Source organism: Aphelocoma coerulescens, chromosome 6 (genome assembly GCF_041296385.1).
Source record: "Aphelocoma coerulescens isolate FSJ_1873_10779 chromosome 6, UR_Acoe_1.0, whole genome shotgun sequence".
In the NCBI taxonomy this organism is placed as follows: Eukaryota; Metazoa; Chordata; class Aves; order Passeriformes; family Corvidae; genus Aphelocoma; species Aphelocoma coerulescens.
The window spans coordinates 28,786,765-29,009,748 of record NC_091020.1 but is presented as its reverse complement, the minus strand read 5'-3'; the positions used below and the strand labels follow the sequence as shown (position 1 = coordinate 29,009,748).

Here is a 222,984-nt window from a genome sequence, read left to right as displayed (position 1 = left end):
TTTGTTAGTCATTCCAGTGCGATTCTCACCTGTGCACACTGCAGCCAGGCCACCGGGGGGCCTGAAGCGTCCCAAGCAGAATTCCATATTCTTCTGGAGGGAGATTTCCTGCTACAAACCATTTTCCTTAGCAAGTTTCTCCCTTAAGTACCTCCACAGTTCTTGCTTTGGATAGACAGAACAACCCCACAACAGCTCCTGGGGGTTCCTGACTAGCGCATGATTTTCCACTAAGACAGAAGTGATAGATTTTAAAGGAAAAAAAATTACCTGCTATCAGTGGAGAATTTGGCCTGAATGTTTATGTAAGATGTCTCAGGTATGAATCAAATTAATTTACTTTTACTGCAGAGTAAGATTGCAGGGGTTTTTGAAGCTGAAGAAGTCAGCTGGCTTTACAGGGAGCATCAGCAGACCTCTTGCAGGTTGGCCTTGGCTTTTGGTATGCAGGGAGAATGGCACAGTGGGGTCAAACCCCAGCTTCCCTCTGCAGCCTTTACAGTACAGGCACCATACAACATTACTTACCACAAACAGGCACGGTTTTGCTTGCTGAGGGAAAGTAAGACTAAAGGGAGTGAAAATCATGGCACTTACTTAAATCCCATTTTTCTAAAGGAGAAACTCTCCTTGAGCTCTCTTGAGATCAGCATGTGGCCCAACACCATCCAAGGCTCACCCAGCAATCCTCCAGAGCGAGAGTAATTCACAGCTCCATTACAACAGCCCAGACATCTAGTGACAACCTGGCAAGGGCAGCAGCCTCTGAGCTCCTCTGATGCCAGATGGGATTAGTGCTGCCTTTGCAGGGGACCCCTCAGTGCCCATGCCAGCCTCAAATACTGACCCAGCCTTAGGGAATGAGCTCAAATCAGGTGAAGTCTCATTAAATATTTCTGATTGAATCAAAGCAAGTCTTTGAGAGTGAATTTAATAAGGGATCATGTCAGAGACCCCAGCCACTTACCTACTCACTCTTTTTTAATTAAAATTTACAAGAGAAAGGGCCTAGAAATTAGCCAGGATCTTCAACACAAATTTTTAAAAAGAAAACAGCTCCAAAAACTGCTCAGTAGTGTCCTCCTTGCCTCTGGGATCAGCAGGTCTCTCCAAGACCATATATCCTAATTATCAGCCTGGCTTTTCCCATCCCCTCCCAATGCCCCACGATCTTATTACCTTGCAGAGTGCTTTGTCCCATACAAAAGGAGAGCTGGTGGGTGCTGCTGCTGCCAGAGAATGCCTGAGCATCTACCCAAGGCTTCAGGAACCACCTACTTTCAGGAGGAGTGTCAGGGGGAAGGTCACAGTCACAGCACATGCAGATCCCTGACATGTGGGGATCCCTGGGGCACTCTGGGCACTGAGCCCTCAGCTAGGCATACTCAGAGCCCAAAAACTGGGTTTAGAAACCAGCTTTCCTGAGCTGCTCCATGAGTTTCCAATCTCTCACATCATTTCTACTTGACAAACTGATGCACAGAGATAGATTCGTCCTGTCCAGTGTTAAAATGTTGTCTCCAGCATGAGATTTTGCAGTCTGTGTTTCCCGAACCCCAGAGAGATATCTGTGTACCTGTGGTGCTTAAAACCAGCAGGATGGTAAAAATGCAGGGTTTCCCCAGCTCAGGACCCAGGCAAGCCTGCTTCATCCCCCATACAACCCACACATGCTAAACACTTACTTAATACCTGTGCATTAAAACAAAGAGCTCACAAAGATTACACCACATGGCATTTGCTGCAAGGCAAAGTGCTCAGCAGCAGTACTGTACAAACTATCCTGCAAACAGCACAAGGAAAAGGCTTCAAGCACTTGTAGAAGGCCAGGAAAGCATGTCCCAGCTCCAGAGCTGCATGCCAGGCCATGTAAATACACTGCTGTTTGAGAGGACAGACTGATCCCTGTGAGCTAATGATGCTGTTAGGCAAATGATGGAACAGAAAACCCCAGGGAGCAGCAGACCCACCAGGGCAGTGGGGTGAGATTGGGCGGGGGGTCCCTCGGACCCTTCACACAAACGAGGATGCACAAGGAGGATGCACAAGGAGGTCAGGGAGACTTTTGAGAGCAGTCTGGCTGGAATCCAGCCAGCTCCACAGGCACTTCTGCACCATACCATGAACCACGTCTTTGGTGTGAGTCTGATCAAGCCCATTCTCCCCACATGAAGAGAAGACTGGCAGGTTAATAGCAGAGGCAATGCTGAGCTACAGCCATGCCGAAGTAACATTAATAGATTAGTTTCCCTTTGTATCCCAAATGTCAGCCCTTCAACTAAGCCTCTATTCTGCTGTGCCTTAGGACACAGACAATCTACCAAAGTGACAGGGACAAGAAAGGAGAATTTCCTCTTTCTCCCAGCCTGGTTTCTCCCACAAGGCACAACAGTGCTTCTCCTGTCTCAGTGCCAGCTTTCATCCCTGAGAGTGCTTTCAGACCATTCTTCTTTTGACAACAAACCTGCTGAGCAATTTGTGTCTCTCTTTGTCCATCCAATGTTACTATTCAAACACGGGGCCAGGACATCTGGGTAGAGGGATTTTTCTTCTTCTGGGAACAATAGACACTATTCTCACGAGCACTGGCAGTCACAGTTAATATCTCTGCCTTGGCTCTGTGCAGACCTGGTTGCACTCTCCTGAGGTGACAGACACCATGGGAAAGTCAGCAGAGAACAATCCAACACTGGGAGCCATGGGCGCTGGGGGAGCAGTTACGTAAATTTTACAGGTTTGTGGGCAAAGTGATCTAGTGATGCAGTGAGGCTGATGCTCCAAAGGATGTGGCCAAACTGTCTCTGGCAATATGTGAACCATCACAGCCCAATAAATTCAGAGAAGAAAGCAGCATGGACAACATATGAAACAGAACAGAGGCTTGTAATCAGTTCTCCTTCCTCCTCCTCTGTCTTCCTGCATGTAACAAGCCATTCACTCCAGCACCTGGCTGCAAGTGCATTCTCTGTGTTATACCCCTTCAGCAGGAGCTCCAGAATTACTCAGACTTCTACATATTTTTTGGCTAACTCAAAGATCTCTCAAAATCTGTTAAAAAACCCCCAAAACAATCACACGACCTTAAGACCCAGATGAGGAAATGCAAAATGCCAGAAAGAAATACTTAAACACAAGTATTTACTTCAATTATAAAAGAAAGAGAGCACTGGGAAGCCCAGTTTGTGCAATACAGGAACTGGGAATAGCCTCAACACAGTCCCTGTGCTGGACAATGCCTGTGAGTGTCAGAAAGTGTTCCTGGACAGAGAACTGGAGCACTCGGCACATCTGTGTCAGTACCTCTGATCCATTTGCCTTTTGCTGTGCTGGAGGGCTCTGGAGAAGTGCTGCAAACCCCTTGGACTCCACTTCACATGGGAATGCAGAGGAAGGGCTGGAGATCTCGGAGTGTCACCCCGGAGAACTCCTGTTGCAGAAGACAAGCACAGATGTGGGATAGGGGCTTTAGGACCAAGGGATAAGGTCACACTCAGTCCACAACAACCAAACAAGCATTCCCCTAGCCTTAGCTGACAGATATTAGAGGCCACTGGAAGTCAGAATTTCTGGGCTCAGGTAAAAAGCAAAATACTGGGCAAGGGGAAAACCCACTTAAATTGAGAACTTCATGCTATGGGCACAGGACCAGAGACTCCCCACCCCTCTAGAGAGCCAGAGACTCCCCACCTCCTGGCCATTGCTCCCCTGCTGAACAGAAGGAAGGCAATGGGGAGGCTTTTACACCATGAACAGCACTGAAAGTAATAGGGAGGGGGTCTGCTCCAACAGAAACAGCTCCCTCCCATTAAAAGGGAGTCAAGTCTTTTCACCTGGGGAGCCTAGGAAAGATTCTTTCTTGTAGCAGGGCAGAGGGAAAAGAGGAACAGAACAGAGTGGAAGGCTACCAAAATTATTAGATCTTCTTGAGGTCCCCTCACAGTCAACTCACTTAGTGGATGTATAAAAATGCATAGCTTCTTGAGAGAAGCCCTTGCTCCCCTCAGCACCCCAAACCTCTCCACTTTCCGTAAGATAGAGACCACCTCAGCACCAAGACCTGGCCACCCAACAGCTGTCCAAGAGTTACAGCCACTTCTGTGCTTCAGGGAGAGGTGGAGATGTGGGATCAGTTCGGAGGGGCTGCTGCCAGCTGATCCTTACTGGTCTCACAGTGGGGTCCTTCCCAGCCGTGGCACTCGCAGCGGTAGCTCCCCGGCCCAAGGATGCACACGCCCTGGTTCATGCACGGGTTGGGCCTGCACAGGTTCACGGGGCTTCTTGCTTCTGCAACAGACACAAGCAGAGGAACAGGCTCAGGCATCTCTAGAGTGTTACTACCTAGGACCCACATCCATCAGGAATGCTGCAAAAAATGGTATCAAGGGCTAATGGGACAGGAAAAACACATTAACATGGCAGAGGGTGCATGCCACAACCCTGTCTTGACACTTTAAGCTAGAGAGCAGAATGGCTTTGCTAGGTGTCCTAATCTGGAGGAGAATATTCCTAGTGAAGTCTAAAAGAGTGACATCATGATAGGCTGCATACCACAGAAAAGCAAAATGGAGCATCTTCAGAGCTGTGAGCACCCCCAAACTCCCCACATCCAGACATGGACAACACAGAGCAAGACACATGCCCTGCTCTAACAAGTTCACAATCCCAAATGCCACTGAAGTTCAAACCTCACTTTGCCCCAGAGAGGACAAAAGTTTCCACTAGAGAGGAATAAGGAGAAGTTGCCAGCTGGGAAGCGAGGATGGCATGAATGGAAAACAACACAGGGAAAATTTCTGGGCTTCTTTTCTAGGAGGTTTGAGAGCAGCCTACAAGCACAGCCCAAGCTATTAGCCCTGTTGTTATGAAGTATGTGACAGCTTTCCCAACCCTCTCAACACAACAGAGCCCAGCTGTCAGCAGGGCTGGCAGTGTTCCATGCTGCCTTGCTGCCAATACATTAGGTTAAGTAGCAGCATCCCAGAGGGATTTGCTTCCAGTCTGCTGGCAGCACCACCGCAGTGTTGGTGAGGGTGTGAAATTCCTCTGCTCAACAGCTACATGGTGCAGAGCTGCTTGCCTTAGTCTTTGCTCCAGGGCAGATAAAAACACAGAAAGAATAGGAAAAGGAGAAGAAGAAAGAATACAAATACCATCCCCTACCTGTCAGGCAGCTTTCTACAGCTTAACACACACTGTGCTCATTCTCACTGTACAGATATGTGCACATCAAGTCTCAACCTACACCTAACACTGGCAAAATTATAATTGAATTTTTTCTTGGACAGTCCTAGATTTGAGACATCTCAATCTTTAGCTCCGGTGGATTTTATAGGGAACCCAGCTGGGGTCAGAAACATTTTTGTCATCATGGGACTTCTGAGATGGGGTCCTGTCTGAGAGTGTATCCCCCAGGGTGGACACTTCCACTTTCATTGGGCTGGAAGAGCCACTGGCAATGAAAGGTGGATCTCTTGGACACACCGCTCATCTCCCAGGTGCTGCTGTTCCCCAGGGAGCTGTTCCATGGTGCTCTGCTCTACAGGTCATGTGTCCACCACATCCCTCCAGGGCTGCTCCACAGCATAACCTCACAGTCCCTGCTTTGGGGAATCATTTCTCTGAACTGAAGCCTGCTGTTAGCATACCTTAAACAAAGTTCTTGCACTTTGATGATCCCAATAACTTGTATTTCTATTAATCAGATTCATATCTATTTAACACTTGGGATCTTGTCTCCTAAACCCTGGGTCCTTTTTTTCTGTACTCTTTTCAGCTGGGCCTCAGAATTAATACCATATTCCAGGTACCCAGAGGCAGGGCCTGTTTCTCAAATACTTTAATCATGAGTCATATATTTTTTGAAGTCCTTTCACAGACAATGATTCTGTTATTAAGCCTCGGACTTGGGAGTAGAAGACTGAGTGAAGGGCTTATCTTTACATCGCCCTTGGTCCCAGCCTATCTAGTACAAACTGTGATTACCTGCACATGAAACAAAAGCAGCAATTCAGTCTCAGGAAATGGTATGTTATTACCCTGACTCCTTGAACCTTGCTGTCTCTTCCCCTTCACCCCTGGCGTTTTAGCTAATTTCAAGGTACAGTACATTGTTTTTGTAATAACACAGCTGAAAGTACCACTGCAACAGAAACACGCTGAAAAGCTCCAGGTAGAAACCATCTGCAGAGCCTGCCAGGAGAGGGGCTCCTCACCCCAAAGAGATGATGCTGTAGCTCTTTCTAAGCCCAAAGGAGACACGGGCATGCCCGGAGATGAAAAGGACTTCTGTGCTGAAGCTCAAACATGCTTCTTCTTTTGATTTTACAAACATGTTAAAACATAATAAAAGCAAATAGCTAGATGTTAAACTTAGGCTATTTTGAATGAGAAAACAAGGCATTGTATTTTAACTAGGAGCACTTTCACCACCACTGTCTGCAAACTAGGGCTGCTGTCCTTTTTGAAAAGCTGATTTCCATTAAATACAGGCACTCACATTCAGGACTCAAAGTTTCAAAGAAAGAGCACCTTTTTCTTTATTTTTAGCCTCTCACAAATGCAAGTTTTATAGGAATATTTGAAATTTTTCCTTCCACTTTGAAGATAAGGATTTGGTCCTACAAACAAGATTAATCACAATTTGTCTGAAGGCCTAGTTTAACAGTCTGAAGGCTTCAAAACTGACAGATTCTGATTTTAAGATTAAATACGGTGCAACACAAATAAAATCTCAAAAGCCTACATGATAATTGCAGTAGTGGGATATTAAGGAGGAACAGGAGTGATGAGGTTGTAGACTCACCACTTTACAAACACCTGGTCACAAACCTGTTGAACAAGAGAGCAGAGACCTCACTCAGGGACCAGCACAAAAAAGGGACCCATTAAGCCCCCCCACAGCAACACTGCAGGGGTACAGTAACACACAGCAAATTCTACAGATATGAAGTAACACCAGAAAAAGAGCAAACTTCTTTTTCTTTCAGAGAAAGCAGAACCTAGATCTAGCAGGACTGGAAAGAGCCAGTCACACTATGCCCACTCTCACCCACTGGACTGAATCTTAGGGAAGTTGGTTACTATTCCTCTAGGATTGCTTTGGACAGTCATCAGATCTCTGTGTCATAGTTTCCCCATCTGTAAAAGGTAAAAGATAATATCGAGTTCAGTCAGTACAACATCAGAAAACCTACAACAGCAGCTGGTGGTGGCACTGACAGCGAGAGTGGACTGGAGGCTCTCCTACCTTCACAGATCCTTTCGATGATAAGCCCTTGGTAATACTGAAGGTCTTCATAGGAGGAGATGTGGACCAGATAGCTGGGAGACCCAGCAACTCTCAGCAGCGTGTCCCTCTCTGCATCCCCAACAACAACCACGAACACCAAGATGCCGTTGTGCCTCAGCTGCTGAGCTGGGGCAGCTGCATCCTGCATGCCACCTCCATTGGTGAGCAGCACCACCACCTTGTTGACACCAGGTCTTGCTCCCTTCTGCACGGTCATTACATCACTGTAAACATGGAGCAAGGCACTGCCAGCAGAGGCTGAATCCCCAAGGAAAGGCACCTGGTCAATGGCCTGGACAACAGCAGAGTTGCTTGTGTGGGTGTCCAAAGCAAACACAGTGTGAGCTTTGCTGCCATAGATCACCAGAGCAATTTGGGTGACATCTCGGTCGATGACGAAGTGCAAACAGCTGCTCCTGACAAAGCGCCTCAGATGCAGAAAGTTCTCCAGGCCAACTCCAGACGAGGCATCCACAGCAAATGCCAAGTCAAGAGACTGGGCCTGGCAGCCTGTGGAAAGGAGCACAAATATGGTATCTCTCAGAACATGCATCTACTCCTTTCTGACTGAAAAACAGCAGTGGGAGGAAATAGTGGGCAAAATTCAACACTGGTGATCACCAACTGTGAAGGGTGATCTGTATCCCTTTCACAGTCATAGGCAGAGATCATCACAAAAATCACTCATGGAAGGTTAGTCCCTGGATCTGTGACTAAAACCAAAACAAGGACATTCTTCCTTCTGTCCTTCCCTCCTCCCTGATGAAATTCAGGACACCTATGCATGGTTTTACAGACTTGTTCCACAATGCCCCTACCACGCTTTTACCTTCAGGACTGCCCACACTGCAGATTTTTCTCTGCAGCTCTGGGATCCTGTTGAACAGGTCCTGGGGGTCTGAGTAGACAATGGTCTGCTGTGGATTGCCAGTCACTGTGGTCAGCTCTGCTCTCATGAAGCTGTTGCCTACGCCGATCAAGAACAGATTTTGGTCCTTTGCGTACTTAGCGGCTTCTGCCACCGAATCCTGGGACTTGGAGTCAGTGAGCAGGACAAGCACACGTGGGAGATCATCCTGCACATCTGCAAAGACTGGGGTACTCCTAAAACCGTGCTGTGCAATGTATTGCAGAGCTCTGCCTGTCAGGGTTCTTCCTCCACTGAAATTCAAGGCATCAATACTCTTCATGAGACTGAATGCATCCTTGTGTTGTCCCAGTTCGATGGGTATCTTGACATCATCATCGTACAGGGCCACCCCCACGCTCATTGGCGAGTCCTGGCCCACCACGGCTTGGAGGAATCTCTTGAGGAAGGCCTTGAAGCGCAGGAACCCTTCCAGTGTGACCCCTGCTGAGCTGTCCATGAGAAAAAGGAGATCCACACCACACTCAAGGCTCAGCTTTGCTGCTGGAAAGGGAGAAGGCGATTAGTCATTTGCAGGGCAATCCCTGCAGGGGCCTGCTGGAAGCGTTGTGGAGAGGGGACATTGTGTCCAGTAACCCAAACATTTTGCCACTCGCATCATGAGCTGGAGGACAAATGTGCCAGGAGAAGGCTTTGCTTCGGTTGCATGCCATATAAGCCTTTGGAGACAGGAAGTATCTATGGGAATTCATGAACTTTTGGAAGGCAAACTTCAAATCAGAAATGGCAACTCCACCCTCTTAGTGCTGTGGGCAAAACACTCTGAATGACACAATCACATATTGGAGAGAGAGTCCAAGCACCAGACCCTCACCTATAACACCCTGAGATGCTTCGAAGTGGGAGCCTTGGGGCTCCTGGGGAAAGTAAGTACAAGGTGTTTTCTTATGATCAGGAGTTTTTGGCTTTTTTTACACTGAACCCCCAAAACCAGGAGCTCCTGCTGGACCCATGTGTGCAGGGAGGGGACCAACAGACACATCCATGTCCCTCCCAGTGTCTCTGTTCTTCTGATCACATGGCAGCTGCATTTAGACACAAAGACAACCATGCCAGGGTGAGACTGTCAATATTGGTTCTCTCCGTACCCATATGGTGGCTGAACAGCAGGACCCAGTCACTGGGCCTGACACAGTTGGGATCAGCATGAGAATGAACTCGGCCTGCCTTCTGGAGAAAAGCCCAACCCAAGGTGTCCCCATGGTGGCACAAAGGGCACCACGAAGGCAGGACTCGGCCGAGAGGGAAGGAGACAGAGCACATGTTCACACCTACCACAGTGGACATCTGCTGCATACCCCAGCATGCACAGGCAGTGGTATCTGTCCAGTCCCTCTGGGACACACGTGCCACCATTCTGGCACGGCTGGGAGTCACAAGGGTCTAAACAGGACAGGGGAGAGAAAGACAGGGAGTCAGCAGGGAGCCTGCCCCTCCCCGTCCTCTGCCAGTGGGAGCATCACCATTAGTGGAGAAAGGGTCACAGCTCTGCTTCTCTTGCTACAAGTTTGAACTAACACAGCGCCATGTGTACTCTCAACTCCATGGCAATTTCCTTTTGGGATGGGTCTCCAGCAGGCTATAGCAAGAAAGCAAACCAGACTGTGACTTCATTTGATTTAGAACAATGCCAGTGACACCATATTCATATAAACAGAGAAATGCTAAAGGTCCTGTGCCCTGCCAGATTTACAGCAGCAATGAAGGGATCAGGGTCTGGTCTGCTGCTTAGACAGCGTTGTACTGATAAAGAAAATAAAGCTGCTGTCACCTGAACTTGCAAAAAGGACTGAAGGACCACAGCTATTTCAACAGCCAAAAAATAGGCTGGTGATCATCATGTGTCAGGCTCCCTGCTAACCTGATGCTGGTTATGGTACCAAGTGTATGACTGGAGGCATCACTGCGTGCTCCTCTGGCTGGAGAACACTGACTCCCTGCAGGCACTGGGAAACAGTGCAAGACTCTGCCCCCAGGACATGAACAGCTGAGGATTCACCGGCTCCTCAAGTGGAGGAGAAATTACTGGGAGACATTTTAATCCAAAAGAACTCTGGTCATAGATACCCATGAGAAATAAAAAAATTGATTAAATATCTACTGACCACTGTTTCTCACTCAGAACAAAATTTTTGAGAAGTGAAAGCAAACACCTGTCTTTTTGTTCTTTAGTTATTACCTCTCCTTCTTCATAAATTAAAATTTTGGAAAAGCAAACTCCCACCTGGACATACAGTTCGGAAGCATCTGGATGGGTGTTTTATCAAGACTCGCTTCCACCTGAAACAGGAAGAGTAAGACCTATCATGAATTTAAATATTAACAAGGTGCCTTTAAGGTTGATCTTACTGTGTTTTCAACGTAACAAATTTTCCTTTGAAAACACAGGTTTTCAGAACAAGTATTTAAAAAAAAAATCCATTCTAAATGAGGTGGCAAAAGGAAAAACATAATTGCATCAAATCTAACATTTTGATTTTGAATTCAACTGTAATCTTCACATTTAAAGATTATGGATGCATTTTTAAGACTCAAAAAAATTATTTTGTTTGCTTGCTTCTCAGATCAGCCAATGATCAGAGCAGAGACTCTTCCTAGGACTAGAGACCATGCTTGTATCAGTCTTCTGAGGGATCTTCATCCCAGTAACAGTCAAGGTCAGATAAAAGCCTCATTACTGTATTTCTTATCTCTCAGCCCCATGCATTTTTAGAGATGTGGGTGTCTAGCTTACCTGATGAAAGGGCACAGTGAAGCCTGCACTGCATTGGGCTGCTTTGAGCCTTTCCAACACACATAGTTGCCAGCCAGTTCTTTCACAGTTTCCAGGGTCCTTCGTTCACAAGGGTGGGACTCAACTTTGCAGCCTGTAGCAAAGTAAAAGGCAAACTTGCATCATTTGCCTGAAAATACAAAGGCTGTGAGAGCAGACAGCCATTTTCAACTACCTGACAACAACAGACTGGGCAGAGCTTCCAACAGCCTCCATGAGACCCCAGAGGAGAAATTTCCCAGTGAAAATCTCACCTACTCTACTTTCCAGGGAGCTAAATATTCAGCCTCCTCTGATTTGCTACAAACCTCGTACTGCTGAGTTCACGGTTCAATGACAGCTTTTCAGCCTCTTTGGTGCCTTTATCATTCATGTGTTTGATGTTCTCTGGAGCAGTCTAGTTCTATCCTTTATAACTCCTGCAAGCTCCAGGTGCCTGCCCTTAACACACAGCCAAGTCCATTAAAAAATTTAACACAATTGCGTTTAGCTCTCTATCCCCTGTCACATGAGCAAAAGCCAGTACTCCCACTTTCAGAGGTGAACTAGGATGCAGAAAGATTTAGGATTCTGCAGCTTGGAGGCATTTGGAGAGCATGCCATCCAGTTTGGGCACCAGAAGCAGGTTGCCTCGAAGTGCACCACCTGCTAATTCCCCTGTATGCTTCCTGACACTGCCCTATCTTCCTCACTCAGTGCCATGGTCCAAGCTAAAAGCATGGGCACGGAGGCGGGGCCAGCAGGCTCACCTGGAGCAGTGGCAGTGCAGACAGGGTCACTCAAGGTGCTGTACAGGCCGTTGGCAGCATCATCAGCATCTCCAGCAAAGAGCAGGTGCCGCTCAGGGGGCTCACTGGCCAGCACATGCAGCTCCTCCCACCTGCCAAGCAAGGGACAGGTCAGCTGCTCAGTCTCCCCCACAAAGAATTAAGAATCAAAACCAACCCTGTGCAACAAATAGAGAGTTGATGCAAAACCATGGCACTCTTCAGTTTCCAAGATCCTGGCATGTTTAGTCTCAGGCAGTAGCATAGCTCTACTCAGTGGAAGTTTCCTTCATCAACTCTAATGCTCCTCCTACATCAGCCACCAAGTCAGTGTTTCCTCCATGCCTGTATTGCCCTGCAAAGTCCCTTTTGTCATGGTTTAAGTTTGGTATTCCCAAATTTAGTGGTCTCACTGAAACCAGGTCTACACTTGCTTCCCCTCTCACCTCCAGCTGGAAACACGAAAGGCAAAGATCATGGATTGAGGTAAGAACAATTTTTGAGAACAGAAATGAGATGAGAAATCAAACAGTAACAGCAGCAAAAACAATATTAGTAACAAAAGGTGTAAGACAAAATCAATTTACTTGGAAAGTCTGTCTCAATACCGACTGTTTTGTCCATCACACTTTCTCCCCGCCTTGGAAGGAAGGAATATCCTTCCTCTCTCTGAAGGGAGAGAGTCCTTTTCCCCTGCCCCTGGCAATGATAAAATGGTATGGATTATCTCCTAGACACACCTACAACCACACCCGCTCCCCAGCTACAGAAAAAAAAAAAATTTACTCTGTACTCTGCTCTGGCAAAAACTAGGACACCTTTTCTCTTTCCAAAATTCATATCTAGCCCAAGATGAACCTTCACTCACCAGGACTTGCCATTTGGCTAGCTGGGTGTCTACTTCCCACTCTGGAGAGTTTCCTACCTTGGAAACTTGATTCCCACTGCAAAAACTATGATGTGTCTTTCCTTCACCTGCATTGCAGGCATTGCAGTGCTGCCCTGGGACTTTCCATCCGAAATGATGATCAGGACTTCAGGGACACTTGAGTTTCTGCCACCAGGGAAACCCTTATGAAGAACGTACTTCAGAGCCTGACCTGTCTCTGTGCTCCCACCTCTAGAAAGCAAGGAGATATAATTAGAAAAGAAAAAAATCAGAATTTCTCCCCTGCTACTGAATTTACCATTGAGTTTCAAATTTTTACCCTCTGATAATGGGAAATGAAGCCTATTTCTGCTTGTTGCCACACAACTTATCCATGGGGATGTCTAATCCTGTCATTCTTCTCATCTTCCTACCCACAGTTCCCATCTATTCACCCTGACCTCCCTCCTCTCAAACCCAGAGTGGTCTCCAAGAGACTTCTACCATACAGTGGAGTGTTTCTGCAATTGGTGCAGTATTACAGCTGGTGATGGGTCAGTAGCTCTGACCGAGGAAGAGGTGACTGGTCCGGAGAGATGGTCCCAAAAGGAATCACCTTCCCAAGGTCCAGTGTCTTCCCTCAGCTGCTAGCTACGAGGGCCCGTGCAGAAGCTGTCAGCTCTTTAGTGATTATCAGCTCGTGATTTCAGCACAGCTCTGCAGGGCAGCCTCCAGGCCAGACCAGACAGAGATGAGAGGCCCATGTAGCTGTTCCACACAAAGTAGCTTTACTGGTCCGGCAAAGGGGAGCCAGGGATGAGAGCTCTCAGTCTCGCAGGGGCAGAGGGCTAGATTTGATAGGGATACAGGGGGTGGGTGCCAGAGGGTAAAGGCCAATGGGTTACAAAGGATCTGCATAGGGTCACCCATAGAATTCTGGGTCTGTCTTTTCTCGCTGTGAGTAAAAGGTTAGCTCCCTTCCACGGAAGTCCTGCTGGGAGATTGCTCCATCTCCTTATCTCAGCAGACATCGCTCCAGGACAGTGGCTGGGCATACCCAAAAGTGCAGTAACCAGAACTCTTGGATATTTGAATTTTATTCCCAGCTTTGACAAATGTCTCTACAGCTTCTGTTTTCCATCTGGAAATTCAGGTCATTTCAGCTGTCAAAAGGGTGCCAGGTGTGGCCCTTTGTGACACAGGCGCCTTGTGTCAGGGCCCTGGATGATGCGGGACATTGTGGTGCCCGGAGGCCTTTGTGACACGGTGGAGCCCCGCCCTGCCCTGCCAGGGGGTATCTAAGGGACGCAGAGCCCTGGGGAGCCCAGTCCCGCCAGAGCCGCTCTCGCAGGAGGAAGCAGCTCCCGGGATCCCTGTGCGCCGCACAACGTCAGACGCGAAGGAGGACAAGGTGAAGCCCAACTCACAGCACCCCAGCCCCTTGCCCGGCTGGCTGCAAGACCAGGCCCTCAGCGGGCAGTGGCTGGGGGCAGGCGGCGGCTCAGGCCTGCCCCTGTCGGACGCTGAGGAGGAGGGGGCCTTTGTCAACATGGACAAAGAGTGGGAATACGACTCGGATCAAGAGCTTTCCCAGTGGGGAGGCATTAGCAGCCCAGAACCTTGCCTCTGGGAAGAAGCGACAATCCAAGAGTTTTACCAAGGGCAAGAAGAAGAGACGACCCAGGAAGTTTCCCCATGGGGAGTTGTGACACACCAAGATTTGCATCAGAGGGAGGTAGGCGAGAAAGTCCAGTGGGGGCGTGGCACACAGCAAGAGCTGTACAACTGGGAAGAAAGCGTGACAGTCCAGGAGCTGTGCCCATGGGAGGAAGAGGATGAGATATGCCAAGAATTGTCCCAGTGGGAAGAAGACCTGTCATGCCAAGAGCTGTCCCAGTGGGAAGGGGAGGGACACCAGGAACTGTCTCCTTTGGCAGAAGATATGCCAGGCCACCTGCACACGTACCAATGGGAAGGAGACAAGAGACACGCAGAGTTGCCCCAAGTGCCAGACAACAAGGACCAGGACTTATCACAAGGAAAAGACTACAGTGTCCAGCAGCTACCCCAGTGGGAAAAAGACAGGAGTGACCAAAAGCTGCCCCAGTGGGAAGGAAGTGTCAGCAGCCAGGGGCTGCCCCAATGGGCAGAAGGTGTCAGTTGCAAGACCTGGGACAAACCCTCGTACCCAGAGAAGGATGAGGATGCCCAGGAGGGGCCCGCCTCTCCCAGCAGCGTGAGCACCCAGGTGGCAGGAGAGGCAGCCCGTGAGCTGCCCGGCGCCTCTCCTGCCCCAGCGAGTCCCACAGACGATGAGCTGGCAGCCGCTGCTGCTCCAGCTGCAGCTGCTGAGGAGGAGCAGCCCCCCGAGCCTCTGCCTGCCGAGGTGGAAAAGGCACCAGGTTCTCCTGGCCTCAGGGAGGAGGTGCCATCGGCAGCGACAGAGAGCCCAGTCCCTGCTCCACGCAGCCCCCCAGGCTACAGCCAGGCTCTGCTGGACTTGGCATGGCACATCAGCCATGAGGTGGTGCGAGAGGCCGTGCTTGAGGTCCAGGCATCAATCCAGCAGCCAGAGGAACAGAGGGACCTGGAGCAAAGCACGGCTGCAGAACTAGAAGCGGCTGCTCCAGAACAAAAGCGACAGAGCCCCATCTCTGCCCTGCACAGCCCCTGCTGCACCGCCAGCCCCTCGCCCAGCCCACTGGGAGCCCAAGCCCTCAGTGAGCAGCAGGAGGAGGCAGACAGGGGCTCACTCCTGGCAGACAAAGAGACTGAGGACAGGGACTCGGCTGGGGAGCTTGAGCTTTCTCAGTGCGAGGATGAGGAACACACAGAGCTGTCTCAAGGAGAAACCAACAAATACCAGGAAGGCTCCAAAGAGGAAGCCTGCATTGAGCAGGAGCTGTCCCGAGAAGAAGCCACCAATGGCCAGGATGCGTTCCAAGGGGAAGCCTGCATTGAGCAGGAGCTACCCCCTGGACATGCCAGCAACGACCAAGATGTATTCCAAGGGGAAGCCTGCATTGAGCAGGAACTGACCCTGGAAGAAGCCAGAAATGACCAGAAAGGGCTCCAAAAGGAAGCCTGCATTGAGCAGGAGCTGTCCCCAGGATATGCCAGCAACAACCAGGATGTGTTCCAAGAGGAAGCCTGCATTGAGCAGGAGCTGTCCCTGGAAGAAGCCACCAATGACCAGAAAGGGCTCCAAGGGGAAGCCTGCATTGAGCAGGAACTGACCCTGGAAGAAGCCAGAAACGACCAGGAAGGGCTCCAAGAGGAAGCCTGCATTGAGCAGGAGCTGCCCCCTGGACATGCCAGCAACAACCAGGATGTGTTCCAAGGGGAAGCCTGCATTGAGCAGGAGCTGCCCCCTGGATATGCCGGCCACGACGAGGATGAGTTCCAAGGGGAAGCCTGCATTGAGCAGGAGCTGTCCCAAGAAGAAGACAGGAACAACCAGGATGTGTTCCAAGGGGAAGCCTGCATTGAGCAGGATGTGTCCCCTGGATATGCCAGCAACGACCAGGATGTGGTCCAAGGGGAAGCCTGTATTGAGCAGGAGCTCTCCCCAGAAGAAGCCGGTAGCTACCACGAGCTCTCCGACTGGGATGAATCCACTGGGGATGAGCTGTCCCTGGAAGAAGCCAGAAACGACCAGGATGTATTCCAAGGGGAAGCCTGCATTGAGCAGGAGCTCTCCCCAGAAGAAGCCGGTAGCTACCACGAGCTCTCCGACTGGGATGAATCCACGGGGGACGAGCTGTCCCTGGAAGAAACCACCAATGACCAGGAAGGGCTCCAAGAGGAAGCCTGCATTGAGGAGGAGCTCTCCCCAGAAGAAGCCGGTAGCTACCACGAGCTCTCCGACTGGGATGAATCCACGGGGGACGAGCTGTCCCTGGAAGAAGCCAGCAATGATCAAGAAGGGCTCCAAGGGGAAGCCTGCATTGAGCAGGAGATCTCCCCAGAAGAAGCCGGTAGCTACCACGAGCTCTCCGACTGGGATGAATCCACGGGGGACGAGCTGTCCCTGGAAGAAACCACCAATGACCAGGAAGGGCTCCAAGGGGAAGCCTGCATTGAGGAGGAGCTCTCCCCAGAAGAAGCCGGTAGCTACCACGAGCTCTCCGACTGGGATGAATCCACGGGGGACGAGCTGTCCCTGGAAGAAACCACCAATGACCAGGAAGGGCTCCAAGGGGAAGCCTGCATTGAGCAGGAGATCTCCCCAGAAGAAGCCGGTAGCTACCACGAGCTCTCCGACTGGGATGAATCCACGGGGGACGAGCTGTCCCTGGAAGAAACCACCAATGACCAGGAAGGGCTCCAAGGGGAAGCCTGCATTGAGCAGGAGATCTCCCCAGAAGAAGCCGGTAGCTACCACGAGCTCTCCGACTGGGATGAATCCACTGCGGACGAGCTGTCCCTAGGAGAAGCCAGCAGCTACATAGAAGTTTCTGACTGGGAAGAAGGCACAGAACAAGGCCTTTCTCAAGGACAAGTCGGTAGCTCCCAAAATTTCTCTCACTGGGAGGAATACAGTGAACATGAGCTGTCCCATGGAGATGTCGGTAGCTACCAAGAACTGTCTGATTGGGAAGAGTCCGTTGGCCAGGAGCTTTCTGAAGAGGAAGACTCCGTTGGCCAGGAGCTTTCCAAAGGGAACGGCAAGAGACCTTCAGCTCAGTCCAGCTGGGAAAATGACAGTGACCGCGACCTGATGCAGGACAGCTGGGAACAGAACGTGGGGGACAAGGCCTTGCCGCGGGAGGAGGACGAGTGGGATGGAGTGAGCCTCCTGGAGCTCCGTGAAGAAGACAGAGAGCTGGGAGGTTTGGCAGGAGGCAGGCTCCCAGTGCCTGCCCCTCGCGAGGCCTGGGTTGAGCACGGGCCATCTGAGCCGTGCCCCCAAGTGCCGCTCTGTGCCTCGCCTCCCCTCCTGGGAGCCCAGGCCCTCAGCCAGCAGCTGGGTCCCCGCAAGAAACGCCCCTCCCGCCTCAGGCGGGCGCTGCGGATGCTGCGCAGCCTGTTCCGCTGCCCCTGCCTGGCGCCACAGCCCGAGGATTAGGGCTGCGGCCGGCGCCAGCCCGGGCCCCCTGCACGGCAGCTGGCCGGCAGCCTGCCCTACGTCCTGGGGGAGCCACACGGGCTGCCTTTGCCTGGACATGTCCCTGCAGCCTCAGCAATCCCCGGCTGCTTGGGAGCATCCCAAGCCACGCTCCCCAAGGGCAAATATTACCCGTGTGGCCAGCCTCAAACCAGTATCCATGCGGGACACTCGGTGCCACGTGGCTCAGCGGTGAAGGCCAGAGGCTCATCAGCGTGGGAAGAGACCTTGAAAGTCATCCAGTCCCACCCTCAGCCTGGCACCACCATCATCACCCTGAAACCATGTCCCCAAGTGCCACATCCAGACAATACTTGAACACTTCCAGAGACAGTGACTCTACCACCTCCCTGAGCAACTTCTTGCAATCAATTCCTGACCACTTTGTCAGGGAAAAGTTGTTTGGAATATTTAATCTGAACCTCCCCTGCTGGAATCCAAGGCCATTTCCTCTCATCCTGAAAGGACTACATGCTGATCCTTTGGGATTTTATCCATGAGGAATGGCCACAGACAGGAGGTGTTGCTCCCAGGACTCCACTGCACGACTTCACCAAACAATTCTTCCAAAACAGAGGGAAGTTGGCTTTAAGAAATAATAGCAGTAGTGAAAAAAAAAAAAAAAAACCAACAAAAAACAACACAAAACACAAAAAACCCACAAAAAGAAAAAATAGGACTAGTAATAATATAAAGAAGATGAAGAAGTTGAAGAAATAGTAGTAGTAAACGAGAAAAAGAATTAAGCATAAGAACAAGAAAAAAAGAGTAAGAATAATAATAGGAATAGAAGAAGAAAAAAGAAGAAGAAGAATAGGAATAATTAAAGGTTTTAGAATAAGAAAATTGGAAAAAAAAGGAATAAGAATGAGAAAAAGAATATGAACAGGAAAAGGAATAAGAATAATAAGAAGAAAAATAAAAATAAATAAGGAGAAGAATAGGAAAAGGAATAACAATTTAAACAAGAATAGGAGAAAGAAGAATAAGAATGAGAATAAAAATAAGGATAAGAATAAAAATAAGGACTAAGGATAAGTTGATACAGAAGAAGAAATAGTAGAAGTAAACACTAAGAAGAAAAAGAAGAAGAATAGGGATAAGAAGAAGAAGATGAAGATGAAATAGTAGTAGAAAATTAGTAGTAGTAGTAGTAGTAGTAGTAGTAGTACAACAATATCAAGTTAAAATACACATCTACACATACTCTAGCATCACCGAATGGTTTCGTTTGGGAAGGACCTCAAAGGTCATCTAGTTCCAACAGATTCTCTTCTGCTCTCTCTGAGACTGAAAGAAATAGCTCCTATTTTTCTTCCTCCTTCACATTTCTTGTTAAATAAAATCCACATTAAATAAAATCCGTATGTTGTCATCATATGGTCTCATTTGCGCCTGAATTCAGGCAGAGGCATCTCTCTCTGGAACACATTCTCTGCCCAGACTGTCTTCAAAGCAGAGGTTCCCCAACCCTCTGAGGACCTCAGTCGCTCTCCTCTGAACTCATTCAAGCAGGTCCAAACCCTTCCTATCCTGGGGGCCCCCAGACAAAGATCTAGTGTGCTCCACGTGGGATCTCAAAAAATGGACTAGAGGGCCACAATTACCTCCCTTGACCTGCAGCTCTTTGCTCCTTTCCACGCAGCTCAGCCCATGGGTGCCTTTTTGGGCTGGCAGCACAGATTGCTGGCTCACGCTGAGCTTCTCCTCCATCAGCACCCCCAAGTCCTTCTCCTCAGCCCCTGCCCCACTCAGCTTCCTGTCCCCTGCAAACCCCGTGCTGAGGGGGAGCTCCGTCCACTCTCCGTGTCACTGGCGAAGCCATTCAAGAGCCCCAGGGCCAAGGCCAGAGCCCTGATGGACACCCCTCGTCCCCAGCCTCCACCTGGACATGGAGCCACTGGCCACAGCTCCCCAGCTGCGTCCATCTGGCCAGTTCCTCCTGCCCTGCATAGCCCAACCTCCAAAGCCAGGGCTGTGCGGTGTGGGGCTTGAGGTGTCACGTGGCACTGTGTCCAAAGCCTCACAGGGGCTCTGGGCACATCAGGATTGTCAGAAATGTTATGGGTCATGACTTAAACATTGTTATGAAGGAGTTTTGCACATTATGGCAAAACTGTATAAAGAGGCTGAGACTACCCAAGCCCACCTCTCCTTCACCTGACTGCAGCTTTGGGCTGCGACTTAAGCTGCCTAACAGAACTTGAGATACCACAAAGGTGATATTAGTTGTTCAGTTACCTCTGGTCTAGGGACAAGGAAACAAGGCTAAGGGAGGAGAATGTACCCACAAGAAAGCCAAACGCAGAAGCTGTCCTGAAAATCAGCTTGGCCTGGATTCAGCCTGGGGAGGCCATAGCCCACAGGCTCATCTGCTGAGGCCAGGTTTGCACACGCTCCCTCACAACCAAGAAGGGAGGAGGAGAGTTTTGGGGCTGTGGCGTAACCTCTGGTCAGAGGCACTGAACACCCATCCTCCCTCACACAAACTGGCTCAGCTCTAAAACCCCCCACCCTGGGAAGGCCACATCCATGGGAAATTCACACGAGGGGCAGCCGAGCAGGTGTCATAATCCATCAAAGACCCCCAAAGCGCTCCCCAGACTCATTGCTGAGGCCTTGCAGCAGAGCAGCGCACGCGATGCAAAGGGATGCAACAGATCCAGAGTCTGTTGCAAGAGACTGTGTCAAACTTGCCCCCCACCCGGGCAGCTACCTGGGCGTTCCCACCTGGCCCAAATGTATGTCAATCCCCTCAACTCCATGTTTTCAGGGAACCTTTATGGCCAAGAAGTCCTGATGGAGAGCATCAACACAATGCCATTGTCCTCGGAGTGCTGAGGTTTTCTCATCTGTCTCTGTCACTCTCTGTCTACCCCTCTCTTTTCTATTTTTTTCTCTTTCTAGCTCTCTATCTCTCTCTCTCTCTCTCATTTACTGTTAAATAAAACCCATACTACTGACTTTGGCATATGGCCTCATTTGCACCCTAATTCAGGCAGAAGCATTTCTGACAATTTTAATGATGGCATCATAAGAAAGGTCTAGAAGCCCGCAAGCCTGGGGGCTGCTCCATGCCCCTTCCAGTGGCTTCAGCTGTCAGAAGGGTGCCAGGTGTGGCCCTTTGTGACACAGGCGCCTTGTGTCAGGGCCCTGGATGATGCGGGACATTGTGGTGCCCGGAGGCCTTTGTGACACGGTGGAGCCCCGCCCTGCCCTGCCAGGGGGTATCTAAGGGACGCAGAGCCCTGGGGAGCCCAGTCCCGCCAGAGCCGCTCTCGCAGGAGGAAGCAGCTCCCGGGATCCCTGTGCGCCGCACAACGTCAGACGCGAAGGAGGACAAGGTGAAGCCCAACTCACAGCACCCCAGCCCCTTGCCCGGCTGGCTGCAAGACCAGGCCCTCAGTGGGCAGTGGCTGGGGGCAGGCGGCGGCTCAGGCCTGCCCCTGTCGGACGCTGAGGAGGAGGGGGCCTTTGTCAACATGGACAAAGAGTGGGAATACGACTCGGATCAAGAGCTTTCCCAGTGGGGAGGCATTAGCAGCCCAGAACCTTGCCTCTGGGAAGAAGCGACAATCCAAGAGTTTTACCAAGGGCAAGAAGAAGAGACGACCCAGGAAGTTTCCCCATGGGGAGTTGTGACACACCAAGATTTGCATCAGAGGGAGGTAGGCGAGAAAGTCCAGTGGGGGCGTGGCACACAGCAAGAGCTGTACAACTGGGAAGAAAGCGTGACAGTCCAGGAGCTGTGCCCATGGGAGGAAGAGGATGAGATATGCCAAGAATTGTCCCAGTGGGAAGAAGACCTGTCATGCCAAGAGCTGTCCCAGTGGGAAGGGGAGGGACACCAGGAACTGTCTCCTTTGGCAGAAGATATGCCAGGCCACCTGCACACGTACCAATGGGAAGGAGACAAGAGACACGCAGAGTTGCCCCAAGTGCCAGACAACAAGGACCAGGACTTATCACAAGGAAAAGACTACAGTGTCCAGGAGCTACCCCAGTGGGAAAAAGACAGGAGTGACCAAAAGCTGCCCCAGGGGGAAGGAAGTGTCAGCAGCCAGGGGCTGCCCCAATGGGCAGAAGGTGTCAGTTGCAAGACCTGGGACAAACCCTCGTACCCAGAGAAGGATGAGGATGCCCAGGAGGGGCCCGCCTCTCCCAGCAGCGTGAGCACCCAGGTGGCAGGAGAGGCAGCCCGTGAGCTGCCCGGCGCCTCTCCTGCCCCAGCGAGTCCCACAGACGATGAGCTGGCAGCCGCTGCTGCTCCAGCTGCAGCTGCTGAGGAGGAGCAGCCCCCCGAGCCTCTGCCTGCCGAGGTGGAAAAGGCACCAGGTTCTCCTGGCCTCAGGGAGGAGGTGCCATCGGCAGCGACAGAGAGCCCAGTCCCTGCTCCACGCAGCCCCCCAGGCTACAGCCAGGCTCTGCTGGACTTGGCATGGCACATCAGCCATGAAGTGGTGCGAGAGGCCGTGCTTGAGGTCCAGGCATCAATCCAGCAGCCAGAGGAACAGAGGGACCTGGAGCAAAGCACGGCTGCAGAACTAGAAGCGGCTGCTCCAGAACAAAAGCGACAGAGCCCCATCTCTGCCCTGCACAGCCCCTGCTGCACCGCCAGCCCCTCGCCCAGCCCACTGGGAGCCCAAGCCCTCAGTGAGCAGCAGGAGGAGGCAGACAGGGGCTCACTCCTGGCAGACAAAGAGACTGAGGACAGGGACTCGGCTGGGGAGCTTGAGCTTTCTCAGTGCGAGGATGAGGAACACACAGAGCTGTCTCAAGGAGAAACCAACAACGACCAGGAAGGCTCCAAAGAGGAAGCCTGCATTGAGCAGGAGCTGTCCCGAGAAGAAGCCACCAATGGCCAGGATGCGTTCCAAGGGGAAGCCTGCATTGAGCAGGAGCTACCCCCTGGACATGCCAGCAACGACCAAGATGTATTCCAAGGGGAAGCCTGCATTGAGCAGGAACTGACCCTGGAAGAAGCCAGAAATGACCAGAAAGGGCTCCAAAAGGAAGCCTGCATTAAGCAGGAGCTGTCCCCAGGATATGCCAGCAACAACCAGGATGTGTTCCAAGAGGAAGCCTGCATTGAGCAGGAACTGTCCCTGGAAGAAGCCACCAATGACCAGAAAGGGCTCCAAGGAGAAGCCTGCATTGAGCAGGAACTGACCCTGGAAGAAGCCAGAAACGACCAGGAAGGGCTCCAAGAGGAAGCCTGCATTGAGCAGGAGCTGCCCCCTGGACATGCCAGCAACAACCAGGATGTGTTCCAAGGGGAAGCCTGCATTGAGCAGGAGCTGCCCCCTGGATATGCCGGCCACGACGAGGATGAGTTCCAAGGGGAAGCCTGCATTGAGCAGGAGCTGTCCCAAGAAGAAGACAGGAACAACCAGGATGTGTTCCAAGGGGAAGCCTGCATTGAGCAGGATGTGTCCCCTGGATATGCCAGCAACGACCAGGATGTGGTCCAAGGGGAAGCCTGCATTGAGCAGGACGTGTTCCCTGGATATGCCAGCAACGACCAGGATGCAGTCCAAGGGGAAGCCTGTATTGAGCAGGAACTGTCCCTGGAAGAAGCCACCAATAACCAGGAAGGGCTCCAAGGGGAAGCCTGCATTGAGCAGGAACTGTCCCTGGAAGAAGCCAGAAACGACCAGGAAGGGCTCCAAGGAGAAGCCTGCATTGAGCAGGAGCTGTCCCAAGAAGAAGACAGGAACAACCAAGACGTGTTCCAAGGGGAAGCCTGCATTGAGCAGGATGTGTCCCCTGGATATGCCAGCAACGACCAGGATGTGGTCCAAGGGGAAGCCTGTATGGAGCAGGAGCTCTCCCCAGAAGAAGCCGGTAGCTACCACGAGCTCTCCGACTGGGATGAATCCACTGGGGATGAGCTGTCCCTGGAAGAAGCCAGAAACGACCAGAATGTATTCCAAGGGGAAGCCTGCATTGAGCAGGAGATCTCCCCAGAAGAAGCCGGTAGCTACCACGAGCTCTCCGACTGGGATGAATCCACGGGGGACGAGCTGTCCCTGGAAGAAACCACCAATGACCAGGAAGGGCTCCAAGAGGAAGCCTGCATTGAGGAGGAGCTCTCCCCAGAAGAAGCCGGTAGCTACCACGAGCTCTCCGACTGGGATGAATCCACGGGGGACGAGCTGTCCCTGGAAGAAACCACCAATGACCAGGAAGGGCTCCAAGGGGAAGCCTGCATTGAGCAGGAGCTCTCCCCAGAAGAAGCCGGTAGCTACCACGAGCTCTCCGACTGGGATGAATCCACGGGGGACGAGCTGTCCCTGGAAGAAACCACCAATGACCAGGAAGGGCTCCAAGGGGAAGCCTGCATTGAGCAGGAGATCTCCCCAGAAGAAGCCGGTAGCTACCACGAGCTCTCCGACTGGGATGAATCCACGGGGGACGAGCTGTCCCTGGAAGAAACCACCAATGACCAGGAAGGGCTCCAAGGGGAAGCCTGCATTGAGCAGGAGATCTCCCCAGAAGAAGCCGGTAGCTACCACGAGCTCTCCGACTGGGATGAATCCACTGCGGACGAGCTGTCCCTAGGAGAAGCCAGCAGCTACATAGAAGTTTCTGACTGGGAAGAAGGCACAGAACAAGGCCTTTCTCAAGGACAAGTCGGTAGCTCCCAAAATTTCTCTCACTGGGAGGAATACAGTGAACATGAGCTGTCCCATGGAGATGTCGGTAGCTACCAAGAACTGTCTGATTGGGAAGAGTCCATTGGCCAGGAGCTTTCTGAAGAGGAAGACTCCGTTGGCCAGGAGCTTTCCAAAGGGAACGGCAAGAGACCTTCAGCTCAGTCCAGCTGGGAAAATGACAGTGACCGCGACCTGATGCAGGACAGCTGGGAACAGAACGTGGGGGACAAGGCCTTGCCGCGGGAGGAGGACGAGTGGGATGGAGTGAGCCTCCTGGAGCTCCGTGAAGAAGACAGAGAGCTGGGAGGTTTGGCAGGAGGCAGGCTCCCAGTGCCTGCCCCTCGCGAGGCCTGGGTTGAGCACGGGCCATCTGAGCCGTGCCCCCAAGTGCCGCTCTGTGCCTCGCCTCCCCTCCTGGGAGCCCAGGCCCTCAGCCAGCAGCTGGGTCCCCGCAAGAAACGCCCCTCCCGCCTCGGGCGGGCGCTGCGGATGCTGCGCAGCCTGTTCCGCTGCCCCTGCCTGGCGCCACAGCCCGAGGATTAGGGCTGCGGCCGGCGCCAGCCCGGGCCCCCTGCACGGCAGCTGGCCGGCAGCCTGCCCTACGTCCTGGGGGAGCCACACGGGCTGCCTTTGCCTGGACATGTCCCTGCAACCTCAGCAATCCCCGGCTGCTTGGGAGCATCCCAAGCCACGCTCCCCAAGGGCAAATATTACCCGTGTGGCCAGCCTCAAACCAGTATCCATGCGGGACACTCGGTGCCACGTGGCTCAGCGGTGAAGGCCAGAGGCTCATCAGCGTGGGAAGAGACCTTGAAAGTCATCCAGTCCCACCCTCAGCCTGGCACCACCATCATCACCCTGAAACCATGTCCCCAAGTGCCACATCCAGACAATACTTGAACACTTCCAGAGACAGTGACTCTACCACCTCCCTGAGCAACTTCTTGCAATCAATTCCTGACCACTTTGTCAGGGAAAAGTTGTTTGGAATATTTAATCTGAACCTCCCCTGCTGGAATCCAAGGCCATTTCCTCTCATCCTGAAAGGACTACATGCTGATCCTTTGGGATTTTATCCATGAGGAATGGCCACAGACAGGAGGTGTTGCTCCCAGGACTCCACTGCACGACTTCACCAAACAATTCTTCCAAAACAGAGGGAAGTTGGCTTTAAGAAATAATAGCAGTAGTGAAAAAAAAAAAAACAAACCAACAAAAAACAACACAAAACACAAAAAACCCACAAAAAGAAAAAATAGGACTAGTAATAATATAAAGAAGATGAAGAAGTTGAAGAAATAGTAGTAGTAAACGAGAAAAAGAATTAAGCATAAGAACAAGAAAAAAAGAGTAAGAATAATAATAGGAATAGAAGAAGAAAAAAGAAGAAGAAGAATAGGAATAATTAAAGGTTTTAGAATAAGAAAATTGGAAAAAAAAGGAATAAGAATGAGAAAAAGAATATGAACAGGAAAAGGAATAAGAATAATAAGAAGAAAAATAAAAATAAATAAGGAGAAGAATAGGAAAAGGAATAACAATTTAAACAAGAATAGGAGAAAGAAGAATAAGAATGAGAATAAAAATAAGGATAAGAATAAAAATAAGGACTAAGGATAAGTTGATACAGAAGAAGAAATAGTAGAAGTAAACACTAAGAAGAAAAAGAAGAATAGGGATAAGAAGAAGAAGATGAAGATGAAATAGTAGTAGAAAATTAGTAGTAGTAGTAGTAGTAGTAGTAGTAGTACAACAATATCAAGTTAAAATACACATCTACACATACTCTAGCATCACCGAATGGTTTCGTTTGGGAAGGACCTCAAAGGTCATCTAGTTCCAACAGATTCTCTTCTGCTCTCTCTGAGACTGAAAGAAATAGCTCCTATTTTTCTTCCTCCTTCACATTTCTTGTTAAATAAAATCCACATTAAATAAAATCCGTATGTTGTCATCATATGGTCTCATTTGCGCCTGAATTCAGGCAGAGGCATCTCTCTCTGGAACACATTCTCTGTCCAGACTGTCTTCAAAGCAGAGGTTCCCCAACCCTCTGAGGACCTCAGTCGCTCTCCTCTGAACTCATTCAAGCAGGTCCAAACCCTTCCTATCCTGGGGGCCCCCAGACAAAGATCTAGTGTGCTCCACGTGGGATCTCAAAAAATGGACTAGAGGGCCACAATTACCTCCCTTGACCTGCAGCTCTTTGCTCCTTTCCACGCAGCTCAGCCCATGGGTGCCTTTTTGGGCTGGCAGCACAGATTGCTGGCTCACGCTGAGCTTCTCCTCCATCAGCACCCCCAAGTCCTTCTCCTCAGCCCCTGCCCCACTCAGCTTCCTGTCCCCTGCAAACCCCGTGCTGAGGGGGAGCTCCGTCCACTCTCCGTGTCACTGGCGAAGCCATTCAAGAGCCCCAGGGCCAAGGCCAGAGCCCTGATGGACACCCCTCGTCCCCAGCCTCCACCTGGACATGGAGCCACTGGCCACAGCTCCCCAGCTGCGTCCATCTGGCCAGTTCCTCCTGCCCTGCATAGCCCAACCTCCAAAGCCAGGGCTGTGCGGTGTGGGGCTTGAGGTGTCACGTGGCACTGTGTCCAAAGCCTCACAGGGGCTCTGGGCACATCAGGATTGTCAGAAATGTTATGGGTCATGACTTAAACATTGTTATGAAGGAGTTTTGCACATTATGGCAAAACTGTATAAAGAGGCTGAGACTACCCAAGCCCACCTCTCCTTCACCTGACTGCAGCTTTGGGCTGCGACTTAAGCTGCCTAACAGAACTTGAGATACCACAAAGGTGATATTAGTTGTTCAGTTACCTCTGGTCTAGGGACAAGGAAACAAGGCTAAGGGAGGAGAATGTACCCACAAGAAAGCCAAACGCAGAAGCTGTCCTGAAAATCAGCTTGGCCTGGATTCAGCCTGGGGAGGCCATAGCCCACAGGCTCATCTGCTGAGGCCAGGTTTGCACACGCTCCCTCACAACCAAGAAGGGAGGAGGAGAGTTTTGGGGCTGTGGCGTAACCTCTGGTCAGAGGCACTGAACACCCATCCTCCCTCACACAAACTGGCTCAGCTCTAAAACCCCCCACCCTGGGAAGGCCACATCCATGGGAAATTCACACGAGGGGCAGCCGAGCAGGTGTCATAATCCATCAAAGACCCCCAAAGCGCTCCCCAGACTCATTGCTGAGGCCTTGCAGCAGAGCAGCGCACGCGATGCAAAGGGATGCAACAGATCCAGAGTCTGTTGCAAGAGACTGTGTCAAACTTGCCCCCCACCCGGGCAGCTACCTGGGCGTTCCCACCTGGCCCAAATGTATGTCAATCCCCTCAACTCCATGTTTTCAGGGAACCTTTATGGCCAAGAAGTCCTGATGGAGAGCATCAACACAATGCCATTGTCCTCGGAGTGCTGAGGTTTTCTCATCTGTCTCTGTCACTCTCTGTCTACCCCTCTCTTTTCTATTTTTTTCTCTTTCTAGCTCTCTATCTCTCTCTCTCTCTCTCATTTACTGTTAAATAAAACCCATACTACTGACTTTGGCATATGGCCTCATTTGCACCCTAATTCAGGCAGAAGCATTTCTGACAATTTTAATGATGGCATCATAAGAAAGGTCTAGAAGCCCGCAAGCCTGGGGGCTGCTCCATGCCCCTTCCAGTGGCTTCAGCTGTCAGAAGGGTGCCAGGTGTGGCCCTTTGTGACACAGGCGCCTTGTGTCAGGGCCCTGGATGATGCGGGACATTGTGGTGCCCGGAGGCCTTTGTGACACGGTGGAGCCCCGCCCTGCCCTGCCAGGGGGTATCTAAGGGACGCAGAGCCCTGGGGAGCCCAGTCCCGCCAGAGCCGCTCTCGCAGGAGGAAGCAGCTCCCGGGATCCCTGTGCGCCGCACAACGTCAGACGCGAAGGAGGACAAGGTGAAGCCCAACTCACAGCACCCCAGCCCCTTGCCCGGCTGGCTGCAAGACCAGGCCCTCAGTGGGCAGTGGCTGGGGGCAGGCGGCGGCTCAGGCCTGCCCCTGTCGGACGCTGAGGAGGAGGGGGCCTTTGTCAACATGGACAAAGAGTGGGAATACGACTCGGATCAAGAGCTTTCCCAGTGGGGAGGCATTAGCAGCCCAGAACCTTGCCTCTGGGAAGAAGTGACAATCCAAGAGTTTTACCAAGGGCAAGAAGAAGAGACGACCCAGGAAGTTTCCCCATGGGGAGTTGTGACACACCAAGATTTGCATCAGAGGGAGGTAGGCGAGAAAGTCCAGTGGGGGCGTGGCACACAGCAAGAGCTGTACAACTGGGAAGAAAGCGTGACAGTCCAGGAGCTGTGCCCATGGGAGGAAGAGGATGAGATATGCCAAGAATTGTCCCAGTGGGAAGAAGACCTGTCATGCCAAGAGCTGTCCCAGTGGGAAGGGGAGGGACACCAGGAACTGTCTCCTTTGGCAGAAGATATGCCAGGCCACCTGCACACGTACCAATGGGAAGGAGACAAGAGACACGCAGAGTTGCCCCAAGTGCCAGACAACAAGGACCAGGACTTATCACAAGGAAAAGACTACAGTGTCCAGGAGCTACCCCAGTGGGAAAAAGACAGGAGTGACCAAAAGCTGCCCCAGGGGGAAGGAAGTGTCAGCAGCCAGGGGCTGCCCCAATGGGCAGAAGGTGTCAGTTGCAAGACCTGGGACAAACCCTCGTACCCAGAGAAGGATGAGGATGCCCAGGAGGGGCCCGCCTCTCCCAGCAGCGTGAGCACCCAGGTGGCAGGAGAGGCAGCCCGTGAGCTGCCCGGCGCCTCTCCTGCCCCAGCGAGTCCCACAGACGATGAGCTGGCAGCCGCTGCTGCTCCAGCTGCAGCTGCTGAGGAGGAGCAGCCCCCCGAGCCTCTGCCTGCCGAGGTGGAAAAGGCACCAGGTTCTCCTGGCCTCAGGGAGGAGGTGCCATCGGCAGCGACAGAGAGCCCAGTCCCTGCTCCACGCAGCCCCCCAGGCTACAGCCAGGCTCTGCTGGACTTGGCATGGCACATCAGCCATGAGGTGGTGCGAGAGGCCGTGCTTGAGGTCCAGGCATCAATCCAGCAGCCAGAGGAACAGAGGGACCTGGAGCAAAGCACGGCTGCAGAACTAGAAGCGGCTGCTCCAGAACAAAAGCGACAGAGCCCCATCTCTGCCCTGCACAGCCCCTGCTGCACCGCCAGCCCCTCGCCCAGCCCACTGGGAGCCCAAGCCCTCAGTGAGCAGCAGGAGGAGGCAGACAGGGGCTCACTCCTGGCAGACAAAGAGACTGAGGACAGGGACTCGGCTGGGGAGCTTGAGCTTTCTCAGTGCGAGGATGAGGAACACACAGAGCTGTCTCAAGGAGAAACCAACAACGACCAGGAAGGCTCCAAAGAGGAAGCCTGCATTGAGCAGGAGCTGTCCCGAGAAGAAGCCACCAATGGCCAGGATGCGTTCCAAGGGGAAGCCTGCATTGAGCAGGAGCTACCCCCTGGACATGCCAGCAACGACCAAGATGTATTCCAAGGGGAAGCCTGCATTGAGCAGGAACTGACCCTGGAAGAAGCCAGAAATGACCAGAAAGGGCTCCAAAAGGAAGCCTGCATTAAGCAGGAGCTGTCCCCAGGATATGCCAGCAACAACCAGGATGTGTTCCAAGAGGAAGCCTGCATTGAGCAGGAACTGTCCCTGGAAGAAGCCACCAATGACCAGAAAGGGCTCCAAGGAGAAGCCTGCATTGAGCAGGAACTGACCCTGGAAGAAGCCAGAAACGACCAGGAAGGGCTCCAAGAGGAAGCCTGCATTGAGCAGGAGCTGCCCCCTGGACATGCCAGCAACAACCAGGATGTGTTCCAAGGGGAAGCCTGCATTGAGCAGGAGCTGCCCCCTGGATATGCCGGCCACGACGAGGATGAGTTCCAAGGGGAAGCCTGCATTGAGCAGGAGCTGTCCCAAGAAGAAGACAGGAACAACCAGGATGTGTTCCAAGGGGAAGCCTGCATTGAGCAGGATGTGTCCCCTGGATATGCCAGCAACGACCAGGATGTGGTCCAAGGGGAAGCCTGCATTGAGCAGGACGTGTTCCCTGGATATGCCAGCAACGACCAGGATGCAGTCCAAGGGGAAGCCTGTATTGAGCAGGAACTGTCCCTGGAAGAAGCCACCAATAACCAGGAAGGGCTCCAAGGGGAAGCCTGCATTGAGCAGGAACTGTCCCTGGAAGAAGCCAGAAACGACCAGGAAGGGCTCCAAGGAGAAGCCTGCATTGAGCAGGAGCTGTCCCAAGAAGAAGACAGGAACAACCAAGACGTGTTCCAAGGGGAAGCCTGCATTGAGCAGGATGTGTCCCCTGGATATGCCAGCAACGACCAGGATGTGGTCCAAGGGGAAGCCTGTATGGAGCAGGAGCTCTCCCCAGAAGAAGCCGGTAGCTACCACGAGCTCTCCGACTGGGATGAATCCACTGGGGATGAGCTGTCCCTGGAAGAAGCCAGAAACGACCAGAATGTATTCCAAGGGGAAGCCTGCATTGAGCAGGAGATCTCCCCAGAAGAAGCCGGTAGCTACCACGAGCTCTCCGACTGGGATGAATCCACGGGGGACGAGCTGTCCCTGGAAGAAACCACCAATGACCAGGAAGGGCTCCAAGAGGAAGCCTGCATTGAGGAGGAGCTCTCCCCAGAAGAAGCCGGTAGCTACCACGAGCTCTCCGACTGGGATGAATCCACGGGGGACGAGCTGTCCCTGGAAGAAACCACCAATGACCAGGAAGGGCTCCAAGGGGAAGCCTGCATTGAGCAGGAGCTCTCCCCAGAAGAAGCCGGTAGCTACCACGAGCTCTCCGACTGGGATGAATCCACGGGGGACGAGCTGTCCCTGGAAGAAACCACCAATGACCAGGAAGGGCTCCAAGGGGAAGCCTGCATTGAGCAGGAGATCTCCCCAGAAGAAGCCGGTAGCTACCACGAGCTCTCCGACTGGGATGAATCCACGGGGGACGAGCTGTCCCTGGAAGAAACCACCAATGACCAGGAAGGGCTCCAAGGGGAAGCCTGCATTGAGCAGGAGATCTCCCCAGAAGAAGCCGGTAGCTACCACGAGCTCTCCGACTGGGATGAATCCACTGCGGACGAGCTGTCCCTAGGAGAAGCCAGCAGCTACATAGAAGTTTCTGACTGGGAAGAAGGCACAGAACAAGGCCTTTCTCAAGGACAAGTCGGTAGCTCCCAAAATTTCTCTCACTGGGAGGAATACAGTGAACATGAGCTGTCCCATGGAGATGTCGGTAGCTACCAAGAACTGTCTGATTGGGAAGAGTCCATTGGCCAGGAGCTTTCTGAAGAGGAAGACTCCGTTGGCCAGGAGCTTTCCAAAGGGAACGGCAAGAGACCTTCAGCTCAGTCCAGCTGGGAAAATGACAGTGACCGCGACCTGATGCAGGACAGCTGGGAACAGAACGTGGGGGACAAGGCCTTGCCGCGGGAGGAGGACGAGTGGGATGGAGTGAGCCTCCTGGAGCTCCGTGAAGAAGACAGAGAGCTGGGAGGTTTGGCAGGAGGCAGGCTCCCAGTGCCTGCCCCTCGCGAGGCCTGGGTTGAGCACGGGCCATCTGAGCCGTGCCCCCAAGTGCCGCTCTGTGCCTCGCCTCCCCTCCTGGGAGCCCAGGCCCTCAGCCAGCAGCTGGGTCCCCGCAAGAAACGCCCCTCCCGCCTCGGGCGGGCGCTGCGGATGCTGCGCAGCCTGTTCCGCTGCCCCTGCCTGGCGCCACAGCCCGAGGATTAGGGCTGCGGCCGGCGCCAGCCCGGGCCCCCTGCACGGCAGCTGGCCGGCAGCCTGCCCTACGTCCTGGGGGAGCCACACGGGCTGCCTTTGCCTGGACATGTCCCTGCAGCCTCAGCAATCCCCGGCTGCTTGGGAGCATCCCAAGCCACGCTCCCCAAGGGCAAATATTACCCGTGTGGCCAGCCTCAAACCAGTATCCATGCGGGACACTCGGTGCCACGTGGCTCAGCGGTGAAGGCCAGAGGCTCATCAGCGTGGGAAGAGACCTTGAAAGTCATCCAGTCCCACCCTCAGCCTGGCACCACCATCATCACCCTGAAACCATGTCCCCAAGTGCCACATCCAGACAATACTTGAACACTTCCAGAGACAGTGACTCTACCACCTCCCTGAGCAACTTCTTGCAATCAATTCCTGACCACTTTGTCAGGGAAAAGTTGTTTGGAATATTTAATCTGAACCTCCCCTGCTGGAATCCAAGGCCATTTCCTCTCATCCTGAAAGGACTACATGCTGATCCTTTGGGATTTTATCCATGAGGAATGGCCACAGACAGGAGGTGTTGCTCCCAGGACTCCACTGCACGACTTCACCAAACAATTCTTCCAAAACAGAGGGAAGTTGGCTTTAAGAAATAATAGCAGTAGTGAAAAAAAAAAAAACAAACCAACAAAAAACAACACAAAACACAAAAAACCCACAAAAAGAAAAAATAGGACTAGTAATAATATAAAGAAGATGAAGAAGTTGAAGAAATAGTAGTAGTAAACGAGAAAAAGAATTAAGCATAAGAACAAGAAAAAAAGAGTAAGAATAATAATAGGAATAGAAGAAGAAAAAAGAAGAAGAAGAATAGGAATAATTAAAGGTTTTAGAATAAGAAAATTGGAAAAAAAAGGAATAAGAATGAGAAAAAGAATATGAACAGGAAAAGGAATAAGAATAATAAGAAGAAAAATAAAAATAAATAAGGAGAAGAATAGGAAAAGGAATAACAATTTAAACAAGAATAGGAGAAAGAAGAATAAGAATGAGAATAAAAATAAGGATAAGAATAAAAATAAGGACTAAGGATAAGTTGATACAGAAGAAGAAATAGTAGAAGTAAACACTAAGAAGAAAAAGAAGAATAGGGATAAGAAGAAGAAGATGAAGATGAAATAGTAGTAGAAAATTAGTAGTAGTAGTAGTAGTAGTAGTAGTAGTACAACAATATCAAGTTAAAATACACATCTACACATACTCTAGCATCACCGAATGGTTTCGTTTGGGAAGGACCTCAAAGGTCATCTAGTTCCAACAGATTCTCTTCTGCTCTCTCTGAGACTGAAAGAAATAGCTCCTATTTTTCTTCCTCCTTCACATTTCTTGTTAAATAAAATCCACATTAAATAAAATCCGTATGTTGTCATCATATGGTCTCATTTGCGCCTGAATTCAGGCAGAGGCATCTCTCTCTGGAACACATTCTCTGTCCAGACTGTCTTCAAAGCAGAGGTTCCCCAACCCTCTGAGGACCTCAGTCGCTCTCCTCTGAACTCATTCAAGCAGGTCCAAACCCTTCCTATCCTGGGGGCCCCCAGACAAAGATCTAGTGTGCTCCACGTGGGATCTCAAAAAATGGACTAGAGGGCCACAATTACCTCCCTTGACCTGCAGCTCTTTGCTCCTTTCCACGCAGCTCAGCCCATGGGTGCCTTTTTGGGCTGGCAGCACAGATTGCTGGCTCACGCTGAGCTTCTCCTCCATCAGCACCCCCAAGTCCTTCTCCTCAGCCCCTGCCCCACTCAGCTTCCTGTCCCCTGCAAACCCCGTGCTGAGGGGGAGCTCCGTCCACTCTCCGTGTCACTGGCGAAGCCATTCAAGAGCCCCAGGGCCAAGGCCAGAGCCCTGATGGACACCCCTCGTCCCCAGCCTCCACCTGGACATGGAGCCACTGGCCACAGCTCCCCAGCTGCGTCCATCTGGCCAGTTCCTCCTGCCCTGCATAGCCCAACCTCCAAAGCCAGGGCTGTGCGGTGTGGGGCTTGAGGTGTCACGTGGCACTGTGTCCAAAGCCTCACAGGGGCTCTGGGCACATCAGGATTGTCAGAAATGTTATGGGTCATGACTTAAACATTGTTATGAAGGAGTTTTGCACATTATGGCAAAACTGTATAAAGAGGCTGAGACTACCCAAGCCCACCTCTCCTTCACCTGACTGCAGCTTTGGGCTGCGACTTAAGCTGCCTAACAGAACTTGAGATACCACAAAGGTGATATTAGTTGTTCAGTTACCTCTGGTCTAGGGACAAGGAAACAAGGCTAAGGGAGGAGAATGTACCCACAAGAAAGCCAAACGCAGAAGCTGTCCTGAAAATCAGCTTGGCCTGGATTCAGCCTGGGGAGGCCATAGCCCACAGGCTCATCTGCTGAGGCCAGGTTTGCACACGCTCCCTCACAACCAAGAAGGGAGGAGGAGAGTTTTGGGGCTGTGGCGTAACCTCTGGTCAGAGGCACTGAACACCCATCCTCCCTCACACAAACTGGCTCAGCTCTAAAACCCCCCACCCTGGGAAGGCCACATCCATGGGAAATTCACACGAGGGGCAGCCGAGCAGGTGTCATAATCCATCAAAGACCCCCAAAGCGCTCCCCAGACTCATTGCTGAGGCCTTGCAGCAGAGCAGCGCACGCGATGCAAAGGGATGCAACAGATCCAGAGTCTGTTGCAAGAGACTGTGTCAAACTTGCCCCCCACCCGGGCAGCTACCTGGGCGTTCCCACCTGGCCCAAATGTATGTCAATCCCCTCAACTCCATGTTTTCAGGGAACCTTTATGGCCAAGAAGTCCTGATGGAGAGCATCAACACAATGCCATTGTCCTCGGAGTGCTGAGGTTTTCTCATCTGTCTCTGTCACTCTCTGTCTACCCCTCTCTTTTCTATTTTTTTCTCTTTCTAGCTCTCTATCTCTCTCTCTCTCTCTCATTTACTGTTAAATAAAACCCATACTACTGACTTTGGCATATGGCCTCATTTGCACCCTAATTCAGGCAGAAGCATTTCTGACAATTTTAATGATGGCATCATAAGAAAGGTCTAGAAGCCCGCAAGCCTGGGGGCTGCTCCATGCCCCTTCCAGTGGCTTCAGCTGTCAGAAGGGTGCCAGGTGTGGCCCTTTGTGACACAGGCGCCTTGTGTCAGGGCCCTGGATGATGCGGGACATTGTGGTGCCCGGAGGCCTTTGTGACACGGTGGAGCCCCGCCCTGCCCTGCCAGGGGGTATCTAAGGGACGCAGAGCCCTGGGGAGCCCAGTCCCGCCAGAGCCGCTCTCGCAGGAGGAAGCAGCTCCCGGGATCCCTGTGCGCCGCACAACGTCAGACGCGAAGGAGGACAAGGTGAAGCCCAACTCACAGCACCCCAGCCCCTTGCCCGGCTGGCTGCAAGACCAGGCCCTCAGTGGGCAGTGGCTGGGGGCAGGCGGCGGCTCAGGCCTGCCCCTGTCGGACGCTGAGGAGGAGGGGGCCTTTGTCAACATGGACAAAGAGTGGGAATACGACTCGGATCAAGAGCTTTCCCAGTGGGGAGGCATTAGCAGCCCAGAACCTTGCCTCTGGGAAGAAGTGACAATCCAAGAGTTTTACCAAGGGCAAGAAGAAGAGACGACCCAGGAAGTTTCCCCATGGGGAGTTGTGACACACCAAGATTTGCATCAGAGGGAGGTAGGCGAGAAAGTCCAGTGGGGGCGTGGCACACAGCAAGAGCTGTACAACTGGGAAGAAAGCGTGACAGTCCAGGAGCTGTGCCCATGGGAGGAAGAGGATGAGATATGCCAAGAATTGTCCCAGTGGGAAGAAGACCTGTCATGCCAAGAGCTGTCCCAGTGGGAAGGGGAGGGACACCAGGAACTGTCTCCTTTGGCAGAAGATATGCCAGGCCACCTGCACACGTACCAATGGGAAGGAGACAAGAGACACGCAGAGTTGCCCCAAGTGCCAGACAACAAGGACCAGGACTTATCACAAGGAAAAGACTACAGTGTCCAGGAGCTACCCCAGTGGGAAAAAGACAGGAGTGACCAAAAGCTGCCCCAGGGGGAAGGAAGTGTCAGCAGCCAGGGGCTGCCCCAATGGGCAGAAGGTGTCAGTTGCAAGACCTGGGACAAACCCTCGTACCCAGAGAAGGATGAGGATGCCCAGGAGGGGCCCGCCTCTCCCAGCAGCGTGAGCACCCAGGTGGCAGGAGAGGCAGCCCGTGAGCTGCCCGGCGCCTCTCCTGCCCCAGCGAGTCCCACAGACGATGAGCTGGCAGCCGCTGCTGCTCCAGCTGCAGCTGCTGAGGAGGAGCAGCCCCCCGAGCCTCTGCCTGCCGAGGTGGAAAAGGCACCAGGTTCTCCTGGCCTCAGGGAGGAGGTGCCATCGGCAGCGACAGAGAGCCCAGTCCCTGCTCCACGCAGCCCCCCAGGCTACAGCCAGGCTCTGCTGGACTTGGCATGGCACATCAGCCATGAGGTGGTGCGAGAGGCCGTGCTTGAGGTCCAGGCATCAATCCAGCAGCCAGAGGAACAGAGGGACCTGGAGCAAAGCACGGCTGCAGAACTAGAAGCGGCTGCTCCAGAACAAAAGCGACAGAGCCCCATCTCTGCCCTGCACAGCCCCTGCTGCACCGCCAGCCCCTCGCCCAGCCCACTGGGAGCCCAAGCCCTCAGTGAGCAGCAGGAGGAGGCAGACAGGGGCTCACTCCTGGCAGACAAAGAGACTGAGGACAGGGACTCGGCTGGGGAGCTTGAGCTTTCTCAGTGCGAGGATGAGGAACACACAGAGCTGTCTCAAGGAGAAACCAACAACGACCAGGAAGGCTCCAAAGAGGAAGCCTGCATTGAGCAGGAGCTGTCCCGAGAAGAAGCCACCAATGGCCAGGATGCGTTCCAAGGGGAAGCCTGCATTGAGCAGGAGCTACCCCCTGGACATGCCAGCAACGACCAAGATGTATTCCAAGGGGAAGCCTGCATTGAGCAGGAACTGACCCTGGAAGAAGCCAGAAATGACCAGAAAGGGCTCCAAAAGGAAGCCTGCATTAAGCAGGAGCTGTCCCCAGGATATGCCAGCAACAACCAGGATGTGTTCCAAGAGGAAGCCTGCATTGAGCAGGAACTGTCCCTGGAAGAAGCCACCAATGACCAGAAAGGGCTCCAAGGAGAAGCCTGCATTGAGCAGGAACTGACCCTGGAAGAAGCCAGAAACGACCAGGAAGGGCTCCAAGAGGAAGCCTGCATTGAGCAGGAGCTGCCCCCTGGACATGCCAGCAACAACCAGGATGTGTTCCAAGGGGAAGCCTGCATTGAGCAGGAGCTGCCCCCTGGATATGCCGGCCACGACGAGGATGAGTTCCAAGGGGAAGCCTGCATTGAGCAGGAGCTGTCCCAAGAAGAAGACAGGAACAACCAGGATGTGTTCCAAGGGGAAGCCTGCATTGAGCAGGATGTGTCCCCTGGATATGCCAGCAACGACCAGGATGTGGTCCAAGGGGAAGCCTGCATTGAGCAGGACGTGTTCCCTGGATATGCCAGCAACGACCAGGATGCAGTCCAAGGGGAAGCCTGTATTGAGCAGGAACTGTCCCTGGAAGAAGCCACCAATAACCAGGAAGGGCTCCAAGGGGAAGCCTGCATTGAGCAGGAACTGTCCCTGGAAGAAGCCAGAAACGACCAGGAAGGGCTCCAAGGAGAAGCCTGCATTGAGCAGGAGCTGTCCCAAGAAGAAGACAGGAACAACCAAGACGTGTTCCAAGGGGAAGCCTGCATTGAGCAGGATGTGTCCCCTGGATATGCCAGCAACGACCAGGATGTGGTCCAAGGGGAAGCCTGTATGGAGCAGGAGCTCTCCCCAGAAGAAGCCGGTAGCTACCACGAGCTCTCCGACTGGGATGAATCCACTGGGGATGAGCTGTCCCTGGAAGAAGCCAGAAACGACCAGAATGTATTCCAAGGGGAAGCCTGCATTGAGCAGGAGATCTCCCCAGAAGAAGCCGGTAGCTACCACGAGCTCTCCGACTGGGATGAATCCACGGGGGACGAGCTGTCCCTGGAAGAAACCACCAATGACCAGGAAGGGCTCCAAGAGGAAGCCTGCATTGAGGAGGAGCTCTCCCCAGAAGAAGCCGGTAGCTACCACGAGCTCTCCGACTGGGATGAATCCACGGGGGACGAGCTGTCCCTGGAAGAAACCACCAATGACCAGGAAGGGCTCCAAGGGGAAGCCTGCATTGAGCAGGAGCTCTCCCCAGAAGAAGCCGGTAGCTACCACGAGCTCTCCGACTGGGATGAATCCACGGGGGACGAGCTGTCCCTGGAAGAAACCACCAATGACCAGGAAGGGCTCCAAGGGGAAGCCTGCATTGAGCAGGAGATCTCCCCAGAAGAAGCCGGTAGCTACCACGAGCTCTCCGACTGGGATGAATCCACGGGGGACGAGCTGTCCCTGGAAGAAACCACCAATGACCAGGAAGGGCTCCAAGGGGAAGCCTGCATTGAGCAGGAGATCTCCCCAGAAGAAGCCGGTAGCTACCACGAGCTCTCCGACTGGGATGAATCCACTGCGGACGAGCTGTCCCTAGGAGAAGCCAGCAGCTACATAGAAGTTTCTGACTGGGAAGAAGGCACAGAACAAGGCCTTTCTCAAGGACAAGTCGGTAGCTCCCAAAATTTCTCTCACTGGGAGGAATACAGTGAACATGAGCTGTCCCATGGAGATGTCGGTAGCTACCAAGAACTGTCTGATTGGGAAGAGTCCATTGGCCAGGAGCTTTCTGAAGAGGAAGACTCCGTTGGCCAGGAGCTTTCCAAAGGGAACGGCAAGAGACCTTCAGCTCAGTCCAGCTGGGAAAATGACAGTGACCGCGACCTGATGCAGGACAGCTGGGAACAGAACGTGGGGGACAAGGCCTTGCCGCGGGAGGAGGACGAGTGGGATGGAGTGAGCCTCCTGGAGCTCCGTGAAGAAGACAGAGAGCTGGGAGGTTTGGCAGGAGGCAGGCTCCCAGTGCCTGCCCCTCGCGAGGCCTGGGTTGAGCACGGGCCATCTGAGCCGTGCCCCCAAGTGCCGCTCTGTGCCTCGCCTCCCCTCCTGGGAGCCCAGGCCCTCAGCCAGCAGCTGGGTCCCCGCAAGAAACGCCCCTCCCGCCTCGGGCGGGCGCTGCGGATGCTGCGCAGCCTGTTCCGCTGCCCCTGCCTGGCGCCACAGCCCGAGGATTAGGGCTGCGGCCGGCGCCAGCCCGGGCCCCCTGCACGGCAGCTGGCCGGCAGCCTGCCCTACGTCCTGGGGGAGCCACACGGGCTGCCTTTGCCTGGACATGTCCCTGCAGCCTCAGCAATCCCCGGCTGCTTGGGAGCATCCCAAGCCACGCTCCCCAAGGGCAAATATTACCCGTGTGGCCAGCCTCAAACCAGTATCCATGCGGGACACTCGGTGCCACGTGGCTCAGCGGTGAAGGCCAGAGGCTCATCAGCGTGGGAAGAGACCTTGAAAGTCATCCAGTCCCACCCTCAGCCTGGCACCACCATCATCACCCTGAAACCATGTCCCCAAGTGCCACATCCAGACAATACTTGAACACTTCCAGAGACAGTGACTCTACCACCTCCCTGAGCAACTTCTTGCAATCAATTCCTGACCACTTTGTCAGGGAAAAGTTGTTTGGAATATTTAATCTGAACCTCCCCTGCTGGAATCCAAGGCCATTTCCTCTCATCCTGAAAGGACTACATGCTGATCCTTTGGGATTTTATCCATGAGGAATGGCCACAGACAGGAGGTGTTGCTCCCAGGACTCCACTGCACGACTTCACCAAACAATTCTTCCAAAACAGAGGGAAGTTGGCTTTAAGAAATAATAGCAGTAGTGAAAAAAAAAAAAACAAACCAACAAAAAACAACACAAAACACAAAAAACCCACAAAAAGAAAAAATAGGACTAGTAATAATATAAAGAAGATGAAGAAGTTGAAGAAATAGTAGTAGTAAACGAGAAAAAGAATTAAGCATAAGAACAAGAAAAAAAGAGTAAGAATAATAATAGGAATAGAAGAAGAAAAAAGAAGAAGAAGAATAGGAATAATTAAAGGTTTTAGAATAAGAAAATTGGAAAAAAAAGGAATAAGAATGAGAAAAAGAATATGAACAGGAAAAGGAATAAGAATAATAAGAAGAAAAATAAAAATAAATAAGGAGAAGAATAGGAAAAGGAATAACAATTTAAACAAGAATAGGAGAAAGAAGAATAAGAATGAGAATAAAAATAAGGATAAGAATAAAAATAAGGACTAAGGATAAGTTGATACAGAAGAAGAAATAGTAGAAGTAAACACTAAGAAGAAAAAGAAGAATAGGGATAAGAAGAAGAAGATGAAGATGAAATAGTAGTAGAAAATTAGTAGTAGTAGTAGTAGTAGTAGTAGTAGTACAACAATATCAAGTTAAAATACACATCTACACATACTCTAGCATCACCGAATGGTTTCGTTTGGGAAGGACCTCAAAGGTCATCTAGTTCCAACAGATTCTCTTCTGCTCTCTCTGAGACTGAAAGAAATAGCTCCTATTTTTCTTCCTCCTTCACATTTCTTGTTAAATAAAATCCACATTAAATAAAATCCGTATGTTGTCATCATATGGTCTCATTTGCGCCTGAATTCAGGCAGAGGCATCTCTCTCTGGAACACATTCTCTGTCCAGACTGTCTTCAAAGCAGAGGTTCCCCAACCCTCTGAGGACCTCAGTCGCTCTCCTCTGAACTCATTCAAGCAGGTCCAAACCCTTCCTATCCTGGGGGCCCCCAGACAAAGATCTAGTGTGCTCCACGTGGGATCTCAAAAAATGGACTAGAGGGCCACAATTACCTCCCTTGACCTGCAGCTCTTTGCTCCTTTCCACGCAGCTCAGCCCATGGGTGCCTTTTTGGGCTGGCAGCACAGATTGCTGGCTCACGCTGAGCTTCTCCTCCATCAGCACCCCCAAGTCCTTCTCCTCAGCCCCTGCCCCACTCAGCTTCCTGTCCCCTGCAAACCCCGTGCTGAGGGGGAGCTCCGTCCACTCTCCGTGTCACTGGCGAAGCCATTCAAGAGCCCCAGGGCCAAGGCCAGAGCCCTGATGGACACCCCTCGTCCCCAGCCTCCACCTGGACATGGAGCCACTGGCCACAGCTCCCCAGCTGCGTCCATCTGGCCAGTTCCTCCTGCCCTGCATAGCCCAACCTCCAAAGCCAGGGCTGTGCGGTGTGGGGCTTGAGGTGTCACGTGGCACTGTGTCCAAAGCCTCACAGGGGCTCTGGGCACATCAGGATTGTCAGAAATGTTATGGGTCATGACTTAAACATTGTTATGAAGGAGTTTTGCACATTATGGCAAAACTGTATAAAGAGGCTGAGACTACCCAAGCCCACCTCTCCTTCACCTGACTGCAGCTTTGGGCTGCGACTTAAGCTGCCTAACAGAACTTGAGATACCACAAAGGTGATATTAGTTGTTCAGTTACCTCTGGTCTAGGGACAAGGAAACAAGGCTAAGGGAGGAGAATGTACCCACAAGAAAGCCAAACGCAGAAGCTGTCCTGAAAATCAGCTTGGCCTGGATTCAGCCTGGGGAGGCCATAGCCCACAGGCTCATCTGCTGAGGCCAGGTTTGCACACGCTCCCTCACAACCAAGAAGGGAGGAGGAGAGTTTTGGGGCTGTGGCGTAACCTCTGGTCAGAGGCACTGAACACCCATCCTCCCTCACACAAACTGGCTCAGCTCTAAAACCCCCCACCCTGGGAAGGCCACATCCATGGGAAATTCACACGAGGGGCAGCCGAGCAGGTGTCATAATCCATCAAAGACCCCCAAAGCGCTCCCCAGACTCATTGCTGAGGCCTTGCAGCAGAGCAGCGCACGCGATGCAAAGGGATGCAACAGATCCAGAGTCTGTTGCAAGAGACTGTGTCAAACTTGCCCCCCACCCGGGCAGCTACCTGGGCGTTCCCACCTGGCCCAAATGTATGTCAATCCCCTCAACTCCATGTTTTCAGGGAACCTTTATGGCCAAGAAGTCCTGATGGAGAGCATCAACACAATGCCATTGTCCTCGGAGTGCTGAGGTTTTCTCATCTGTCTCTGTCACTCTCTGTCTACCCCTCTCTTTTCTATTTTTTTCTCTTTCTAGCTCTCTATCTCTCTCTCTCTCTCTCATTTACTGTTAAATAAAACCCATACTACTGACTTTGGCATATGGCCTCATTTGCACCCTAATTCAGGCAGAAGCATTTCTGACAATTTTAATGATGGCATCATAAGAAAGGTCTAGAAGCCCGCAAGCCTGGGGGCTGCTCCATGCCCCTTCCAGTGGCTTCAGCTGTCAGAAGGGTGCCAGGTGTGGCCCTTTGTGACACAGGCGCCTTGTGTCAGGGCCCTGGATGATGCGGGACATTGTGGTGCCCGGAGGCCTTTGTGACACGGTGGAGCCCCGCCCTGCCCTGCCAGGGGGTATCTAAGGGACGCAGAGCCCTGGGGAGCCCAGTCCCGCCAGAGCCGCTCTCGCAGGAGGAAGCAGCTCCCGGGATCCCTGTGCGCCGCACAACGTCAGACGCGAAGGAGGACAAGGTGAAGCCCAACTCACAGCACCCCAGCCCCTTGCCCGGCTGGCTGCAAGACCAGGCCCTCAGTGGGCAGTGGCTGGGGGCAGGCGGCGGCTCAGGCCTGCCCCTGTCGGACGCTGAGGAGGAGGGGGCCTTTGTCAACATGGACAAAGAGTGGGAATACGACTCGGATCAAGAGCTTTCCCAGTGGGGAGGCATTAGCAGCCCAGAACCTTGCCTCTGGGAAGAAGTGACAATCCAAGAGTTTTACCAAGGGCAAGAAGAAGAGACGACCCAGGAAGTTTCCCCATGGGGAGTTGTGACACACCAAGATTTGCATCAGAGGGAGGTAGGCGAGAAAGTCCAGTGGGGGCGTGGCACACAGCAAGAGCTGTACAACTGGGAAGAAAGCGTGACAGTCCAGGAGCTGTGCCCATGGGAGGAAGAGGATGAGATATGCCAAGAATTGTCCCAGTGGGAAGAAGACCTGTCATGCCAAGAGCTGTCCCAGTGGGAAGGGGAGGGACACCAGGAACTGTCTCCTTTGGCAGAAGATATGCCAGGCCACCTGCACACGTACCAATGGGAAGGAGACAAGAGACACGCAGAGTTGCCCCAAGTGCCAGACAACAAGGACCAGGACTTATCACAAGGAAAAGACTACAGTGTCCAGGAGCTACCCCAGTGGGAAAAAGACAGGAGTGACCAAAAGCTGCCCCAGTGGGAAGGAAGTGTCAGCAGCCAGGGGCTGCCCCAATGGGCAGAAGGTGTCAGTTGCAAGACCTGGGACAAACCCTCGTACCCAGAGAAGGATGAGGATGCCCAGGAGGGGCCCGCCTCTCCCAGCAGCGTGAGCACCCAGGTGGCAGGAGAGGCAGCCCGTGAGCTGCCCGGCGCCTCTCCTGCCCCAGCGAGTCCCACAGACGATGAGCTGGCAGCCGCTGCTGCTCCAGCTGCAGCTGCTGAGGAGGAGCAGCCCCCCGAGCCTCTGCCTGCCGAGGTGGAAAAGGCACCAGGTTCTCCTGGCCTCAGGGAGGAGGTGCCATCGGCAGCGACAGAGAGCCCAGTCCCTGCTCCACGCAGCCCCCCAGGCTACAGCCAGGCTCTGCTGGACTTGGCATGGCACATCAGCCATGAGGTGGTGCGAGAGGCCGTGCTTGAGGTCCAGGCATCAATCCAGCAGCCAGAGGAACAGAGGGACCTGGAGCAAAGCACGGCTGCAGAACTAGAAGCGGCTGCTCCAGAACAAAAGCGACAGAGCCCCATCTCTGCCCTGCACAGCCCCTGCTGCACCGCCAGCCCCTCGCCCAGCCCACTGGGAGCCCAAGCCCTCAGTGAGCAGCAGGAGGAGGCAGACAGGGGCTCACTCCTGGCAGACAAAGAGACTGAGGACAGGGACTCGGCTGGGGAGCTTGAGCTTTCTCAGTGCGAGGATGAGGAACACACAGAGCTGTCTCAAGGAGAAACCAACAACGACCAGGAAGGCTCCAAAGAGGAAGCCTGCATTGAGCAGGAGCTGTCCCGAGAAGAAGCCACCAATGGCCAGGATGCGTTCCAAGGGGAAGCCTGCATTGAGCAGGAGCTACCCCCTGGACATGCCAGCAACGACCAAGATGTATTCCAAGGGGAAGCCTGCATTGAGCAGGAACTGACCCTGGAAGAAGCCAGAAATGACCAGAAAGGGCTCCAAAAGGAAGCCTGCATTAAGCAGGAGCTGTCCCCAGGATATGCCAGCAACAACCAGGATGTGTTCCAAGAGGAAGCCTGCATTGAGCAGGAACTGTCCCTGGAAGAAGCCACCAATGACCAGAAAGGGCTCCAAGGAGAAGCCTGCATTGAGCAGGAACTGACCCTGGAAGAAGCCAGAAACGACCAGGAAGGGCTCCAAGAGGAAGCCTGCATTGAGCAGGAGCTGCCCCCTGGACATGCCAGCAACAACCAGGATGTGTTCCAAGGGGAAGCCTGCATTGAGCAGGAGCTGCCCCCTGGATATGCCGGCCACGACGAGGATGAGTTCCAAGGGGAAGCCTGCATTGAGCAGGAGCTGTCCCAAGAAGAAGACAGGAACAACCAGGATGTGTTCCAAGGGGAAGCCTGCATTGAGCAGGATGTGTCCCCTGGATATGCCAGCAACGACCAGGATGTGGTCCAAGGGGAAGCCTGCATTGAGCAGGACGTGTTCCCTGGATATGCCAGCAACGACCAGGATGCAGTCCAAGGGGAAGCCTGTATTGAGCAGGAACTGTCCCTGGAAGAAGCCACCAATAACCAGGAAGGGCTCCAAGGGGAAGCCTGCATTGAGCAGGAACTGTCCCTGGAAGAAGCCAGAAACGACCAGGAAGGGCTCCAAGGAGAAGCCTGCATTGAGCAGGAGCTGTCCCAAGAAGAAGACAGGAACAACCAAGACGTGTTCCAAGGGGAAGCCTGCATTGAGCAGGATGTGTCCCCTGGATATGCCAGCAACGACCAGGATGTGGTCCAAGGGGAAGCCTGTATGGAGCAGGAGCTCTCCCCAGAAGAAGCCGGTAGCTACCACGAGCTCTCCGACTGGGATGAATCCACTGGGGATGAGCTGTCCCTGGAAGAAGCCAGAAACGACCAGAATGTATTCCAAGGGGAAGCCTGCATTGAGCAGGAGCTCTCCCCAGAAGAAGCCGGTAGCTACCACGAGCTCTCCGACTGGGATGAATCCACGGGGGACGAGCTGTCCCTGGAAGAAACCACCAATGACCAGGAAGGGCTCCAAGGGGAAGCCTGCATTGAGCAGGAGCTCTCCCCAGAAGAAGCCGGTAGCTACCACGAGCTCTCCGACTGGGATGAATCCACGGGGGACGAGCTGTCCCTGGAAGAAACCACCAATGACCAGGAAGGGCTCCAAGGGGAAGCCTGCATTGAGCAGGAGATCTCCCCAGAAGAAGCCGGTAGCTACCACGAGCTCTCCGACTGGGATGAATCCACGGGGGACGAGCTGTCCCTGGAAGAAACCACCAATGACCAGGAAGGGCTCCAAGGGGAAGCCTGCATTGAGCAGGAGATCTCCCCAGAAGAAGCCGGTAGCTACCACGAGCTCTCCGACTGGGATGAATCCACTGCGGACGAGCTGTCCCTAGGAGAAGCCAGCAGCTACATAGAAGTTTCTGACTGGGAAGAAGGCACAGAACAAGGCCTTTCTCAAGGACAAGTCGGTAGCTCCCAAAATTTCTCTCACTGGGAGGAATACAGTGAACATGAGCTGTCCCATGGAGATGTCGGTAGCTACCAAGAACTGTCTGATTGGGAAGAGTCCATTGGCCAGGAGCTTTCTGAAGAGGAAGACTCCGTTGGCCAGGAGCTTTCCAAAGGGAACGGCAAGAGACCTTCAGCTCAGTCCAGCTGGGAAAATGACAGTGACCGCGACCTGATGCAGGACAGCTGGGAACAGAACGTGGGGGACAAGGCCTTGCCGCGGGAGGAGGACGAGTGGGATGGAGTGAGCCTCCTGGAGCTCCGTGAAGAAGACAGAGAGCTGGGAGGTTTGGCAGGAGGCAGGCTCCCAGTGCCTGCCCCTCGCGAGGCCTGGGTTGAGCACGGGCCATCTGAGCCGTGCCCCCAAGTGCCGCTCTGTGCCTCGCCTCCCCTCCTGGGAGCCCAGGCCCTCAGCCAGCAGCTGGGTCCCCGCAAGAAACGCCCCTCCCGCCTCGGGCGGGCGCTGCGGATGCTGCGCAGCCTGTTCCGCTGCCCCTGCCTGGCGCCACAGCCCGAGGATTAGGGCTGCGGCCGGCGCCAGCCCGGGCCCCCTGCACGGCAGCTGGCCGGCAGCCTGCCCTACGTCCTGGGGGAGCCACACGGGCTGCCTTTGCCTGGACATGTCCCTGCAGCCTCAGCAATCCCCGGCTGCTTGGGAGCATCCCAAGCCACGCTCCCCAAGGGCAAATATTACCCGTGTGGCCAGCCTCAAACCAGTATCCATGCGGGACACTCGGTGCCACGTGGCTCAGCGGTGAAGGCCAGAGGCTCATCAGCGTGGGAAGAGACCTTGAAAGTCATCCAGTCCCACCCTCAGCCTGGCACCACCATCATCACCCTGAAACCATGTCCCCAAGTGCCACATCCAGACAATACTTGAACACTTCCAGAGACAGTGACTCTACCACCTCCCTGAGCAACTTCTTGCAATCAATTCCTGACCACTTTGTCAGGGAAAAGTTGTTTGGAATATTTAATCTGAACCTCCCCTGCTGGAATCCAAGGCCATTTCCTCTCATCCTGAAAGGACTACATGCTGATCCTTTGGGATTTTATCCATGAGGAATGGCCACAGACAGGAGGTGTTGCTCCCAGGACTCCACTGCACGACTTCACCAAACAATTCTTCCAAAACAGAGGGAAGTTGGCTTTAAGAAATAATAGCAGTAGTGAAAAAAAAAAAAAAAAACCAACAAAAAACAACACAAAACACAAAAAACCCACAAAAAGAAAAAATAGGACTAGTAATAATATAAAGAAGATGAAGAAGTTGAAGAAATAGTAGTAGTAAACGAGAAAAAGAATTAAGCATAAGAACAAGAAAAAAAGAGTAAGAATAATAATAGGAATAGAAGAAGAAAAAAGAAGAAGAAGAATAGGAATAATTAAAGGTTTTAGAATAAGAAAATTGGAAAAAAAAGGAATAAGAATGAGAAAAAGAATATGAACAGGAAAAGGAATAAGAATAATAAGAAGAAAAATAAAAATAAATAAGGAGAAGAATAGGAAAAGGAATAACAATTTAAACAAGAATAGGAGAAAGAAGAATAAGAATGAGAATAAAAATAAGGATAAGAATAAAAATAAGGACTAAGGATAAGTTGATACAGAAGAAGAAATAGTAGAAGTAAACACTAAGAAGAAAAAGAAGAAGAATAGGGATAAGAAGAAGAAGATGAAGATGAAATAGTAGTAGAAAATTAGTAGTAGTAGTAGTAGTAGTAGTAGTAGTACAACAATATCAAGTTAAAATACACATCTACACATACTCTAGCATCACCGAATGGTTTCGTTTGGGAAGGACCTCAAAGGTCATCTAGTTCCAACAGATTCTCTTCTGCTCTCTCTGAGACTGAAAGAAATAGCTCCTATTTTTCTTCCTCCTTCACATTTCTTGTTAAATAAAATCCACATTAAATAAAATCCGTATGTTGTCATCATATGGTCTCATTTGCGCCTGAATTCAGGCAGAGGCATCTCTCTCTGGAACACATTCTCTGTCCAGACTGTCTTCAAAGCAGAGGTTCCCCAACCCTCTGAGGACCTCAGTCGCTCTCCTCTGAACTCATTCAAGCAGGTCCAAACCCTTCCTATCCTGGGGGCCCCCAGACAAAGATCTAGTGTGCTCCACGTGGGATCTCAAAAAATGGACTAGAGGGCCACAATTACCTCCCTTGACCTGCAGCTCTTTGCTCCTTTCCACGCAGCTCAGCCCATGGGTGCCTTTTTGGGCTGGCAGCACAGATTGCTGGCTCACGCTGAGCTTCTCCTCCATCAGCACCCCCAAGTCCTTCTCCTCAGCCCCTGCCCCACTCAGCTTCCTGTCCCCTGCAAACCCCGTGCTGAGGGGGAGCTCCGTCCACTCTCCGTGTCACTGGCGAAGCCATTCAAGAGCCCCAGGGCCAAGGCCAGAGCCCTGATGGACACCCCTCGTCCCCAGCCTCCACCTGGACATGGAGCCACTGGCCACAGCTCCCCAGCTGCGTCCATCTGGCCAGTTCCTCCTGCCCTGCATAGCCCAACCTCCAAAGCCAGGGCTGTGCGGTGTGGGGCTTGAGGTGTCACGTGGCACTGTGTCCAAAGCCTCACAGGGGCTCTGGGCACATCAGGATTGTCAGAAATGTTATGGGTCATGACTTAAACATTGTTATGAAGGAGTTTTGCACATTATGGCAAAACTGTATAAAGAGGCTGAGACTACCCAAGCCCACCTCTCCTTCACCTGACTGCAGCTTTGGGCTGCGACTTAAGCTGCCTAACAGAACTTGAGATACCACAAAGGTGATATTAGTTGTTCAGTTACCTCTGGTCTAGGGACAAGGAAACAAGGCTAAGGGAGGAGAATGTACCCACAAGAAAGCCAAACGCAGAAGCTGTCCTGAAAATCAGCTTGGCCTGGATTCAGCCTGGGGAGGCCATAGCCCACAGGCTCATCTGCTGAGGCCAGGTTTGCACACGCTCCCTCACAACCAAGAAGGGAGGAGGAGAGTTTTGGGGCTGTGGCGTAACCTCTGGTCAGAGGCACTGAACACCCATCCTCCCTCACACAAACTGGCTCAGCTCTAAAACCCCCCACCCTGGGAAGGCCACATCCATGGGAAATTCACACGAGGGGCAGCCGAGCAGGCGTCATAATCCATCAAAGACCCCCAAAGCGCTCCCCAGACTCATTGCTGAGGCCTTGCAGCAGAGCAGCGCACGCGATGCAAAGGGATGCAACAGATCCAGAGTCTGTTGCAAGAGACTGTGTCAAACTTGCCCCCCACCCGGGCAGCTACCTGGGCGTTCCCACCTGGCCCAAATGTATGTCAATCCCCTCAACTCCATGTTTTCAGGGAACCTTTATGGCCAAGAAGTCCTGATGGAGAGCATCAACACAATGCCATTGTCCTCGGAGTGCTGAGGTTTTCTCATCTGTCTCTGTCACTCTCTGTCTACCCCTCTCTTTTCTATTTTTTTCTCTTTCTAGCTCTCTATCTCTCTCTCTCTCTCTCATTTACTGTTAAATAAAACCCATACTACTGACTTTGGCATATGGCCTCATTTGCACCCTAATTCAGGCAGAAGCATTTCTGACAATTTTAATGATGGCATCATAAGAAAGGTCTAGAAGCCCGCAAGCCTGGGGGCTGCTCCATGCCCCTTCCAGTGGCTTCAGCTGTCAGAAGGGTGCCAGGTGTGGCCCTTTGTGACACAGGCGCCTTGTGTCAGGGCCCTGGATGATGCGGGACATTGTGGTGCCCGGAGGCCTTTGTGACACGGTGGAGCCCCGCCCTGCCCTGCCAGGGGGTATCTAAGGGACGCAGAGCCCTGGGGAGCCCAGTCCCGCCAGAGCCGCTCTCGCAGGAGGAAGCAGCTCCCGGGATCCCTGTGCGCCGCACAACGTCAGACGCGAAGGAGGACAAGGTGAAGCCCAACTCACAGCACCCCAGCCCCTTGCCCGGCTGGCTGCAAGACCAGGCCCTCAGTGGGCAGTGGCTGGGGGCAGGCGGCGGCTCAGGCCTGCCCCTGTCGGACGCTGAGGAGGAGGGGGCCTTTGTCAACATGGACAAAGAGTGGGAATACGACTCGGATCAAGAGCTTTCCCAGTGGGGAGGCATTAGCAGCCCAGAACCTTGCCTCTGGGAAGAAGTGACAATCCAAGAGTTTTACCAAGGGCAAGAAGAAGAGACGACCCAGGAAGTTTCCCCATGGGGAGTTGTGACACACCAAGATTTGCATCAGAGGGAGGTAGGCGAGAAAGTCCAGTGGGGGCGTGGCACACAGCAAGAGCTGTACAACTGGGAAGAAAGCGTGACAGTCCAGGAGCTGTGCCCATGGGAGGAAGAGGATGAGATATGCCAAGAATTGTCCCAGTGGGAAGAAGACCTGTCATGCCAAGAGCTGTCCCAGTGGGAAGGGGAGGGACACCAGGAACTGTCTCCTTTGGCAGAAGATATGCCAGGCCACCTGCACACGTACCAATGGGAAGGAGACAAGAGACACGCAGAGTTGCCCCAAGTGCCAGACAACAAGGACCAGGACTTATCACAAGGAAAAGACTACAGTGTCCAGGAGCTACCCCAGTGGGAAAAAGACAGGAGTGACCAAAAGCTGCCCCAGTGGGAAGGAAGTGTCAGCAGCCAGGGGCTGCCCCAATGGGCAGAAGGTGTCAGTTGCAAGACCTGGGACAAACCCTCGTACCCAGAGAAGGATGAGGATGCCCAGGAGGGGCCCGCCTCTCCCAGCAGCGTGAGCACCCAGGTGGCAGGAGAGGCAGCCCGTGAGCTGCCCGGCGCCTCTCCTGCCCCAGCGAGTCCCACAGACGATGAGCTGGCAGCCGCTGCTGCTCCAGCTGCAGCTGCTGAGGAGGAGCAGCCCCCCGAGCCTCTGCCTGCCGAGGTGGAAAAGGCACCAGGTTCTCCTGGCCTCAGGGAGGAGGTGCCATCGGCAGCGACAGAGAGCCCAGTCCCTGCTCCACGCAGCCCCCCAGGCTACAGCCAGGCTCTGCTGGACTTGGCATGGCACATCAGCCATGAGGTGGTGCGAGAGGCCGTGCTTGAGGTCCAGGCATCAATCCAGCAGCCAGAGGAACAGAGGGACCTGGAGCAAAGCACGGCTGCAGAACTAGAAGCGGCTGCTCCAGAACAAAAGCGACAGAGCCCCATCTCTGCCCTGCACAGCCCCTGCTGCACCGCCAGCCCCTCGCCCAGCCCACTGGGAGCCCAAGCCCTCAGTGAGCAGCAGGAGGAGGCAGACAGGGGCTCACTCCTGGCAGACAAAGAGACTGAGGACAGGGACTCGGCTGGGGAGCTTGAGCTTTCTCAGTGCGAGGATGAGGAACACACAGAGCTGTCTCAAGGAGAAACCAACAACGACCAGGAAGGCCCCAAAGAGGAAGCCTGCATTGAGCAGGAGCTGTCCCGAGAAGAAGCCACCAATGGCCAGGATGCGTTCCAAGGGGAAGCCTGCATTGAGCAGGAGCTACCCCCTGGACATGCCAGCAACGACCAAGATGTATTCCAAGGGGAAGCCTGCATTGAGCAGGAACTGACCCTGGAAGAAGCCAGAAATGACCAGAAAGGGCTCCAAAAGGAAGCCTGCATTAAGCAGGAGCTGTCCCCAGGATATGCCAGCAACAACCAGGATGTGTTCCAAGAGGAAGCCTGCATTGAGCAGGAACTGTCCCTGGAAGAAGCCACCAATGACCAGAAAGGGCTCCAAGGAGAAGCCTGCATTGAGCAGGAACTGACCCTGGAAGAAGCCAGAAACGACCAGGAAGGGCTCCAAGAGGAAGCCTGCATTGAGCAGGAGCTGCCCCCTGGACATGCCAGCAACAACCAGGATGTGTTCCAAGGGGAAGCCTGCATTGAGCAGGAGCTGCCCCCTGGATATGCCGGCCACGACGAGGATGAGTTCCAAGGGGAAGCCTGCATTGAGCAGGAGCTGTCCCAAGAAGAAGACAGGAACAACCAGGATGTGTTCCAAGGGGAAGCCTGCATTGAGCAGGATGTGTCCCCTGGATATGCCAGCAACGACCAGGATGTGGTCCAAGGGGAAGCCTGCATTGAGCAGGACGTGTTCCCTGGATATGCCAGCAACGACCAGGATGCAGTCCAAGGGGAAGCCTGTATTGAGCAGGAACTGTCCCTGGAAGAAGCCACCAATAACCAGGAAGGGCTCCAAGGGGAAGCCTGCATTGAGCAGGAACTGTCCCTGGAAGAAGCCAGAAACGACCAGGAAGGGCTCCAAGGAGAAGCCTGCATTGAGCAGGAGCTGTCCCAAGAAGAAGACAGGAACAACCAAGACGTGTTCCAAGGGGAAGCCTGCATTGAGCAGGATGTGTCCCCTGGATATGCCAGCAACGACCAGGATGTGGTCCAAGGGGAAGCCTGTATGGAGCAGGAGCTCTCCCCAGAAGAAGCCGGTAGCTACCACGAGCTCTCCGACTGGGATGAATCCACTGGGGATGAGCTGTCCCTGGAAGAAGCCAGAAACGACCAGAATGTATTCCAAGGGGAAGCCTGCATTGAGCAGGAGATCTCCCCAGAAGAAGCCGGTAGCTACCACGAGCTCTCCGACTGGGATGAATCCACGGGGGACGAGCTGTCCCTGGAAGAAACCACCAATGACCAGGAAGGGCTCCAAGAGGAAGCCTGCATTGAGGAGGAGCTCTCCCCAGAAGAAGCCGGTAGCTACCACGAGCTCTCCGACTGGGATGAATCCACGGGGGACGAGCTGTCCCTGGAAGAAACCACCAATGACCAGGAAGGGCTCCAAGGGGAAGCCTGCATTGAGGAGGAGCTCTCCCCAGAAGAAGCCGGTAGCTACCACGAGCTCTCCGACTGGGATGAATCCACGGGGGACGAGCTGTCCCTGGAAGAAACCACCAATGACCAGGAAGGGCTCCAAGGGGAAGCCTGCATTGAGCAGGAGATCTCCCCAGAAGAAGCCGGTAGCTACCACGAGCTCTCCGACTGGGATGAATCCACTGCGGACGAGCTGTCCCTAGGAGAAGCCAGCAGCTACATAGAACTTTCTGACTGGGAAGAAGGCACAGAACAAGGCCTTTCTCAAGGACAAGTCGGTAGCTCCCAAAATTTCTCTCACTGGGAGGAATACAGTGAACATGAGCTGTCCCATGGAGATGTCGGTAGCTACCAAGAACTGTCTGATTGGGAAGAGTCCATTGGCCAGGAGCTTTCTGAAGAGGAAGACTCCGTTGGCCAGGAGCTTTCCAAAGGGAACGGCAAGAGACCTTCAGCTCAGTCCAGCTGGGAAAATGACAGTGACCGCGACCTGATGCAGGACAGCTGGGAACAGAACGTGGGGGACAAGGCCTTGCCGCGGGAGGAGGACGAGTGGGATGGAGTGAGCCTCCTGGAGCTCCGTGAAGAAGACAGAGAGCTGGGAGGTTTGGCAGGAGGCAGGCTCCCAGTGCCTGCCCCTCGCGAGGCCTGGGTTGAGCACGGGCCATCTGAGCCGTGCCCCCAAGTGCCGCTCTGTGCCTCGCCTCCCCTCCTGGGAGCCCAGGCCCTCAGCCAGCAGCTGGGTCCCCGCAAGAAACGCCCCTCCCGCCTCGGGCGGGCGCTGCAGATGCTGCGCAGCCTGTTCCGCTGCCCCTGCCTGGCGCCACAGCCCGAGGATTAGGGCTGCGGCCGGCGCCAGCCCGGGCCCCCTGCACGGCAGCTGGCCGGCAGCCTGCCCTACGTCCTGGGGGAGCCACACGGGCTGCCTTTGCCTGGACATGTCCCTGCAGCCTCAGCAATCCCCGGCTGCTTGGGAGCATCCCAAGCCACGCTCCCCAAGGGCAAATATTACCCGTGTGGCCAGCCTCAAACCAGTATCCATGCGGGACACTCGGTGCCACGTGGCTCAGCGGTGAAGGCCAGAGGCTCATCAGCGTGGGAAGAGACCTTGAAAGTCATCCAGTCCCACCCTCAGCCTGGCACCACCATCATCACCCTGAAACCATGTCCCCAAGTGCCACATCCAGACAATACTTGAACACTTCCAGAGACAGTGACTCTACCACCTCCCTGAGCAACTTCTTGCAATCAATTCCTGACCACTCTGTCAGGGAAAAGTTGTTTGGAATATTTAATCTGAACCTCCCCTGCTGGAATCCAAGGCCATTTCCTCTCATCCTGAAAGGACTACATGCTGATCCTTTGGGATTTTATCCATGAGGAATGGCCACAGACAGGAGGTGTTGCTCCCAGGACTCCACTGCACGACTTCACCAAACAATTCTTCCAAAACAGAGGGAAGTTGGCTTTAAGAAATAATAGCAGTAGTGAAAAAAAAAAAAACAAACCAACAAAAAACAACACAAAACACAAAAAACCCACAAAAAGAAAAAATAGGACTAGTAATAATATAAAGAAGATGAAGAAGTTGAAGAAATAGTAGTAGTAAACGAGAAAAAGAATTAAGCATAAGAACAAGAAAAAAAGAGTAAGAATAATAATAGGAATAGAAGAAGAAAAAAGAAGAAGAAGAATAGGAATAATTAAAGGTTTTAGAATAAGAAAATTGGAAAAAAAAGGAATAAGAATGAGAAAAAGAATATGAACAGGAAAAGGAATAAGAATAATAAGAAGAAAAATAAAAATAAATAAGGAGAAGAATAGGAAAAGGAATAACAATTTAAACAAGAATAGGAGAAAGAAGAATAAGAATGAGAATAAAAATAAGGATAAGAATAAAAATAAGGACTAAGGATAAGTTGATACAGAAGAAGAAATAGTAGAAGTAAACACTAAGAAGAAAAAGAAGAATAGGGATAAGAAGAAGAAGATGAAGATGAAATAGTAGTAGAAAATTAGTAGTAGTAGTAGTAGTAGTAGTAGTAGTACAACAATATCAAGTTAAAATACACATCTACACATACTCTAGCATCACCGAATGGTTTCGTTTGGGAAGGACCTCAAAGGTCATCTAGTTCCAACAGATTCTCTTCTGCTCTCTCTGAGACTGAAAGAAATAGCTCCTATTTTTCTTCCTCCTTCACATTTCTTGTTAAATAAAATCCACATTAAATAAAATCCGTATGTTGTCATCATATGGTCTCATTTGCGCCTGAATTCAGGCAGAGGCATCTCTCTCTGGAACACATTCTCTGTCCAGACTGTCTTCAAAGCAGAGGTTCCCCAACCCTCTGAGGACCTCAGTCGCTCTCCTCTGAACTCATTCAAGCAGGTCCAAACCCTTCCTATCCTGGGGGCCCCCAGACAAAGATCTAGTGTGCTCCACGTGGGATCTCAAAAAATGGACTAGAGGGCCACAATTACCTCCCTTGACCTGCAGCTCTTTGCTCCTTTCCACGCAGCTCAGCCCATGGGTGCCTTTTTGGGCTGGCAGCACAGATTGCTGGCTCACGCTGAGCTTCTCCTCCATCAGCACCCCCAAGTCCTTCTCCTCAGCCCCTGCCCCACTCAGCTTCCTGTCCCCTGCAAACCCCGTGCTGAGGGGGAGCTCCGTCCACTCTCCGTGTCACTGGCGAAGCCATTCAAGAGCCCCAGGGCCAAGGCCAGAGCCCTGATGGACACCCCTCGTCCCCAGCCTCCACCTGGACATGGAGCCACTGGCCACAGCTCCCCAGCTGCGTCCATCTGGCCAGTTCCTCCTGCCCTGCATAGCCCAACCTCCAAAGCCAGGGCTGTGCGGTGTGGGGCTTGAGGTGTCACGTGGCACTGTGTCCAAAGCCTCACAGGGGCTCTGGGCACATCAGGATTGTCAGAAATGTTATGGGTCATGACTTAAACATTGTTATGAAGGAGTTTTGCACATTATGGCAAAACTGTATAAAGAGGCTGAGACTACCCAAGCCCACCTCTCCTTCACCTGACTGCAGCTTTGGGCTGCGACTTAAGCTGCCTAACAGAACTTGAGATACCACAAAGGTGATATTAGTTGTTCAGTTACCTCTGGTCTAGGGACAAGGAAACAAGGCTAAGGGAGGAGAATGTACCCACAAGAAAGCCAAACGCAGAAGCTGTCCTGAAAATCAGCTTGGCCTGGATTCAGCCTGGGGAGGCCATAGCCCACAGGCTCATCTGCTGAGGCCAGGTTTGCACACGCTCCCTCACAACCAAGAAGGGAGGAGGAGAGTTTTGGGGCTGTGGCGTAACCTCTGGTCAGAGGCACTGAACACCCATCCTCCCTCACACAAACTGGCTCAGCTCTAAAACCCCCCACCCTGGGAAGGCCACATCCATGGGAAATTCACACGAGGGGCAGCCGAGCAGGCGTCATAATCCATCAAAGACCCCCAAAGCGCTCCCCAGACTCATTGCTGAGGCCTTGCAGCAGAGCAGCGCACGCGATGCAAAGGGATGCAACAGATCCAGAGTCTGTTGCAAGAGACTGTGTCAAACTTGCCCCCCACCCGGGCAGCTACCTGGGCGTTCCCACCTGGCCCAAATGTATGTCAATCCCCTCAACTCCATGTTTTCAGGGAACCTTTATGGCCAAGAAGTCCTGATGGAGAGCATCAACACAATGCCATTGTCCTCGGAGTGCTGAGGTTTTCTCATCTGTCTCTGTCACTCTCTGTCTACCCCTCTCTTTTCTATTTTTTTCTCTTTCTAGCTCTCTATCTCTCTCTCTCTCTCTCATTTACTGTTAAATAAAACCCATACTACTGACTTTGGCATATGGCCTCATTTGCACCCTAATTCAGGCAGAAGCATTTCTGACAATTTTAATGATGGCATCATAAGAAAGGTCTAGAAGCCCGCAAGCCTGGGGGCTGCTCCATGCCCCTTCCAGTGGCTTCAGCTGTCAGAAGGGTGCCAGGTGTGGCCCTTTGTGACACAGGCGCCTTGTGTCAGGGCCCTGGATGATGCGGGACATTGTGGTGCCCGGAGGCCTTTGTGACACGGTGGAGCCCCGCCCTGCCCTGCCAGGGGGTATCTAAGGGACGCAGAGCCCTGGGGAGCCCAGTCCCGCCAGAGCCGCTCTCGCAGGAGGAAGCAGCTCCCGGGATCCCTGTGCGCCGCACAACGTCAGACGCGAAGGAGGACAAGGTGAAGCCCAACTCACAGCACCCCAGCCCCTTGCCCGGCTGGCTGCAAGACCAGGCCCTCAGTGGGCAGTGGCTGGGGGCAGGCGGCGGCTCAGGCCTGCCCCTGTCGGACGCTGAGGAGGAGGGGGCCTTTGTCAACATGGACAAAGAGTGGGAATACGACTCGGATCAAGAGCTTTCCCAGTGGGGAGGCATTAGCAGCCCAGAACCTTGCCTCTGGGAAGAAGTGACAATCCAAGAGTTTTACCAAGGGCAAGAAGAAGAGACGACCCAGGAAGTTTCCCCATGGGGAGTTGTGACACACCAAGATTTGCATCAGAGGGAGGTAGGCGAGAAAGTCCAGTGGGGGCGTGGCACACAGCAAGAGCTGTACAACTGGGAAGAAAGCGTGACAGTCCAGGAGCTGTGCCCATGGGAGGAAGAGGATGAGATATGCCAAGAATTGTCCCAGTGGGAAGAAGACCTGTCATGCCAAGAGCTGTCCCAGTGGGAAGGGGAGGGACACCAGGAACTGTCTCCTTTGGCAGAAGATATGCCAGGCCACCTGCACACGTACCAATGGGAAGGAGACAAGAGACACGCAGAGTTGCCCCAAGTGCCAGACAACAAGGACCAGGACTTATCACAAGGAAAAGACTACAGTGTCCAGGAGCTACCCCAGTGGGAAAAAGACAGGAGTGACCAAAAGCTGCCCCAGTGGGAAGGAAGTGTCAGCAGCCAGGGGCTGCCCCAATGGGCAGAAGGTGTCAGTTGCAAGACCTGGGACAAACCCTCGTACCCAGAGAAGGATGAGGATGCCCAGGAGGGGCCCGCCTCTCCCAGCAGCGTGAGCACCCAGGTGGCAGGAGAGGCAGCCCGTGAGCTGCCCGGCGCCTCTCCTGCCCCAGCGAGTCCCACAGACGATGAGCTGGCAGCCGCTGCTGCTCCAGCTGCAGCTGCTGAGGAGGAGCAGCCCCCCGAGCCTCTGCCTGCCGAGGTGGAAAAGGCACCAGGTTCTCCTGGCCTCAGGGAGGAGGTGCCATCGGCAGCGACAGAGAGCCCAGTCCCTGCTCCACGCAGCCCCCCAGGCTACAGCCAGGCTCTGCTGGACTTGGCATGGCACATCAGCCATGAGGTGGTGCGAGAGGCCGTGCTTGAGGTCCAGGCATCAATCCAGCAGCCAGAGGAACAGAGGGACCTGGAGCAAAGCACGGCTGCAGAACTAGAAGCGGCTGCTCCAGAACAAAAGCGACAGAGCCCCATCTCTGCCCTGCACAGCCCCTGCTGCACCGCCAGCCCCTCGCCCAGCCCACTGGGAGCCCAAGCCCTCAGTGAGCAGCAGGAGGAGGCAGACAGGGGCTCACTCCTGGCAGACAAAGAGACTGAGGACAGGGACTCGGCTGGGGAGCTTGAGCTTTCTCAGTGCGAGGATGAGGAACACACAGAGCTGTCTCAAGGAGAAACCAACAACGACCAGGAAGGCTCCAAAGAGGAAGCCTGCATTGAGCAGGAGCTGTCCCGAGAAGAAGCCACCAATGGCCAGGATGCGTTCCAAGGGGAAGCCTGCATTGAGCAGGAGCTACCCCCTGGACATGCCAGCAACGACCAAGATGTATTCCAAGGGGAAGCCTGCATTGAGCAGGAACTGACCCTGGAAGAAGCCAGAAATGACCAGAAAGGGCTCCAAAAGGAAGCCTGCATTAAGCAGGAGCTGTCCCCAGGATATGCCAGCAACAACCAGGATGTGTTCCAAGAGGAAGCCTGCATTGAGCAGGAACTGTCCCTGGAAGAAGCCACCAATGACCAGAAAGGGCTCCAAGGAGAAGCCTGCATTGAGCAGGAACTGACCCTGGAAGAAGCCAGAAACGACCAGGAAGGGCTCCAAGAGGAAGCCTGCATTGAGCAGGAGCTGCCCCCTGGACATGCCAGCAACAACCAGGATGTGTTCCAAGGGGAAGCCTGCATTGAGCAGGAGCTGCCCCCTGGATATGCCGGCCACGACGAGGATGAGTTCCAAGGGGAAGCCTGCATTGAGCAGGAGCTGTCCCAAGAAGAAGACAGGAACAACCAGGATGTGTTCCAAGGGGAAGCCTGCATTGAGCAGGATGTGTCCCCTGGATATGCCAGCAACGACCAGGATGTGGTCCAAGGGGAAGCCTGCATTGAGCAGGACGTGTTCCCTGGATATGCCAGCAACGACCAGGATGCAGTCCAAGGGGAAGCCTGTATTGAGCAGGAACTGTCCCTGGAAGAAGCCACCAATAACCAGGAAGGGCTCCAAGGGGAAGCCTGCATTGAGCAGGAACTGTCCCTGGAAGAAGCCAGAAACGACCAGGAAGGGCTCCAAGGAGAAGCCTGCATTGAGCAGGAGCTGTCCCAAGAAGAAGACAGGAACAACCAAGACGTGTTCCAAGGGGAAGCCTGCATTGAGCAGGATGTGTCCCCTGGATATGCCAGCAACGACCAGGATGTGGTCCAAGGGGAAGCCTGTATGGAGCAGGAGCTCTCCCCAGAAGAAGCCGGTAGCTACCACGAGCTCTCCGACTGGGATGAATCCACGGGGGACGAGCTGTCCCTGGAAGAAGCCAGAAACGACCAGAATGTATTCCAAGGGGAAGCCTGCATTGAGCAGGAGATCTCCCCAGAAGAAGCCGGTAGCTACCACGAGCTCTCCGACTGGGATGAATCCACGGGGGACGAGCTGTCCCTGGAAGAAACCACCAATGACCAGGAAGGGCTCCAAGGGGAAGCCTGCATTGAGGAGGAGCTCTCCCCAGAAGAAGCCGGTAGCTACCACGAGCTCTCCGACTGGGATGAATCCACGGGGGACGAGCTGTCCCTGGAAGAAACCACCAATGACCAGGAAGGGCTCCAAGGGGAAGCCTGCATTGAGGAGGAGCTCTCCCCAGAAGAAGCCGGTAGCTACCACGAGCTCTCCGACTGGGATGAATCCACGGGGGACGAGCTGTCCCTGGAAGAAACCACCAATGACCAGGAAGGGCTCCAAGGGGAAGCCTGCATTGAGCAGGAGATCTCCCCAGAAGAAGCCGGTAGCTACCACGAGCTCTCCGACTGGGATGAATCCACTGCGGACGAGCTGTCCCTAGGAGAAGCCAGCAGCTACATAGAACTTTCTGACTGGGAAGAAGGCACAGAACAAGGCCTTTCTCAAGGACAAGTCGGTAGCTCCCAAAATTTCTCTCACTGGGAGGAATACAGTGAACATGAGCTGTCCCATGGAGATGTCGGTAGCTACCAAGAACTGTCTGATTGGGAAGAGTCCATTGGCCAGGAGCTTTCTGAAGAGGAAGACTCCGTTGGCCAGGAGCTTTCCAAAGGGAACGGCAAGAGACCTTCAGCTCAGTCCAGCTGGGAAAATGACAGTGACCGCGACCTGATGCAGGACAGCTGGGAACAGAACGTGGGGGACAAGGCCTTGCCGCGGGAGGAGGACGAGTGGGATGGAGTGAGCCTCCTGGAGCTCCGTGAAGAAGACAGAGAGCTGGGAGGTTTGGCAGGAGGCAGGCTCCCAGTGCCTGCCCCTCGCGAGGCCTGGGTTGAGCACGGGCCATCTGAGCCGTGCCCCCAAGTGCCGCTCTGTGCCTCGCCTCCCCTCCTGGGAGCCCAGGCCCTCAGCCAGCAGCTGGGTCCCCGCAAGAAACGCCCCTCCCGCCTCGGGCGGGCGCTGCAGATGCTGCGCAGCCTGTTCCGCTGCCCCTGCCTGGCGCCACAGCCCGAGGATTAGGGCTGCGGCCGGCGCCAGCCCGGGCCCCCTGCACGGCAGCTGGCCGGCAGCCTGCCCTACGTCCTGGGGGAGCCACACGGGCTGCCTTTGCCTGGACATGTCCCTGCAGCCTCAGCAATCCCCGGCTGCTTGGGAGCATCCCAAGCCACGCTCCCCAAGGGCAAATATTACCCGTGTGGCCAGCCTCAAACCAGTATCCATGCGGGACACTCGGTGCCACGTGGCTCAGCGGTGAAGGCCAGAGGCTCATCAGCGTGGGAAGAGACCTTGAAAGTCATCCAGTCCCACCCTCAGCCTGGCACCACCATCATCACCCTGAAACCATGTCCCCAAGTGCCACATCCAGACAATACTTGAACACTTCCAGAGACAGTGACTCTACCACCTCCCTGAGCAACTTCTTGCAATCAATTCCTGACCACTCTGTCAGGGAAAAGTTGTTTGGAATATTTAATCTGAACCTCCCCTGCTGGAATCCAAGGCCATTTCCTCTCATCCTGAAAGGACTACATGCTGATCCTTTGGGATTTTATCCATGAGGAATGGCCACAGACAGGAGGTGTTGCTCCCAGGACTCCACTGCACGACTTCACCAAACAATTCTTCCAAAACAGAGGGAAGTTGGCTTTAAGAAATAATAGCAGTAGTGAAAAAAAAAAAAACAAACCAACAAAAAACAACACAAAACACAAAAAACCCACAAAAAGAAAAAATAGGACTAGTAATAATATAAAGAAGATGAAGAAGTTGAAGAAATAGTAGTAGTAAACGAGAAAAAGAATTAAGCATAAGAACAAGAAAAAAAGAGTAAGAATAATAATAGGAATAGAAGAAGAAAAAAGAAGAAGAATAGGAATAATTAAAGGTTTTAGAATAAGAAAATTGGAAAAAAAAGGAATAAGAATGAGAAAAAGAATATGAACAGGAAAAGGAATAAGAATAATAAGAAGAAAAATAAAAATAAATAAGGAGAAGAATAGGAAAAGGAATAACAATTTAAACAAGAATAGGAGAAAGAAGAATAAGAATGAGAATAAAAATAAGGATAAGAATAAAAATAAGGACTAAGGATAAGTTGATACAGAAGAAGAAATAGTAGAAGTAAACACTAAGAAGAAAAAGAAGAAGAATAGGGATAAGAAGAAGAAGATGAAGATGAAATAGTAGTAGAAAATTAGTAGTAGTAGTAGTAGTAGTAGTAGTAGTACAACAATATCAAGTTAAAATACACATCTACACATACTCTAGCATCACCGAATGGTTTCGTTTGGGAAGGACCTCAAAGGTCATCTAGTTCCAACAGATTCTCTTCTGCTCTCTCTGAGACTGAAAGAAATAGCTCCTATTTTTCTTCCTCCTTCACATTTCTTGTTAAATAAAATCCACATTAAATAAAATCCGTATGTTGTCATCATATGGTCTCATTTGCGCCTGAATTCAGGCAGAGGCATCTCTCTCTGGAACACATTCTCTGTCCAGACTGTCTTCAAAGCAGAGGTTCCCCAACCCTCTGAGGACCTCAGTCGCTCTCCTCTGAACTCATTCAAGCAGGTCCAAACCCTTCCTATCCTGGGGGCCCCCAGACAAAGATCTAGTGTGCTCCACGTGGGATCTCAAAAAATGGACTAGAGGGCCACAATTACCTCCCTTGACCTGCAGCTCTTTGCTCCTTTCCACGCAGCTCAGCCCATGGGTGCCTTTTTGGGCTGGCAGCACAGATTGCTGGCTCACGCTGAGCTTCTCCTCCATCAGCACCCCCAAGTCCTTCTCCTCAGCCCCTGCCCCACTCAGCTTCCTGTCCCCTGCAAACCCCGTGCTGAGGGGGAGCTCCGTCCACTCTCCGTGTCACTGGCGAAGCCATTCAAGAGCCCCAGGGCCAAGGCCAGAGCCCTGATGGACACCCCTCGTCCCCAGCCTCCACCTGGACATGGAGCCACTGGCCACAGCTCCCCAGCTGCGTCCATCTGGCCAGTTCCTCCTGCCCTGCATAGCCCAACCTCCAAAGCCAGGGCTGTGCGGTGTGGGGCTTGAGGTGTCACGTGGCACTGTGTCCAAAGCCTCACAGGGGCTCTGGGCACATCAGGATTGTCAGAAATGTTATGGGTCATGACTTAAACATTGTTATGAAGGAGTTTTGCACATTATGGCAAAACTGTATAAAGAGGCTGAGACTACCCAAGCCCACCTCTCCTTCACCTGACTGCAGCTTTGGGCTGCGACTTAAGCTGCCTAACAGAACTTGAGATACCACAAAGGTGATATTAGTTGTTCAGTTACCTCTGGTCTAGGGACAAGGAAACAAGGCTAAGGGAGGAGAATGTACCCACAAGAAAGCCAAACGCAGAAGCTGTCCTGAAAATCAGCTTGGCCTGGATTCAGCCTGGGGAGGCCATAGCCCACAGGCTCATCTGCTGAGGCCAGGTTTGCACACACTCCCTCACAACCAAGAAGGGAGGAGGAGAGTTTTGGGGCTGTGGCGTAACCTCTGGTCAGAGGCACTGAACACCCATCCTCCCTCACACAAACTGGCTCAGCTCTAAAACCCCCCACCCTGGGAAGGCCACATCCATGGGAAATTCACACGAGGGGCAGCCGAGCAGGTGTCATAATCCATCAAAGACCCCCAAAGCGCTCCCCAGACTCATTGCTGAGGCCTTGCAGCAGAGCAGCGCACGCGATGCAAAGGGATGCAACAGATCCAGAGTCTGTTGCAAGAGACTGTGTCAAACTTGCCCCCCACCCGGGCAGCTACCTGGGCGTTCCCACCTGGCCCAAATGTATGTCAATCCCCTCAACTCCATGTTTTCAGGGAACCTTTATGGCCAAGAAGTCCTGATGGAGAGCATCAACACAATGCCATTGTCCTCGGAGTGCTGAGGTTTTCTCATCTGTCTCTGTCACTCTCTGTCTACCCCTCTCTTTTCTATTTTTTTCTCTTTCTAGCTCTCTATCTCTCTCTCTCTCTCTCATTTACTGTTAAATAAAACCCATACTACTGACTTTGGCATATGGCCTCATTTGCACCCTAATTCAGGCAGAAGCATTTCTGACAATTTTAATGATGGCATCATAAGAAAGGTCTAGAAGCCCGCAAGCCTGGGGGCTGCTCCATGCCCCTTCCAGTGGCTTCAGCTGTCAGAAGGGTGCCAGGTGTGGCCCTTTGTGACACAGGCGCCTTGTGTCAGGGCCCTGGATGATGCGGGACATTGTGGTGCCCGGAGGCCTTTGTGACACGGTGGAGCCCCGCCCTGCCCTGCCAGGGGGTATCTAAGGGACGCAGAGCCCTGGGGAGCCCAGTCCCGCCAGAGCCGCTCTCGCAGGAGGAAGCAGCTCCCGGGATCCCTGTGCGCCGCACAACGTCAGACGCGAAGGAGGACAAGGTGAAGCCCAACTCACAGCACCCCAGCCCCTTGCCCGGCTGGCTGCAAGACCAGGCCCTCAGTGGGCAGTGGCTGGGGGCAGGCGGCGGCTCAGGCCTGCCCCTGTCGGACGCTGAGGAGGAGGGGGCCTTTGTCAACATGGACAAAGAGTGGGAATACGACTCGGATCAAGAGCTTTCCCAGTGGGGAGGCATTAGCAGCCCAGAACCTTGCCTCTGGGAAGAAGTGACAATCCAAGAGTTTTACCAAGGGCAAGAAGAAGAGACGACCCAGGAAGTTTCCCCATGGGGAGTTGTGACACACCAAGATTTGCATCAGAGGGAGGTAGGCGAGAAAGTCCAGTGGGGGCGTGGCACACAGCAAGAGCTGTACAACTGGGAAGAAAGCGTGACAGTCCAGGAGCTGTGCCCATGGGAGGAAGAGGATGAGATATGCCAAGAATTGTCCCAGTGGGAAGAAGACCTGTCATGCCAAGAGCTGTCCCAGTGGGAAGGGGAGGGACACCAGGAACTGTCTCCTTTGGCAGAAGATATGCCAGGCCACCTGCACACGTACCAATGGGAAGGAGACAAGAGACACGCAGAGTTGCCCCAAGTGCCAGACAACAAGGACCAGGACTTATCACAAGGAAAAGACTACAGTGTCCAGGAGCTACCCCAGTGGGAAAAAGACAGGAGTGACCAAAAGCTGCCCCAGTGGGAAGGAAGTGTCAGCAGCCAGGGGCTGCCCCAATGGGCAGAAGGTGTCAGTTGCAAGACCTGGGACAAACCCTCGTACCCAGAGAAGGATGAGGATGCCCAGGAGGGGCCCGCCTCTCCCAGCAGCGTGAGCACCCAGGTGGCAGGAGAGGCAGCCCGTGAGCTGCCCGGCGCCTCTCCTGCCCCAGCGAGTCCCACAGACGATGAGCTGGCAGCCGCTGCTGCTCCAGCTGCAGCTGCTGAGGAGGAGCAGCCCCCCGAGCCTCTGCCTGCCGAGGTGGAAAAGGCACCAGGTTCTCCTGGCCTCAGGGAGGAGGTGCCATCGGCAGCGACAGAGAGCCCAGTCCCTGCTCCACGCAGCCCCCCAGGCTACAGCCAGGCTCTGCTGGACTTGGCATGGCACATCAGCCATGAGGTGGTGCGAGAGGCCGTGCTTGAGGTCCAGGCATCAATCCAGCAGCCAGAGGAACAGAGGGACCTGGAGCAAAGCACGGCTGCAGAACTAGAAGCGGCTGCTCCAGAACAAAAGCGACAGAGCCCCATCTCTGCCCTGCACAGCCCCTGCTGCACCGCCAGCCCCTCGCCCAGCCCACTGGGAGCCCAAGCCCTCAGTGAGCAGCAGGAGGAGGCAGACAGGGGCTCACTCCTGGCAGACAAAGAGACTGAGGACAGGGACTCGGCTGGGGAGCTTGAGCTTTCTCAGTGCGAGGATGAGGAACACACAGAGCTGTCTCAAGGAGAAACCAACAACGACCAGGAAGGCCCCAAAGAGGAAGCCTGCATTGAGCAGGAGCTGTCCCGAGAAGAAGCCACCAATGGCCAGGATGCGTTCCAAGGGGAAGCCTGCATTGAGCAGGAGCTACCCCCTGGACATGCCAGCAACGACCAAGATGTATTCCAAGGGGAAGCCTGCATTGAGCAGGAACTGACCCTGGAAGAAGCCAGAAATGACCAGAAAGGGCTCCAAAAGGAAGCCTGCATTAAGCAGGAGCTGTCCCCAGGATATGCCAGCAACAACCAGGATGTGTTCCAAGAGGAAGCCTGCATTGAGCAGGAACTGTCCCTGGAAGAAGCCACCAATGACCAGAAAGGGCTCCAAGGAGAAGCCTGCATTGAGCAGGAACTGACCCTGGAAGAAGCCAGAAACGACCAGGAAGGGCTCCAAGAGGAAGCCTGCATTGAGCAGGAGCTGCCCCCTGGACATGCCAGCAACAACCAGGATGTGTTCCAAGGGGAAGCCTGCATTGAGCAGGAGCTGCCCCCTGGATATGCCGGCCACGACGAGGATGAGTTCCAAGGGGAAGCCTGCATTGAGCAGGAGCTGTCCCAAGAAGAAGACAGGAACAACCAGGATGTGTTCCAAGGGGAAGCCTGCATTGAGCAGGATGTGTCCCCTGGATATGCCAGCAACGACCAGGATGTGGTCCAAGGGGAAGCCTGCATTGAGCAGGACGTGTTCCCTGGATATGCCAGCAACGACCAGGATGCAGTCCAAGGGGAAGCCTGTATTGAGCAGGAACTGTCCCTGGAAGAAGCCACCAATAACCAGGAAGGGCTCCAAGGGGAAGCCTGCATTGAGCAGGAACTGTCCCTGGAAGAAGCCAGAAACGACCAGGAAGGGCTCCAAGGAGAAGCCTGCATTGAGCAGGAGCTGTCCCAAGAAGAAGACAGGAACAACCAAGACGTGTTCCAAGGGGAAGCCTGCATTGAGCAGGATGTGTCCCCTGGATATGCCAGCAACGACCAGGATGTGGTCCAAGGGGAAGCCTGTATGGAGCAGGAGCTCTCCCCAGAAGAAGCCGGTAGCTACCACGAGCTCTCCGACTGGGATGAATCCACGGGGGACGAGCTGTCCCTGGAAGAAGCCAGAAACGACCAGAATGTATTCCAAGGGGAAGCCTGCATTGAGCAGGAGATCTCCCCAGAAGAAGCCAGTAGCTACCACGAGCTCTCCGACTGGGATGAATCCACGGGGGACGAGCTGTCCCTGGAAGAAACCACCAATGACCAGGAAGGGCTCCAAGGGGAAGCCTGCATTGAGGAGGAGCTCTCCCCAGAAGAAGCCGGTAGCTACCACGAGCTCTCCGACTGGGATGAATCCACGGGGGACGAGCTGTCCCTGGAAGAAACCACCAATGACCAGGAAGGGCTCCAAGGGGAAGCCTGCATTGAGCAGGAGCTCTCCCCAGAAGAAGCCGGTAGCTACCACGAGCTCTCCGACTGGGATGAATCCACGGGGGACGAGCTGTCCCTGGAAGAAACCACCAATGACCAGGAAGGGCTCCAAGGGGAAGCCTGCATTGAGCAGGAGATCTCCCCAGAAGAAGCCGGTAGCTACCACGAGCTCTCCGACTGGGATGAATCCACTGCGGACGAGCTGTCCCTAGGAGAAGCCAGCAGCTACATAGAAGTTTCTGACTGGGAAGAAGGCACAGAACAAGGCCTTTCTCAAGGACAAGTCGGTAGCTCCCAAAATTTCTCTCACTGGGAGGAATACAGTGAACATGAGCTGTCCCATGGAGATGTCGGTAGCTACCAAGAACTGTCTGATTGGGAAGAGTCCATTGGCCAGGAGCTTTCTGAAGAGGAAGACTCCGTTGGCCAGGAGCTTTCCAAAGGGAACGGCAAGAGACCTTCAGCTCAGTCCAGCTGGGAAAATGACAGTGACCGCGACCTGATGCAGGACAGCTGGGAACAGAACGTGGGGGACAAGGCCTTGCCGCGGGAGGAGGACGAGTGGGATGGAGTGAGCCTCCTGGAGCTCCGTGAAGAAGACAGAGAGCTGGGAGGTTTGGCAGGAGGCAGGCTCCCAGTGCCTGCCCCTCGCGAGGCCTGGGTTGAGCACGGGCCATCTGAGCCGTGCCCCCAAGTGCCGCTCTGTGCCTCGCCTCCCCTCCTGGGAGCCCAGGCCCTCAGCCAGCAGCTGGGTCCCCGCAAGAAACGCCCCTCCCGCCTCGGGCGGGCGCTGCAGATGCTGCGCAGCCTGTTCCGCTGCCCCTGCCTGGCGCCACAGCCCGAGGATTAGGGCTGCGGCCGGCGCCAGCCCGGGCCCCCTGCACGGCAGCTGGCCGGCAGCCTGCCCTACGTCCTGGGGGAGCCACACGGGCTGCCTTTGCCTGGACATGTCCCTGCAGCCTCAGCAATCCCCGGCTGCTTGGGAGCATCCCAAGCCACGCTCCCCAAGGGCAAATATTACCCGTGTGGCCAGCCTCAAACCAGTATCCATGCGGGACACTCGGTGCCACGTGGCTCAGCGGTGAAGGCCAGAGGCTCATCAGCGTGGGAAGAGACCTTGAAAGTCATCCAGTCCCACCCTCAGCCTGGCACCACCATCATCACCCTGAAACCATGTCCCCAAGTGCCACATCCAGACAATACTTGAACACTTCCAGAGACAGTGACTCTACCACCTCCCTGAGCAACTTCTTGCAATCAATTCCTGACCACTCTGTCAGGGAAAAGTTGTTTGGAATATTTAATCTGAACCTCCCCTGCTGGAATCCAAGGCCATTTCCTCTCATCCTGAAAGGACTACATGCTGATCCTTTGGGATTTTATCCATGAGGAATGGCCACAGACAGGAGGTGTTGCTCCCAGGACTCCACTGCACGACTTCACCAAACAATTCTTCCAAAACAGAGGGAAGTTGGCTTTAAGAAATAATAGCAGTAGTGAAAAAAAAAAAAACAAACCAACAAAAAACAACACAAAACACAAAAAAACCCACAAAAAGAAAAAATAGGACTAGTAATAATATAAAGAAGATGAAGAAGTTGAAGAAATAGTAGTAGTAAACGAGAAAAAGAATTAAGCATAAGAACAAGAAAAAAAGAGTAAGAATAATAATAGGAATAGAAGAAGAAAAAAGAAGAAGAAGAATAGGAATAATTAAAGGTTTTAGAATAAGAAAATTGGAAAAAAAAGGAATAAGAATGAGAAAAAGAATATGAACAGGAAAAGGAATAAGAATAATAAGAAGAAAAATAAAAATAAATAAGGAGAAGAATAGGAAAAGGAATAACAATTTAAACAAGAATAGGAGAAAGAAGAATAAGAATGAGAATAAAAATAAGGATAAGAATAAAAATAAGGACTAAGGATAAGTTGATACAGAAGAAGAAATAGTAGAAGTAAACACTAAGAAGAAAAAGAAGAAGAATAGGGATAAGAAGAAGAAGATGAAGATGAAATAGTAGTAGAAAATTAGTAGTAGTAGTAGTAGTAGTAGTAGTAGTACAACAATATCAAGTTAAAATACACATCTACACATACTCTAGCATCACCGAATGGTTTCGTTTGGGAAGGACCTCAAAGGTCATCTAGTTCCAACAGATTCTCTTCTGCTCTCTCTGAGACTGAAAGAAATAGCTCCTATTTTTCTTCCTCCTTCACATTTCTTGTTAAATAAAATCCACATTAAATAAAATCCGTATGTTGTCATCATATGGTCTCATTTGCGCCTGAATTCAGGCAGAGGCATCTCTCTCTGGAACACATTCTCTGTCCAGACTGTCTTCAAAGCAGAGGTTCCCCAACCCTCTGAGGACCTCAGTCGCTCTCCTCTGAACTCATTCAAGCAGGTCCAAACCCTTCCTATCCTGGGGGCCCCCAGACAAAGATCTAGTGTGCTCCACGTGGGATCTCAAAAAATGGACTAGAGGGCCACAATTACCTCCCTTGACCTGCAGCTCTTTGCTCCTTTCCACGCAGCTCAGCCCATGGGTGCCTTTTTGGGCTGGCAGCACAGATTGCTGGCTCACGCTGAGCTTCTCCTCCATCAGCACCCCCAAGTCCTTCTCCTCAGCCCCTGCCCCACTCAGCTTCCTGTCCCCTGCAAACCCCGTGCTGAGGGGGAGCTCCGTCCACTCTCCGTGTCACTGGCGAAGCCATTCAAGAGCCCCAGGGCCAAGGCCAGAGCCCTGATGGACACCCCTCGTCCCCAGCCTCCACCTGGACATGGAGCCACTGGCCACAGCTCCCCAGCTGCGTCCATCTGGCCAGTTCCTCCTGCCCTGCATAGCCCAACCTCCAAAGCCAGGGCTGTGCGGTGTGGGGCTTGAGGTGTCACGTGGCACTGTGTCCAAAGCCTCACAGGGGCTCTGGGCACATCAGGATTGTCAGAAATGTTATGGGTCATGACTTAAACATTGTTATGAAGGAGTTTTGCACATTATGGCAAAACTGTATAAAGAGGCTGAGACTACCCAAGCCCACCTCTCCTTCACCTGACTGCAGCTTTGGGCTGTGACTTAAGCTGCCTAACAGAACTTGAGATACCACAAAGGTGATATTAGTTGTTCAGTTACCTCTGGTCTAGGGACAAGGAAACAAGGCTAAGGGAGGAGAATGTACCCACAAGAAAGCCAAACGCAGAAGCTGTCCTGAAAATCAGCTTGGCCTGGATTCAGCCTGGGGAGGCCATAGCCCACAGGCTCATCTGCTGAGGCCAGGTTTGCACACGCTCCCTCACAACCAAGAAGGGAGGAGGAGAGTTTTGGGGCTGTGGCGTAACCTCTGGTCAGAGGCACTGAACACCCATCCTCCCTCACACAAACTGGCTCAGCTCTAAAACCCCCCACCCTGGGAAGGCCACATCCATGGGAAATTCACACGAGGGGCAGCAGAGCAGGTGTCATAATCCATCAAAGACCCCCAAAGCGCTCCCCAGACTCATTGCTGAGGCCTTGCAGCAGAGCAGCGCACGCGATGCAAAGGGATGCAACAGATCCAGAGTCTGTTGCAAGAGACTGTGTCAAACTTGCCCCCCACCCGGGCAGCTACCTGGGCGTTCCCACCTGGCCCAAATGTATGTCAATCCCCTCAACTCCATGTTTTCAGGGAACCTTTATGGCCAAGAAGTCCTGATGGAGAGCATCAACACAATGCCATTGTCCTCGGAGTGCTGAGGTTTTCTCATCTGTCTCTGTCACTCTCTGTCTACCCCTCTCTTTTCTATTTTTTTCTCTTTCTAGCTCTCTATCTCTCTCTCTCTCTCTCATTTACTGTTAAATAAAACCCATACTACTGACTTTGGCATATGGCCTCATTTGCACCCTAATTCAGGCAGAAGCATTTCTGACAATTTTAATGATGGCATCATAAGAAAGGTCTAGAAGCCCGCAAGCCTGGGGGCTGCTCCATGCCCCTTCCAGTGGCTTCAGCTGTCAGAAGGGTGCCAGGTGTGGCCCTTTGTGACACAGGCGCCTTGTGTCAGGGCCCTGGATGATGCGGGACATTGTGGTGCCCGGAGGCCTTTGTGACACGGTGGAGCCCCGCCCTGCCCTGCCAGGGGGTATCTAAGGGACGCAGAGCCCTGGGGAGCCCAGTCCCGCCAGAGCCGCTCTCGCAGGAGGAAGCAGCTCCCGGGATCCCTGTGCGCCGCACAACGTCAGACGCGAAGGAGGACAAGGTGAAGCCCAACTCACAGCACCCCAGCCCCTTGCCCGGCTGGCTGCAAGACCAGGCCCTCAGTGGGCAGTGGCTGGGGGCAGGCGGCGGCTCAGGCCTGCCCCTGTCGGACGCTGAGGAGGAGGGGGCCTTTGTCAACATGGACAAAGAGTGGGAATACGACTCGGATCAAGAGCTTTCCCAGTGGGGAGGCATTAGCAGCCCAGAACCTTGCCTCTGGGAAGAAGTGACAATCCAAGAGTTTTACCAAGGGCAAGAAGAAGAGACGACCCAGGAAGTTTCCCCATGGGGAGTTGTGACACACCAAGATTTGCATCAGAGGGAGGTAGGCGAGAAAGTCCAGTGGGGGCGTGGCACACAGCAAGAGCTGTACAACTGGGAAGAAAGCGTGACAGTCCAGGAGCTGTGCCCATGGGAGGAAGAGGATGAGATATGCCAAGAATTGTCCCAGTGGGAAGAAGACCTGTCATGCCAAGAGCTGTCCCAGTGGGAAGGGGAGGGACACCAGGAACTGTCTCCTTTGGCAGAAGATATGCCAGGCCACCTGCACACGTACCAATGGGAAGGAGACAAGAGACACGCAGAGTTGCCCCAAGTGCCAGACAACAAGGACCAGGACTTATCACAAGGAAAAGACTACAGTGTCCAGCAGCTACCCCAGTGGGAAAAAGACAGGAGTGACCAAAAGCTGCCCCAGTGGGAAGGAAGTGTCAGCAGCCAGGGGCTGCCCCAATGGGCAGAAGGTGTCAGTTGCAAGACCTGGGACAAACCCTCGTACCCAGAGAAGGATGAGGATGCCCAGGAGGGGCCCGCCTCTCCCAGCAGCGTGAGCACCCAGGTGGCAGGAGAGGCAGCCCGTGAGCTGCCCGGCGCCTCTCCTGCCCCAGCGAGTCCCACAGACGATGAGCTGGCAGCCGCTGCTGCTCCAGCTGCAGCTGCTGAGGAGGAGCAGCCCCCCGAGCCTCTGCCTGCCGAGGTGGAAAAGGCACCAGGTTCTCCTGGCCTCAGGGAGGAGGTGCCATCGGCAGCGACAGAGAGCCCAGTCCCTGCTCCACGCAGCCCCCCAGGCTACAGCCAGGCTCTGCTGGACTTGGCATGGCACATCAGCCATGAGGTGGTGCGAGAGGCCGTGCTTGAGGTCCAGGCATCAATCCAGCAGCCAGAGGAACAGAGGGACCTGGAGCAAAGCACGGCTGCAGAACTAGAAGCGGCTGCTCCAGAACAAAAGCGACAGAGCCCCATCTCTGCCCTGCACAGCCCCTGCTGCACCGCCAGCCCCTCGCCCAGCCCACTGGGAGCCCAAGCCCTCAGTGAGCAGCAGGAGGAGGCAGACAGGGGCTCACTCCTGGCAGACAAAGAGACTGAGGACAGGGACTCGGCTGGGGAGCTTGAGCTTTCTCAGTGCGAGGATGAGGAACACACAGAGCTGTCTCAAGGAGAAACCAACAACGACCAGGAAGGCTCCAAAGAGGAAGCCTGCATTGAGCAGGAGCTGTCCCGAGAAGAAGCCACCAATGGCCAGGATGCGTTCCAAGGGGAAGCCTGCATTGAGCAGGAGCTACCCCCTGGACATGCCAGCAACGACCAAGATGTATTCCAAGGGGAAGCCTGCATTGAGCAGGAACTGACCCTGGAAGAAGCCAGAAATGACCAGAAAGGGCTCCAAAAGGAAGCCTGCATTAAGCAGGAGCTGTCCCCAGGATATGCCAGCAACAACCAGGATGTGTTCCAAGAGGAAGCCTGCATTGAGCAGGAACTGTCCCTGGAAGAAGCCACCAATGACCAGAAAGGGCTCCAAGGAGAAGCCTGCATTGAGCAGGAACTGACCCTGGAAGAAGCCAGAAACGACCAGGAAGGGCTCCAAGAGGAAGCCTGCATTGAGCAGGAGCTGCCCCCTGGACATGCCAGCAACAACCAGGATGTGTTCCAAGGGGAAGCCTGCATTGAGCAGGAGCTGCCCCCTGGATATGCCGGCCACGACGAGGATGAGTTCCAAGGGGAAGCCTGCATTGAGCAGGAGCTGTCCCAAGAAGAAGACAGGAACAACCAGGATGTGTTCCAAGGGGAAGCCTGCATTGAGCAGGATGTGTCCCCTGGATATGCCAGCAACGACCAGGATGTGGTCCAAGGGGAAGCCTGCATTGAGCAGGACGTGTTCCCTGGATATGCCAGCAACGACCAGGATGCAGTCCAAGGGGAAGCCTGTATTGAGCAGGAACTGTCCCTGGAAGAAGCCACCAATAACCAGGAAGGGCTCCAAGGGGAAGCCTGCATTGAGCAGGAACTGTCCCTGGAAGAAGCCAGAAACGACCAGGAAGGGCTCCAAGGAGAAGCCTGCATTGAGCAGGAGCTGTCCCAAGAAGAAGACAGGAACAACCAAGACGTGTTCCAAGGGGAAGCCTGCATTGAGCAGGATGTGTCCCCTGGATATGCCAGCAACGACCAGGATGTGGTCCAAGGGGAAGCCTGTATGGAGCAGGAGCTCTCCCCAGAAGAAGCCGGTAGCTACCACGAGCTCTCCGACTGGGATGAATCCACGGGGGACGAGCTGTCCCTGGAAGAAGCCAGAAACGACCAGAATGTATTCCAAGGGGAAGCCTGCATTGAGCAGGAGATCTCCCCAGAAGAAGCCGGTAGCTACCACGAGCTCTCCGACTGGGATGAATCCACGGGGGACGAGCTGTCCCTGGAAGAAACCACCAATGACCAGGAAGGGCTCCAAGGGGAAGCCTGCATTGAGGAGGAGCTCTCCCCAGAAGAAGCCGGTAGCTACCACGAGCTCTCCGACTGGGATGAATCCACGGGGGACGAGCTGTCCCTGGAAGAAACCACCAATGACCAGGAAGGGCTCCAAGGGGAAGCCTGCATTGAGGAGGAGCTCTCCCCAGAAGAAGCCGGTAGCTACCACGAGCTCTCCGACTGGGATGAATCCACGGGGGACGAGCTGTCCCTGGAAGAAACCACCAATGACCAGGAAGGGCTCCAAGGGGAAGCCTGCATTGAGCAGGAGATCTCCCCAGAAGAAGCCGGTAGCTACCACGAGCTCTCCGACTGGGATGAATCCACTGCGGACGAGCTGTCCCTAGGAGAAGCCAGCAGCTACATAGAACTTTCTGACTGGGAAGAAGGCACAGAACAAGGCCTTTCTCAAGGACAAGTCGGTAGCTCCCAAAATTTCTCTCACTGGGAGGAATACAGTGAACATGAGCTGTCCCATGGAGATGTCGGTAGCTACCAAGAACTGTCTGATTGGGAAGAGTCCATTGGCCAGGAGCTTTCTGAAGAGGAAGACTCCGTTGGCCAGGAGCTTTCCAAAGGGAACGGCAAGAGACCTTCAGCTCAGTCCAGCTGGGAAAATGACAGTGACCGCGACCTGATGCAGGACAGCTGGGAACAGAACGTGGGGGACAAGGCCTTGCCGCGGGAGGAGGACGAGTGGGATGGAGTGAGCCTCCTGGAGCTCCGTGAAGAAGACAGAGAGCTGGGAGGTTTGGCAGGAGGCAGGCTCCCAGTGCCTGCCCCTCGCGAGGCCTGGGTTGAGCACGGGCCATCTGAGCCGTGCCCCCAAGTGCCGCTCTGTGCCTCGCCTCCCCTCCTGGGAGCCCAGGCCCTCAGCCAGCAGCTGGGTCCCCGCAAGAAACGCCCCTCCCGCCTCGGGCGGGCGCTGCAGATGCTGCGCAGCCTGTTCCGCTGCCCCTGCCTGGCGCCACAGCCCGAGGATTAGGGCTGCGGCCGGCGCCAGCCCGGGCCCCCTGCACGGCAGCTGGCCGGCAGCCTGCCCTACGTCCTGGGGGAGCCACACGGGCTGCCTTTGCCTGGACATGTCCCTGCAGCCTCAGCAATCCCCGGCTGCTTGGGAGCATCCCAAGCCACGCTCCCCAAGGGCAAATATTACCCGTGTGGCCAGCCTCAAACCAGTATCCATGCGGGACACTCGGTGCCACGTGGCTCAGCGGTGAAGGCCAGAGGCTCATCAGCGTGGGAAGAGACCTTGAAAGTCATCCAGTCCCACCCTCAGCCTGGCACCACCATCATCACCCTGAAACCATGTCCCCAAGTGCCACATCCAGACAATACTTGAACACTTCCAGAGACAGTGACTCTACCACCTCCCTGAGCAACTTCTTGCAATCAATTCCTGACCACTCTGTCAGGGAAAAGTTGTTTGGAATATTTAATCTGAACCTCCCCTGCTGGAATCCAAGGCCATTTCCTCTCATCCTGAAAGGACTACATGCTGATCCTTTGGGATTTTATCCATGAGGAATGGCCACAGACAGGAGGTGTTGCTCCCAGGACTCCACTGCACGACTTCACCAAACAATTCTTCCAAAACAGAGGGAAGTTGGCTTTAAGAAATAATAGCAGTAGTGAAAAAAAAAAAAACAAACCAACAAAAAACAACACAAAACACAAAAAACCCACAAAAAGAAAAAATAGGACTAGTAATAATATAAAGAAGATGAAGAAGTTGAAGAAATAGTAGTAGTAAACGAGAAAAAGAATTAAGCATAAGAACAAGAAAAAAAGAGTAAGAATAATAATAGGAATAGAAGAAGAAAAAAGAAGAAGAATAGGAATAATTAAAGGTTTTAGAATAAGAAAATTGGAAAAAAAAGGAATAAGAATGAGAAAAAGAATATGAACAGGAAAAGGAATAAGAATAATAAGAAGAAAAATAAAAATAAATAAGGAGAAGAATAGGAAAAGGAATAACAATTTAAACAAGAATAGGAGAAAGAAGAATAAGAATGAGAATAAAAATAAGGATAAGAATAAAAATAAGGACTAAGGATAAGTTGATACAGAAGAAGAAATAGTAGAAGTAAACACTAAGAAGAAAAAGAAGAAGAATAGGGATAAGAAGAAGAAGATGAAGATGAAATAGTAGTAGAAAATTAGTAGTAGTAGTAGTAGTAGTAGTAGTAGTACAACAATATCAAGTTAAAATACACATCTACACATACTCTAGCATCACCGAATGGTTTCGTTTGGGAAGGACCTCAAAGGTCATCTAGTTCCAACAGATTCTCTTCTGCTCTCTCTGAGACTGAAAGAAATAGCTCCTATTTTTCTTCCTCCTTCACATTTCTTGTTAAATAAAATCCACATTAAATAAAATCCGTATGTTGTCATCATATGGTCTCATTTGCGCCTGAATTCAGGCAGAGGCATCTCTCTCTGGAACACATTCTCTGTCCAGACTGTCTTCAAAGCAGAGGTTCCCCAACCCTCTGAGGACCTCAGTCGCTCTCCTCTGAACTCATTCAAGCAGGTCCAAACCCTTCCTATCCTGGGGGCCCCCAGACAAAGATCTAGTGTGCTCCACGTGGGATCTCAAAAAATGGACTAGAGGGCCACAATTACCTCCCTTGACCTGCAGCTCTTTGCTCCTTTCCACGCAGCTCAGCCCATGGGTGCCTTTTTGGGCTGGCAGCACAGATTGCTGGCTCACGCTGAGCTTCTCCTCCATCAGCACCCCCAAGTCCTTCTCCTCAGCCCCTGCCCCACTCAGCTTCCTGTCCCCTGCAAACCCCGTGCTGAGGGGGAGCTCCGTCCACTCTCCGTGTCACTGGCGAAGCCATTCAAGAGCCCCAGGGCCAAGGCCAGAGCCCTGATGGACACCCCTCGTCCCCAGCCTCCACCTGGACATGGAGCCACTGGCCACAGCTCCCCAGCTGCGTCCATCTGGCCAGTTCCTCCTGCCCTGCATAGCCCAACCTCCAAAGCCAGGGCTGTGCGGTGTGGGGCTTGAGGTGTCACGTGGCACTGTGTCCAAAGCCTCACAGGGGCTCTGGGCACATCAGGATTGTCAGAAATGTTATGGGTCATGACTTAAACATTGTTATGAAGGAGTTTTGCACATTATGGCAAAACTGTATAAAGAGGCTGAGACTACCCAAGCCCACCTCTCCTTCACCTGACTGCAGCTTTGGGCTGCGACTTAAGCTGCCTAACAGAACTTGAGATACCACAAAGGTGATATTAGTTGTTCAGTTACCTCTGGTCTAGGGACAAGGAAACAAGGCTAAGGGAGGAGAATGTACCCACAAGAAAGCCAAACGCAGAAGCTGTCCTGAAAATCAGCTTGGCCTGGATTCAGCCTGGGGAGGCCATAGCCCACAGGCTCATCTGCTGAGGCCAGGTTTGCACACACTCCCTCACAACCAAGAAGGGAGGAGGAGAGTTTTGGGGCTGTGGCGTAACCTCTGGTCAGAGGCACTGAACACCCATCCTCCCTCACACAAACTGGCTCAGCTCTAAAACCCCCCACCCTGGGAAGGCCACATCCATGGGAAATTCACACGAGGGGCAGCCGAGCAGGTGTCATAATCCATCAAAGACCCCCAAAGCGCTCCCCAGACTCATTGCTGAGGCCTTGCAGCAGAGCAGCGCACGCGATGCAAAGGGATGCAACAGATCCAGAGTCTGTTGCAAGAGACTGTGTCAAACTTGCCCCCCACCCGGGCAGCTACCTGGGCGTTCCCACCTGGCCCAAATGTATGTCAATCCCCTCAACTCCATGTTTTCAGGGAACCTTTATGGCCAAGAAGTCCTGATGGAGAGCATCAACACAATGCCATTGTCCTCGGAGTGCTGAGGTTTTCTCATCTGTCTCTGTCACTCTCTGTCTACCCCTCTCTTTTCTATTTTTTTCTCTTTCTAGCTCTCTATCTCTCTCTCTCTCTCTCATTTACTGTTAAATAAAACCCATACTACTGACTTTGGCATATGGCCTCATTTGCACCCTAATTCAGGCAGAAGCATTTCTGACAATTTTAATGATGGCATCATAAGAAAGGTCTAGAAGCCCGCAAGCCTGGGGGCTGCTCCATGCCCCTTCCAGTGGCTTCAGCTGTCAGAAGGGTGCCAGGTGTGGCCCTTTGTGACACAGGCGCCTTGTGTCAGGGCCCTGGATGATGCGGGACATTGTGGTGCCCGGAGGCCTTTGTGACACGGTGGAGCCCCGCCCTGCCCTGCCAGGGGGTATCTAAGGGACGCAGAGCCCTGGGGAGCCCAGTCCCGCCAGAGCCGCTCTCGCAGGAGGAAGCAGCTCCCGGGATCCCTGTGCGCCGCACAACGTCAGACGCGAAGGAGGACAAGGTGAAGCCCAACTCACAGCACCCCAGCCCCTTGCCCGGCTGGCTGCAAGACCAGGCCCTCAGTGGGCAGTGGCTGGGGGCAGGCGGCGGCTCAGGCCTGCCCCTGTCGGACGCTGAGGAGGAGGGGGCCTTTGTCAACATGGACAAAGAGTGGGAATACGACTCGGATCAAGAGCTTTCCCAGTGGGGAGGCATTAGCAGCCCAGAACCTTGCCTCTGGGAAGAAGTGACAATCCAAGAGTTTTACCAAGGGCAAGAAGAAGAGACGACCCAGGAAGTTTCCCCATGGGGAGTTGTGACACACCAAGATTTGCATCAGAGGGAGGTAGGCGAGAAAGTCCAGTGGGGGCGTGGCACACAGCAAGAGCTGTACAACTGGGAAGAAAGCGTGACAGTCCAGGAGCTGTGCCCATGGGAGGAAGAGGATGAGATATGCCAAGAATTGTCCCAGTGGGAAGAAGACCTGTCATGCCAAGAGCTGTCCCAGTGGGAAGGGGAGGGACACCAGGAACTGTCTCCTTTGGCAGAAGATATGCCAGGCCACCTGCACACGTACCAATGGGAAGGAGACAAGAGACACGCAGAGTTGCCCCAAGTGCCAGACAACAAGGACCAGGACTTATCACAAGGAAAAGACTACAGTGTCCAGGAGCTACCCCAGTGGGAAAAAGACAGGAGTGACCAAAAGCTGCCCCAGTGGGAAGGAAGTGTCAGCAGCCAGGGGCTGCCCCAATGGGCAGAAGGTGTCAGTTGCAAGACCTGGGACAAACCCTCGTACCCAGAGAAGGATGAGGATGCCCAGGAGGGGCCCGCCTCTCCCAGCAGCGTGAGCACCCAGGTGGCAGGAGAGGCAGCCCGTGAGCTGCCCGGCGCCTCTCCTGCCCCAGCGAGTCCCACAGACGATGAGCTGGCAGCCGCTGCTGCTCCAGCTGCAGCTGCTGAGGAGGAGCAGCCCCCCGAGCCTCTGCCTGCCGAGGTGGAAAAGGCACCAGGTTCTCCTGGCCTCAGGGAGGAGGTGCCATCGGCAGCGACAGAGAGCCCAGTCCCTGCTCCACGCAGCCCCCCAGGCTACAGCCAGGCTCTGCTGGACTTGGCATGGCACATCAGCCATGAGGTGGTGCGAGAGGCCGTGCTTGAGGTCCAGGCATCAATCCAGCAGCCAGAGGAACAGAGGGACCTGGAGCAAAGCACGGCTGCAGAACTAGAAGCGGCTGCTCCAGAACAAAAGCGACAGAGCCCCATCTCTGCCCTGCACAGCCCCTGCTGCACCGCCAGCCCCTCGCCCAGCCCACTGGGAGCCCAAGCCCTCAGTGAGCAGCAGGAGGAGGCAGACAGGGGCTCACTCCTGGCAGACAAAGAGACTGAGGACAGGGACTCGGCTGGGGAGCTTGAGCTTTCTCAGTGCGAGGATGAGGAACACACAGAGCTGTCTCAAGGAGAAACCAACAACGACCAGGAAGGCCCCAAAGAGGAAGCCTGCATTGAGCAGGAGCTGTCCCGAGAAGAAGCCACCAATGGCCAGGATGCGTTCCAAGGGGAAGCCTGCATTGAGCAGGAGCTACCCCCTGGACATGCCAGCAACGACCAAGATGTATTCCAAGGGGAAGCCTGCATTGAGCAGGAACTGACCCTGGAAGAAGCCAGAAATGACCAGAAAGGGCTCCAAAAGGAAGCCTGCATTAAGCAGGAGCTGTCCCCAGGATATGCCAGCAACAACCAGGATGTGTTCCAAGAGGAAGCCTGCATTGAGCAGGAACTGTCCCTGGAAGAAGCCACCAATGACCAGAAAGGGCTCCAAGGAGAAGCCTGCATTGAGCAGGAACTGACCCTGGAAGAAGCCAGAAACGACCAGGAAGGGCTCCAAGAGGAAGCCTGCATTGAGCAGGAGCTGCCCCCTGGACATGCCAGCAACAACCAGGATGTGTTCCAAGGGGAAGCCTGCATTGAGCAGGAGCTGCCCCCTGGATATGCCGGCCACGACGAGGATGAGTTCCAAGGGGAAGCCTGCATTGAGCAGGAGCTGTCCCAAGAAGAAGACAGGAACAACCAGGATGTGTTCCAAGGGGAAGCCTGCATTGAGCAGGATGTGTCCCCTGGATATGCCAGCAACGACCAGGATGTGGTCCAAGGGGAAGCCTGCATTGAGCAGGACGTGTTCCCTGGATATGCCAGCAACGACCAGGATGCAGTCCAAGGGGAAGCCTGTATTGAGCAGGAACTGTCCCTGGAAGAAGCCACCAATAACCAGGAAGGGCTCCAAGGGGAAGCCTGCATTGAGCAGGAACTGTCCCTGGAAGAAGCCAGAAACGACCAGGAAGGGCTCCAAGGAGAAGCCTGCATTGAGCAGGAGCTGTCCCAAGAAGAAGACAGGAACAACCAAGACGTGTTCCAAGGGGAAGCCTGCATTGAGCAGGATGTGTCCCCTGGATATGCCAGCAACGACCAGGATGTGGTCCAAGGGGAAGCCTGTATGGAGCAGGAGCTCTCCCCAGAAGAAGCCGGTAGCTACCACGAGCTCTCCGACTGGGATGAATCCACGGGGGACGAGCTGTCCCTGGAAGAAGCCAGAAACGACCAGAATGTATTCCAAGGGGAAGCCTGCATTGAGCAGGAGATCTCCCCAGAAGAAGCCAGTAGCTACCACGAGCTCTCCGACTGGGATGAATCCACGGGGGACGAGCTGTCCCTGGAAGAAACCACCAATGACCAGGAAGGGCTCCAAGGGGAAGCCTGCATTGAGGAGGAGCTCTCCCCAGAAGAAGCCGGTAGCTACCACGAGCTCTCCGACTGGGATGAATCCACGGGGGACGAGCTGTCCCTGGAAGAAACCACCAATGACCAGGAAGGGCTCCAAGGGGAAGCCTGCATTGAGCAGGAGCTCTCCCCAGAAGAAGCCGGTAGCTACCACGAGCTCTCCGACTGGGATGAATCCACGGGGGACGAGCTGTCCCTGGAAGAAACCACCAATGACCAGGAAGGGCTCCAAGGGGAAGCCTGCATTGAGCAGGAGATCTCCCCAGAAGAAGCCGGTAGCTACCACGAGCTCTCCGACTGGGATGAATCCACTGCGGACGAGCTGTCCCTAGGAGAAGCCAGCAGCTACATAGAAGTTTCTGACTGGGAAGAAGGCACAGAACAAGGCCTTTCTCAAGGACAAGTCGGTAGCTCCCAAAATTTCTCTCACTGGGAGGAATACAGTGAACATGAGCTGTCCCATGGAGATGTCGGTAGCTACCAAGAACTGTCTGATTGGGAAGAGTCCATTGGCCAGGAGCTTTCTGAAGAGGAAGACTCCGTTGGCCAGGAGCTTTCCAAAGGGAACGGCAAGAGACCTTCAGCTCAGTCCAGCTGGGAAAATGACAGTGACCGCGACCTGATGCAGGACAGCTGGGAACAGAACGTGGGGGACAAGGCCTTGCCGCGGGAGGAGGACGAGTGGGATGGAGTGAGCCTCCTGGAGCTCCGTGAAGAAGACAGAGAGCTGGGAGGTTTGGCAGGAGGCAGGCTCCCAGTGCCTGCCCCTCGCGAGGCCTGGGTTGAGCACGGGCCATCTGAGCCGTGCCCCCAAGTGCCGCTCTGTGCCTCGCCTCCCCTCCTGGGAGCCCAGGCCCTCAGCCAGCAGCTGGGTCCCCGCAAGAAACGCCCCTCCCGCCTCGGGCGGGCGCTGCAGATGCTGCGCAGCCTGTTCCGCTGCCCCTGCCTGGCGCCACAGCCCGAGGATTAGGGCTGCGGCCGGCGCCAGCCCGGGCCCCCTGCACGGCAGCTGGCCGGCAGCCTGCCCTACGTCCTGGGGGAGCCACACGGGCTGCCTTTGCCTGGACATGTCCCTGCAGCCTCAGCAATCCCCGGCTGCTTGGGAGCATCCCAAGCCACGCTCCCCAAGGGCAAATATTACCCGTGTGGCCAGCCTCAAACCAGTATCCATGCGGGACACTCGGTGCCACGTGGCTCAGCGGTGAAGGCCAGAGGCTCATCAGCGTGGGAAGAGACCTTGAAAGTCATCCAGTCCCACCCTCAGCCTGGCACCACCATCATCACCCTGAAACCATGTCCCCAAGTGCCACATCCAGACAATACTTGAACACTTCCAGAGACAGTGACTCTACCACCTCCCTGAGCAACTTCTTGCAATCAATTCCTGACCACTCTGTCAGGGAAAAGTTGTTTGGAATATTTAATCTGAACCTCCCCTGCTGGAATCCAAGGCCATTTCCTCTCATCCTGAAAGGACTACATGCTGATCCTTTGGGATTTTATCCATGAGGAATGGCCACAGACAGGAGGTGTTGCTCCCAGGACTCCACTGCACGACTTCACCAAACAATTCTTCCAAAACAGAGGGAAGTTGGCTTTAAGAAATAATAGCAGTAGTGAAAAAAAAAAAAACAAACCAACAAAAAACAACACAAAACACAAAAAAACCCACAAAAAGAAAAAATAGGACTAGTAATAATATAAAGAAGATGAAGAAGTTGAAGAAATAGTAGTAGTAAACGAGAAAAAGAATTAAGCATAAGAACAAGAAAAAAAGAGTAAGAATAATAATAGGAATAGAAGAAGAAAAAAGAAGAAGAAGAATAGGAATAATTAAAGGTTTTAGAATAAGAAAATTGGAAAAAAAAGGAATAAGAATGAGAAAAAGAATATGAACAGGAAAAGGAATAAGAATAATAAGAAGAAAAATAAAAATAAATAAGGAGAAGAATAGGAAAAGGAATAACAATTTAAACAAGAATAGGAGAAAGAAGAATAAGAATGAGAATAAAAATAAGGATAAGAATAAAAATAAGGACTAAGGATAAGTTGATACAGAAGAAGAAATAGTAGAAGTAAACACTAAGAAGAAAAAGAAGAAGAATAGGGATAAGAAGAAGAAGATGAAGATGAAATAGTAGTAGAAAATTAGTAGTAGTAGTAGTAGTAGTAGTAGTAGTACAACAATATCAAGTTAAAATACACATCTACACATACTCTAGCATCACCGAATGGTTTCGTTTGGGAAGGACCTCAAAGGTCATCTAGTTCCAACAGATTCTCTTCTGCTCTCTCTGAGACTGAAAGAAATAGCTCCTATTTTTCTTCCTCCTTCACATTTCTTGTTAAATAAAATCCACATTAAATAAAATCCGTATGTTGTCATCATATGGTCTCATTTGCGCCTGAATTCAGGCAGAGGCATCTCTCTCTGGAACACATTCTCTGTCCAGACTGTCTTCAAAGCAGAGGTTCCCCAACCCTCTGAGGACCTCAGTCGCTCTCCTCTGAACTCATTCAAGCAGGTCCAAACCCTTCCTATCCTGGGGGCCCCCAGACAAAGATCTAGTGTGCTCCACGTGGGATCTCAAAAAATGGACTAGAGGGCCACAATTACCTCCCTTGACCTGCAGCTCTTTGCTCCTTTCCACGCAGCTCAGCCCATGGGTGCCTTTTTGGGCTGGCAGCACAGATTGCTGGCTCACGCTGAGCTTCTCCTCCATCAGCACCCCCAAGTCCTTCTCCTCAGCCCCTGCCCCACTCAGCTTCCTGTCCCCTGCAAACCCCGTGCTGAGGGGGAGCTCCGTCCACTCTCCGTGTCACTGGCGAAGCCATTCAAGAGCCCCAGGGCCAAGGCCAGAGCCCTGATGGACACCCCTCGTCCCCAGCCTCCACCTGGACATGGAGCCACTGGCCACAGCTCCCCAGCTGCGTCCATCTGGCCAGTTCCTCCTGCCCTGCATAGCCCAACCTCCAAAGCCAGGGCTGTGCGGTGTGGGGCTTGAGGTGTCACGTGGCACTGTGTCCAAAGCCTCACAGGGGCTCTGGGCACATCAGGATTGTCAGAAATGTTATGGGTCATGACTTAAACATTGTTATGAAGGAGTTTTGCACATTATGGCAAAACTGTATAAAGAGGCTGAGACTACCCAAGCCCACCTCTCCTTCACCTGACTGCAGCTTTGGGCTGTGACTTAAGCTGCCTAACAGAACTTGAGATACCACAAAGGTGATATTAGTTGTTCAGTTACCTCTGGTCTAGGGACAAGGAAACAAGGCTAAGGGAGGAGAATGTACCCACAAGAAAGCCAAACGCAGAAGCTGTCCTGAAAATCAGCTTGGCCTGGATTCAGCCTGGGGAGGCCATAGCCCACAGGCTCATCTGCTGAGGCCAGGTTTGCACACGCTCCCTCACAACCAAGAAGGGAGGAGGAGAGTTTTGGGGCTGTGGCGTAACCTCTGGTCAGAGGCACTGAACACCCATCCTCCCTCACACAAACTGGCTCAGCTCTAAAACCCCCCACCCTGGGAAGGCCACATCCATGGGAAATTCACACGAGGGGCAGCAGAGCAGGTGTCATAATCCATCAAAGACCCCCAAAGCGCTCCCCAGACTCATTGCTGAGGCCTTGCAGCAGAGCAGCGCACGCGATGCAAAGGGATGCAACAGATCCAGAGTCTGTTGCAAGAGACTGTGTCAAACTTGCCCCCCACCCGGGCAGCTACCTGGGCGTTCCCACCTGGCCCAAATGTATGTCAATCCCCTCAACTCCATGTTTTCAGGGAACCTTTATGGCCAAGAAGTCCTGATGGAGAGCATCAACACAATGCCATTGTCCTCGGAGTGCTGAGGTTTTCTCATCTGTCTCTGTCACTCTCTGTCTACCCCTCTCTTTTCTATTTTTTTCTCTTTCTAGCTCTCTATCTCTCTCTCTCTCTCTCATTTACTGTTAAATAAAACCCATACTACTGACTTTGGCATATGGCCTCATTTGCACCCTAATTCAGGCAGAAGCATTTCTGACAATTTTAATGATGGCATCATAAGAAAGGTCTAGAAGCCCGCAAGCCTGGGGGCTGCTCCATGCCCCTTCCAGTGGCTTCAGCTGTCAGAAGGGTGCCAGGTGTGGCCCTTTGTGACACAGGCGCCTTGTGTCAGGGCCCTGGATGATGCGGGACATTGTGGTGCCCGGAGGCCTTTGTGACACGGTGGAGCCCCGCCCTGCCCTGCCAGGGGGTATCTAAGGGACGCAGAGCCCTGGGGAGCCCAGTCCCGCCAGAGCCGCTCTCGCAGGAGGAAGCAGCTCCCGGGATCCCTGTGCGCCGCACAACGTCAGACGCGAAGGAGGACAAGGTGAAGCCCAACTCACAGCACCCCAGCCCCTTGCCCGGCTGGCTGCAAGACCAGGCCCTCAGTGGGCAGTGGCTGGGGGCAGGCGGCGGCTCAGGCCTGCCCCTGTCGGACGCTGAGGAGGAGGGGGCCTTTGTCAACATGGACAAAGAGTGGGAATACGACTCGGATCAAGAGCTTTCCCAGTGGGGAGGCATTAGCAGCCCAGAACCTTGCCTCTGGGAAGAAGTGACAATCCAAGAGTTTTACCAAGGGCAAGAAGAAGAGACGACCCAGGAAGTTTCCCCATGGGGAGTTGTGACACACCAAGATTTGCATCAGAGGGAGGTAGGCGAGAAAGTCCAGTGGGGGCGTGGCACACAGCAAGAGCTGTACAACTGGGAAGAAAGCGTGACAGTCCAGGAGCTGTGCCCATGGGAGGAAGAGGATGAGATATGCCAAGAATTGTCCCAGTGGGAAGAAGACCTGTCATGCCAAGAGCTGTCCCAGTGGGAAGGGGAGGGACACCAGGAACTGTCTCCTTTGGCAGAAGATATGCCAGGCCACCTGCACACGTACCAATGGGAAGGAGACAAGAGACACGCAGAGTTGCCCCAAGTGCCAGACAACAAGGACCAGGACTTATCACAAGGAAAAGACTACAGTGTCCAGCAGCTACCCCAGTGGGAAAAAGACAGGAGTGACCAAAAGCTGCCCCAGTGGGAAGGAAGTGTCAGCAGCCAGGGGCTGCCCCAATGGGCAGAAGGTGTCAGTTGCAAGACCTGGGACAAACCCTCGTACCCAGAGAAGGATGAGGATGCCCAGGAGGGGCCCGCCTCTCCCAGCAGCGTGAGCACCCAGGTGGCAGGAGAGGCAGCCCGTGAGCTGCCCGGCGCCTCTCCTGCCCCAGCGAGTCCCACAGACGATGAGCTGGCAGCCGCTGCTGCTCCAGCTGCAGCTGCTGAGGAGGAGCAGCCCCCCGAGCCTCTGCCTGCCGAGGTGGAAAAGGCACCAGGTTCTCCTGGCCTCAGGGAGGAGGTGCCATCGGCAGCGACAGAGAGCCCAGTCCCTGCTCCACGCAGCCCCCCAGGCTACAGCCAGGCTCTGCTGGACTTGGCATGGCACATCAGCCATGAGGTGGTGCGAGAGGCCGTGCTTGAGGTCCAGGCATCAATCCAGCAGCCAGAGGAACAGAGGGACCTGGAGCAAAGCACGGCTGCAGAACTAGAAGCGGCTGCTCCAGAACAAAAGCGACAGAGCCCCATCTCTGCCCTGCACAGCCCCTGCTGCACCGCCAGCCCCTCGCCCAGCCCACTGGGAGCCCAAGCCCTCAGTGAGCAGCAGGAGGAGGCAGACAGGGGCTCACTCCTGGCAGACAAAGAGACTGAGGACAGGGACTCGGCTGGGGAGCTTGAGCTTTCTCAGTGCGAGGATGAGGAACACACAGAGCTGTCTCAAGGAGAAACCAACAACGACCAGGAAGGCTCCAAAGAGGAAGCCTGCATTGAGCAGGAGCTGTCCCGAGAAGAAGCCACCAATGGCCAGGATGCGTTCCAAGGGGAAGCCTGCATTGAGCAGGAGCTACCCCCTGGACATGCCAGCAACGACCAAGATGTATTCCAAGGGGAAGCCTGCATTGAGCAGGAACTGACCCTGGAAGAAGCCAGAAATGACCAGAAAGGGCTCCAAAAGGAAGCCTGCATTAAGCAGGAGCTGTCCCCAGGATATGCCAGCAACAACCAGGATGTGTTCCAAGAGGAAGCCTGCATTGAGCAGGAACTGTCCCTGGAAGAAGCCACCAATGACCAGAAAGGGCTCCAAGGAGAAGCCTGCATTGAGCAGGAACTGACCCTGGAAGAAGCCAGAAACGACCAGGAAGGGCTCCAAGAGGAAGCCTGCATTGAGCAGGAGCTGCCCCCTGGACATGCCAGCAACAACCAGGATGTGTTCCAAGGGGAAGCCTGCATTGAGCAGGAGCTGCCCCCTGGATATGCCGGCCACGACGAGGATGAGTTCCAAGGGGAAGCCTGCATTGAGCAGGAGCTGTCCCAAGAAGAAGACAGGAACAACCAGGATGTGTTCCAAGGGGAAGCCTGCATTGAGCAGGATGTGTCCCCTGGATATGCCAGCAACGACCAGGATGTGGTCCAAGGGGAAGCCTGCATTGAGCAGGACGTGTTCCCTGGATATGCCAGCAACGACCAGGATGCAGTCCAAGGGGAAGCCTGTATTGAGCAGGAACTGTCCCTGGAAGAAGCCACCAATAACCAGGAAGGGCTCCAAGGGGAAGCCTGCATTGAGCAGGAACTGTCCCTGGAAGAAGCCAGAAACGACCAGGAAGGGCTCCAAGGAGAAGCCTGCATTGAGCAGGAGCTGTCCCAAGAAGAAGACAGGAACAACCAAGACGTGTTCCAAGGGGAAGCCTGCATTGAGCAGGATGTGTCCCCTGGATATGCCAGCAACGACCAGGATGTGGTCCAAGGGGAAGCCTGTATGGAGCAGGAGCTCTCCCCAGAAGAAGCCGGTAGCTACCACGAGCTCTCCGACTGGGATGAATCCATGGGGGACGAGCTGTCCCTGGAAGAAGCCAGAAACGACCAGAATGTATTCCAAGGGGAAGCCTGCATTGAGCAGGAGATCTCCCCAGAAGAAGCCGGTAGCTACCACGAGCTCTCCGACTGGGATGAATCCACGGGGGACGAGCTGTCCCTGGAAGAAACCACCAATGACCAGGAAGGGCTCCAAGGGGAAGCCTGCATTGAGGAGGAGCTCTCCCCAGAAGAAGCCGGTAGCTACCACGAGCTCTCCGACTGGGATGAATCCACGGGGGACGAGCTGTCCCTGGAAGAAACCACCAATGACCAGGAAGGGCTCCAAGGGGAAGCCTGCATTGAGCAGGAGCTCTCCCCAGAAGAAGCCGGTAGCTACCACGAGCTCTCCGACTGGGATGAATCCACGGGGGACGAGCTGTCCCTGGAAGAAACCACCAATGACCAGGAAGGGCTCCAAGGGGAAGCCTGCATTGAGCAGGAGATCTCCCCAGAAGAAGCCGGTAGCTACCACGAGCTCTCCGACTGGGATGAATCCACTGCGGACGAGCTGTCCCTAGGAGAAGCCAGCAGCTACATAGAAGTTTCTGACTGGGAAGAAGGCACAGAACAAGGCCTTTCTCAAGGACAAGTCGGTAGCTCCCAAAATTTCTCTCACTGGGAGGAATACAGTGAACATGAGCTGTCCCATGGAGATGTCGGTAGCTACCAAGAACTGTCTGATTGGGAAGAGTCCATTGGCCAGGAGCTTTCTGAAGAGGAAGACTCCGTTGGCCAGGAGCTTTCCAAAGGGAACGGCAAGAGACCTTCAGCTCAGTCCAGCTGGGAAAATGACAGTGACCGCGACCTGATGCAGGACAGCTGGGAACAGAACGTGGGGGACAAGGCCTTGCCGCGGGAGGAGGACGAGTGGGATGGAGTGAGCCTCCTGGAGCTCCGTGAAGAAGACAGAGAGCTGGGAGGTTTGGCAGGAGGCAGGCTCCCAGTGCCTGCCCCTCGCGAGGCCTGGGTTGAGCACGGGCCATCTGAGCCGTGCCCCCAAGTGCCGCTCTGTGCCTCGCCTCCCCTCCTGGGAGCCCAGGCCCTCAGCCAGCAGCTGGGTCCCCGCAAGAAACGCCCCTCCCGCCTCGGGCGGGCGCTGCGGATGCTGCGCAGCCTGTTCCGCTGCCCCTGCCTGGCGCCACAGCCCGAGGATTAGGGCTGCGGCCGGCGCCAGCCCGGGCCCCCTGCACGGCAGCTGGCCGGCAGCCTGCCCTACGTCCTGGGGGAGCCACACGGGCTGCCTTTGCCTGGACATGTCCCTGCAGCCTCAGCAATCCCCGGCTGCTTGGGAGCATCCCAAGCCACGCTCCCCAAGGGCAAATATTACCCGTGTGGCCAGCCTCAAACCAGTATCCATGCGGGACACTCGGTGCCACGTGGCTCAGCGGTGAAGGCCAGAGGCTCATCAGCGTGGGAAGAGACCTTGAAAGTCATCCAGTCCCACCCTCAGCCTGGCACCACCATCATCACCCTGAAACCATGTCCCCAAGTGCCACATCCAGACAATACTTGAACACTTCCAGAGACAGTGACTCTACCACCTCCCTGAGCAACTTCTTGCAATCAATTCCTGACCACTCTGTCAGGGAAAAGTTGTTTGGAATATTTAATCTGAACCTCCCCTGCTGGAATCCAAGGCCATTTCCTCTCATCCTGAAAGGACTACATGCTGATCCTTTGGGATTTTATCCATGAGGAATGGCCACAGACAGGAGGTGTTGCTCCCAGGACTCCACTGCACGACTTCACCAAACAATTCTTCCAAAACAGAGGGAAGTTGGCTTTAAGAAATAATAGCAGTAGTGAAAAAAAAAAAAACAAACCAACAAAAAACAACACAAAACACAAAAAAACCCACAAAAAGAAAAAATAGGACTAGTAATAATATAAAGAAGATGAAGAAGTTGAAGAAATAGTAGTAGTAAACGAGAAAAAGAATTAAGCATAAGAACAAGAAAAAAAGAGTAAGAATAATAATAGGAATAGAAGAAGAAAAAAGAAGAAGAAGAATAGGAATAATTAAAGGTTTTAGAATAAGAAAATTGGAAAAAAAAGGAATAAGAATGAGAAAAAGAATATGAACAGGAAAAGGAATAAGAATAATAAGAAGAAAAATAAAAATAAATAAGGAGAAGAATAGGAAAAGGAATAACAATTTAAACAAGAATAGGAGAAAGAAGAATAAGAATGAGAATAAAAATAAGGATAAGAATAAAAATAAGGACTAAGGATAAGTTGATACAGAAGAAGAAATAGTAGAAGTAAACACTAAGAAGAAAAAGAAGAAGAATAGGGATAAGAAGAAGAAGATGAAGATGAAATAGTAGTAGAAAATTAGTAGTAGTAGTAGTAGTAGTAGTAGTAGTACAACAATATCAAGTTAAAATACACATCTACACATACTCTAGCATCACCGAATGGTTTCGTTTGGGAAGGACCTCAAAGGTCATCTAGTTCCAACAGATTCTCTTCTGCTCTCTCTGAGACTGAAAGAAATAGCTCCTATTTTTCTTCCTCCTTCACATTTCTTGTTAAATAAAATCCACATTAAATAAAATCCGTATGTTGTCATCATATGGTCTCATTTGCGCCTGAATTCAGGCAGAGGCATCTCTCTCTGGAACACATTCTCTGTCCAGACTGTCTTCAAAGCAGAGGTTCCCCAACCCTCTGAGGACCTCAGTCGCTCTCCTCTGAACTCATTCAAGCAGGTCCAAACCCTTCCTATCCTGGGGGCCCCCAGACAAAGATCTAGTGTGCTCCACGTGGGATCTCAAAAAATGGACTAGAGGGCCACAATTACCTCCCTTGACCTGCAGCTCTTTGCTCCTTTCCACGCAGCTCAGCCCATGGGTGCCTTTTTGGGCTGGCAGCACAGATTGCTGGCTCACGCTGAGCTTCTCCTCCATCAGCACCCCCAAGTCCTTCTCCTCAGCCCCTGCCCCACTCAGCTTCCTGTCCCCTGCAAACCCCGTGCTGAGGGGGAGCTCCGTCCACTCTCCGTGTCACTGGCGAAGCCATTCAAGAGCCCCAGGGCCAAGGCCAGAGCCCTGATGGACACCCCTTGTCCCCAGCCTCCACCTGGACATGGAGCCACTGGCCACAGCTCCCCAGCTGCGTCCATCTGGCCAGTTCCTCCTGCCCTGCATAGCCCAACCTCCAAAGCCAGGGCTGTGCGGTGTGGGGCTTGAGGTGTCACGTGGCACTGTGTCCAAAGCCTCACAGGGGCTCTGGGCACATCAGGATTGTCAGAAATGTTATGGGTCATGACTTAAACATTGTTATGAAGGAGTTTTGCACATTATGGCAAAACTGTATAAAGAGGCTGAGACTACCCAAGCCCACCTCTCCTTCACCTGACTGCAGCTTTGGGCTGCGACTTAAGCTGCCTAACAGAACTTGAGATACCACAAAGGTGATATTAGTTGTTCAGTTACCTCTGGTCTAGGGACAAGGAAACAAGGCTAAGGGAGGAGAATGTACCCACAAGAAAGCCAAACGCAGAAGCTGTCCTGAAAATCAGCTTGGCCTGGATTCAGCCTGGGGAGGCCATAGCCCACAGGCTCATCTGCTGAGGCCAGGTTTGCACACGCTCCCTCACAACCAAGAAGGGAGGAGGAGAGTTTTGGGGCTGTGGCGTAACCTCTGGTCAGAGGCACTGAACACCCATCCTCCCTCACACAAACTGGCTCAGCTCTAAAACCCCCCACCCTGGGAAGGCCACATCCATGGGAAATTCACACGAGGGGCAGCCGAGCAGGTGTCATAATCCATCAAAGACCCCCAAAGCGCTCCCCAGACTCATTGCTGAGGCCTTGCAGCAGAGCAGCGCACGCGATGCAAAGGGATGCAACAGATCCAGAGTCTGTTGCAAGAGACTGTGTCAAACTTGCCCCCCACCCGGGCAGCTACCTGGGCGTTCCCACCTGGCCCAAATGTATGTCAATCCCCTCAACTCCATGTTTTCAGGGAACCTTTATGGCCAAGAAGTCCTGATGGAGAGCATCAACACAATGCCATTGTCCTCGGAGTGCTGAGGTTTTCTCATCTGTCTCTGTCACTCTCTGTCTACCCCTCTCTTTTCTATTTTTTTCTCTTTCTAGCTCTCTATCTCTCTCTCTCTCTCTCATTTACTGTTAAATAAAACCCATACTACTGACTTTGGCATATGGCCTCATTTGCACCCTAATTCAGGCAGAAGCATTTCTGACAATTTTAATGATGGCATCATAAGAAAGGTCTAGAAGCCCGCAAGCCTGGGGGCTGCTCCATGCCCCTTCCAGTGGCTTCAGCTGTCAGAAGGGTGCCAGGTGTGGCCCTTTGTGACACAGGCGCCTTGTGTCAGGGCCCTGGATGATGCGGGACATTGTGGTGCCCGGAGGCCTTTGTGACACGGTGGAGCCCCGCCCTGCCCTGCCAGGGGGTATCTAAGGGACGCAGAGCCCTGGGGAGCCCAGTCCCGCCAGAGCCGCTCTCGCAGGAGGAAGCAGCTCCCGGGATCCCTGTGCGCCGCACAACGTCAGACGCGAAGGAGGACAAGGTGAAGCCCAACTCACAGCACCCCAGCCCCTTGCCCGGCTGGCTGCAAGACCAGGCCCTCAGTGGGCAGTGGCTGGGGGCAGGCGGCGGCTCAGGCCTGCCCCTGTCGGACGCTGAGGAGGAGGGGGCCTTTGTCAACATGGACAAAGAGTGGGAATACGACTCGGATCAAGAGCTTTCCCAGTGGGGAGGCATTAGCAGCCCAGAACCTTGCCTCTGGGAAGAAGTGACAATCCAAGAGTTTTACCAAGGGCAAGAAGAAGAGACGACCCAGGAAGTTTCCCCATGGGGAGTTGTGACACACCAAGATTTGCATCAGAGGGAGGTAGGCGAGAAAGTCCAGTGGGGGCGTGGCACACAGCAAGAGCTGTACAACTGGGAAGAAAGCGTGACAGTCCAGGAGCTGTGCCCATGGGAGGAAGAGGATGAGATATGCCAAGAATTGTCCCAGTGGGAAGAAGACCTGTCATGCCAAGAGCTGTCCCAGTGGGAAGGGGAGGGACACCAGGAACTGTCTCCTTTGGCAGAAGATATGCCAGGCCACCTGCACACGTACCAATGGGAAGGAGACAAGAGACACGCAGAGTTGCCCCAAGTGCCAGACAACAAGGACCAGGACTTATCACAAGGAAAAGACTACAGTGTCCAGGAGCTACCCCAGTGGGAAAAAGACAGGAGTGACCAAAAGCTGCCCCAGTGGGAAGGAAGTGTCAGCAGCCAGGGGCTGCCCCAATGGGCAGAAGGTGTCAGTTGCAAGACCTGGGACAAACCCTCGTACCCAGAGAAGGATGAGGATGCCCAGGAGGGGCCCGCCTCTCCCAGCAGCGTGAGCACCCAGGTGGCAGGAGAGGCAGCCCGTGAGCTGCCCGGCGCCTCTCCTGCCCCAGCGAGTCCCACAGACGATGAGCTGGCAGCCGCTGCTGCTCCAGCTGCAGCTGCTGAGGAGGAGCAGCCCCCCGAGCCTCTGCCTGCCGAGGTGGAAAAGGCACCAGGTTCTCCTGGCCTCAGGGAGGAGGTGCCATCGGCAGCGACAGAGAGCCCAGTCCCTGCTCCACGCAGCCCCCCAGGCTACAGCCAGGCTCTGCTGGACTTGGCATGGCACATCAGCCATGAGGTGGTGCGAGAGGCCGTGCTTGAGGTCCAGGCATCAATCCAGCAGCCAGAGGAACAGAGGGACCTGGAGCAAAGCACGGCTGCAGAACTAGAAGCGGCTGCTCCAGAACAAAAGCGACAGAGCCCCATCTCTGCCCTGCACAGCCCCTGCTGCACCGCCAGCCCCTCGCCCAGCCCACTGGGAGCCCAAGCCCTCAGTGAGCAGCAGGAGGAGGCAGACAGGGGCTCACTCCTGGCAGACAAAGAGACTGAGGACAGGGACTCGGCTGGGGAGCTTGAGCTTTCTCAGTGCGAGGATGAGGAACACACAGAGCTGTCTCAAGGAGAAACCAACAACGACCAGGAAGGCTCCAAAGAGGAAGCCTGCATTGAGCAGGAGCTGTCCCGAGAAGAAGCCACCAATGGCCAGGATGCGTTCCAAGGGGAAGCCTGCATTGAGCAGGAGCTACCCCCTGGACATGCCAGCAACGACCAAGATGTATTCCAAGGGGAAGCCTGCATTGAGCAGGAACTGACCCTGGAAGAAGCCAGAAATGACCAGAAAGGGCTCCAAAAGGAAGCCTGCATTAAGCAGGAGCTGTCCCCAGGATATGCCAGCAACAACCAGGATGTGTTCCAAGAGGAAGCCTGCATTGAGCAGGAACTGTCCCTGGAAGAAGCCACCAATGACCAGAAAGGGCTCCAAGGAGAAGCCTGCATTGAGCAGGAACTGACCCTGGAAGAAGCCAGAAACGACCAGGAAGGGCTCCAAGAGGAAGCCTGCATTGAGCAGGAGCTGCCCCCTGGACATGCCAGCAACAACCAGGATGTGTTCCAAGGGGAAGCCTGCATTGAGCAGGAGCTGCCCCCTGGATATGCCGGCCACGACGAGGATGAGTTCCAAGGGGAAGCCTGCATTGAGCAGGAGCTGTCCCAAGAAGAAGACAGGAACAACCAGGATGTGTTCCAAGGGGAAGCCTGCATTGAGCAGGATGTGTCCCCTGGATATGCCAGCAACGACCAGGATGTGGTCCAAGGGGAAGCCTGCATTGAGCAGGACGTGTTCCCTGGATATGCCAGCAACGACCAGGATGCAGTCCAAGGGGAAGCCTGTATTGAGCAGGAACTGTCCCTGGAAGAAGCCACCAATAACCAGGAAGGGCTCCAAGGGGAAGCCTGCATTGAGCAGGAACTGTCCCTGGAAGAAGCCAGAAACGACCAGGAAGGGCTCCAAGGAGAAGCCTGCATTGAGCAGGAGCTGTCCCAAGAAGAAGACAGGAACAACCAAGACGTGTTCCAAGGGGAAGCCTGCATTGAGCAGGATGTGTCCCCTGGATATGCCAGCAACGACCAGGATGTGGTCCAAGGGGAAGCCTGTATGGAGCAGGAGCTCTCCCCAGAAGAAGCCGGTAGCTACCACGAGCTCTCCGACTGGGATGAATCCATGGGGGACGAGCTGTCCCTGGAAGAAGCCAGAAACGACCAGAATGTATTCCAAGGGGAAGCCTGCATTGAGCAGGAGATCTCCCCAGAAGAAGCCGGTAGCTACCACGAGCTCTCCGACTGGGATGAATCCACGGGGGACGAGCTGTCCCTGGAAGAAACCACCAATGACCAGGAAGGGCTCCAAGGGGAAGCCTGCATTGAGGAGGAGCTCTCCCCAGAAGAAGCCGGTAGCTACCACGAGCTCTCCGACTGGGATGAATCCACGGGGGACGAGCTGTCCCTGGAAGAAACCACCAATGACCAGGAAGGGCTCCAAGGGGAAGCCTGCATTGAGCAGGAGCTCTCCCCAGAAGAAGCCGGTAGCTACCACGAGCTCTCCGACTGGGATGAATCCACGGGGGACGAGCTGTCCCTGGAAGAAACCACCAATGACCAGGAAGGGCTCCAAGGGGAAGCCTGCATTGAGCAGGAGATCTCCCCAGAAGAAGCCGGTAGCTACCACGAGCTCTCCGACTGGGATGAATCCACTGCGGACGAGCTGTCCCTAGGAGAAGCCAGCAGCTACATAGAAGTTTCTGACTGGGAAGAAGGCACAGAACAAGGCCTTTCTCAAGGACAAGTCGGTAGCTCCCAAAATTTCTCTCACTGGGAGGAATACAGTGAACATGAGCTGTCCCATGGAGATGTCGGTAGCTACCAAGAACTGTCTGATTGGGAAGAGTCCATTGGCCAGGAGCTTTCTGAAGAGGAAGACTCCGTTGGCCAGGAGCTTTCCAAAGGGAACGGCAAGAGACCTTCAGCTCAGTCCAGCTGGGAAAATGACAGTGACCGCGACCTGATGCAGGACAGCTGGGAACAGAACGTGGGGGACAAGGCCTTGCCGCGGGAGGAGGACGAGTGGGATGGAGTGAGCCTCCTGGAGCTCCGTGAAGAAGACAGAGAGCTGGGAGGTTTGGCAGGAGGCAGGCTCCCAGTGCCTGCCCCTCGCGAGGCCTGGGTTGAGCACGGGCCATCTGAGCCGTGCCCCCAAGTGCCGCTCTGTGCCTCGCCTCCCCTCCTGGGAGCCCAGGCCCTCAGCCAGCAGCTGGGTCCCCGCAAGAAACGCCCCTCCCGCCTCGGGCGGGCGCTGCGGATGCTGCGCAGCCTGTTCCGCTGCCCCTGCCTGGCGCCACAGCCCGAGGATTAGGGCTGCGGCCGGCGCCAGCCCGGGCCCCCTGCACGGCAGCTGGCCGGCAGCCTGCCCTACGTCCTGGGGGAGCCACACGGGCTGCCTTTGCCTGGACATGTCCCTGCAGCCTCAGCAATCCCCGGCTGCTTGGGAGCATCCCAAGCCACGCTCCCCAAGGGCAAATATTACCCGTGTGGCCAGCCTCAAACCAGTATCCATGCGGGACACTCGGTGCCACGTGGCTCAGCGGTGAAGGCCAGAGGCTCATCAGCGTGGGAAGAGACCTTGAAAGTCATCCAGTCCCACCCTCAGCCTGGCACCACCATCATCACCCTGAAACCATGTCCCCAAGTGCCACATCCAGACAATACTTGAACACTTCCAGAGACAGTGACTCTACCACCTCCCTGAGCAACTTCTTGCAATCAATTCCTGACCACTTTGTCAGGGAAAAGTTGTTTGGAATATTTAATCTGAACCTCCCCTGCTGGAATCCAAGGCCATTTCCTCTCATCCTGAAAGGACTACATGCTGATCCTTTGGGATTTTATCCATGAGGAATGGCCACAGACAGGAGGTGTTGCTCCCAGGACTCCACTGCACGACTTCACCAAACAATTCTTCCAAAACAGAGGGAAGTTGGCTTTAAGAAATAATAGCAGTAGTGAAAAAAAAAAAAACAAACCAACAAAAAACAACACAAAACACAAAAAAACCCACAAAAAGAAAAAATAGGACTAGTAATAATATAAAGAAGATGAAGAAGTTGAAGAAATAGTAGTAGTAAACGAGAAAAAGAATTAAGCATAAGAACAAGAAAAAAAGAGTAAGAATAATAATAGGAATAGAAGAAGAAAAAAGAAGAAGAAGAATAGGAATAATTAAAGGTTTTAGAATAAGAAAATTGGAAAAAAAAGGAATAAGAATGAGAAAAAGAATATGAACAGGAAAAGGAATAAGAATAATAAGAAGAAAAATAAAAATAAATAAGGAGAAGAATAGGAAAAGGAATAACAATTTAAACAAGAATAGGAGAAAGAAGAATAAGAATGAGAATAAAAATAAGGATAAGAATAAAAATAAGGACTAAGGATAAGTTGATACAGAAGAAGAAATAGTAGAAGTAAACACTAAGAAGAAAAAGAAGAAGAATAGGGATAAGAAGAAGAAGATGAAGATGAAATAGTAGTAGAAAATTAGTAGTAGTAGTAGTAGTAGTAGTAGTAGTACAACAATATCAAGTTAAAATACACATCTACACATACTCTAGCATCACCGAATGGTTTCGTTTGGGAAGGACCTCAAAGGTCATCTAGTTCCAACAGATTCTCTTCTGCTCTCTCTGAGACTGAAAGAAATAGCTCCTATTTTTCTTCCTCCTTCACATTTCTTGTTAAATAAAATCCACATTAAATAAAATCCGTATGTTGTCATCATATGGTCTCATTTGCGCCTGAATTCAGGCAGAGGCATCTCTCTCTGGAACACATTCTCTGTCCAGACTGTCTTCAAAGCAGAGGTTCCCCAACCCTCTGAGGACCTCAGTCGCTCTCCTCTGAACTCATTCAAGCAGGTCCAAACCCTTCCTATCCTGGGGGCCCCCAGACAAAGATCTAGTGTGCTCCACGTGGGATCTCAAAAAATGGACTAGAGGGCCACAATTACCTCCCTTGACCTGCAGCTCTTTGCTCCTTTCCACGCAGCTCAGCCCATGGGTGCCTTTTTGGGCTGGCAGCACAGATTGCTGGCTCACGCTGAGCTTCTCCTCCATCAGCACCCCCAAGTCCTTCTCCTCAGCCCCTGCCCCACTCAGCTTCCTGTCCCCTGCAAACCCCGTGCTGAGGGGGAGCTCCGTCCACTCTCCGTGTCACTGGCGAAGCCATTCAAGAGCCCCAGGGCCAAGGCCAGAGCCCTGATGGACACCCCTCGTCCCCAGCCTCCACCTGGACATGGAGCCACTGGCCACAGCTCCCCAGCTGCGTCCATCTGGCCAGTTCCTCCTGCCCTGCATAGCCCAACCTCCAAAGCCAGGGCTGTGCGGTGTGGGGCTTGAGGTGTCACGTGGCACTGTGTCCAAAGCCTCACAGGGGCTCTGGGCACATCAGGATTGTCAGAAATGTTATGGGTCATGACTTAAACATTGTTATGAAGGAGTTTTGCACATTATGGCAAAACTGTATAAAGAGGCTGAGACTACCCAAGCCCACCTCTCCTTCACCTGACTGCAGCTTTGGGCTGTGACTTAAGCTGCCTAACAGAACTTGAGATACCACAAAGGTGATATTAGTTGTTCAGTTACCTCTGGTCTAGGGACAAGGAAACAAGGCTAAGGGAGGAGAATGTACCCACAAGAAAGCCAAACGCAGAAGCTGTCCTGAAAATCAGCTTGGCCTGGATTCAGCCTGGGGAGGCCATAGCCCACAGGCTCATCTGCTGAGGCCAGGTTTGCACACGCTCCCTCACAACCAAGAAGGGAGGAGGAGAGTTTTGGGGCTGTGGCGTAACCTCTGGTCAGAGGCACTGAACACCCATCCTCCCTCACACAAACTGGCTCAGCTCTAAAACCCCCCACCCTGGGAAGGCCACATCCATGGGAAATTCACACGAGGGGCAGCAGAGCAGGTGTCATAATCCATCAAAGACCCCCAAAGCGCTCCCCAGACTCATTGCTGAGGCCTTGCAGCAGAGCAGCGCACGCGATGCAAAGGGATGCAACAGATCCAGAGTCTGTTGCAAGAGACTGTGTCAAACTTGCCCCCCACCCGGGCAGCTACCTGGGCGTTCCCACCTGGCCCAAATGTATGTCAATCCCCTCAACTCCATGTTTTCAGGGAACCTTTATGGCCAAGAAGTCCTGATGGAGAGCATCAACACAATGCCATTGTCCTCGGAGTGCTGAGGTTTTCTCATCTGTCTCTGTCACTCTCTGTCTACCCCTCTCTTTTCTATTTTTTTCTCTTTCTAGCTCTCTATCTCTCTCTCTCTCTCTCATTTACTGTTAAATAAAACCCATACTACTGACTTTGGCATATGGCCTCATTTGCACCCTAATTCAGGCAGAAGCATTTCTGACAATTTTAATGATGGCATCATAAGAAAGGTCTAGAAGCCCGCAAGCCTGGGGGCTGCTCCATGCCCCTTCCAGTGGCTTCAGCTGTCAGAAGGGTGCCAGGTGTGGCCCTTTGTGACACAGGCGCCTTGTGTCAGGGCCCTGGATGATGCGGGACATTGTGGTGCCCGGAGGCCTTTGTGACACGGTGGAGCCCCGCCCTGCCCTGCCAGGGGGTATCTAAGGGACGCAGAGCCCTGGGGAGCCCAGTCCCGCCAGAGCCGCTCTCGCAGGAGGAAGCAGCTCCCGGGATCCCTGTGCGCCGCACAACGTCAGACGCGAAGGAGGACAAGGTGAAGCCCAACTCACAGCACCCCAGCCCCTTGCCCGGCTGGCTGCAAGACCAGGCCCTCAGTGGGCAGTGGCTGGGGGCAGGCGGCGGCTCAGGCCTGCCCCTGTCGGACGCTGAGGAGGAGGGGGCCTTTGTCAACATGGACAAAGAGTGGGAATACGACTCGGATCAAGAGCTTTCCCAGTGGGGAGGCATTAGCAGCCCAGAACCTTGCCTCTGGGAAGAAGTGACAATCCAAGAGTTTTACCAAGGGCAAGAAGAAGAGACGACCCAGGAAGTTTCCCCATGGGGAGTTGTGACACACCAAGATTTGCATCAGAGGGAGGTAGGCGAGAAAGTCCAGTGGGGGCGTGGCACACAGCAAGAGCTGTACAACTGGGAAGAAAGCGTGACAGTCCAGGAGCTGTGCCCATGGGAGGAAGAGGATGAGATATGCCAAGAATTGTCCCAGTGGGAAGAAGACCTGTCATGCCAAGAGCTGTCCCAGTGGGAAGGGGAGGGACACCAGGAACTGTCTCCTTTGGCAGAAGATATGCCAGGCCACCTGCACACGTACCAATGGGAAGGAGACAAGAGACACGCAGAGTTGCCCCAAGTGCCAGACAACAAGGACCAGGACTTATCACAAGGAAAAGACTACAGTGTCCAGGAGCTACCCCAGTGGGAAAAAGACAGGAGTGACCAAAAGCTGCCCCAGTGGGAAGGAAGTGTCAGCAGCCAGGGGCTGCCCCAATGGGCAGAAGGTGTCAGTTGCAAGACCTGGGACAAACCCTCGTACCCAGAGAAGGATGAGGATGCCCAGGAGGGGCCCGCCTCTCCCAGCAGCGTGAGCACCCAGGTGGCAGGAGAGGCAGCCCGTGAGCTGCCCGGCGCCTCTCCTGCCCCAGCGAGTCCCACAGACGATGAGCTGGCAGCCGCTGCTGCTCCAGCTGCAGCTGCTGAGGAGGAGCAGCCCCCCGAGCCTCTGCCTGCCGAGGTGGAAAAGGCACCAGGTTCTCCTGGCCTCAGGGAGGAGGTGCCATCGGCAGCGACAGAGAGCCCAGTCCCTGCTCCACGCAGCCCCCCAGGCTACAGCCAGGCTCTGCTGGACTTGGCATGGCACATCAGCCATGAGGTGGTGCGAGAGGCCGTGCTTGAGGTCCAGGCATCAATCCAGCAGCCAGAGGAACAGAGGGACCTGGAGCAAAGCACGGCTGCAGAACTAGAAGCGGCTGCTCCAGAACAAAAGCGACAGAGCCCCATCTCTGCCCTGCACAGCCCCTGCTGCACCGCCAGCCCCTCGCCCAGCCCACTGGGAGCCCAAGCCCTCAGTGAGCAGCAGGAGGAGGCAGACAGGGGCTCACTCCTGGCAGACAAAGAGACTGAGGACAGGGACTCGGCTGGGGAGCTTGAGCTTTCTCAGTGCGAGGATGAGGAACACACAGAGCTGTCTCAAGGAGAAACCAACAACGACCAGGAAGGCTCCAAAGAGGAAGCCTGCATTGAGCAGGAGCTGTCCCGAGAAGAAGCCACCAATGGCCAGGATGCGTTCCAAGGGGAAGCCTGCATTGAGCAGGAGCTACCCCCTGGACATGCCAGCAACGACCAAGATGTATTCCAAGGGGAAGCCTGCATTGAGCAGGAACTGACCCTGGAAGAAGCCAGAAATGACCAGAAAGGGCTCCAAAAGGAAGCCTGCATTAAGCAGGAGCTGTCCCCAGGATATGCCAGCAACAACCAGGATGTGTTCCAAGAGGAAGCCTGCATTGAGCAGGAACTGTCCCTGGAAGAAGCCACCAATGACCAGAAAGGGCTCCAAGGAGAAGCCTGCATTGAGCAGGAACTGACCCTGGAAGAAGCCAGAAACGACCAGGAAGGGCTCCAAGAGGAAGCCTGCATTGAGCAGGAGCTGCCCCCTGGACATGCCAGCAACAACCAGGATGTGTTCCAAGGGGAAGCCTGCATTGAGCAGGAGCTGCCCCCTGGATATGCCGGCCACGACGAGGATGAGTTCCAAGGGGAAGCCTGCATTGAGCAGGAGCTGTCCCAAGAAGAAGACAGGAACAACCAGGATGTGTTCCAAGGGGAAGCCTGCATTGAGCAGGATGTGTCCCCTGGATATGCCAGCAACGACCAGGATGTGGTCCAAGGGGAAGCCTGCATTGAGCAGGACGTGTTCCCTGGATATGCCAGCAACGACCAGGATGCAGTCCAAGGGGAAGCCTGTATTGAGCAGGAACTGTCCCTGGAAGAAGCCACCAATAACCAGGAAGGGCTCCAAGGGGAAGCCTGCATTGAGCAGGAACTGTCCCTGGAAGAAGCCAGAAACGACCAGGAAGGGCTCCAAGGAGAAGCCTGCATTGAGCAGGAGCTGTCCCAAGAAGAAGACAGGAACAACCAAGACGTGTTCCAAGGGGAAGCCTGCATTGAGCAGGATGTGTCCCCTGGATATGCCAGCAACGACCAGGATGTGGTCCAAGGGGAAGCCTGTATGGAGCAGGAGCTCTCCCCAGAAGAAGCCGGTAGCTACCACGAGCTCTCCGACTGGGATGAATCCATGGGGGACGAGCTGTCCCTGGAAGAAGCCAGAAACGACCAGAATGTATTCCAAGGGGAAGCCTGCATTGAGCAGGAGATCTCCCCAGAAGAAGCCGGTAGCTACCACGAGCTCTCCGACTGGGATGAATCCACGGGGGACGAGCTGTCCCTGGAAGAAACCACCAATGACCAGGAAGGGCTCCAAGGGGAAGCCTGCATTGAGGAGGAGCTCTCCCCAGAAGAAGCCGGTAGCTACCACGAGCTCTCCGACTGGGATGAATCCACGGGGGACGAGCTGTCCCTGGAAGAAACCACCAATGACCAGGAAGGGCTCCAAGGGGAAGCCTGCATTGAGCAGGAGCTCTCCCCAGAAGAAGCCGGTAGCTACCACGAGCTCTCCGACTGGGATGAATCCACGGGGGACGAGCTGTCCCTGGAAGAAACCACCAATGACCAGGAAGGGCTCCAAGGGGAAGCCTGCATTGAGCAGGAGATCTCCCCAGAAGAAGCCGGTAGCTACCACGAGCTCTCCGACTGGGATGAATCCACTGCGGACGAGCTGTCCCTAGGAGAAGCCAGCAGCTACATAGAAGTTTCTGACTGGGAAGAAGGCACAGAACAAGGCCTTTCTCAAGGACAAGTCGGTAGCTCCCAAAATTTCTCTCACTGGGAGGAATACAGTGAACATGAGCTGTCCCATGGAGATGTCGGTAGCTACCAAGAACTGTCTGATTGGGAAGAGTCCATTGGCCAGGAGCTTTCTGAAGAGGAAGACTCCGTTGGCCAGGAGCTTTCCAAAGGGAACGGCAAGAGACCTTCAGCTCAGTCCAGCTGGGAAAATGACAGTGACCGCGACCTGATGCAGGACAGCTGGGAACAGAACGTGGGGGACAAGGCCTTGCCGCGGGAGGAGGACGAGTGGGATGGAGTGAGCCTCCTGGAGCTCCGTGAAGAAGACAGAGAGCTGGGAGGTTTGGCAGGAGGCAGGCTCCCAGTGCCTGCCCCTCGCGAGGCCTGGGTTGAGCACGGGCCATCTGAGCCGTGCCCCCAAGTGCCGCTCTGTGCCTCGCCTCCCCTCCTGGGAGCCCAGGCCCTCAGCCAGCAGCTGGGTCCCCGCAAGAAACGCCCCTCCCGCCTCGGGCGGGCGCTGCGGATGCTGCGCAGCCTGTTCCGCTGCCCCTGCCTGGCGCCACAGCCCGAGGATTAGGGCTGCGGCCGGCGCCAGCCCGGGCCCCCTGCACGGCAGCTGGCCGGCAGCCTGCCCTACGTCCTGGGGGAGCCACACGGGCTGCCTTTGCCTGGACATGTCCCTGCAGCCTCAGCAATCCCCGGCTGCTTGGGAGCATCCCAAGCCACGCTCCCCAAGGGCAAATATTACCCGTGTGGCCAGCCTCAAACCAGTATCCATGCGGGACACTCAGTGCCACGTGGCTCAGCGGTGAAGGCCAGAGGCTCATCAGCGTGGGAAGAGACCTTGAAAGTCATCCAGTCCCACCCTCAGCCTGGCACCACCATCATCACCCTGAAACCATGTCCCCAAGTGCCACATCCAGACAATACTTGAACACTTCCAGAGACAGTGACTCTACCACCTCCCTGAGCAACTTCTTGCAATCAATTCCTGACCACTCTGTCAGGGAAAAGTTGTTTGGAATATTTAATCTGAACCTCCCCTGCTGGAATCCAAGGCCATTTCCTCTCATCCTGAAAGGACTACATGCTGATCCTTTGGGATTTTATCCATGAGGAATGGCCACAGACAGGAGGTGTTGCTCCCAGGACTCCACTGCACGACTTCACCAAACAATTCTTCCAAAACAGAGGGAAGTTGGCTTTAAGAAATAATAGCAGTAGTGAAAAAAAAAAAAACAAACCAACAAAAAACAACACAAAACACAAAAAAACCCACAAAAAGAAAAAATAGGACTAGTAATAATATAAAGAAGATGAAGAAGTTGAAGAAATAGTAGTAGTAAACGAGAAAAAGAATTAAGCATAAGAACAAGAAAAAAAGAGTAAGAATAATAATAGGAATAGAAGAAGAAAAAAGAAGAAGAAGAATAGGAATAATTAAAGGTTTTAGAATAAGAAAATTGGAAAAAAAAGGAATAAGAATGAGAAAAAGAATATGAACAGGAAAAGGAATAAGAATAATAAGAAGAAAAATAAAAATAAATAAGGAGAAGAATAGGAAAAGGAATAACAATTTAAACAAGAATAGGAGAAAGAAGAATAAGAATGAGAATAAAAATAAGGATAAGAATAAAAATAAGGACTAAGGATAAGTTGATACAGAAGAAGAAATAGTAGAAGTAAACACTAAGAAGAAAAAGAAGAAGAATAGGGATAAGAAGAAGAAGATGAAGATGAAATAGTAGTAGAAAATTAGTAGTAGTAGTAGTAGTAGTAGTAGTAGTACAACAATATCAAGTTAAAATACACATCTACACATACTCTAGCATCACCGAATGGTTTCGTTTGGGAAGGACCTCAAAGGTCATCTAGTTCCAACAGATTCTCTTCTGCTCTCTCTGAGACTGAAAGAAATAGCTCCTATTTTTCTTCCTCCTTCACATTTCTTGTTAAATAAAATCCACATTAAATAAAATCCGTATGTTGTCATCATATGGTCTCATTTGCGCCTGAATTCAGGCAGAGGCATCTCTCTCTGGAACACATTCTCTGTCCAGACTGTCTTCAAAGCAGAGGTTCCCCAACCCTCTGAGGACCTCAGTCGCTCTCCTCTGAACTCATTCAAGCAGGTCCAAACCCTTCCTATCCTGGGGGCCCCCAGACAAAGATCTAGTGTGCTCCACGTGGGATCTCAAAAAATGGACTAGAGGGCCACAATTACCTCCCTTGACCTGCAGCTCTTTGCTCCTTTCCACGCAGCTCAGCCCATGGGTGCCTTTTTGGGCTGGCAGCACAGATTGCTGGCTCACGCTGAGCTTCTCCTCCATCAGCACCCCCAAGTCCTTCTCCTCAGCCCCTGCCCCACTCAGCTTCCTGTCCCCTGCAAACCCCGTGCTGAGGGGGAGCTCCGTCCACTCTCCGTGTCACTGGCGAAGCCATTCAAGAGCCCCAGGGCCAAGGCCAGAGCCCTGATGGACACCCCTTGTCCCCAGCCTCCACCTGGACATGGAGCCACTGGCCACAGCTCCCCAGCTGCGTCCATCTGGCCAGTTCCTCCTGCCCTGCATAGCCCAACCTCCAAAGCCAGGGCTGTGCGGTGTGGGGCTTGAGGTGTCACGTGGCACTGTGTCCAAAGCCTCACAGGGGCTCTGGGCACATCAGGATTGTCAGAAATGTTATGGGTCATGACTTAAACATTGTTATGAAGGAGTTTTGCACATTATGGCAAAACTGTATAAAGAGGCTGAGACTACCCAAGCCCACCTCTCCTTCACCTGACTGCAGCTTTGGGCTGCGACTTAAGCTGCCTAACAGAACTTGAGATACCACAAAGGTGATATTAGTTGTTCAGTTACCTCTGGTCTAGGGACAAGGAAACAAGGCTAAGGGAGGAGAATGTACCCACAAGAAAGCCAAACGCAGAAGCTGTCCTGAAAATCAGCTTGGCCTGGATTCAGCCTGGGGAGGCCATAGCCCACAGGCTCATCTGCTGAGGCCAGGTTTGCACACGCTCCCTCACAACCAAGAAGGGAGGAGGAGAGTTTTGGGGCTGTGGCGTAACCTCTGGTCAGAGGCACTGAACACCCATCCTCCCTCACACAAACTGGCTCAGCTCTAAAACCCCCCACCCTGGGAAGGCCACATCCATGGGAAATTCACACGAGGGGCAGCCGAGCAGGTGTCATAATCCATCAAAGACCCCCAAAGCGCTCCCCAGACTCATTGCTGAGGCCTTGCAGCAGAGCAGCGCACGCGATGCAAAGGGATGCAACAGATCCAGAGTCTGTTGCAAGAGACTGTGTCAAACTTGCCCCCCACCCGGGCAGCTACCTGGGCGTTCCCACCTGGCCCAAATGTATGTCAATCCCCTCAACTCCATGTTTTCAGGGAACCTTTATGGCCAAGAAGTCCTGATGGAGAGCATCAACACAATGCCATTGTCCTCGGAGTGCTGAGGTTTTCTCATCTGTCTCTGTCACTCTCTGTCTACCCCTCTCTTTTCTATTTTTTTCTCTTTCTAGCTCTCTATCTCTCTCTCTCTCTCTCATTTACTGTTAAATAAAACCCATACTACTGACTTTGGCATATGGCCTCATTTGCACCCTAATTCAGGCAGAAGCATTTCTGACAATTTTAATGATGGCATCATAAGAAAGGTCTAGAAGCCCGCAAGCCTGGGGGCTGCTCCATGCCCCTTCCAGTGGCTTCAGCTGTCAGAAGGGTGCCAGGTGTGGCCCTTTGTGACACAGGCGCCTTGTGTCAGGGCCCTGGATGATGCGGGACATTGTGGTGCCCGGAGGCCTTTGTGACACGGTGGAGCCCCGCCCTGCCCTGCCAGGGGGTATCTAAGGGACGCAGAGCCCTGGGGAGCCCAGTCCCGCCAGAGCCGCTCTCGCAGGAGGAAGCAGCTCCCGGGATCCCTGTGCGCCGCACAACGTCAGACGCGAAGGAGGACAAGGTGAAGCCCAACTCACAGCACCCCAGCCCCTTGCCCGGCTGGCTGCAAGACCAGGCCCTCAGTGGGCAGTGGCTGGGGGCAGGCGGCGGCTCAGGCCTGCCCCTGTCGGACGCTGAGGAGGAGGGGGCCTTTGTCAACATGGACAAAGAGTGGGAATACGACTCGGATCAAGAGCTTTCCCAGTGGGGAGGCATTAGCAGCCCAGAACCTTGCCTCTGGGAAGAAGTGACAATCCAAGAGTTTTACCAAGGGCAAGAAGAAGAGACGACCCAGGAAGTTTCCCCATGGGGAGTTGTGACACACCAAGATTTGCATCAGAGGGAGGTAGGCGAGAAAGTCCAGTGGGGGCGTGGCACACAGCAAGAGCTGTACAACTGGGAAGAAAGCGTGACAGTCCAGGAGCTGTGCCCATGGGAGGAAGAGGATGAGATATGCCAAGAATTGTCCCAGTGGGAAGAAGACCTGTCATGCCAAGAGCTGTCCCAGTGGGAAGGGGAGGGACACCAGGAACTGTCTCCTTTGGCAGAAGATATGCCAGGCCACCTGCACACGTACCAATGGGAAGGAGACAAGAGACACGCAGAGTTGCCCCAAGTGCCAGACAACAAGGACCAGGACTTATCACAAGGAAAAGACTACAGTGTCCAGGAGCTACCCCAGTGGGAAAAAGACAGGAGTGACCAAAAGCTGCCCCAGTGGGAAGGAAGTGTCAGCAGCCAGGGGCTGCCCCAATGGGCAGAAGGTGTCAGTTGCAAGACCTGGGACAAACCCTCGTACCCAGAGAAGGATGAGGATGCCCAGGAGGGGCCCGCCTCTCCCAGCAGCGTGAGCACCCAGGTGGCAGGAGAGGCAGCCCGTGAGCTGCCCGGCGCCTCTCCTGCCCCAGCGAGTCCCACAGACGATGAGCTGGCAGCCGCTGCTGCTCCAGCTGCAGCTGCTGAGGAGGAGCAGCCCCCCGAGCCTCTGCCTGCCGAGGTGGAAAAGGCACCAGGTTCTCCTGGCCTCAGGGAGGAGGTGCCATCGGCAGCGACAGAGAGCCCAGTCCCTGCTCCACGCAGCCCCCCAGGCTACAGCCAGGCTCTGCTGGACTTGGCATGGCACATCAGCCATGAGGTGGTGCGAGAGGCCGTGCTTGAGGTCCAGGCATCAATCCAGCAGCCAGAGGAACAGAGGGACCTGGAGCAAAGCACGGCTGCAGAACTAGAAGCGGCTGCTCCAGAACAAAAGCGACAGAGCCCCATCTCTGCCCTGCACAGCCCCTGCTGCACCGCCAGCCCCTCGCCCAGCCCACTGGGAGCCCAAGCCCTCAGTGAGCAGCAGGAGGAGGCAGACAGGGGCTCACTCCTGGCAGACAAAGAGACTGAGGACAGGGACTCGGCTGGGGAGCTTGAGCTTTCTCAGTGCGAGGATGAGGAACACACAGAGCTGTCTCAAGGAGAAACCAACAACGACCAGGAAGGCTCCAAAGAGGAAGCCTGCATTGAGCAGGAGCTGTCCCGAGAAGAAGCCACCAATGGCCAGGATGCGTTCCAAGGGGAAGCCTGCATTGAGCAGGAGCTACCCCCTGGACATGCCAGCAACGACCAAGATGTATTCCAAGGGGAAGCCTGCATTGAGCAGGAACTGACCCTGGAAGAAGCCAGAAATGACCAGAAAGGGCTCCAAAAGGAAGCCTGCATTAAGCAGGAGCTGTCCCCAGGATATGCCAGCAACAACCAGGATGTGTTCCAAGAGGAAGCCTGCATTGAGCAGGAACTGTCCCTGGAAGAAGCCACCAATGACCAGAAAGGGCTCCAAGGAGAAGCCTGCATTGAGCAGGAACTGACCCTGGAAGAAGCCAGAAACGACCAGGAAGGGCTCCAAGAGGAAGCCTGCATTGAGCAGGAGCTGCCCCCTGGACATGCCAGCAACAACCAGGATGTGTTCCAAGGGGAAGCCTGCATTGAGCAGGAGCTGCCCCCTGGATATGCCGGCCACGACGAGGATGAGTTCCAAGGGGAAGCCTGCATTGAGCAGGAGCTGTCCCAAGAAGAAGACAGGAACAACCAGGATGTGTTCCAAGGGGAAGCCTGCATTGAGCAGGATGTGTCCCCTGGATATGCCAGCAACGACCAGGATGTGGTCCAAGGGGAAGCCTGCATTGAGCAGGACGTGTTCCCTGGATATGCCAGCAACGACCAGGATGCAGTCCAAGGGGAAGCCTGTATTGAGCAGGAACTGTCCCTGGAAGAAGCCACCAATAACCAGGAAGGGCTCCAAGGGGAAGCCTGCATTGAGCAGGAACTGTCCCTGGAAGAAGCCAGAAACGACCAGGAAGGGCTCCAAGGAGAAGCCTGCATTGAGCAGGAGCTGTCCCAAGAAGAAGACAGGAACAACCAAGACGTGTTCCAAGGGGAAGCCTGCATTGAGCAGGATGTGTCCCCTGGATATGCCAGCAACGACCAGGATGTGGTCCAAGGGGAAGCCTGTATGGAGCAGGAGCTCTCCCCAGAAGAAGCCGGTAGCTACCACGAGCTCTCCGACTGGGATGAATCCATGGGGGACGAGCTGTCCCTGGAAGAAGCCAGAAACGACCAGAATGTATTCCAAGGGGAAGCCTGCATTGAGCAGGAGATCTCCCCAGAAGAAGCCGGTAGCTACCACGAGCTCTCCGACTGGGATGAATCCACGGGGGACGAGCTGTCCCTGGAAGAAACCACCAATGACCAGGAAGGGCTCCAAGGGGAAGCCTGCATTGAGGAGGAGCTCTCCCCAGAAGAAGCCGGTAGCTACCACGAGCTCTCCGACTGGGATGAATCCACGGGGGACGAGCTGTCCCTGGAAGAAACCACCAATGACCAGGAAGGGCTCCAAGGGGAAGCCTGCATTGAGCAGGAGCTCTCCCCAGAAGAAGCCGGTAGCTACCACGAGCTCTCCGACTGGGATGAATCCACGGGGGACGAGCTGTCCCTGGAAGAAACCACCAATGACCAGGAAGGGCTCCAAGGGGAAGCCTGCATTGAGCAGGAGATCTCCCCAGAAGAAGCCGGTAGCTACCACGAGCTCTCCGACTGGGATGAATCCACTGCGGACGAGCTGTCCCTAGGAGAAGCCAGCAGCTACATAGAAGTTTCTGACTGGGAAGAAGGCACAGAACAAGGCCTTTCTCAAGGACAAGTCGGTAGCTCCCAAAATTTCTCTCACTGGGAGGAATACAGTGAACATGAGCTGTCCCATGGAGATGTCGGTAGCTACCAAGAACTGTCTGATTGGGAAGAGTCCATTGGCCAGGAGCTTTCTGAAGAGGAAGACTCCGTTGGCCAGGAGCTTTCCAAAGGGAACGGCAAGAGACCTTCAGCTCAGTCCAGCTGGGAAAATGACAGTGACCGCGACCTGATGCAGGACAGCTGGGAACAGAACGTGGGGGACAAGGCCTTGCCGCGGGAGGAGGACGAGTGGGATGGAGTGAGCCTCCTGGAGCTCCGTGAAGAAGACAGAGAGCTGGGAGGTTTGGCAGGAGGCAGGCTCCCAGTGCCTGCCCCTCGCGAGGCCTGGGTTGAGCACGGGCCATCTGAGCCGTGCCCCCAAGTGCCGCTCTGTGCCTCGCCTCCCCTCCTGGGAGCCCAGGCCCTCAGCCAGCAGCTGGGTCCCCGCAAGAAACGCCCCTCCCGCCTCGGGCGGGCGCTGCGGATGCTGCGCAGCCTGTTCCGCTGCCCCTGCCTGGCGCCACAGCCCGAGGATTAGGGCTGCGGCCGGCGCCAGCCCGGGCCCCCTGCACGGCAGCTGGCCGGCAGCCTGCCCTACGTCCTGGGGGAGCCACACGGGCTGCCTTTGCCTGGACATGTCCCTGCAGCCTCAGCAATCCCCGGCTGCTTGGGAGCATCCCAAGCCACGCTCCCCAAGGGCAAATATTACCCGTGTGGCCAGCCTCAAACCAGTATCCATGCGGGACACTCGGTGCCACGTGGCTCAGCGGTGAAGGCCAGAGGCTCATCAGCGTGGGAAGAGACCTTGAAAGTCATCCAGTCCCACCCTCAGCCTGGCACCACCATCATCACCCTGAAACCATGTCCCCAAGTGCCACATCCAGACAATACTTGAACACTTCCAGAGACAGTGACTCTACCACCTCCCTGAGCAACTTCTTGCAATCAATTCCTGACCACTCTGTCAGGGAAAAGTTGTTTGGAATATTTAATCTGAACCTCCCCTGCTGGAATCCAAGGCCATTTCCTCTCATCCTGAAAGGACTACATGCTGATCCTTTGGGATTTTATCCATGAGGAATGGCCACAGACAGGAGGTGTTGCTCCCAGGACTCCACTGCACGACTTCACCAAACAATTCTTCCAAAACAGAGGGAAGTTGGCTTTAAGAAATAATAGCAGTAGTGAAAAAAAAAAAAACAAACCAACAAAAAACAACACAAAACACAAAAAAACCCACAAAAAGAAAAAATAGGACTAGTAATAATATAAAGAAGATGAAGAAGTTGAAGAAATAGTAGTAGTAAACGAGAAAAAGAATTAAGCATAAGAACAAGAAAAAAAGAGTAAGAATAATAATAGGAATAGAAGAAGAAAAAAGAAGAAGAAGAATAGGAATAATTAAAGGTTTTAGAATAAGAAAATTGGAAAAAAAAGGAATAAGAATGAGAAAAAGAATATGAACAGGAAAAGGAATAAGAATAATAAGAAGAAAAATAAAAATAAATAAGGAGAAGAATAGGAAAAGGAATAACAATTTAAACAAGAATAGGAGAAAGAAGAATAAGAATGAGAATAAAAATAAGGATAAGAATAAAAATAAGGACTAAGGATAAGTTGATACAGAAGAAGAAATAGTAGAAGTAAACACTAAGAAGAAAAAGAAGAAGAATAGGGATAAGAAGAAGAAGATGAAGATGAAATAGTAGTAGAAAATTAGTAGTAGTAGTAGTAGTAGTAGTAGTAGTACAACAATATCAAGTTAAAATACACATCTACACATACTCTAGCATCACCGAATGGTTTCGTTTGGGAAGGACCTCAAAGGTCATCTAGTTCCAACAGATTCTCTTCTGCTCTCTCTGAGACTGAAAGAAATAGCTCCTATTTTTCTTCCTCCTTCACATTTCTTGTTAAATAAAATCCACATTAAATAAAATCCGTATGTTGTCATCATATGGTCTCATTTGCGCCTGAATTCAGGCAGAGGCATCTCTCTCTGGAACACATTCTCTGTCCAGACTGTCTTCAAAGCAGAGGTTCCCCAACCCTCTGAGGACCTCAGTCGCTCTCCTCTGAACTCATTCAAGCAGGTCCAAACCCTTCCTATCCTGGGGGCCCCCAGACAAAGATCTAGTGTGCTCCACGTGGGATCTCAAAAAATGGACTAGAGGGCCACAATTACCTCCCTTGACCTGCAGCTCTTTGCTCCTTTCCACGCAGCTCAGCCCATGGGTGCCTTTTTGGGCTGGCAGCACAGATTGCTGGCTCACGCTGAGCTTCTCCTCCATCAGCACCCCCAAGTCCTTCTCCTCAGCCCCTGCCCCACTCAGCTTCCTGTCCCCTGCAAACCCCGTGCTGAGGGGGAGCTCCGTCCACTCTCCGTGTCACTGGCGAAGCCATTCAAGAGCCCCAGGGCCAAGGCCAGAGCCCTGATGGACACCCCTCGTCCCCAGCCTCCACCTGGACATGGAGCCACTGGCCACAGCTCCCCAGCTGCGTCCATCTGGCCAGTTCCTCCTGCCCTGCATAGCCCAACCTCCAAAGCCAGGGCTGTGCGGTGTGGGGCTTGAGGTGTCACGTGGCACTGTGTCCAAAGCCTCACAGGGGCTCTGGGCACATCAGGATTGTCAGAAATGTTATGGGTCATGACTTAAACATTGTTATGAAGGAGTTTTGCACATTATGGCAAAACTGTATAAAGAGGCTGAGACTACCCAAGCCCACCTCTCCTTCACCTGACTGCAGCTTTGGGCTGCGACTTAAGCTGCCTAACAGAACTTGAGATACCACAAAGGTGATATTAGTTGTTCAGTTACCTCTGGTCTAGGGACAAGGAAACAAGGCTAAGGGAGGAGAATGTACCCACAAGAAAGCCAAACGCAGAAGCTGTCCTGAAAATCAGCTTGGCCTGGATTCAGCCTGGGGAGGCCATAGCCCACAGGCTCATCTGCTGAGGCCAGGTTTGCACACGCTCCCTCACAACCAAGAAGGGAGGAGGAGAGTTTTGGGGCTGTGGCGTAACCTCTGGTCAGAGGCACTGAACACCCATCCTCCCTCACACAAACTGGCTCAGCTCTAAAACCCCCCACCCTGGGAAGGCCACATCCATGGGAAATTCACACGAGGGGCAGCCGAGCAGGTGTCATAATCCATCAAAGACCCCCAAAGCGCTCCCCAGACTCATTGCTGAGGCCTTGCAGCAGAGCAGCGCACGCGATGCAAAGGGATGCAACAGATCCAGAGTCTGTTGCAAGAGACTGTGTCAAACTTGCCCCCCACCCGGGCAGCTACCTGGGCGTTCCCACCTGGCCCAAATGTATGTCAATCCCCTCAACTCCATGTTTTCAGGGAACCTTTATGGCCAAGAAGTCCTGATGGAGAGCATCAACACAATGCCATTGTCCTCGGAGTGCTGAGGTTTTCTCATCTGTCTCTGTCACTCTCTGTCTACCCCTCTCTTTTCTATTTTTTTCTCTTTCTAGCTCTCTATCTCTCTCTCTCTCTCTCATTTACTGTTAAATAAAACCCATACTACTGACTTTGGCATATGGCCTCATTTGCACCCTAATTCAGGCAGAAGCATTTCTGACAATTTTAATGATGGCATCATAAGAAAGGTCTAGAAGCCCGCAAGCCTGGGGGCTGCTCCATGCCCCTTCCAGTGGCTTCAGCTGTCAGAAGGGTGCCAGGTGTGGCCCTTTGTGACACAGGCGCCTTGTGTCAGGGCCCTGGATGATGCGGGACATTGTGGTGCCCGGAGGCCTTTGTGACACGGTGGAGCCCCGCCCTGCCCTGCCAGGGGGTATCTAAGGGACGCAGAGCCCTGGGGAGCCCAGTCCCGCCAGAGCCGCTCTCGCAGGAGGAAGCAGCTCCCGGGATCCCTGTGCGCCGCACAACGTCAGACGCGAAGGAGGACAAGGTGAAGCCCAACTCACAGCACCCCAGCCCCTTGCCCGGCTGGCTGCAAGACCAGGCCCTCAGTGGGCAGTGGCTGGGGGCAGGCGGCGGCTCAGGCCTGCCCCTGTCGGACGCTGAGGAGGAGGGGGCCTTTGTCAACATGGACAAAGAGTGGGAATACGACTCGGATCAAGAGCTTTCCCAGTGGGGAGGCATTAGCAGCCCAGAACCTTGCCTCTGGGAAGAAGTGACAATCCAAGAGTTTTACCAAGGGCAAGAAGAAGAGACGACCCAGGAAGTTTCCCCATGGGGAGTTGTGACACACCAAGATTTGCATCAGAGGGAGGTAGGCGAGAAAGTCCAGTGGGGGCGTGGCACACAGCAAGAGCTGTACAACTGGGAAGAAAGCGTGACAGTCCAGGAGCTGTGCCCATGGGAGGAAGAGGATGAGATATGCCAAGAATTGTCCCAGTGGGAAGAAGACCTGTCATGCCAAGAGCTGTCCCAGTGGGAAGGGGAGGGACACCAGGAACTGTCTCCTTTGGCAGAAGATATGCCAGGCCACCTGCACACGTACCAATGGGAAGGAGACAAGAGACACGCAGAGTTGCCCCAAGTGCCAGACAACAAGGACCAGGACTTATCACAAGGAAAAGACTACAGTGTCCAGGAGCTACCCCAGTGGGAAAAAGACAGGAGTGACCAAAAGCTGCCCCAGTGGGAAGGAAGTGTCAGCAGCCAGGGGCTGCCCCAATGGGCAGAAGGTGTCAGTTGCAAGACCTGGGACAAACCCTCGTACCCAGAGAAGGATGAGGATGCCCAGGAGGGGCCCGCCTCTCCCAGCAGCGTGAGCACCCAGGTGGCAGGAGAGGCAGCCCGTGAGCTGCCCGGCGCCTCTCCTGCCCCAGCGAGTCCCACAGACGATGAGCTGGCAGCCGCTGCTGCTCCAGCTGCAGCTGCTGAGGAGGAGCAGCCCCCCGAGCCTCTGCCTGCCGAGGTGGAAAAGGCACCAGGTTCTCCTGGCCTCAGGGAGGAGGTGCCATCGGCAGCGACAGAGAGCCCAGTCCCTGCTCCACGCAGCCCCCCAGGCTACAGCCAGGCTCTGCTGGACTTGGCATGGCACATCAGCCATGAGGTGGTGCGAGAGGCCGTGCTTGAGGTCCAGGCATCAATCCAGCAGCCAGAGGAACAGAGGGACCTGGAGCAAAGCACGGCTGCAGAACTAGAAGCGGCTGCTCCAGAACAAAAGCGACAGAGCCCCATCTCTGCCCTGCACAGCCCCTGCTGCACCGCCAGCCCCTCGCCCAGCCCACTGGGAGCCCAAGCCCTCAGTGAGCAGCAGGAGGAGGCAGACAGGGGCTCACTCCTGGCAGACAAAGAGACTGAGGACAGGGACTCGGCTGGGGAGCTTGAGCTTTCTCAGTGCGAGGATGAGGAACACACAGAGCTGTCTCAAGGAGAAACCAACAACGACCAGGAAGGCTCCAAAGAGGAAGCCTGCATTGAGCAGGAGCTGTCCCGAGAAGAAGCCACCAATGGCCAGGATGCGTTCCAAGGGGAAGCCTGCATTGAGCAGGAGCTACCCCCTGGACATGCCAGCAACGACCAAGATGTATTCCAAGGGGAAGCCTGCATTGAGCAGGAACTGACCCTGGAAGAAGCCAGAAATGACCAGAAAGGGCTCCAAAAGGAAGCCTGCATTAAGCAGGAGCTGTCCCCAGGATATGCCAGCAACAACCAGGATGTGTTCCAAGAGGAAGCCTGCATTGAGCAGGAACTGTCCCTGGAAGAAGCCACCAATGACCAGAAAGGGCTCCAAGGAGAAGCCTGCATTGAGCAGGAACTGACCCTGGAAGAAGCCAGAAACGACCAGGAAGGGCTCCAAGAGGAAGCCTGCATTGAGCAGGAGCTGCCCCCTGGACATGCCAGCAACAACCAGGATGTGTTCCAAGGGGAAGCCTGCATTGAGCAGGAGCTGCCCCCTGGATATGCCGGCCACGACGAGGATGAGTTCCAAGGGGAAGCCTGCATTGAGCAGGAGCTGTCCCAAGAAGAAGACAGGAACAACCAGGATGTGTTCCAAGGGGAAGCCTGCATTGAGCAGGATGTGTCCCCTGGATATGCCAGCAACGACCAGGATGTGGTCCAAGGGGAAGCCTGCATTGAGCAGGACGTGTTCCCTGGATATGCCAGCAACGACCAGGATGCAGTCCAAGGGGAAGCCTGTATTGAGCAGGAACTGTCCCTGGAAGAAGCCACCAATAACCAGGAAGGGCTCCAAGGGGAAGCCTGCATTGAGCAGGAACTGTCCCTGGAAGAAGCCAGAAACGACCAGGAAGGGCTCCAAGGAGAAGCCTGCATTGAGCAGGAGCTGTCCCAAGAAGAAGACAGGAACAACCAAGACGTGTTCCAAGGGGAAGCCTGCATTGAGCAGGATGTGTCCCCTGGATATGCCAGCAACGACCAGGATGTGGTCCAAGGGGAAGCCTGTATGGAGCAGGAGCTCTCCCCAGAAGAAGCCGGTAGCTACCACGAGCTCTCCGACTGGGATGAATCCACGGGGGACGAGCTGTCCCTGGAAGAAGCCAGAAACGACCAGAATGTATTCCAAGGGGAAGCCTGCATTGAGCAGGAGATCTCCCCAGAAGAAGCCGGTAGCTACCACGAGCTCTCCGACTGGGATGAATCCACGGGGGACGAGCTGTCCCTGGAAGAAACCACCAATGACCAGGAAGGGCTCCAAGGGGAAGCCTGCATTGAGGAGGAGCTCTCCCCAGAAGAAGCCGGTAGCTACCACGAGCTCTCCGACTGGGATGAATCCACGGGGGACGAGCTGTCCCTGGAAGAAACCACCAATGACCAGGAAGGGCTCCAAGGGGAAGCCTGCATTGAGCAGGAGCTCTCCCCAGAAGAAGCCGGTAGCTACCACGAGCTCTCCGACTGGGATGAATCCACGGGGGACGAGCTGTCCCTGGAAGAAACCACCAATGACCAGGAAGGGCTCCAAGGGGAAGCCTGCATTGAGCAGGAGATCTCCCCAGAAGAAGCCGGTAGCTACCACGAGCTCTCCGACTGGGATGAATCCACTGCGGACGAGCTGTCCCTAGGAGAAGCCAGCAGCTACATAGAAGTTTCTGACTGGGAAGAAGGCACAGAACAAGGCCTTTCTCAAGGACAAGTCGGTAGCTCCCAAAATTTCTCTCACTGGGAGGAATACAGTGAACATGAGCTGTCCCATGGAGATGTCGGTAGCTACCCAGAACTGTCTGATTGGGAAGAGTCCATTGGCCAGGAGCTTTCTGAAGAGGAAGACTCCGTTGGCCAGGAGCTTTCCAAAGGGAACGGCAAGAGACCTTCAGCTCAGTCCAGCTGGGAAAATGACAGTGACCGCGACCTGATGCAGGACAGCTGGGAACAGAACGTGGGGGACAAGGCCTTGCCGCGGGAGGAGGACGAGTGGGATGGAGTGAGCCTCCTGGAGCTCCGTGAAGAAGACAGAGAGCTGGGAGGTTTGGCAGGAGGCAGGCTCCCAGTGCCTGCCCCTCGCGAGGCCTGGGTTGAGCACGGGCCATCTGAGCCGTGCCCCCAAGTGCCGCTCTGTGCCTCGCCTCCCCTCCTGGGAGCCCAGGCCCTCAGCCAGCAGCTGGGTCCCCGCAAGAAACGCCCCTCCCGCCTCGGGCGGGCGCTGCGGATGCTGCGCAGCCTGTTCCGCTGCCCCTGCCTGGCGCCACAGCCCGAGGATTAGGGCTGCGGCCGGCGCCAGCCCGGGCCCCCTGCACGGCAGCTGGCCGGCAGCCTGCCCTACGTCCTGGGGGAGCCACACGGGCTGCCTTTGCCTGGACATGTCCCTGCAGCCTCAGCAATCCCCGGCTGCTTGGGAGCATCCCAAGCCACGCTCCCCAAGGGCAAATATTACCCGTGTGGCCAGCCTCAAACCAGTATCCATGCGGGACACTCGGTGCCACGTGGCTCAGCGGTGAAGGCCAGAGGCTCATCAGCGTGGGAAGAGACCTTGAAAGTCATCCAGTCCCACCCTCAGCCTGGCACCACCATCATCACCCTGAAACCATGTCCCCAAGTGCCACATCCAGACAATACTTGAACACTTCCAGAGACAGTGACTCTACCACCTCCCTGAGCAACTTCTTGCAATCAATTCCTGACCACTTTGTCAGGGAAAAGTTGTTTGGAATATTTAATCTGAACCTCCCCTGCTGGAATCCAAGGCCATTTCCTCTCATCCTGAAAGGACTACATGCTGATCCTTTGGGATTTTATCCATGAGGAATGGCCACAGACAGGAGGTGTTGCTCCCAGGACTCCACTGCACGACTTCACCAAACAATTCTTCCAAAACAGAGGGAAGTTGGCTTTAAGAAATAATAGCAGTAGTGAAAAAAAAAAAAAAAAACCAACAAAAAACAACACAAAACACAAAAAAACCCACAAAAAGAAAAAATAGGACTAGTAATAATATAAAGAAGATGAAGAAGTTGAAGAAATAGTAGTAGTAAACGAGAAAAAGAATTAAGCATAAGAACAAGAAAAAAAGAGTAAGAATAATAATAGGAATAGAAGAAGAAAAAAGAAGAAGAAGAATAGGAATAATTAAAGGTTTTAGAATAAGAAAATTGGAAAAAAAAGGAATAAGAATGAGAAAAAGAATATGAACAGGAAAAGGAATAAGAATAATAAGAAGAAAAATAAAAATAAATAAGGAGAAGAATAGGAAAAGGAATAACAATTTAAACAAGAATAGGAGAAAGAAGAATAAGAATGAGAATAAAAATAAGGATAAGAATAAAAATAAGGACTAAGGATAAGTTGATACAGAAGAAGAAATAGTAGAAGTAAACACTAAGAAGAAAAAGAAGAAGAATAGGGATAAGAAGAAGAAGATGAAGATGAAATAGTAGTAGAAAATTAGTAGTAGTAGTAGTAGTAGTAGTACAACAATATCAAGTTAAAATACACATCTACACATACTCTAGCATCACCGAATGGTTTCGTTTGGGAAGGACCTCAAAGGTCATCTAGTTCCAACAGATTCTCTTCTGCTCTCTCTGAGACTGAAAGAAATAGCTCCTATTTTTCTTCCTCCTTCACATTTCTTGTTAAATAAAATCCACATTAAATAAAATCCGTATGTTGTCATCATATGGTCTCATTTGCGCCTGAATTCAGGCAGAGGCATCTCTCTCTGGAACACATTCTCTGTCCAGACTGTCTTCAAAGCAGAGGTTCCCCAACCCTCTGAGGACCTCAGTCGCTCTCCTCTGAACTCATTCAAGCAGGTCCAAACCCTTCCTATCCTGGGGGCCCCCAGACAAAGATCTAGTGTGCTCCACGTGGGATCTCAAAAAATGGACTAGAGGGCCACAATTACCTCCCTTGACCTGCAGCTCTTTGCTCCTTTCCACGCAGCTCAGCCCATGGGTGCCTTTTTGGGCTGGCAGCACAGATTGCTGGCTCACGCTGAGCTTCTCCTCCATCAGCACCCCCAAGTCCTTCTCCTCAGCCCCTGCCCCACTCAGCTTCCTGTCCCCTGCAAACCCCGTGCTGAGGGGGAGCTCCGTCCACTCTCCGTGTCACTGGCGAAGCCATTCAAGAGCCCCAGGGCCAAGGCCAGAGCCCTGATGGACACCCCTCGTCCCCAGCCTCCACCTGGACATGGAGCCACTGGCCACAGCTCCCCAGCTGCGTCCATCTGGCCAGTTCCTCCTGCCCTGCATAGCCCAACCTCCAAAGCCAGGGCTGTGCGGTGTGGGGCTTGAGGTGTCACGTGGCACTGTGTCCAAAGCCTCACAGGGGCTCTGGGCACATCAGGATTGTCAGAAATGTTATGGGTCATGACTTAAACATTGTTATGAAGGAGTTTTGCACATTATGGCAAAACTGTATAAAGAGGCTGAGACTACCCAAGCCCACCTCTCCTTCACCTGACTGCAGCTTTGGGCTGCGACTTAAGCTGCCTAACAGAACTTGAGATACCACAAAGGTGATATTAGTTGTTCAGTTACCTCTGGTCTAGGGACAAGGAAACAAGGCTAAGGGAGGAGAATGTACCCACAAGAAAGCCAAACGCAGAAGCTGTCCTGAAAATCAGCTTGGCCTGGATTCAGCCTGGGGAGGCCATAGCCCACAGGCTCATCTGCTGAGGCCAGGTTTGCACACGCTCCCTCACAACCAAGAAGGGAGGAGGAGAGTTTTGGGGCTGTGGCGTAACCTCTGGTCAGAGGCACTGAACACCCATCCTCCCTCACACAAACTGGCTCAGCTCTAAAACCCCCCACCCTGGGAAGGCCACATCCATGGGAAATTCACACGAGGGGCAGCCGAGCAGGTGTCATAATCCATCAAAGACCCCCAAAGCGCTCCCCAGACTCATTGCTGAGGCCTTGCAGCAGAGCAGCGCACGCGATGCAAAGGGATGCAACAGATCCAGAGTCTGTTGCAAGAGACTGTGTCAAACTTGCCCCCCACCCGGGCAGCTACCTGGGCGTTCCCACCTGGCCCAAATGTATGTCAATCCCCTCAACTCCATGTTTTCAGGGAACCTTTATGGCCAAGAAGTCCTGATGGAGAGCATCAACACAATGCCATTGTCCTCGGAGTGCTGAGGTTTTCTCATCTGTCTCTGTCACTCTCTGTCTACCCCTCTCTTTTCTATTTTTTTCTCTTTCTAGCTCTCTATCTCTCTCTCTCTCTCTCATTTACTGTTAAATAAAACCCATACTACTGACTTTGGCATATGGCCTCATTTGCACCCTAATTCAGGCAGAAGCATTTCTGACAATTTTAATGATGGCATCATAAGAAAGGTCTAGAAGCCCGCAAGCCTGGGGGCTGCTCCATGCCCCTTCCAGTGGCTTCAGCTGTCAGAAGGGTGCCAGGTGTGGCCCTTTGTGACACAGGCGCCTTGTGTCAGGGCCCTGGATGATGCGGGACATTGTGGTGCCCGGAGGCCTTTGTGACACGGTGGAGCCCCGCCCTGCCCTGCCAGGGGGTATCTAAGGGACGCAGAGCCCTGGGGAGCCCAGTCCCGCCAGAGCCGCTCTCGCAGGAGGAAGCAGCTCCCGGGATCCCTGTGCGCCGCACAACGTCAGACGCGAAGGAGGACAAGGTGAAGCCCAACTCACAGCACCCCAGCCCCTTGCCCGGCTGGCTGCAAGACCAGGCCCTCAGTGGGCAGTGGCTGGGGGCAGGCGGCGGCTCAGGCCTGCCCCTGTCGGACGCTGAGGAGGAGGGGGCCTTTGTCAACATGGACAAAGAGTGGGAATACGACTCGGATCAAGAGCTTTCCCAGTGGGGAGGCATTAGCAGCCCAGAACCTTGCCTCTGGGAAGAAGTGACAATCCAAGAGTTTTACCAAGGGCAAGAAGAAGAGACGACCCAGGAAGTTTCCCCATGGGGAGTTGTGACACACCAAGATTTGCATCAGAGGGAGGTAGGCGAGAAAGTCCAGTGGGGGCGTGGCACACAGCAAGAGCTGTACAACTGGGAAGAAAGCGTGACAGTCCAGGAGCTGTGCCCATGGGAGGAAGAGGATGAGATATGCCAAGAATTGTCCCAGTGGGAAGAAGACCTGTCATGCCAAGAGCTGTCCCAGTGGGAAGGGGAGGGACACCAGGAACTGTCTCCTTTGGCAGAAGATATGCCAGGCCACCTGCACACGTACCAATGGGAAGGAGACAAGAGACACGCAGAGTTGCCCCAAGTGCCAGACAACAAGGACCAGGACTTATCACAAGGAAAAGACTACAGTGTCCAGGAGCTACCCCAGTGGGAAAAAGACAGGAGTGACCAAAAGCTGCCCCAGGGGGAAGGAAGTGTCAGCAGCCAGGGGCTGCCCCAATGGGCAGAAGGTGTCAGTTGCAAGACCTGGGACAAACCCTCGTACCCAGAGAAGGATGAGGATGCCCAGGAGGGGCCCGCCTCTCCCAGCAGCGTGAGCACCCAGGTGGCAGGAGAGGCAGCCCGTGAGCTGCCCGGCGCCTCTCCTGCCCCAGCGAGTCCCACAGACGATGAGCTGGCAGCCGCTGCTGCTCCAGCTGCAGCTGCTGAGGAGGAGCAGCCCCCCGAGCCTCTGCCTGCCGAGGTGGAAAAGGCACCAGGTTCTCCTGGCCTCAGGGAGGAGGTGCCATCGGCAGCGACAGAGAGCCCAGTCCCTGCTCCACGCAGCCCCCCAGGCTACAGCCAGGCTCTGCTGGACTTGGCATGGCACATCAGCCATGAGGTGGTGCGAGAGGCCGTGCTTGAGGTCCAGGCATCAATCCAGCAGCCAGAGGAACAGAGGGACCTGGAGCAAAGCACGGCTGCAGAACTAGAAGCGGCTGCTCCAGAACAAAAGCGACAGAGCCCCATCTCTGCCCTGCACAGCCCCTGCTGCACCGCCAGCCCCTCGCCCAGCCCACTGGGAGCCCAAGCCCTCAGTGAGCAGCAGGAGGAGGCAGACAGGGGCTCACTCCTGGCAGACAAAGAGACTGAGGACAGGGACTCGGCTGGGGAGCTTGAGCTTTCTCAGTGCGAGGATGAGGAACACACAGAGCTGTCTCAAGGAGAAACCAACAACGACCAGGAAGGCTCCAAAGAGGAAGCCTGCATTGAGCAGGAGCTGTCCCGAGAAGAAGCCACCAATGGCCAGGATGCGTTCCAAGGGGAAGCCTGCATTGAGCAGGAGCTACCCCCTGGACATGCCAGCAACGACCAAGATGTATTCCAAGGGGAAGCCTGCATTGAGCAGGAACTGACCCTGGAAGAAGCCAGAAATGACCAGAAAGGGCTCCAAAAGGAAGCCTGCATTAAGCAGGAGCTGTCCCCAGGATATGCCAGCAACAACCAGGATGTGTTCCAAGAGGAAGCCTGCATTGAGCAGGAACTGTCCCTGGAAGAAGCCACCAATGACCAGAAAGGGCTCCAAGGAGAAGCCTGCATTGAGCAGGAACTGACCCTGGAAGAAGCCAGAAACGACCAGGAAGGGCTCCAAGAGGAAGCCTGCATTGAGCAGGAGCTGCCCCCTGGACATGCCAGCAACAACCAGGATGTGTTCCAAGGGGAAGCCTGCATTGAGCAGGAGCTGCCCCCTGGATATGCCGGCCACGACGAGGATGAGTTCCAAGGGGAAGCCTGCATTGAGCAGGAGCTGTCCCAAGAAGAAGACAGGAACAACCAGGATGTGTTCCAAGGGGAAGCCTGCATTGAGCAGGATGTGTCCCCTGGATATGCCAGCAACGACCAGGATGTGGTCCAAGGGGAAGCCTGCATTGAGCAGGACGTGTTCCCTGGATATGCCAGCAACGACCAGGATGCAGTCCAAGGGGAAGCCTGTATTGAGCAGGAACTGTCCCTGGAAGAAGCCACCAATAACCAGGAAGGGCTCCAAGGGGAAGCCTGCATTGAGCAGGAACTGTCCCTGGAAGAAGCCAGAAACGACCAGGAAGGGCTCCAAGGAGAAGCCTGCATTGAGCAGGAGCTGTCCCAAGAAGAAGACAGGAACAACCAAGACGTGTTCCAAGGGGAAGCCTGCATTGAGCAGGATGTGTCCCCTGGATATGCCAGCAACGACCAGGATGTGGTCCAAGGGGAAGCCTGTATGGAGCAGGAGCTCTCCCCAGAAGAAGCCGGTAGCTACCACGAGCTCTCCGACTGGGATGAATCCACGGGGGACGAGCTGTCCCTGGAAGAAGCCAGAAACGACCAGAATGTATTCCAAGGGGAAGCCTGCATTGAGCAGGAGATCTCCCCAGAAGAAGCCGGTAGCTACCACGAGCTCTCCGACTGGGATGAATCCACGGGGGACGAGCTGTCCCTGGAAGAAACCACCAATGACCAGGAAGGGCTCCAAGGGGAAGCCTGCATTGAGGAGGAGCTCTCCCCAGAAGAAGCCGGTAGCTACCACGAGCTCTCCGACTGGGATGAATCCACGGGGGACGAGCTGTCCCTGGAAGAAACCACCAATGACCAGGAAGGGCTCCAAGGGGAAGCCTGCATTGAGCAGGAGCTCTCCCCAGAAGAAGCCGGTAGCTACCACGAGCTCTCCGACTGGGATGAATCCACGGGGGACGAGCTATCCCTGGAAGAAACCACCAATGACCAGGAAGGGCTCCAAGGGGAAGCCTGCATTGAGCAGGAGATCTCCCCAGAAGAAGCCGGTAGCTACCACGAGCTCTCCGACTGGGATGAATCCACTGCGGACGAGCTGTCCCTAGGAGAAGCCAGCAGCTACATAGAAGTTTCTGACTGGGAAGAAGGCACAGAACAAGGCCTTTCTCAAGGACAAGTCGGTAGCTCCCAAAATTTCTCTCACTGGGAGGAATACAGTGAACATGAGCTGTCCCATGGAGATGTCGGTAGCTACCCAGAACTGTCTGATTGGGAAGAGTCCATTGGCCAGGAGCTTTCTGAAGAGGAAGACTCCGTTGGCCAGGAGCTTTCCAAAGGGAACGGCAAGAGACCTTCAGCTCAGTCCAGCTGGGAAAATGACAGTGACCGCGACCTGATGCAGGACAGCTGGGAACAGAACGTGGGGGACAAGGCCTTGCCGCGGGAGGAGGACGAGTGGGATGGAGTGAGCCTCCTGGAGCTCCGTGAAGAAGACAGAGAGCTGGGAGGTTTGGCAGGAGGCAGGCTCCCAGTGCCTGCCCCTCGCGAGGCCTGGGTTGAGCACGGGCCATCTGAGCCGTGCCCCCAAGTGCCGCTCTGTGCCTCGCCTCCCCTCCTGGGAGCCCAGGCCCTCAGCCAGCAGCTGGGTCCCCGCAAGAAACGCCCCTCCCGCCTCGGGCGGGCGCTGCGGATGCTGCGCAGCCTGTTCCGCTGCCCCTGCCTGGCGCCACAGCCCGAGGATTAGGGCTGCGGCCGGCGCCAGCCCGGGCCCCCTGCACGGCAGCTGGCCGGCAGCCTGCCCTACGTCCTGGGGGAGCCACACGGGCTGCCTTTGCCTGGACATGTCCCTGCAGCCTCAGCAATCCCCGGCTGCTTGGGAGCATCCCAAGCCACGCTCCCCAAGGGCAAATATTACCCGTGTGGCCAGCCTCAAACCAGTATCCATGCGGGACACTCGGTGCCACGTGGCTCAGCGGTGAAGGCCAGAGGCTCATCAGCGTGGGAAGAGACCTTGAAAGTCATCCAGTCCCACCCTCAGCCTGGCACCACCATCATCACCCTGAAACCATGTCCCCAAGTGCCACATCCAGACAATACTTGAACACTTCCAGAGACAGTGACTCTACCACCTCCCTGAGCAACTTCTTGCAATCAATTCCTGACCACTTTGTCAGGGAAAAGTTGTTTGGAATATTTAATCTGAACCTCCCCTGCTGGAATCCAAGGCCATTTCCTCTCATCCTGAAAGGACTACATGCTGATCCTTTGGGATTTTATCCATGAGGAATGGCCACAGACAGGAGGTGTTGCTCCCAGGACTCCACTGCACGACTTCACCAAACAATTCTTCCAAAACAGAGGGAAGTTGGCTTTAAGAAATAATAGCAGTAGTGAAAAAAAAAAAAAAAAACCAACAAAAAACAACACAAAACACAAAAAAACCCACAAAAAGAAAAAATAGGACTAGTAATAATATAAAGAAGATGAAGAAGTTGAAGAAATAGTAGTAGTAAACGAGAAAAAGAATTAAGCATAAGAACAAGAAAAAAAGAGTAAGAATAATAATAGGAATAGAAGAAGAAAAAAGAAGAAGAAGAATAGGAATAATTAAAGGTTTTAGAATAAGAAAATTGGAAAAAAAAGGAATAAGAATGAGAAAAAGAATATGAACAGGAAAAGGAATAAGAATAATAAGAAGAAAAATAAAAATAAATAAGGAGAAGAATAGGAAAAGGAATAACAATTTAAACAAGAATAGGAGAAAGAAGAATAAGAATGAGAATAAAAATAAGGATAAGAATAAAAATAAGGACTAAGGATAAGTTGATACAGAAGAAGAAATAGTAGAAGTAAACACTAAGAAGAAAAAGAAGAAGAATAGGGATAAGAAGAAGAAGATGAAGATGAAATAGTAGTAGAAAATTAGTAGTAGTAGTAGTAGTAGTAGTACAACAATATCAAGTTAAAATACACATCTACACATACTCTAGCATCACCGAATGGTTTCGTTTGGGAAGGACCTCAAAGGTCATCTAGTTCCAACAGATTCTCTTCTGCTCTCTCTGAGACTGAAAGAAATAGCTCCTATTTTTCTTCCTCCTTCACATTTCTTGTTAAATAAAATCCACATTAAATAAAATCCGTATGTTGTCATCATATGGTCTCATTTGCGCCTGAATTCAGGCAGAGGCATCTCTCTCTGGAACACATTCTCTGTCCAGACTGTCTTCAAAGCAGAGGTTCCCCAACCCTCTGAGGACCTCAGTCGCTCTCCTCTGAACTCATTCAAGCAGGTCCAAACCCTTCCTATCCTGGGGGCCCCCAGACAAAGATCTAGTGTGCTCCACGTGGGATCTCAAAAAATGGACTAGAGGGCCACAATTACCTCCCTTGACCTGCAGCTCTTTGCTCCTTTCCACGCAGCTCAGCCCATGGGTGCCTTTTTGGGCTGGCAGCACAGATTGCTGGCTCACGCTGAGCTTCTCCTCCATCAGCACCCCCAAGTCCTTCTCCTCAGCCCCTGCCCCACTCAGCTTCCTGTCCCCTGCAAACCCCGTGCTGAGGGGGAGCTCCGTCCACTCTCCGTGTCACTGGCGAAGCCATTCAAGAGCCCCAGGGCCAAGGCCAGAGCCCTGATGGACACCCCTCGTCCCCAGCCTCCACCTGGACATGGAGCCACTGGCCACAGCTCCCCAGCTGCGTCCATCTGGCCAGTTCCTCCTGCCCTGCATAGCCCAACCTCCAAAGCCAGGGCTGTGCGGTGTGGGGCTTGAGGTGTCACGTGGCACTGTGTCCAAAGCCTCACAGGGGCTCTGGGCACATCAGGATTGTCAGAAATGTTATGGGTCATGACTTAAACATTGTTATGAAGGAGTTTTGCACATTATGGCAAAACTGTATAAAGAGGCTGAGACTACCCAAGCCCACCTCTCCTTCACCTGACTGCAGCTTTGGGCTGCGACTTAAGCTGCCTAACAGAACTTGAGATACCACAAAGGTGATATTAGTTGTTCAGTTACCTCTGGTCTAGGGACAAGGAAACAAGGCTAAGGGAGGAGAATGTACCCACAAGAAAGCCAAACGCAGAAGCTGTCCTGAAAATCAGCTTGGCCTGGATTCAGCCTGGGGAGGCCATAGCCCACAGGCTCATCTGCTGAGGCCAGGTTTGCACACGCTCCCTCACAACCAAGAAGGGAGGAGGAGAGTTTTGGGGCTGTGGCGTAACCTCTGGTCAGAGGCACTGAACACCCATCCTCCCTCACACAAACTGGCTCAGCTCTAAAACCCCCCACCCTGGGAAGGCCACATCCATGGGAAATTCACACGAGGGGCAGCCGAGCAGGTGTCATAATCCATCAAAGACCCCCAAAGCGCTCCCCAGACTCATTGCTGAGGCCTTGCAGCAGAGCAGCGCACGCGATGCAAAGGGATGCAACAGATCCAGAGTCTGTTGCAAGAGACTGTGTCAAACTTGCCCCCCACCCGGGCAGCTACCTGGGCGTTCCCACCTGGCCCAAATGTATGTCAATCCCCTCAACTCCATGTTTTCAGGGAACCTTTATGGCCAAGAAGTCCTGATGGAGAGCATCAACACAATGCCATTGTCCTCGGAGTGCTGAGGTTTTCTCATCTGTCTCTGTCACTCTCTGTCTACCCCTCTCTTTTCTATTTTTTTCTCTTTCTAGCTCTCTATCTCTCTCTCTCTCTCTCATTTACTGTTAAATAAAACCCATACTACTGACTTTGGCATATGGCCTCATTTGCACCCTAATTCAGGCAGAAGCATTTCTGACAATTTTAATGATGGCATCATAAGAAAGGTCTAGAAGCCCGCAAGCCTGGGGGCTGCTCCATGCCCCTTCCAGTGGCTTCAGCTGTCAGAAGGGTGCCAGGTGTGGCCCTTTGTGACACAGGCGCCTTGTGTCAGGGCCCTGGATGATGCGGGACATTGTGGTGCCCGGAGGCCTTTGTGACACGGTGGAGCCCCGCCCTGCCCTGCCAGGGGGTATCTAAGGGACGCAGAGCCCTGGGGAGCCCAGTCCCGCCAGAGCCGCTCTCGCAGGAGGAAGCAGCTCCCGGGATCCCTGTGCGCCGCACAACGTCAGACGCGAAGGAGGACAAGGTGAAGCCCAACTCACAGCACCCCAGCCCCTTGCCCGGCTGGCTGCAAGACCAGGCCCTCAGTGGGCAGTGGCTGGGGGCAGGCGGCGGCTCAGGCCTGCCCCTGTCGGACGCTGAGGAGGAGGGGGCCTTTGTCAACATGGACAAAGAGTGGGAATACGACTCGGATCAAGAGCTTTCCCAGTGGGGAGGCATTAGCAGCCCAGAACCTTGCCTCTGGGAAGAAGTGACAATCCAAGAGTTTTACCAAGGGCAAGAAGAAGAGACGACCCAGGAAGTTTCCCCATGGGGAGTTGTGACACACCAAGATTTGCATCAGAGGGAGGTAGGCGAGAAAGTCCAGTGGGGGCGTGGCACACAGCAAGAGCTGTACAACTGGGAAGAAAGCGTGACAGTCCAGGAGCTGTGCCCATGGGAGGAAGAGGATGAGATATGCCAAGAATTGTCCCAGTGGGAAGAAGACCTGTCATGCCAAGAGCTGTCCCAGTGGGAAGGGGAGGGACACCAGGAACTGTCTCCTTTGGCAGAAGATATGCCAGGCCACCTGCACACGTACCAATGGGAAGGAGACAAGAGACACGCAGAGTTGCCCCAAGTGCCAGACAACAAGGACCAGGACTTATCACAAGGAAAAGACTACAGTGTCCAGGAGCTACCCCAGTGGGAAAAAGACAGGAGTGACCAAAAGCTGCCCCAGTGGGAAGGAAGTGTCAGCAGCCAGGGGCTGCCCCAATGGGCAGAAGGTGTCAGTTGCAAGACCTGGGACAAACCCTCGTACCCAGAGAAGGATGAGGATGCCCAGGAGGGGCCCGCCTCTCCCAGCAGCGTGAGCACCCAGGTGGCAGGAGAGGCAGCCCGTGAGCTGCCCGGCGCCTCTCCTGCCCCAGCGAGTCCCACAGACGATGAGCTGGCAGCCGCTGCTGCTCCAGCTGCAGCTGCTGAGGAGGAGCAGCCCCCCGAGCCTCTGCCTGCCGAGGTGGAAAAGGCACCAGGTTCTCCTGGCCTCAGGGAGGAGGTGCCATCGGCAGCGACAGAGAGCCCAGTCCCTGCTCCACGCAGCCCCCCAGGCTACAGCCAGGCTCTGCTGGACTTGGCATGGCACATCAGCCATGAGGTGGTGCGAGAGGCCGTGCTTGAGGTCCAGGCATCAATCCAGCAGCCAGAGGAACAGAGGGACCTGGAGCAAAGCACGGCTGCAGAACTAGAAGCGGCTGCTCCAGAACAAAAGCGACAGAGCCCCATCTCTGCCCTGCACAGCCCCTGCTGCACCGCCAGCCCCTCGCCCAGCCCACTGGGAGCCCAAGCCCTCAGTGAGCAGCAGGAGGAGGCAGACAGGGGCTCACTCCTGGCAGACAAAGAGACTGAGGACAGGGACTCGGCTGGGGAGCTTGAGCTTTCTCAGTGCGAGGATGAGGAACACACAGAGCTGTCTCAAGGAGAAACCAACAACGACCAGGAAGGCTCCAAAGAGGAAGCCTGCATTGAGCAGGAGCTGTCCCGAGAAGAAGCCACCAATGGCCAGGATGCGTTCCAAGGGGAAGCCTGCATTGAGCAGGAGCTACCCCCTGGACATGCCAGCAACGACCAAGATGTATTCCAAGGGGAAGCCTGCATTGAGCAGGAACTGACCCTGGAAGAAGCCAGAAATGACCAGAAAGGGCTCCAAAAGGAAGCCTGCATTAAGCAGGAGCTGTCCCCAGGATATGCCAGCAACAACCAGGATGTGTTCCAAGAGGAAGCCTGCATTGAGCAGGAACTGTCCCTGGAAGAAGCCACCAATGACCAGAAAGGGCTCCAAGGAGAAGCCTGCATTGAGCAGGAACTGACCCTGGAAGAAGCCAGAAACGACCAGGAAGGGCTCCAAGAGGAAGCCTGCATTGAGCAGGAGCTGCCCCCTGGACATGCCAGCAACAACCAGGATGTGTTCCAAGGGGAAGCCTGCATTGAGCAGGAGCTGCCCCCTGGATATGCCGGCCACGACGAGGATGAGTTCCAAGGGGAAGCCTGCATTGAGCAGGAGCTGTCCCAAGAAGAAGACAGGAACAACCAGGATGTGTTCCAAGGGGAAGCCTGCATTGAGCAGGATGTGTCCCCTGGATATGCCAGCAACGACCAGGATGTGGTCCAAGGGGAAGCCTGCATTGAGCAGGACGTGTTCCCTGGATATGCCAGCAACGACCAGGATGCAGTCCAAGGGGAAGCCTGTATTGAGCAGGAACTGTCCCTGGAAGAAGCCACCAATAACCAGGAAGGGCTCCAAGGGGAAGCCTGCATTGAGCAGGAACTGTCCCTGGAAGAAGCCAGAAACGACCAGGAAGGGCTCCAAGGAGAAGCCTGCATTGAGCAGGAGCTGTCCCAAGAAGAAGACAGGAACAACCAAGACGTGTTCCAAGGGGAAGCCTGCATTGAGCAGGATGTGTCCCCTGGATATGCCAGCAACGACCAGGATGTGGTCCAAGGGGAAGCCTGTATGGAGCAGGAGCTCTCCCCAGAAGAAGCCGGTAGCTACCACGAGCTCTCCGACTGGGATGAATCCACTGGGGATGAGCTGTCCCTGGAAGAAGCCAGAAACGACCAGAATGTATTCCAAGGGGAAGCCTGCATTGAGCAGGAGCTCTCCCCAGAAGAAGCCGGTAGCTACCACGAGCTCTCCGACTGGGATGAATCCACGGGGGACGAGCTGTCCCTGGAAGAAACCACCAATGACCAGGAAGGGCTCCAAGGGGAAGCCTGCATTGAGCAGGAGATCTCCCCAGAAGAAGCCGGTAGCTACCACGAGCTCTCCGACTGGGATGAATCCACTGCGGACGAGCTGTCCCTAGGAGAAGCCAGCAGCTACATAGAAGTTTCTGACTGGGAAGAAGGCACAGAACAAGGCCTTTCTCAAGGACAAGTCGGTAGCTCCCAAAATTTCTCTCACTGGGAGGAATACAGTGAACATGAGCTGTCCCATGGAGATGTCGGTAGCTACCAAGAACTGTCTGATTGGGAAGAGTCCATTGGCCAGGAGCTTTCTGAAGAGGAAGACTCCGTTGGCCAGGAGCTTTCCAAAGGGAACGGCAAGAGACCTTCAGCTCAGTCCAGCTGGGAAAATGACAGTGACCGCGACCTGATGCAGGACAGCTGGGAACAGAACGTGGGGGACAAGGCCTTGCCGCGGGAGGAGGACGAGTGGGATGGAGTGAGCCTCCTGGAGCTCCGTGAAGAAGACAGAGAGCTGGGAGGTTTGGCAGGAGGCAGGCTCCCAGTGCCTGCCCCTCGCGAGGCCTGGGTTGAGCACGGGCCATCTGAGCCGTGCCCCCAAGTGCCGCTCTGTGCCTCGCCTCCCCTCCTGGGAGCCCAGGCCCTCAGCCAGCAGCTGGGTCCCCGCAAGAAACGCCCCTCCCGCCTCGGGCGGGCGCTGTGGATGCTGCGCAGCCTGTTCCGCTGCCCCTGCCTGGCGCCACAGCCCGAGGATTAGGGCTGCGGCCGGCGCCAGCCCGGGCCCCCTGCACGGCAGCTGGCCGGCAGCCTGCCCTACGTCCTGGGGGAGCCACACGGGCTGCCTTTGCCTGGACATGTCCCTGCAGCCTCAGCAATCCCCGGCTGCTTGGGAGCATCCCAAGCCACGCTCCCCAAGGGCAAATATTACCCGTGTGGCCAGCCTCAAACCAGTATCCATGCGGGACACTCGGTGCCACGTGGCTCAGCGGTGAAGGCCAGAGGCTCATCAGCGTGGGAAGAGACCTTGAAAGTCATCCAGTCCCACCCTCAGCCTGGCACCACCATCATCACCCTGAAACCATGTCCCCAAGTGCCACATCCAGACAATACTTGAACACTTCCAGAGACAGTGACTCTACCACCTCCCTGAGCAACTTCTTGCAATCAATTCCTGACCACTTTGTCAGGGAAAAGTTGTTTGGAATATTTAATCTGAACCTCCCCTGCTGGAATCCAAGGCCATTTCCTCTCATCCTGAAAGGACTACATGCTGATCCTTTGGGATTTTATCCATGAGGAATGGCCACAGACAGGAGGTGTTGCTCCCAGGACTCCACTGCACGACTTCACCAAACAATTCTTCCAAAACAGAGGGAAGTTGGCTTTAAGAAATAATAGCAGTAGTGAAAAAAAAAAAAACAAACCAACAAAAAACAACACAAAACACAAAAAAACCCACAAAAAGAAAAAATAGGACTAGTAATAATATAAAGAAGATGAAGAAGTTGAAGAAATAGTAGTAGTAAACGAGAAAAAGAATTAAGCATAAGAACAAGAAAAAAAGAGTAAGAATAATAATAGGAATAGAAGAAGAAAAAAGAAGAAGAAGAATAGGAATAATTAAAGGTTTTAGAATAAGAAAATTGGAAAAAAAAGGAATAAGAATGAGAAAAAGAATATGAACAGGAAAAGGAATAAGAATAATAAGAAGAAAAATAAAAATAAATAAGGAGAAGAATAGGAAAAGGAATAACAATTTAAACAAGAATAGGAGAAAGAAGAATAAGAATGAGAATAAAAATAAGGATAAGAATAAAAATAAGGACTAAGGATAAGTTGATACAGAAGAAGAAATAGTAGAAGTAAACACTAAGAAGAAAAAGAAGAAGAATAGGGATAAGAAGAAGAAGATGAAGATGAAATAGTAGTAGAAAATTAGTAGTAGTAGTAGTAGTAGTAGTAGTAGTAGTACAACAATATCAAGTTAAAATACACATCTACACATACTCTAGCATCACCGAATGGTTTCGTTTGGGAAGGACCTCAAAGGTCATCTAGTTCCAACAGATTCTCTTCTGCTCTCTCTGAGACTGAAAGAAATAGCTCCTATTTTTCTTCCTCCTTCACATTTCTTGTTAAATAAAATCCACATTAAATAAAATCCGTATGTTGTCATCATATGGTCTCATTTGCGCCTGAATTCAGGCAGAGGCATCTCTCTCTGGAACACATTCTCTGTCCAGACTGTCTTCAAAGCAGAGGTTCCCCAACCCTCTGAGGACCTCAGTCGCTCTCCTCTGAACTCATTCAAGCAGGTCCAAACCCTTCCTATCCTGGGGGCCCCCAGACAAAGATCTAGTGTGCTCCACGTGGGATCTCAAAAAATGGACTAGAGGGCCACAATTACCTCCCTTGACCTGCAGCTCTTTGCTCCTTTCCACGCAGCTCAGCCCATGGGTGCCTTTTTGGGCTGGCAGCACAGATTGCTGGCTCACGCTGAGCTTCTCCTCCATCAGCACCCCCAAGTCCTTCTCCTCAGCCCCTGCCCCACTCAGCTTCTTCCCACACATGGCACAGACCTGGTGATAATAAAGGCACTAGAGCAGAGTGCACATTTTAAGCTGTCGTCTAATTCTGTGATGCTATAAATTATTTCCTGTAATTGCCCTTTAAGGCTGCTTTTATTGCTGTCCAGAGCAATCCAGGGGAATCAAACCATAAGTGTCACTCCTTCCTTGGAGGATTCACAGTTCTTTGTCTGCATTGAAACAAACACACCTCATTTGCTTTCTGAACATCCATCCTTTGCCCCAGCACCTGATTCCTAGCACCTCTGATTTTCACAGAAGCTTTTTTCGCTCTGTACTTGCCAGGCCTCTTTGCTTTGAACTTCTTCCTTCTCTGCGTTTCCATAATTTCCAAGCATACTCAGTGACCATGTGTTCATAGCAAGTCCAAATTTGCCTTTTTCTGACCAGATGTCTTTGAGATGTTTTGGTGAAGAGTGCTTTGCATAAGGAAAAATACGCTGTGCAGAGTGAGTGTGGTTACTAAATCCTGATGAACTCAGTACACTGTGCCCATGTGAGCCCTGAGGATTAGAAAATTTAATAAAGAGCTCATTAAATTGATTTGCTTATTAATTTGTATTTGGAGCTTCACTGGGTTTTGACACAGTGGAATTGTGTTTGAGGCATTACTCCAATAAGGATTTTCTGAAGTACAAGGAAATCTGGATTTTACCCACTATCTTTCTTCAGGGACAGCACTAAGAAGGTTTCTCTCCAGCTGCTGACTTACATGAAAGAAGTCCATATGAAATTTAGCTTGAGATTACCACTGAGTATGGCTGGAACTGGCCAATGAATTCCAAAGCTATTTGGAAAGCATTCACAGAGAGAGACCGGCAGTCTCCAAATAAATCACAAAAGCTTCACTTCAGCCCGGTGCTGCCTCCTTCCAAGTGCTATCAGCTCCGGGCTGAAGTCAGGAAAGGCCTCACTGGCCAAAGGTTCATCAGAAGCACATCAAGGAAACTCTCAAGCAAAATGTCAAACACCCCTTTTTTTTCAGAAGCCAACTGGAATGCATCCATAACTATTTTATCTACTTCAAAATGTCAGCTTTTCGTTTTAACTAGATGAAATAGCCAGGCAAAAAGTCATTTCTGTTTGATCTGTCAGCATCCCTCTGTTGTCAACAAGGAAATGCAGTGCCAGACAGCAAATGCTGCTTCACTTTCTCTGCTCTCACAGACTTTCAACAACAACCAGTGAGGAGGAATGTATCTTGTTTTCTTTAAGTTTTTCCTGTAACAGTACATGAGAGGTTTTCTCGATTTGCTAAACTCATCAAAAGAAATACAACAAAATCCAGCCAACTGATCTTGCTTGAAAAATGCAAAACTGATCACATTTGCTTGCAATATGTACCTCATGTTGAGAGTGGCAGATATCCATGGGAAATGCTGATCTAACCCTTAGTCCTAAAGCAGATCAGCTAAAAGAGCAGACATCCACAGGCCTTACCAGTACCTCATCTATCACCAAAACAAGTGTTATTTAGGGGTGATTGTCAGATCCTTAGTAGATCCAAATGTATATCTCTGAGATGGAAAGTTTGGATTTTGAGAGACTCTAAGGACAGCTCTTCTTTGGACTTCTGGCTCCATTTCCTGAGTCATGGGAAGACATCCAACTCTTAATATTCAGGAAGAAAAAAGGTTTCCATTTGAAAACCTGATCCTCTTGAATTCAGTAAGCACACATAAATATCTACAGACCAGCAGTTTGTCACTAATTCACAGGAGTTAGTGACAAACTGTAACCACCAAAAAATGAAGCAGCACACTGTGCTGCCTTTGCTCAGCCATGAGGGAACACCATGCTTGTTTTTCCACACAGGATGTAACCCACTGCCTGGCTCAAATAGACAGAAAGACCTGGAGAACTCTCTCACATTCTAAAGGGACACTGAAAACTTTATCTCCTATCAGCTTTCACTGAGACAGACCAGGTTTCACATTTTCAGTGGATAGTGGATCATGGACCACAGTGTTCATTCACCTCTGTCCCTGGGAGCATCACACTGGTGCTGCAAGCACAGCAGAAGCAGAGATTTCTAAATCTCAAAAAACCTCTCAATTCAGAGATTATTCATAGCCCAGAAAAAGAGAAGAGCTGTAAAATAAGCTGACCTGAACACAGTCCTCTTGATTCTCTCTTTCACTTCTTGTTTGGTTAGATAAGAATCCAGTGGGAATTCAAGGTGGGGAGTTGAGCTGAACTGTATCATTCCCACACGGACCTAAAAGGAAAGATTAAAGGTTATGAAAGGTGTCTGTGCAAGTTTTACTCTTTTTATCAATTTACAAACCTGGGAAGTCTAAATTGTAAAGAGGCAAACTCTATTTTCACCCTTGAGCCACTGACACTCTAAATGAACTTTAAAATAGAGCAAAAACTCCAGTATTATCTATACAGACTATAAACAAGGCAAAAAAGTTTATCTGGAAACAACAGGAGCCTCTGTAGCAGTTACAGGCAGCTCAGGATCTATATTTATCCACCCAGAGCAGCTCACAGCCTCAGGGACAGTAAGTTTATAAATAACACCTTCTACACCAACCCATTTACACACTGTACTAAGAGTGGCTCCCTCTGGCAATGAGCACAGCAGGCAACACAAACCAATACTTTTTTCTAATAGCTTCTCTAAAACCATTTCCTCCAGCTGAAAACCCAAATACACTAAATGGTCTGTACTGGGCAATGCATCCAGACTTCTTGTAAGACTTCTCTGAAGTCTTACAGTAAGTATTATGGAATGTGACAGCTTCAAAGGTGAAAAGACTACTAAGTTTTAGTCCAGTCTATGTGAGGATTAAGTGAAAGGCTAGGGGAAAGATGGTATTTAAAATATAAAACAGAACACCACACCAAATCTGCAAATATTAAATATTCATTGACACAACCTTCCCAAAGACCTGACATTTATTTGGAAAGGTTCTGCCATAGAATCAAGTGCAGCAACCTGCCCAGCCTGCTCCAAGGCCCTCAGCTGAGGTTGTGGGGCTGATGCACACCTGGAACCGCAGCCAGTCTGGCTTGAAATCCCCTCAGAAAAACCCCAGGATGTGTCATTCAGGCCCAGAGGTGCCTCAAGGCTGACTCCAGGGAGCAAGACCTAAGACTACAGCAGCACAGCATCCATCTCCTTCTGGGGGAAGCAGAGCAAGCAGACTACATAATTTACATCTATACAGAAAGGTGGTTAACTTCCCAGAGACTAATTCTGCAGTTTTCCAAGGAAAAGCAACAGAAAGCTCCAATTACTTTAATCGATGAGCATCCAAACCAAAATAAAATCGGTAAAAAAACCCCAGATAATAATCTTTAACCTGAAGGACTATGTCTTTTCTCAAGATCAAAAGGAACTGCTTAAAATCTGTGAAGAATCAAGAAGCATTCTCCAATCTCACTGCTCCACAAACTGCATCTTTCTGAATAAAAATACTCTTCCCCCATGGCAGCTGGTAGGTTGAAATTTTGCAATTTTATTCAGCATGTTACCACTGGCCTTTAGACACATTGCCGAGCTGTTTGAAAATTAGAGGAGATATTCGTGACACTCACTCTGTCTGGATGGATGTCCAAGGCATCACAGAGCTTGCCTGCAAAGTGCTTGGACCTTTCAAAGCTTCCTTTGCCAATGCTGTAGGAGCCATCCAGGAGGAAAAGGACATCTAACGAGGCAGAGCACTGCATCACTAGGAGAAAAAAATACATACACTGTGAAACCACGCTTTGTTAGCCCCACTCTCTGGAAGCAGGCAGCCAAGAGCTGAAAATCCAGACAAACTGCAGAGGATGGACCAGGCCAGCCCAGTGGTCACAACCCGAAGCCCACATCCACCCCTGCTCTGGCCTGCAGCAGCTCCAGCTCAGCTCTCAGTCTGCCAGACTGACCTTGGAGTTCAAGGCCCCAGCCTGGTCCCAGAGACAGCACAGGAGCAGCCAGTGCAGTGAAGTATCACGAAATACGGGGAGAGATGCTCTCCCAGAGAGGACACAGAGGGAAGGGTGAGAAGCAGGGAGAGGGAGCCATGCCCAGTGGGACCTGCAGGCTCTCCCAGCCCAAGGCACAGATGTAAATCCAGGAGACATTTGCAAAGTCTACTGAGTCCCACAGAGCCCAGTGTGTTTCATCTGCAGCACATTTTTCAAAACAGGCTCTCATTTTCCTGAACACGAACTCTCTGAACAGCTCCCAGACAGTGACAGAAACATTCTTCATGAAAATCTGCCTTTTATCTCCTCTTCAGAGATGTGTCTTTGTATCACCCCTGCCTGCATGAACACAACTGCTCCCAAGTATAAGATTCTGAGGTGCTTTTGCTGCAGTGGAAACCCACAATTTCACATAAATAAATAAATAAATACATAAATGGCCTTTTGCAGACTCTGAAGAGTCGTTTTCAAGGCATTTAAAGGGAAATTTTTAAGTCTCCTCTGCAGCATTTGCCAGATTCAGCTTCAAGGGAAAATGAATCCAGAAGTTCAATAGAGATCAAGCATACCGACCCCATAAGAGCTGTGCTGGTTGGTGACATTACTCTACACCCATTACTATAATCTTTTTGTTAGTTATCATTACCTTTTCCAAATCATTCCTGCTAGCCAAAACCTGAATTTATAATTAGGGTTTTCTAATACCAGATTACAGGGATTGAAAGCTGTGAGGCATTCCCTTCTGGGTCACTGGTTCTTCTAACGGGGCACCCAGCCTTGCCCTGGGGCACTGTGCTGAGGACAAGCTGGAGCACAGCCTCCCTGCCAGCGGCGTCCCGGCTTGTCAGCCCTGCCCTCGGAGCTGGGCTGAATCTGGAGATGCAACAGGGCTGTTATCCTTGCCTAAGCATGCACAGAGAAAACTGCAGAGCCCCCAGATTGGGCTCAGCATGGAGAAACACTCCTCAGGTGGCTCTGGAGTTGAGGAGGGCAATGCAGCTCTTCTCCAGGCACTTGTACGCAGGATGTCTGCAGCCCACCAAGGGACTCCTGGTGACATGCAGGAGGGAGAAACACCCAAACACTCATCCTCGGGATGGAAAGTCTGAGCTGAACACGTGGTACTACAGCATAGAGCTGGAGACCATGCCTGGCATAGGAATAAATGCAATTTATCCCTTGACAGACAATAGGAAACAAATGGCTATCAGGAGAGAATTCATGACAGTTTATCAGTAACCGATACCAAGCACAATAAGGGAGCTGCAGGTGAACATATGCTGGCCAGCCAGAGCCCCATCACTCCTGCTCCCAGCATCCTGACTGGTGCTGGCTTTACAGCCTGAAAAAACCACCCACGTGGGAGGTCTGATCAAGTCTGTAATTAAACACAGGTCTTTAAATCAGGACTGCTTGGAGTAGGCACTGAAGGAACTGACAGAAACACCATCCAGTTGGCAAATAGCCAATTTGGGAAAAACAGAGTAGATCACTTCCCAGGAGAGCTAACACCAATGGGGAAGAAAGCCAGGCTAGGGCAGAGGCAGCCACAGTGCTGTGCTTGCCAGAGCATCGATGGGGAGTTTATGGATTGAAGAGGGGCTGATAAATGTAAATAACTACAACAACAAAAAAATTTAAAAAACCCAAAACAAAAAACACCAAAACAACCAAAGAAAGAGGGAATTCAGAAATAGGAAAGACTTGCTTTATAAAACAAACTTACACTGGCCAGCAGCTGCGATCTTGCCAATCATCTCCTGGTCAACATGGATTTGTTGTATACCCAACACCAGCAAAGCTGTGGGATCAAGCAGATAATCATCCATGAACAAGATACACAGGGTTTCACCTGTAACAGCAAAAATGCTGGTTTGCTGTATAGGTTTTACAGTTGCAAAAAATAATTTGATTACACAGCACTGTATCTGTGTCAGGAAATTCCTTCTAGCAGGGACACAGAGAGCATGAAAAATACCAAGGACATGACTCCAGCACACAGGATAGTCCCGCTGCTCACTGCATGCAGGGATACAGTGCAAGAATGAGAGCTAGGCCAGCCTTAGGCTTCTGAGACTACAGTCATAAACACTGGAGAGATTTATGCACTTTTAATACCTTAACATCAGCTTTTCTCATATCAATTAGACGCTTTACATACAGATCAGCCACGTGTTCGAATTCTCAGAAAAGCCGTTTCTCCAGGTATTATCTTCTCCCCTTTTGTGTGAAACTATGTTTCAGAAGTTTATCCCTAAACCGCCTGGAGAGGCTCTGACTTGGCTCTCCTTCCTCAGAGAAGGGATGGGGAAGCACCTGAGACAAAACCACTGATGCAGAATGGCAACTTTAAACATACCTTGACAAAGCAGGAAAACGCAGATGGACTCAAATGACAAGATGTTCATGGTGACAAATCTGGAGAGAAAAAACAAACAAACAAGGAGATGAATTGAAATCCAATTCCTAAAGCCAATTTCTTTACCTGCAGCTGATCATCTTCCTGGGTGTCTCAGGTGATGAGCTCAGAAACATGCAGTCTGAGGGGCAAAAGTAATTCCTGCCTTGGGGAGAAGGGTGGGGAACAGAGAGAAGGAAAACCCATGAAAATGAGGAAATGATAGAAAAGAAAATCTCTCTACATACTCCTCTCCTTTCCCATCACATCCGGAGGGAGCAGCCCTGGCAGGGGAGGAGGGACAGCCTAACCCTGCCTCCCCTCCTCTCCATGCCCACGCAGACCTCTCCTCTCCTCCTTCTTCAGTGCACCTCCCTCTCACAGCTGAGTCCCACCGGGGCCCCATGTCCCTGGGGAAGTCGGTACAGAGCTGAACAGAGCTGCTCCAGGGGTTCACCGAGCACTCCCGAGCCGCATCCCCTCGAGCTCCCCATCAGCTCTGGTCGGGACGTCCCGGCTGTGGAGCCCAGCACAGGGGACCTGTCCCTGTCCCTCGGGTCCTGCAGCGCTGCTGCACACTACCCCATCACGGGTCTCCAACAACACTCAAGCCCAGGCTCTTTCATGCCTTATGTTTTCCAAGGACTGGCTTTCTGGGGAGATGTTTTTATGCATAACTGTCCAGCAAAGTCAATTTTCTGCTCATTTTTCCTTTGAAATCAGCAAGGCTGCCATCACATCATAGGTGGATTTCAGTGACACTTTCAAGTATGCCCAGATTTAGACCAAATGTATCTGGTAGAGCTCTTGGCTTTCTATTTCAAACGTGTATTTATCTTTTCTCCAGATTAAAAGCACTCACCAGAGCATACTTGACCAGATTCCTGATGGGTCTCTGCCCTTGTTATTGCAAAGCAGACTTTCTTCATGTAGTTAAAAGTAGGAGCATTTCTTGATAACCAGCTCTATTAATTGCTTTTCCAAGAAAACAGAGGGGGATTTTTCTCAGGAAAGACTTGTGTCTGCAGCAAATTATATACCTTTCACATCAGACAAGGCAAGATACCCATAGCAGGCCATGCTCAGTTACCTGCATGGGTACACAGTGAAGAGGGGATTAAGAAATCTAGAGATTACACTAGGGATTACAGACACAATAACACTGTCTTGCAGTGCCAGATGCATCAAGCATCACCCTTCAGCACATCCTCCCAACACCCCCACAAGACTGCCCCCACCAAATTAACAGATCCCAGGCTTGGCTAAGTAAAGGGAGGTCAACACAATACATGACTTCATTGGAGAACCCCCAATGTGTGTCCCTCAGGAGCTTCAAGCCCTGCACATGCCACAGAGGAAAGGTCATTCTTCTGCCATGCTTCAGGACATTCTTTCTAGGAGCTATTTCCAGAGTGCACATCACCCAAAGCAGGACAGGCCTCTGCTTGCAGTCATGTGTGACAGGTATGGGGGGATTTCACATTGTTTTCACACAAAACATTGACAGGTTGAGATGTTTCTACAACTTGGTCTTATCTTGGGTTTAAATCAACTAATCTGCAGGATGAATTCTTTGCCTTTCAGCCCAGCCAGACCCTCAGCAGCAGGAATTGAAAGAAAGCTTCATAATCACCTGCTGCTCATCAGCATTAGTCCAGGCTTAGCAGCAGCAACCTTAAACAGCAGCTTTGCTGGGGGATGGTGTACTGAGTGAAGGACCTTTTCATTTTATCTTCTCAGCCCTTAAGATAGGGAATGATCTACCTCAATACTGAGACAAAAAAAAATTTTTTTAAACCATACTAAGTCAAAACTCCTATTTTTGTACCCAGATTCTCACTTGGACACATGAATATGACAACAACTTACTTGAAGCTAAGAGTTGCAACCATGTGTACTGTATTTGGAAGAGTGAGACCAGAGACTGGAGAGAGAGAGGTAAAGCGGAGAAAAGCTCTTCTTGACGAGTACCTTCCCAACATATCTTTCAACGCTGCAAAATATCACTCATTTGAACAGAGGAGAAAGCAGGAAAGATTACACTGCATATTCATTAAAGCATGTTCTTTACAAGCTAAGTAACCTCCTGTCACTCCTGAGGAATGGCCCCAGCTTGCTGAGGGGAGCCCACTGCTACATGCTCATCTGATATTCAGATGTAGGGAGGGAAGAGAGGAGACCAATCTTGCTGACTCCTTTTTCAGTCTCTCTCAGCATGTTTTCCATAAGTAAATTTTACTTTTTTGTTCTTGACAAGGTTTGGAGGCAGTGGACAACTTCTATTAGGAGCTCCATGCATCACCTCTGCCCAGCAACAGGCATTGCCTGGGGGCAACTCACAGTGGGATCTGAAACTGAAGGGGTGAGAAGGAAGACAACACGGAAATGTTTAACTTCTTAAAACAAACATCACAAATTTCAGTCTAAAAGTTTTGACAATGTTTTTCTCCAAAGGATAAACAAGATTAAACTTCCCTAAGATGCTCTGCAAAACCAGCTTATTTTTTCTCCCCCACCCAGTTCTGCAGCGAGAGAGTTTTGAGAGGCTCTTTTCCCCTGCACAATAAAGGCTCCTGTACGTAAAGAGACCTTGATCCTGCAGCACTGCTCACATGGGGTACTGTCAAAATCAACATGCTGCAGATCAGGTCCTGTACAACCAATGAGTTACAGAATAAAAGACACTTTTCTGACCTGAGAGCTTTTGCTATACTTACTGTGTAGTTTGTTCTGACAGAAGTGCTTATGCTACTGACTTTGCCTGTGGCTAGAGCAGCAGGAGTGTCCCCATGAATGTCTCACTTTTTAGATCTTTTGCCAAATGCAAACCCACCCAAGGGAGCCAGAGCTTGCCTCAGCATCACAAGCACTCGATGCTTGTAGCAGTGGGCAGCCAGGGTAGATGCTGGGAAGAAATGTTTTCTGGAGTGGCTGAGGAAAGGGGAACAGTGATCTGCAGGAATTTGGTGTCTTAGGTCAAACAGCAGCATAAGAAAATAGACAAGCAAACGATGTAATTATATTGAGGTTATAAAAGCATACAGGTAACTTTGTTACACACTCTACTGAGAACTCATTCAAGGCTGTAGGTTCTGGAGCAATTACTGTAATTGGTTTTGTCACCCCTCACCTGATCTGGGCAAATCTGGGTAGCGAATCTCCAGCTGGGTGTCTGGCCTGATCTGCACTGCTTTGCACCAGCCAGAAACATCCACACCTGAGGTAGATCAACTACTGATCTACCTGCAGCAGGAGCAGGTGTGAATTGTTCCCAAAGAATGGAGTGGGAGAGCTGTCAGCTTCAGTGATTCCCGACACCGGAGGCTGAAGAGAGAGAGGAAAAATCCTTTTTTAACATCTCTGGCATTCAATGTAGCTCTCACAATCTGATACATGCTGAGATCATCTCATACCTACCCCCTATGATAAAACTAACCCAAATGCTCACCTTATCTTCCTGCTGCATCTCTGTGAGCCCCAAAGGACAAGCCACAGCCTGGGAATGATCTTCACGGTGTCAGTCCCACAGACATGTACAAGCTGTTACCTGCACGCATTTTCAGGACAGTGGTCTGTGGGCCCTTCTGAAAAGGAGACTTCCTGAAGGCCCTACTTTAGAAAGTCAGGATCTTCCACATGGAATTTTTTTTTTTTTTTTTTAATAACTCTGATAGGGCCAAGAGAGATCTACTTTCTAAGCCATTCCATCTACTAATTCCTCTCAGAGTCTTCCTGGAAGACCAAGACACCTTTAAGAGCACACACTGAGGATGACACAGTTGATAGCCCAGCACACATAAGGAGTGGATCAGCACACACACTGCCTCTCCAGCGCAGCCTTTGCTGAATAAAGTGGGAAAATCTGATTGCATGGAGGATTTGTCTCACAGTGATGCCTCATCTTCACTATGCAAAATAAAAAAGTTACTCTCATTTCCTTCATGAAGTGCAAGTGTCCAGACACATTACAGGTATCATCCCAGGCCCTTCAGGGCTTCCTTGATTATCAAGACTTGATCAAGTTGTTCTTGTGTCTTTTGCTGAAAGATTTTTATTAAGTACGTGAGACACAACCTGTTGGAAAGCCTGCCCTGGCAGGTTCAGCACTTTCCCCTGGCCACACCCCAAAATTGCTAGAAACAAACTAATTAAAGCACTAGAGCACGGGCAGAGTTTGGTTTCCTGAGTGGTGGGGTTTTTTGTTATTTTACTAACACAGCATGGCACTATTTATTTATCGGAGTGAACAGATTCACACCGTGTTGCGGCCAAGCTGGGGCAATCCCTGCTCTGAGCTCGGGGGTCCCTGCAGGGGGACCAGAGGCACAGCGGCCGCGGCTCCTGCAGACCCGCGACGGGACCTCGGCTGCAGAACCGGCCTTTTGGGTGCCTCCTGTCCCCGGCCCCACAGGGGCTCTGAGCCGGCTGCCGCATCTCCGCTGCCCCGCGCACCCCACAGAGGGGACAGCAAGGTGTCCCCTCCGGCACCGCCCGGCAGCCGGGGACCAGCCCCAGCCCACCCCGGGAAGGCTCTGCTGGGCTCCATCGCCTCCCCGTCCTGCTCCACACTGGCTGGGGAGGCAGCGGCCCGGGGCAGCCGGAGGAGGAGCCGGGAGGGGCCTGCCCTCGAAGGCTGCTGCATGCCCGGCTCCGCTGAGCAAGCACACCCCCAGCACTTCTGAGCCCCACACGGCCTCTACCCTCCCAGCCGGACGTTTAAGATGTTCTCAATTAAAAAGGGGGGGGAAAAAAAGCACTCCAAGTCTCACTTTACCTTTTCTCGGCAGACTCTGCACGGCCCTTGTGCACCTGCGGGGGTAATGAGCAGCTTTTTCCCACCTAGATTTACACCATGTTCAGCTGGGACAGCCTCTCCTCCACATCCTGGGGGTGGGGAAACAACACCAGGAACACCCACATTGCTGTAGGTTAGTCTTAGGAGGAACATTGGTGTCTGCTCCTCCAATAGACTCTGTAAAGCCGAGAATGTCAGCAGCCCTGGAGCACAGCCAGCAGCCCCGGCAGCAGCACAGAGCACAAGTACAGCCCCAGTCACACTGCCTCACAGCAGCACTGAAGTAGCTTCATGCAGGATCCAATTTTTTCGAGAACGTTTTTCCTAATGCTTGCTTTTCCACAGAAAACCATGCTTGACCTGTGAGCAGAAGTACCATATTCACACCTACCACACCTGGATGAATGATGTAAGGGGCCCGTCTCAAAAATTATGTTTTGTTATTACGCTATTATGTTATTATTATTCTGTGCCAGTACGGGTAGTTGCACAAAACTCAGCTCCTTTAGTCAAAGAAGAGCTTGCACACCTCTTCCCACACAAAACCTAAACACAGATCAGTAATTTTCAAATTGCACAGACAAAACATGCCCTTGTGTCTACCTCAGAGTATGTGGAGTTAGGAACACACCAAGTGCTAAATAATAAATAATTTCAGTCAAACCCAATGAGCAATGTATATTCTAGGTCCTGCAACACTGATTCATAAATGAAAATTATCTTGTAAGGAGAAAAAAAGCCCTGTTGTTTTGCAGTGCTAGGTATTGATTTCACACTACTTCCCTTTCAAAAGTGCTATGTTATTCTAGACTTCCAGTTCACTGTTGTTATTCTTGTCTAGAAGGGAACAAAGAAATTTTATTTCCAAGAGCACAGATGTTATTGTCTAAGTTATTGTTTCATATAATATTCTTTGTTCAGAGATAGCCATACAGGCATTTACATAAATAAAATCCATACATGACAGTTCATCACATCAAGAGAAGATTTCAATTAGAGATTAAAACTAGCAGGAAAAAAAACTACGCAAGAGGAACCCAAGACGACATGAGTAACTCCATTGGGTTTCCACACTTCTTGCTTGATTTGTTCCTACACCAATGCTCCTGAAAAGAAGGGGTGAACTTGGTATCTGAACCACAAGAACTCTCTTACATCTCCCATTACTGCCAGGTGCCTTTATTCCACACCATACAGACAACTCCATGGGAAACACCAACCACTACTTTTCAGTTTTTATTTTACCCAAGGAGGAAAAGTGAACCTTCACTTGTTCTTTCTCCTGCTTATGAAATGCAGACAAAGCAGCTGCTTTTGGCTACTGGAAACTCAGCTTCTGAAATGCTCCCTCCTAGCAGAGGGAGGACGTGGACAAGTGAACAAAAGGTGTGGGAGGACTAAACCATCAGTGAGGTGCTTTGCATGTGGGCAAATGCTTGTGCAAGTCACTCTCATCCCAGGGAGCCAAAGGACACCTGACACAGCCACAATCTTGGTTCAGAACCAGGGGCATGAACAGAACTCTAAAAACCCAAGTGCAAGCATTCATCTTAGTAACTGCAAGAAGATGATGCAACAAAAACTAAGAGGCAGGAAAAAAAATCTGAGGCAATTTGAGTGTAATAAAACATTAAGTCAAAGGAAAGTACTTTGCAACAATTTTAATCTCAAGATTCTCCCAATCTGCAAAAGCCCAAACTTGAAGTATATATAAGTGGACAAAAAGGCTGACCCTGCGGTTTCAATCAGCAAATGTCTACTGTGTTCCACAAATAATAATCTGACATTCCTGAATTAGTCAGAAATGATAACTAGGTATTCAACTGAAGAAATACTGAAAATCTGATAATTTGATTCAGTATTTTTGCCATATGCCAGAATGTCAATTTTCTATTATGATGTGAAAACTGGATGGGGTAGAAATCCTGATGACGTAGCTACACACAAAACAGCTTCAATACAATTAGCTTCAAAATAATATTCACAGATGCATAGTATATGGCATAAGCACAAAAAATGAGCTGCACCTTAAAGTGTTTACTGATTTTAGAGAAAATTACCTTTAGGCAGTCCAAGCCAACATTCAACCTTTAATGAAACTGAAATCAAGTTTATGAAGAACAAATCTCGGTCTAACTTCAGACCAGAAATTAGGTTGAAAGGCTAGTAATCAAAAAAAGATACAGTTTTCCAAGTCATATTAATGGTACCAAGTTAAGTGAGCCTTACAATCATTTCAAATGCAAGTCTGCAGAACAGACTCAATGTAATGGCCATTCCATAAACTTGTGTGCATTCAACAGGAAAATAAAAGCAAAAAGTTTAGCAGCACACGGTGGCATAAAACAAGAACAGAACAGAAAATTTAGCTTGCAGCTTTACAACCCACTAAGTTACATACTTGTGTCACAGTAACAATCCAAGCATACAGATACATGCAGGTACTTAAACAGCAGAATTTCTACTAAGTGACCCTCATTTTTTAAGCTGAAGCTCTTCATCTTCTAAAAAAGGAAGGGGAGCAACTTGGTGGACATGCAAATGAAATGGTGCATGTCAGAGACTTAGTGTTTTAACAGGTTTTTCATTTCAGTGAATCCATCTGGATTCCCAAACTTGTTTAGAAGGAAGAGTAGGACTTGTTTATGCTTTTCAAGCTGTGGAATAAGCAGAAAGAAATAGAAATAGATAATTTTACTTTTTTTTAATTGCTGATTTCAGATCAGGGTAGATCCTAACATGACAAACTCAGCTAAGTACCATATTAATTCAATAAATATATATTTCCTTTGGGTTGTAAAATCTTCTGGAGGGGGAAAAAGCTAGCAGAATTGTAGCTGACTTCCCCTTGTCCAGGTATGTGTCCCTCCCCTCCTTTTTCTTTTTCCTGAAGCAGCTTCCTCAAACCTAATTGATTAAATACTCAAATTAGGACTGAAATCAGGATCTTAAATTAGACAACAGAGAAAAGTAGCACTCCTGAAACTTCACACTCCAAAAAAATGAAGTAAGGGCTGTCTGTGGGGCAATGTACAGACTAATGAAGTCTGTGTGCTCGATACACTATCCTCACCTCAGCTTCAGGGTGCCCTAATTATTACCATATATTAAAAAAAACTGAGAAAAAGTGTCAGGATGTATTTCACACAACTTCCATGTTTCAGTTAGTTGTTATCCCCCTACTCCCAATTTGCTTCCTACACATGGTTTCTTTTGAATTCTGGAAACATAAGAAAGAAAGTATTGCTTGGACTGAATCTTACTTGCACTTTTAATTCCGTGCAGCAGCAGCTGGTCTCGCCTCCATTACCTACAAAAACCAAAGTAAATGAGCAAAACACACAGGTACACAACTTCCCTAATTTGAGGGGTGACACGTGGCATTGTCCAGGATTTTTAGAAGGAAAAGTCATTTCGCCACCCCATGTGCTTACAGGTTCTTCAGAATAAGCAAACTGAAGTAATTAAACCAAAGTATGTACCTTGATGTTCACTATGCAAGTTTTCAGCACTGCAGGGTTTGACCAAACCCTCCTTTAGAAGTTTGTCAGCTATATTCAAAGAACCATTGTCAAAATGTTTCTCCACTGTTACTAAATTAACATTTCCATTAATCCCTTTCACTGTAATTGTGACACATTGCTTCAATAGTAGTTTTTTCAACTTATCAAGCACTAATGGGGACCACTCAGCTTTCTCTATTCCTGCAAAAAAAAAAAAAAAAAAAAGGAAAATCAAGTTTGTTATATAAATAATTCCTTTAAGATATAACTTGAATTGTACATACGTGTTTTGGAAAACATGATGCTAAATTTTCCTAATATAAATAGCTTAAATTCTAGAGATAATCAATTAAAACCATGTTTTCTAAACTAGCTTTTGCCATGTTTACCAATGTATTGTTTCAGAAGATCAACATGTTGTTTACTAGTTTACCAGTATTAAGCAATGAACATTACCACCAGAACAGGTACAAATTTATAATGTTCAAGAAAATCAGTCAGGGTTTTTTTGTTTATTTTGGGGAGGTTTTTTTTACCTGCAAGTGAACATGTAATTGTCTGAAAAGGCAGCTTTAAATAGGAATCAGTGATTGGCAGCACCTTTGAAAGAGGTAAAGTTTCTGTGTTTCCATAGTCTCCATACAGTACTTTCACTGCAGACTGAGAAGCTTCCAGAACAACAGCTCTGTACCAATTGCCATTACCTGTAAAGATTGGGACAAGAACGGTCATATGTGAAGAATCCCTCATAAACACAGTTCATCCTGAAAACAAGAAACTGTGGTGGATATATAAAAGGCCAACTGACAAGAAGCACAATTAAGAGATCCATAAGCACTTTCAAGTTGGTGTTTTTCCTTTGTCTAAAGCAAAAACGAAAGCTGTGTTTTACACTGGCCAAAGAAATGGAAGGAAAATGACTGTCTCACCTGAAAATTGAGCACAACAGGCTTCACCCAGTTTTGGCTGGAAGGGCTGTTTGTTACAAGATCTACAATAGTCTTCCAGTGAAGTCAGCTCCTTAAAGAGCTTCTTTTGACCTACAGAAAATACCCAGATTCACTAACTAATCACATTCAGGTATAATGAAGGGCATACTTAAGTTTTAAGCCCCTCCTGCTCCCACCTTTGACAGTATTTTCCTACTGTCCAAGATACATTTCTACACAGTTCAGTTCACTATACACATTCACTTTATTAACTAGCTTGCAACAGTGACTTCTTACTGGTATTAGGAACAATGAACACTTTTTCTTACCTCTATTTTGGACTGGTATAGCATAGAACAAGTCTGGGCTTACAACTTCTGTTACCCAGACAGACATGGTTTCATCTACAGACAATTCAATTGACTTCCAGTGCCCAAGTGAGGTTGCTAACAGAAATTGTAAGAAAATGCAGTGTTATCACTGTCCCCCAAGCATGCATATATATATATATTTTAAGGAACTGTTATTTTATTTTATATTTATAATAACTTCTTGAATTTCAGACACAACTACATGTCTTCCCTTCAGGAAGACAAATCTAAACCAAGATAATTGATGCTTACTTTGCTGTTCATAATCTGTTTGCATACAAAAGCAGCTAAAGTAAAAAAAAATCTCAGAAAAAATGAGATCTTGAAAAGCAAACATGAGAAAAGTTTCAGTCATAGAAAACTTCTCTAATTCTCACAAACAGCATTAATTTAAGATGAACACAGCTATTTTTATCTTTCTCTTTTTGTCTGTAATGCCACCTGCAGGGCAGCTGGTGCTCAACTGCAACAACTGACAATGCAACCAAAACTGTGCATGGATATTAATTACAGTTAAACAAGAAAATAACAGTTTAAGGCTGGAATACTAAAAACTCTAGTTAAATCTAAAAGTTAACATTCCTTTAATTACCTTTTTGGTCAATAGAGTTTTTTGGAAAGTTGTTTTTATCCTGCAGAACTTCCTTTACAGCCAATTTTTCTGAAGTTAGTATTTCATTGATCATTTTTGGACAATCTGTGGAATTGTCAGTAAGCACTACACCTGCCCCATCTTCAGAAAGGGAAGTTACTGTGGCTTGAAGCTCTAACCCTGAAGTGTACCTACGAAATCTGGTTGTAGCTTCTGGATTCCATTTGCTATTTCCAGGCTTTATACCTAGGAAGTAAAATAACTGTTAAAATATCTCCATTCATTAATACTGACTTTCCTCAACATTATAATTTCCTTAAAAAATACTTTAAAAACATTTTTTTAAAGCACACCCTGAAATATCAAGGCTACTTTTACTACCCTAGGGAAATACATTGTCCTTCATCCTGTTAACTGCTCTTCCTCCTTTTTTCTAAATGACCACATTTCCTCAGACTCCCAAATTTTTCCTTCTATATTTTACATTTCATCCAAGTAAATCCTTTGCCTTAGCACAAACATTACTATTAAGACCGTCGTTGGATCAGTATAACAATGCCTTTTTATCAAAGGAGCAGAAAAAAACCTCAGTGTTTTAAGGGTGGGTAGGTGGGGGAACTGCAAAAGACACTTCAATGAAGTGTGGTTTTGAGCTTTTTCCTGTTTCCACATTTTTCATTTTTAAACCAAGTACACTACATCAGAAAGAAAGAAAAATTCTGCAGAATTTTGAATGGTGTGGAAAAGGACTTTGCAGAACATTGAGAAACAGCAGTACAGTGCCAAACTCTTCAGGAGTCAAATGAAAGAGAACTGAAAGGCCAACTTTCTTCATTAAAACAGATTAGCTCCTTTGCCTGCAAAAATTTTGAGAAATAAAGTTGCACAAAAGCACATTTACTCCTAGCAAGGCAACAACCAAAAGCCAGTAAGAACTACAGATGAAGCAGAACTAAACAAGTTCCCTTTGACCAGTAAAGCAGTAAGCAAAGTCCATGCAGATCACTCAGAGAACTGGCAGGAGCTGAAAAGAGAAACAAAGAAACCAACCCAAAAGAACAAGAGTTCGGCACACTATTCCCTATCATCACCACCTTCCCCCAAAGCAGCAAGTCTCTAAATGCAAGAGCTCTTGTAAGAGAAAGAATTTGTAAGAAGATTCACCTGAGAGCCAGCATTTAATTGCTTGAAATGGAAGTTCTAGGAATGAGGATGAGATCTGTCGGATATTATCCAGTGGTACTTCCTCAGTATTTCCATAGTCCACAAAGCTCACTTGAACAGTTCCATTTAAAGTGACATTTTGCACCACAGCACGGTACCAGTTACCATCCTCTAATTCGAAAAAAATTTAAAAAAAATTAATATTACTTCACACATTTGGTAAGTCTACCAGCTTTCATTTTGTAATAAATAAATAGAATTCTTTGCTGTTCTCTGCCAATGCAAACTATCAGCTAATTTTTCATGTTCACCCTATAAAAACAAAACTATTTTAGTCTGTTACTTGCCAGAGTAAAAAGCACAGCAAGGGTCTCCATTCTTAGGTTCAAAAACATCTGGTGGAGTTTTCTGACAGTATTCAGACAATGATTTGTTAAGTGAGTTTAGAGCAAGTAACTCTGAAAATTAGAAAGAAAAAAACAAAGATGAGATCAACAAAATAAGCTGACTTGAACTTGTATCAATACTTTTCACTGTGCAGTTTACTTGTACACCTTCAAATATATTCCTTGACTACATAAGTCAAGGAACAAACATCCCTCGCTTTTTAAGAGCTGCCCCATATTTTTTGTTTGAATGCCTTTGGCTCCCACTTCAGCCACTGAATTTTGTCACATTCTTTTTCTAGCATTTAAAAAGCCAGTGGCTATCAGAAGTCTTTATACAGACTTCTGGTAGAGAAACAAGATTACTTTTTAACTAATCCAATAGGAAGTCACATCTCAATGGCTGTGTTTTCTCACTTTCATGTTACAATAATTGTATCTTTTTAAATTTTTATAAATTCCAAGAGAGTTCTAGAAGAGAGCTCCAGTAATTGTTGTCTTGGCACAGGGAACATGACACTTATTTGCTTTTATTAACAGAATCACTGAATCATGGAAGGCTGGAAGAGACCTTCAAGATCATCTAGTCCAACCATCAACCCAGCACCAGCATCACGACCCCTAAACCATATCCCCAAGCGCCACATGCAGACACTTCTTGAACACTTCCAGAGACAATGACTCTACCACCTTCCTGGGCAACTTATTCCAATGCCTGGCCACTCATCCAGAGAAAAAAATTGTAAGATATCCTTTGGCTAGGTTATGGTAACTCTTCCACTTTCCTCTACTGCTTATCTTCAACATTTTCAGATTTCAATACCATGATCCAATTTGTCACTCCACTTGTATTCTTAGATAAAAACCTCAGAGAGAAGCCTTTGTGCTATAAGCTTACTTGATATAGTAATTCATTAGAACTACAATAGATGACAAATCAGAAAGCAAAGAAACGATCAGAAAGAATAAAGCTGAATAAACTTACCATGGCTGTTTGAAATCTGACAGTAGAATTCTCCAGGATTGTACACTGTACACACTATGACACTAAGCATTTGATTAAGAGTTAACTTAACCCACTGGCACATTCTTTTGTTCGCTGTGTCCTCTAGAGAGGATAGAGAAAAGCAGAGAATGAAAAGAAATTAAGTAACTTTTACAGGAAAAAAACCCATCCTGAATGCTCATTCATGTCCTCAAATTTCTTGTTGTAAATTGTCCAACAGACAACGAGCGAGAGCCTCCTTGCAGAGTAAAACCACGTAAGAGAAATATGCCAGTTGTTTAATGTATTTCTTCACTACCAAAGAGAATAAGCCACAGGTAACAGGGAAGAGTAATCACACAAAGAGGTAATGACTAGGTGGCAACAGCCTGAGCAAGAGGGATACTGGGGAACCTTGGTCCCTGGAAACAGGGCAGGGAGCATAGAAAAGGGAAACATCTGTCACCAAAACTACTGGAAACAATCTAAGGAGGAAGAACAAAAAAGATTACTAGAAAAACTGGTTGCAGAAATTTGCACTGTATATTATGCTCAAGTACCTGACAGAAGCTTGTAGAATAGATCATGGGAACATAGACCATGTTGTAGAACAGATCATGGGAACACTAAATCATGGCACACTGGAGAACACACTGTTTAAAACCTGCATTCAGCAGCTCCCGCTCAGTGAGGGAAATTTAAAAAAGGGGAGAGGTAACCAAGAAACCAACAAAGTGCAAGGTCTCTATGTGACCTTGAACAAGCTGCAAACTGCTTTGAGAAAGTTTTGCTCAGTTTTCCTTCCCCCTCTCAGGCTCAGTTTAAAGGCATAGAAAGGCACAAGAATTAACTTCTGGGCATAGGGCAGCGATATGGGATACACATCACAAAGTCACCCCAAGACAAGGAAAATGAAGATGAAAACAGAGGAAATACTATTTGCACTAATGGACAAGGGCATAAGAACAGGCAGGTGATAATTAGTCATATCCTACTTCAACTGGAAACTGTAAGAACTTCTAACCAGAGTAAGTACCAACTTCCAAAAGCAGGCAATTACAGCTTTGTTAAGTGTGCACACCTGGACACAAACACATACAGACACACAATTTCTTTACTAAGTTGCCATGGCTAAACTTCAGATTTGTGAAGGCTAGACTTGATGAGCCAGTCTGAAAAGCTCTTACCAGTTAAGAGCTTGCATTCTCTGTATCTACTCTAGCAGGAGGTTAAATAATGCCAGTGCAGCAAGATGTGTTCATACTCACCATTGGCTTGCTCAACATCACTCACTCTGGCTGCTGGTAAAGCCATCCTCAGTTCCTCAGCTGCACAGCCTTCCTTGATGAGAAGGCTCGATATATTCACTACTGGAGTAACTGATGCATCTGTAAGCTCCACCACAGATCTAGAACTCTCTTTATTCACTACTTTTACTGTCAACACTTTGTCTTTCACCAGTTTTTTCATGTAAGAAATAACTTCTGAGGTCCATGTTCCTAACGGTGGCTTTACACCTAGAAAGTCACACAGGAGGGAAAGGTTCTGAGGTCAGACCCAGTCTCACCAATGTGTGCAAAGGTACAATAACTGCGAGTACATTATGAAGGATTTGTCACATTTTGTAAATGTGCCATGACAGTTAAGAATTCTGGAAATAATGCCTACCATTACCTCCATCCTTCCCCATGTTTCAATGTGATGGTTATTTAGTACCACTTGTTTTCCCCCTATCTAGTTTGAAACTGCTTATCATTTACTTCATACCTGCCAGGCTACATCTTATGGCTTGAGCTGGCAAGTCCATTAAGCTTGGAATAATAGGACGAAGTCTGGCCAGTGGAAGAGAGTCAGAATTACCATAATCCATATAGTCTACCAAAACAGTGTCTTCAGAAGCATAAGCTCTAACAGCAGCACGATACCAAAGGTTGTCTTCTAGAAAGGAAGATACAGATGTAACATCTGAGAACAGAATGGGGTTTTTTTGACAGACCAATATAAAAATATATCCATTTCCATACAGTTCAGGACTACCAGGTGTTGGCTAAGTAGCATTTCGAGAAGCAGTCTATCAGAGCAGCATCATTCCATATAACCCCATTTCTTCTCTGCTTTTTTTGGGGCCTAAAATTTCAAAGATATACTTATTTCCAACCCTGGAGAAACAGTACTTAGCAACATACCCCAAATTTCTCCATGATCTGTTAAAAAGCTATTCTAAATAATCTGAATCCAGTGTTAAGAGTTTGCTCAATAAAGGGACATTTTAAAATTGGTATTTTATAGATATAATTTTTTAAATCACTATCAAGCATTATCCACAGCTAAAAACCAGCGGTGAACTCTATATGAAACATTTCTAAACCTAAGTACAACATATATCTTTCTGGTAATACATTTAAGTGACACAGCTTAGTACTTTCACTCTGTATTTACCTGTGAACTGGGCACAGCACGCATTGCCAGCAGCAGGACGGAAAGATGGACTACTGGGAAACTGTTTACAGTATTCATTAAGAGACACTTCAAGCTCAGTAAGTTGACCTGATGTTAAAATACATAGGTTTTGGAACACAGCCTGTCTTGCAGTTATCACAAAATAATTAAGCTCAAAGCCTGGAAGACATCTTGTAGTCAAATGGAGATTATTTCAAATGTTTGACATTGATCAGACTAGGGCTCTTCAATCAGTAGCATCAAAGAGAGTCCTCGTGTGTGTCTGAGGAATCACAGCACTGAACAGACAGGGACACCAGTGATGGACTTTTTCAGCGAAGGGACAAAACTGAAGCCAGTGGAAACTGAAACCAAGCTAGTAGAGGCATGCCAAGAAGAAACCAAGGAAGACAGACAGCCCTTCCAACAACAGGCAGATGATGAGGTAGGTCACTCCTTCCCAAAGGACACGCTTTGCTATTGATTACCCAGAATTAAAAGGCTGCACATGGACACAGAAGAAAAGCCTACTGTAGGAGATACACCAGATCACCTCCAGTTGCCAAAACTCTTTTAGCTGAAGAAAACCTGCTGGCTGAGACAGCACTGGGAGGATGAGAGATCTCACAACGTACTCTGCTCTTTATTCTCCCCCAGACACGTGTTTATGGGCACTGTGGAAGATACATGTGAAGTCCCTGCAGACTCATGCTCTGACCCACTAGAGAGTCACGTTTTCCTCTATCAGAAAACACCAAAGCAGGGTTTGGGCACTGACTTTCTCATACTCACAGATTTTCCCCATGCTGTGAAACAAGAAGTTCCGTCCATGCACAGTCCTTAAGAAAACGCTTGTTAAACAGTTACGGGGAATAATGAGGTATATAGAAATAAACAAAGTCATTACAAACTCAAATGCATTTCTGGAACACCCGAGTGAACATATTTAACATTAAGTATTTGTGATACAAATTGACTTCAGACTGCTAAAATCCAAGCTATATCTTTTTTCTGCTTTGCACTACTCAAACAAATTATCACCTTTCAGAGTAGTAAGTGATACTAACAGCTAACACTTCCAGAAATTATCCTCTGTACCACCATGGCTCTTAACTGACTGAGGCATGGACTACAGCTACATGGAATGACCATTTCAGGTCAACCTCCAACACCAGCAGTACCTTCCTCCAGCCACTCCCTACCAAAGAGAAAAATGCCATACTAGGCATCCTACATCCCATTTCCAACCCATTACTTACGGGCACTTTGCATCCGCTGACAAAAAAAGGTCTCTGGATTTTGAATGTGGGAAACCACACCAGAAAATTCATCTCCAATACTTAAAGAGACAAACTTGGCAATTGAATTAACACAGTGAGGAGAGTCTTCATCCTCAGATAATTTTTTTTCACTTCCCTTTGAATGGTTTTCTGATACTGTACAGAAAAAAGAAAAAAGATTGCCAATCAAAAGCTAGTTGACTTTGAAAATATAAACATACTGAAATAGTTTATTCTTTTTGTTGATGCTTTGGACTTTGAAGACTCCTGTCATACTGTGAAATTAATGCTCACATAATAATCACTAAACAAATATTTTATACTATTAGAAAGTAATATGAGCTGGTATGAGCTAATGTCAGTAGTAACCTGAAGGAATCTCCATTAGCCAACCATTTAAAGTATGAGGTGATGCTAGTGAGCAGCTAGAGTATCATGCAGCACAGGAGGACCTAAAATTTCAAAAGTTTAGTTTGATTTGCTTGCTTACCTCTTGGAGAGTCTCCTCTGGCATCACTTCCTGGAGTTAAATGCGACTTCATTTCTAAGGGAACCTTATTTAGGCAATCTTCTAAAACAGACATGTAAGAATAAGTGATTAACTATACAAAATAGCCATCAGTTAGTTTCACTTCAGAACCATCCTCTGAGCCAGACCTATATCCCTATCACAAGGTGAACACGTTTATTTATTTGCTCAGCACTTAATATGTTTAAAATGTAAAACAAAAATAATTTCAGACTAGCTCAACTTCTTGAGTCTTCTGAGCACATTCACAGCTCCAAGACTGTTTGACTTCATAAAATGAGCAAAGCAGTAACAATCAACATTTAGGTGCAGTCATTAAAGACTGTTAGCTGAAAAATTCATTACAGGTTTTCAGACACAAGGATTTGTAACTCACCTCATTATAAACAACACTGAGTGTGTAACGATTTAGTTAAGACGTCTTTGTAAATCTTGGTTTCTTAGCTATTACATATTCAATTTCTGATGCATGAAGCAGTATTCCAAACTTTCAATACCATTATTTGCAAATGAAAACCTCAATACAGGTGTTTCAGTAGCTTGTAAAGTCTGGAATGAATGTGTGGAACACTTCAAGAATGCAGTGGTATTTATGTGATCTTCTCTCCAAAGGGTTGGAAGGTTATATATCACTTTGCCACTAGTGCGCTGTGAAGCAACCAAATGTGAAATAAGCACAACCCTGAATCAGCTGAATTTACATGGGACCAAGGTGACTCATTCTCTGACAGACTGCACAGTACAACATGGAGATAAGCTTCCTGCACCTGAATAAATTTAGCAAGCTAAAACAATCAACCACCACATCCTTCGAAGTTTCTGTGGGCTGCAGATCAATGAAATGAATATGCTCTTGGCACCACATTGCTCCTGCTCTGCAGCCAGAGGAAAATCTGAACAATAGAATCTTCCACATGATAAAAGGTACACCTTGCATGCATTGATCTGCTTTGACAATCAAAGCCACCCAGCTCAACTGAAAATCCTAAGTCTGACTCCTCAAGGGTCTGGTGCTTTGTCTTGCCTCTCACCAAGGCTTCATAAGCTGGAAATACAAACATGCTTGTAGTGTTCTCCCACTGCATACAGAAATATCCAATGATTGTTCTTTCTTTGAGGTCCTTAGTGAGCATGTATGAAATATAATGAAAGCTGGTAAAATCCTACATGGAACTAGAAATTGATACTGCAATTTTTAAAGAGTTAAAATGCATGAGAAAGAAACAAAATGGTACCAAGTTTTCATGCATCTATTAAAACAGAAAAATAAACAAGATAATCCAGAACACACTGAAGTTAATACAGTCCTATTGGAAAAGTAATGTCACTAAAATTTAAGGTTATTAAGCTTAACAAGGTATTTCATGCACTGACATTTTATGGAAAGGTGAAATAAAATTAAATTGAAAAACAAAAGTCAAGGGAGAGATTGGGAGAATGACAAGAGGGAGGAGGGCAAAAGAAAAAACACTTGCCTTTTACAGGTGTTGGGGAGGGATGTGAACAAAAAAGCCTTAATTGTGTTGGGATTTTTTACCCACACAACCAAGCACTTACCAGAATCTGGAAGAACAACATCTACAGCAAAACTCAACCTCACTTCCTCCTGTAATATATCAACACCAGTTACTGAAGAGTGCTTTCCCATCAGCTGGGGAAAAAAAGCTAGCAACGCATTTTTTCTATCCTTTTCCTTTTGGACCATAATTGGCAAAGAAACACTTAATGGACTGGAAATAATTATAATTAGAACAAGAGGGGATAGCAGATTATTCCCCCCCATCTAAGTGACTAAATAATTAAGGCCTTCAGAAATATTGTCTCGCATATTAAAGTTAAAGCTGTTGTTGGGGATTGAAGTGCTATCAATTCAGCTAACTTCTGCTCTCTCTTCTACAGAATTGGGAAATTAAGTTAAACAGCAAGAATCCCCAGAAGCTGAATTACTCTATTTGTAACAGGTATAAGTTATGTTTAAACTGGAGTTGTTCAGCTGTAGCTCCTTGTAATAACAAACTCCAAGAAACAATGCAGAGATATACCGAACATCAATGAAAAACAAGAGCTGAAGACTCACACATTCACCTCCTCACACCTGTTTTATAAGACAACTGAGCTAAAATTCCCACTTATGATGCTCTCATAAATAAGAAGAATTTAATTCCATCTGCTTCCTCGTAACCTTAACACCTCAGAGTAGATTATAGCTACTGCTTTAACTGCTGGCATCCATTTTTAAGAAGTCTAATAATTTAATGTAACCCACATAATTATCATTCAACATGCAATCTAAGCTCTCTTACTTCTGCAGAACTTACGTAAGCTTCAAAAGGTGAACAAGGGAAAAAAAAAACAACGTTCTGTTCTTTGAAAATAAAGTGACTGCAAATTTTTTATTCATATTGTACAACCATTTGGTATAAAGGGCCCTCACCATCAGTTTCATTAGAACAGTCACAAATACACACACAGCAGGAACTAACAGGATGAACAGAAGTCTCATGACATGAGTAAATCCTTTCGAAATTCCTTCAAAAAGTTAAACAGATGAATAAGCTACTTCAAAGAAGTACATGACAAAGGAGTTCTACAGTGCAAAGATGAGGCTAGTTGGAGGTATGCCTATTTATTCCTCTTCATAAATGTGATCCCAAGAAGCCACAAGGACAGAAAAACCAACTCCTGCAGAAGAGTTCATAAGAAGACTGGAAGAAATGTTTGGCTCAAAGTAAGATCAAGAGAGGCTTCAAAACATTACAAAGGAGAACTTTAGCCCTTTAGTCATCTTTAGTTCCTTCTACCGCAAAGGAACAACAGCTTATCTGCATCTGTTACTGTATAATACTACATTAACTGTATTTCTCTAATAAATTTCCAAGGCTCTAAGAATCAGCTCATGGCTTTTTCACAGAAACAAGACACCAAAAGTTTTCTGAATTGGACACACTACATCTGTTTCCTTCCCAAAGTATCTCTCTAGCAACATCATACATGTCTTTGTTTTTAACTTTTTCACAAATATTTTTTTCAAACAAAAGCAGGGTTGTCTGATAGTGCTTCTAAGAGCTCTAGAACTAACATTTTTCTGAATGCTTCTCCAGTAACTTTTCATTCGAAGCACTGATTGTTCTAAAAGGAGCAACTTGTCCCTTTCCTGTACAGGTTAAATTAAGCACACTGCCACTCACACCAGATCCATTCAAGACATAGTGAAAATTGTATTCCATACCTTAAGATGAACTCCCGTCTTGGTTTTGCTATTACTTAAACTGTAATCAAAGAAAAACATGTCAAATTTGAAGAACAAAAGACTGACAAGTAGCATTAATAATACAATCTACTTGCAAATAGAGATAAAAGGCTGTGTTCATTGTACATGATTTTTGCCAATACTTATTCCTTATCCAAGAAAATGCAGAATTACAAATATGGTAATATGTAATAATGACAAGCACAAGATAATGCAGTACTAGCCTAAGAAAAAGCAACACATTTTACTGCAAGAGTGCCTTCCCATGGTCATTTATGTTGTAGTGGGAGGGATATTGTCTTTCTATGAAGATTATTTGGCAGAACTTTCAACAAACTTACTTCTGTTTAACGGGACCACAAACTGCTCTATGTGCTGGCCAATCTTTTTTCTGACAATCTGCAGAGCAATAGTATGTTTGCAGACACTGTGAACATCTGAGCTTTCCTAAAAAAAAACCCAAAAAAGATAAAAAAGAGAAGTCTGAGCAAAACACATATTGGAAGGGACAACACCTGTTTAAATAATTGCTTTACAAAACACCTCTCCTGCAATTCTAAGCACATACAAATAGCTATTTGTATTCACATACAGCTATCAGACATTGTTGCCCCAATGATCCAAATTCCTTCTACATTTAAGGAAAAAAACCCCACCACTTTTGATAAAGAGATGCTCTCTTCTGCTTGCCAGTTCTGTTACTCTAACTATATTCTGAATAGTCTATACTTGTATCTGAGAATTGAAAATATACATCCATTTTAAGGTACTTCTGAGCAAACCTGATCTGGTTTCACTGATAAATGTACTGTATGTCACAGACTACAGGACAACAGGCACTTACCAAACAGACCACAATGACGGCAAGTGCCCCCTTTAGGGGGTGGTACTAACAGACTCAAGAAACTCTTATCATAGCAAATAGAAAAAGCACTCTTAGAGGAATATTGCAATTTCTTTGGCTTCCCATTAATCCAATTAGAATGTGACACCTGTGGAAGAAAAACCTGAAGTCATTCTTACTGTAAAAAAGCTGCCCATTAGGGTAGAAATATTCTAATATACAAAAATATGACAACAAAAAGAGACAGAACTTCAAAGTTCTAGAAAGAGAAATACATGCTGATAATTTCTGCTGTCTAGAAATGCTCAGAATACTTGGGGCAACTATAAAGTGAAATAACTCACAGTATTTCCTTTATCAGCTGCAGCTATGCAGTTCTCTCTACCAGTTTTGTCTTCCATAGAACTTCCTAGAAGCAGAAGTATTTGCAAAGGGATCTGATTAACAACACTAACACGTGCCTATGTTATGGAATATTTGCAGGAAGAAACAAGGCTCTTGGCTACTCCTACTATTCTGCCAGCCCCTTTGAGTGAATGCAGATGCCTGGACCATGACACACTCTGGAAGTCACTTGTTTTCACTCTGATGCCATATTTATTCAATAATGCAATCAGTGGTATTACTAAAATAACAGTTTCACCTTCTGCGCTTATCACTCAGTACTGAGAAACAAAACACTCTGAAACAAGAGATTCTGACTTTCCATTGAGTGCCTTATAAACCTTGTGGTCTTCCCTGCGAATTTTATCTTTACCAAACAACTCTTACAAGACATTCAGCTTAGCCTGCATATCAATATACTAAGAACTGTTTTTTCAAGTTTCATACTAGGAAACTAATCCACCTTCAAAGAATTTGTTTCTGTTCTAGGCTACACAAGCCATTCAGAGCTTGCTCCAGTCTGGCAGGCCTATCCAAGGTCTCCACAGAGACAACATAAAGCTTACATGGCCTTTTCCTCACACCTGGAAGCAAGTTAATCTTGTAAACTTTGCCTGAACTAAAACTCTTGACTAACATGAAATCAAATTGCATGAACTCTCCAGGCCCAAGATGTTTGTATACAAAGCTAATTCAGATCTGCCAAAATGAAGCCTTTCCCTCTCCCCAACTTGGAGTAAGAGATCATGGATCAGACAGTACAGAGGCACTAAAGAGGCAAGAAATATTGCTGAAGGAACTGAAACTCCCACATATTGGTCCAAACTCCCTAATACTTCAATTATCCTGGTGGGGTTTTTTAGTTTCTAAGGCATTTCAGCTGGTACAAGTTTCGATAATTAGGAATTGTATTTATAAGCCATACTCATACTGATGATGTGTATCAATAATCAAGCATATACACAATCACAGAAGAAAAAAGTCAAGATACCTCTGTCAATCTTTGGACAAAGTCTCTCTTACTGCACCTGTACTGCTGTTAAAACTTTCTCTACTGTTTCTGCACTTGTCAAAAATACCCTGTATTGTATGCTTACAAAATACTGGTTTTTATTAGATATTTCAGAAACTCAGCCTCAAAACTAGAAGCTTTTCAACAGTAAGTCAGTACCTGTGACCCTGTTGCTTAAATCTCCATCTGTAACTTCATTATGTTGAAGATTAAGTGGTTCTGCCATCATGTAAAGGCTCACATTAGAGTATGACCAAAGGTGGCTGTGGGCCAGGTAACTGCAAAAGCATGGATTTAAAGATTAATTCAGGCAGGCACACAAAGTATTTTTGGGTCATGTTCTGAACATATATTTAAACATTCATTTTGGAAGGCTAATTCTCTACCATCTATTTCATTTGTTTGCACAGCAAAATACTTTCTGCATTAAAGATCTCAACAATGAGCATTACAGACTGAATGATAAAAATTCCTTTAGGAGAGAGGAACACACTGACAAGCAGGAGTGGCCATCACCACCTACATGTGAAACTCGCTGTCTCTCTGTGGAGAAGACCTCACTGTACTTTCAGTAAAAAAGTTTGCAGTAATAAAAAGCACACGCTACACTCCTGGGTTCCTCATGGCCAGGAACCTAAGGAGAACCATTGCCCTGGACTCTGCTGAAATGCATTTTCAGCACCAAATCTTCCAAATGATAACATACAATATAATTGTTTTAAATGAAAAATATAGGAGAAAACAAAATAAAATAAACCTGCAAATAAAGTAGTCTTCGAAGTGACACTTCAAACCAACTCAACCAGAAACGTGCTTTCAACAACTGCAATTTAACAGGTGCTATTTAAATTAAGTCATTTTAATTAACTCAGAATAAAATTAGACACCCCCGCCCCACGGCCTCCAGCCAAGCACGCAGCCCACCCCGCCACCTCCGGCCCTCTCTCCCCTCAGCAAAGCGCCCACCCCCGGGCCGCTCCCGGCTCCTTCCCCGGGGGAAAGCGAAGCACCCACCCCCTGCCCCTCTCTCCCCTCAGAGCAGCGCTCACCCCGGGCCGCCCCCTGCCCCTCTCTGCCCCCAGAGCAGCGCTCACCCCGGGCCGCCCCCTGCCCCTCTCTCCCCTCAGAGCAGCGCTCACCCCGGGCCGCCCCCTGCCCCTCTCTCCCCTCAGAGCAGCGCTCACCCCGGGCCGCCCCCTGCCCCTCTCTGCCCTCAGAGCAGCGCTCACCCCGGGCCGCCCCCTGCCCCTCTCTCCCCTCAGAGCAGCGCTCACCCCGGGCCGCCCCCTGCCCCTCTCTGCCCCCAGAGCAGCGCTCACCCCGGGCCGCCCCCTGCCCCTCTCTGCCCCCAGAGCAGCGCTCACCCCGGGCCGCCCCCTGCCCCTCTCTGCCCCCAGAGCAGCGCTCACCCCGGGCCGCCCCCTGCCCCTCTCTCCCCTCAGAGCAGCGCTCACCCCGGGCCGCCCCCTGCCCCTCTCTCCCCTCAGAGCAGCGCTCACCCCGGGCCGCCCCCTGCCCCTCTCTCCCCTCAGAGCAGCGCTCACCCCGGGCTGCCTCCCCGCCGTCGGCGCTGCCCACGCGGGAGGCCGCGCCCGCCGCTCACTCGAGGACCGTCGGGGGCAAGACAAAAAGCAGCGGCCCCCAGAGGCCAGGGACGTTTCTAGCCCCTCCTGGCGGGTCCGAGCCGCTCATTCCGCCCCGCCCAGGCGGGATCCCGCTCCTTAGGGGCGGAGCGGGGCATGTGCTACTCGGCCGCTGGCAGCCGGCAGTGCAGCCATCGCGGCACTCGCGGCCAGGGAGGCGCGGCCGGAGGAGACTTCCATTACTCCGGGTTCTCCAAGCCCCATCCAACCTGGCCTTGAACATTTCCAGGGATGGGGCATCCACAACTTCTCTAGACAACCTGTGCCAGGGCCTCATCATCCTCACAGTAAAGGATTTCTTCCCAATATCTAATCTAAACCCGCCCTCTCTCCGTTTGAAGCCATTCCTCCACGTCCTATCAGTACCTGCCCTTGTAAAAAGTCCCTCTTCAGCTCTCTTGTACTTTTAGGTACTGGAAGGTGCTCCCAGGTCTCCCGAGAGACTTCTCCAGGCTGAACAGCACCAATTCCCTCAGCCAGACCTCATAGCAGAGGTGCTTCAGGCTTCTGAGCATCTTTATGGATGTAACCAGTAACCCCAATTTATTTAACACAAATTCAGAAAATGGCTGTGAGATCTAGGCAAAAAAATGAAATTCAATACATAAAATTAATGCATTTGTGTGGTGATGCAAGGTTTTTTATTGTATTTTCATATGTTCTCTGTACCCCGATGGTTCATCCCTACCTTCCCCACTCCTATTCCCAGTTGGTTTGCCCCAGACCCAAGCCGCTCCCCCAGTGCTCCCTACATGGTTGTTCTCCTCCCCTTGTTCTGGCTCTTTCCCTATCAATCACCCAAACCCCTCCTGTTGTTCCCGAAGGTTCCGTGTCCATCACCTGAAACCTCCCAGTTTACCCTTATATGGTCCCCGTCAATCCCCCGAGACCCTACCGCTCTGGATACCTCCCCCTTTGGAAATCCCCTAAACCTCGACGCCCCATTGGGGCATGTGATCCCTTTCCCTCCTCCCCTTGAGGCTATTGGCCTAAGTAAATGTCTATCCTTGGCCCTATCCCTCCCCTAAGGATTTCTATTGGTCCCCTGTTAAGCTAGCCCCATTTTAACACCTCCCTTTATAGGATGTTCCCCGGAGCTGTTCTGGGCTCGTCCCCTGTCAGTTGCCTCCAATAAACTTGGATTATCCCGTGTGGCAAGCCTCCTTGCTACTTTTTGTCCTCTCCCTCGTCCTGACTGCTGACAGCTACTGTGTCTGGGGCTTCAGCTCCCCTGAGCAGAGCTGAGCTCCTGAGGAGCAGCTTTAAAGCTCCCCGCTCCTGCTGCACACCACTGCAGCTAGCCTGGACAGTGGTCAGTAGCGGTCACTGCGACATTTGTATTTTAAAGTATTTGAATTTTGCCCTGCAGCCTAGAAGATAACATCACGTCATCTCCCATTTCCAACCTATACTCGCTTTCTTTTGTCCTTTCTCCTCTTTCTTTACTATACAAGGTGTTCTTTCCTTTTCTTCAACTTCTGTTTCCCACCTTCAAGTGTCTATCTTAAAGGAAAAACACACTTCATCCTCAAGACTGCTGCAGTTTTATGCTACTACTCAGACATGATCTCAGGTGTTCCCAGTGCTGTGCAATTAAGTTGTCGCCAAAAATAAATTAATCTGGTCTATTTTAGTGCCTACATTGTTGTACTTATTATTAAAGTGTATAAAATCAGTGATGGATTTTATTTTTACATGTTCTGTGCAACAAGGAATAATCATCTCTGTTCACACTGAAGCATAACTATTTTTACTTAAGTCATTTGGCATCTGGCTGTGACAGCATTTCAGTCTAAATCATCTGTGTTTAAGTCTAGGATCCTGTCTGCCAAACTAAGCATTCTCAAAAGAAAAGTGAACAACACATCTAAGGGCTGCTGAGTTTTCTCTTGGTGGTTTAGATACCACCTACTGAAGTCAGAGGAAAGACTCTTCCTGGCTCACGTGAACCTCCAGCCCTCAGCTCCAGCCTGAGCAGAAGCTGAGTGTATCAGCTCTTACAACAAGAAGGAAAATTAGGTGGGATTTCGAGGGATTTCAGGAAATCCACGTGCCAAATTGCTCAGCATTGCATATCAGAGTAGGCACACTTGTATGCAGGAGATTGCAGGGAGACAGGGCAGTCACGATCATAACAGCCTTCATCATCTCCCTGCTCCTTGTTCCTCTGTCCCTAAGATTAGCCCAATAATCCTCATGCCTAGGAAGAACTAATACCAGTAAGGCATTGAGAAATACTTCTCTGTCATTCAAACTTCTCTCAAAAAAAATGAGGTTTTCTTAGTGGCTTAAAACATCTAGACAAGATGACCCAGCACCCTTGTCCAGCTGAATCTTAAAATTGCCCAGCTTTGGGGAATCCACCACTTCCCTGGGGAGATTATTCCAATGGCTGATTTTTCTTATTGTGGAACATTTTACTCCTGTGTCTAACTGGAATCTCCCCAGAAGTGATTTGTATCCATTACCCTTTGTCTTTTCCATGGGAATCCTCGTTAAAAAAAGGAATTTCCATCTTCTTTGTAGCCACCCTGTAAATACTGGAACGTGGTGATAAAGCCTTCCACAAGCCTTTTCTTCTGACAGCTGAGCAAACCCATTTCTCTCAGTCATTCTTTCCATGTCAAGCTTCTCAAGCCTTGATGATCTTTGTGGCTCTTCTGTGGTTCCTCTCCAGCCTGTCCACATCTCTTTTGTGTAGCAGGGACCAAAAGTGAACACAGCATTTCAGGCGTAGCCTGGCAAGCAGTGAGTGGAACAAATACTTTTTATCTGTGCTGGTGATGCCCTTGTTGATGCAGCCCAGCATCCTGCTGGCTTTCTTGGCTGCAGCAGCATCCTGTTCACTCATGATGAGCTGCTTGTCCACCAGGAGCCCCAGGTCTCTTTACACAGAGCTGCTCCACAGATGGGTAGATACCAGCCTGTGCTGCACTTCTGGATTTTGTTTTTTCAGGTGCAAGACATTACACTTGACCTTGTTGAACTTAATAATGTTCTTGTTAGCTCACTCTTTCAGCCTATCCAGGTCTTCCTGCAAGGTAACTGAGTGACAGAGGTAACTGAGGAGAGTGCTGTTAGCATGGAGGCTGATCAGGAGTGACATCCCAGGAACTGCACAAGGCTGATGTGACTTGCCTGCAGTTGTTAGCAAGAGCTTTGGGCTTACCTATATGTAGGTTCTGTAATAACTGTACCAGTGTGTCCCTAGCTGTAGGATCTAAATGTCTCCGATCCAGCTGAGACACCACTGTGCTACATGCTGAAAAAAGGACAGTCCAAGCAACATATACTGAAAATAATTTTTTCCAATTGTAACTTACTCAGACCACTTGAGTGATCATAGTCACACTTGAGATTTACCATGCATAGATCAGATGTGATAGTGTGGCAAGCAGCTTCAGCAGAGATGCTGTCCTTACCTGACACATGGAGGGAAGATGGGGCTTTGTAAATGGTGCCCCCTGAAGACCCCTGGCAAACTGTGCTTGCTCAGAATGAAATAGTGACACAATAACATTTATTCCCACTGAAGAAAATAATAACTCTTTATGTAATTTTGCCATGATGTGAAATGCAGGAATCAATTCAGCCTGCAGTAATTACATTACAACAGACCAGCCTTCTGACAAATACAGAAGATGGGATTTGGGCAAGCTGGACTCTGCTGCCAGCTCCTCCTCGGCACACCAGTGGTCTCAGAGGAGTGTGAGGTGTCTCAGCACATCTGCTGTTTGAGCCACCACACTGTTCCTCCCTTAAAGTGGAATTGCTAACACTTCTTTAGCTGAAGGAGGAAACAGAGGTTTGTAAGCCCTTTCAGTGGGCAAAGCTAAAAACTATTCTGGATAATTAACAAACATCACCTGGAAACGGAGCAGTTACATGAACACTTACTTCTCGTTTTCTTTTATAACAAAGCATGAGCCAAAAGCCAGAACTACAACCTTTTGAATATGTGGGCCAAATTCTTCTTCTGCCTCTGCAATGCAGAGCTTGTCTGCAGCAGACAAGTCTGTTGTGTAGGACTGTCTGTCTTTCAGATGGTAAGTTCTCTCACTCAGAAATTGTTTTCCTCAGCATTTGTACATGCCAAATGAGAGCTATGGCTCGCTAATTAAGAGGTACAGTAATTAATTCTTATTTAACACGAATGCAAGTGGTTTGGGGAAGGACTCTCTCTGTGACCTGTCATTATCATTCCCTAAGTATCTGTGGCTGCCTCCTGGGGATAAGGTACTCTTCAGATGAAAATTCAGTTTAAGCACCGGTATTGTAAGAGTCAGAACTGTCAGCATCAGTTCTGGGACTAGAGCTGTAGGGAGTCCAGCTGAGTACAAAACATCCTTTTCTCCTGCCTTTAAGGAAGAACCCCACTAACCAGGCTCTATTTTCTTAACCTGATTTTAATCCTGCTCTAAAAAAAATGTCCAGAATAAAAGGCAAAAATCAGATTAAATTCTGCCAGGTCTGGTGGAACACAGTAAACCACAAACAGGTAACATCAATGGGACTGCAGACAAAGCATATAGCAAGGTAAAAGCACAAATCTTAAAAAGACTGGGGCCAGAGCATACTGATGTCTCTGCAGTTGTCTTTAAATAACTGGAAGACCAAATAAGAAGCATTTGGGCACTGAAGTGACTGTGTTACAGAGCAGCAAGACTGTGTGAACTTTGTGGCTCAGCTGCAGAACAGCAGCAGTAGTGGCAAAGAAGCCTTTCTGAAAGCAAAGCTTAGACTTGGGCTGCATGGCAATTAGCAAGTGAGTGTTGCACCGGCACTGCTTTCTGAAAAGAGACAATTTTTACTTATGTCTGTTCTACACCTGATTTTTAATGTATTTTTAGCAAGATGGAATGCACAGCATAATTTGAGTAAAACAAGGGCTAGACACTTGCTTTTAAAATGTTATTTAGAGGTTAAAGCTGAGGGCACGAATGCTCTCTGCAACCTACTTCCATTTCTGTGCTCAACTTAGTGTTTTTAAAGACACATGCCTTCATGTGACTGACTCCTTTGCTGCTTTAGACGTGATGGCTAGGACATTGTTTAGTTAACTGAAGCAGTATAATCTTTTCCAAAATAATGGACATTGAAAGATTTATAGTTATGATAGCACTGAAAAGTTTACAGATTGATTTTCTCTAAAATCCCACAGTTGATTTTAAGGATCTGTTAAAACGTTTTGTCCTGGTTTTGGCTGGGGTAGAGTTAATTTTCTTTTTAGTAGCTGGTACAGAGCTGTGCTTTGGATTTAGGATGAGAACAATGTTGATAACACACTAATGTTTTTAGTTGTTTCTAAAGTAGTGTTTACACTATTGTCAAGGACTTTTCAGCTTCTCATACCCTGCCAGCAAGAATCTGGGGTGGAGGGAGGGAACACAGCTGGGACAGCTGATCCCAGCTGGCCAAAGATTATTCCATACCAAATGGCATCGCCTCAGGATATAAACTGAGGAAAAGCTGACCAGGGGCTGCTGTTTGGGAACTGTCTGGGCATCAGTCAGTAAGTGGTGAAAAATTACATTGTGCCTCACTCGGTTTGTATATATTATCTGTCACATGAAACTGTCTTTATCTTGACCCACAAGTTTGAGTCTTCCAGTTCTCTCCTCGTCCTGCTGGGGAGGGGAGGGAGCCAGCAGCTTTGTGGGGCCTAGTTGCTGGTTGGGGTTAAACAACAAGTTTCAAAGAGCATTTTCTAGGACCCCCAAATTTGCAGTTCTGGCTCTGAAATTCCAAATATCTAGAAAGAATATGGAGAAAAAGAACCTGCTCTGAAATAACTCTCCCAATTAATGTTTGTAAGTGAAGTTATGCAGCACATTCTACTTTCAAGGTCATCCATAGTACACACTGAAGAAATCATCACTAGGTAGGTGATGACTTCATATATGTGGGTATGTGTTTACTTTATTATACTTATATAAAAATAAATTAGCCAAAATAAAGGAACAATCTGATCTAACGTCAAAGTTAGCCTTGCTATGAGTAAGGGATTGGACAGGATAATTTCCTGAGGTACTTTCCAACCTGAATTATTCAGTGATTCTAATTTGCTTTTCTACTGTTTTGTTTAAGATATTACTGCAGGAGAGATGCCAGTGCTTATTTTAGCTGAGCTGCTATAGGAAATACAACTGCTTTCACTTAACAGCTTGTCTGCTAAGGTATTTTTTTCCATTTATTTTTTATTAAATAAAACAGCATTTATGCCATGCTCTGGATTCCAAAAAGCTTTGTGTTCCACTGAAAAACTGCTGATCCCAGCACTGAAATGTAGTTCAGATTTTTGATACCCAGCAAATTTTTCACATTTAAAAAAGAAATCCAATCAGATTAAGGAATGAAGTCCCGGCAGGTGCTAAGTGAAGTTGATTATTAACATCACTGGACTAACTCTTTTATGGCATGCGGGTGTAGAGGGTTTTGACATCATATGTAGGGGTTGGTTATGGACAATGAAATGCAGTTTACTTAAGGGATAAGATTTTATTAGCCATTACTTGTGCACTGGATCTTGCAAAAAGGAGAGGCATCTGCGTGACCATCTCTCTGAAGACTGCTGGGGTGAAAAATCCCTCCTGTATGGCAGCTGCTCAGGGCCGTGGTCTTAGATAGCACCATGGAATGCCTGACATGAGATCCCTTGACCAGAAACGTCGTATGTTTAAACAAGAAGAGAAAGAAAACCCCATCCAGATTGAAACAATTTTTAGACGCATGCCCGAAATGATCTTCTGTGAAATCACAGAGTCAATTAGGTTGGAAAACACCTCTGGGATCATGGAGTCTAACGTGTGGCCCAACACCACCTTGTGAACCACAGCACGGCACTGAGTGCCACGTCCGGGCTTTCCTTAAACACCTCCAGGGATGGTGACTCCAGCACCTCCCTCAGCCTCCCATTCCAATGTCTAATCACCATTTCTGTGAAGAAATTCTTCTAAATGTCCAACCTAAGTGTCCCCCGGCGCAGAATGCACTAATACCACGGCACTGTGTCCTATATCCAGCCGCTCGGAGCTTTTAGCACCGTCGGTGGATCGCAGGCTTTCGGCAGCGCGGGTGGGAACACGGTGGCACCACGAGGGAGAAGGAAGGCAGTCAGACGGGTCCTGCGTCACCTCCTGATCCTCGTGGCTGTCGCGAGTGCCCGTTTACCCGCGGCCCGTCCCGAGCGGCAGCGCAGAGGCCGCACGGACCGCAGGAACCGCGACCCCCGCGGGCTGGGCCGGCCCCGCCGCCCGGGGCTGCCCCGGTCCCGCCCCGCCGCCGCCGCCGGGCCCCTCCCGCCGCCGCCATCTTTGTTGATGTGTCAGCGCGCCGGGCCGCGCCGGCCGGCGGGGGAGCGGGGCCGCGCCGTGCTGTGCTGTGCCGTGCTGTGCTGTGCTGTGCTCGCCATGGCCGCGCTGCCGCCGCCGCTGCTGCCGCCCGCGTAGCGACCGGGTGAGGGCCCGCGCCGCAGCAAGGGCGGAGAGGGCGGGCGGGTGCTTGGAGCCGGCGCCCCCCAGCCCCGCGGACGCTGCCGGGCTTGCCGAGGGCGCCGGGGCTCCACGGGACGGGAGGGGCCGCGGGGTCGCTGATCCACTTCACTGTCTGCGGGCGATAAACCCTGGCGGCCGCGGGGGCGGAGGAAGGACGGGAGGGAGGCAGAATTCCCCCGGGTGGCAAGGGGCTCTCCCTGTGCAGGTGGGGGCACTGGGCTGGCACAGGTCTCGCCAGGGCTGTGGGCGAGGCGCAGGAGGTGGGAGCGAGGTGACAGCAGGGCCGGGGGTGAGGTCCTGCCACAGCAGAGCCTTCCCAGTCGGGACCTCCGAGCAGGCAGCGTAGGCTTCTGTGCTGGCTCGTAATCTCTTTGTTTCTGTACAGCATTCTTCTTCGCGTTATTAATTAGGTTGTCCTGTTTCATTGCCTGCGTGTTGATTTCGCTGTATGGTTAAATAATTAGATAACAAAGCCCAGCAACTGTTATGAAGGTTATTTTTTAGAGTCAACTGCGGTGTTGCGGTAGGGTACGTGTCCTTGTTTTCGCAGATGGTATTTGCAAAAGCTGCTTGCCCTTCTAGGTCTGAGAGAAGGACTTCAGCGAGATGATTATGATGTAGGCTTGCGGATTTTGGCTCTTGTCCTGGAAAACAGTCTGCGCAGGTGAGTCTGATACGTGTGTACTTCTAGCGAGACTCTGTGCAGACCAGCAGAGGATTTCTTAGGGAGTTGAAATCTGTGTGTAAGATGAGGAGTATGGCATTCCGGTGTTAGTGGTGGTTTGCTTTATTTTCTTGTGGAACTGCTTTTCAGAAGTCAAAGTGTTGCAAGCAGAACACACTAAAAACCCAGGTATGGCCACTGTCCCAGTATGTTTTGTTGTGTAAGGAAATTGTTGAAACTATGAGCCACAGCTCTGTTTCTCTATGGACAAGGAAATGCAATCACTGGCTGCTATAAATGTTTATGTTGCCGTTGACTTTAGGGAGGAGATGGTTAAGCTCTGGAGATACGAGAAACTGAAAGTATGAAGATGTTTCAGGAGGCTGTTGATGACATTTGAAATGTCATTTGTTTTATAAAAAGGGAACTAGTTCTATATTGCCTTTGAGCTCTTCTTTTTCTGAAAATCTTCAGTCATCCATTCTTGTCTGGTTTTAAAACAGTTTTTCTATCATTTTATAAGATTTGGTTTGGGGTTGTTGACAGATGTTTGTTGGCATTGTGAGGTTCACTGTTTCACAGTATTGAGAAAAGGATCGAAGAATCAAATGCACAGAGTCGTTTATTTGCTTCTAATTAGCAGCTCTGTTGCTTAACACTACCTGAGGCTAATGTTGAATTTCCTGAAGCTGGCTTTCTAAAGAGCTATGAAAAATAGAAAGGCACTGTTTTTCTGGATTTAATAGTGTTATTAGGTATGTTAAATTAGTAGATGTGGGCTCCAGGAAGCAGTATCCTGTATTTAGTTCTGGGCTGACTTGTTCTTTACTTATTTTCCATTTGCTAAAAACAATCTTGGAAAGCCTTATGGATAATATTTACCTTCAAGTCCTAGCCAAAGACCCTGCTGCCTCGAATTGAGGGTGGGAAAAAATCTCATCAGAAACAAATCAGTGTCAGAATAGAGGAGAAAATCATGACCCTAATTTCAAGAAGTACATGGAATACTGGATTTTTTATTCTGGAATAATATTGTATATAATACTACCTCTTAGCTTAATTAACAGAACTCAGAGCTTCTGTAGAGCTCACAGTAGTTCACATCCTTAAAGGATTGAAGTGTTTACTTGTTTGTTTTCAGGGATACTGGAGAAACTCTTGGAAAGTCAGGTTTGAAAACAATAGAACTCTACCATCCCCTCAAATGGTGTTTTTCAGTGTGCAGTGATCATGCAGACAGTAATTCCATGGTTGAAATTTTACAGCCTTTTGTATGTTCTGGAAATAACATTTGAAAAGAGCCATTAAAAGCTAACATGCTGCAATCTCCAGTGCCAAATACACCAAGATCCATGTCTTACCAGTGCCATGACACTACAGGTTATTGAGAAGGTCTGCCAGAGCTCCAGCTTCTGTAGTGTGAACAAGAGTTATGGCTCTGTTATAGGTGTAGAATATCTGTAGAATATCTTGTGTTTTGTCAAGGTTGTGTACTCAGTCATAAATTCGGTTTCTTCCCCTCCCTTAAGACATTCTTCTTTGCACAGGTGATGTTACCAGTGTCAGAACGTGAATGCAAACAGGGTTCTAGTAAGGACAGACAGAGCTCCTGGCCTTGTTGTAAGCAGAGCTAAAGGCAGGATGCTGAAACCTGAAAGGTGACAGCAGTGCTGTTGCTGGCATTGCATTGCTTGCTGAAGTAGAGACTCATTTTCTTGACTTGGAAGAGTAAGAGCTGTTCTGTGCTGAAGACACACAGAAGATTGCAAGTCTCTGTGTAAATCCTGAAGTATCCGAGTCTCATGTGATGTTCACAGTAAGAGGATGCTGTTGCTAATAATGTTGTTTTCCCCTGATACATGAGCTTCCAACCTTGGGGCTCATACAACAAAAAATAACACTCCCAAGGTGTACCCCATGACTTGTGTTATGATGGGAGCAAATCCAGCCTCACTTGTTAAACCTTAACTGATGAACTTTATTTTGGAGTTGGGCTGTTGACTCTAGACATGGAGTTAATATGACCAGAATATTAACTATGTGCGTGAGTTTGATAGAAAACCTGGTGCTGTCTTGAAAGAATCGTACATTTATGTTCAACTATCTAATTTGTGATGTGAGCAAAGGAAAGCAAATACAAAGTTTGAGTTAAACCTTGTCTTTTAAAGTACTTGTCTTGTGTTCAAAGAATTGATAGAAATGCTGAGCTTTGCACCTTGGCACTGCCATTGGTGTTTAATGAAGTCACATTAAAAACCTGAGAAGAATAATTGAGTTGGAGTGTTAAACTGATAAAAGTAAGGAAATCCTGAAAGTACCCACTGTGTATAGTCACTGTTCCACTCCCTTCCCTTCGAGCATGTGCATCAAAGCAGGTCTTTGTGTGGGTTGAGTCAGGAGCTGTGTCAAGTTCTGCCTGAGCTGAAGGACTCAATGTCCCAGTGTACAGCCAGCTTTTCCACTTTAATTTGATCTTGGGCAAAAGTGATGAATTAATATCGGGAGACCTAGTGTAGGTGGGACTCTGGTGTGTTTCTTTTGTTTCCTATATGTGCCGTCTGTAAATACGGGAAGACTGAGAGCATGTGACTTCATGGCCACCCTCTATTTTGTATGGAATACAAGCAGTGGTGATCCACATCATCTCTTCAGCTTAAGAATTCTGTCTCTCTTCGGCAGTGTGATGCTTTTCAATCCGGTTCATCTCCTTTTAGTGTGTTTCATAATTTGGGTGGCTTGCTGCTCTGATTAATGTTGGATGTGGAATTGTAATCAGATATATAAACCTGAAGCCAGAAAGACTGTTTGAAATTCATCTCACACTAGATCATGTGAAACACCTGCTTTTTGAGACCTTTTTATCCCAGTCCCTTTCAATTTAGTTCAAATTTTTGATTTGTCCGTCTACAGAGCTGCTCTGCAGTAGAGCTGCGTTTTCTATCTTTTCATGTACAACAGAACTTCTTTAGCAGAATTCTCTTCTTTTTTTTATCATAAACTTCAGTTGAAGACAGAAGTATCTCTGTTATTTGAGATACTTCCCTGTTTTGCAGTGTTACCTGGTGACATTATGCTTAGTCTGAGGAAGCCTTTTGTGACAGAGTTCTTGTGAAAGATACCATGCAAAACACAGGTAAGCTGGGTATATATCGGAAACAATAGGAAAGTTTGTTTTGCTAGTCAGTGTGTTGACTAGTAGACAGTAGTTAAGGAAAAAGTAGCCTTAGGAAAAAGAAACCAAAAACTTCACCCAACAAGTGAAGTAGAAAGGTGTGTGCAGTCTGTCCAGATTAGTTTAGGTAAAAGTATTATTAGGATTACAGTGAGCTAAAACAAACTATAAAATTTCTCTTGAATTTTGTTTTTAGTCTTACTGTCATGTAAAATTGTTAGCAAGAGTGCTGATGCAATGACAGGTTGGCACTGACTTGGAAAAGCATTTTAGTTCGCTTAAATAATGATTATTGTGTAATAAAGATGTGAAAAGTTCTTGAAGAGAGGCATCTTGGGTTTTGCAATGAGCAACACAACTGTAAGAAGCTAGAAATGTTTTTTACCCCCAAATTATTGTTTAGCAGTCTTGTTGGGTTGGCTTTATACTCATGGTAGTATGTAAACTGTCTAACAGCTTCATCTCTTACCTGAGTGCAGTAGGTTGGAAACTGAATTGAAATGGTAGCTGATTCTAACAGTTGTCTGGCTCTTAATGGTTACTTTAATATCTCTGTATTAGGATAATGACTTCAAAGATAATAGAAAGTATTTTTCTGTTGTGATTCATCTAAGATTGTGTTTCTAATAGAATATTTTATAGCGTGATAGCTAAAGAAGAGGAACAGTTCTTTGTGGAACAAACTACAGGCAAGTTTTGTTCTTTTTGATAAAAGGCTGTGGCATTTCTGAAGCTTTTTTACATTAGGTTGCTGGTTGCTTCGTGTGTGACTTGTTAAGAAAACTCTACATACCATTATTGTTCTCTTCAGTATTCTTCAGCCAATAAATCCTAATTAAGTCTTTGAAATTCAAAGTCCATCTCCGGTGTTACACTGGATTATATTGCATCTCACATTAACTCTTAAATTTGCAATTGAACTGCCTAAAGCGCTTCTACTCTGTTGCTCAGGAGCCTGCAAGAGGGAATTGGGTCTGTAACTGAACTGTTCAAGTGGTGCTCATGTGCAGCTTTTGCTTTTATTGGGGTCTTCTGATGAGCATCAGAGCTTCATCACGAAGGTCTTTTGACTGTTGACATTTCAGTCATATGTCACTTCATTTCATAGATGTGTGAGTGGAAATGTAAGGCAATATAAAAAAATCTGTTTAGCAGAGCCTTTGGTCTATACTGCAGTGATTGGGAAAAGAACCAACCCATTATTGCACCATAAATGATAAATGGGGTTTTGTTAAAGTTATGTATTTATCTTTGCTTCATGAGCTTCAGTAGATGCTTACATGACAAGAGGTGCTTCCAAGATGGGATTCTGCTTGAGTGTAATGAACCATGTGTAAAAATCAATCTATGGATTGGAATTTAATATTATATATTCTTTAACATGAATGAATAGGAGGCAGAGTAGTTTAAATGGTGGAGTATATATTGATTCTGAGTTGGCATGTACACTGGCCTCCTTTCTGAAACTGAAATTATTGTTCAATAACAACTTCCAATGGTTAAATGTAACACTGCTGTCTCAGGATAGATTTAGGGCATTGCTGATCTTTCTTTATAAGAATTTTTGAAAATTATGTCAGAAAAAAGGCATGTTTTGAAACACTGCCCAATATTACTGAACTAAAAGTCAGTCCTTGCTTGCATGTGAAGTAAGTGTTAGATTCCATTCTAGCAGAAAGAGCTGAAGTCTCAGTTCACCTCAGTTTTATATTTGCTAAGGTGAGGAACTACTTGTGCTGAGTGCTTTTACAGGTCAAAACACAGAACACTGTAAGACATAGTGGAAGTTTCATTTGTAGCTGAGTCTGGTCTGTAGGTGTGTCTGTGTAGGCTGCTGAGAGCTTTAAGGGGTAGTTGGAAGGCTGGAGTGATGGGAAAGTGTTTTACAGTGTGACTTGAGGTGTAAGTGTAAATCTTCAAAATAGCTGTAAAATGCACGTAGCTTCCTCTTGCAAATTCACATGACTGCATTTTAATTTGCTATTGGGTGATACAGGGAAAAAAAAGTCAGTATTTTCTTTGCAGTTATAATTTCATGAGGATAATGCTTTTCATTGTTAAAAAAAAAAAAAAAATCTCTCTTTCAGACATCCCAGTTCTAGGTTTAGCTGGTAGTTTGGAGTTTTTTAGTAGCCTTTTGGTGTGTGTATCTTGGCTTTTTAACCTTTATTATTTTGTTATTGGATAATCTTTGAAAGATTGCACAGCTAAGTTAAAAGTACTTCTTTTTTCAGATATAACACATCACTGAACAGGCCTCGTGTTCAGAGGGCTGTTAGAAAGCTGGAGTAATAGAAATGAACAGTTCCTGGTATGTCTTTAGACCAGCTACAGTTTCAGGTGCTTCAGTGCTCTACTTTGGTTTTTGAAGTATTGCAGGTGAACAAACAGGGCAGTCATTGTGAAAGCATTACATTTCTACCTGGTTTAGCTGGGCTGTAGAATTTTCTGTTCATCTAGTACTGGGCTATACAGAGAGAAACCCCACAACTTTCTGTGTATGTAGGCAAGCTGTATGTCTGCTTTCCTAAATTCACTTTTGCCAGAACTGGAGTGATTCATAAATGTCTGCATCCAGGACCTTCGGTGTCAAAATGAAGCTATTTTTACCTTTCTTGCTCCCACAACATTGGGATCTGCTAGCAAACATGAATCTCTGTAAACTCATGAACAGACATTTTTGATTCAATTGGAGAGAAGGATAGAGAAGAGCAGAGATGTTTGTAAAATCATTTGGAGTGTGTTGCAGAGAACAGTAACAGTGCCTGGGATAGACAGCTGGTTATTTGAGCTGTGTGTTGCTGCCCAGTCTTTTGGTGTGTTACTAGGGAAAAGAAGTAATTATTTGCTATCACTGGGGAGTCTGTTAAGAGTAAACCTGTTTTCTAGCTGTCTCCAAAGGACAAGCATCCCTTCTCTTGGCTGCTGACATTGAGCACTAAACCCGAACTGCAGAGTTCAGAAACCAGAACCAATACGGAAGGATAGTGAGTGTTAACAGAGCTGAAGAGACTGCTGCTTAAGGGTGTTTGCTTGGATTTTTATGATGAATTTCCAGTGATTTTTATGATGAATTTCCAGTGGAACTTATCTTCAGAATGTGCCATTTTGGAAAGCAAAATAAAGAGTAACAGCAGCAATTTTACGAGTTACCATCCAGTTCTTAACAAAGAACCAGGAAGCACAGATCACAAATTACAGCTTAAAGAGAATTGCTCTGAAGCAATTTCAAGGGCCTTATTTTCTAGATAGGTTTTTCCTGTAAATACATGGACTTTGTTTAGAGGTGGGCAATGGTTCCTTATCAAGTTTACGGCACACACTGCAGTGATAAACCAACTCTGAGTCCTAAGGTGACATCCATATAAGAGCAGCAGGGACTTCTGGGAACTTGGGCTGCTTCTGTTGGTGTCATCACGTTTTTCTGTCACTGAGCTGCTTGCCTGGCTGTGTCATGGTACTTAGGACACTGCTGAGTGTTGGAGTCATCTGCTTGTGACTGATGGAGCATTTCATCACTCCTTTCCTTGTCCCCCACCTCCTCTCTGAAATGCATCACATCTGTATGGCAGCTTTGAATAGTTTTGAGACTTCAGTCTATTACTAAAGGCTATTTGAGTACTCTGCTGTGACCAATATGAACTGGAAGGAAAGCTACTTTGTACTTTTGTTTAAAAATGAGCTTGTTTCTGTTTGGATGTTTTTTACATGTCCGGAGGTGAAGAGTATATATGGTATGAGCTGATGCGAGAACTGCTTTTTCACAATTTCGTAGACTGCATGTGTACTTGTTTGGAGAGTTGATTTCCTCTTCATCAGTGACTGTGCTACAAGGCCTCTCTTAGGAGCACAGCCAGGAATGGAAAACATTGACCCAAAGATGATGCAAAACCCTTTCTTGTTGAAAGGAGCTGAAATAATTGACTCCTACTGGCCATTAGATTATGTAATGTGTAGTTGAATCTGTCTGGTAAACTGCATTTGCTGTATTAACTTCTTATTATTCCCCTTTGAGAAGGTTTTGTGCTTCAGAGTCGCTTATCTCAATGCTCTTCACTTTCATTTCAAGCCTGGGTTGAACAAGGTTTTGTATATGCACACACCTATGAAGCATTATTCCCTCCCTCCTGCACTTTTTTACCCCTCTCTCTGCAGTACTTTCAGGCATTGAGGTGTAAATATATGTTTTTTTTCTCTTGAAGCAGTGATTTTTGTTTCTCAGGACCTTGACTTAAGTTTGCTCACCCCAGGCATACCCTTCTGTCATTCTTTAATCTGTTTGTTCTAAAGGGCCCCATTGTGATAGTTACTAGGTGACAAGGCACACTTTCTTTTTTCCCTTGTTGTTAGTAAAGTCTTCTAGATAGCCACACCTCAGCTGAAGATTCCTGAAGATTACCATTTAATATGTTTCTTTAGTTGTCATCTCACATGTATTTTGAAATTGGCTGAAGCAAAGTCATTTCCTCCTTCTTGACTATTTACAATGTAAGTGTTGAGAGTTTGGGTCAAATTCTATCTATTTAATGAAATTAAATGCTAGCATTAGTAGTACATCTGCTTAGGAAAGGCCTTTGTAGCCAGGGATTTAAAAGAATCACGTTTGCATTCAACAGGAAGATGGAAAAGACAGGCAGTTTGAAATGGCATAATATTGAATTAAAACATACCAGAACCTCGGCACGTGCCTGTACTCACTGGATAGTAGTCTAGAGCTGGGCAAGGCAGCGTTCCTGATTAGAATTAGCAGTACTGCTGTGGGGGGAAGGATTTTCAACCAATACAGCAGATGAATAGCCAAGGGATGAGGGTGCCAACAGCTTCCTTAAAAAGGTAGGAGTGTATGTACTTTCAGCAAAGGAGGAGGACCCAGTGTTACAGAAACTGCTTTTCTCTGTGCCAGCAGATGGACTCTGAAATGAGAATTTGCTGTTAAAGCATAACCTTCTCTGGACTGCTGCTGAAGGTAGCTGCAGGAAATTTTTTTTTTCTTCTTTTTGCTGGCCTGTTACAGGAGCATGTATTGAGATTTTTGATGTTCTCCCAAGAGAATCAATTACTTACATTGTGTCAGATACTTCCTTGAAGAGCTTAAATGAATCATTGTCGTATTTGTTCTTACTTTTATCATTTGGTTAGCAGTTAATAGAAGACGTTTCTGTTGTGTAACAGAAAGTGAATGAAAAAATTGCTATTTCCCGAGTCTTTGCATTCCCTGACATACCTGGGAGACATTTGTATTCAAAAGCTGGTGTGCTGTTCACTCACTCTATTGGCCAGCTCTCTGCTCTCTGCCTCTGATTGCAGTCAGTTGTGCTATCAGCAATTTAGCAGATGAGCACCTCTCAGCGTAAGTAGTGTGATAAATGGTTGTAACCCTTGCCAGTACTAGCCTTTCATGTTGTGTCCTGTGCCTGCTGTTTAACTTCTTACTCATTTTAGATATTACATTGGAACTTGGAGATCATATGTGCTGATGCAGATTTAAACTTAGTTTTGTGAGTAATTATGAAAAGTATGTATGCTCTTCGCATCTTTGAAGAGCACATCTGTGATGAGAAAAAGCAGTAGCTGTTTTTAAAAAAGGCATTTCTGGTTTTGAAGAGTTCAACTTGCCTCTATTCTGATGCATAGGGAGATGTTTTGCAGACGTGGCTGAGCTGTGCTCGTGTTCCTCATTCCTGCTGCTCACATTAGCAGGGTCTGAATTGATGCATTTCTACTCACGTTGCTTTGTATCACTGCACTGGGGGAAAACAGCCAGCTGCCTCCTCTGCTGTGGAACAGAAGCAAGAGCATGGGGAAGGTGTGTTAGAGTGTCAGGCTAATTTTGAGCTGTAAATCAGAGGAGGAGAACGACTGGTCAGACCAGTTACATGAGTCCAGTCACAGCAAAGAGTCCTGTCACGGCTGCAGAAGCTGTCACAAGGCAGTGACAGAGCTTTTCACATGCTGCCCTAGATGGATGGCAGTCATTTGTGGTATGTGGGCAAGCAGGCTTGGGCTGGGCCACTCTCAAAGTGCTGCTTTGAGAAGTTCCTGTGGCACCTGCAGCAGAAGGAACGCAAAGTGAGGGGTGGGACAAACATCACACGGATGGGACCAGGAGCAACACACTTGTACCCTACTGTTAACATGATCATCAGGCCTAAGGAAGGAGCAGAGCAGGTGGTTGAAGGTAGAAACTTTGCAAAACAGTGCAAGAACCCAGCACTTTGCTGTCACTCAACACACTGTGTGCTTGTTTGATGTTTAAGCATATTACATAAGCCAGTTCATTTAGCTTCAGTCAAGATTTTCCTTTTTGATTGTTTTTGATGCATTCTGAAGACATCAGAAAAGACGCTAAACTCTTTTGTTTTCTTAATGCGATATATGTAACCTTAGTACTTCCCTGATTTTGGAAAAGTCATTTATAAGGATGAGTAGGGTATTAGAGGATGGATATTAAACCTGGAAAGGCATGTAGCTCCTATCAGGTGGTGTCCAAATATTATCTGGAGCTTGATGGATTTGTATGTTTGATATGAAACAGTCAAATATTAGCATGTTTCATTTCAGCTGGCTACTGCTGGTCTGTGTTGATCCTTTTATCACACAAAATGTTTTGCTTACAAACCGTGAACCTTTTCTTTAGTGGAATCACTGCAGTTTTCTGTCTCTGGTATTATATATAGGAAGTATCTATTATATTCGGTTGCCTGAGGTAGGCACGACAAACTTAGGATATTCAAGAGACATTTGAATATCAGTATGAATTTGCATTGACACCTGCTCCACATGATTTCTTTGTCCGGACATTTTTGGTGTGAAAATAAATTGTGATCCTGTGATGAATTACTTAATTTCTATTTAAAAGTTAGTAATTAGAACATAAAAGCTAATACTATTCAGTGGGGGGGCAGGGGAAATCTATGTATTTCATGAACAGGTGCAGGTAGATAAGGCTAAAATCCAGTATTGGAATCATAAAGACTGAACTTAATGTGGTAAATTATATTCTAGGTACCACTGAAAATTAAACTATGACTGCAGGGAACACTGAGTCATCATAATTTACTTTTCATCCTTTAACTGATTTGTATAATCATTACTCAAATTCCCCATGAGTTTGATATAAAATCTACACTTTTTAAATGAGTAATAATAACTAAGTTATTTTGGATATTAAGTCAGTGGCTTTTTTTTCTTCTCTGTCACTGAGTTGTGCAAATAATTGTATTTCTGCTTCCATGTAGATTAGTCTTTGTAATACTAATTCACAGTATTATTTACAGAAGGAAGTAACACAGTAAAAAGAAAACTTAATGACCTTCCTAATGTACTCTCTTAATAGGGCTGTATTTTTCACTTGTTGCTTCCATATGGAGATAAATACCTTCCAGTTTGCTAACTGGACTGGAAATTTTATGTGTAACAACCAACATGGAAGTTCATGTATACGATTTTACCACTCCCTTTCTTGTGGTAATGGTGAACTGCAGCAGCTGGGCAGTCACAAGCAGGTTTGAGGCAGCGCATCAAACAACTGCACATTTTGGGAAGTTCTGTAACACTTCAGAAAGTACTTTAAAAAAGGCTTAAATTGAGGTAAAAAAACCCTCTGATCGTTACAGAGAAAGCATCATCAAGAACTTAGACTGGTGTAACTACTAGAGAAAAAACCAGTTCTTCAGCTTTATGGTAATACAGTGTCTTTTACAGCTGAGTGTGTATTACAGACTACTTTTGAGAAGAGGGAACAGATACTAGAAGGTGAATTTTTCTTCCATCTTAACTGCATCATTTGCAAATTATCTTCTAGTTATTGATTGTTTAAAGTGCACTAGTCTGAAAGCATTGGTTTTTAACAGCATTTTAATTAAGTAGGAACTAATGTGTTCTGCTGCTATTAAACTGAATACTTTCTCTTGCAGTTATGTTCATTTTTGGTTGCATGTTGAGATTGTCAGTTGAGGTTGTTTTTTTTTGAGAACAGTAGTACATTGTGAACTTCCATTACCAGCAGAAGTTATCAAAGGGTAGATACATTCCAAAAGACCATTTGTTTGGATGGCACAAACCAAGTGGTGGGGTTTGCTGGTTCCAGTACTGACCTAAACATAAATCTTTTGAAGCAAAGGGGAATTAGGGATTTTATTAGTACCAGAGAAGATCTGTTTGTAAAACGGGGAATCCTTGAGAAAGTGTCACATTGTATGGACTCTCTCATTCCTGATCTCTGTTCTCATTTGTACCTCTCCCTAACTGCTTATGGTCTGGTTCCTACTGATTTGTACTGGGTTAGAGGCTGTAGCATTGAGGATTTTTTTGGATTTGAAACCAAAAAAAGAAAAGGTGGTTTGCTTTTTTCTTAAAAAATATGTGTTTCTCATTTGCTGATTTGTGACTCTTGTCCAGGTGTGTGATACATTCCCGTCTGTACTCCAAGCTGAATGCTCAGTTTTCCATGTGCTTCCCTCTTGTTGATTAAGTCCCAGTTGTAGCCAAACTGTTGGTTTCAGGTACTTGAGTTGGTGTTTTGTGGGGTGGTGTTTCCTGGTAGAAACAGCTGGGCTGAAGCTGCCTTTGTGCCTAACAGTGAAAGGTGACAGCGGTAGCAATTGGGGACAGATCTAATGGGACTTCTATCCCTCTGTTTTAACAATGTTGAGCCTCAGTAGGAAGTGGTGGTTAATAAGGCAGGACTCTGGGGGAGTGGAGTGAAGCCAAGTAGCACAAAGGGGTTTCCTTTGAGGCTGAGGCAAAGGAGGAGCATGGAGCAAGTACCTGAGTGGCTCAGATGGTGTGGCTGTGTAAGGGAGAACTGAACAAGTCAGAAAGTAAAGATGGAAAAAATTTGTGGCATGTAAGCACTTCCTTTGAGATGACGCTTGGAATAGCAGAGTTGAATTTATAATTGAAAAATTTGCCTTGTTTTAAGTAGCGTAAATTATCTGGTGTAGGAGGATAAGGTTGCATATAAAAGTTAAGACTGCTGTAATGAATTTCTCCTAATGGAAGTAAGGGCTTCTTGTGCTTGCTGAAAATGCCAGTAGTCTTTTCAGACACGCAGCCATCTGGGATTCTGGAAAAAGAAGATACAACATTATACCCAGGCTCTTCCATAAGTATTCTGGCTATTTGGATCTCAATATGGTGTCCTTCTAGTGAGCTTCTACAGAGCTTTTTAAGTCCTTGCTTTGCAAGCTACTGTTTGAGAGAGCAGATCTGCCAAAGACCATCTGTGCTCTTCCACAGGGGATTTTGGTTGCTTGAAAGCAGATGGGAAAAGAGAATCTCACCCCCATCCTCCCCCAGCCCCTTCCCTTAGGTTCCTGGGTACAGCTGCATTTTGCTGTATGGATGCTCAGTGAGGACGTGACAGTAAGGAAATTGAGTATTCTGGCTGGACCAGGGAGTCATCCTGTGTTGTAAAAATAAGTCAGTCAAGACATATTGTTGCTTTCAGATTGCTTGTAGGAAAGTGAAAGCTGTAAGATCCTAGATGCTTAGGTTTTTTTTAATGTATTGTCATTAAGTATTTTTTAGAAGTGATTACTTGGAATTTTTGTGGATTTAAACGGTAGAGTTATTAATTTTAAAAGGTGCTGCTTTTTTATTGTCTTGGCATTTACTATCTCACTGCTTCCTGTTCGCTATCCCTGGTTTCTCAGCTTCTCTTAGAAAAACTTGTATTGGAGCATTTACTTAAAAGTTGGGCTGAAAGAGCAACAAACTCTATATAACACTTAACCTAAATATTTTTTCACTTTGAATTTTATTTTCTGGTAGCCATTATTTCCCTTATCTCAATCTCTTTTGATATTGTATGTAATATGTTCCAATATGAATTCTACATCTAGATTTCTGAAGGAAGATTATGGAGGAATATTTACCAGAAATGCAGAGCACACTGGAACCAGTCAGTCGGTCAGATGATGCCTCTTCCAAGTCCCCAGATGATGAAAAGTCTGGTAAAACATCTGGAATGGAGGACTGCTCAAGCATCAGTTGCGCTGGAGGTGATGCTGGTGTCTTGGAAAGGGAACCAAGTTTGTTGCCCTCAGATCAGGATTCAGCAGCTGTTGACATAAGCAGCAATGGGGTCCCAGCAGAAGGACAGCAGCAGTCTGGAGGGGCAGACTGCTCTGCCAGTGCCTACTGTGAAAGGCAGGCAGAAGGCTCCACAAAACCAGAACATTTACCTAATGAAGAACTTGAACAACGTGATCCAAAAACTAACCAGACAGAACAATCATTAATGGAAATATTACAGGATCTGAGGGAGGAATCTGACTTTGTGAAAAAATCAAGCGATAAAATCTATTCAGAAAGCCCTTATGACACAGACTGCACAAAGAAGCTTATTTCCACAATACATCAGACTTCCTCACAGGAGGATTTGCTAAAGGAAATAGAGTCTGAACTCTTATCCACGGATTTTTCAAAGGGACCAAAGCTCCCCAATGGTGTGCAAAAGGGAGAACATGCCTTGGCTCTGTTTGAAAAATGTGTGCAAGATAAATACCTGCAGCAAGAACAAACCATTACAAAGTGAGTATTTGAGTATGAGCATCATGGTTGGACCTGTGTGCTGAACAATTCTGGCTGTGTGTTGTGCACCAGTGTACAACATTTTGGTATGAAGCAAGTTGTCTCGAGTTGGTATGAGAATAGTTAATGAGCTTTTTTTGATTGCTTTTTGAGGGAAGAATCATTTTTACTTGTGGTATGTACTTGTAAATAAAAGTGTGTGCTTTGATGTCTGAATTCTTGCAGGATTTGGCAGGAACTGAATAGCCAACTGTGTCATTGAATACCCTGCCAATGTCTAGAATTACTTAAATACTGCAGCAGTAATGGTGATACAAAAATAGTCCAGGATTCATTCAGTCCGTATGTGTCTGTGGAGAAATGAGCCTTTGAAAGTACTAACTCCCACAATGGGCATTTTATTTATGTTTAAAATTGCTTGTTTCTTTTTCAAGTAGTATTCAATCTCCTGCCATCATCCAGCAAAGTTGTTAATCAGCTGAGAGTATTGTTTGAGTTAGAAGTGTCATTTATAGATGAACTGCACTTTCCACATTTTATAGGAGGACTTCTGAAATGCGTGGCTTGTAAGTGTTGCTATAATGAACTGTGCTTAATAGTTCTGCTAGGCAGTATTCAACATGAATATTTCTGTTCATCAAAAGCCATTTCATTTCTTGATTTCATGATTCCTTACTTGGTGTTTAATACTTTGTTACCTCTTTAGAAATGTTTTTTTGCTAACAAAATGTAGCCTCTAACTTCTTATTTATTCCTTTTTGTAGAGCTGAAAATGAGTGTCCTACTTTTCATATAAGGCTCTCCGAAATCATTTTATGGGAGGACATCAAAGGAAGGGAAACCAGATAGAGGGAGAGGGTCTCCCAGTAGGGAAAGTATTTTCTTGCACTTCACTGACAGAAACCATCCATGTGAGGAAAGTCACCTGATGACAGGAAAGCTGGAGAATGCACAGTTAGACATTCAGAAGTTACCAGAGGAGGAGTGGGAATCTGAAGTGGTGGGTGTGTAGAGAGGGGTAATTTGAGGAAATCATGAGGTAAAGAGTTTTACTTGTTCATGGTAGAGGCAGAGCAGCATTTTCAGCCTCAGAATTACTTTCTTAGAGACAAGTGTTTATATATGTGCGTATGCTATGTATGCCTCCAGAAGGCTTTATATAAAACCATGTCTCTTTTTTTGGCCAGCTGCACCCATCTGACACTTGGCAACTCGCCTCAAGAGTGTGAAACTGCTGTGGAGCATTTTGTGTTTGGTCCAAAGGGTATTCTGGGTTGTATTTGTTTTGTGCCTTACTTTATGATCAGCAGAATTTCTTGTAACATCGTTCTGGAAGTAGCCCAGTTGTCTCCTGTGATCAGAATCTAAATATATACGTGAGCAGCTGTGGCATGAATTAAGAATTTGTAATCCTGGAATATTCATTAATAGATTAAAAAGCAGATCACAAGTGCTAAGCTCTCTATAACTGATGGTTTTGAATTCCTTATAATTTAGGAGACTGGTTAGAGATTTTTTTTTTTCAGTAGAGGGGAGGGGATAAAGGGATGTTTAAGTATGTTTTTCAGGTAAATGCATGCCTCCCAAAAATTCATGCAATTAGTGGCCTAAAATACCCACCATGTAATAGTATCTACAAACATGTAAATACGTTTGAGACTCTTTATTCAGCAGTTCTGACAATGTTATTTCTGAGTTTTATGCTAGAATGTCAAGATAGGTGTGGTCAAACAGCTGAGTTGAACTGGAACTATTGGTAAAAATTCAACATGGATACTTGTTACGTACTTAGGACTTAAAAAAAATCAGGATTGTGTTTCTTACCAGGTTGTGAACCTGGTAAGAACATGGGTTCTTCCATGTGAACTTCTGAGAAGTCCATGAAATTAATAAACTCTGTGTTTTCAGACATTTGACTGGTGTAACTATCTGACTGAAAGTTACTGTCTTACATTACCTTAAAATTACTAACATTTACAGTTTTGTAATTTCATAGGGTTACCGAATGTCCCATGTCATTATGGACCACAACAACCCTAAAATGCTGGAAACAAGCAATTTCCTCAAAGGAGGTTGCTGCTTGCTGTTTTGCAGTTAAGTTCTACTTGCACAACATTATTATTTTTCTTTCTTGTAAAGCTTTCATGGATATTTTTAGGGTTTCTGGCTTCCCAATAAAATTCACAGATCAAAGAGCAAAAACCATGTATCTCAAAATTGAAAATGACTAACCAAAAAAACCCAGTACTGATGTACCTTGTTTTTATTTATTTTCTTTACAGATTGATTAAAGAAAATAAAAAGCATCAAGAACTGATTTTGGAAATTTGCTCAGAAAAGGACAACTTAAAAGATGAATTGAAAAAACGAACAGAAACAGAAAAGCAGCACCTCAGCATTATTAAACAGGTACAGATAACAAAATGGAAGTGCTGGTTAGAATCTCGCTTGTATATTATGTCACTCTTGCCACTGTTTAACCCATGTTTCCTATCCTAAGGTTTTTAAGAGGATAAATCTGCTCTTGTATTCCAAGGAGTCATCTAAAAGACTTTAGTGTCTTTGAATAAACTGACTTTCAGGTACTAAATTCAGGCCTTTCCTCAGGGACAAGTCAAGGAGGACTATGGTGTGTGCATTGGTGTAGGCTGGTTTTAGTGTGGGAGGAAAAGGTTTCACACCAGGTGTCACTGCTTGTCTGTTATCAGCTATCTGCTGATGTCCCTGCAGCTGGCTGGCCAGCTTTAGGAACTGATTATAGGTTATGTCTTGGCAATCTGGCAAGAGATAGCATTTAAAATACACATTTCTGTTTGTCCAACTGCTGGTGACTATCATGGTTGTCAGGTTTCTTTGTTGGTAACTGCATCACACAGAAATCTGTTCACAAAGCAGGGTGTCAGGCTTAAAGTATTCTAGAGGAATATATTCATGTGATATATTCATATATTCAGGGTTAATTTCAGAGAATATTTGAAAATCCATGATGTGATTGAAAATTGAATTGGAAAGTGTTATTTTTAGGCTACAAATGGGAATTGCTTGCTCCTGAATAAACCAGTATGAGCAGCTCCCTCATTCTTTCTTGTCTGTATTTCCATGATAGCACTGTATGATTTCATGAAGCTCTATCATGCAGCAATTACTTTATTCCATTCTGGAAAAAAGGATTTGGGAGGGTGTTTGTGATATTACACGCTTGCAAGTGATTTCAGAAGATATTCTTTGGACTGTAATGGTTTTATACAGTAGTTGAAAGCACCTGGAGTCATAAGAGACATTGCAGTGAAACACTTGGAGTTTTTCCTTTGTGATGGGAGTGTTTTATTGTTGGTATTTATGAATTAGTGTTTTATGATAACTTTTAAGTAAATTAAGGCTTGGCTGCACTCACAGCTCTAAACAAACTCTACCTGCCTAGTGAAGCTTTTTGTCTGGTGCATGATGCATTTGCAGAGCTGAACAGAGTGTGGTGAAGTCATGGTGTGGTAACAGAAGCAAATTAGGTGGTTCTTGCCTCTTGCATAGCAGCTTGGGATTGCACAAAATGCAAGAGACTGACCCTGAGATCTTGCCCCTTCTCCCCCAAAGCAAACAAAACCCCCTTAGCTGGGTGAATTGGTTTTCCCCTAGGACAAGAGGAGAGTCGTTTGAACAGCTTCGGGCAGTGTCACAGCCTTTGCAGCCACCACACTGCTCCTGCTGGACTTGCATGACTTGGCAGGGAACACACCCTGGGAAGTGGTCCAGTTAACGCTGGGGATTATCTTCAGCTGCATCAGGTCTCTGACTTGGTTCACTAGATGGCTAAAAAAAGTGCCAGCACAGTGACTAAACTCATCTTTATTTGCTGAGTGATTTTTCAGTGAATTAATTCCCAGCCCAGTTCAGTATGGATGCATGGCTGCTTTGCTGGCACGGTGAAGGATATGACACAAGTATAGGAACAAAAGGGTGGAAGGTGCAGCAACCTCAGCAGCCAGCTCTGCTCTGGCAGCTCAGCACTTGCTGTCCATCTATTACTTTGTGTAGTAAATTACTGTGCCTTGTGTTTTACTTGATTTGAAGCATCTTCACTCCCACTGAAGATGAGAATTGACATCTTTTCATGCTTTTACTGTCGTGCAAAGCTAGATGTTGATATGGGTGGTTGCAGCTTGACAAGTGTGAAATATAGGTAAATATCTGTTGAAGCATCTAATTTTGTGTGAAATATGCCTGCCTGTATAAACCATGATCAAAGAGTTATTGTCTCTATAATTATGTCATGATGTTGTATTTTAGCTGGAAGCAAGAATAGAAGAGCTTAATAAAGAAGTGAAAGCTAGCAAAGACAGACTTGTAACTCAAGATGCAGCAGCCAAAAATACCATTCAGCAGTTGCATAAAGAGATGGCCTTTCGAATGGAACAGGTAATATGGAAAACCTTAAACTATTGAGCATCTCCGTTATTGAAAAAACTTGGTTCTTGTAGGAAACATGTTGGATCACTAAGTAAGACAAAATTTTCCAAAATTGGAACTCCTAATGTGCAGTTGTATCTGCATTTTTGATAACTGTCAGCAGTGAATTTCCAAATAGCTGTTAACACTTCAGAGTGCCTGATAACTCTTTAAAAAAATGCCTATTTTTGTATGTATTGAATTCAGCTCTCAAGGAAATGTCATCTTCTTTACCTGTAAGCTGAACTTGATTCAAAAGGAGATAAAAGCTGATAGTAGCATTTTTCAGACAGGATGTTAGAAAATTAATATTTTTCTCAATTCTAGCACAAAGCTCTTATTTTGTCTTTATGTATTATTGAAATCTGGGATTTTTTTTTTCTTCTTAGTATCATATTATGCCAAGTATTTTCTCTGTTGCATGTATTCTAAAGCTCAGTGTCTGATTTTAAGTTTGTTTTTTTTTTTTTCCATTTTGAAGCAGAACGTGTTAATGCCGGGGTGGGAGCATCTGTAAAATTAAGCCACTGAAAGGGAACCATCTGAAAAATTAGCCACTGGATAATGATTGTGCAGTTGGCATGTGGATGAGGGAAGACAGAGGACCAGTACTGAGTCTTTGCAAAATTACTTTGTTCCTAAACTTTATACTTCTTTCCTTCTAAGCAAGAATTTACTAATGTATTGATAACTCATTTGAGATGTTCAGCTGTGAAGATGCAGCTGCTTAGATATATGTTCACTGTTAGAAGTGTGAGTAATTTCAGTGCTTAAGAGGGATTTAATGTTAGTCTTTGCCAAACTGGAGCTTTTGAGTCCTGCCTTGTTATGCTGTTCTACTGCAATACTGAAAATATCCAGTTAATTATATACAAGATTGATTCATTCTGATTTGGTATTTTTCAAGGCAAACAAGAAATGTGAGGAAGCTCGCCATGAAAAGGAGACGATGGTGATGAAATACGTCCGAGGGGAGAAGGAGTCACTTGACCTCCGAAAGGAAAAAGAGGTCCTTGAGAGAAGACTGAGAGATGCGAACAAAGAAATAGAAAAGCTTACAAATAAAATCAAACAACTTTCTCAGGAAAAAGGAAGATTGCACCAGCTCTATGAAGCTAAGGTACTTCAAGTATTGCTGTATGACTTGATTAAAAACAGTCAGAACAATCTCATCACTTGTTTGCTGTTGTACTTGGTAAAACCTATTCTCATTTAGTTTTTGCTGCATAGCTGTGAAAGTGCCTTTCCTCCAAGGGAAGGGGAACAAAGTTACTCAGTTCTCGTTGCAATCTTTTTGAAGTTCCTTTTAATATTTCCCTGAAAATTAGTTTGTGAAACATTAGGGATTTTTTCTTTATGAAATTGAGAAGACAGCTTGTTGCAGATGTCTAGATTTTGAAGTCATTTCTGGCTTCAGATTTTTTTTTAAAGGCTGTAATGGCATTAAATTATTGCCATCTTATTTTTTGCTGTTTTCCTCTGTTTTCACTCTGTATTTCGTCTCTTGTACAACTAAAAATAGATAATAAAGCAATAGGATTTTTCATCCAAAATTTTTCTACTCATTTTAGAAAGCAGTAAGAGATTACTATTAAATTACCTAGGTCTTTTTGTATTCTTCTTCATAGCTGTGTTTTACAATTCTATTTCATGTGGAAGATCCAAAAGTTAATAAATGACTGGGGACCAAACTTTAATTTGGCCTCTTCTGAGCAAGGGTACTGTGCACAGAAGGACACATCTTAAAAGTCCTAAAAGCTACTCTTCTGAAACAAAAATCATCTCTGTGGTGCTTTGTCTTTTCAGAGATATGTAACATTAACATATACTAACACTAATGCAACCTTACCTTGCTATTCAAACCACAACACTAATGGTTTGGGTTTTTTTCCCACTGGATTAAAGCACTGTTGGGCATTCTCAAATATGTGCATAATTTTGCAAAATCCAGACATTAAGAAAAAAACAACTTGATAACTGGACAGGAGTTTTATTGTAGAAACACTGGATCATTAAACTGTATGAAAAACCTATGAAATTTTCTCAGGATGGTGAAGCCACTCGACACAACAGAGAAATAGAAAAATTGAAAGAAGAAATCAATTCTCATGTTATCAAAGTAAAATGGGCTCAGAACAAATTGAAAACCGAAATGGATTCACACAAGGTGGGTGAAATGGTGCTGATAACATTAAATGAAAATATAATCAGAGTAATGTAGTTTTTATACTGTTTATTTTTTATGTACTGTTTCTAAAGTGGTTTTTCTGTTTAATTTGAATACCTGCAGCAAAATTCAGAACAGTGCTCTTAAATACTGATACTGAAATGGAAATGTTGGAAGAATGTGAAGGGAGGATGTATTGTGGGACTCTTAATTTGATCATCAAATTTTAATTTGTTGTTAGGGTTTTTTTGGGGGGTGGTGTTTGAAATAAGTTGTCTTAGTGTTTAAATGATAGAATTAAATCTGCTGTCTGAAAATGTGCATGGCACATAAACGAGATCCTTTTGTTGTGCCCTCAGTGGTGGGTCGAATGGAATTGCCTAAAGTAATGGTTGAACGAAGCAAGGGGAAAAATAGTGTTGGACTTTTTGTTTTGTTAATTCTTTTCAGACTGAAAGGAAAGTTTCATTATGAGAATTGTGCTTCTCAGATGAAGTTAAGTAAACGAGTTTTACTAGTTTAACCCATTCTTTTAATTACTGTTTTTGTAGGAAACCAAAGAACGCCTCAAAGATGCAATGACAAAATTAACTGAAGCAAAAGAAGAAGGAGATCAGATAAGGAAAAACTGTCAGGAAATGATAAAATCCTATCAAGTAGGCACATTTTCTCAAGATGTCAAATTATTTTTTAGTGCCCGAGTCGTCTTTTTCAGTTCTTTCTAGCTTAAGCTGTAGCAGGGAAGAATTATCCTGTGCAAGCTCCAAAGCTGAGATGAATAGTGACTGGTTTCTTTACTGGAAAGTTGTTACATAAAAGGGAAAATGTTTATCTTGACTGGCATGTAGTGTGGGGGTCTTTCTTGGCATGGTCAGGATTATCAGAGATGTGCTTACAGGAAAGACTCAGTGGTGTGAAAAGCTGTCTGTACACTCGTAGAATAGAAAAGGAAGCATAAAACTCTGAAACTCCTCTTATATTTCTTCAATCCCTTTAGGAGTCAGAAGAAATTAAATCAAATGAATTGGATGCAAAATTCCGAATAACTAAAGGAGAACTAGAGAAACAAATTCAGGAGAAGTCTGATCACCTGGAGGTAAATACGTGGTGTGTGGAGTCCACTTTGTGGTTAAGAATTCCATGATATTTTAATTTTGAGAATCTTAAGCTGCTTACAGTTTAGCCAAATTCTTTGGGTTTTGTCTTTTTTTTGTGGTCTAATACTAAATCACAGGTGTCTGCCCTCCAGCATTGCTTTTTGGAGGATGTCTTCAGGTACTTGGATTCACTTTTTTAAAACAAAGTTGGGGAAAAATATGATGTAATGAAGGTAAAATAACTGCTCTTTGATTTATAAACATGAATGTTGCTGTAATTAAAAGCACAAATTCAGATGACAGGCAGGCCTTTCTCTGACCGGTATTTTGCCAAGATACATGGCAAGGAGAGACAAGGACCAGCCTCTGTTCTTGGTAGAGATTTGCTAACCCCAAAGTGAAATTCTCTAGTGATGATGTGTCTGCTCACAGCTCATCTGTGCACACACCATCTTCAGAGCTGACCAAGTGCCAGTTTGCTTAGAGCTTTCCTAGGGCCTGTTGTGCCATAGATTTGTGTACCTAAAAGCAGAATGTGCAGTCTTACTTTTCTTCTCGGTTCTCCTGAGAATAAAGTAGCTTTGAGGTTTTGCTTTCCTTTTTGAAGAAGTAATCCAACCCTTTGGGGTACCTCTTCTGCCTCAAGCCTCTCAGCTGTTGTGGTGGCCTGTAATGGCCTAGATTTTTTTGAGGTGCCACTGTACATTTACTTTTCTCAATGAGGTTTTTACCCTCTGAAAAGGTGCAGCATGCAAAAATAAAAGAACTGGAAGATTTGAAGAGAACATTTAAGGAAAGCATGGATGAGCTTCGAACACTGAGAACAAAGGTAACGTGTGCTGAGTTGGATTGGAGTGGGGCTGGAAGCAGTGTTGGGTTTTTGGAACAAGAATACGTTCCATCTCTTAATTGTACTTTTAGTTCTTCAGGAATAAACAGTGTGATTAGAGATGGGCTGGCATGAGACTAGAAGGGATACCTAATTGTTGACTCTGGATAACGTTTTTTTAGGGAGTATGAGTTGATCCATAACACAACAGTGTTTTGCTTCATGGTGTGCACCTCATTTGGCTGAAAAGTTGAGAAACATTTGAAAGTCGTAATCCTGTAAACACTTCAAATCTTGTAAATTTAGTATAAATAAAATGCTTGTAAGCTTCTCCTACGTGTGAAATGAGTTTTGTGGAGTTCATACATGTGACCTCTGGTAAGGGGTTATGCTATCCATGACCTGTGGACAGTCTGTAGAATAGCATGCCAGTGCCTCTTTCCAGAGCAGTTCAGTAGGACTGGAAAAAGGGAGGAAGACATAGTAAGGAGTTGGCTTGGTAACTGGGGAAACATCGTATCTGTGGATCCTGATCCATTAGGCTGATAAGTTCAGTCTTTGGACAAAACTAATGTCAATCACATTTGCTGAGTTGAATTGTTTTGTTTTGTTTATTTTTCTGGCTCTGTTTGATCTGAAATACTTTGGGATATTGTTCTAAGTTACTTGGAACCACCAAAAAATTAACACATGAGCTTTGTACAACAATCTAGACAGCTGATCAGAATAATTTAACTCTGAAGTTTGTGAGACTAAATAGTTTCTGGTTTTATTTTTTTTTCCATTTAGGTAAAGTGTCTAGAGGATGAGCGCTTAAGAACAGAAGATGAGTTATCCAAGTATAAAGAAATAATAAATAGACAGAAAAGTGAAATTCAGAATTTGCTGGACAGAGTCAAAACTGTAGATCACCTGCAGGATCAACATCAGAGGTACAGCTGTGCACTTTGAGTAATGATTTAAAAGATTATCTGATATGTGGAAGGGTTTGTTTTATTGAAGTTATTGATGCTTTAAATATATTTTAATTTGAAAAATACCTGTCCTAATTTAAATCAATGTTGCTAATACTGAAGATAACCATAGTGGCCACTTACAAAACATAGGGATTGAGACTGATAAATCTAATTCAGCGTCCCTCATTATTAGAGTAAAATGTGCTTGATTTCCAGCCTACTCTGTAGGAAGTTATGTCTTCTTCACTGTGTGCCCAGTGCTTGTTTTATTAAAAGAGAGAGGGGAAGCAACTAAACTGGAAAGATAGACAAATTGTTTTAAAATTGTGATGGATGACTGGAAGTACTTAATGAAGAGAATTTTACTTAATTGACAGATGCTGTATTCAGACAGTATGGGGCACTTGTCTTTCTAATGGACTGGAATTCATTCTGCTGTGTCAGAGTTTGCTCATTTAAGAATGTGAGGGAAATAATCTCAGGGGAGGGTTGAGCTCATGCACGATTCAGGAGTGTCTGAGCATGGTCCTGCATTTGTGTGGTACATATAGGCTGGGATATACAAATGCTGTCCACTCTGCTGGTTCCAGTGGTACTGAATAAATGGAGATAGATAAATGTTAGATAAGCAGAACCACCCACGTGTCTGTCCCTCTCATGCTGTTAAACAGTTCTCATTTATCATTGAAAAGTATTTCAGTAATTATATGCCTTCCTCAGAGTTTAGCAAATCAACCACTTTCCATTTGCTATGTGCTGGTCACCTGTATTGTCATGGTGTCATCAGCCTTTCCAGGGAAATGCAGTGTGCTAGAGACTACTGGAGCCTACACTTGGATCAGTAACAGTTCTTTTTCACTTGGAATCTTGCCAAATGAATTAAAGTGACACTGATCAAAGTGTGAAACTACAAATGTGTTTTTCCAGTTATCTTTTCCTCTCAGTAATTGAGATATGCTTAAATACGTCTCTCATTCCTATTCAACTTGGATATTTTTTTTTTCAGTATCCTTCCCATACAACATTTATTATCCCTAAATCAAATTTCATATTGTCTTTTATTTCAATTTCATGACAAGCATCCTGAAATGTATAAAAGGCTGTATTATAAAGTGAATGTTCAGCTATGCTTGTTTACTAGAGAAACGTGATTTTAGGTTGAGTGCTGGGAAGAACTTCATGGCTGAATTGGATACTGATCACCTCCAGTGTTCCCTGGTCTCCTTCATGGGAAGATTTTTAAGCATAAGCTAGACATCTCTTTTAGAATGGTCTAAACCTTTATTTTTGTCTGGTCCAACCCTGACTGCCAGGCAGAGATTTATCCTGTCATAATGAAACAACATATTTGAAAATGTAAAATACAAGCATAGCCTTCTGGCACGGATTTTTAAATGGGAGCTACAGGTGAGATACTTTGCAGCACAAAGGACTGTGTCTCAGCTCTTCCTGGAGAAACAAATCAATACAGGATTGTTGATTTAAAATTAATTGATCCTCCTTGTAATTACACCATATGTCAGTAAATTAAATCAGATGTGTGCTCTTCCTTTGTGTAATATTAATTTTACTTGTAAATTTGAATATACACACTCCCTGTGGGGGAGTTGAGGTTTTTTTCTGCTGAAGTTTGAAAGTAAAGTTTTAGAAAAGGTGTAGAAAATCCTGTGATTGAAAAATTAATGAAGTAATATCGCAAGAGCAAATGAGAGGGGTGTTTCTATTCTGTAACATTTTTAAAAGCTATTTAATTTTGGAATTAATTTCAAACACTTTCTCTAGAATGTTGATGCTAACTGAAGATGCAGCATTTTTCACTCAGATGGGTTGGATGTGATAGATGAAAGGTATCCTAATGGGAGTCTTCCAGTAGAAACAAAAACTTATTTTGTAGAGGGGAGAGACTTGTTTTTTGGGGAAGGGATAGTGGAGTAAGACAGGCCCTGTGATTCAGAGCTGCACACTGCTTGGATAAGGATGTTTCAGGAATCACCATGCTGCTGTCCTAGAGACACGCCAAACTGTAGTATTTCCCTGTCTCTTAAAGATAGGACCTCTTACAGATTGGCCACCTTTATCAGGTTTGCAAACCTTCCTCTTACCTACCAGGTCTGGTTTTGAGGGTTTTGTTTGTACCCTGATCTGAAGGTCATGGAGAGATGGCCTTCCTTGAGGAGCTGATGCCTGCATGTCCTTCTGTGGGATGCAGAAATGTGTCACTTCAGCACTGCAGCATGTCGTGAAATTAAGCAAAAACTCCCTTGACATTTAAAATGATCCAGTGACTAATGGATGCTCCAGGGTCATTAATTGTTCCCCTGCCTTATGTGGGCTTGACCTGAATGCCTTGATTTCAATAAAACTTGATGTCTTTGAGCTCAGGTTATCCCTAACAAGATACAATTTTTTTGACAGAGATGAACAAGAAATCAATGCTTTAAAGGAAGAAATAGATGGTTCCAATTCTCTGATTGCTGATCTTCAGAAGGACATTGAAGGTAGTCGGAAAAGAGAATCTGAGCTATTGATATTCACTGAAAAATTAACCAGTAAGAATGCACAGCTTCAGTCTGAAAACAATTCCTTACAGAGCCAGTTGGATAAGCTTTCTTACAGTGAAAGAGAGCTGCAGAATCAGCTGGAGTGTGTTCAACAGACTAAAGATGATCTGGTGAGTACAGTGGGCAGCTTGTTTTCACTCTAATGAGATGTCTGATGCAGATAAAGATGTGGCACATGAATACCAACTCGTGTCTTCACTTACCTGACTGCAATTTCTCCTTGAGTTTGCCATTAGTAGCAGTGGGATATGAACACCTCATGTTTCCAAGGGAAAGAAATCCTGAGGCACACTGTACTGGAATGAGGAATTGTCATTGTGTTGCTCTGTCTTTGGGAGCAGAGAGTTGTTTGTGCAACTGTCATTGAAACAGACAAAAAGTTCTGATTTGCCTGTGAAATTTATTACTGTCAGCTGTTCCTCAGCTCCTGTTTGTACTATGAGATAATTGTAATTTTTAATAAACTCAGTGTGTCATGGAAGGTCATGTGACTTTGTACTGTATTGTATAGATGTTTTGGAAATAGTTGAGGAATCTTGCTATTCACATGAAGTGCTAGTGTTCAGCCTAAATAATAAAAGTAAAGTGTGAATGGATTCCCAGGTGAAAAGTGCAGGTAAGGGTGTTAAGCATGCACTATGGTTAGGCTAGAATTTTTTTGTGTATGACTGAAAACAAAATCACAATTTCAGGCCATCAAGTTACAGAAGGAGGAGGATCAGCGGAAGTCGGAGGTTGAGACCCTGCAGGCTCAGCTGGCCTCAGAGCAGGAAGAGCTGTCGGCACTGAAGACTCGCGTGGATGAACTGAAGGATGATCTGGCTACCCAGAAGCGCAAGCACGCAGCCAACCTGAAAGACCTCACAAAACAACTTCAGCTAGGTGGAGATTATTTTCACTTTTGAGTCAGCCCCATCTGGAATCCCTTCAGGGTCTGGTAGAGACTCAGGTCCTGTCTGTTGTGTGCTCATTGCTTGAGTGTCACCCTTCAAGCTCTCCCTGTCCCTGAAGACAATGAGAGTGAGCAAGTTAGACCTTGTGGAAACTGCAGTTACAGGCCTTTGTGTTAATTTTTAGTCCAAATTTTCAGTCCAATGACTTTTGAAGTGGGCTTACACATAAAATGAAGTACTTATTTCAAAAGAGCTTCATCTTTGTTATATGATGTATCTGAGTACTGAAATGTCACTGTAGGTATTTGTAGGAGTATGTTCAGAAGTTGCCAGAAGTTTCCTAGTTGCTGACTGTATCAGGAATTGCTGGTGACAGTTATTTTTTTAGTACATTAAACAGAACACTTCAGTTTTTAAAGCTGGATATGGCGAGACTGATGACTAATTTTGTCTACAAATAGAAGTCATTAAATACGCAACAATGCATCTGCTCTGAATGCAAATAGATTTGAAGATAATCAAATGTGTTCAAAGTGTGTTTGAAAGAAGAGATCCTATTGGCACTGTGCAAGACAAGTTCCCTGTCCCTTTTTGTGCACATAAGAACAGCTGTGTGCTTTCCTTGTTGATCCCTACTGAGTGAGTGGTGCTTCTGGCCCAAGTACTACACTCTGCTGGTTGTAGTGATACAGTTATGAGATGCTGGAACAGAGTTGCCATTCAGTAGTAATTTGCATGGTAGACCTAATCAAAAGTAAAATCGAATTGAAGTCTTACTGTTACCAGTTAATCCTATATATGACATTACCCCCTTCAACTGCAACTGCTGCAGTGTGTAGGGATCGTGGTGGATGTTACATGCAGGTGCTTTGTGGCTGGGGCCAGAGAGAGATGGGGTTTGGGTTTTACTTTTAGTTGCTCCCATTGTCTTTCAGCTGCCAAGCCACGTTAAATTAGTACAGGTCAGAGATGATTAGAGGCTCTGTATGTTGGTGACACTGTAATTTTTAGTTCTTACTCTGCTGTTGGTAACCATTGTTTTGTTAACACTTTTAGCACGGAGGAAATTGGATCAGATGGAAAATGGTAATTATGACAAAGAAGTCAGCAGCATGGGGAGCCGTTCCAGTTCATCAGGTAATGGAGCACATAGCAGGGCTGCCAAACAGCCCTTCAGTCCTAACAAGGTTGCCATAGTGTGCTTGCTCTTTATGTGGTTTGTGCATATGCAGTATGTGGGCAGCCTCCCATTAAAACTGACAAAATAGCCTCTAAGCACCAAAATGCACTTGGCTGACTGCAGTTGTAGGTGCTTATTATGAGATTAAAGTGTAATGTTTATGATCTTTATATATTTTGGCTCTTTTTAAATACCTGCCTTTTTTATTTTGTTGCTTTTATGTTTGGAGGAAGCTGAAGAGGACTCCAGTTTATAGAGGACCTTTTTACATGCCACCATAGGCAAAATAAAAATGAGCAGTGGCTTCCCACATTGTTTAATTACCCTATTGGCAGTTGCAACTGTGTAAATGAGAAATCAATTAGCATCATTAGAGACATCAGTGGGTTTATGTAATATTCATTACCTTCTATCCAGTTAGAACTAAAGGACTGATCTTTAGCACTGAAAACAGCATGTTTCCTTCCTTGATCTTTAAGTTGGGTTAGTTCTGTCCAGATGTCCTGTAATCTCAGTGTGAGAGAGACAAAGAAAGAACAGAAGAAAGTAAAGAAAATACTGCAAGCTCTAAGTGATCAGTGCTGCAGAGTGTTTATATGTAGAGCTTTTGTGAGTCTGTACAGTTTTGATACTATTGTAATTTTAGTTTACTCCAAAACACACATTTAAAATCAGCTCAGTCTTGTGCAGAGTAAATTAATATGAAAGTGTTTTAGTGGGAATTAGCATTCCTGAAGGGAGCAGACTTACACCAAAGGCAGAGCACCCACGGGAGGGGACTGCACTGCTGTCCCAGTGTCTCATTTCAACACTCTAAGGGTCCTTTAGAGAAAACTCCACTAACATAAAGGGAAACTGGCATCCTGAGGAAAGTATCCTAAGCTCCTGACAGGTAATTGGTGCATGCACTGCTCTGCTGGGGGCACTTTACCTGGTGTAAAAGCCAGAGGAGTTTTTACAAATGCTGATGTGTTGGCAGGGTCCCTTAATGCGCGCAGCAGCAACGAGGATCGGTCCCCTGAGAACACTGGCTCTGCAGTGGCTGTGGACAGCTTCCCAGAGGTGGACAAGGCTGTCTTGGTTGAAAGAATACTAAGGCTGCAGAAGGCACATGCTCGAAAAAATGAGAAGATGGAGTTTATGGAGGATCACATTAAACAGCTGGTGGAGGAAATCAGGAAAAAGACAAAGTATGTTCTGTGTGGTGTTCATGCAGGTTTTCAGTGTTGAGCTGATATACTAGGCAAGCATTCTGGACTTTATGTAAGAAAAGTAATTGTCTAAATGAAAATGTTTAAAACAGTAAAAATATTGCAGTGACAGTAGATTCAAAAGTAGAATTAGTTTTGGGGGTTTTTTTTCCTTATCTTTTTCCAGCAGTTATAGTAATTGCCAAGTTTTTGGCAGTTATTACTATTACTGAATTTTTTCAGGAGGAATTAACTGGCACAAGTGGGTTTTGGTAGCAAAATGGTCAGCAGGCAGCTGATGTGAGGTGGACTGCTGCCACTGGCTAACAGAAGAGTCCATTCTCCTCATGTGCTTAGAAGGGTGCTGATTGTGTTTGTTTTGGAAGGAGAATTTGCATCATTCCAGATGGTATTCTGGTATGCGTATCAAACAAACAATGCATCTGAGCCAAAAGTGGTCAGTAGTTAATGTGTGAGACAAGATTCCACTTAAATAAAAATCTCATCTTACAGGATAATGTCTGGAAGTCCAGTTAGGAGGGGAAGAAATGCTGGCATATACCTGCTTCTGAAAGGTGCAGTTGCCTGTTAGGAATAGCCTTTGCTTAGTGAGTCCAGACATTTATACCTAGCTGGTCCCATTTCACAGAACATGATCACAACTTGGGAAGACTCTTGAGAAGAGACTTTGTAATCTTTGTCTCATGTGTAGAAAGCTTAAGATTCTGTGTCTGGAATCTTTCACCAAAGAGAAGTAGAGACTTTTTTAAAGTACTTTTTTTATCCCAGTAGCTTTTCAGAATACTTCTAAATAAGTAGACCTTGAACATTGTAGTGTCTTGGCTTATCAGGATCTCCTATATCACTATTGGTATCCCAGGTTTTCCTCTGACTTCGAAATTGCAGGAGTACTTTTTACTGCTTTTTTGGTAATACAGTACTGCTTGAAAATAAAATTATTTATGTCAGGAATCTGAAGTTACTTCAGTGTCTGACTCTTCTCTGCCTTGTAATGCTGTGATGTTGTTTTTTTTTATTTTTTTATCCTCCAGAATTATTCAGAGTTATATTTTGCGGGAAGAAGCTGGAACACTGTCATCAGAGGCCTCTGACTTCAACAAAGTACACTTGAGTAGGCGTGGTGGGATTATGGCATCTCTGTATACATCTCACCCTGCAGACAGTGGGCTCACATTGGAACTCTCCTTAGAGATAAACAGGAAGCTTCAGGCTGTGTTAGAAGATACATTACTGAAGAATATTACATTGAAAGTGAGTAGCTGTGCCAGTTCTTCCATACATTCTTGTGGTTCTCAGATACTCCCTTCACTGCATGCTGCTAAAAAAAGGCTTTTCAGAAGTCAACTCACTGTGATTTGGTGCCACTGATAGCATTGGGGTTAACCAGGGAGTTATGTGACATGATCCCTGCTGTACCTCCAGCTCAGGACCCTCAGAGCATGCTGCACTAATAGGCTGCTGCGTGAAATAAGTTCTGGAGTGCCTGTGCCTTCAGCAGGGCAGGGTCTCTTCAGTCTCTCCCCTGGGCATGTGGATGCAGGAGTGTGGGTTCTGCCTGCCTGGCCCTCTTGAGCTCCTGGGGCAGCACATCTGCTCCCAGGGAGAGGTGGCAGCCTGGAGAATGGTGTGTGGGCTGCCAGCTGAGCTGCAGTGTTGTGCACAAGTTGGAGAACTCTTCCTCTAATTATCATTCCCCTTGAATGCTGTACTTTCTAGACATCCTGTAGAATACTGGTAACTGCAAAAAAAGACTTGCCCAGAGCTTTGAGTCTTACTGAAATGAGCTTGGTTTTTTCCAGCTCTGTCTAATTATTTGCATTTGTTCTGGATACTTGAAAGTATCAACCTGCTGACATACACAGTAATTTTGACTTATTAGTGCATTTTGTGCTGATGGACTTATTTTCCATGTATAACTTACCTTATCATTTCCCCCCTCTAAAGGAAAACCTGCAAACTCTAGGAACAGAAATAGAACGGCTTATTAAACACAAGCATGAACTGGAACAGAGAATAAAGCAGACATAACTAAAACTTCTGGGGACTAACCAACGTGAAGATGCAGAAAAGGCAGGTGCTACAGACCACTGTGTTTTACATTCTGCCTGCCAGCACAAGCATCTGGGGTTTTGCAGAAGCAGCCTTTGACCACACAGGCTCACTCGTGTGAGAGATCAACAGGGTTTGGCATCTGTGTGGTTCTGTCTACCCAGTACCAGCCTGAGGCACTGCTGAAATTCACTGCACACTACATTTATCTGGAACTTCTGTTTGAAATGACATACAGATGCTTTGCAGTGCAGACTGTTTGGAGTGAGTTGCCATGAGATTTTAATTTCTGCACTGTGTAATTAATCAGTCACTTAATGATGGAGCTTGAAAAAAAAAATAAAGCCAATTATGTCTTAGTTGCTATTGAACATATCCAGTGTAACTGAGCTTTAAGGGCTTTCAGACATTTATTTCCTTTCTTGCATATTATTTCTGATCTTTGGGTTGATTAAGCATTTTTGACATATGCATGGAATAATGCTTTGTCACAAAATTTTGGGGTTTAAGTGGTGGCCATGATACTGCATATTTTCTGCTTTAGATTAACATTCAGCTGGTCAGTTTCTTTATTCCAGAGGAGTGAAACAACAGTAAAACTAAGGGATTAGAAAGTGTTGATTCAGTTCTTGAGTTCATGTAATTGAAACCAATGTCAGTTCAGCAAATCTTGTAAACCCTTGATCCTTAGACATGTGGATCTAGAGAAGTCTGATACAGATAGTTGGCTAATAAAGTTCTCTGGGCTTCTGCATAACTAACAGCATTTAAGAAGTAGGAGTTTTAGCTGCCCAGTGTTACATACGTACATGTAGACATGGTGATTGCATCTGTTTTCAAAGACAAATGGAAGCTAACTAAATTTTGTCATTATCTGTGGCTAGACCAACTAGTGAAAATAATGGTAAGAAATAAGAAATCTATCTAAATGGGATTTTAATCTTATTGTTGACTGTGAAAGTGGCACAGAAATCTGTGCAACTCCTTGATTTTACTGTTGTGAAGAATTAGTTGGTCAAAATGGCACAAACTAAGAGCTGTTACTTAGTCCTTCAGTGGCTGAGGGGGTGATGGAGGAAGACTATCAAGGTGACCAGATTTGGGTTAGTCACAACATCATGTACACATTTTAATTCCAGGATAAGTAATATACAGGATCTGAAATATCTTTATTCCAGCAGTAAGTGCATAGTTTCTGTATCTGTCATCTTTTGACCAAAATAAATTGATCAGATCACAGCGTAAATACATACTTCAGGTTTTTATTAAGTACTTGAACTTCCTATTGTCAAGAAAAGAGTCAATGTACATTTACAAGAGCAATGCTTTGGCTACTTTAATCAAAAAGGGGGGTGTGGGGGGAGAATCTGTCTAACTGCAGGCACTGCTTGCATCGTACACAAAATGAGGGACCTGATCTGGCAGCACAGAGGGGGATAATTGATCAGACATCTGGGTGACTTAGGGCTGTGAACTCCATTTTCAGATGCCACTGAGTTGCCTGAGCTTTGTAGTAGAACCAGTTGAGCAAAAGAGCCTAATTTGGTTTGAATAGTTAGGTTCAAGACAGTAGAACTTCCTTGTTAGTTTAAAGATGGGCATCTCTGAAAAGTCCTCGTGGGATTAAGACCTGGTTTGTGGTCCAGAGAGCTTCAAGAGTCTGGGATGGCAGGTCCCTTCAGTGTCAAAGGATTGAGTATTCTTTTAGAAAGGGAGAGTGGGAACATATTGTTTAAAACCTGAGCGAGCATTATATAGAAACTGCAAGCCTTTAATCTGGGTGGGGTTTTATACATCTATTTTTCTAATTCCTGAGAGCAATGGTTATCTGAAATGTTAGGAAATTTGGGCCAGTCCAGTCATGGGACTACCTCTGCTTTACTGTTGTTTAAGTGATGTGAAAATACCTGACTCTGCTGAAACAGATTTGTCACAGCTTCCAGGAAGCGAACAGACAGTTGTTCATGACTGAGCTTGGACCTTCTGCTGAGAAAAAGTACTTAAAACAATTTGCATGCTAAAACATAGCTTAGCTCTTGTATGTTTGTGTTTTCAGGATTTAATGTACCGGATCTCTGGATGTTTTCAGGCATTCAGCTGAATGACTCCAGTATTTTAGATACCATGTTAATATTGTAGTCTTTTAATGTATGTTCTCCAGGTGTACAGTGTGAATGAAGGAGGAGTGTGGTGCAGATGGAATCAGTGCAATGGCTTTGTGAAAATTCTTACTTCTTTTTGGCATGGTTGTTTCTCCTTTTAAGTTGAGAAACCTTGTTAGCTGTCCTCCTGCCCTGCTGGAAATGCTGCTTGCTCTTTGTAGCACTAATAACTTCTCAGACTTTTTTTTTTTCCTTGGTTATGGAGACACACAAAGCAGCCAAAATACACATTGTTTATTGTGCATGGTGATTTCATGGACCAAAGCTGTCATTCACAGCTGTTATTTTAACCATATCTGTTAGAGATGGAGAAGTCATTCTGGCTTGCACATTGGCAAGTGACTCTCCAGTCAGCCTAGGGTGTGATGCGTACCTGATGGGATCAACCAGCAACTTGGCATAAAGATGTTCCTCCTTTTTGAGAGGCACTGATGTATCAGCCATAAAATGTTGCTGGCCCTATTTCCATGGGGTAGCTCGTCAGAAGTGTGATGCTCTTGGTGCAGTACCGAGAACACTTTCTGTGGAAAGGTGTTTCTGTGGGGTGGCTCACACAGGTGAGCACCAGCTGGTGCAGGGTGGGTGCAAGGCTTGTGTAGCGATCTCATCCCACTTACCCTTGTTCTGGAAATTGTATTATCAACCTGAAACTGAAAACTGTCCTCAGATAAACTGAATTTTAGAGATAAACTGGTAAATTAATAAACTAATCATGAAGGCAGCCTGGAGCATTTAGCTGTATGCCTGTCACTGAAATTCAGTGTCCATTAGATGTGTAATTGCCACAGGCTGCTTTTGAAAATTCCAAGCTTGTGGCTGGTTGTGTCTTACAAGCTTAAACATCTGTTTCTTAAATACTCAGGGTGCTCTTTGAATTCAAACATCGCACATACAGATGTTGCTAGAGGCCCTACAAGAAAGCTGCCTATCCTTTTCCACCTTCTGTAAAATCCAGCACTGTCATTGTCTGAAGCCAGACTCTCTGACCTGAAGAATACTGTTTTATGCTATAGAAATCACTGGCTTGCTGCCACACAGAGTTGTGCAATATTTTTAGTTATAGTATCCAGAAAACTGGAGATTGAGTTCTTCCTTGAATATTTTCTCATTATCTTCATTTGTTGCTGGCAACACCTGTAGTATCTCTTAAAATGTTTTTCATTGCAATGTTTTGGTTCATAACTGAAAAAAAGAAAAATCTGGAAATGGTATGTCTGGCTTCCAGTGCATCAGGTGTAAAGCTGAGTGTCCACGTGCTGCAAAGACCCGAATCTAGGGAGGGGTTCAGAGGGCAAGGCCCATCCCAAGGGGCCTTCACCCTTCCTGTGCCAGTCCCTGTGACAGCAGTAGGTGGCACAAGGAATCAGGTGTACCCTGTCTCACCTGTCCAGGGACAGGTGCCTGTGTTGCAGAGGGAGCTGGGTGGTATTTAGAGCTTTTCCGAGATGGGTGGGTGTTTCCTTCCCATTTTCATGTTCTAACTGAAACTATGTTGATTCTTCCAATCTATGTGTGTAAAGTCCTATACACAGAATGTCTGTTGATTTGATTTTGTAGATACCTGTTTCTGTATAAAGTTTTCGAAGGTATTGCTATACCTTATGTATATACTGTACTTTGAAATAATAAACATACAAATGTATGAAAGCCTGGCTTGGGTCTGTGATTTGTCCCATTAGTTGCTGCTGCCTTGACTCCAGGTTGTGCTAGCAGCTCTCAGGCTGCTCATCCTTGAGGAGTGGGAGCTCGTGATGCCTGCAAGCAAACAGACGCTCTGGGCTAAAAGCAGCTGGACTGCCCGCAGGCTGTTCCTGCCGGCACGGAGGGCACCGCCAAAACCCCTCGTGTTCCCCTCGAGCGGGTCTGACTGTGCTCGGGGAATCCGAGCAGTGCTGCAGGGTTCTGCCCCTCCCGTGCTCGCTGCCAGCCCCTGCTTTCCTATTGCGCCCGCTAAACAGGAGGTGGCAGTGCTTCTTCTCCGCTACTGCTAGTGGGAGGAACAGCACAGCCGGGGAAAACAGCTCTCCTGCTGTACTCATCCCTTGGGAATTGCGGTGGACAGGTGATGGCTGTGCTGCAGTTCAGGACTGCAGTCCCTCTAAGTGCCCTCGATGCTTTTCCCTTTTTCATAACGTGAATTTGAGAACCCCACAATCCCAGTAGCAAGGACTGGTTCCTTGGTGGCAGGTCCATATTTGCTCCTCTGATTTATTTATTCTCTTGTGGAGATCTAGCATAGTTTGTTTTTTAACCATGACAGTATTTTTTTTTATAAAAATAGTAAGTGATGCTGTCTGGTTTCTGGTGGTGCTTATATTAAAAACCTTGGAATTGGATTGGTAGGGGTTGTCCTGCCCTTGCAGGGAGCCACAAAAAGGGAAAAAAATACTGTGATACTGTGAAGGTGATAATTTATGGAGTTTATTCCAGTATCTCCCAGAGTACCTTAAATGAGAGAAGGGGGCATCCTACTTTTTTGCTGGAATTTAATGAAAAACAACCTCAAGCTTACCAGGATCAGGCCAATGGCTCCCAGTGAATTTTCTGGCTACAGTTACCTTCATGACCCTTTGCTGAAATTGTTTTGCAGCTCACAGTTTTTCTTCCAGCTTTTTCCACTGATAGCAGGTACAGTTGTTGGTGACAGATGTGACCAAAAATCAAGGTTTATTTGTGCTTCCTGAGTACTTAACGCTGCTGCTTGGAAACAACAGCCTGAAGCTAAGCTTCCTCAAATACTAATTTTGACTGTGGTGGTATTTGCAAGCGGCCATTTGGCGAACAACTTCCCACCCCTGTTTTTGGGTCTGTGTCTGAGCCTGACCCAGCCCAGCTCTGCTTGCAGAGGAAGGGTTCTTATGGCACATGTTAAGTGCTCGGTGCTCAAGTAAGCCAGGCTGATACTGCAGCTACTGGGTGATAAAAATCTAACCAAATGCTAGCAGTTCTCTTCTGTGGCTGATTGTGAATGAGGAAATCATCACTGCTATTTTTCTCTCTCTCTCTTTGCTTTATTTTAAGGGGATTTTTAATAGCGAGCTCTGCTGGGGGTTTTGTTGTTGCGGTTGTTTTTAGGCTATTTTGCATCAAACCACGGTGGGTCTGTGCCAGATTTTGTGAGATTTTTGCATGCATAAATGTAACTGTTGCAGTAGCAGAGTGCTGCTGAACAAGTTGTTCTCATCTAACGTGTATAAATATGCTGTTAGATGTGTTTGTTGCTGTTCTGCTCCAGTGGATGCCCTATAGTCAGGAAATCCTCTGGCCCTTGGGTTTCACTGGGCCCTTGACCGTGTGCGGCTGCCCACTGATCTCAGCAGGGCTGCTCAAACACCTCAAGTGAAGCACCTTGCTCACTAACAGGCTGGGTCCTATGAATGTCTAAGAGCTTCTTAAGAAGTTTCTATTTTAAAATAATCCCATGTGTGTGGAATAAGGAAAAGCAGCAGATGAAAGCATGAATTCTGTGAGCTCTGACCAAAGTGCTGGTGTTTGGCACAAGGTGGGCAAGCACAGCCCAGTAGGCACTGCTGCTCCCTCTGGGGTGGCTGGTGTGTCCTTAAACACTGCCCTGGGCCCTCCAACCTCCAGTTCTTTGGGAACTGCTGCTGCCTTTGGAGATGGACTGAAGCAGGGTGCAAATGCAAGGCAAAGTTTTTCAAGCTGTGATCTGCAGCCAGACAGAAGGGTTTCTGAGGCTGTACTGTGAAAGGAAGTGGTTAAAAATACTCCAAAAATGATAGATCTGAAATCATTTTAACTCTGGTCAGTGCCTGGCACAGGGGAGAGGAAGAAGGTGAGAATCACTTATATCAACACTGTGGGTAAAAGCAGCGTATGGCTGAAAAAGCAGACCTTGTGCTGGTCAGCCTAGACCTGTGTTCTGAGCTTGCAAATTCCCTGAAAACTCTCCAAGTCAAAGAGGTTGAAAAAATCAAACTTGGGCTCAGAGCTCTGACCTGTTCATGCTGTAAGTGGCTTGTACTAATCCACTGCCCTGGCTTCACCTTAGTAATTAGATTGTCAGAGCAATATTGATTAAATGGACTCTTGAAAACATTTAAGGGCTTCACCTTTCTGCAGAAGGGATCTTCAGCCATGCGGTAAGATGAGAAATCAGAGCGAGCTGCTGTCAGCTTCTCATGGGCTCAACATCTGGCTGCTGACAACCAAACCTGTGATGCCCTTTCCCTGGTCCCTTCCCCTTGCCATGTGTCTGCTCTGGCCTAGGGCTCACTCAAGCCCGGGGGGGTGGCTGGCACAGGGAACAGGAGGTCTGTCCTGCAGTGAGGTCTTTGCCTGTCCACCCGCTCCCAAAGCTGTCCGAGCAGCTCCGGGTGCACTGCAGGTAACGGCTCAGCCTTTTGAGGCAAACAAGGAGCATTGTTTTCCTTGGCAATTCTGCTCTGTGACCTGCAGATTGTCCAAGGTGGTTGCACAGTTCCCACATCCTCCATGCTGTGCAGCCAGAGCGCCATGAGCAAGGCAGGACAGCTGGCAGTGAAACCCTTCCACAGCTCCAGGTAAAACCTCCCTCAGAATCCACAGCCCCTTGTTTTGCTTGGCTTTAATCAGACATTTCTGGGATCTAGAAAGATCCAGCTAGTGCCAAGCAGGTGTTTTCCATCAGCAAGGATTGGCAGAGGAAAATCTCTGCTTCATAAACCAACCTGATAAAGAGAGCAGCCATCAATCCAGGTAGCTGTGACCTTGGACACTGTGCTTGGGAGCCCTCATGGTCTTTCTTGGGCTGTCCTGCCCCAATACCAAATCAAGAAGGTCTCCTGCCAGCAGGTAATGACTACAATGCAGGCACCTCAAAAGTGTAGGCACACCTCTAAACCAAGACCTGACCAAACACAGGTTGGATCGAGTCACCTTCGCTCCTCAGGCAGGTGAAGCCCTTGGAAAAGAGAGATGGCAGATTTGGCAGTAGGCCTGTAGCACGAGGCTCGCAGATTGCTTTTTTTTGTTTACCTGAATTATGTCAAACTGTTTCCCTCTCAGAATTTCCTTGCAGTCTTCCAAGGCTGCCTGTTGATGCTGAAAGATCAGTCAACTATTTCAAAGTGATTTGACCTTGCTCAGGTTGGTGACAGAGCCCAGACCTTGTGGGTAGTGGTCACCTTGCAATGCCAGAGCCACTGTGGCGTGTCTCTCATTAAAGACAATGTTCAGGCAACTGCAAGCAACACCAGGGCACAGTGGCAGGTGAGCTCCCTCCCATCATACTGAACAGAGCGTGATTTAGCTTCCCTTGGCTTTGGTGGCAGTTAAACAATAGAAATGTCCCCAAAGGCCAGGACTTGCAATCCAAGGGATTCTCTAGAGAGCAATAAATGGAGGCACTTATGTTTCATTAATTATGTATCAGAGCAAACACCGGAAAAACACCAACCAATCAACCAAAGCAGAGAGTTTACCACTGACTGCTGGGGGGAGGCCTCTGCCAAGAAGGCAGCCTTGGATCAGACAGCAAGGAAGTGAAGCCCTTCCAAAGGGTGATTCAGAGCAGCCTCACAGGCTCCGGTGCTGATATCCCACCATCACTGTGCTGGATGAGGCACAGAGGAGTAGCTCCTGTCTGGCCACCATCCTCTGTGTGAATGCCTTGGGGCCAGTGAGGAGCCTGCCTCAGCCACAGCTGCCAGCGAGGTCAGCTGGGGTTCTGATCCCTCATAACATAGAATCACAGGATCATTTGATTCGAAAGGGCCTTAAAGACCATCTATTTCCAAGCCCTCTGCCATGGGGACACCTTCCACTAGACCATGTTGCTCCAAGCCCCATTCAGCCTGACCTTGAACACTTCCAGGGATGGAGCATCCACAACTCCTCTGTTCAACTTGTGCCAGTGCCTCACCACCCTTACAGTAAAAATTTTTTACTAATATCTAATAAAACCTGCCTTCTTTCAGTTTGAAGCCATTCCCTCTTGTCCTGTCCCTGCAAACATTTGTAAAAAGTCCCTCTCTATCTCTCTTGCAGCCCCTCTAGGTACTTGAAGGTTCTCTAAGGTCTCCCCGGAGCCTTCTCTTCTCTGGGCTGAACAGTCCAAACTCTCTCAACCTGTTTTCATAGCAGAGGTGTCCAGCACTCCAGAATTTTTGTGGAGACAGAAAAGTTCAATCTCTGAACTTGCTCCAATAGGTCCTCATCCTTCTTCTGCTGGTCCCCCAGGGGTGGATGCAGCACTCCAGGTGCAGTCTCGCCAGAGTGGAGCAGAGGGGGAGAATCTGGCCTGCTGGCCACACTCCTTTAGATGCATCCCAGGACATGGGTGGCTTTCTGGGCTGCCAGCAGACACCGACAGCTCATGCTGAACTTCTCATCCACCAGCATCCCCAAGTCCTTCTCCTCGGGGATGCTGCTAGTCCTCAAAAAAGGCCTAAAATCAATATACAGGGGAGAGGAAAGAAACTGGCTAGCTGGTTAAAGACTGAGGGATGGGGGAGAAAGAGAAATGTTTTTTTTTAGAAAGGCCATCCTGGCACAAGAACAAACCCCACTTGCTTTTGGAGTGTCATGGGTTTCCTTCTCCTCTGTGCTCAGGGTGCTGCATGCCCAGATCTGGAGTGCAGCTGACAGAACGATCTTAACTTCTCCTTGTTCAACCCTGGGGCATCCAAACATGCACTTCTGAGTGGCTGTATATGAAAGAGAAACAGAAAAGCCTCTCTTTGGAAACATGGCACAGAAATGGCTTGCACATTCGTATTTACTTTGGAGGTTCCTTCTTGGAAGCGCCTGCCTGTTCTGCTCTGTGTGTCAGCTCGCAGCCCCATCAATTTTCCTTTTCCCTCTTTCCTCTCCATGCTTCTGGGAGTTCACTGCCTGTGTGGGAGCCAAGGACCCCAGCCCCTGCCAGACCTCACTCAGCTTCGTGATTCCTGACATCATGTTTCCTCCAAGGAGCAGGACACAGAGCAGTGCAGGGACCATCCCTGGGCAGAGAGCACAGAAGTAGAAGTGTATGGGCAGGGGGAGAGGCAAGGAAGAAGCAGATTCTAACTTCTTATGGGTTTAGAGGGGAAAAAGATTGTTATTGGGAGGGGGGTTGATTGCTTTGATTTTCTTTTACAAAAAGCATAGGCAAGAAATATAATTGGTAATATTAAATGGCACAACTCTCTACTGGCGAAATAAACGTGTATGATTTGACTGTCAGCTCATGCAAGAAAGGGCAAACTGTGTTATAAAAGTACTGGGAATAAAAACGTGAGGATTTGCATGAATCCATCAAGAGCCCTGCACTACTGTTCTAGGATGCCTGTGTTGCTGGAGATACCTTGAAAGCAGGACTGCCAGGAGTAACAAATAGATTTGCTAAACAGCCCAGGTTAAAATACAGTCCCAAACTCATTCTGTTGGGAAGGTATGCATCCAGAAAAGGACAAGCAAAATGTGACCACTCTAAAGTACCTAGATACCCTTCCGAGTTCCTTTGAAAACCCTTTGCACAGCTGCTGACAAAGGTTTGAAAAGGAGTGGTGCCAAGCATACGCATCTATCATGATGGGTAATGTTGCACCATCATTTCCTGATGATCCTGTTTCCCTGTCCTTATCCCTTTGTTGTCCCATGTGAAGGTTAGAGCAGAAGCACTTAATGACCATGAGTGCTGGGTTTTGCCTGTGCAGAACAACTTCTTCCTGATCCTTGCAGGCATCTTCTAGGCACTGCTGTCATAAAGAAAACCTTAAAGATTTCATGTGGTACAGTAACAACTTTAATCCAAGTACAGATACACTAAACTGGAAGGAGCAGAGGAGTTTGTTGGCCATTGTGGATGGGCAAGGGAGGAATTGCAAAGCCAGTCCTTTGCAGTTTGGTTTTGCAGGGGTGAGGGCAAGGTGCGCAAAAGGGGAGGCGGCGTGTGCAACTATCGAGCATCCATGCCTGCAGAGATGCCCTAACTGCAACGCCAAGACAATCAAACCTGCAGCCAAGAAAAACACCATTAAAGTGATGCAATGACATAAGCTGGGTGCCGCTCGTGGAATCCAAATTACACGCAGAACAATCAAGAAGGAAAACACCGACGACATTCGCTTGTGTAACAGGGGTGTCGGCCTCACAGCTGGCAGGCGAGCAAGGGCACAAGTGCAGGCACAAGTAAAACCAGCGTAAAGAAGAGGGACTTGACTTTACTGAAAGCATCAACCAGGCCTGTCCCTTAGGGGTAATACTGCAGTAACCACAAAGGCTGCATGTTCAGGTTTGTACATTTCAAACTAGTTAGTTTAAAATCCATCACATTTAAAAACCCCACTGGAACAGACCTGCCTGATGAGGAGAGCAAGGCAAGAAAGCTGCAGCTCAGCACCAGGACACTGCCTCTCGCTCAAATAAAAAGCTGGATAAGGAAATACATAGCATTTTTTTGAAAAAAAAAAGAAGGAATAACTTCACCAAAGGATGTTTGAGATCTCCAGTTAGGAGAGGTTGTACCTGTAGGATGAGTACTGGTGGTTGCACTGCAGGTGGGAGACAGGTGTGGGGTATGTTCTCTAGATTTCTGCTCCAAGTCTTTCACAGGCTATGAAGATGTTGTGATGCCAGCACTACATATACTGGCAATGCAGTCAGGTTACAGAATAGCCATGAGAAAATGCAAATGTAGATCCACACAAAAATAAAAACATTCTGGCTCAGACCCAACACGGTATTATGCTAAAAAGCAGTGGATAAAAATTTTTCCATCAGGGAGTAAAAGGCATTTTTATTCACTCATCACCCCTTATTAATGGGATGATCTCCTGGGGTATCTATTGATGAGTAGCATTTACTGTTCATGCCTCACAGCTTCTTCTGTGTTTTAGACTTTACCATAAGCAACATGATACAACCCCAGTAAGTGGGAGAGAGGAAATAGATGCACAATACAAGGTGCTCACATCAAAATCTCAGGTCTTCTTGATGCACAGAGGACCTACAGCACACAGTCAGTGTTGCTCAAAATGCAAAACTCAACAAGCATCCCCTCAAATTGGGAAGGAGAGGTCATCTGGTGCCTTTAAACACAGCCTTCAGCTACCATATCCTCAGGATCTCCTGGTGACTGCTGGCCTCACCCTCAGGCAGTGGGATGCCCCTGCAGGATCATTTGAGGCCTTTTGTGGTGGACCCCAGGCTGGACTCACAGTGCTGCCCTCACCCCACACCCAGACAGCAGCTCTACAGGGAGGCTCTTGCAAAGAGCTTTCAGTGGAGCCTCCCCACAGGCTCAAACCCACAGACAAGCCATTTCCTGCTCTGCCCTCCCTTCCTCTTCCCCCTAAAATGCCCCTTTGCCAGCAGCTTTGGGACCTACAGGTCTGCAAGTGAGAAAGAAGTAGCACCCAGAGTCATCAGGCTACAGAGAGTCCCCAGGAACAAAAGATTAATTTAAATGTCCTGGCTTCGAGCAGCCTTGGCCGTTAGCTTCAGGAAGTCCTCATCAGTTGTGCTGGGGAGGAAGCACCTGGAAATCACAGAATTAATTCGATCTGAAGATTGCTTTCTGGAAAAATCATGTGTCAGTCCCCATTACTCAAGATTGCAGGAGCAGGGATGGAACAAGCCACACGTGGTGTGCAAGTGTGAGTATGCTGGATGCCAGTCCAGTGACATCAGGTCAACCACGTGTTTCCTCAAGCCAAGGGCCCGGGTCAGCTTGGCACCAGGCTGGGCTGTGCAGCAGGGAGCCATCCTCCCCACAGCCCTGCCTCGAGAGGAGGGGTGAGGTCAGAAATAACCAGAAAAAAGGGAGAAGAGGAGGGTCTGGAAGGGCAGTTCTGAGCTTTGCCATGGGTGGGGACCCCAAATGAGAGCTAAGTCCCATGGGAGATGCAAGTCTCCTCTTTCCACAGCCCCACAGTCCACACGTGAGCTTGGCAGCTTGCGCTGCATTTGACACGACGGGGAGCAGTGCAAGCCTTGCTGCTCACTGCGCGGTAAGAGCAAAGCCACAAGGTGACAGCTGCAGTGACAGCAGTGACCAGCCAGGGTGGAGCCAGGCTGTGCAGTGCCCTGGGTGTCATGCAGAGACATTTGGATGGGGAGCAGACCCTGCTGTGTCCTTCTCACTTCACAGTTGCTTTTAAGAATCATCGAATTTCAAGACCCTTTATCCTCAACTCCACTCCCCGTGCTGAAGACGCTGACCCTGATGGCTTTTTAAAAGGAATGTATCCCATCCCTTTGGCTAAATTTGCTTGAGTCCTTGCAGCCAGAAGGTCCACCTGGTCTCATAGCTCACATTTAAGATGTTTGCAGAGGTAACTGCAGTGCAGCAGATGCTGGAAAGAGCTGCAGCCTATCTACCAAGGCCAATGTGTTCCTCATTTGAGGTGCCACTAAGTCAGGAGCTAAAAGTACTCTTAATGAGCAACATTCCTTCTGTAGATGATATTGATGGCTTGGAAGAGAAAGTTCATTTGAACTTTTCTGTCTCCACAAAAGTAAGAGACTCTGTTTTGTTGTGTGACAAGCAGACACAGGACTTCACAATGCCTTGGTGTCATCTCTGCACACTCTGCCCCAGCCATGCTGAAGTGCAAAGCCAGGACAGGGTTTGACTTTTGTTTTCAGTGCAGAGGATCCCAGGAGAAGTAGATTTTGGGAAATCAGAGCCTGGAAACTGATCTAAAGGGGGCTAAGGACATGTGTCCCACCATGATTTCAATGATACTGAGAAGACAGGCTAGTGACAAAATACCAAGCTAGGTCAGGGAAGGAAGTCTGATTTCCCATTACAAAGTGGGAAAACATTGCAGATCCCAAAGCCTTGCTTTTGGCAGAATGGAATGCAGAAATGTTGCTCCCAGTGCCTGTTTTGGCACCATGGTGTGCCCAACCAGTGCCGCCTTCCTACATGGAACCAGTCAATGCTGCACCTGCAAGGGAGCTAAACACACTTCAGCACAAAGCTGAACATCATATGTGTGGTTACCACCCTTGTGCTCTGAGTGCCTGTGGACAGGCTGTGCATTCATTCACACAAAAAGGGCGAGAGGCTTCTAACAGCATTTGGGCCATGGCCTGTCAGGCAGCTGTAACTCAGTACTTCCTGCCTCTTCCTTGTGTGAGAGGCTGCCTTAGTCCACGGCTGCCAGTGAGAAAGGCCTCTTGTTGCAAGTCCGAGGTGTGTCAGATAAAGGAAATGTGACGAAAATTCCTCAGCTTATCCACAAGGCCAATTTCACCTGGCAAACTCCCATTACTTGGTGTACCACCTCTGTGCTGGAATGGGCAGGAGAGGCAGAAGCAGTGCTTTTCTCTGTCAGGGGGAAGGACATCCAGACCAGGGCTGAGGCTGCCATTTCTCCTCTCACCCCAGGCTGTGGTCCCATAAGTTTTCAGCACATTGCACCCAGTGAGTACGTGGTGTTGGGGGCCCAAAGAAGGCAGTGCCAAGATGCTGAAGTGTCTTCTCCCATTTGGCACAGCTCAGAGGCTGGTGCAGGGTGCAAAGGCTGTTGGTGAGTACAGGGAGCCTCTCCAGCTGCTCTAACCTGAGGATCTGCCTCCCTCTCAGAGCAGGAGCCTTTTGTAAAATGCAGCCACCACTTGAAGTGACCTCACAAGCATTTTCAGTTAAGTGGTCATCATAAGTTTTGAAGCACTTGGACTGTTATTGGAATAAGTGTATGATAAAAGCCTTCCCGGCCCCATCCCTCCCACGCCTACATTTGGATTCCATGATTTCTTCCTTGTTTGAAATGATTCAGCAGTAGACTCTCAGATAGTCTCCATCCTGTTAAAAATAGTTACTTGCCTCATATGGCTTTGGCATGGTACTGTCAACTCTAAAATGTTCCACCTTCCAAAAAAGTAGAGTGAAAAATGAAAGTGAGCTTTCACACATCATTACTCTCTGCAGTTAGACCTCCAGAGCTCATTCCAAACCCATCAAAGGAGGAGAGGCGAGCTGGGAGGATGGGCAAGCAAGATGCTCGTGTCACTGCCTGGTGCCTTGTGGGTCCCTGTGAGGCTCTGCCCTCTGCACACAAGCAACCAAGCTGATGGTTCGCTCCTTTCCCAGAACAAAACACCAGCTGATTTTCAAGAAACATTTATTTGTCGGATTTCTGGAGTCAAAAAGAGTCTAGTCATTGCAGATGGATGTCTCCTGATGTCAGTTGGGGGCAGTCAGTCAGTTCCCTGCTCCAGCAGGGAACCAGTACAGCCCAGTTAGCTGAGGAACATTCCACCCTGTACCACTGAGGCAGGGGACCATGAGAGCCAGGAGTCCTCTCAGCCATCTCACAGCTCTTGCTCTCCGTAGGCATGGGGATCAGTGATGGGCTTGCACAGTGTGGCCAGCTGTGCTGAACTGCATGTGCTTTGGGGAAAAAAATGGGCAACTTGGTGGCAATAGTGGACTAATGGTGCAGGTGGGTCATTTCCCTTGGCTCTCTGGGTTGCTGGAATCTGGACTGTGTTTGCATTCAGTGCCAGCTGCTGGAGGGTGTGTGCTGGGATCCTTCTGCCACATGGGTGACACAGGGAGGGGACACTGAGGCACCGCAGAGCAATAAATGGAAATTGTGTCAGGTCCAGCCTAGGAGGGGACAGACAGTGCCTCTGCAGTGCCCTCAGCCAGCTCCTGGTGCTCCCACCCAGGGAGGGAAGCATGGCACAGAGGGAAAGGCTGAGCTGCAGTCTGCCCCATGGCCCCTGGACAGAGGCGGCACAGCAGCAGCAGCTGGAGCATTCTTCCTGGCTTCTCCCACTGCTGAGCAGTGAACAGGCATGGGAGTATCCACCTGCTCCCAGTGCTGAAGAGTTTCAGGGAAGCCAGAGGAGGTACAGAAGCAGCCACTGCTTTTCATGGCACACTTCACAGCATCAGAAGCTGACTCTAGAGGCTGTATGACAAATTGCTGGTTAATACCCACATTAATTCATGTTTTCCCTCAGAGTTACATTTGCTGTGCGTGCAGAGCCATCCTCTGCTCATTTCCTCAAGGTGATATGCTGAATCCTGCTCCCTGGACCATGGCAATCAGCTCTTGCTGGAATGCAATCAAGCCGCAGATGTCAGCTGAGGAAATTGCAGGGACCCTGCATTGCTGAACACCATGGCCACATCCTGGCCAGCACGAGGGCAGTACGATCTGACCCCAGAGTCAGGCCTCCCACAAAGACCCAAGTGAGCCCCAGTGCTGCAGCCTGGCCACGGGGTGCTCTGCCCAGCCATCTCCTGTCTCAAGCAGCGATCTCAGGTGCTGCTGCTGTATTTGTGAGGCCCTGAAATAGCTGTCACAATGCCTCATATTGGTCACTGCATCTCAAGCCTTGCTCTGTGCCACTCTTGACAATAAAAGGGATGAGTCTAGAAATTAAAAACTCCTACAGAAAGGGAGAGTTTTGAAGAAGAGCAGAAAGGGACCAAGCTTACCCGTTTTGGATGCCTACTTGTGTACCAGACTGCAGCTGTGTTTATGGGAAGAGACATTTTCACATGCCAATAATTTTCATGCACACCAGGGCTTGTGCAATTTTTCTTTCCATTTACGATATTATGTATTTTATATGATAAATTTGAAGTGTGGCTTTCGTGCATGAATGATACAGTTTCCATAATATTTTTTCATATGCAGAGACATTTTGTTTTGATCTCATGGGACATGACTCAACTCCTGTTTTGAAGCCACTGGAGTCCTTCCAGTGACTTTCCCAGAGCCTGGCTAACTGGGAAGATGGAGCCTGATGCACTGTAGGTGCAAGCCAGCATGATTTGTCGAGGCTCGGGACAGCGTGGTAGAGCAGCTCAAACAAAAAAGGCTAAATCAAGAAACTATGTCAATAGCACTCAGTGTGCTTGGTGCAAAAAGGCAGAGTCTCTGCCCCAGAAATGCACTTGCTGCCGCATCATGAGTTCTTGGAGAAGCTGGCAGCAGTGAGTGTTCAACTCTGCAAGATCCACAGAGTGCCCATCCAGCACAGGTGCAAAGTCCCTTAATCTCAAGGCTGCAGGAGTCAGGGTGAGGTACTGAACTCATCAGAGTGGGACAAACATGACCCTGGGTTTCCTGGATTGCCCAGGCCAGGCCCTGCACCCTCACAAAATCAGCAGTCCTGTGACCTGACCTGGCTGCTTGGGAGTGCTGCCTGCATGGTGAGAGCAGGGGCCACACTCTACCACCAGGTCCCATGAAGACCCCTAAGCATGCAAGGGTGTCTCCCATGTTCCCATGAAGACCTTCAAAACACCCCATGCAAGTGTGGGATCCCACACAAATTCAGGCATGTGCCCATCCAGTATATATGAATTTTATTCCCCCTTTCTAAGGACTGCTGGAAGTCATTTTGGTTTTTGGTAGGAGCAAGTTACGATGGGGAGATGACGGGTTCCCCAGTTCAGCAAAATTCTAGCAATTTGCCTCAGCTCAGAAAGATGACCCTGTTCTGTGGGGTCAGTAAGGAAGAGAAACAGACTCTGGAAGACATAAAATGAGCAAGAAAGAGGTCAGGCACCCAAAGCTACTGACTGAGAATCCTCACTGTTTACAAGGCTTACATGTCCAGAGCTCTGTTAGTGACACAGGGCTGGCCAGAGGGGTTTGTGCCATGCACACGGTGTCCCTGCCAGCAGTAAGTGGCACCGTGGAGAGGTTCTGAGCAGGAGTCACTGAGGAGGGCCCAGCAGGTGGTAGCCTCTGCCTGGCTCTGCTGCCAGCCCTGGCAGGGAGCTGGGGCAGCTCTGCAGGACACAGGGCTGGTGCTGTGTCCTCCACCACCGGCCCTGCTGAGGAAAACCCACGTGGTTTGGAAATTAAGTGAAGTATTTTGTGTTTATGAAACAGCTCCTAAGGGTTTGAAAAGGGAACTAGTGGTGTTTACACACAAGCTGGACAGACTCTAACATGGTGCACGCTCTGTTGTGTCAACTCCTGCACCTGCATAAGATATTTTAAAATATCCCCATGAAATGAGGGAGCCAAACAACTGGGTCTAATCGGCCCTGATTGTGCTCTCACTAGAACCACAATGAACATTTTTGCAAACAGAGCTGTGGGATGCCGTGGAAAATCTGCTCTCCAAAGAGCCTTTGTTCCTGTCTGAAGTTAAGGCTGGTCAAAAGAAGGGTGTGGAGGTACCAGGGAGTGGGTGCTGGAGCAGCTTGGGTTCAGAGCTGATGGAGTGCTCCCCTGGATGAGGGGAGATGCTGGAGAGAGCCCAGGTGTTGCAGCACTGCAGTCCACTGCTGGCACAGGGAATGCAGCAGCTCAGCTAACATCACCTTCATCCCCTCTCAGGCAAGGATGAGGCTTGGCCAAAGAAGAATGAAGGTTGAAGCACATTTTCTTGTGCTTTCCCAAACTACCAGTTACCAATGTGCTTCTCATTGTGTGTTTTGGTTTCCTGTACTAGAGAGTGCCTGGATCCCTTCTTAGCAACACAGATTCTCTTTTTTGTGCCATCTACAGGAGGTCCTGCCTGGCCCATGTTTGCTCGTAGAGTGACACCAGGATTCAGTCCATAGAAGGTTGTTGACCTGGGAAGAGAGAGCTTCTAGAATTTAAGGGCTGGGCAATTTCTTGGAAACTGCCTTATCAGCATGAGTACAAGCTGGAGTTTCAACAACCCTTCCTGCGCTGCACGTCCCTGGTTCCTATTCCTGCAGTTCAGTGAACATATGCTGCACACATATGTTTATTTTGTAGTTTGCTATTTAAAACAGCCTTGGGCCCAGATTGCCGCAAAACCACGAAGCCAAGATCAATTTCTTTGCTGATACTGAAATCAGAGGTCAAGGAAGTCCCAAAGCAAACCAATAGTGGGGAGCAGGCATCTGTGCACAGAGGCTGTGTGAAGGCTGATTCCAAGAACCTCACATGGCTTTCCTTCACTGGTGGAGAAGGAAATCGCACGGGGGGTCAGGGGTTGTTATCAGCAAAGCAAAAGGTGACTTTGCATGGCAAGGACAGTCACCAGGGTGCAGGCTGGTCTAAGAGCAGTGGAGCTGTGCTAAGAGGGGATGGATGAGTGCAGCACTCCAGGGATTTAAAACAAAACCTGATGATACATTAAAGTCTGCTGAAGGCATGAGCCCACACTTACACAGGCACAGAGTTGCTCTGAAGTTTCACAGACAGGACAGGATGGGTTACTGTGAACCTCCAGGGTGTCTTAGTGCCTCAAACACTCCTGGCTAGAGAAAATCTGGCAGCCCAGGCAGAGCTACCACCCCTTGTCCTCCCCCAGCTCCTCTGCCAGTGCCTTGGCCCAGCCCAGGGTTTGGGACAATGCACAGCTGGGCAGTCTCCACCCCACACACATCTGGGGTTCTGGGGAAGGCATCTTCCTAGGAGAGCTGTAGAGAGCACAGGCTTTGCCTCTGCGATTCAGCCCTCACCCCTGAGGGGCAGGTCTGGGTGAAGGCCTCGGGAGCAGCCAGCCAAGCCCACCTGCCCTCCCTCTGCCCTCAGCAGGACAGGCTGCTCTGCAAAGCCAGCACCTCCCTCGGAAACAAATGTCCACAGAGCCCCGGGCACACAGCACCAGAAACTTCCCCTCCTGAATTGCTGCTGTGATAATCCTGTTTGCTCTGTCTTAGTGACTGAAGAGAACCATAACCAAGGAAAACAGCGGGATTATCCCTCAGCACCTCTTCCCACTGAAAGGATTATTGTAGCTGGCTGCATCAATGACGTCCTCTAGGAACCACCATGAAAGCAGCCTGAGTGACATGGCAGCCCACCAGAAGAAGACCTCTCTCCCCTTCTACACTTTCCTGGGTATTTTCAGCTTCTGGAAGCTCCTCACAGACAAAGGCCCGTCCATATAGGTACAAGTGTCAGTGTTTTTATGTCTGCAGCACACACACTTGCTCTCCAAATAGCTTCATCTCTTGTTTGTCTGTCTAACGCGGAGGCAGCATGAGAAGTATGGGCTGTAAACTGCAGGGCTGAGAAGACAGACAGCAGCTTTAAAACACTTCAAGAACAAGCTGTTTTTCCTGCCCAACCTTCCTTGTGTTTTTGTTGTTCCAGCACAGTATCTGACCCGCTCACCCCACAACATGGTAGGGCTCTGCTGTGCTGCATTTACATCTAAAATACAATGGTAGCTGATGTAAGGGCTATTTACTGCAGAATGAAAATGATTGATTGCAGAAAAAGACATCTTCCACAAAGCTGTTTACATGGGGAAGAAGGAAAACTGGAGAGGGTCCAGAAAAAATTTGAAGGGACTCAGCTCATCAATGGATGCAACAGGAATGCAACCCTCCTGTAGATGGAGGACTTGTGTTTAAACTCACCTTCCAGGCATGAAACCTGCCCCACTTGTGCCCTCTTGGCTCTCTTATGGGGTCACCTTAAATACTGAGGTTTGCTCAATCGCTGTGAAATTGCCAATGGGCTTTGCAGCAGTGCCCTGAGGGCCGGTTCTGCCTCAGAGAGGTGCTGCAACTGCCCCAAGGCCTCTGTGGCAGAAGCTGACACCCCTCTCCACCAGTCCTCTCAGGAAAATCCTTCCATCTCTTAAGCAGAGGCCTTGGAGAACAAATTACCACAGATGCAATTTTTTTTCAATAATGGAATGTAACATTAAACTAAACACTGGAACATGAAGAAAAACAAAGCAAAAAAAACCGAGGGAAATAATCCTTAGCTTCTAATGATTTTTGCAAAACACTGCTGAAATTAGGTTTTATTGAAACAAAAATGTATTTATCATATCTGTCAACACTGGAAAACTATGGTTAAATTAAAACTTTATTTTAAACTCTGACTGTGATCCAGAAGTGATATGAATTTATAAATAGCTTATCATACACCACAGTGTAAAAAGTACATTTATCCTCTTGTTATTGAGACAAATTCA

General features: G+C 49.2%; 3 protein-coding genes across 10 annotated transcripts; 1 reads left to right on the top strand and 2 right to left on the bottom strand.

Moving 5' to 3' along the window:
- Positions 1 to 2,848: 2,848 nt before the first annotated feature.
- VWA2 (von Willebrand factor A domain containing 2) lies at positions 2,849 to 144,523 on the bottom strand. 4 transcript variants are annotated; one of them, XM_069020068.1, is made up of 15 exons: positions 144,423 to 144,523; positions 142,779 to 142,972; positions 139,610 to 139,668; positions 138,977 to 139,051; positions 136,876 to 137,009; positions 135,438 to 135,547; positions 12,682 to 12,876; positions 11,739 to 11,869; positions 10,951 to 11,083; positions 10,441 to 10,496; positions 9,492 to 9,599; positions 8,118 to 8,699; positions 7,247 to 7,798; positions 4,162 to 4,284; positions 2,849 to 3,427 (listed from the first exon to the last, which is right to left on the bottom strand). In XM_069020068.1, the coding sequence occupies exons 3-15, from the start codon at positions 139,656 to 139,658 to the stop codon at positions 3,294 to 3,296; spliced, it is 2,382 nt and encodes a 793-aa protein (XP_068876169.1). In that variant the 5' UTR covers positions 139,659 to 139,668; positions 142,779 to 142,972; positions 144,423 to 144,523; the 3' UTR covers positions 2,849 to 3,293. The 4 variants fall into 4 exon arrangements, with proteins under 4 accessions (XP_068876169.1, XP_068876171.1, XP_068876170.1 ...); XM_069020070.1 differs by having other exon boundaries at positions 8,118 to 8,696; XM_069020069.1 differs by lacking the exons at positions 142,779 to 142,972; positions 144,423 to 144,523 and adding an exon at positions 140,511 to 140,632.
- Positions 144,524 to 146,088: 1,565 nt separating this feature from the next.
- TDRD1 (tudor domain containing 1) lies at positions 146,089 to 163,803 on the bottom strand. Its single transcript, XM_069020066.1, is given in 23 exon segments — positions 146,089 to 147,100; positions 147,707 to 147,753; positions 147,926 to 148,147; positions 148,483 to 148,650; positions 148,876 to 148,986; positions 149,205 to 149,321; positions 149,839 to 150,084; positions 151,003 to 151,173; positions 151,350 to 151,460; positions 152,374 to 152,496; positions 153,642 to 153,890; positions 154,141 to 154,311; positions 154,813 to 154,920; positions 156,072 to 156,248; positions 156,583 to 156,663; positions 158,179 to 158,227; positions 159,851 to 159,890; positions 160,213 to 160,318; positions 160,716 to 160,863; positions 161,060 to 161,124; positions 162,271 to 162,389; positions 163,656 to 163,738; positions 163,741 to 163,803. Coding segments are annotated over 23 exon segments (2,868 nt in total). The 3' UTR covers positions 146,089 to 147,007.
- A 7,268-nt stretch (positions 163,804 to 171,071) lies between these two features.
- CCDC186 (coiled-coil domain containing 186) lies at positions 171,072 to 206,814 on the top strand. Of its 5 annotated transcripts, none has more exons than XR_011151799.1 (17): positions 171,072 to 171,209; positions 171,830 to 171,911; positions 184,929 to 185,619; positions 187,902 to 188,028; positions 189,904 to 190,032; positions 190,970 to 191,182; positions 192,110 to 192,229; positions 192,781 to 192,885; positions 193,227 to 193,325; positions 194,069 to 194,155; positions 194,945 to 195,087; positions 197,527 to 197,782; positions 198,365 to 198,554; positions 199,622 to 199,702; positions 200,725 to 200,935; positions 201,179 to 201,352; positions 201,988 to 202,063. XR_011151799.1 is itself a non-coding variant. In XM_069020062.1 (17 exons), the coding sequence occupies exons 3-17, from the start codon at positions 184,946 to 184,948 to the stop codon at positions 202,982 to 202,984; spliced, it is 2,739 nt and encodes a 912-aa protein (XP_068876163.1). In that variant the 5' UTR covers positions 171,072 to 171,209; positions 171,830 to 171,911; positions 184,929 to 184,945; the 3' UTR covers positions 202,985 to 206,814. The 5 variants fall into 5 exon arrangements, 4 of the variants coding, with proteins under 4 accessions (XP_068876163.1, XP_068876164.1, XP_068876166.1 ...); XM_069020062.1 differs by lacking the exon at positions 201,179 to 201,352 and adding an exon at positions 202,901 to 206,814 and having other exon boundaries at positions 201,988 to 202,207; XM_069020063.1 differs by lacking the exon at positions 201,179 to 201,352 and adding an exon at positions 202,901 to 206,814 and having other exon boundaries at positions 171,798 to 171,911; positions 201,988 to 202,207.
- The last annotated feature ends 16,170 nt before the right edge of the window (positions 206,815 to 222,984 follow it).

What these genes read in the sequence shown, in the direction of transcription:
- VWA2 (XM_069020068.1), bottom strand. Translation starts at nt 139,658, where the DNA reads ATGAACATCTTGTCATTTGAGTCCATCTGCGTTTTCCTGCTTTGTCAA. An exon ending in CGTTTTCCTGCTTTGTCAAG is followed by an intron (nt 139,052 to 139,609) that starts GTATGTTTAAAG and finishes TTGATCCCACAG; the next exon opens with CTTTGCTGGTGTTGGGTATA. An exon ending in GTGGGAATCAAGTTTCCAAG is followed by an intron (nt 11,870 to 12,681) that starts GTAGGAAACTCT and finishes CTTGCTTGGCAG; the next exon opens with GTGGGAGGAGCTGCATGTGC.
- CCDC186 (XM_069020065.1), top strand. Translation starts at nt 184,946, where the DNA reads ATGGAGGAATATTTACCAGAAATGCAGAGCACACTGGAACCAGTCAGT. An exon ending in AAATGATAAAATCCTATCAA is followed by an intron (nt 192,886 to 193,226) that starts GTAGGCACATTT and finishes CAATCCCTTTAG; the next exon opens with GAGTCAGAAGAAATTAAATC. An exon ending in TTCGAACACTGAGAACAAAG is followed by an intron (nt 194,156 to 194,944) that starts GTAACGTGTGCT and finishes TTTTCCATTTAG; the next exon opens with GTAAAGTGTCTAGAGGATGA.